This window comes from Colossoma macropomum, unplaced genomic scaffold, assembly GCF_904425465.1.
Source record: "Colossoma macropomum unplaced genomic scaffold, Colossoma_macropomum, whole genome shotgun sequence".
In the NCBI taxonomy this organism is placed as follows: domain Eukaryota; kingdom Metazoa; phylum Chordata; class Actinopteri; order Characiformes; family Serrasalmidae; genus Colossoma; species Colossoma macropomum.
Window position 1 is genome coordinate 33,109,127 of NW_023494793.1, and position 240,344 is coordinate 33,349,470.

At 38.3% G+C, this 240,344-nt stretch overlaps 13 protein-coding genes and 1 long non-coding RNA gene across 24 annotated transcripts; 7 read left to right on the forward strand and 7 right to left on the reverse strand.

Annotated features, from left to right (window-relative positions):
- Positions 1-5,244: 5,244 nt before the first annotated feature.
- On the forward strand, positions 5,245-31,207 carry efhd2 (EF-hand domain family, member D2). The gene is made up of 4 exons (XM_036579261.1): positions 5,245-5,797; positions 25,551-25,698; positions 25,953-26,087; positions 26,909-31,207. The coding sequence occupies exons 1-4, from the start codon at positions 5,514-5,516 to the stop codon at positions 27,038-27,040; spliced, it is 699 nt and encodes a 232-aa protein (XP_036435154.1). The 5' UTR covers positions 5,245-5,513; the 3' UTR covers positions 27,041-31,207.
- Positions 31,208-32,114: 907 nt separating this feature from the next.
- Positions 32,115-35,502, forward strand: taf10 (TAF10 RNA polymerase II, TATA box binding protein (TBP)-associated factor). Its single transcript, XM_036579264.1, has 5 exons — positions 32,115-32,520; positions 34,025-34,182; positions 34,282-34,346; positions 35,072-35,186; positions 35,319-35,502. The coding sequence occupies exons 1-5, from the start codon at positions 32,382-32,384 to the stop codon at positions 35,406-35,408; spliced, it is 567 nt and encodes a 188-aa protein (XP_036435157.1). The 5' UTR covers positions 32,115-32,381; the 3' UTR covers positions 35,409-35,502.
- A 2,159-nt stretch (positions 35,503-37,661) lies between these two features.
- On the reverse strand, positions 37,662-66,427 carry cacna1sb (calcium channel, voltage-dependent, L type, alpha 1S subunit, b). The gene is made up of 45 exons (XM_036579263.1): positions 66,240-66,427; positions 64,194-64,299; positions 60,344-60,483; positions 59,060-59,193; positions 58,822-58,974; positions 57,400-57,605; positions 57,142-57,245; positions 56,773-56,918; positions 55,723-55,804; positions 55,471-55,631; positions 54,863-55,088; positions 54,206-54,413; positions 54,002-54,122; positions 53,666-53,780; positions 52,690-52,789; positions 52,370-52,439; positions 51,570-51,702; positions 51,178-51,307; positions 49,850-49,909; positions 49,624-49,730; positions 49,446-49,533; positions 49,239-49,346; positions 49,101-49,153; positions 48,802-48,948; positions 48,460-48,661; positions 47,315-47,473; positions 47,011-47,121; positions 46,835-46,918; positions 46,127-46,174; positions 44,486-44,512; positions 44,243-44,368; positions 43,969-44,034; positions 43,221-43,312; positions 42,972-43,131; positions 42,689-42,816; positions 42,482-42,578; positions 41,732-41,834; positions 41,528-41,629; positions 41,253-41,380; positions 40,904-41,026; positions 39,248-39,468; positions 38,810-38,868; positions 38,624-38,718; positions 38,182-38,268; positions 37,662-38,091 (listed from the first exon to the last, which is right to left on the reverse strand). Exons 1-45 carry the CDS (start codon positions 66,425-66,427, stop codon positions 37,861-37,863), a joined length of 5,535 nt encoding a protein of 1,844 aa, XP_036435156.1. The 3' UTR covers positions 37,662-37,860.
- Positions 66,428-68,707: 2,280 nt separating this feature from the next.
- tmem9 (transmembrane protein 9) lies at positions 68,708-81,608 on the reverse strand. 4 transcript variants are annotated; one of them, XM_036579265.1, is made up of 6 exons: positions 81,500-81,608; positions 80,911-81,014; positions 79,311-79,402; positions 76,989-77,097; positions 76,422-76,553; positions 68,708-70,121 (listed from the first exon to the last, which is right to left on the reverse strand). In XM_036579265.1, exons 2-6 carry the CDS (start codon positions 81,001-81,003, stop codon positions 69,981-69,983), a joined length of 567 nt encoding a protein of 188 aa, XP_036435158.1. In that variant the 5' UTR covers positions 81,004-81,014; positions 81,500-81,608; the 3' UTR covers positions 68,708-69,980. The 4 variants fall into 4 exon arrangements, with proteins under 4 accessions (XP_036435158.1, XP_036435160.1, XP_036435161.1 ...); XM_036579267.1 differs by having other exon boundaries at positions 80,911-81,011; positions 81,500-81,600; XM_036579268.1 differs by lacking the exon at positions 81,500-81,608 and adding an exon at positions 81,379-81,485.
- A 924-nt stretch (positions 81,609-82,532) lies between these two features.
- On the forward strand, positions 82,533-92,248 carry suv39h1b (suppressor of variegation 3-9 homolog 1b). Its single transcript, XM_036579271.1, has 6 exons — positions 82,533-82,563; positions 84,825-85,000; positions 85,705-86,358; positions 86,484-86,630; positions 88,702-88,831; positions 89,728-92,248. The coding sequence occupies exons 1-6, from the start codon at positions 82,545-82,547 to the stop codon at positions 89,859-89,861; spliced, it is 1,260 nt and encodes a 419-aa protein (XP_036435164.1). The 5' UTR covers positions 82,533-82,544; the 3' UTR covers positions 89,862-92,248.
- si:ch211-167b20.8 (protein phosphatase 1 regulatory subunit 3A) lies at positions 91,949-103,643 on the reverse strand. Of its 2 annotated transcripts, XM_036579270.1 has the most exons (5): positions 102,511-103,643; positions 99,699-99,739; positions 98,968-99,056; positions 96,850-96,876; positions 94,225-94,655 (listed from the first exon to the last, which is right to left on the reverse strand). In XM_036579270.1, exons 1-4 carry the CDS (start codon positions 103,365-103,367, stop codon positions 96,850-96,852), a joined length of 1,014 nt encoding a protein of 337 aa, XP_036435163.1. In that variant the 5' UTR covers positions 103,368-103,643; the 3' UTR covers positions 94,225-94,655. The 2 variants fall into 2 exon arrangements, with proteins under 2 accessions (XP_036435162.1, XP_036435163.1); XM_036579269.1 differs by lacking the exon at positions 96,850-96,876 and having other exon boundaries at positions 91,949-94,655.
- An 85-nt stretch (positions 103,644-103,728) lies between these two features.
- On the forward strand, positions 103,729-124,201 carry foxp3a (forkhead box P3a). 5 transcript variants are annotated; one of them, XM_036579274.1, is made up of 14 exons: positions 103,729-103,779; positions 104,130-104,264; positions 110,619-110,737; positions 119,442-119,605; positions 119,711-119,801; positions 119,949-120,117; positions 121,332-121,430; positions 121,707-121,794; positions 121,882-121,950; positions 122,060-122,207; positions 122,625-122,701; positions 122,808-122,909; positions 123,236-123,357; positions 123,936-124,201. In XM_036579274.1, the coding sequence occupies exons 4-14, from the start codon at positions 119,444-119,446 to the stop codon at positions 123,982-123,984; spliced, it is 1,176 nt and encodes a 391-aa protein (XP_036435167.1). In that variant the 5' UTR covers positions 103,729-103,779; positions 104,130-104,264; positions 110,619-110,737; positions 119,442-119,443; the 3' UTR covers positions 123,985-124,201. The 5 variants fall into 5 exon arrangements, with proteins under 5 accessions (XP_036435167.1, XP_036435171.1, XP_036435170.1 ...); XM_036579278.1 differs by having other exon boundaries at positions 103,746-103,779; positions 104,127-104,264; XM_036579277.1 differs by lacking the exons at positions 103,729-103,779; positions 104,130-104,264 and adding an exon at positions 109,633-109,683.
- On the reverse strand, positions 122,994-125,385 carry LOC118813761. The gene is made up of 2 exons (XR_005007677.1): positions 125,277-125,385; positions 122,994-123,328 (listed from the first exon to the last, which is right to left on the reverse strand). It is a non-coding gene; the product is annotated as an uncharacterized LOC118813761 (long non-coding RNA).
- tspy (testis specific protein Y-linked) lies at positions 124,464-131,045 on the forward strand. The gene is made up of 7 exons (XM_036579272.1): positions 124,464-125,799; positions 126,611-126,688; positions 126,819-126,930; positions 127,114-127,268; positions 127,550-127,626; positions 127,828-127,976; positions 128,971-131,045. Exons 1-7 carry the CDS (start codon positions 124,861-124,863, stop codon positions 129,153-129,155), a joined length of 1,695 nt encoding a protein of 564 aa, XP_036435165.1. The 5' UTR covers positions 124,464-124,860; the 3' UTR covers positions 129,156-131,045.
- A 14,723-nt stretch (positions 131,046-145,768) lies between these two features.
- sema3ga (sema domain, immunoglobulin domain (Ig), short basic domain, secreted, (semaphorin) 3Ga) lies at positions 145,769-177,484 on the forward strand. The gene is made up of 18 exons (XM_036579280.1): positions 145,769-146,237; positions 152,906-153,031; positions 165,675-165,835; positions 166,440-166,502; positions 166,613-166,732; positions 168,384-168,477; positions 168,594-168,713; positions 168,862-169,007; positions 169,279-169,393; positions 169,565-169,634; positions 169,729-169,873; positions 170,981-171,203; positions 171,963-172,051; positions 172,147-172,188; positions 172,292-172,449; positions 172,623-172,690; positions 173,834-173,961; positions 174,390-177,484. The coding sequence occupies exons 2-18, from the start codon at positions 152,932-152,934 to the stop codon at positions 174,798-174,800; spliced, it is 2,253 nt and encodes a 750-aa protein (XP_036435173.1). The 5' UTR covers positions 145,769-146,237; positions 152,906-152,931; the 3' UTR covers positions 174,801-177,484.
- On the reverse strand, positions 177,354-192,032 carry wasa (WASP actin nucleation promoting factor a). The gene is made up of 11 exons (XM_036579281.1): positions 191,725-192,032; positions 185,356-185,496; positions 183,365-183,451; positions 183,023-183,119; positions 182,825-182,854; positions 182,687-182,716; positions 182,330-182,489; positions 181,953-182,131; positions 179,144-180,057; positions 178,787-178,898; positions 177,354-178,625 (listed from the first exon to the last, which is right to left on the reverse strand). Exons 1-11 carry the CDS (start codon positions 191,827-191,829, stop codon positions 178,573-178,575), a joined length of 1,908 nt encoding a protein of 635 aa, XP_036435174.1. The 5' UTR covers positions 191,830-192,032; the 3' UTR covers positions 177,354-178,572.
- Positions 192,033-195,615: 3,583 nt separating this feature from the next.
- Positions 195,616-221,386, reverse strand: slc38a5a (solute carrier family 38 member 5a). Of its 2 annotated transcripts, none has more exons than XM_036579283.1 (16): positions 221,133-221,386; positions 210,825-210,990; positions 206,853-206,937; positions 206,468-206,583; positions 204,591-204,664; positions 204,075-204,167; positions 203,859-203,943; positions 203,018-203,100; positions 202,724-202,782; positions 202,105-202,233; positions 201,129-201,208; positions 200,903-201,003; positions 200,667-200,782; positions 199,303-199,447; positions 198,597-198,700; positions 195,616-197,917 (listed from the first exon to the last, which is right to left on the reverse strand). In XM_036579283.1, the coding sequence occupies exons 2-16, from the start codon at positions 210,890-210,892 to the stop codon at positions 197,813-197,815; spliced, it is 1,443 nt and encodes a 480-aa protein (XP_036435176.1). In that variant the 5' UTR covers positions 210,893-210,990; positions 221,133-221,386; the 3' UTR covers positions 195,616-197,812. The 2 variants fall into 2 exon arrangements, with proteins under 2 accessions (XP_036435176.1, XP_036435175.1); XM_036579282.1 differs by lacking the exon at positions 221,133-221,386 and adding an exon at positions 215,536-215,743.
- Positions 221,387-223,996: 2,610 nt separating this feature from the next.
- Positions 223,997-236,985, forward strand: stk38a (serine/threonine kinase 38a). Of its 2 annotated transcripts, XM_036579284.1 has the most exons (14): positions 223,997-224,095; positions 225,984-226,120; positions 226,592-226,643; positions 226,946-227,068; positions 227,248-227,331; positions 227,624-227,747; positions 229,572-229,726; positions 229,974-230,076; positions 232,158-232,219; positions 232,546-232,663; positions 232,794-232,917; positions 233,152-233,247; positions 233,401-233,495; positions 233,599-233,735. In XM_036579284.1, exons 2-14 carry the CDS (start codon positions 225,990-225,992, stop codon positions 233,733-233,735), a joined length of 1,404 nt encoding a protein of 467 aa, XP_036435177.1. In that variant the 5' UTR covers positions 223,997-224,095; positions 225,984-225,989. The 2 variants fall into 2 exon arrangements, with proteins under 2 accessions (XP_036435177.1, XP_036435178.1); XM_036579285.1 differs by lacking the exon at positions 223,997-224,095 and having other exon boundaries at positions 233,599-236,985.
- Positions 236,986-237,315: 330 nt separating this feature from the next.
- On the reverse strand, positions 237,316-238,071 carry tmem81 (transmembrane protein 81). Its single transcript, XM_036579755.1, has one exon. The coding sequence runs from the start codon at positions 238,069-238,071 to the stop codon at positions 237,316-237,318; it is 756 nt and encodes a 251-aa protein (XP_036435648.1).
- Positions 238,072-240,344: the final 2,273 nt, after the last annotated feature.

Here is a 240,344-nt window from a genome sequence, read left to right on the forward strand (position 1 = left end):
CCTCCGTATAATGTAGGCAACACTTGGCAGAGTGTATATCCACAAAAAAGTGTACTCTGACTGTTTATTATCAAATTTTACCCTATTACAGAAAAAAATATTTTTCTGTCATCTACATTTGATCTTGTCTGTTGTTTGCCACTCTTAAACTATGCATCCGAGTGACTCACTCAGATCTCAGAGTTAAATGAGAGGTTGTACACATAACACTTTTAGCTTCTAAGATGATCTTATTATCTCCAGGCCAAAAACAGAGAAGAAGCTGTGTTTCTGTCGTCAATCAAAGCAGTTTAAAAATAGAATCAGTGCTCGACTCCCTCTCCCCCCTCTCTTCCTCTCACTGCCCTCTTCCTCTCATCCCCCCGTCTCTATGGTGTGACCTGACCAGCATATTTACTTTGCGCTCTCTCTCTCTCTCTCTCCTCTCGCTCACTTACTCACTCACTTTCTTTTCTCCTTTCTATTTATCCCTCCCACAGTCTTTTTTCTTCTTTCTTCCTCCCTCACTCACTCTTTCTGTTTCTCTGTCTTTCTCTCTTCCTGTCTTCCCCACTCTCTCTTTCTGTACACATTTTTTTCTCTTTCTCTCATTTTTTGTTTCTCTCTCTTCCTCCTTCCCTCTGTTTCTTTCTTCCCATGTCTCTCTCGTCATATCTTTCTTTCTCTTCCAATCTTTTTCCTGTCTCTCTCTCTCAAACTATTTCTCTCTGCGTTTCTCTCTCCCTCTCTTCTCTCGCTCTGTCTTTCTCTCTCTCTCTCCTTCACTTCCCATCTGTTCTACTTTTTGATTTCTCCCTTTCTCCCTTCCTATCTCTTTCCCCTCTCTCTTTACACTTTTTCCTCTTTCTTTCTCACTTACTCTACTCCCTCTCCCTCTCTCTCTCTCTCTCTCTGTTGGGGGAGGTGTTGGTGGTTGTGAGTAAATCAGTGGTTCTGTTTGATAACGTGTACGAAGGCCTGCGTGCAGCCCTGTCAGTGAACAGTGTGAATCTTAGATAAATGTGCTCCATTACGTGTTGTGCGCTGTGCTGGTGAGCAGGAATAGAATTATATTAATTTTTCCCATCATTATTTCAATTACCAAATTTATTAACCAATTAAATGATTATTTTTTTAGTATTGCAGTGTGTGCAAATGTGTAAAACATCAGAATAGTTTCACCACATGTATTATGTTCACATGCTTTTATATTGGATTTTTAATAGCACTAGAAGTTGTAAAACAATTTTAGTACATATGAAGTTATCCCCAGGATTACTTTTGTAACCATGTAAACACTCGCTGTCCTGGCGCATGCTTTGCAGGTAGACTGCAGCAGTAAACTGTTTACCATGACTTTTTTAAAAAACAAGATCTGCATGTAATTACCACAATTATTCAATTCTGAAGCAACGTGATTGTCACTGGATTTCATTCTGTGATAGACGCTGTCATTAAAGCATTAGTGAACATGCTGGATGGCATGACATTCTTGGGGCATATATCCTTGCCTTGTTTACACAGAGTAAATGTGCATGGTTTTTTGGACTTTTCCGCTGTTATCTTTCCCATGACATAATGTGGGTGTTTGTTACTGTCAGCAACGTTTTTTCTCCCTTGCTGACCCAGATTCGTCCTGTAGTAGAAGAGAAGCAGATGGAGACTTCATGTCTTAGATTTGCTCCGAGTCTGTGACCGGGTCAGTGTGTTTTAGTAGCATGGAGCAGATTGTTTTTCTTTTAGTACATCTTCCAACAAATAAAGCAAATATATGGCAGACTGAACATGAAATACAAGTAGCATTGTTAAGTGGAGCTTAACAGTTACACAAAGTAATTAAAAAAAAAAGTTGCACACAACACATTCATTTATTCCACGAGATTATTAGCACCTCATAGTATTGTATACACCATATTGTTCTTGCTATAGTGTCATCCGTTGAGTGCAGCATTTTTATCATCTTGGCTTTTCTTTCCAGCTGTCATTGCAATTTTTTTCCTACATCTTTGTATCTTCCTATATCTTTGTATTTGCTAGGATTCTTTACTATACATTTACATATACATACACACACACACACACATATATACATATATATATATATATACATACATATACATATATATACTGATCAGCTACAACACTCATTGTCCATTTTATCAGCTCCACTTACTATGTAGGTGCTCTTTGTAGTTCTACAACTACAGACTTTAGTCCGTCTGTTTCTCTGCATACTTTGTTAGCCCCCTTTCACCCTATTCTTCAGGTGGTGGAGGTCAGGACCCCCACAGGACCACCACAGAGGAGGTACTATTTGCATTCTCAGCACTGCAGTGATGCTGATGTGGTGGTGGCTTTAGTGTTAATGTGTTGGGCTAGTATGAGTAGGTCAGAAACAGCAGTGCTGCTGGAGTTTTTAAACATTGTCCACTAACTGACCACTATATTAGACACACCTACATTGTTGGTCCACCTTGTAAAGTCAGAGATAGTAGCTTATCTGCTGCCGCACAGTTTGTGTTTGTCATCTTCTAGTCCTTCATCAGTGGTCGCAGGATGCTGCCCTCAGGATTCTGTTGGTCAGATATTTTTGGTTGGTGGACCATTCTCAGTCCGGTAGCAGTGACACTGAAGTGTTTAAGAACTCGTACCAGCGCAACACTCACTAACATGCCACCACCACATAAGTGTTACTGCAGTGCTGAGAATGATCCACCAGCCTAATAATACCTGCTCTGTGGTGGTCCTGACCACTGAAGTACAGGGTGAAAGGGAGCTAACAAAGTGTACAGAGAAACAGATGCACTGCAGTCTGTAATTGTAGAACTACAAAGTGCACCTATATTTTTATCTTATTACTATATTTTAACCCCTTTCTGCAGGTGGAACGGAAATGACTCAACTGATATATGTATTAATGTAATGAAGCATAATTGTTTACTTCAAAATGTAATTCAAATGTAATTTTTTAAAACATTCAATTTAATTAAAAATATCAAAATTCAAGACTGAACTGAGGGACCTCCAAAACAGGCAGAAATTGCATTCTATGGCTACACACCTTTTTTTAAGTGAAACAGTTTGGAGTCTTTCAAAGCCTATGTATGTTTATTTCTTCAGTTAAATCTATTTTATTGTTTGGCTCTAATTAAAGCTCTATTTCAAGCCTATGTACACAACCACTGTATGGAGAGAGGTTTAGAATTCATCTGAGTAAAGATGAACATGAATGTCATTCAGTGAGAATCATTATTGCTGGTCATGCGATGCTCCTGATTGGAGGGAGAGGTGTGATGATGTGGTGGGTGTGAACGCCCCCTCCTCAGTGCGGAGGAATCCTACGCTTCATTCTGTCTTTCTCCTTATATGGAGAGAATGCAGGTAGTCACGGCTTTCAGCGTGTGTGCAGCCCCTCCTCTCTCATAGAGGGCTGTGTGTATGTGAGAGACGTGGAGAGAGTCCTACTCAGCTTCCTATGAGTCACGAATCAGACTCTGCTGCTCAGCTGACTCATTCAGTCTTTTAATCCTTCAAGTGTGTGAGTGCATGTACACACAAACACTACAAGTACAGGAACAAAATCATACCATACACCTGCTTGAATAACACTCCACATTTAAAGTCCTGAACATCAAATGATCCAAAATATGATTTTAATATTTCATCAAGTGATTTCTGTAGCATTCATTCAATATGAAACAATATGCATGCTAGCATGTAATGTATGTATAAGCATGTACTTGTCTTTCTATACTGGTTAAAACAGATATCTTCACAATGACAGCACAGGATGCTCATTAGTGAGAACATTTTACTGATTTGGTTTGTTCATGATTGGTTAAGGATAGTTATACTGATACTTAGACATCTGCAACCGCTTGCATAAAACATAAAACTTAATATTTACAGTACTTTGCAAAAGTCAGCAACTACCATTTCAATTACTTAGTGTACAGTCAAGTGATCATTAAGCACAAGTTATTCATTTTTCAGCCTTATTAAAAACACAGAACTCATATTTACCAGATCAATTTTGTTCAGTATTTAGTGTGTCCACTCTTTGCCTTTATTACAACTTCCATTATTTTGGAAGACTTGCTTTCTGTTCTTCAAAGAAATCTGCAAGGATATTTTTCCACACCACACAAGTTCAGTTTTAAAAGTTGGTTGCATTTTCTGCTTCTGATGATCCACGCAATCCCAAACACATTCAATAATGTTGAGCTTGGTTGATGTGGTCAGTCCATTGTTCTATGAACAACAGCAGCTTCTTTATTTGATTTGCAAATGTTCTTCTTTTTTGTCTATTTCTTTTTCTCAATAACAGCTTCTTGACAGCTTCACATCCTTTTAGACCCATAGTGTTTAGTTTTCTGCTCACATTGGAAGGATGGACAGAAACACTTGTGGGTTTTTCAGATTTCAAGCAAGAGTGAAGCTTGATTGAACCTTCTAAGTTGCATCAGGTGTGTTGGGAGTTGGGGAAAGACTAACATGTGCATTTAAAATGTGATTAATGCTTCTGCATCTGCAAAGAGGCATATAAATTAACCTTTAAGGTCATGCTTTGGGTCAAGGTCAGCTTAGCATTAGGTTTATTTTTAAAATTACTAGTAAGGGGACATAAAGATTTAGGCCTTCACGTGCACAGTGATACAGTTATGGTTTGTGGGGTGTGACTGTGTGTGTGATTTGCACTTAGTAGTATTTTAATCTGCATGTGCAAATCGCAGAGCACTTAGAACTTTGAATAACTTTTGCATACCTACAGTACACCTAGCTAGCACACCTGATGTGGGTAACGTAGGCCCTCAGCACCATCTGAACATCAGTGGCAGGGGTGTTGGATCTGAGCTCTGCAGGACCATGATTGGGTTCCACTGATGTAGAGCAAGATAATACTAGAGTGATATACTGTAGCAGTAAGAGTACCTTTACTGATTTACCATGGCAAATATTCCCCAAAGTCATGACAATGACCACCCTTTAGTTGGAATAATACAATGCACAACATAGTAAGCACATCATTTAGCTTTAGTGTAAATCTAACTATGTGCATCGCTTTAGTCTTTTGATTAATACCTACATGCGCATCTCTTTACTAAGTGAATATTTATGTGTCCCTTTAGTCTTGTGATGAATCTACATGTGCATCTCTGTATTCTCATCATGACTAGAACTGCAGTTTTGTGGTGAATCAAATCTTTCAGGTTTTCGTGTGCCTGTCCCTTTAAGAGGCGTGGCCTAGCATCAGAGAGCTCTGCGTAGTTATTTCATCGCTGTTCTTCGCGCGAGCTCCCCGCAGACCCGCGCGCTGACTATTTGGACCGTTCAGGGACTCAAACACGAACCGTGTTACTAAACTGAGGATTTCCCCATTTTAACCTAAAATATCTGCTTATATGAGCCTGGATTTTACTTACTAACGAATTAACTGCACACGGGCTGCGGGTATTGCAGGTTTCTGCGTTTTTAACTCGTGCTCTTTGCCTAGAAGTGGACGGCGTGGTTTTTGAGATAAACAGACCCACAAAATGGCAACAGACGAGCTGTCAATGAAGCTGAACCGCCGGCTGCAGATCGAAGACGGTGCTCAGGATCCTGTAGCCGTGGACGAAACTCACGAAAACGGGGCTCATGACAAGCCGTCCACAGCGAGCGCCGACTCGGAACTGGAGGCGAAGCTGATGCGTCGCGGCGAGCTGAACGAAGGGGTGGGAGAGCACCAGCAGCCCAGCATGAAGGTGTTCAACCCCTACACCGAGTTCAAGGAGTTCTCCAGAAAACAGATCAAAGACATGGAGAAAATGTTCAAACAGTAAGTACTCTTGTGAGCGAGGCGAGAGTCAGAGGTCATCTCTGACCTGACCTGTCCTCGATACACCTGGCACGCCTTCAAATCTCACCATTAACGTGTAATGTGACGAAGTGCAGATTAGGCTGCTGAAGTGCCAGTAGAAAGCAGGCTACAGCTGTAGATGCTGCGAGATCCTGACCATGTGAGCCATGTGAGCGTCTTTACTGCGGCGTAACGGTGCAGGCTGTATGAATATATCGCTGTATGAATATATCGTTAATCGAAATCGTGATGTTTTCTTTCACGATACTGTTATTTTAGTGCTTCAGGGTATAAAATGAACCCACTGAGAAGTTAGCTATTGTTAATAGCCATTGATGTGAAGATCCTGACCAGAGTTCAGACTTTACACATTATTAAGGCTAATGCATTCATGTGATCCAGAACATATGAATAAGTTTTATCAAAATAATGCAGGCCAGGCTTTATCCCTGTCACAGTAAGGGTTCATCTCTGTGGTTTTGATATAGGCCAATACAAGACCTATTAAAAGTCCAATGTAAATACAGAAGGCTTGGAAAAGGAAAGATGTGACATTATGGAGAAAAAAGTTCTACGTATCAAATTAAAGATATGTATAAGTATGCTACCTCTCAAGGGTGAATGTTAATAAACACAGATAGGCCAAAGTATGGTTGAAATTAGGGCTGGGCAATATGGCAGAATGCAGCATCCCAACGCTTTTCACAGTACATATGTCACAGTATTTGCTTTTTTCTGACACCTGATAAGTTGGAAGAGACAAAAAAAAGAATCAATGGTGCCACATTAAAAAATCAAAGTCAGTCAAATTAAGAATTATGAGAACACATACTTAACTGCACTCAGTCCAGTTAAACATGCTGTCTTTGTGAAAAACATGCAGTTGGTCAGTGTGCTACAAGTACTGGTTTCCTCAGAAAAGTACATTGTAACATAATTTGTCACTGTAACGATAAATATTGTTACATTGCCCTGCCTAGCTGAAATTTGTTTTAGCCATCCTGTAAAATTTGTCAGATGTCAGTTATTTCCCTCTGGTTCCAACCCCTCCCAAAGATATTTTGTCCATATTATAAGTTTATTTTTCTAGTTTTTGACAGTTAAAGCCTGTACAATTGCATACATCTAGTCAGTCATCTGTGTGGTGATAATACACAGAGCAGCAGCCCTATTGTTTGTCCTATTGTGTTACTCTGCACATGGTGTACTTCAGGCAAGCAGCCGCAAATGTCCCATAAGACCAAGATATGGACATAAAACAGCCCCACCCAAACTGCCTTCTGCACACACGCAGTCGAATCAAATAGTTAACACCAATAGTGAGAAGGTGAGAATGGTTCTTCTCATACTTTTGTGAAGTATTTTGGGTAGTGTAGTGTGGTGCGTAGAAACTGCACAATCCTTTAAGCCATCTTTAACAACTGGTTCACTGAGCAGGTGCAGCCAAAAACTGTTGAAATTCTAGTCACACCTTCTTGTACACATACTCATTAAACACTGTTGAATGTGGAGCAGCTGAAGTGTTCCCCTCTATGTGTAAACGCCCCCCTTCCTTGCATTCTCAGGGTCTGTTTCATTGGGCAGGGCTCAGCTATGTCTAATTCCAATATCTTCTTTGAATTGTAGAGCTCCAACTAAGCTCTGAGAGCAAAAGGCAGAGATGTTTCAGAGAGGTGGTGGTCTTTCAGAGCTGTCCTGGGATTGACCCCTCATTCTCATGGAGACTGGTGAACATGTTGGAGCAGCCCGTAACAGAATAGACAGGCTTTCTTTTATATAAAGAGCTGAGCACTGAGGGAAGTGTTACACAGAGAATGAGAAGGCTTCCTCTCCACACTTCTGCTTCTTAATACTTATCAAATTGTCTCTCACACACAAAGTTGTAGTTCCAGACAGAGCCATCTTTGTACTGCCACAAACAATCGGCCACTAGAATTCACCCAGACTGTGAAAATAGCTGTTTTCTGTGGAGGATGTGCTTGTGAGGACTTTTTGTTTGGGGAGGGGAGGGTATTAGGATTTTAGGAACAGGAAGTTGTAACTTGGAGCATTCTCAATTAACACGCACTTCTATTTGAGATCACATGTAGGACTTCTTTCATGAGAGTCAAAGTTAATCTCCACTGTCCCAGTTTCCACCTATGTTATAACAGGAAACTGATTCTGAAATCATTAACAGCTGCAAGTTAGGCTGCTAGCTTGTTAGGAAAAGCCCACTCTCTGCCAGTTTTCATGGCAAACAACAGATGCTTGAGAAGAGCAAGAGAGTTTTTGCATTTCTTCGTGAAGTCCTGTGATAAAGCTACCTTCATTGCTGCCTCAGCTGTAGAAATGACAGCCTCTCTAATAATGGCTCCCTAGGGGGAATGCCTATGTTGTGGTAATGTGCAGGATGAAAATGAGCTCTCATGACTCAACATGCCTTACTGCTGCTGAATTTCACAATCAGCCTTATCTGTACCAAGCTGGGATATTATGCAAGACTCATATGCAGTACAATTCATAAAAGAGAGAGGTATGTAAAATCAGGTGGAGACCTCAGAGGTAAGATGGGGTTTTGTCCTGGACATGTTCTGTCATGGCGGTTCCTTTTCTTACAGAAAACATGCCAGGCCTGCATGATCTCAGATTGTTTTGCTTACATTTCTTGTCAGACACAAGGCTGGACAATACCGAGACTTGCTAGCAATTGACTAATCTGGCAGCTGCATTGGTGTGGCTATAAACTGGCTGGCCAGAGGGCTGTGGCCGATTGCTGTCAAGTTAAACATTAACCAAAAAGGGTTTTTTTCCCAACCGAACCTTTTACATGGGTTGTTTTTTCTGATAAGCTTGTGCTTGTGTAGGTGCAAGGCACTGAAAGTCCATCTTTTTTTGTACTCATTGTAGTGTAGCTTACCCCTTACAGGTTTATGGTAATGATACCATGCTTAGATTGATTTATTGCAATTGTGCATGCAATAAAGATACTGTGTGTGCTTTGTGAAGGCTGTTTTGTTCAAATGCCTGAGGTTATGAATAAAGAAACCAAGGTAGTGGTGGGGAGGGGGCACTGTATAAGGCAGCGTGAAGCCATACAAATACAAGAGCCCTGCCTAGGGAAAAAAGATCTTGAAGTACCTTTTGGTAGTTGAACTCCCCAAACTAACAGTAATGGCCAGAAATTATGTTAGACATGATTCAGACCTTTGTTTAAACTAAAAGAAGACAATGAGGGAGAACCGTAAGAGACAACAGCTAGTATTAAAATGAGATCAAATAAGGTGCTTAAAAACAAGGTAATAATAATGTTAATTATTATTATTTAATAATTAATTCACTGAAATAATTAATGCTGGAAACAGTAGTATGTACAGTCCAACACGTTAAAAAAATTATAGGGGAAACATGGCATATTGCATAGTAAATGACGTTGCTTGAAATTTAAACAAAGATGTCAATCTAAAGTGTTTAAAGTAAAAAGACAAATTCTGTTTTTATTTCGGCTAGCCTAGTCACACTGTATTTTATCTTGTACCTTTTTAGCTGGAAAAATACAAGTTTTGAAGAGTTAAGGACAGTGCACACCGGATGTGAAGTGATTTGTTTGGAATGTTATTTGTGCTGGGTAGAATGTCTTCAGATGACAGAGATATTGTTTACTTATCACAAAGAGGGCAAATTTTGTCATTGGGATACTTTCCAATTTTGAAAAAAACAAATTGTTGGTCAAAAGTTTGCAAAAATTAAAGAGGATGAATGGACTGTTAAAAAAACTGTTTGATGCGCAAGATATAATCATTTATTCATGTGCTTTAATTACTTGTTGTTTAAATAAATCATGCAAATCACGTTTGGTGGGTAGAGGCCTTTAGCTGATACCAAACATGACATTTCCATTAAAGATATACCAATAGAGGGTGAAATGAACTTGAGCTTGTTGTTTATTGACGCTTTTTATGCCATTATGCCTTTAACTGGATGCAGTAGTCTTTTTATGTTTCCTTCTTTTGATTAAGCAGACAAGAAACTGATCAAAACTTAAGGCACAGGCTCTTCACTGCGATCAGATAGAGTTCAGACATGTCATGGTTTCTAAATATAAGAATGTATAGCTTTTGAGAAGCAAATTTGCATATCAGGAACCCCAATTCATTCTAGAGTTTTTAAAGCTTTCATCATTTGTCTAAATATTTAAGAATTTGGATTCATCCCTAATAAATGTCAATCTCGATAGGTCAGCCTGCTTAGCTACGCAAAACAATCGCATGCACACTGCTACAGGAAAGTCAATTTGACCTCAGTTTCTGCACTTTGAGTAGCTGGTGAGCAAAAGCAGGCAGTAAGTGTAGGCTGGCCTCAGTCCAGGGCGGAGGAAGAATGCAGGTTCTGCTTGGCCTCGAGCCATTCAGGACAGGTTCACCTCAACTAACTCCCATTTCAGGATCCGCTGATGCAAATACAGGCGTAACACGCAAAGCTGTAATAGATAGGGTGTCTAAGCAGGGTTGCTTTGTTTGGGCTCAGATACCACAACTTACTGCAGAACTGGTTGTGGGACCATATGTTGATATGGTGGTGTCATGGTCGTCTCTTTGTGTCCATTTTTTGTTTGCTGAGTGAATAGAAAGTGGACCTAGATGCTTTACATATCTGTATTAAATGTGCACATGCATGCGTGATGAGCCGTTGAGTTCTCACGAAATTGGTCTGCAGGAACCTGTTGCATAGACAGATTGATGGTAAGAGCATGTCTTTGCTCATTTGAGGCACACCTTCCTTCTGTGTAATTCTCATAGATCTGTGTAAGCTGTTTACTTCTAGACATATTTATTTAGTCTGTGTTTGTTGTAAGAATTGTGGAAAAAAACAAGTATCTGACGACTATTGCATACTGGTGTAGCATAGGATACTCTATAAGGATCTTGTCTGATGACTCATGATGTGTTATTGCCCCACAGTATTGATGTCCCATTTTTGTTGAACTGGTTTAGCCAGGTAATTTAAGGCACCTTCAGGAGGCATTGGGCCAAACTTACAACAGCACTGCTGGTCCCTTTTCTTTTGTAAACCTCAGGAACACTACTGGGTTAATGGGGAAGGCAATCTGCTTAATTGACTCTGTGCTTATACTTGTAGCCCCCATGCTGTGTGCACATATGAGAGAAGGGGGCTTTAGGCCTTCTAAGTAGCGTTCCTGCTGAATTGCCGCTGGTAATGAGGGAAGCGAGAGATAAGCTTCATGCTCTTCCTTTAGCTGCCCATCTTGAGGTTTCTCCCATGCTATATTTCCTCTTTAAGAGGAAAGAGCTAGGAATGCTGTGGCTTAGAAGGAGCTTGTCAGTGATACAGTGACCATGCTGACTTTGGTTCTACAAAGTTGCTCTTGTAAATAATTGGTTTGACAGTGAAAATTATAGTATTTCTTTAACATCCAACAGGTAAGGGTGTGTTCTCAAAATGATGTAAAGCAGAGAGAAAATCATGTTGTGATTAGTGTATCCATGTCCTCCAGGTTGTTTTTAATTCATTCTTAAACGGATGATTCCTAATCGTCCATTTCCTTGTCCCTCCATACCCCCCATGGTAAAGAAGCCTCTATGAATAGTAACATCCTGTCCTGTATCCTAAAATTTCTAGGAATGTAATGGTACCCTTTCCTTTTAAGGAGAGTCTGAGCCATCATAGCTAGTGACGGCTGGTTATGATATTGGATGGAAAAAACTAACAAGACCCTTCCCATCTACAACATGAAATCAATAAAATAAGCTGTCAAGCTTCAATGTTTAAATGTTGAACTTCACCATTACATTTTCAATGAACTACAACATAAGCAGAACATAATTAGATTCAAGTTAAAATTCATTACTGAATTACTCTGTAAAACAACAATATACAAATTATTGATACCGATACTGGTATTGTGTATTGGGCCAATATCATGCTCATTTACTTATACTCGTACTCATAAAAATTCATACCAATGTCAGACACCTGCTGAGACTGTGTGACGTAAGCCTGTATACACTGCTGTAGTAATAAAAACGACTCAAGCTGGCAGTGAACAAGGGTCTGCTCACACAAAGAAGCGTTACTGACATCGTGGCAGGCGGACACAAAGCCGACAGTCACTTTAAATATTCTGTCCTGCCAGGGATGCACTGCGATTTTAGCCCATGTTAAACACATTCACAACTACTTCGCTAGTACTGGTGGAGAAACATAGGCTAGCAAAACAGATGACACCGTATACATCTACTTTACTCTGTTTGACTGAGTAGAATATATATATATATATATATAATATTTTATTTTATTTTATTTTTTTTTTGGTAAAACTGTCTTTGTAAAGTGGGCTGTAGAGAGATTGTAGTGTCCTTTCATGTACGTTTAGTGCACAATGTGGATAGCTAAGCTGTTGTAGCTCAGTTTCCCAGTGTGTTTGCTCAATATTGTGTGATGGACTATTAATACTTAGTTAGACTCAGCAAAGAACAAGATAAAATAAAATAAAAAAAAAAAAATTCTAAAATCGCACAGTGTATGCCTGGCTTTAGAGAACGTTCAACCACAGCTCAATCAGCCAAACAAAAAACTTCAACACAGTTGTAAAACTTCACAATTGAACTCTTCGGATTAACCTCTGTTGCATCAGCCTAGATGTGATTCCTGCTGTCACTGTGCTGCAGAAAATGTTGAAAGTGACAGATGAGGAGGATCGAAACTATGAAACATACTTTATTTATAGCTGTACAGAAGTGCTTTTCTGTCACTCTTCTCCACTGCAATGCTGCTTTATCCAAGGCAACTAATGTATAGTACATAGCTAGCTAATGCACTTCTTTTAAAAGAGCTTTTAATCAGTATTTAGTGTTTTTTTTTACTGTTGGTAAGTAAGTACATTGCACTCATTTACACTAACAACTACTTAATTCTAAGTAACTAATTTGTTATGGTATCAGACTTGGTATTAGAGAGTTCTAAAAAATATGTGCTCGCACTTGTACTCGGTCAGGAAAAAATGGTATGGATGCATCCCTACAAATTATTTGATATTATTTAACTATTTCACTGTATCCAACTCTTAGTGTAAGCAAAATAATTTTACCTCGAGTGTTTCAGCGCATTTTAGAAGTGACTTTCCCACCCCACAGAAAATAATGGTGGAAAAGGTGAAACTAGGCATTGCAGGCTTAGAAAATTAGCCCAATATAACGGCTCTATGGGGCGTTTCACTCTGTGTAAAACATCACAGTGCAAATGACACAATCACAGATTGGCTGTGTGAATCTACAGCTTGGGTCAGATGTAAATCAGCCATGTCTTTAGCCTGTTCATATTTTTGGTTGTGCTGTTGTTCTTGGGTCCACAGATGTCAATTATTAACAGCAAGAAAAACAAGGCGGATGCCAAAAATGAAACCTTACTTTGATGCCTTTTTTCTTTGAAAGACAGGGTGGGCCTAGGCCCATTAGCCCATTTATACCAGCCATCCCTGGCCCACACCCTTTCACACTCACCTGGCATAGTCAAAAAAAGAAGGACCCTAGTCTCTGAGGGCCAGTGGGAACAGCCTATTTGCTTTGGCTGCTTTGATAGGCTCTGCCCACTAATTGTGTTTAGCAGTAGTTCCTTGTTTGTTCTCTGCTTCAGACACACAGAGCTTACACCTACTCACACCTACACATGACTCACAATCTACCCATCACAGACGCTGACGATGACTCATGAAAGCAGTAGGAAGCATAAAAACTTGGCCACTTACTTTAGAGTGGCCATATGCACTCTCTTAATACACAGTGCAGTCAGTGTAGTGCTTGTGACAACCTCCCCAGTCTGTCCAGGATGTGTTTCTGGCTTTAGTTTTTCTTGCTGCCCTACTGTCCAACCCTTGGGATTCTAGCTATCAGTAGCAATTGGCCATTCCAGGTGGGATTCTGCTTAAGCACCAGTGATTAGTCACCTGGTCTATAATCTCAGCTGCACAGTTGCAGTTCCTTCTCCACTGCTGTGCGCTGTGGGACTGCTTCGAGTCCATTTGCTCTACTAAACACTTACTGCACAGGCCTGACCTTCTGGTGTCTCAGTTTACTCTGTAGAAGTGTGATTTTTATGAGCATTAATAAGCAATATGATGTTGATTCTTACCAACCATCACCAGGAGTTGGCAGCACCTGCTAATATTTACTTAGTAATAGTAAAACTTCTGTTGTATTTTTAGATGTTATTTTTACTCAGTTATTTATGAGGAAAGGAAGGGTGGTTTCCATTTTACTTTATCTATATCTGAGGAACCATGTGGAAGAGCACGAGAGAGTGTAGGAAAGCATCTGTGTCTGAGTAATCTATGACTAGTTTAGACAAGAACTGGAATGTATTCTTCTCGAAATTTGATACTGGTTCATAGCACAACATTGTCAAGCTACAGTGGTTCCTCATTCACTAGGTTTGGTTTCTTTTGGCTTTGGTTATCTGTTTTTGCTTGACAGTTCTGTGTGAAACCATCTCATTCCAAAATTTGGAATCGTCTCAGCAGTAACTGTGCCATAGGTTAATGTAATTAATAGGCTCTTGGCTCTGTCAGTGGCTTTAAATAAGATGAAATTACTCTGCCTTCTTCCAGCATGAGAAATTCCGAGAGCTGAATCGAGCTATTAGTGTTAATGTATCACTGTTACTGTTGAGTCTTGCACATTTTATATTGATTATGGTCAGGTTGCAAAAGAGATGGTAAGTGAAGCATTGAGTGGTGGGAATATCATTTTCAGAGGCTTCTAAGAAGAAACTCATTTAAAGTCTTAGAAGTGTGTAATGTTATTTTTACCAAGTTGCCGGTTTAATATATATATAAGCCAGCGTTGTACCTGCATTCATTCTACATTCGCTTGGCCTTGTTATCAGTTATGCCTACCATATAGATGTAGATCAGTGGATTCCCAGCTCTGGTCCTGAAGCCTTGCCCTGTACATTTTAGTGTTTACCCTTCTCGTTACAAGCACTTTATGACTTGAAGTGGGTGTTTTGGTAGCAGGGCAGGGCAAGGGTCGGGAACCTGTGGTGTAGATATGCAATTACTGACTGTAGACCATCTGTTGCTGTGCACTATTTACAAACTCCGGCAACACTAATATGGCACTACCATTAGTGCCACTATTGAGAATGACCCATCCCCCAGATAATATCTGGTCAACGGGGGTCTATGGTGGTCCCTTTCCACCGATGGACAGAATAGAGGGGACTTATGAGTTGTACAGCAGCAGATGGGTTTACACCTAAATGTGTAATGAGGGGAGGTAGAAAACTAATAAACTGCCAACTTGATGTGTAAGCCGGACAGTCCCATGTGCTTTGGTTTAGCTCCAGGGCAAGTAGGCCTGCTGTAATTATTATTTAATCGCCTGTTGGCGATTATTTAAGCTGACCACAATTATTTTCTACAGTTGTTGGGTTTCACAATCGTATGCTAATGTTTCAAGAAACAGAATATGATGTGTATGGGTTGAAGTAAATCACATAAATAAAAAAGCATGTGATGGGTATTTCAAAAACAGCAAAAGTAATGTCTGACTTGGTGCTGTAGAGGACCGAGGTGAGTAATGTATGTTTTTTGAGCTCCAGCTGTTTGTCGTCATTTGGGAGCTAATGTGGCGTTCGTTTGAAGCATGTAATTTTGGAATTTTCCACTTCTGACTCAGAAAAATGAAAAAATCAAAAGAGCCACTCAACTGTCTGGATGGTGTTCTCAACACTGAACTCTGTGTATGATGTCAGGTCAACATGGCTGCTCACACAGTCGGTAGTAATAAAGACCCATTTCTCTACTTTTAAATTAGAATACAATAGTATTTGCTTTAGATCAGTCAACATACCGACACAGTAGTTGGTTGAACTATAACGTTGACCATAAAGTTCACTGTTTTGAGAAGGTAAATACATCATGAATGATAAAGTTATCACTCGTGTCACTAATGTTAGCAGGCTAGGTCATTGCTAACAATAGTCGCTTTCATAGAGGCATTCACATTTTTCCCACTTTGTAGCTTCAACCAACATGCAGAGCCTGAAAATGATATAATTCCAAGCTCCAACTTCCCCACTTTGCAGCCAAATCGAACACAGCATAAGAATCGACAACTGTGAAACAAGATGGCTAATCAGTTAATTTGGCTGCTTAGAGCCAAGCCATAGTTGCTTGTTTATTACCATTATTTCTGTGGCAGTTAGTAGTAAATTTCTGATGGGCCCAGAGGCAAGTTCTCTTTTTGTAACTCCGAAAACAGTGGAGGAGCAAGTGATCTCCCAAGATTCCCATGACCCTTTGCGGAACGGGCCAGAGCTTTGGGACCTCACAGCTGGCCAGAAGCCGGGATATCACATAGCGCCGTCTCAAAAGCAACTTTTAAGTGGCTGTGTGAGTTTATGAATTGAGTGTAGGTCTGGCATGTCTCTCATGATCCTGTTTGACATAAGCCAGGTGGTCTTAGTGAATTTTTTCCTCAGATACAGTTAGGGGATACCGAGTCTCCTTCTCCTGAATTTAATTTAATATTCTCCCTCAACAGCATTCTGCTGAGCCCAAAGAATGGTGCTATAGCTTTTCATAGGAACGTGCATGGCTATACACAAGTGATATAATAAGAATGTGTATGAAGGTTTGCCCTTTTATAAAACAACAGCCAGTGGATCAGAGTAATGTTTGACATTAAGAAAGAAAAATGCCATAGAGCAAAAGCTCTAGTCTGTCCTTCATGGGCATTGCAGGCACACAGTGTCATACATTGCTGAAGGCATAATGGCTCTCAGTTCCAAGGAACTGCAACCATAAGAAGAAGATCGTGTAACGCTATTTACATACTGTTAGTACAAGCTTTCTGTTGAATTATTCAAGTCTGCTTCCCAAGTGGCTTATGTAGCAAAAACATTGTGTATGTGGAACAAGTTTACCCTTTTCCAGAGGATTTTTTATTGGAGTTAGTGTCATCGAGAAACTGTTAGTGATAAAAAATTGTGTTTTTTGTGACACTGTTTTTATGTTTTTATATTATACTAAAGGGTCCATATCCTATATTTATTCCCCTGAGGTCTTCTTATGATATTTGTGCAGGTGTATGTAAAACAAACTGTCATGTTCATGACATTCATGACATTTACACTACTTAGAATTTGAGTGTAAACAGGCAGCGCTTGACAGCTTTAGGTTGAATAGGTGGAAGTTAAATGTGTTAGTTTTTAGAGCTTAGTTTCCTTTGACAGTTTGGCCTGAGAGTGAACTGTATGTTTAGACTGTATGTTTACTGATGTTTACATACCACATCAAGTGGTTTTACTTCAAAAAAAGTGAGGATTGCCTATGATGTGGGCCCTTTAAGTTTTCCTAGTTTATTCTTTCTCCTTTAAAGTATTTTGAAATAGTTGAAGGCTTGGTTTGTTAATGTTCAGTGAACTTCATTTTATACCTTTGTAAATGCTTGGATGCTTGATTAATTGACAGTTGTTTTTTTTATTAATGTAAGCAATAACTACTCATCTAGTTACAGTGAAGTAATGTACAGCGTAATTCACCACAGTGTTTGTAGACTAAATGAATCCAGAATTCAGCCAGGTTCTGTGCTTATATTCAACCATAATGGAGCTCATGGTGGCCAGAGGCCTGTGTGCTGCAGTTGTGCTGCCATATATTTCTCAGTGTGGCATTCTCTGAGACAGAGGCCAGAGAGAGCAAATGCACACAGCCTGCAGCGCACAGAGATCCGTTACTATGCGCAAGCTCACTTCCCCCCCATTTTACACACGTGTGCTTCTGATTGAACGCATCTGTTACGTACATGCGCTGTCATAAGAACTGGTCCTCGAGCTTTCTGTGTGTGTGCACGTCAGAGAGAGAGGGCTTTCCCATGCCTGCTCTGGTTAGCTGTTGCTCGGCAACCAAGGATTAAATCTGAAGGAGATTGGCAGAGAGAAAAAGCGAGAGAGACAGAAAGAGAGGGAGTGAGCAGAGGAGCAAAGGCTGGAGCGATGCCTGGTTGTCTGCTTGGCTGCTTTCCTCTACGAGTAAACCATACAGTCCATTACGCTGCCGTATTATTGTTTATAATGGTGCAAAAGACAGATCAGTAGCAGCAAAGAGGAATCTGCATGACAGCTTAAACATAAAACATTATTGTTGGAAATGTATAAAAAATGCTTAAAAATTACCTACGCTTCTTTACATCACATGAAATGACCAGATCTTCTATGCAGGTAATTTAATGCATCTTCCACACAGTCTTCATATTTTTCATAATTCTTGTATGGCAAAGTACGACAGAGAGTGCAAAACCAGACGTGCTCTAATGGTATACTTTCCAAATTTTTTTTCAATGTCTGTATATAAGGGCGCAATGATAAACAGTGGAAATTGTTTTGTCCGAGTTCATGACCCTAAATAAACAGCTGGTTCAGGCTGATTTAACTTGAACTCTTGTGGCTTGTTCCTGCTCATTCAACCCTGGCGTCTGCTTTCAATGTCTTTTTCCAGAGTCATGAACGGACCTGATTGTAGTCAGTTCAACTTGAGCTTAAGATGCAAAAATACTTTTCAGCCTTATCTGTTCAGTCTTAGTCATTCAGTATATCAACATTTGTGAAATAAAAAATGCACTGATGGCTTACTAGAGTCTGCTTTCACACTCGCTTTAAGCTCCATTTTTGAATGTAATATTGACAAATTCACATTGTCATTAAACCATATCTCGGGTTATGTGCTACTAAAATATGTATCTAAACCTCAGAACCTGTATTTCAAGTGCTCCATGCGCCAGTGATACCCCCAAAAAGCCAAATACCAGTGAAACTAAAAAGGGTGTTATTTTAGGTTAAATGTGTCTGAACAAGTAACTACTTACATCCAGACTATATGTGGCTCAGACATTGATGTTGACATTCTCCAGGCACAAGGAGGCCACAGGAATGTGTGTTGGTGTCAGTCAGTTGACGTATACACAGTGCCTATTTTCACACTGACTATGCGCAACGTTCGTCTCTCACTGTAAGACACTGCGCTCTTTTATTAATTATTCACATTGCAAACTTCATGTATTCCTTAGCTGCACAGCATAAACTCAGAGTCCCTACACAGATGACAAAGTATGAACACAGCATTGCTGCCTTCACGTTTTGAGGTCAGTTTACACAACAGAACTTGCAAAGTTTTTTGTGGTCCATTAGAATAGGGCAACTGTAAGTCTGTGACAGTAACGTGTGGGGAAAATAAAACCGTTTGAATGCTTAGGTGAATTTATTTTGTAGATCCTGGAATGTCCCTTCACTTTCAATAAGAACCATATCTAACATCTAAAGTAATGCTAAAATATTCCTAGTGTGCGAAATAGTATAAACAGAAATGAACAATGTATAGATAGATGTCAATATTGCTTTCTAACCTGACAAGATAAAGGAGAATGCATGTAAAGTAAGCAGTGGCATCCCTGAGCTGAGCCAAAAAAAAATGATGCTGAATGTTGTGTTATGTCTGAAGGTTATTTGTCTTATATGTGCATCTCTTACACTCAAGCTTTCATCTACGTCCATCAGATGCTGCTGGAGGTAAATAGTACATTCGTTAATTCTATTAGCCATGAAGCTGAGGAGGCCATTTGTTTGACGCCCAAAACCAAGACATCCAGTACTATCCATCTGCAGAGCCACAGTACAGCAACTTTAGCCTCTACACTTTCAGACCCGCACTTTCAGCTCTCTGCACCTCTGTTTAGGATCTGCAGCCCCACTTTTGCTCTCGTGAGTATAGGAGTAAACGGTAGATTGAATCTACTACATTACTCTTATTAGGTGAGAGAAACCATTTTTAACAGAGAAACTGTTTGTATTTATTGTAACATTTCTTTTAGTACTTGAGTATATTTCGGTGCTGTGTAAATCATGACTCATCAGTACCTCATACTGCAAGTCACTACATGAGAGGTAGCGTGATTTGCACTTAATGTAAAATGCGTTATCTGTGTTTATTTGTGCCATAGCAGTATAATGGTGAACAATACTAATATCTTAAGAAGAATTTCGACTGGTATACCGTATGAACCGGTATATCTGCCGCTACTAGTTAAACTGTGTTGGGGGTGGGAGTTTGATGTCTATTTAAAAAAATAAATAAATAAATAACAATAGCAGCACCACTTTTTCTTCCAATGATTCCTTCTTCTCTGAAGCCATTTCACTTGAGTCAATTTTGAACAGCCTATTTTACCTGATGTGTGAGAGCTGAGACCTGATTTAACTTCGTTTTTCCCAAGATCTGATGCTGTTTTGTCCGAGGATGTCCCAGAACTACCCACCATACCACTGGTTTGATGGTTATTTAAACCAGCGGTAAATTAGTTTTTAGCATCATGGGGGGCTGTTACTGCAGTAATTTTCTCATTTTCTCTTTTTCCCTGAGTGTCCCATTTCTTTGTTTGTCCTCCGATTCCCCTACTTAAAGAAAGTTTTTCTCATTTCTTTCTTGCCCTGTCCTTTCCTCTCAGCAATCTGCCCCATCTCCCTGGCAGGAAGCATTCCGCACATTCTGTTACTCCCCTCAGGAGTGGTGAGGGACACTCATTTGTAATGTTCTTCATAGACTCTGCTGCTTGTTTCTCGCACTATGGTATGGAGAAAGACGGAGTACATGCTCAGACTTTTTCCTGAAGGGGGAAAAAAATGAAATGTTTCTTCAGCTTTCGTTCAAGTTCTGTCCTATGTAATACAGTGTGGCTCAGGTTTTTGCAAGCTCCGAGTTGTCTTGCATAAGTTTTTGGTTGGTTTCTTGCACATCCTCTTATAAAGCCCATAACCAAAAAAAAAAAATTGCGAAGGAAACGTACTGTACATAACTCACCATATGCAAAACTACTAACTGTCATTTCATTACTTATTGTTTGTCACCTCTTGACTTTACCACATTAAAGACATTTCTCTTTCAATCTAAGTTTCGAGTTAAGTGTCGGATATTTTTAGGTCCTCAGCCTCCTCCTGGGGTGACATCACTCATTTAAATACTGTGTCTGAAAATAAACATTTCTAATTGTGTAGATGGGCGAATGGATGGAATAATGGACTACCTCAGTCCTCAATAGCCTTGGTATTTTCATAGGGAAATATTGGGAAGTATACAAAAGCTTTATTTTTGGCTCTGAGGCGGTTCAGCACAAAGTCATTTTTGCATCAATGTGTTTAAAAAAACAAAAGGTCAACGAACTATTGTGTAGGACCTTGAACAATTGCGGGCAAGAACTGCTTTACATTTTCAGAGCTTGCTGCAGATTTATTATTCAAATACCAATTATTTTCCACTACAGCAAAAGAATGTATTCTGTGCTAAGGGCTAACATGAACCTTAAATCAGCAGCTTGGTCAGATGACTCAAGTCTATAACAGGAAGTCCTCTCTGAATCAACTCTGTGTTTTAATCGACTGGAAAGTTTGTGGCTCTCTGTTGCCTTTACTTCAGCACTCTGCATGAGGAAGTGCTGATTGCCCCAGCTTCCTCAATCATGATTCTGTTTTGGCTTCTGGCTTGAAGTTAGACTTATTTGGTCAAAATGGAGCTCTACAGTCATGTTTCTTAAAACTGTACCAAGTGATTTTTTTTTTTCCTGGGAGTTTGATTCATGGGCAGTGCCCAGGTTGTCGAAACAGCACTGTTCATCTTCTGAAGTTCCTATTATCTATCCTTTCACACGCTTGTGCACTAGCACAGAAACATTTCAAGTAGCCAAGAACCTTAGAGAACTTAGAAACAGATGTGAGGCCTTTGAAATGCCTGTTTGCGCCCACATATGCAGGGGAGAAGGTCTGAAAACTGTTTTGTGGACAGAAACAGCAGTATGAAGACTATAGGTACTTTATGAATACAGGTCCAACTCTGTAGTATTATCTTTTGCAGTCTTGTATAAAGCTAGTCTTGTTGGGTGTTAACACTGTATTTAACGCTTTTAATTCAGCTGTTGAGTGAGTCATGGTAGCGTTAACACTAAACCGTGCAGGTTTGTGTAGCTCTTCAGGTCTGGCATTGAAGAACATTTTTGCACCCTTAGTAGGCTTGCCTTGCAGTGAGAGTGGGTCAGCAACCAGCCTTCACTGACACCTTTCATTAAACCTCAGTGAAAAACAAGGCTGGGCATTAATCTCCTTCAAAGCCAATAAAGTCTGTGGAGCAAGGTTAGAGAGGGAGAGTGAGAGAGATTCTCACCTTGAGAGGATTATCAGGAGTCTTTGGGGTCTTCTGTATGTGAAAAGTGCAATGCGTTCGTTGCCAGAGGCATAAGACTAAGGAAGTTGAGCATAAAAGAACTAACCTAACACATAGGAAGTGTTTGTTCTGTTTGTTATTCTCTCCTAAGTGTGGGCAATGGTTGGTTGGCTGGTTGCTTAGTGATGACTTTCTTTACTCTGCAGCTAACCTTTAACTATAATTTTACTTTAGCACATTTCAGAAAATGGATATTTAAGATAACTTCTACAAAATAATATTTTACCTGCAACCCATTTGGTCAGGTTTTCAAGACGCACTTGATAGCAGGCCTGCATACATTTCTGAACCTGCCTTTGTCCCTAGGCTAGCTTTTCAGCTGGCAGCTGTGAAGGCAGAACAACTAAACAAACTGAAATTAGCCAGAAATGAACAGAATACAATTCAATCAAGATGTGAAGTGCTTTACAGACTGGCTGGAACAAAATAATAATCTGAGAAGTACTGAAAGAGATGAGCTGAACCTGATATTGCAAGGTTTAAAACTCTATCTGTAATGCAAAAGGGTTCGTTTGGTGGAAGCAATTGTCAATATGAAAGTACCTTTGAGATGTCGTTGAGATGATGTGACTGGCCAGATCCTGTGGATTTGATAGTTAATTGGAAGCAGAACTCGTGCACACGTTTGTGTGCTTCTGAATAATTAATAGTGGTTGTCAGATGCACAGTACATGGTTAATAAGGAGAGATAAAGGTGTGTGTGTGAGACAACAGCAGGGGCCCTGTGTCTGTAGACAGTAATATCGCTGCCAGCTGTTGGGGCATATGGACACAGCCTCCATATTCATGAACAGAGTGCACTGGGACAGGGTGTGCAGAGCTATCAGGAGGGAAATCCCCATTACTGAGAGCTGGTGTACCACACACTGAACAGTCCTCTGAGAATACATATGCTGGAGGTGTTTTATTTTTTATTTTTTAAAATCTAAAGAATCTAAAGTTCTTTGTTAACAGCTGTGGTAGCTCTAAGAAGTGATGTGAGGGTATAAAGAGTTGTTCCTCCACCTTTTGTGCTCTTTTTGTCACAGATACATTTTTTTTGTTTTATTACTCTTTAGGCCAGTCACTATTAATAGGATAAAACTGATTAAAAATTAACTGATTCAAGATTACCTTCTCTGTGAATAGACAGTGGTCAGTTGGTGATTTGAATAATGATAATGCATGCTATTTTTCTACTGCTCTCTTATGCATTTTATGCCTCGTTTTTTATATTTGTTTATTAGTGAATTATTTTCCTACTTCACCTTGAACTCTCTGTTAATAGATAAACCTGGACATATTCAACCTTTGCATTTTGGAATGACTTTTATGAAAAATTCACAAGCTAGAAATGGTAGCTGGCTATAGTGCGTGTGCACGTGTGTGTCTGTACTGTTAGTTTTCTACAAAGCTTCAGAAAAGCCTTTTATTCACAGTGTGGTGGACAGTAGGATGGTAGATTTCTTTTTTTAAGTCATTATATGACTGTTTTTACTTATCTAATTCATATTCATGTATATCTATCTGCCAGAATCTAAATAAAAGATTGCTTATTTAGAGCAAGACTCTGCTGATTATAAACTCATTTGTATTGGGGTGGGACTGTTTATGGATTGTTACTTTTGGTCACCATTTTCAGGGTATGATAGAATTTAACTCATGAAACATCATACTCGTATTAGCTTTTATACCTCCCACTCCCAATGTAGTCATGTTCTTCCTCGTTGGTAAATCAGAAACAGCTCAGTATTCCAGATCTAGATCTACACTCACACAGTCCTGGAAATGAAAGTTCACGAGGCCAGAAGACATTTAAGCTTGCTTAAATATAGTGCTTTTTGTGGCTAGGAGAGAGTGGTGGAAAAGGGGAGGGGACAAAAGGGTTTTGTGGGAGTTTTACTCCAGCCTCTGTAGCTTTAGTAATAGGACTCACTGCCTTGACAACGCAATTTATTTGCACAGGTTTATGTGTGTTGATGTAGAGTGGTTAAGAGCTGAGAGGAAGAGACTTGCTTAACTTGCTTCCTGATTTCATTGCTGCTCAGTGGCACACACATGGCCTAACTACTGTGCTTCTTGACCAAGTCTATAGGCCTGTGGCTTCCGACACCTCTGGTCTCTCAGTCTGCAGAGAGCACTTGCAGCGCTTCTTAACACCCTCTTTGTCCCTGTGTCCTCTCTGCCCTCTCTGTGCTGCTCTGTGTTTGGCTTAGAGTGTAATCATGACTCCGCTCTGTTTTTTCACTCTATCATTTCCTCCTCTACTCTGTTTTGCTCCCTTTCTCATTCGATTTCTACCTTTCTGTATTCTAACTGTATTCGTAACTGGCTGGAGCAAATCAAAGCTTTTGAAATGATCTTACTTTGTTTGGTATTCCACCACTACCCCATAATTTAGTCTAGAGTTTGATTGTTTGAATTTCACCAGTGGTTGTAACCCATAAAAATAAAAAGAATTAGAGGCAAATGTGGTATGGACAGCGAGTGAAATTAAGTGTGTTTAGAGCATGAAGATTTAGTGTGTGGAGTAATCTAGTGTGTGCACTCTGTGGCTTTTCCAGTTCATACAGACTGAATGGAGCAGGTATTGCATGCTGCGTTTGCACAAACTGTAACACTTAATGTCTTGCTTATGGTGCCACTGTTACTCTTGTCACCTCAGCACATCCTGATGCACGCTCTAAACGCACAGTGACTAAATGCATGAGGTGAAGTTTTAAAAATAGCCTGTTGTTGCTTCATACACTTTCACAAACACATGTACTCACACACGTTCTTTCAGTTAGTTTCTGCAGCTTAGTTTTAATAGCACAGTGATGGATATCAGGTGCCAGTATACATTCCATTATACTGACATCCCTGTTCTTTATTGGTTTCGGACAGTTTGAAGAGGTATTGATTAGTGTGGATTCGTCTCTCTCATTGTATGATTCCAGTCACCATGAAGTTCTGAAAGCAAAATAATCTGGATAATAAAGTGGATCTGACTGGAGAAGAACATGTTCTTTTCTGGACTGCAGATGCCAGCTATGCATTTTCTAGTGTAGCTGCACCTTTGCAGCTGTGAAAAAGCTTGCTTGTTTGTTTCCTTTCTCCTGCCAAAATGCTCTTGGCAGAGTGGCAGTGCTGTGAGTTTATAAAAATATCCCCTTCAAAAGTAATTGCCATGAAGATCCATTTTAATTCAATTACTAGATGGAGTGTGTGATTAGTCAGGCCTTTCAGACAATGTCACTTAAAGATGAGAGGATGTCTGAAGGACTACATCTGTGTCTTCACTGTCTTTTCAGCATGTTTCTTTATTGGATTATTAGGTTTCTACTGCCCCCTGTAGGCCACAACTGATATTTAAGTACCATCATCTACGTTAGAATTTCTCCACTCCTGCCTTTCTCAGTTTAAGCTGATGCTCTAGCAAGACCTAAATGTGTTTCTGCAGACCTGAATTCATTCAGAACACTAAAGTTGCTCTCTATCTCTGTGCAGGTATGACTCAGAGAAGGACAACTTTATCGACCTGATGGAGCTGAAGCTGATGATGGAGAAACTGGGGGCTCCACAGACTCACCTGGGCCTGAAGAACATGATCAAAGAGGTGGATGAGGACTTGGACGGCAAACTCAGCTTCAGGGAGGTAAGACAGGCATAAAACCAAAGGCTTGGTAGCCCACATTGTACTAGAGTAAAACTGCGACTGCTGTTTTGGTCAGTCATATCATTGAAAGTTAGTAGTTAACATCTACAATAGTTATAAATAATGTGGATTAATTTATTATTATATACCTAACTACAGTTATGACTATTTCACAGCAGTTAATTCTGCTGTGCAGAATTACATATTAAATATATAATCATTAAAGAGAATATCCTCTTCCTCCCTTTCTGCAGTTCCTCTTGATCTTCAGGAAGGCGGCAGCAGGGGAGCTGGCCGAGGACAGTGGGCTGCATGTCTTGGCACGTCTCTCTGAAATCGACGTGTCCACTGAGGGAGTGAAAGGAGCAAAGACCTTTTTTGAAGCCAAAGTAAGGCACTGTTTCACATTCTTTTATTTAGATATTTTTGTTCTTGAAACAAGTCACTTGTTTCTTTCTGTTTTCGTTTAAACAGTGTACTTGTATTATTAGCAGTAGGTTGCGTCATTCAGAGTGGTTTGATATGGTATGTTTTAGAGGAACTTACTGAGGGTCACGATGTAGCCAATTTATTTACTATCCAAACGAGTTGTGAACTTACATGTGTCTTCTGAGATTTTATATGTAATATAGATAATGGTAATAAATAATGGTGTTAGATAATGATGAATTTACTTTACAGCATGCCTTACAACACTGCATGTACCTCAATTACCATCAAATGTTTGTCAAAACTGTCATAAAACAAAGTTTCAGGCATCAGGCAGTATATACACGGATACTGAAACAAAAAGAAGTATGTGGCCTGTTTCAAGACCAACACCTTACTCTCTGTTCTCCTTTACTTTTTAAATGACTTTGTATTTTATAGTTTGTAAAGCACTTTGAATGATGGCAGTGTATGAAAGGTGCTATATACATAAAATTATCATGCCTATACACAACCATCTCATGCAATAACGTCCGGTGAGGGAGCTTTTAGAGGTATTTAATGTATTTAATGTCTGGTTCCTATCACTGCTGTGAACAATTCTGATTTGGTAAGTTTCTCTAGAACAGAGTATTTCACATCAAACTAATCTGACTGACTTGCTTTAAATCTTATGCAGATATTTTAAAAAAAAACTTCCCTTTAAGTAGCATCACATCAATATATCCATGCAAATTTAGTATGATATGAGCTTATTTCTGATATCATTTCCTCCTGCCAGGTCCACGCCATTAATGAATCGAACCGTTTTGAAGCGGAGATCCGTAACGAGCAGGAGGAGAAGAAACGGCAAGCAGAGCAGAAGAAACAGAGACAAGCGGCATTCAAAGAGCTGCAGTCAGCCTTCAAATGACCGCCTTCGCTAGAAGAGCCCAGCCTAAACCATCCCCCTCCTCACCCTTACTGTCTGTCTGCCTGACTGTGTTTCGTTTATCAGAGCGCCCTTAGCAGAGATACTATGCAAGGCTTTTAGAGGTGTCTGTTCACTTCCTGAGAGAGGGGTCAGAGCATAGTTAATGACTGTAAGTAGCGTATAGTAACTTGAGTCCTTACAGATGCTCTTCTCTTATGGATGTTGAACTTGCAGCCCTCTGAAGCACTTATCTGCCTACATTGGACTGGATGTGTCACTCGGCTCATTTGTACTCTTTTCTTATATTTTAGCACACGCATCTGCATGTGTGAGAAAGCTTTTTCACCTCACTTGGGTCCTGTTCTTAATGTTGTTAAAGTGCACCAGGGTATATACATTTTAAAGGAAGTTTGAACTTGTTTTAAATTTTTAACAGTTTTTGAAATGCAAATTGTTGAATGATATCGCTGCATCCAGTCCATTGTATTCCTATTGTGTGCTGCATCCAATGGTATACCTTGTTTGCATCAAAGTTCCATGGTATCCTTGCTACCTACCTTAGCACAGCAAAGCCTTTGAGACAGCAAACATTAGTACATGCTCAAACCTTGTATGAGAGGGTGTTACTTTTACACTGTGGTTTGGAGGAGCTATGAGTGAGTGCATGTGTGACGGTGCTGGTTGTGGTGGGTGTTTTTGTTTTTGCATGGTCACTGTGATGTCTTGACAATCTTCCCCTTTTGAATGGATCTCTAATGTCAGGTAGTGTTGCTCCCTGCCCCTGTCTGTCTTTTGCTTGCACACATGCAGAAAGAAAACAATCATAGTATTGTCAGTTATTGATACGGCCTGTCACAATCATGAAATTTTAGCTGATGAGTAATTGCCATAGAAATAATTACAATGAACAGTTTATTCGTCTTTTATTCGTCTTTTGTCTTCAACTACTAGTACAAGCCTAAAGCAGCCAGTAGGCTGGTTAGTAGGGGTGCAAAATGATGTCGAAATCGTGTCTGTATCAGCAGATATTTGCTTTGAAAGGAAATATCGGCATCGGACAAATGTTTAGGTTTGACCAATATTTTAATTTCACTTGTGTCTTATACTCTGGAAGAACAGAATGTTTAGCCAACACTGGGTCACAGCACTAAAAGATCTGCATTTTATTAATTTTACTGCATTTATAGCCCATTAAAAATAAATGTTATATTTCTCTGAAGTGCTATTTCAGATAGAAGTAGCCCCAGGTTCTACATTTTATAAATATTTATGTATCTGCATTAACAAGTATGTACATGGAAGATATTGGGTATTGGTATCAGCCTAAAATTCCTATATTGGTGCATCCCTGCTGATTTGCCATCTTGCTTCTTAGCTGTTACTTAGTAGCTACCAGCTGATGACAGAGACGAATAAACTAACATTACTTAGCTCTGCCTTCACACGGTATTGAAGCACCAGTCGGAAGATTGTTGTTGTTTAAGACATGCCATGTCTTGATAAATGTGTTTTCTGCTTTCTGTAGTGTACATGCATTTGCCTCAACCCAACTGATGAAAGCGCACCCAATTCATATTCTGTTTTTGTCGTAAACATAGAATTTTGAAAGCTAAGAACTGTGGGAAATAGGCTCAGACTTACAGCTTTAAACTTAAGTAATTGCAATCAGCTCAAATTATGTAATAATTGTGACAGACCTAATTGCGTTCATTTTTTATCGCTGTGCAATTGTTTCAGCACCCAGTCCTTTTGTGATTTGCAGAGACCAAAATGTTTTCCTACATATTTTCCATGTTGGCAAATAAACCAATGCACTTTTCTTTGCTAATAACATCAGGCACTTGATTTTCATCCATGTTCCAATCTAGCTGTTCTACTGGGAAAGCGTACTCAGGCCATACGTCTGGAAGACTATGCTACTATGCTGCTGGCCATCTATGCTAAGTGCTTCCCCATTTGTATGTTTGTGTGTGTGTGTTTGTGTCTCTAACCAATAACTGTGAGATGCTGATTTGGAGGGAGGGATTTAAGAGAGATGGGCATGATTTTGGGCTCTAAAATCCATCTCCTCAGTTCAACTGCATGAGCTCTTTAGTGTCAGCTGCCAGTGGAAATGTTCTTGGTGCTTCTTGTAATGTGTTGTGGCTAAATTAAATCAGGTGCTGGCATGAAAATATCAGTCTGCTCACCTCTCAGCAAAGCCCTTTAGACTATTATTCGCACACGGTAATACTGTGGCAAGGTGAAGATAAATGTTTTATTTTTAGTTGCCTTACACAGAACAGCAGAAAGAAATGTCTTGCTTTTTTAACGAGCAGAGACAGAATATGCATGCAGTGCAACTTCAAACTTGAGTTAGTTTGTATGAAATTGTAATCCAAATAATAAAGTTTAGTTTAATATGGTAAAACAGGGAACTGCTCACAAATTAATTTGAGCTTTCGAATTAGTGTTTTTAATATTCGAATTGAATTTCAGTAGTTAGTCAAAAAGAAAGAAACTGGCAGCACACAACAGCACAGGTAACTACGAAATGTATAAAGAATAGAATATTTTTTCATGAAATAAACCTAAGATGCTTTTAGTTTTGTATAGTGAGGAGTCTTGTGAAAACAAGCTTATTTTCTTGAAACGGGCGTCGTCCACAAATTTGTTTCCCTGTAGGACAATGGCTGTGGATGTCAACTGTTCCTCACATTCAGAGTTGTATTCTGTGATAAATATTAGTGTTTTCTTTGTTTGTTTTTTTTAATGTTGGAAACAATGTTGTGGACTGTTGCTATGCATCGTGTTGTATTCATAAAATGTCTAGTACAATATATTCACTGGCAACTTGTCTTATTGTCTTGTGAAAATGCAAACAATATGCATGAATCTGTTTCACAGTCCTGATATTTCACTTTGTCCATTTCCTTATGTTTTTCCTTTCACTGTAACCAGATTAAATGTGCAGTGGATATTGAGAGATGAATGTTGGAGTGCATACAGTGGCAGTTGCCAAAATAATGGAAACACTTGAGTAAATGAGGGATACAAATGACATTGAGGCCGGTGAAAAATAATGTGAGCCACACATAATACAATTCAATCCAACTGGAGAATCTAGAGCAGATTTCACGAGATGTTCCGTGATATGGTGTTTCTAGGATAATAGAAAACCCTGTTTCAGTGGTTATGCTGGATTCCACCATGATTGTCCCAAGTTGTGTTCATCTGCAAAAGGTCCCATCGAAATACAACTGCTTTAGGTTTCTACATTAGAATCCCTCATTTATTTATGTGTTATCATTTCAAAGGCACTTACCAGAAAATCAGTGATTGGTGGATAGAGGACCAATGCTTTCTAATTACACCAGTTTTCCAACTCCATCTTCTGTGCAGGGAGCCTAAATTCTGTATTATTGCTAGATGTGGTTCTGATTTTGTTGTCTTTTCATGGTTGTTTTACAACACTGTGCCAAATGCTTTAGCAAAGTTCAGTTCCTTTTCCATAAAACCTCATTTAGTCATTTATGATCTTAAGTCATGTATTTAAGAGCAGGAAGAACACAAAAAAGTGCATTGCATGTGGCTCCCAGCACTGGGATTGTGAACCACGGTTACACTTCATATCAGTTCATTTTAGTTCTGTCCTTTGGAACCACCAGTCAGTTCATATTATTGTTCTGCATGTGGCTCTTGAAGCAGGTTAACATGGACTGACTGTGGTCACAGTGCACTGTTTAGGGAACCTGTGGACTCTGTTAGTGCTACAAAGCTTATATGGATGCCCTCAAATGATAATGATCTTGAGCTCTTAGTAAATTCTAAAAATGCAAAAACTTAAAATTGATGCTTTGTGCAATGTAATGGTGCAACATTATGCAATTGACAGAGATGGATGAGTCCAGAACTGTAAGGTAACAGAGAACCTGGCAAACAAAATGAAAAATCACAGTGATTAAATGTTTTATATTTCATGTTTCCCACGCATGCAATCCTCACATTTTTCAAATCCTTCGAATAAAAGGGTTTCAGTGGCCTTGTGCCATCTTTAGCCGTATCTTCTCGTCATTGTCTGTCGGTGGTGTTGGTTTTATCCTTGTGTAGGCTTATGATTATTAAGTGGCTAAATATGTAGTTATTTTTTGTATAATTCTTATGGCAATAAAAACATTTAACATTAAACTTCTCAGGTGTGTGTTTCACAGTCATTTGAGAAGAGTAGCAGAAATTACATTTGGGGTTTTGAATGCCCTATAAGAATACGCTTACAACACAATCTGGTGTTGAGGAAAATAGCCTTCCTACAGAGAAAGTTTGGATTTTGGCAGGTGGACCTGACAGACGTGCTAAAAACAAATATAGTCAGCACAATCTGAGACAACTAGTGTCAGAAGCCATAAATCAAAATAAACTTTTTTTTTCTTTCATATTGTTTAAAGGGGAAAGCAATGGTTTGTTATTATTGTGTACATTTCCCATCCAGAGATTAGTTGGGAATCACACCAACCATTAAACACAACTTACGACTGATGTGAGAGAGACGTTCAGGGTAAAAGAACTAGTTTAAATAATGACCCCACTTTATATCGGCCAAACCCTTTAAATAATTTCCAAAAGTAAAGGACAGAAAATGATTAGTGTCTTACTTAACGATGTGTTGCGCTTTATGTTATTGACTGGATCTGCGTCGTCAGAAGCGGACCGGGGTAATGCTTTTATTTTGTCTTCGTGTTTAAATTGTAGCTCTACTCACCAATTGTCGTATTTTTTTTTTTTTAAGCGATAAAGGTCGCTTAGTTAGATGGGATCCAACCGTTGAACTGTCATGAAAATGTAATAATCTTCAAACATTAAATACAATATATAACTGATATGCAAGAAAGCTCCAGGGTAGAGTAATTAGTTTAAATATTGGCATTACCGTATATTCGTCGAGCTCCTTAAAAGTATGGTAAATCCTCACAATATCTAAAAGACGAAAGTCTGATTTTATTTTTGAATGGGTCGCGGTTGGCTTTTATTTTTGACGCACACAAAGCAGACTTGTTGTGCACTTTTATTTTGAAAATTAATGTGAGCTAAAGGTCGCGCAGCCGCTGTCTTCACAAGATCGCGCAAAGACGCAAACAAGACTCATCTGCGTTTCAGGAGGAAATAAACTGAGTAGAAATCCTGTTCTGGGCAGGAATTTGGGATTTCACAGTTTACATTGTATAAATAATTGCACGTCTACCGAACTATATGATCTTTATGCTTAAATCGTGAATATATTTAGCTACTAAGTTCACTGTAAATAGCGCCGTAGCTTAGAGGCTAGCGGTGAGCTAGCGTTAGTTAGCTAGTGTATCTGTCCACCATGAATGTCGACGTTCCACAGACGGTCACCAGCGGAGCAGTGACCAACTCCTCAACATCGAGCAACAGCAGTAACTGCGTCCCAAACAGCAACTCTGCTGCGAATGTCAGCAGTATCCCCTCAGCAGCGAGTAGTAATGGTGAGTAGACCGGCTGGGTGTAAACAGCTAGCTGAGTTAATATGGCTGGCGCTGCTATCTAGCTGGAGTTAGCAACCACCTTACTAGCTAGCAGGTTTTTAAAATACATAAACTTGGATTGTTTTGTAGTTGTTTGTGTTTAAAGATGTCTACTGTATATGATATATCTTTCATACATGTTTATTTTTCGGTGCTGATACATTTAGCTAGCTAGGTTTGCGTTACGCCCCTAATTTTACAAGTAGCTAGGTTAACTTAGCCATGCTAGCTAGCTAACGTCTCTAACTTCGCTTTGTGACAGGTCAGTTACTCCCGGTGAATTAGAACCATTTAAGACATTTCTAATGCACTTCACTGTTCAAGAATGAAATGATCGCTACCAGCTAACCTAGAGAACCATTCTTTCTCTGTGGATGGAAATATGAACAAAATTGATGTTCTCCAGTGAAAGTAGTTCAGGTAATATAAGATAGTACTCTGATGGGACAGTGGGTCAGGAAATAAGTTACAAGTTACATTATAAGCAGTGAACTATTTTTTTTTTTAAATAAAATTGTTAAATTAAAACAGAATGCACTTGTAACTTAATGCTTTAAATCTGTAAGACAGAAGTATTAAAATCAATACATGCATAAATGTTCCTGTGTTAACCGTCTGAACCAGTTATTTTAGTGGTGGAAATTATGGAATTAATTTTAGCTTGTAATCCATAATTGTTGCAGTTAGAAATTGATAGAATTACAGGCTCAAACTAATTTCTTACTAAAGTTAGTAGAAATTGAATTGTAAATGTACAAATGTAGTTGTTGCTTATAAGATTTTGTATTTTTATATGTACGAACTGAATTAAGAATTAAGAAGTATTTTGATGTAGCAACTTTTCACTAGTAAGAAATCAATTCAGACATCAAAGCTGAATCTTTATTTGTGGAAATTAAATTGCAAGTGTTAAATTTTAATTATGAGAATGGAAACCTTGCATGCTAAAATGTTTTCTACCAGTAAAAGGTGATGTTAGAATTAGAATTTTTTAAGGTCAGAATTATTTATTTATGCATAGTATTAAAGCGCTTGTTCAAATATAATTAATATGAAAATGACTAGGCTTGCCATAAAAGTGTTGGTGCTTTACCCATTACCCAAGTATCGATGGTAAAAATGGTCTCTCTTGCTGTTGAACACCTAATTGTTTCCTTCACGTTTTACCCTGTTTTTTGTACTATAATACTTTATACTAACAATGTTTACTATCCGGTGTCGACCAGAGGAGGATGGGTTCCCCTTCTGAGTCCTGGTTCCTCTCAAGGTTTCTTCCTGTTTCTCTTAGGGAGTTTTTCCTTGCCACTGTCGCCACTGGCTTGCTCATGGGGGCTCGGACCCGGACTTCTTTTTGTAATGCTCATTTCCTTGTAAAGCTGCTTTGTGACAACACCTGTTGTAAAAAGCGCTATATAAATAAACTTTACTTACTTACTTACTTACTTGCTATTATTTCTTCAAACAGTCCCAACCTCAGCTGCCATGGCAACACCATCTTCGGACTCTTCGGTCTCCAATGGACTTTATGTGCCCACAGGAATAGCCAATGGGGATGTGAAGCCAGTCGTATCAACCACACCGTTGGCTGATTTCCTGATGCAGCTGGAAGATTACACTCCTACAGTGAGTCCCCTGGACTTAACAATAATGATGTCTTAATGTATTTTTTTCCTTTCTTTTCTTTTATTGGGCTTGTTCACCAACTTTTTTCCCCTCCATTAGATCCCAGATGCTGTTACGGGCTATTACCTTAATCGTGCAGGCTTTGAAGCATCAGATCCAAGGATGTAAGTTTACCTTTGCAAACTCCAAACATGTTTCTAGTCCATTCTAATCACTGTGTTTTCAAGTACAGCACATACTTATGCCTGGAGTAATGCAGATTTAACATACATCTGAACACCGCCTTAAAATATTCAGCTGCAAATCCTTGACCTTTGTGTCTGTCACAAAGACGTGGCCAGAGACAGACGGACTCAGATATGTCTACATCTAAATATGTGAAGAGTAGATGTAGTACCTTGTTTAAAACTTGGCATTTCTCCAATTACAAGCTTGTTCCAGCAGTTGATTTCCATTGCCAGGGCTGATCCATATTGTCTCGAGCAGAGAGCAAATTCAGTTTAACCATTTGACCAAATGGCCAATTATAAACCATACATGTGTATAGCCCAAAAATACTGAAAAAATCCTGTACTACGAGCCTGTAAAAACAGTGTGGTGATTGTGTGCAAAATGTTTGAAGCAGTAATGTCTACTTTCACAAAAAAACCTGTATCACCATCGGCAGCTATTTAAAGAAAAATGTTTACTATATTTTAGTCATTTAGTGAAATATAGTGAATGGTGCTTTTGCAATCACATATCATTGTGATATCTTACAATTATCAAGTTCATATCATTTATTAACTTCCGTTACTGTTTGACGAAAAACTTTTATTTTTAATCGTAGTTCATCACTTACGATTTGTCAACTTTTAAAGAACCCATGTTTTTCCTTCCATGCATACAGAATCCGTCTGATCTCTTTAGCGGCTCAGAAGTTCATCTCAGACATTGCTAATGATGCACTGCAGCACTGTAAAATGAAGGGCACTGCTTCTGGGAGCTCCAGGAACAAAACAAAGGTTTGTAGAGTCTGTTTATATAAACACAGTCACACTTTACCACCCACATCTCAGGAAGTGGTGCCTTTGAGATAATGTTTTATAAAACTTGGCCAGAAATCTGATTTTGTTGTTTTTAACCCTGAAAATCAGGACAAGAAGTACACACTGACGATGGAGGACCTGACCCCAGCTTTATCAGAGTATGGCATCAACGTTAAGAAACCCTATTACTTCACATAAACAGCTCACGCTTGTTGAATTGAACTGCTGAAAATAACGTGGGATATAAGCGCCTGTGAGTGATGTTCATTCCTTGGAGACATGATTGACCACGATGGACTGAAATCCCAGTTTAGTATGACCTTTCTGTGTATTTACCAACATTTTTATTTTGTTCAGACCACATCTGGCTTGTTATCTGATGTTGGTAATACTGTATTGACAAAAATAAACAGGATTTGTCTCTGCTTTCCTTAATTTCATGTTGGCCAATGTTTAATTCAGAAAATATTACATTATCCTGATGTACTCAGTTTTACAGAAAAAATTACAGGTTTACTGGAAAAAGTGATTTCCAGTTGTATTTAATGGTAACTATAGCAGTTTTACGATCTTTACTTAAGTATGTTTTCTCTTCTCTTCTGCTTTGTGACTTAAGTTTCCATGCCATAAGAGGACACTGACCTGCTTATGTATTAATAGAATTGGAAGCTGCTCTCGTGTTTCACTTCACTTGCGGTTCCAGGCCTCCAATCCTGGACCTCACAGGACTCGAGCCTTTGTACTCCTTAGGAACGGAGATAAGATTCCCAGTTAATTGTGTATTAGAATATTAGTTCTGTGCGTACCATTTAAACTGTCGCTGTGTTAATAAACATTCAGTTTTTGCATTTACAGTTATTGCACTGTAGTTTAGTGCTTTTCCTTCTGTAACTCTCATGACTCAACCGTGAAGTCAGTGGCATCCACAGAAAATTCCACAAAGCAGTATTTATTGAATAGCTGGAAGAATTTGTCCAGCCCTGCTGTATGTACCTAAATACCTGCTGAGTACTGTGTTCTGTGTCTCCATCATACTGTTAGTAAAAGATTAAAAAAAAAAGACAGTCCAGAACATTTCAGGAGTCGAGGTCTCTGCTTTACTTCACATTCATATCATAGTTACAGAGGGGTGCAAACAATAAATGCCACAGGTCTTCTCAACAATAGAAAGGAAATCCCGGCAGTTCCAGAATCTGAGATTGGCTTGGAAATACTTCTTTCTTCTCTGTTTTACTCTGTAGTGTAATTGTCATCTATTCAAGATACTTTGGAAGATTGCTGAGAACAGGTTTGGTAGAAGTCATGAAATACAAAAGTGTTTCATAAAACAAATGGAAAAAGTTCCACTTTTCATGGCTGATTCCATGCTGAAGGCACTGTATGTTCAGAGAAATCAGTCTCATTGGAATCCAGCCTGTCCAGAACACAAGCATCAGCAGAGAAAATAGTATAGAGCAGCTAATCTAGCATATCAGATCAGTTAATAAAGCTTTTTAAAGCTCTATTGCAATATGAATGTGCTAAAATAGAGCAGATTGCAACCAGAGTTTCAGTATTCAGTGTATTCACTGTGTTGTGTGTTTCTCTGATTGCAGTATTTGTGCAGAAGTACTTAAATGTCTGTAAAAATATACAGACAACTTCATATGTATCCAGGCCTCAACCTGTTTGGAACAGTATGAATTTCTTTACAGATGAGACAAACTGTCCACTGTCCGCACTCTAAAATGTGCAGAACATTACTGCAGTAATGCAGGTGTATCTCCAGTCTGAAGACATCCACTACACCGGCTATCATGCTTGGGTGTTTTTTTTAAACATTTATCAGAAGAACATTTATCACAATGATTCTTTGTAACCCATCCTTATACACTTACACATGTTAAAATTAACACTTCATTATATCCTTGCAGTTATGGATGGACCAGTGACCAGTTTAACCATCTTAATAAAAATAATAACCTATCAAATTTTACGTTCTTTATACACCTCAATCCCATTAACTTCTCACCGCTGTGTGCCACTGGCATCGTCCAAAGTGAATCAAATACAAGAATATATTTATAAAGGTACCCTTGTCACAATATATTGTCTCTCAATTAAATATGTTCTGTACATTAACGGTTCAAAGATGTACCGGAAGATCAATTAAGACATATTCCATGTCCTCCCAAAAGGAGTAATTTCCTGCCCATAATGTATGAAATATGTAAGAATTAGCTTCAATAGGCAAGAAGTTATCCAGTCCCACCTTGTAAAAAATCCAGACTCAGTGAGGAAACAAGTTCTGCTCCTTGGTTCTTTTGGGCACCAAAGGCAACGCTCATTAACTCAAATGACCCATACTAAAGTAAACACAGTGCCACACCTCACCTGGGCTAATCTGCAGTCACACAGTTGCTCCTTCTGCCACTCAGTGGCATGGATGGCAAAAATAACTCATCAAAGATCTATGTTGGCCAAGTGTTCTCTTACATTTTTTATTTCTACAAAACAAACTACATTTTTTGAAAGAGGCGCCTGTAAAAGATCTTTGTTTTTGTTTAGAAAACAACCAGTCAACAACGTGATACAGCATTTAGTGAGGTTGGTGGACTTTGTGTTTCCAGAACAGGCTTTGGACTCAATGTATCTTACACTGGGTAAAGGTCTACACTGCAGTGGTGGGGTCCTTCGGCTCGGCAGGCTTGGCACTGGGTGGAACTGGGATGGGACGTCTCTTACGTTTTACTGGTTTCCCACTCCGCCCGTTCAGCATTCCCTTGGCGACTCCCTCCATATCCTCTACGCTGATATTCAGGGCTTCTGCCATCTCCTTCTTAGTCACGGACACAAACTTAGGGTCTTCAGCCAGCGTGTCAAGGCCACCGTCTCTCAATGTCTAAAAAGTAAAGAAAAATGCAATATAGTAACATTTTGAGGTTCCTAACTTGCTAACACAGACAAGTTAAACTGTCTTAATGCGGTTTACCTGTTGGATGAGTTGGTCAGTGGCCGATGACTCTGTCTCTGTTGCTTTTTGAGTGTTTGGCTGACCATATGAAGGATCATAAGGGAACTGAGATAGTACATAAAATACAGAAATGAAGAGTGAATAAAGGCAGTAGCCATTTTGCTGTACCTTATATAGGGCTGGTTTACCAGACCCAGATTAAGGCTAATCCTACACTAAAACAATTTCCAATGGGGATTCACCAATGGCACTTAAATTTAGGCAAGACTAGACTTAATCCATGTCCAAGACATTGTCCCATCATGCCCAGCTAATTGCAATGGCAATGACTCTCTACTGTAAATTCTTTTTAGTATAGGATTAACCTTAATCTGGGTATGGGAAACTGGCCCATAATGTATTATCTCATAAAAATGTCTTTCAATTCATTAGACTGAAATTGTTTTTTAATTTATATTACCTGTGTAATGTCGGTTCTGACAGTGAAATTTGATTGGCTTCTATCATCAGCATCTCTGATGGATGAGGCTCCGCTGAGGAACATGCTGGAGTCTCCTGTTTAGTTTAGAGTTCTCTTTACTTAGGAGTCTTAAACATTTAGTGAGTTTTGTGCCACACAGTATGTTTAAGATCTTATTTTACTTACTTAAGTCTTCAAAGGATTGGTCTCTAGTTCCAACAGCTGATTCTCGCTCTATCATGAATCTGCATGTTTGAAATGATGAAATAAAGAGTTTTCATTCATGAATTAATGGTGTTCATACAGTACAGACTTTCTTTGATGGTTGTGGTGTATATACCAGATACTGATACACAAGAACTATTCCCCTCATCAGATCTACAATAGTCAGGGCTGAAATCTAGTTTTATAGGAACAAACCTCTTGGGGGTTCTTTTACTCTAACTTGTATTCCAAAATTCCATTACAGGGAATGATTACGTAGACCTTTAGACCTTTGGGAGATTGTTGACTGTTTTTGCCTTTATAAAAAAAATGCTGTGTAACTCTGTGATCACCTTTCCTAGCCGTATAAACAGGTAGGTGGAACAGGCTTCATCTTTTTAAAGAGAGTAAAGCACCCACCCCTCAATGAAGTTGGCGTTGTTGTTGGTGTTAGTTCTGGTTGGTGTTGTAGGGAAGAACTCAGCGTTGGGGAGAAAGACCGAGTCAGGAGGAGACTCCACATCCTCTGGGCGAGTCTCAGACAACTGCAAGGGCCGCTGGCTGGTCTGAGCTGAAGTGGGACTGCTGGGCTCAGACGCAAAGGGGTCTGTGTTGGTCAAACCAAACAGACCACCAGTTCGCTGTATGTTCACAGACAAAGAAGATGTGATCATTAAAGGAAGTTTAAAGACAATATTATCATCACTAAACATTTTGGAGAAAAATTCAATGTACAATTGAATTCAATGTTCAATTTTTCCCATATAACCTAAATGTAGTCGATGAGGCAAGACCTGTTAGTTGTCTAAAGTTATTAGTTTTGTACCAGAGCTACGAGGCTCATGTGGCTAACAAATAATGGAACTTGTGCTTAAAAACTTTCAATGTAGCACAGTATTTGATTCATGTTATTTAAATAGGGACCTGATTTAAAACTGAAACATTTTTAAATGGCAATTTGCCCCATCAAAGAGAAAATAATGTCTTTATGCTGCAAGTTTTGCTAATAAAAATTACTAGAAATGTGCTAGAAAATTTCACATGTTCGTTTACCCCACACAGTGTGATCTTCGGATTATAAAAAGGCTAATATATGAATCAGCCCAAAAAATTAACCAGTGTGCGCGTTTTGTTCAGTACTCTCAGACGGACTCGTTTATGTGGTTTCCGATACTATATGTCATACTGATATCTATAAAAATGAACAAAAGTACGGAAATGAGACGGCTGTCACTGACTGTTGTTCTTAGCTATGCAATATGCTTTTATCCAACTTAACAGATAACAAAAGACAATATAAAACAAGTATATAACCAAGTCTATCTAAAATTTTATATTTAAATAATGTAAGCTTATAACCTACCAGTTAGCACTGCTGAAAAGCTTGCGTAAAACATCACACATTTGCCTCAAATCATATCAGCTTTTATTAAGACGAAAACAATCAGTAATCTGGTCTTAAGGTCTAAAGGCCTAAATAAACATTCCCTGTAATGGAATTTTGGAATACTAAATGGTGGGTTATAAGCTTACATTACTTTTTAGCTTACATTAGCCTCATAACTAGCCGCAAAGCTAAAGAAACAAAACTGCCCTGGCCAACCAACTACATCTGAGGTAAGTGGAAAATCATGTAAACTAGATTTTTCGCTGAAATATTACTTTAATATAGCTTAATATATATTTTTTTTAATTTCTTCAATTCTTTTTTCACCATTAACCAACTGACCATACCAGACAAAGTTCTAAGTAATTATCTTTCATTTTATATATTTCTAATTATATGTGTGTAATTATAGCTTATGGCTCATGTAAAGAAGTCTTTGCTATACTAACAACCATAAACTGTGCATAAAAAGTAGCATGGGATTCCCAGTCGTAACACACTAATGAATGTTTGTGTGTATTTTGGCTAGACACTTGGCAAAAAGAAGTTCTCAGAGGTTTATTCTGAGTGCCACTCTAACTGTACTAAATAAAAAAGGATGTCTTATTTATAACCAGGGAGTCCGGTTCCTTCGAGTGGATTCCCTAGTTATAAACCAGTTTTCCATTAGAGATGATTGTGAATATTACCCTGTAGATGCCCTCCTCTCCTCCCTCCGTGGCTCTCTCCATCTCATCCTCAGCGATGAGGTCTCCTGAGATGGCCCGGTGGAGCTCAGGGGCAGCTTCTTCTTCAATGGTGCGCAGACCAGCCTGGAGAATAGAGGAGCCAAAGACAGAGAAAAGAAAATAAAGCAAGCATCTTAGAATGGAATGTTAGAAAGAAATAAAGTTTAATAATTGCATAGATTACACTGAGATCACGCCATTGATTCAGGTTTAGGTGAAAGGAGGAGGGGTGGAAGTATACATAGGGGTTATCTTACTAATGCCAGTTGAATCTGCACTGAAATCTGTTAAAATGACAATATCAAAGTACCTGAATCTCTGCTGCGCTTTTCTTTGTAGGCCGGTAGCCATAGTACTCCTCTTGGCGCTTCATAAACTTACGGAAATGCTCCTGAAGCAGGAAGGTGGCATAGAACTTCCCAACAGTGACTTCATCCTCTACAGCCAAGCACATCACATCTTAATCAGAACCAAGGAACTGTCTATGCTTTTAAAATAGTAAAGGCTTAATCCTGCAGATTAAGGGAAGGGAAATTAAAGAACACTGGATCACATCATTTTTACGCTGTACTGGGGGTAGCTTACCTCCAATAGGTGGAATGACCTGGTCCAAAAGTTTCATACTGGTCCGTTTCCAGATACTCTTAATAATAAGTCTTAACTCCTCATTAGCCTGTTCAAAGTTTCCTGACAGACACAACACACAGAATATTTTGTGAAAAAAAAAAATTCAGATCAAAACGTAAGGCTTATATTACAGCGTTAAAGGTTCTGTCCAGCATTTCATACCTTCAGTTTTAATCTTAAGATCTGTTCTGACTAAAGCAAACAGCGTGGCATTGAAGGTGACCGTTCCATCGCTGTTCAGGGGCATGTTCATGGAAATCAATCGCTGTTGTCAAAAAGAACGAAGGACAAATTAAGGTTTTAGTTTTCTGTAAACCAATGCTGTAAAGTCTTAACCCATATGGTCTTATATGGGTACAGACTCTATACAGCATTATAGCATTATGTTATAGTTATGATACAGCTAAAGCCTTAAAATTTCCCTCTATTCTATAAAATAAAAGATTTTGACGTAGCATGTAAACACTGTTAAAGTATCAGAATGTGCCATTCATCGAAACTAAGTCGCAAAAACAACCCATTGTGATGTTAATGTTTTTGTGATGTCATGAAAACCAACACATTTGCATGTATCTGCCTTTTTAACCTGCAGAACTTTAGCCCCACTCATTAACACTGAAGCTTAAAGGAGTGTTTCAGCCTGGACTGCTTTTTCAATAAGACATGACACCAGGCAGCCAATCAAAACAGAGGTCATTTGCATACATCAGTCTTAAAGACACAGTAACAAAAACAGCCTGTTTAGATCTAAGGGATAAAGAGGGTTTGCAAAATAGTCAGATTTAGTAAAAATGAATTAGTACTGTTTTTGATACACAGAACTAGACAAACGTCATAAGACAACTTTTGGGAAAATTACATGAAAAAATGTAGAACATGAGCCCTATAAAACTGTGATTCCATTTGGCTTACCTTGCATGCGGAGCGGTGAGGACAGAATTTACCAAATCCCAGTGGTGGCTGAATCCTTCGGAGAAGAGTCACCACATCAAGATGTTTAATCCGGCCCCTTCAGATTGAAAGCAATGATTGTTTTCAGTCACACCAAAGACATTAAGAAGGCAGGATGTATGTGAGAAATAAAGACCACGAGGCTCCTTTTTTGGGTGTTTGACTCACGTCGCCTCAGGATCATACTCCGCCCAGATCTTCTTGAACTCATCCAGATGGTGTGGACCAAGGATCGACCAATCACGGGTGAGGTAGTCAAAGTTGTCCATAATCACAGCCACAAACAAATTGATAATCTACAGAATGGGTGATAAGTTTATCATTGGGCAATTAGTTCACAAGCACAATGAAAAACAATGTCTGCTGTAAAATCTGCTCATCAGTGCTGACTGAGCCGTACTGAAAAACAATCATGCCTTTTTAATTATCTTACATTTTTATACTTGCTTACCAAAAAGGCGCACAGCATGTTGAAACTCAAGAAGTAGAAAACAGCAAAGTTGGTTCCACAGCTGTATTCCTCTCCAGGAGCGAATTCTGATTTTGGATCACAACGCTTCCCAGACATGCAGGCTAGCATGATCTTCTGCCACCCCTCACCTGTGACAGTTCTGCAGAGCCAAGCAGAGTTCAGTTTCTGCCATTTGTATCATGTTCTGATATCTGGATCATAGAATTGTCTAGGAAACATTAGACACACCGAAACAATAGCAGAATGGCTTGTGGGAATGTCTGGAAGTTGTTGTTGCGATTGATCTCCGTGCCATCCACCAAGGCTATCTTACCAAACACCTACAGAGGGAGAGAGAACAGGCAGAGAGAGTTAATTAGGGACACTTACCTAGACATTCATTTGAATTTTTGGAATTATCATACTTTCACCTACATGTGGAAAAGTTGAAGATAAATAAGGAAGAGCGTAGCCAGCAACAAGATAAATTATACAATCAGATGAATCATGAACAAACAGAACAAAGGATATTCTGGAAAAACTATCTATATGGTTGCCAGGGGACAGAATCGACCTGATATCACTTAATAATAATGCTAGTGTGTGTGGAATTGGTGCAAATAAGAAGTTGGAAAAGCAGCATTGTTGGGGTTTTTAAACATCTCAGTATCACTGCATGGTCGAGAAAAGTCCACCAACCAAAAATGTCCAGTCATCAGTGGTCCTGTTGTCAGAAACTGACCACTAATAAAGGTCTAGAGCAGGGGTATATATGTTCCTGGGAGGCAACACCTTAGTCAGCTCAACTGTTAATTGCCAGGTTTAAGGAATGTGTTTGAGTAGGAAAATGACAGGAATACCCCTCGTTTAGAGATTAACACAAACTGGGCATGGAAAAAGATGAGCTAACTGCATGCCTACAATGTGTATCAAAAAAAAATAAGAGTATGAGGAACTACAGTCTTGAAGACAATACAATAAGGTCAGAGAAGCTCACCTGCATCCCTATGACGGCATAGATAAAGAAGAGCATTAGTATGAGGAGGGCCACATGAGGAAAAGCCTGGAAGAATGAGAGAGTGAGAGAGAAAGAAAGAGAGAGAGAATGTTACTGGATTATACTGATAAAAACCGGTCAAATAATTTAATTACTTGCAATGATTCACATTACTTATCGCAACATCACTACCAAAATCTATACAACACTGTCACTTTCGGCATCCATCTGAAAAGGTTTTATAGTAACACTCTATGGGCAAAACCAGTCTGACCTGGAACGACTTAATGAACGTCCACAGCAGGTTGCGAATGCCCTCGGAGCGGTTCAGCAGCTTTATCAGACGCAGCACACGGAAGAGTCGGAAGAAGGTGATCGATACTCGAGCATTTTCTTCATACTATGATTAAGAGAAAATGCAGAATTTAGAAAGTGGAGAGAAGAAAATAAAAGATTTAACATTAATAGGTAAGTATGATAACACCAAACATGCATACTAATGTCTACAGACACTTACAGCAATGGCCTGCATTGGGTTTGTTTCCTGAGAAGAAACAGTAAAAAAAATTAAAGTAGACATTACCCATCCTTGCATTTTCATAATGGTTAAATAATGTAATGTAATGCCTCACTACATATTCAATGGGGTAGAGCAGGCAACTTAAACAGACTAAACAAGCACATTTGCTTCAGTATAAACTTCTTTGTCTTATTCTGTTATTTAGTGCTATTATCACTGGTGTTACTAGAGAAAATACATGCAATATGACAGCTGGGCAAAAATGACATTCCATATTTTGCATGGTTTAAATTGGATTTACCAACCAGCTGGAAGGTCAGTAAATTTAGCCCACAATCATCATTTTGGAGTTGGTTAGATTACTATATTGATTTTCAGAAAAGTAAGAATATTTAAAGACCCAGCACAGCATTTTCCTTTTTGTTTTTCCCAGTAGCAAGCCTGCCTGCATACCTCTGTTTTATTGCAACATATGCACTGAGAAGTTTAAAACTTTTGTTAAACTGCATCCCGAGCCACCTTTTTGGAATTATACTTCATTTGGTGTTAATAATCCTCTTAGTGCTAAAATGCTTTTGGGAAATCCTCTGGACTGGTGCTGGGATACAGTTTGTCTGTCGTTATCTACATCCACAGCCTGAAGCAACAAAAATAATCAAATCAAATAATCAATATTAAAAATCAGTGAGATCTTAAACATTTTTATTGTTGTCATATAATCATTAAGAAATGTCAGCTGTATCTGCTCTGCCATTGTATGTTAGCATCAAGCTAACAGTGCTGTTTGTTCACTGTCCACACAGGTGGTTTAATACTTCTTATGGTAGCAGTAGGCTGCCGTATATCTGTTACCATGTTAGCTCTCTGATGAGCAGATTGTTTCAAAAACTGCATTCTTATGTAGGGTTTGTTTAGTACATTTTCAAACCTTTTACTCCTAAAATGAGTGCAGATTTTTGAATATACATATCGCTGTTTTTCAGTTTTTGACATAATTTTAAAAATCCTGTTGTCCTTTACATTGTACATTGGAAACAGTACAAAATGACTTGAAAAAAAGTCTGGTTCCATTGACTTACATTAAAAGTAAAGCATGTTTTTTCCTTCTCCTGTAAAGTTTGAATAACCAAGCTCATCCTTAGTTTGTGTTCTGTACTAGCATTCTCTTCAGACTTGTTTGTGTAAAGTCAGGTTAATATGACGTTCCTGAAAATAAACTGCACTGAAATGCTGTCAATCAAGAAGTGGTCATGAATACACAATATGTAGAGGGCTGAGCCTACACAGTGAAACGGAAAAAGCCAATAAAGAAAGTGGACAGCATGAAACACCCATTTTAATGTCCTTTTGGAAAAATTTTGGACGGTGACTGAAATGTATGAAATAGCCACTGTGCTGGGTCTTTAATTCCTAAACTCATCTAAATGTTTTTAAAAAAAGAAAGCCTTTCAAACTAATAAGCCATAATTAGGGCAAGTCAGTTTGAGCCTTGTAAGCTTATCTACTAACAGCGTGTAAGCGTGTATAATTCCTTTTCTGTTTCTCTGTTCTGCTTTCAGTGTTAGAGCGGTCAGAGTGTACCATTGTCAGTAAACCTGTTCACACGGCAAGGCCCATGCAGCATAAACTGATATTTACAGCACAGCCGTGGAGGCAGTACAGTCCACCACTGGACTCCAGAGCGGCCTGGAGGAGACACGGCGCAGTCAGATGGTGATGTGAGAGAGACATGAAAGTTGGAGGGTGGAAGATGGAAGAAAGGAGGAGGCAAGGTTTAAATGTGGAGGATGCAAAAAAACAACAGATTTGAGCTACATGACATAATAACATAACCATAATAACACCATACCAAACAGTGATGGGTATATGAAGGCAAAATATTAAAAACAAAAGCACAGAGCATAGTAAAAAGTGTCTTGGGGGGACCTCAGTGACATGCGGTGATGCTGAATAACAACAGTGAGAGATTAAAATAGCTGCGAGAAGTGAACAAAGCTGAGTAAAAGTGGACACTGGTGGTTTGAGGCATTTCATAACCAATGGAAGCAAGATGATGTGACTATCACTCATATTTACAAACAGACTGAATGATCAAAATCTAAGCAGCCATAGATGAGTCTAGCCTTGATGGAGCTGGTTATCAAGTGTGAGAAGTTCTAACTCTGTCCTGAAAACTAGTGCTGGTACTGACCACTTCTGCTTGTCTCTGGATAACGTGTATCTGGATGTAGGTTTAAAATACAAACAATTGGTTTTGGAAGGATTCTGCCATTTTGCCATTGTGTTCAACCTGTTTATGTGTCAAAGTATCATTCTGCATATGTTTTAGCTCTTCTTTGTACTCACATCAACCTGACTGAGGACGACGTCCACGATGCTCCCAACCACAATGAGGAAATCAAACACGTTCCAAGGGTCTCCAAAGTAACCCTGCACAAGGTGAATATGAAGAATATGAAGTCTTTTAGGCAACAACTTTCTAGTTTTTGCATATGGTAAAATTATTAATGGTTGAAAATTACCCTTGCTTTGAAGGCAATAAGCTTGACAATCATCTCAATTGTAAAAAGGACTGTAAAGATGACATTCAAAGTATCTGACAGCTTGGTTATGTGGTCTGATTGGTTACAGTGCTGCAATTAAAAAACAAAACAAAAAAACACAGAACTGAACACATTATTTTGTGAAAAGAAGCATTACAATGTAATATTTCCAATATAATATAATCCAACTATTAAATAGGAATGGCACACGTTCAAAATTTCTACATAATACTGTCATTAAATGTATTACATTAAATATATATATAGTAGCAAAAGTACATACCTGCATTCCTAGACATAGAGTGTTGAGGATGATAAGAAAGAACATGAGGTACTCAAAGTAGCACGAGGTCACCAGGTACCAGATCTGGTACTGGTAAGGGTTCTTAGGGATGTAGCATCGGAGGGGACGAGCCTTCAGAGCATACTGTACGCACTGACGCTGGAGTGGGAAGAAAAGAAATATTACATATTACATCACATATTACAAAAAAGATTATTTAAGATTATTTAACTTTTAACTGTAGACATTTTTTGGTTTCGTTTAATAATATTGAGACTGTCTTATTCTATTGGCTGACAGTTGTGCATGTAGACAAAGACTAGACACAATTCTCTAGATAAAATGTTATACTGTAAAAGTGCAAGACATCTAAAAATAATCTTATAAAATTCTTACAATTATCTCATAATAAGAAATCTTACACACATTGACTAGATTTAAGATGATTCACTTGTAAAGATACAGTTCTGCAGTGCAAAAGACAAGGCTAAAATGGCTACCATGTTACCAACCCAAAAGGCAATAAGGTCAAAGATGATCGAAATGGCCCTATCATCAGCAGATTGCGAGTTCAATCCCTGGTGATGCTACAGCCATCCATGGCTGCACTTTTTGAGGAAACTCTACAGAATGCTGTCAAAAAATCCCATTTAACCTCTAAATGTAGTTCAATTTGTTCAACATTCTGTTTGTGAGTTCAGACCATGCCTTCAACATGGTGGTAGTATGAGGGAAGACTGATTGACAGAGGGTGGAGAGTTCTTGGGCTGAAGTTCTGGGCAGCTTCTGCCTGTTGCTAGAAGGCCAGATCCCCTTATAGCTGTAGTAGGACTGATGTAAGACTTAGGAACTAGGAGGAGATGGGGTGGTGGTGGTGGTGGGGACTGTGAACCCTTCGTCACAGGAATGGAAGGTGAGGATATGAATTTATAGGGCGTTAGATTGGAAGAAGGAGGGGTTTCAGGCGTGTTGCTCCCCTCAAAGTTCAGTCATAATGTAACTACATTGAAGTTTGTCCAACCTGACAGCAGTTACTACTAAAGACGCATTTGTGGGTGGAGCATGGATAGGTCAGTTGAAGTCACTGAATCATTTCCCAGTAAAGGTAACCACAGAAGTCATAGAAGGCACCATGAGTATGTTACCTGGTTCTTGTCCAGCTCACAGTTCTTGTACTCTTGCTCTCCCTGCTCGCGGAAGGTGACAATGACAAAGCCCACGAAGATGTTCATCATAAAAAAAGCAATGATGATGATGTAAATGACGAAGAATAAGGCGGTGTCCACACGGTTGTTATAAACTGGGCCCCTGTCTTCTGCATCTGAGTCTATAGCCTTATAGAGCAATCTGTGGACAAGCAGCAAATGGGGAAAAAAAAACAAGTGGGTCACATCAAACAGGCCTAAACAAGCACTTCTGAAGAATTTTATCATATGATGTGTCCACACAAAAGCAGTGCTGTCCAGTTAAGGGAAAAGTAAACTCACTCTGGCCATCCCTCAAATGTTGAGACGGTGAAGAGCGCTAGCATGCCATTCAGCACATTATCAAAGTTGAAGTCGTTGTTGACCCACTGCCGCTGGTGGACCTCCGTTTCATGGAGTGTGTTCCGCACATGCTTCACAAATGTTCCCCTGAGAACCAAAATGAAAGGGAATCATTAGAAAATACAACAGATTTACCTTCAATATTAGACAAGAAGACAAAATGAATGGCTCAGGCACCATTTGCTAGAAATGAAATGTCTACAAATAAGAAACAAATAAGTCACAAGTAATGTACTCACTGACATTCTACTTCAGTCAGTTTCAGTGGATCTGTACAAGAGTAGAACTTGCCCTATAAAAAAAAAAAACATTACTAACAACTTCCAATCATAAATACAAAGAAAGAGCTACCAAAGCTGGTTGAATTTACATCTCACCTTGAAGAGCTGGACTCCGATGCAAGCAAACATAAAGTTCAAGAGCAGAGTGACCACAATGATATTGCCAATAGTTTGAATGGCCACAAAGACACACTGGACCACATGCTACAAAACAGACAAGTAACATCCAATAAATAAAAGACTGTCAGGTCAGAGACAATAAATCCATAAACTTACTACTTACATGCCATAATAGCTACATACCTTCACCCGTTTGGCTCTATTGATGGCCCTCAGTGGCCTCAGAACCCTCAACACCCTGAGAATCTTAACCACAGAGATGGCACTGGACCTACAAAGAGGACATAGACCACCATGTTTTCAGCAGCACACCTCAGCAAATAATGTTAAATCGATGATCACTCAACATAATTGCACTCACTCTAGTCCCATAGACAGGAGTGAAACGGCAACAACAATCAGATCCAGGATGTTGAAGGAGTTCCGGCAGAAGGAGCCCTTGTGCAGGATGGCTCCATACACCATCATCTGAATCATGCCATTCAAGAGATACAAATTTAGTACAATAGTCATTATTGCTTTGCTGCGAGGCCACCCGTTGATATTTCAGTCATAAAATAAGTTCTCAAATTGATGATGAACCTTACCTTCAACAAAATCTCAATGGTGAAAACTGTTGTGAAGACAATATCAGCGTAAGCCAGGATCTGTAAAAAGTTCAGATATATTCAGTATTAATTAATTTGATATATTGTTCAGGTTATATAAACACCTCATAACTCGTAAAGGTTTTTTTAAACGTTACTTGAAAATAGCAGGGCAAATTCTAAATATTTTTCAAAATTTCTGCATAATTAAATAGTTAAAACGTAAACAGTATCATTCAAATTGGTTTGATGTGAAATTCTAGAAAATTTGTTGAGTCAGAATTGTTCACAACAGTAGTGATAAAAAAGACATCATAAGTGTTTGATTCCTCTCAAAGCTACTTCACAGAAAGCAATCACATAAAACGGTTACAAGTTCACTGCCTAATGCCTGAGACATCGTTTACGATAGTTTTGAGATAAAAATTTTGGCCTTAAAGGTAACTTTTAAATCCATTCATGAAGGAGAGGCACATGCAGGCCATTCTAAGGCAAAATAGTCCCCAAGAAAACATAATTTTTTAGATTTACAATTTTAACGTGATCAACATTACATACAAAAACTCAGAAGAAGTGTTTGTTTACTGGTCATTTTGGATAGTAAATAAATCTCCACCATTATAAGGAAATCCAAACCAGTATGTTTCTCTATAATTAACCATTACACATCAAACCACTCTAAAAGATTTTGTTTACATCACAAACCATAATGTAGAAAGAAGGTAAGTAGAATTCTAATGAAATTAAGAATTTTTTCTTCTTTTGTAAACTTTGGAGATAAAAAATGTGTTGTTACAATCAGAGGGGGGTACTAACTAGTTACACTTACTCAGTAACCTGCACTCAAGTAAAATTTTGGTGGATTTATTTTTTTTACGATTTGTATTTTCAAATGGTAATACTTTTACTTCTACTGAAGTATATTTGTGAGGAAAAAAGAGGACGGGTTTTACTTTGCATTTTAGTCATTAACTTTTAGCTACAAATTCTTTTTCTGTGTAATTGTATTGTTTTATTGGAGACAGCATCTGTACTTCTTTGCAATTGGTCGTTTCAGATTTTATTTTAGACTAAGAGTGCATCAAAAAGAGACTAGAGCCTAAAACACTATGCTGATAGATGCAGAATGTTCGACCTTATACTTTTGTAATTCTACTCAAGTTGTTTGTGTCTCCATTTCACTAAAGTAAAAATACTTTTACTTGAGAATGTGTTACTTTACCCATCTCTGATTGTGATGTGAAAGACAGATGTTTCAATCAAACATAAAATATAATACACTAGAAGTAAACTAAGCATTGTAGTTCTGTAAATACAGATTTTGGCACCTTGTTTCTGAATGATTTGGGGTCAATGGGGTCCTCAGCAGCCAGAGAGATACTGCTGAGGAGGATGAGGAGGAGGATGAAGTTGGTGAAGGGGGTTGCATTGATAAATCTGTGGCACAGCTTACGGAACCTGTCGGTGAGAAACACAACAGACTTACTGGCAATGCACAGACCACCGGCTAAGTTTACTCATATACATATTCAAATACAGAACAGAATTAATATGTAGTTGGCAGAGATGCATTATATCCTTTCACCAACTGTCTGCATGGCCAACACAAGATACCCCTTTAAAAGTGTGAGGGTTGTTCTGAGAAGAAAGAAACATGGCATAATGCTCAATCTCAGTCAACTGTTGTTTGATGTCAACAAAATTGATGCGAGTAACTCACTTGTTCTGTGGGCCAAAGATGAAAAAGGCACTGGCTTCGGGCATGGGCACCACAGTCTCTTTGAGCTGCAAGTCAGCCATGGGCCTTGGTCTTGGACTGATAGGAATCTCAGGCTCTTCCTCTTCATCATCACCTGAGAAAAACAGAGGGTTCATAACAGATCAGGAAGACTGAACTCTTTAGAGTGACGTCTATAATTAAGCACAATTACTTTGCTGACGCCTTCCGCCCAATGACCGCTGGGATAGGCTCCAGCTCCCCCCGCGACCCAGAAGGATAAGCAGCTTAGAAAATGTGTGTGTGTGTGTGTGTACTTTATTGAATACAATGTTTTTTTTCCTTTCTGCTTCCAACAAGAATGTCATTTGACCAAAATGATCAAGTATATGAATGCTACAAGCTTTGATCTAATCATCACATCAAAACCACTCATGAATACTATTTCCAGTATTATTTTTTTCCAACTTTTGAAAAAACACTAGCTGTGGTTTATATTTAATTACATTAACATACAATAAAGTTTAATACATTTTTCCTTCTCTTATAAAATTAGTAAACTTTGCTTATTGTATTATTCATTATCTTCTCATGGCTAAAATAGCCAGCATGGGGATTTTCATGTCCCATAAATGACCATAGAAGCCTGAAGGTAAAATTTAGCTTCTCTTATTATAGTGCTGCTAATCTTGCACATCACCATTGCCAAATCTGAAGTCATACTGTATCACATCATGAGACACTACTGCCTAAACTGCTGCAGCTTGAGCTGATGAAGCATTTTACTGTTTGTCTGGGTTTACCTGGGAAGTCAGCAGGAGGAAATGGATCCTTCACTTCTTTCACGTTCGATTCAAACTCATCCACCTTAAGCTGCAGAAAACATATAAGCCAGATGGCAGGATGTTTACACAGTGATACAGACCAAATTTGGTTACATGGTGGGAAAAGCCATTTTAATGGTATGAGAAAGCATTCAACGTCTACAACAGTCACAGGATTTCTTGGCCCACTGGTAAAATAGTAAAACAGTATAATATTTAGGTGACATAAAAATTCATTCCCAAAAATGAATTAGTAATATTAAGCTCTTACAATAAACCCATGTTTGTTGAGTTAGTACCTTTGCAGTCGTGGGCATGCCTTCAGTTTTATGTTTGGCCTCCATCAGCCTCTTGACCATCAGAGCTTTTTCTTCCTCACTTTTTTGTGGCGGGGCTGTTCTGATGTAAGAAATTAGAAGATTTTAAAGATGCTGTGCGGAAATGTCAGTCTTTTAAGATGCGGAAGTGGAAGCATTATAATTGATTTAAACAATACAGAACTGATGAATCTCCACACTGTAAAAAGTAGTTGGGTCAACTTTTTTTTTTTTTTCTCAGTTTGTTATTTATTTATTAATCTATTTATTTTTAAAATGTTTACATTTGTAAATGTTCTTTCTTTAGGCTAAGCTATCCTAACTCACATTCTCAGGTCAACAATACAGTTTAAGTTGAACTTTTTTGAATAAGTGCTGATTCTTTATGAGCTGAAATTCTTTTTTTTCCTTTCTCTCCCTCAATTTGGTCACTGCTAATGTCCACTTGGAGGCTATGACTCTCCATATTACACAATGCTTTTTAACACTTTGCTCTCCAAGTACATTTATTTCAGCACAGGTAAACGTTCTTTATCTAAGAAAAGACAATGCTCTCTGTCTGAGCATGTGGAACATTTTCAATTGTCTAAATGAATTTGAATACCAGTGATGCTACAGCCCTCCACTATCAGGAGTCTGAGAGAAGGAAGCACTTAACCCCTGCCCCTCAGCTCAGAGCATCAAGCATCTAAGAATTAGCAATGACTGAATTTGGGGTGAGGAGGAAACTCCAACAAAAATTGTAAGCCATTTCTGCATATAATGAGGCAGCACATTCCCTTTTTGAGTAAGCTCAACTTAAACTATATTAGTACAGAGTTAGTACAGAAATACAGCACTAAGAATGTGAGTTAGGAAACTAAAATAAGTTGAGATAACTAAAAAAAAAAAACTATACCGTGAGTTGCCTTGTTATTTTAAGTTGACCTAACTTAGATCACAAATAAAAAATGTTTACCTCATGAGCTTCTTCCTAGCTTTCTCCTCCTCTTTCTCCTTTTGTGCTGTGGAAAGGCTTTCAGCTTCAGTTAGGTTATCCACAGCAATGGCCAGGAACACATTCAAGAGGATGACTGACCGCCACCAGCTCAGGAAGATGGACCTTGCTGCATGTTTTTCTGGGCTAAACTAAACCATACTTAACCATACTACATTAGTTTTTTGGCTGCTGCATGTCATCTTAAATAGGTTATTTTACAATCCCCACATAGCGATTCATTACACAGCAAACATTAACCTAAACTACTATATACGTCAGAAATTGATTTCAGACTTTGAATATTACAAAGGATACAGTTTCCACAGACATACAGGATGATAAAGTAGATGGAGACGAGAATTCCAGGGAAACTTGGTCCACCATGAGCCATGATTCCATTGTACATGATGGTATCCCACTCTTCTCCAGTCAGGACCTGGAAATGAAAACTAAATAATGACCGCTGAAATCCTTGGCTTTAAGTGAAGCTTTCCTAAAGATCAGTAAAAGTGTGATCACCTGGAACACACTGATGAGAGCCTGAGGGAAGTTGTCAAAGTTGCTGCGCTGAATGTCCCTGTCAGGGAAGTTGAATTTGCCACCAAAGACTTGCATGCCCAGAAGAGAGAAGATGACGATGAAGAGAAAGAGCAGGAGGAGAAGGGAGGCAATAGAACGCACTGAGTTTACCAGAGAGGCCACAAGGTTGCTGAGAGATTTCCAGTACCTAAGAGCCAAAAAATGCAGGAAACATTATAATGAGGCAAGAATGAGCCTAGAAAGTGCTGCACACTTGAATAACTGTGATCATATTTGTGTTTGCTCACATTTCAGTTCCTCAGGCTGATAACCACATGACCAAAAAGTAGTTACGAAACAATTTATTGTTACTGAAGTTTTAAGATTACTAATTGAATAGTAAGCCTACAGTTTAACCACTTTTTGCAGGCCCCCTAGCAGCTATTCTCGTGGTGGAACAAAAATCAACATTTTTAAATTATATAAGTAATATGAACATTTTTCCTGTAATTCTGTTAGCAGATTATCTAGGACAATGTTGGCTCTCTGTGTGTGAAATGTTGTAACTTTGTGTAAAGCTGCTTGTGAGCAATGAAGGGTGAAAGGGGAGGGGTGAGAACCCCCTGCTTTGAAAACAATTCCTCACTCTCCACTTACTTTGTGACCTTCACCACACGTAAGAGTCGAATACACCGCATTACAGAGATGCCCAGTGATGTCATGACATTTGCTGAAACCAAGATGATCTCCAGTATGCCCACAGTCACAACGAAGAAGTCAAATCGGTTGAAGATAGACATAAAGTAGGCTCGGAAGCCAAAGGCGTACATCTTCGCAAACATCTCGATCGCAAAACAGGTCAGCAGGATCTTATTCACAATATCTGCAATCATAAGAGACATAGTTACAGGGTTTGGAAACCTGCATTTCCTCAGTTATTAGAGCTTCCAACAACATAATTTAAATAAGGTTCACAACTGCACTCACGGCACAGTGCAAAAGCACTCTGAGTTCCCTTTATTTTAATAAATATGTTGATGTTCATTCATTTAAATTTCAGTTTGTTTTAAAAAGAAAGTTGAAAGAATTTACAAACATAAATTTACCAAAAACAATGTCATTAGAAGCCACACAGCCAATGCAATGGTTTTATTTGTAAAAACTGTCCAGTAAAATGATGATATGTAGAAAATATCTTATAATATTCCTACTAGAAACAGATTATAGGTATGAACAAATATCTGAATCTGGTTAATAGGACAGACCTTGAAACTGAGTCATCCCTTCAGACTGGGGGTGATGCTCAGAGGCAATGGCCAGAGTGTTGAGAAACACCACCAGGATGACCAGCCAGTAGAACACTTTTGACTTCACCCAAACAGTACACTTCAGCCGAAGGACTCGATTCCAGCGACGTGCCAGGCGACTAGGAGTCAGAGAGCAACACTGAGTCTACTGAGACAGAGGCATTGATATAAGAGAGTTTGTTATAACAAAAGGCTTTTTTGCATACTCACTAGTAATATACTATACGGTTTAAACCCTCCATTTCATAAAGGCTGTCTGTCTCCGAACCACTGTCCTTCAGAGGGAGAAGACCTGATGACAGAGAAGAGATCCATCAAAACAATAATAATCTGGTTTAATGTTCCTTTTTGGTGATTATTTACCAAGAGGCTGTACAATACAGTGATTTTACTACATTGTTAGGCATTTTTAATAAAATGTATTAATTGTTAATAATTTTTATAGGCATTATAAACAGCCATTAATTTTTCTTTACATTAGTAAAGCCTTGGATGGCTTACTGCATTTGTAAAATGATTAATAACTGGAGACATTAATAAAAATTGCATCAAGCAATTTTCCTAACAGTAACCTGTGGTTGCCAAACAATGTAACAGTCAAAGTTACATTAAAAGTTACATACAGAACTGCTTTTAATAAAAACTGAAAAATTAGACTAATAGTGTTAATTATAACATACACTAACAGTGAAAACCAAATGTGGAGAAAGCTGAAGTCCCAGGGAGCACAGTGTAAAACGTAAAAAGGCCTGTGTGACATGAAAATTAAGCAGATAGAAATGGTGCTTAAAAAGTGCTGATCAGACCTATGTGAGAACTGTCGGTAGAATGGATGCTAGGCTTGCTTTCACATGGTTCTTAGCTCTCTCGTAAGTTTCTACTGACTCGAACGAAGAGATCAAGCCTGTAAGGGAACACAGTTTTATTAAAGCTATGTGGGCAGGACAAGTCACATCAGCCTTGTGATTGCTGAGAATTGGACTGAATTGGAATGGAGACTGGTTATACAAACTTTACCCAAGATTAGGACTGGTCGGCTGAAACCAGAGGTGGAGAAATATGTAAGGTATCGGCCAGCGGAATGTTATTCATACGTCATACTTTGTACATGTACATTGTTTGCCTACAAGAGCAGGATTAACCTAATTAGAAAACACTGATTCACATGCCCTGGAGCTTTAACTATTACCTTTGGCAGTAAAAGACATATACCATTTCCACATATCATGGCACATGTACCTAAAAATGTATTAACGTTACCTCGCCCTTCCTGATCAGCATCCAGGACTTCGGCGTGTGTGATCCATTCCATGTAACCTTTTAAATCTTCATCCATCTGCTGTCTCTCTCGCAACTTCTGGTACTCTCCTCTGGATCTACATTTCTCTCTCTCTTTAGTGAACTCACTACAGGGAGATTGAAAGTATGTGAATGAACTACACTACAAATGGTGATAGTAGAGTTTGTATAGTGAAAAAAGAGAATCTCTGAAAAAACTGTCTCTGGCTATGTGTGCTTTTTGGTATGGCCTAATATGGTGTGGACTGCACACACTGTCAGCTTGCAGGTACAGAGGTTAATGTTTTTCTATGTGAGCATTTTTAGAAAACACAGTGGATTATCAATTACCCGCTAAGTACTCCAAGTACCAGATTGAGGACGAAGAAAGATCCCAACAGAATCAGTGTCACAAAGTAGACCCATGGCCAGTCATTACCAATAGCATCATTCACCTGAAATACAACATAAGCTGTGCTTGTGACCATATTGTACATGGATAACATCACCGCTAACTGTAAAACTGGGAAGACTTTTTTGTTTTACATCAATTTACGTTAAACTGGATTTCCTACAAACACTTCAAAGAGCCGCAATGTCTGTATTTACCCAGTATAGCACATTAGTCCAGCTCTCCATTGTGATGCACTGGAAGACTGTCAGCATAGCAAAGCCAAAGTTATCAAAATGGGTGATGCCAAAGTTGGGACCTGGCCAGCCTCCCCTGCACTCTGTCCCATTGATGGTGCAACGGCGGCCATTTCCAGCCTGGGCACAGGGGGATGCCACCTCGTTCCCCTGTAAGGCAATCATGTCTATGACAGAGAAAATAGATAGCATGAACCTTCTTGAAAAGTGCTACTATTAATACTTTTTCATTATGCAGTTATAAAAGTGAGGAACTGAAGAATCGGCCCACATATGGACCCTTGCAGTTTAAGGGTTTAATTACAGAATGTGAAATACCACAAGCATACATGTCGTCATTGTCATAACAAAACCTTGTATCTCCACAGTGGTAACCTTACATAAGATACCAGAGGCTGTACTACAGAAACGTCTTAACTCTGAAATCACATCTGTTTAGTCACCATCACCACTTGAGTTAGGACTGAATTTAGGACAGAAGCTATTACAGAACAACAGTTCTTAAGTTCATAATCTTATCCTAACTCTAGATAAGAAAACAGTATTACAGAGACATCTTAACTAGACAAAATTTCCTAAATTCTGTCCTAACTTTAAGACAACCCGAGAGCTTTCTTAACTTCTGTTTTAACCGTCCATTTTTATTGTTTTATGCAGTGACAGCCAGCATAGTTCAATACTAGCATAATGATGTTACATTTATCTACACTGAAAACGGTGCTTTGACTTGAGTTCTTTTTCTAACAATGGTTTAAAAATCCCAGACACTGCAGACATGATCTCCACCGTCCCCTCTTATTACCTTCATGCGTTAATGTTGATGAATAAATGAAGGTGAATAATATGGAGATAGAGCTGAACATGTGTCTGTTTATTAGGAAGAATAACGTTAGCGCGCTTGGCTAAAGCATTTGGGAAACTGAAACTGAAAATGTGGGGCACCAACACTCTGACAAACATGACATGACAGTTAATTGTCGACTTTGACCAAGTAAGTTAAGATTTCCTAACTTGAGATGAGATGCTGTAAGAAAAGATTCCTAAATTAAAATAAGATTTGCTTCTGTAATACAAATTTGTGAAAAATCTTATCTTGGCCTGTCGGATCTTTACTTAATACAAAAATATTCTTAACTTAAACCCAAAATACTTAACTTCAATGTATGTTCATGTATCTATGATTTTTATAATATTTTATAAATGTATAATATTTTACCATATTTTCAGAGCCTAACCTTAAACTAAAGAGTACTCTAACAGTAAACTGTCCATAGATTATTATCATTATTAGGCCACTCTGAGAAACAGAGGTATTCTGAATTATTAATTTGGATAAGTTAAACAACGACAGGGTGACAGCAGGACATATATAAAAGAACTAACCAGTGCCTTGGTAATAGCATGTCTTGTGCATCTTGCATTTGAACAACTCCAAACCCATGATGGCATACAAGGTAACCAAGAAGAAGACTAGCAGAACGACTTGAAACAATGGCAGCATAGCCTTCAGAATGGAGTTCATCACTACCTGCAGGCCTGAGGAGCAAAAACAGGGGGGGGAGGTAAGTGACTCATGGTGGGGTTTAAATTACAGCCGCACGTTAAAATAAAAGATTCTTACTAGGAACTCCAGAGACGAGCCGAAGAGGCCGAAGCACTCGAAAGGCTCGGAGAGCTTTCATGTCAAACCCTCCTCCTTTCTCTGTGGGGACCCCAGCTATTTTGTTGATTGTGTCCACTGCCAAAGTAAAGAGCCTGTGGACAGCATTTAAGATTAACTTAACAGTTGGGAAAGCTACATTTAATCTGTATTCCATTAGAGATTAATGATCAACTGATGCATAATATAATCAGGATTACAATGTGAAGTAATCACTCTGTATACCATCTGCACATGTATGTATATTTTGAGTGTATATATATATATTTGTCTGTATTTCCAGTATACAAAATACTACTATATGTATTCTTTCACTCCCTGCTCCATTTGTACAATGTAATCCTATACTTACATCTCCTAAAATCAAAGTGCAATGACTGCCTATTTATGGTTCCTAGTTTTTACAATACAAAACACAAATGATAATAACTTTAATATACTCTTATATAAATAAATTCTTTAAGAATCAGCTTAGTGACACTGATTTGAAATATGAGTTTCATTATATACTCATAAATTGTGTATTCCAGATTAGAAAATAAGCATAGCTTTTATTTCTGGGAACTGTTTTCCATACAAAATGAATCATACTGCTTTTTGAACACCAATTTCAGCTGAGCAAAAGTAATGGGGCAAATGAATGACAGATGATTCTAATTGCTCAGACGATCCTTGTGCCCTGAACTGTAAACACATGAAAGAGCTGTGAATGTATAGTGCTGGTTGTAGTCACCGGAGTTTGCATTAGGGGTCTTGTTTTGATGTAAAAGATACAAAACATGATGAAAACTAGAGAATTGACTATGATGGAAAAGCAAGCAGTTTTGGTGATGTCAATGTCAAGGGCACTTATTGCATGTAACAAGTCTGGGACCAAATATTAAGTTTAAACAACTTAATTGTCCTTTAAATGTAATTTTCCAAACACTTATGCTCAGCTGACACTGTTGGAGTAAACATAACAAATGGCATTTTTTTCTGCATGGCTAATGTAAAACCCTGCCCATAAATAAAAGCTGACACATTGTGGTTCAGTTTTATACTCAACTTTCGATTTGGAAAACACATATTATAGAAGTATAAGAAAAATAACCCTCATTTTGACCCTCAATTTGATCTCATTGTTTCTGTATTTGGATGAGGGTGAGGTGAGATCAGCTGTTTTTGTGGTTTTGAAGGGGGTCTTTTGGTCCATTCTGATGAAGAGAGCTAAAAGGTCAAGTGATGCTTGCAGATTCATCTCACCCCATAAAAACGATGACAAAGTCCAATATGTTCCAGCAGTTCCGTAAATAAGCACCTTCATGGAACAAAAACCCATACGCTACTATCTTTAGGAAGCACTCCAGAGTAAAAATGACCAGAAAGATGTACTCCAAGCTTTCCTGCAAAAAAAGAACATCCTTATCAGATATCTGTTGTGACTAATTTCATTGAGTAAAACATGTAACACTGAAAGACTTTAATTAAAGAATTTAACAATTAAAACACACCTACACTGAAATAAGAAAGAGGTAGTTTCAGTGTCACTTCGACCTAAATAACACTGAAGGTATACAGTGCACATTCTGCCAAGTGCATAGTCACATATTTTTAAGCATTTTATTCAGCTGCATCACTAACAACCTTTGGCTTCAGCAAAATATGGAGCTCTACAGAGTTGTTCTTCTCTGCCTTTATCAATGGTTTTGTGATACTATGGCAAAGATGAGGAAAACAATCAGAGAACAGGGCCATGTATGGTGGCCATGTGTGGTCTGGTTATACTCTAACATGGTCACGCTGACTGTCCCTTAAACACTCCTGCTTTAAAGACTTCAGAAATCTTCCACTCTGTTTGCTCTGATCTGCAAACAGCAGCACAGACATTCGTTTTGCCATCAGTTTCTTTTACATTTATTTTCATAGAAATAACACAGAACACATCGGAGCCCTACTCATATCACAAAGGGAAAACAGAAAGTAACTTCAATTATGAAGAAACCTTTAAACTACACACAGTCCTTCTTAATCCAGATTGACCTTAAAACACCATATGTAATTCATCACTTTTCATCAATTTATGAATCCAGCAGTTGCCTGCATTTGATATTTTCTGATAATCTGGTTCCACTAGCTCTTAAAAATAAAGGTCTCAAAAACACCCCTAAGATGTTACTTTGGTCATTATTGATCCAAAGCACTGCTCTTATGAAGCATTAAATTCATAACTTCACTGCTTTTTTGAAAGTACAAAAGCTGTTTAAGTGCAAAGAGCACCACCTTGTGGAGAATTTTCAGCCTGCTAAATGTGAGCGAGTGAGTGAGTTACAAGCCAGGTCCATGAGGTTCCTCTGAACCTTTACACATAATGCAAAGATTCTATACTAACTGAACTTTTTCTATGACTGTATGCTAAGGACCATTTCAGAACATTTATTTTTGAGAGTGTAGCCATATGCATTTTCTGTGAAACTGAAAAATGTAATATAAAGTCAGGGGCAAAAAAAAGGAATGAAAAGTCAGAAACAAAAAAACCTTGCCCACCCCACCACCATCACTTACCAACAGACACTATGTTTGTGTCAATTAATTAAAGCTATTTATGCTCTCAGCTAAAGTGAGCATCGCTGTGCCAAAACTCTACTGAGCTACTTCTGACTGTTTTGGGTGGGGGCTCTTTAGCCCTGCTCTCAGCTTAGGTTTCATGACTTATAACTGAGGAATGGCAAGCTACCAGCCTGGCTAGGCTCTGGCCACAGCTGAAGGGGACTGGGCAGTAATTGTAGAAATCATAACACGCATTACAGCCATTTGAAATCCAATGACATGCTGAATAACCTACTACTAGAAGTCTGAATGTGACTGAGTGTGTTGTTGGGCAGCAGATCTGACCCAGATAGTTCAGATGCTGTTTAGGCTGAGTGCTGGATTGAATTTTGTTGATTGTAAGTGCTGTGTTGCGAATGCACTGTATAAAGAAGCTTTCCTCAACTTTATTTTTCACATGTGCCCAAATTTTTAACTGATTTTATGCACAGTACCGTGCAAAAGTCAGAGACCCCACTTTATTTACTGAATTTCCAGTCAAAAAGGCCATTTAGTCCTACATTTTTATTTTTTCACCTTCAGGAAAAAGCAGAAAATATATGTTCAACATAAAATCACACAGAAGCCTCAACAACTAAATATAATTTATCATCTAACAATCTACCACGGTTGTTAGGAGGCCCATTTTCTCTATATCTTTTAATCACTTTTGTAACTGCAAACTCCTGTTGTATCATGACTTTCTTACCTTACTTCAGAAATATCTTGTGAGTGATCTTGTACAGTACTGTACTGCCATGTATACACTTAAAATGATGGTTCTTCAAGGGTTGTTTAGTAAAGAACATGTTTCTATATAGAACCATGAACACTTAAAGAACCCTTTGCATGATTAAAGGGTTCTTTGCATTGTGGAAGAGCTCTTCAGATTGATGGAGAATGTGCTGTATAAAGTATAGAACATTTTTAAAAATGGTTCTATATAGTACCAAAAAGGGTTCTTCTATTGTTACAAGCTTGACAAGAACCATTTTCTTTACTAAAGAACCCATGAAAAAACATCATTTGTAAGTGTGTTTGTACCATTTTCTTTTCCGAAATCTACACAATTTCATGCAATTGTATTCTTTCTAGAGATTGGCACGATGACATGTTTTTCTTTTATTATTATTTATTAATTATTTAGTTGCCAGTAAAAGTAAATGGGCAGAGACGCTTATAAGAAAAGCATGTTATTTTGATTCCAATGATCATACTATTGGCTAAACATATTCTGATGTAGGCGAAAGATGTAAATGCTCTGCATCAAATAGAAGGAAATATGACAAAGTTTTACTAAGAAGAATACATTTTATTAATATATAAACCTCTGTGTTTAAATATTTGCAGACTGTTCTAAATGGCAGCTATAAGGCTAATGATTCAGTTGGAGTCCGTAGTGCCCAGGCCTACAATGGATGTGAAATTGTTTTTGCACAGGGTAAGAATTCTGTCACTAAAATGGCAATATGAGCAATAAACTCCCCCTAGAGGTTTGCGTGTATCTTTGTGCCTCTCACTCATTCCTGTGGACTGCAACCCTGCAGCTTCATCATTGCTGCACCTCCTTACCCAGAGTCTAAATATAAAGCCCAGTACCTTCCTGACCAACACCAGCTGCTGAGCTTTAGTTTCAGAGTCAAAACATCTTACAGTCTATCAGTCACTGGTCAGGTGTAAGAGGATTTTCAAAAACAATCCCATCAAAATAAGCATAGATAAATGCAATCAGTGTGAATTACTGTACATGATTAACTGCTGACAGATAAACAATATAACAGATGTAATGAAATCGTTCAGTGTCACCACTTTGCTCTATCATAATTGGCCTAAATAAACAAAATCACACAAACACTTTATTCTGCCTGTCTTGGATAAAATCAACGAAAGGTATAACTGTGAATAACAAAAGTTTGAGTGTAGTTCCTGTTAGTAAAATGATATGTGACTAAACTGAACTAGTCATATAAATTTAGTGTAAACTATGGCAGCCAACTACATTCTAAGGATGTACAACTCGAACTGGCCATGACTTGAATTGGCTTTTTGGCACAATCTGACAGTTTATTATATTTTATTTTGGCCAATCAGTGTTGCAGCTTTATGAAATAAATAGTAAGTCAGGTAAGTGCACTTACAGTGTATTTAAATGCCGCATCTTAACCTACACCAAAATGCTGTAGCAAAATTATGCAAAACGCATAAATATCCAGTCATTTCTTACTTTCAAATGTATTTATAGTGCACATCTGGCTAATACAAAGCACTGAAAATGTTTTTTGTGTTTGATGTGTTTATTTAACTCACACAGAGTGAGCTTCAGGTTCAAAAAAATTGAAAAAAACAAAAAAACAGCCATCTGCAATTTTTTTCTAAAGAAATTGTTATCGGCCATAGACGTTATCAGTTCGTGCACCCCTACTACATTCTGCGTGAAACATGGCCTAGGGAACACACTGTAAGGAGAGAACCAAAGAAAAAAGATAGAGGCTTCTTTGTTCGCCCAACACCTGAAGCTGGAACTCACCAAGGTGGAGTTGGTAGAATTGGTATCGTCCTCTGGCATGGGCAGAAACACAGCAAGAGCCACACAGTTAGCAAAGATAGTCAGCAGGATGATGATCTCAAAGGGCCTGTTGGGGTCTAGTCAGGAAAATAGCAAACTAGCCAAGCATAACAAAGCAACAATCACAACTTTAAGTAAGCAGAAAACAATGAGCACATGAAAATAAACCAGATACCAAATTCACTGCAAATTTTCCAGTAAATCGCATTCCAATAAATCTAACCATGCTAGTTCTTGCATAAGCAAATATGATAAAGATTCCAATCCCCATTGTTGTTTTTGTATATGTTATGTTGGCATTTAGGTAAAAGTTAACATTGTTCTATAAGATTATGGTGTGTTGGTTACTGACCTCTTGAACTTGAACTACACTTGAACTTGATCTGCACTAAGCTCAAGTTCAACCTTTCTCAAACAAAGTGTCAGGGCCTGTGTTTCCATGTTAATATTAACAATATCTCACATTTCGGTAAACAACATTGAACCACTAGATGATCTCTATAAAGTTCTAACATGCGTTTGCAATTGCAGTTCTGGTCATTTCTAGCTCACGGTGATTTATTTAATCGACCAAACATTGCCATGAACTGTTTCACACAAGGAACTATGTTATGATCATCCCTACAGTGTTCAAGCCTGAGCAACATATATTGTTCACTTGAAACTCTATGCGTGAAAGCGTTCATCAATCTGCCCTACAGTGCTGTACAGGACAGTATGGGACAGTCTGAGTGTGGTCTTAAATGAGAGGGTACATTTCTGCCAGCAGGAGGCAGGATATCAGAATTTCCCTGCCAGCTCAGCACCATGTCCAGCACAAGTGATCTCACACAACAGCTGCACGCACCCAGAATATTATCAAACCATTTAAACACAGTTATTAAAATGGCTCCAAGATTACATCGACTGCTTGCATTAAAGCAAAAAGAAAGCTGGCCACTTACATTGGACTGTGTTCATTTTTGCTGAGATTTTTGCAAAAACCTACTGATATTAATCTTGACAGTATTTCCAGTTTTTTTCTAGATAGGGCCTACATTTTTTTGATAACACTCAGTCTGAATGAACATGAATACTTCAACATTAATTATATTTGACAAGTCACAAATAATTTACTAGGGGCAAAAAATGACAATAGAGGAAGCAATAGATCTGATTAGCAGACAAGCTTATATTATAATCAAGCTAGTTTTTCACTTCATTGCCTAAAACTGCACGCTAGACTGCTGGTCACTTAGCACACAATTAAGGAGCCGTCTCTATACTGTTTAACCCATAGTCTCTAAATAATGTGAGGTCAGTCTTCACATCAACACCCTTGACGGTGAAAAGACTTGAGCTAATGTTTCCATTCAATCACTGGGGGGTCTGACGGATAACAAAAGCTTAACACCTCTCGCTCTGGCTTCTGACAGACATTTCTGCGCCTAGATTAAATAGAACAACAGAGCCCTTTTACTTCTCTTTCTTGAATGCAAATAGAGGCTACCGAGTCTGTGGAACATCTTCTCTAGACTAGAATAAGACTAAAAGGACCAGGCCTAAGAAGGTCTGATTTCTCTGATGGTTTTCTCTGGTGGTTTCTCTGGCTGCTTTCTGCCTGGTATGAATGCTAAGCCTGAAATTCGAATACTATAGAAGTCTTCCTAGAAACAACAGATTAAACCTTAAATGTGACTACCAGTGACTAACTACCATTGGTAGGAGAAGCCAGATAAACGAAGATGGAGAAGCCAGATGAATAATACAGCCATCTAGTTGTATACTTCTTCATCAAAACTGATGATTTCACATGCTAGTCACAATCAAATAACAGCTGAACCCATTGCTTTTGAAGGAGAATAATACAGCCATATACAGTCATTTCACCATCATAATTCCTCATCTCACAGTTTAAACTGCCATTTATAATCATGGTATAATCTACTATTTCAAGGAGTGAAACATGACAAAGAAGTTTAAGTGGGTCTACAGTTAAACTATGTTTGGTCTGTGTTTGAAGGATACTTCCATTCCACAATGTTTATGCAGGACTTTCGGAAGGGGTTCTTGAGAGTGAAGAAGAAGAGGGAGCGGGCGGGCCTGGGGTTCCCACCGGTGGCCTGTAGCTTCTTAAGCTTCTCCCGCTGCTTCCTCTTCAGCTCCTCTTCGTTCATGATGAACGAGGCCAGGGCTGGCCCTCCACTGGAATCCATTTTTCTTCTGCTTCCTTTCACCTACACGGTCTGAATCCCAGGGAAAAAAGACTAAAAGAAACCAAGCCCAAATCTTCTGCACCAGTGTTCCACAGCCTTTAGCAAGAATCCCAATTTTACAATCCTTTGGGTCTCCCAGATGACTGGGTTAGACCTTGCGTGCTCTCCTACACCTCCTCCACCCTCCGTTCCCCTGCAGCTCTCTCTGACAGAAAGACGCTGCTTAACTCCTTGGCCCTGGCCCCCTTGCTCGGAAAACTTACACCAAGCAAGGAGAAATTAGAGGAGCGGAGAGCGTTTGGGATGCAGTTGGCCCGTGTCAGGTTTATATATAGACAACCAGAGAGTGTCCATGCTTGGGGCTGGGGGAAAAGGGCTCTTTGGCGTTCGGGTGGGGCCACAAGCACAGAAGGAAGCAGGGCATTTGGGAGAAGCAGCAGCCACAGAGCTACAGCTGCTACATGAAGCAGTACAGATGAAAGAAAAGATACTGAGGGGAAGAGAACAGGACAGAAACCCAAACATAGAGAAGAGAGGGGTTGTTCCAAGTGTGACACTGAGCAGACACTGGCTGGAAATGTTCATAGAGCCAGAAACACAGATTAAATTTCATGAAGTGGCTGAAATTCTTCTAGCATCACAAATTTCAGTTAGGCTCTTTACTACTGAGTTGCTGGGGTTATCTGGTTTAATCTTGAGTCAATATGCATGTTGGTGCTGCACGCAAACCCTGCAGATACTCGGGCCCTAGAAATTCAGCGGCCGCTGCGGCCCAGAAACAGTCTGAATAAACGCTAGCTAGCTGCTTGCTAGCTAATTAGCTAGCTAACACTTGATTGTATTGACATTAAATGACATACTGTACACAAATATGAGCCAAAAACACTTTTTGTGTTGTCGTTTCTAGCATGTTAGATATGTTAGCTCCTAGCTAACTAACGTTACTTTAGCAAAGTCTTTACAGAGTAATTCTATTCACTGTTATCAAGTAGCTACATTTCTAACTGAACTAGGTTAGCTACCTAAAGACAGACAGCTCACTCCCCAGTAGGGGTGGGAGAAAAACAATCGATACAATTTCATTATATAATATTAATATTAATATTAATATTTTGGGTTTAAAAGCCCAAGTATCTGTAATCGTGGTGGCTGCAGCTGTTGTATGCGTTGGTTCATTTGCATTCTCATTAGCCCTAGTCACTGTGGTGGTCTGAATTCAGCTGTAATTAACCTGTTATAGCACCTTCTTTATGCACTGCAGATTAACCTCTATGTGTGATGGGTGAACTAGCCGATGAGTTTGCTTCGTCAACGATTAACTTTCCCGTAATCTTTCTGCACTTCGCCAGGTGGATTGGTTCTCTGGCTAGCCACTAAGCACTTACTATAGTCCTGTAAAAGTAGCAAATAACAGTAACTTAGCTTACGTTGTTTTTCAAATTGCTTCCTGGACATGCCTCTTCACAGTGCAGAAGCTACATTATTAGTTAATTATTTATATTTTATTGTGTATTTTGCCCACACAATAACAGAATATAAATGACCAACATTGCTTCCTTAATCCACAAGACGGCGCCGTTTCTTTCTGGTGGGATGAAGGTTTCTGTCCGTGGAGTCACTGTTAGGAATGAGCGGTGAATTCCAAATGAATTTACTTCAGGTAAGTTGTTTTCATTAGACCTGCGACTTATCTAGATTAACCGTTCTGCTCTTACATTATTTATATTTTATCCTTACATTAAAAGGATGAAATTGCTTCCTTCCAGTGTGAGTAAGAGGGGCGGAGAAAGGAAAAAATCTGATTTCTGTCTGACGTTAAAGCTGCTGTCTAGAGGCCCTGTGAAGTGACAAAGCTGCCCCTTATCATGGTGTCAGTCCAGTGCTTGAGCTGTAATTTGTATTACCGAATCTGTGAGAAGTTAGTCACTACATTTATAATTTTCAAGGCCGGACTGTAAACAATCTAAGTGTACAGTTGGCCAAAGTTTATATTTTTGGGCACTGTTGATTCCTAATTACTTTTGCAACTTGAATAATAATAATAATTATTTTTAGCAGTAATACCTTTATAGGTGGTACTATATGATACTATATACTATACTATACTACACCATATATAATATAAAATAATGTGTAACATATAATAATAATACTATACTACATACATTTCTACCCCAGTCAAATTTTGGAAACTATTACTACAGTTAGACATTGTCAAAGCCGTCCTCTACAGCAAATATAATGTGAAAAGCCAGTCATGAAAGCAATATAAGAAACAGGCAACTTTCATCAATAATTTAATATCGATCTGACACACTGTTGATGTTGAAATTTCAGTCTCAATCATTTTTGATAAATAAATAAAAACATGCTAGGTAAAGGACATTACTGCTGGACACCATCACTTTTGGCCCAAGTTATCCAGCTTACTGAGAAAAACTTTATGAAATACTTCCCCAAATCCAACTCTGACTTATCGTAATATCTTACTGTGTCTTAGATTAACAAAACTATCCAACAGTAAATGTCCAAAAAAAGTAAAGAAAAATCTACACATAGATGCTGCTATAAACCTCTACCACCATTGCACTTTATTTCATTTCCCAGTTTAAGTACAATACTACATGAGCAAGGAAGTTTCTTGCAACCAAATAAGTGACATTGTACATAAAACTTAAACACTAAAAGAACAAAAATATACACAGGCAGCAAGATGTCATCGCTTAAATATGATAAACACCCAAGTACCATGTCTTGGCAGAAAAGCAGAACAACTGTAAAAACAAGCCAAAGAAAAATGATTAAATTAAATAAATAATACATAGTTTATTATTTGAGGTACAAAGCCAGCATTGTATCTCCACTGCACAGCACAACATCATACGTGCAGAAAAAGTGCAAACAGTCTCAAGAAGTTAGTGTGGTGATTACAGATCAGCCAGAATGTGCCTGCTTATTACCCAGCTATAAGCTTATTCAAGTCACAAACTCTCTCTTTTTTCCCCCCTCATGGAAAGTACAACATTCAAGTGCAGTCATCATTTTGGTATGAAAACAGTGGACACTGCAGTCAGTAAGATTGAAAAATGATTAAACAGTCTGAACCCATAAACCAGCTACTTATGTTCTACTTAAGAAGGTCAGCAGTAAAGAAGACCTGGAGGGTTTCGACTGAAATCTACATTTGACAAATCCTTCATTCTGTTTTTAACTAATCTACTACATTAGCTTGCCAAATCTAAACGATGTTTACCTTATTAAGAGCAAAAGCTGAGAATGTGAAAGTTGTGTTTCCCAAAATTGCAGTATTTTGCTAAACAGTCATCTTCTTGGGTTATAAATCAAAACATCCAACCATGACAAGCAGATTCTTTAGGTAATACATATTACATATGGTGATGCAATCATTGTATTCATTTTAACACCTCTCTTTAATTGGATACTATGAAAACAGCCTCAGAAAGCTCACAATAACAAGACACAGCCTCATCTATTAAAACAAGTAAATTAAATAATAAAACTCAGCAGTGATCTTCGCTCTGCCCCTAAGAGTTTAGCTCAGCAGCTTGTGGCGGTCAAACACAGTCTTGCGCTGCTCCTGAACCTGTTTCTTCCAGCGCTGTTGAGCCCCCTCGACCCGCTCCAGCACGGTGTTCCCTCGGCCTGGAGGGCCACTTGGATGAGGTCTCACGTCCTGTAGAGGGCGACAAAGCAAATACAACACCTCAGCATTCTTTTTTTTTTTTTAACATTATTTTTCATTTGTGGATCTATGCAGATACAGGATTACAGACATTTGTGCTCCACATTTTACATCATAACCAAAAACTAAAACAATACTGGAGGAAAGGAGAATTATATATATATATATATTCTCATAGTGATGAGTAGGTCAGGAATTACTTGTACCTTGTACATAATTTGTGTTAATTAGGAACAAAACAGATATATACAAAATACATACAGGGTCATATCACTGTACATACAGATATTGGGAAAGTAATTATTTAAGCTAAAGAGTAACCTCTACCTAGAAGAAGAGGGGGAAGGATGCTAATTACTTGGGAGACTTTTCAGCTTCTCAAAATATGCAATCATGGGATCCCAAGTTCTATGGAATTTTACAGAGGCCTTTCTAGATGAAAACTTAATCTTTTCTAATTTAAGGAAAAGCCTAAGATCGCAGAGCCACTGTGAGGACTTCGGTGGATGTGGAGATTTCCAATTAATCAATATCCTCCTTCTTGCCAGAAGGGATGCAAAGGCCAAGGCCTCCTTAATCCTATTTGGAATTTTTGAGTCTGTGTTAATCAACCCAAATAGACATAATTCAAAACTTGGCATAATCTCTAAATTAAATACTTCTGATAAACAGTTAGTAATTGCCAACCAAAAACTTGATAAAACAGGACAAGTCCAAAACATATGCGTTAGGTCAGCTTTATCTAAACGACAACGATCACATAGCTCATCTACCCCATGTTGAATTTTTGCCATCTTCACTTTGCAGTAATGAACCCTGTGAAGGACCTTGAACTGAATAAGGTTAATCCGTACACATGACGAAGATCTGTTAATTATATTCATAGCTGATTTCCAAGTTTCTTCAGGTATAGTCAGACCCAACTCTTTGTTCCAAGCTGTATGGATTTTCTCTAAATGAGTATTATGTGGTGGAGCAATTTTATTATAAATTCTTGAAATTAAACCTTTATTTATCATGGGTAATACAAGAATATCTTCTAGGAGAGTTTTTGGTGGCAGGGAAGGAAAATAAGAGCACTGATTACGCATAAAATTCCGAATTTGAAGGTATCTGTAAAAGGTGATAATTGAAACTTGACTGAAAGATCAGAAAAGGAAGCAAAGACTCCATCAGTGTACAGATCTGCAAATCTACTAACGCCCCTTTTATGCCAATCATTAAAAACCCGATCTATGGTAGCAGGAATAAACAAATGATTTTTACAAATAGGACCAAGATTAGAAAATTCAGTAAGGCCAAAATGCCGCCGAAATTGGGACCATATCCTCAAAGTGGATCTAACCACAGGGCAAGTTGCACAGGTCGAAATGGGTAGAGGTAAATTAGCTGTTATTAGGGCTGAAAGCGAGGATGAAGTACAACCATCAGCTTCCCAACCACACCAATTTAACTGTGGGTATTGATACCAAAGTGCTACCTTCTGCACATTAGCTGCCCAATAGTACTGCATAAAGTTAGGAAGGGCCAAACCACCTTCTTTCTTTCTGTTGTTGTAATAAGCTCTTATGTATCCTAGAGATTTTTCCTCCCCACACAAATGACAGTATAATACTGTCCACCATGCGGAAAAAGGCCTTATTCAGGAATACTGGAAGACACTGAAATAAAAACATAAATCTGGGTAGGACTGACATTTTAATGCAATTTATTCTACCTGCCAATGATAGATGTAAGGTTTCCCCACTTTTGAAGATCTTGTTTCAGGCTATCTAACAACGGTAGAAAGTTCTTCGAATAAAGTTCTTTAAATGATCGGGTAATATTCACACCTAGATATTTAAACCCTGTTACTGATATTGAAAAAGGCAATACAGTGCTGGGATGAAGGATATCTTTGTTACTTATGGGGAAGCACACACTCTTTGAAAAATGTATTTTATAGCCTGAGAAACTACCAAACTGTTTCAACATTTGAATAATTTGTTGTGCAGAAGATGCTGGATCAGATATAAATAAAAGCAGATCGTCTGCATACAAAGCTACTCGATGTTCTGTTCCTCTTCTCCAAATACCCTGAAGGTTAGTAGTTGTTTTAAGCCAGATCGATAAGGGCTCAATTGCTAATGAAAATAAACTTGGACTGAGTGGGCACCCTTGCCTTGTTGCTCTAAAAAGGGGAAAATAATCTGAATTTATCCCATTAGTAACTACAGAGACTTTAGGAGATGTGTATAACAAACGAATCCAAGATATAAAATTAGGGCCCAAACCAAATCTTTTCAGTACCGCAAACATATATTCCCATTCCACTCTATCGAACGCTTTTTCTGCGTCAAGCGATATAACAACCTCTGACGACTCTGACGGAGAAGGTGAATGTGGTGATGCTAAGGAGCCTACGGATATTCGAAAACAAATAACGACCGTGCATAAATCCTGTCTGATCTGCTGAGATTAATTTGAGAATTACCTTTTGTAACCTAGTTGCAAGTAACTTTGCAAGAATCTTCAAATCTACATTCAATAAAGAAATGGGTCTGTAAGAACTACACTCATTTGGATCCTTTCCAGGCATTTGTAAGGTTACCATTTGTAGTGCGAATCTGTGGTATAAGCTGAGCAGCTGCTCTAGTTTTGAGTTGTCGCGCTAAAAGTCGACTTGCTTTCTCTCCATTTTCATATATATATCCACGCAATTTAAGAAGGGCCTGTTCTGCTTCATCAGTAGACAGCAGATTATACTGTGATTGAAGTTTTATCTTTTCTTTGTACAGATGTGGGGAAGGACATGTTGAATATTGCTGATCCACTTTTGATAAATCATTAATTAACTGTTGTTGTTGTAATGTTCTGTTTTTTTTACGCAATGCAGAATAGGCAATAATTTCTCCTCTAATCACTACTTTCAAAGTCTCCCATAAAACTGAAGGAGAGATTGATTCAGTTTTATTTTCCAGGATAAAATTACTTATAGCAGTTGACACTGATGAGCAGAAGTTTTGGTCTGATAGTAACATGGTATTCAATCTCCATGGAGGTTGTGTCTTATAATGTGAGGGGAACATTAAATCTAAGGAAACAGGAGCGTGATCAGATTCTACTATGGCTTGATATTCTATGCTTTTAATAAAGGAAATAAGAGTTTTGTCAACAAAAAAGTAATCTATTCTGGAGTAAGAATGGTGGACATGTGAAAAAAAAGAAAAAGCCCTTTTATCTGGATAAAAGAAACGCCAAGGGTCAATGCAGCCAATCTGAGACAAAAACGATGAGAAAGTGTGTGCAAATTTTGAGATGTTAAATGTTTTAGAATTAGAACGGTCCAACACAGGGTCCATCACGCAATTTAGGTCTCCTCCAAAAATTAATCTGTGGGTATTTATTTCAGGTATTGAAGAAATTATTTTATGTGCAAAGTTAACATCGTCCCAGTTAGGAGCGTAAATGTTTATAAGAAGTACTGGAGTATGGAAAAGCAAACCAGCCACTATAATAAATCTCCCCTGAGGATCAGAGACAGTGTTCTGGGCAGAAAAAAGTACCTTTTTGTGAAACAGAATAGCAGTACCCCGGTTTCTTGCGTTGAAATTGGAATGAAAAATTTGGCCAATCCATGGTTTTTTAAGTCTAATATGGTCGATATTGCGTAAATGCGTTTCTTGCAAAAAAAATAACTTCTGCCCTCAATGCTTTAAGGTGGGAAAATATCCTGGCTCTTTTAACAGGTCCATTTAAGCCCTTTACATTCCAGCTAACAAAGCGAATAGCACCCCCTTCTGGCTTTGTCTTAATATTTACTCTATTAGCCATATGTACTTAGTAAAATATAAACTAAAATTATTCATCGACCCTAAGAAGATATAAGACTGCAAAGAAGAGTTCACATAATTAACATTGTCCTGACCATGAAATAACATATGAAACTTAACTCCAAACCGAACGAAAAAATAATTAGAAGGGAACAATTTAACAAAATCAACCATTGCCTATGCTAACCTCCTACTGTTTGGTCAACTGCAGGCTATATATCACCTAACTATATTTCAAGACTTCCAATATTTTTATACACCAACAATTCACAGCGGAGGAGGCCAATGAAAGGATAACAGATCTTGACGTCTATAACACCCAACTTATTTACAAACTTTGCAAAATTTGCAGCAACAAGAAAGCTGTCCAACTCAAATTGCACGGCTACAAGGCAAACTAGGTGTCTTCCGTGTCACTCTAAACAAATCCAAACATGTACTAATATTACACATTGCACAGTTAAGTCAATGTTCCAGCGGACTCAAATTGTACCTGTGTGAATCAGCCATCTCTCTGATTAAACACTGAAATGTTCTTACTGTCCTGGAGAGATCCGCTCTCGATAGAATTTCAAAGCTTCCTCTGGGCTGTCAAAGGTGGGAGTCTCATTGTTGTAGTTTATTCGCAGTCGAGCTGGGTACAAAAGCTGGAAACGAACGCCTTTCTCGAAAAGCGTAGGCTGCTCGTTTTCTCGACAAAACCGCACTCAGATCAGGGTAGACTCTCAGCTTGCTTCCTTTATAGGTTAGACCGTGTTCTCTTGCCCATCTGAGCACCTTCTCTTTCTCCCTGTATCTGTGAAAGCATACCACAAAAGGTCTAGGCGGTTGATCTGTTTTCGGTTTCAACCCAAGCGAACGATGAGCTCTCTCCAGCTTTGGGGGCTTAACGAAGGCATTCTGTCCCATCACCTCCACCAGCATATTCGAGATAAACTGAGTAGAGTCTTGCCCTTTTTCACTACCCTCTGGTATATTGAGAATTCGAAGATTGGATCTGCGCGACCTATTTTCTAGGTCGTCCAGGCGATCCAGGAGCGTAGCGTTTTCTTTGCTCAAACGCTCAATGATAGCCTCGGCCTGGGAGAGTCTCTCAAAGTTCGCACCAGCGAGAGCTTCGGCTGAACTAAGGCGCTCTTGGAAGGAATTCATTGTATCTCGCAAAGCGTCAACTGCAGCTTGTATTGGTCTGACAGAGTCTTGTATTAGGGTTGAGATGTCTTCCAAGAGGATCACTCGATTTTTTGCAAGTTCGGTGACTAACTGGTTCATTGAAAGGGAATCAGATGAATCGCTCTCGCTGTGGTCTGTTCTTTCCTTTTCTCTAGCCAGGGCCGACGTCGCCATTGTCGCTAGCTTTCCAGCTAACGTGGTGGAGGCTCTGGTTGCAGGAGGTTGAACGTTTGACTGCTTCTGTTTTGCGCTGCTCATGTTAGACAGTAACTTATGATCATCAAAGTTTGCTAACTGATTATCTATACCTCCTAGGCGTCGAATTTGTACTGAAATATAATGAAAAAAACAAGAATTGGCCCGGAGCTCCTCACTCGCACGTCTTTGCTCTAGTGCGCCATACCGGAAGTCCACCTCAGCATTCTTAAACCGTCTCTCTGCTTGTTTCTTTAAAAAAAGGCCCATATCCTACATTTATTATGTACTTTATTGTTTTTCTTTGAGGTCCACGTATGACACTAGTGTGGTTTTACATTCTTAAAACAGTCAGTAATTCAATTTTGCATGATAATTTCCCATCTCTTAAGCACACCGCCACTGGACTCTAGAGCAGTGGAAATGTATTCTGTGGAGTGACAAATCACGCTTCTCTATCTTGCAGTCTGATGGATAAGTCTGGGTTTGGCGAATGCCAGGACAACGTTACCTGCCTGACTGCATTGGGCCAACTGTAAAGTTTAGGAGGGATAATGCTATGGGGTTGTTTTTCAGGGGTGGGCCTAGGCCCCTTAGTTCCGGTGAAGGGAAATCTTAATGCTTCAGCATACCAAGACATTTTAGATAACTGTATGCTTCCACCTGTGTGGGAACAGTTTGGGGAAGGCTTTTTTCTGTTCCAGCATGATTGTGCCCCAGAGCACAAAGCAAGGTCCATAAAGACATGGCTGGGTGAATTTGGTGTGGAAGAACTTGACTGGCTTGCACAGACTCCTGATGTCAACCCCACCGAACACCTTTGGAATAAACTAGAATGGAGATCGCAAGCCAGGCCATCTGTCCAACATCAGTGTCTGACCTCACAAATGCTCTTCTGGATGAATGCACAAAAAAATCCCACAGACACACTCCAAAATGATGTAGAAAGCTTCCCAGAAGAGTGGAAGCTCAAATGTAGCTGCAAAGGGGTGGGGGGACTTCATATTAATGCTTATGGATAGATGCGGTAACCAATTATAGAAATAATTGTTAGTTGCAGCCCTGGCCTGTGGTGAGAAGAAGGCAAGCAGGGTGAGCTACATGCACATACCTCAGAGTCCTCTTCATTCTGCAGTGGCTGTGTGTAAGGATCATGTCTGCGGATCAGCGGATCCACCAAAAGCAAAAACAGCATATACAGTAGAAGAGAGCCAACCACAGACAGATAGATGATTATGGTCACCTGGAAAAGACCATAAAGAATACTGAAAATTTACAAATTAAACAAATAAGTAAACAGCACAGAAGAACAAGCATAGGATTAAAAGACCAGAAAGAATTTTTCAAACAATTGCACAACCCCAGGGTCAGAACTTTTTAAGTTTTAACTTTAAGTTTACTAAAGACTGAATTATACTTCTGCATCTGTGTGTTGGCAAACATGTGCCGGCATTTTGTGCAGACGTTCACATAGGTGTTTGCCAACATTTAAAGAGGAGATTATGTACTTAATATGTTTTTGCCAACATAGCATTTTTGCTTGAATGCATGCAAATTGTTTTAATTCCTGTTTTAAATGTATACTTGCCAGGGATATGACAGGAAAAGACACTAGTCTTCAAATTTTTTGTTGAGCTGACAAAGCCTTTTGCGATGAATGTACAGTGGAATAATATACCTTAATGGTGTTGCTGCTACGTTCCTCATACTTGCACTCACAAAGTAGACAGTAAGCCTCCACGTCGTGACCAGGGACTGGCATGGGCTCCACGACATGTAGACAGTTACTGTAACACACAATAACAAAACTCTGTCAACAGAATGATTTACACACCTGAATATCTAAACTTGTGATGACAAGTCTCTCCCACAATGAGCTAGTGCGGGTGCATTTTGAGGTTTGTACCAAAAAGTAACTTCAGTCTCATAAAAACTCATAAATCCCTACCACATAAACCAGCTAGCTAAGTGTGTTTCTAATAGTTGGGGCTAACATCGGACCAGCATCCCTTTATGGATAAGAGTGGGGATCATAAATATACATACATACATACATACATACATACATACATACAATAATACATACATGTGTGTGTATTTTATAAACATGCACATACATACACACAGTGTATGTGAAATGCACATAAAAACAAAAAGCAGTAAACTGTAAATCCACTTTGACCTATATTTAAACAAAGCAGTACAAAGAGAAAAAGTTAATTCATGTTTTATATTAAAAACGCCAAAAATTTGCAAAAATACACTCATTATCTGACTAACGCCTGCTGCAACATATTAAAAAAAACAATTGGGCCAGGAGTAATTCAAGACAAGGAACGTTATTTTAAATTCGTAAAACACTTTAAAAGAGGTGATGTAATTGTGCTTGATTATAGAAGGAGTATCCAGGAAAGGCCTTGTCCTTTATGGATAGGGATGGGTCAAGGCTCACCACTTTGTGAAAAAATGCATCAGCAAAATAGTCCAACTGTTTAAGAACAGTATTCCTCAATGAGGAATAGGATTTTAGGTATTTCCCCCTTCACTGTGCATAATATCATCAAAGAGGAAATCTGGAACAATTTATGTGCATGAAGGCCAAAAACAAAAACCACAAATAAATGCCCATGACCTTCGATCCTTTAGATAGCACAATATTTAAAAAATCACCACGTGGGCTCTTGAATACTTTAATAACCTGTTGTCAATCATTTCAGTTTGTTGCTGCATCCACACATGCAACCAAGACTGTATTATGCACAGGAAGCCACATATCAACAACATCCAGAAACACTACCAACGTCTCTTGTTTGAAATAAAAAAAATAAAAAAATAAATAAAAAATAAAAAAAACCTTGAAAAAAATCTGACTGATGAAAGTCAAACATGACAGTGAAAACAGTGTATTGTGGTCTGAAAAATCAACCTTTTAGATTGTTTATGGAAATAATTAACATTTTGTTATCTGGGCCAAAAATGTAAAGGACCACCCAGATTGTTACCATTGATCAAAAGCCAGGGTACGTCGTGGTATAGGGGTGTTTATTAATGGGTACCTTGCACTTCTATGAAAGCACCATTAACACTGAAAGATATATGCACATTTTGTAGCAATGCATGCTGCTTTTTAGATGCTGTCTTTTTCAGGGCTGTCCACACTTATTTCAACATAATGCCAAGACAGATGCGCATTATGAAGTGCAAAATATGACAGTGAATGCTCTGGACAATTTCGCAGCTTAAGGCTTATGTAACTGAAGAATGGCAAAAAATTTTACTTCTAAAATTGGATAAGATGATGACAGTTACCCATAAAGTGCTGTTAAAAGTAAAGGTGATGTAACACAGTGGTAAACATGCTCCTGTCCCAACCTTTTTGGAATATCACATGCTGTGTTTTTGTACTGTTTTCAATTTAATACAGATCAAACAGAATGTACTAATTACCAGTTTCTGTTTTTGTTGGCATTTCACATACTGTCCTAACTTTTTTGGAATTAGATTTGCACATTAAAATAATATCCAAAAGTTTGTAGACACTTGCTCATTCAATCTTTCCTCCAAAATCAAGGGTATCATAGGGAGTTTGTCACTGTCTTTGCTGTAGTAACAGCCTATGCTGTTCTGGAAGGCTTTATACTCGATGTTGGAACATATCTGTGAGAATTTGTTTCCATTTTGACATGAGATCATTTGTGAGGTCAGGTACTGATGTTGACAGATCAGTTCTTTGTCACAGCAACTTTACAACTTAATGCTAGGGAGCTTTGTACCCCTCTAGCTGATGCTTGGGACTTTTGGCTCATGTGCAGCTGCTAGAGTGTTCTTTCTATTGGCAATGCTTTTCAAGCTGTGTGTGTGCAAATAATTGCCTTTGTGAGCAATGAGTGGACCTCAAACTGCCTGAATTCACCAATTAGAAGGGGTGTCTGGATACTTTTGGACAAATAGTGATCAATATTTCTAGTCCACCATAGATGCTGAATAGAATAAAACTCACCAGTCTTTTTGGGACGCATTCCTGTTGTAGATATGGCCGCTGATATTACGGTACGGAGGGCAGATACACTTGCAACGCACATCTTCAGAGCTCTGTAACATTTTCATGAACAGTGGTAAATAACTGTTGTATATGTTTAGATTATACAATCAGGTCAATAAATATTTGGCCAGTGACACAATTTTTGATTTTCAGCTTTAATTCAAGGGGTTTAACAAAAATATTGCATTAACTGTTTAGGAATTACATTCATTTTTTTTTTTACATAGGCCCTCCATTTTCACAGGCTCAAAAGTAATTGGACAGTTCATTGATAAGCAGTTTCATGGTCAGGTGTGGCCTGTTCCCTTGTTATTTCATGATAAAGGGATAAAAAGTCTGGAGTTGATTTCAGGTGTTGAATGTGCATTTGGTAGATGTTCATGGGAACTCTCAATATGCAGTCCAAACAGGTGTCAATGCAAGTAAAGGGGGCCATCATTAGGCTAAAAAAACCAAATCAAAAGGAATAGGAGAACTTTAGGAGTCACCAAGTCAACAATTTGCTACATTATTACAAAGAAGGAACGCACTGGTGACCTCAGCAACCCCAAAAGGCCTGGAAGACCACAGAAGACAACAACTGGTGAAGCCCCTTCACAACATCAAGTTAAGGAAATTCTAGAGGAGGTTGGTGTATCATTTCTAAAGTCTACAATCAAGAGACGCCATCATGAATGCAAATACAGAAGGTTTAACTCAAGATGCAAGCCACTTGTAACACTCAACAATAGAAAGGCCAGATTAGACTTTTTTAGAAAGCATCTAAGAAGCCTGTCCAGTTCTGGAACAAGATTCTTTGGACAGATAAAACCAAAATTAACTTGCACCAGAATGCTGGGAACTGGATCACTGGCATTTACTGATAATGTGACTGTTGACAGAAGTAGCAGGATGATTTCTGAAGTATATAGAGCTATACTTTATGCTTGGATTTAGTCTAATGCTGCAAAACTGATAGGACAGCGTTTCACAGTACAAACAGATAATGTCCTAAAACATACCGCAAAAGCAACCCAAAGGCTTCTTAAGGCAGAGAAACGGAATGTTCTTCAATGCCCAAGTCAATCATCTAACCTTAACCCAGCTGAACATGCTTTTCACTTACTGAAGACAAAACTGAAGGCAGAAAGACCCACAAACAAGCAGCAACTGAAGGCAGCTGCAGTAAAGGCCTGGCAAAACATCTCAAGGGAGGAAACTCAGCATCTGGTGATGTACATGGGTTCCAGACTTTAGGCAGTCATTGGCTGCAAAGGATTTGCATCCAAGTATTAAAAATAGTCCTTGTATTTATAATGTCAGTTAGTGCAATATTTTTGTTAACCCCCTTGAATTAAAGCTAAAAGTCTACGCTTCAATCTCACCTTGACTGCTTAATTTCAGATTCACTGTGTGGTATACAGAGACAAAATTACAAAAATGTGTCACTGGCCAAATACTTATGGTCTGACTGTAGGCACTGTAGGTTTAAAATAATACTAAGAACATGTGTTCAGTAACCGCTGAAGAGCAATGTGAGATAAACTGAGGTGATGCAGTTAGTTAACCGTTAACTTACTTTAATAGCATGTGCATAAGACACCGCCTCACAGAAAACCAAAGCCAGCAAAACCAGCACTGCGGCCTGGAGCCCTCGAGTACCGGCCAACATTGTGCTCACTTCTGCGACGAAAACATTCAATCATTAAAGATGTCCATTCATTCCGAGATTTAACGTTACGTTAGCTAGCTACGATGAGAAAGAAGGTGTTTAAGGGGTGGTTTAATTACAAATCAGCTAACTAGAAGCTGTAAGATTGCCGAATGTAAACACAGAGAAAACACAAATAGGTCAAAACGTTTTGAGATTTTTTCACCATAAATTTAAGAACCCATCAGTTTATTATTAACTCAGAAAGTGGACCAAAACAGCTTACATAAATAAACCCAGCCAACAAGATCAGTGACAAAAATCTCCACTAATCTAACTTAATCCAATAGTTCTCTCTGTTGTTGACAGCTAGCACAGCAAGGGTAGCTAGCTAACCTAGCTAGGTTAACTCCGTACGCAGTCGAAATACAGTCGAGTCCCACCGACCACCCCTCCAGCCCACTGCAGGAATGTGTTTAATGTAAAACATCTCAGGAGTTTCACAAGATTCACTAACCTTTTGACTTTGCCTGCCAGTGAAGCTAAATAATGCCTTGGAGTGGCACAGTGAAGCAAAACACTAAATCCGCAACCAAAATCTCCTTCAAGTTTCTAAATTTCAAAATAAAAGCCTCCTGGGGATGGGGTGTGTGGATTCCTGTGCTAACGTGCACTTCGGGAAGCAAAAGTATAGTAGAAAACGGTTTCGCTCAAGAATAAAATGGACACTGTTTCTCTTATTTCCTCACTGCAGTATCTTTACTGTTAGCGGTACTGTTACTCAACTATAGCTTCCACTATTTTCCCACTATAGTAAATAGGACTAATGAGTGAAAACTTAGTTACTAGTCTTGCCTTCAACAGCTGAGTTTAAACTATATAATTAAGGGTACACTGTGATTTGGTAGTTCTGCAACTTTTCTCTCTTTGTAGATGAGGGATGGGTTTAACTTTATAGAAGTTGACAAAATTCAAGATGCAGTAACCTGGTGAAGATTTAAAGCCTCAATTCTTTTGTTTACACTGTTGTTGTAACAGATAAATAAATAAATAAACAAATAAATAAATAAATGAGGTTTATGTATTTATTCATGAATGGCTCAAGAAGTCTGTCTGAGCTTTCACTGCATCTATATTTTTGATATGTCTTCATACCAAGAATGTAGATGTCAGTGTTTAATAAAGCTTTATCAGTGGATATCAAAAATGTTAAAATCACTACGATAAATAATATATAGAGACTTAGCACTGAAGATGCCTCATTTACAACACAGTCTTCTGCACAGATTTGGGTCCTAAATTGACTGTGTGTGAAAAGTCATGTTAAAGTAGTGATTTATAAAATGCCGAAAACGTATATTAAGAACAAGTTTAGAACCCGGAATGACATTAAAGTACGTTTTTACAGAATAGGCCGCAGGACTTTTAAATACACATCTTACGTCACACGTGTGAGTTGTCAATACACCGTTTCTATTGGCTCCTTTGACTGTCAATCTCACGCCGCTGGATCCAATCGCCGAGCGACTTTTCAATATTACATTTTTGGCGGTAGTAAGAAGATGGCGGAAAATTTGAAAGGTAAGAGATTCGTTGCCTAAAACAACTTAAACTTATGATATACACGCAGTACTTTTACTGGGCAAAAGTACTGACGACCAGACGCTCGCTGTTTCAGTCGATAGCGTAATATAAGGGCCGTCCTCGGCAGGATGTTATTAAAGTGTAATAATAACTGCTCACTTTCTTGTGGTATGTTGTTTTTGGGGGAAGCAGCATTAGCGCCAAACGAACTACAGCACCGGGCCTTGGCTTGGACTCCCCCGGTCATAAAGTAATGTTCGCGTTGGAAACAGTAGCTAGTGTAGCTAAAGCCGTGAACTGTGTGTGCTTTTGAACGAGAAATTAACCCATTAAACTAACTTGGGTAAGATTTCATTGTCCTCGCTGTTCCTTATCTCGCTGGCTCGTGTTCTGGTTTGGTGTCCGAACAGCAGCTCGCTGTTTTAAGTTAGTTATCCGAGTAAAGTCAGACAACACACGATACCGAGTGTCTTTGCAGTGAAGTGTGCAAACTCAGCCTTTTACACGCTGTAATGTACTGAGCTGTGCGTTGCGTCGAGGACGAGACAATGTGCAGCAGTAAGCTGTTAATCCTCCGTCCCGCCACACAGCGAGCAGACTAACTGGGTCTATCTGTGTCTGTTTGGCTAGCCGAGTAGTTGGTAATTGGCTGCTGTTGTAGAGAGCCGAGTTACAACTTTAGTTCTCTGCTTTACAGGCCTCACTGTCAGGGTTTTTTTCTTGCTTTTTCTGGTAGGAAGCGACAATCGTTTAGCTCAGTGGTGCAGCTTATCCTAAGACTTAAAGACTAGAGGAAATACGGCTTTTGCCGCAAAAAGAGTTTTATATGGTACTAAAATACTCCCTGACAACAGCGGAAGATTTTTACTGTTATACACGTGTGTATATTTAAAGGTTCTTTAAAGAACCATGTACAGCAGGTCCATCATGGAGAAAAGCCATTTAAACGGGATCCATTTAAGTATTCAGATTGTTTCCACAGTAGAACAGCTTTATTTAAGGGTTTGTGTATATGTATGTATGTATGTATGTATGTGTGTATATATATGTATGTATATGTATGTATATATGTATATATATATGTGTGTGTATATGTGTGTATATATATATATATATATATATATATATATATATATATATATATATATATATATATATATGATTATATGATGAAGGACTAAGTGTGTGTATGTCTATACAGGACTGTGCAAAAGTCAGAGACCACACTTTCATTTATTGCAGTCCAGAGCAAAATTGGCCATTAAGTACAAGATATTTATTTTTCAGCATCAGAAAAAAGCTAGAAACATGATTTAACAGAAAATGACACAGAAACCTCAGCAACTAAGTATAATAGCACATAAGTATTTCAGTCTTGGAAGTTGGTTTCATTTTCTGTTTTTCTACATCCAAGTAATCCCAGACACATTTAAGGATGTTGAGGTCTGGGCTCTGGTGTTTCTTTTTTGTGTCCGTTTCCTTTTCCCAGTAACAGATTCTTGAAAGTTCCACTAAGTTGAGTTGTCTTGTCACAATGGAAAGATTTACAGAAACACGTGTGGATTTTAGATCTGAAGCAAGAGTGGAGCTTGAGTTTCTCCTCTCTCTTAAAGATAAAAGCTTTAAGTGCTGTTTATCTCATGGTGACCGTTTTGGTGGTCTTCCAGGTCTTGCACAGTTGTTAGGAGTCCTGTTTTCTCTGTATCTAAGTTTTAGAAACGTATCGTTTGACTTTTGCTAAGTCATCTAAAAAAATCTAATTGGAAAAATTGATTAATGACCTATTGGTCATTTTTGCTGGAAATAAAGTAAATGAAGGGAGGTGCACAGTTCTGTGTATATATGTATAGCACTCCTGGTCAAATTACATGTTTTATTGAAAATAAGTACACATCCTTCCTCACATCCTCCTGTTGTGAATGGTATTTCATTTGAGGCCTGTTCCATGCCCCAGCAAAATCATCATGGTAAGCTGTAGGCCAGCGGTGTTCAACTTAAGGTGTCCAGCACAGTTTGGTTATTCCTCTACTCAAACACAACCAAACCTGGCAGTGAACAGATGAGTTGAATCAGGCATTTTTGCAGAGGTATTTCACCCAATTGTGCTCAACACTGGCCTTCAAGGACAGGAATGGAATACCCCTACTATACACTCTTTATCATATGTTGTTCAGCCTAAGAGGATTGCCTAATACACAGCTTTGTAGAACTTATGTACTTTAATGATACACATTAATATAAATCTGTTGTCTGTTAAGATTGCAAAGTAGCATGTCTTGCTACTTTCAACCAGCTGGAGTCCATTTGCAGAGAGGAGGGAGTCGTCTGCAGAGACCTGGGGATCACCAAGAACAACTTGTGTCATTATGAAGTGGAATACCTTTGTAGCTACAAGCGTAATGTTATCAAAGTTGGGAAGACACAAGAAGTGCAGGTAAGACTAACAGTTTGCATGCTTATTTCCTTTTTATGTATTCTAATTCATTTGATGTGATTGAATGATTCTGTAGCAAAATCTTGTTATGGTCATTGACTGAAACAATATCCTTGTTTTGTGAAGCGCTAAATATTTTGCTTAATAAGCTGCTACCCTGAGTGGCCATAACAATGTAATAACAAGGGATTCACCAATATGGAGATTGTAGGCGGATGCAGATATCCAGTATTTTTCATGTACATATCTGCCAAAGCAGATACATAAACATTTATAAAATCTACCTGGATTAGCATGACAGAGAAATGACATTAATTACATTCATTTCTGGAGATGCAATAAATGGAATACAATGACATTGACATTTTCACATTTTTGCACAGTAGCCCAGCATCACTTAAACACTGTGCTCACAGAGTGCAATAAATATTTCATTAAATATCAGAAATATCAAAACTAAATATATAACTTACGTTCATCATCATGCATACATTGCAGTAACAAACATCATAATAAACATAAGACTATCTTGAAATTTGGGTTTAGACTATATGTTAGACTTACACTTTCTCATACAATTTGACTGTCAAATCCCTTACAAACTACATTATAGAAACTTCTGTGGTACAGCTAATCCATCTCATATAGTTTTGTAGTTTCCTATGTTCACAATCTCTCCACTTGTCTCTTTGTCTCACACACAGGAGTTTTACTTGGTGAAATGGAAAGGCTACCCGGAGTCAATGAACACATGGGAGCCACGAAAGAACCTCAAGTGTACAGATCTGCTCGGCTATTTCTGGGAGGATATGATGCAAGAGCTCTTGAGACGAAAGAAACGCAGCGTCCCCAAGAAAGTGGATGCTTCCATTGTCTCCCATGTCGTCCAGCGGGCAAAGCTCAGGCAGACCCTTAAACTGTGGGAGACTCACCTGAACAGTCTGGGTACCCACAAGGGCTGTATTTATGTTGAAAACCTGGTAGATATGGAGGGCCCACCAAAGAACTTCACATACATTAATGACTATAAGGTGGGTGACGGGATCTCTCTGAACGAAGTGGCTGTTGGTTGTGAATGTACAGACTGTCTGAACAATCCCGTGGAGGGTTGCTGTGCTGGAGCCTCACAGCACAAGTTTGCGTACAATGATTCTGGACAAGTGCGCATTCGGCCGGGGCTGCCCATATACGAGTGCAACAAGCGGTGCCGCTGCGGGCCGGAGTGCCCCAACAGAGTGGTGCAGAGGGGTATTCAGTATTCACTATGCATCTTTAGGACAGACAATGGCAGAGGCTGGGGGGTACGGACCATGGAACGCATCCGCAAGAACACCTTCGTTATGGAGTATGTAGGAGAGGTATGTATACGGCATGTATGGTGTTTCTCTTTTCTCAAATACAAATATTGTTGGTAATGTTGTTGCATATAATGTGCAGTAAGTGAGTCTTTTGCGTAGTGCCTAACTCTGATTTTGTGATTCAGATCATCACGACAGAGGAAGCAGAGAGGAGAGGTCACGTCTATGATAGAGAGGGAGCCACCTACCTGTTTGACCTGGATTATGTTGATGATGAGTACACGGTGGATGCTGCTCACTATGGCAACATTTCCCACTTTGTCAATCACAGTGTAAGTGAATGTGATGTGTTTTTATTATTTGATGAAGAGGTAAAAGCATTTGGGTTTCTTATTCACAGTTTCTTATTCACAGGATTTTTTTAGCATTTGTAATTAAGTGTAATTAATGACCACTGGTGAAGGGCTAGAGGATGAGTAACACATTGTCTATGGAAAATGGTCGGTGTTATAATAAAATAAAATGGTCAGAAAGTGTACACAAACACTGCTACGCCTGATATGCTCATACCTGCACAACTCACTCTAACATGTCACTTCAGTGTTGGCGTCACTGCTGTGCTGAGGTCCACCCAAATGATATCTGGTCAGTGGTGGTCCTACAAAGTACACCTGTACTATATGTGTATCTGATAAAATGGCAGTGTACGTGACAAAACACCCACAACTTACTGGCATTCTGGCATGCTACACTCGGCATTCAAGCCAATGGCAGGCCCAAAGTTTTATTACACACTTCTGTAACCTAGAAATAGTCCCTGTAGTTACTGAATAATAAGCCTTAGTATGTAATAAGCCTGAGATTTTAAGGGGAATTGTTACAACTGCCTGATAGGGTTTTTAAAGAGGGTTTCAAACAACAACAGATCGTAAGTTCTGTGTGTTGTGATTGCAGCTTATTTTATTGTGTAGCAGGTATTTCACTTTTAACTTTTTATCTGATTGTGATCTTTCACTATGTAGCATGATAGATGATAGCAGTTACAGTGATAAATGCATAAGTATGTTATTGTAGTAAGCGACATGTGCTGCTATGTTATGTACTGTGCTTGAGATGGTAATCCTAAATTCCATTGTTTTAACTACAGACATGATGTCATTATATCTTATGTTATAGTTCCATAGTTGTGTTGTTACTCCACCAGCCAACAACACCTGACCCTTTTTAAAGTATTTCTCATTAATTTTAGGAGTTTGGTTATTTGGTTTTGGAGATTGGTATCTTTCCTAAGCATGACATTAATAATGTATGGTTTTGGTTACATTCAATGCTAAGTTTCACCATATCTTCAGGAATAACTTGGCATCTTCAAGAAGGAATTTGACCAGGATAAATAAGTCTAAATGGCTGACACACTTTTCCAAAGAATATTTACCTCACTCTTTTATTCTGCAAGTAGCTGAGTGACTTATTTTGTCCAGCCCTTTTTTGATCTTTTTCCAAACAACTTTAATCTGCTGATGGAAGTTTGAAACTTGACTCAGCAAAATGTGGAAGCTAAACCATTTTCTGTTTTTAGTAATTTTAGCAAGTGAAAACTGCTAGGATTGCAACTCATTTTACTATGGTTGCAGTGTCATCAAAAAAGCCTGTGTATGTTCCTGTTTATGCCTAAAGTCATGTGTCAACTAAAAACAGAGATGTAATGGTGCTCCAGGAAACGCATATTTAGATAAGACTAGCTCAGATTATATAGTTCATTTATTTTTTTAAACTAGGTTTATATCCCTCTTTTAAACAAGGCAGGGTTATTCTTCACTATTAATATTTCAGCCAAGAACAGTGTTATTGGTGCTTGGTGTGCTACTAAATATGTACACAGTTGGCAGCGGGAGCCCTCCTGGTCCTTCAGTTTGGTGTATGTCAGCATTTGACATGCTTTGTGGTGTCTGAATACATTATTGCTTGCAATCTTTCTGCAAGACTAAGATGTAATGCTCCATTATATGCAAATATTCCCTTTTAATGGATAGTTTTAATTAGTCTTATTCTCCTTTAATTCACATTTAAAGAAAGATTCTCTCGGTGTATGTGTCCTTATGATTATTATAAAGAATCATATCTGATAGCAAGGGCTCCATTTCTGGTATCTTATTATAATGATTTTTTTTTTATCATTGTCCTTATTTTCATGAGTTATAGTTGAAATGGATATGCATAAAAGCCAGTTTGTGGCCATAAAACCATTCAACTAGTTAAATGTGATTTGTGACTATGCAAACGTCTGAATCTTTATTGGTGTTCAAAATAATGTCATTCTGTTTTTGTAACAGCAGAAGCTTCACCAGACAAGTGAAATTTCGCTTGATAATTTAAGTATCTCTTTCCTGTCTTCTTCTACAGTGTGATCCAAACCTCCAGGTGTATAACGTGTTCATTGATAACCTGGATGAGAGGCTACCTCGGATAGCTTTCTTTGCCACTCGCTCCATCAAGTCAGGGGAGGAGCTTACTTTTGACTACAAAATGCAGAGTAAGTGTTAGCCCCATTCCTTTTGTTTAATAGAGTTTGCATTGAAGAGTCATTTACCCTAAATGGACCCCACTTTCTAAATGGTTTTACCTAAATGAGCCCTGTTTTTCGTCAAAAGCTGATAAACGAAACAAAGGAGGTTGCCCAACTCACTGGCAAGAGCTCCATGTTACAGTAAATTGCTGCTTCTTGTCTTGAGTGCTTTAGTTCACTAGCTGTTCATTAATATTGGGAAGTCTACATCTTTGATAATCACACTTGAGTTCTGCAGTATTTGTAGTTCTGAGAGCTAATTTATCACTCCATGGCTAGAATATACCTCTTTTAGAAGAGTTTGATGTGGAGACAATGTCATATACTAGCATCAGCACAGCAAGATTTATGGGTTGAATAATTAGTTGCGATCTAAAAGCAGTAGGACAATTTTTTTTTCCTAAGAAACAGCCAAACACACACATTGGTCTGATTTAAGCACTGTGCATGAAAGAGAAAATGTACACTAGAGCTTGCCTATTAAAGCAATTAATCATTATGTACTACGATCGCAAGGGAATAAATCTGTGTTTCAACTTCATGAGGAGCCAAGATAAAGCAACTATGGGCAAAGTGAACTGCCCTCAGTTAAAAATATTGATGGGACCGTTGGAAAGCTAAAACTGCGCTGATGCAGGGAGTGACAACTTGATCACCACTGAACAGGAGACAGTCTAACATTTTTTTTTTTGCCCTCCTTTAATTATTTTGATTATCATTATTATTATTATTTTGACTGTCATGAAATGTTTTAGCCAAAGGCCATCAGTTTGTATAGTATATAGTTTTAATGTGCACGTGAATGTTGTGTTGTTTGTGACAATGTACTGAAGTTAATCTTTACTTTCTCCCTTTCTCTCCAGTTGATCCTGTAGACGCAGAGAGCACAAAGATGGACTCTAATTTCAGTTTGACAGGACTCCCGGGTTCGCCTAAGAAGCGCACGCGCATAGAGTGCAAATGTGGAGTGGCAACATGTCGGAAGTATCTCTTTTAGAAAACATTGGGGCTGTGAATTTGTACCATGCCAAATAGTCACTGAAAACAGTGATCTGTCAGAAGAGCGAATGTTATGAATTTATTAATTGTGTAGGAACAAAAATCCTGTTACAGTTAAAGAAATATTCAAAATGAATTTCTATTGTTGATAATTTGTTTAATTGTGTTATCTTAGTATATCTTGATGAGTTTGATGCATGAAAGTTCAGACTCGGCGGTCTTAGATGATATTTTTCCATTCACTCTTACGAATTTTTGACATTTCAACGGTTTCCTGTCATTTGGCATGGTACTCTTAAGACCACATTTCCCCACGTTGGAATTGAGAAAGTGTACAGTTCTTTGTAAATGATTTTCTTTTCTTCACCAAAAAAGTCAGATATGTATCAGTGTCAGTTTGGAAAGGGATTGTGCCTATTCTTTTTTATTACAAATTTTTTATAGTTGGGGTATTTTTTATAAGAAGCCTTTTTCTTTTTTTTAGTCAAACAGTAATTATAATAATTAGTACAATGTCCTTGAAATACAAAGGATATTTTTATCTTGATGCTGATTAAACCTAGTCTTCAACTAAACTACACTGCCAATGAGGATTCTCTGTTGAAAATCCTTTTTTTGCCTAAGTGTAATCTGTCTGGAAAACTTACCTGAAGACACGTGCAGCTTTGATTTCATTAAGCCTCCATTAGGGGGCAAAACTGTACCATAAAACTGTACTGATCGGACCATTTGTGTAAATTACATAGGAAAGAAAAACATTACACATTTGAGTTTCTTGTTCAGTTATTGGCTTGAATACTTGATTTTTACAGCTTTTTAGTTTTTATGTACACACTAGTGTGGATCCTGATGATTTGTGTCATATGGTGGTGCTCCATGGTGTTTTGTTTGAATAATAAGTGAACCATTTAAAGCATGCATGTCAAACTAGGACCTTTCAGGCCAAAGTGCTGCAGAGATTAGCATTTACCCTCATCTGACGCTCTTAATTCAGTTCATGAAGGCCTTGCTAATTAACTGATGGGCTGAAACAGGTGTTTAATGAGGCAGTGTGTTGAAGTCTGCAGTGTTTTGGCCTGCGAGGACTGGAGCTTGACACATGCGATTTAAAGGAAAAGTTGGTATTCTCTACTATAACACCTAAATGAAAAGAAATTCTTCTAAAGTGTAGCAGCAAGCAAAAAAAAAAAACCACAAAACAACCAAACAAAAGCTGGTGCACGTCTTTGTTCATTTGTTAAATTTACCTCTCCCCTTTTCCCTCACAGATTGTTTCCACGCTACCACACTTATTCTTCTGTCTAACCAAAAGAAACACAGTATTTGTAAAAATTGAGAACAGTGCTTCTGATATCAAATCCAGTCTTCTGTCCGGCTCTGTTGCTTTATGTGTACATATTGTCTGAATGTAACATTTAAGGCCTAAATCAGGTATTGCTGAAAGAGTTAACTAACAGGGCACCATAAACATACATGTTGCTACATTTTAGTACATGTAGTCCTGTAGTAAAACCTGCAAAGTACATGCAGGAATTCCTGTTTAGGCCTTTAACTCAATTTAGTAGATTTGTTTTCATTGTTTATATGTATTAGCAAATTAATCATGTCTGTTATTTGAAAGTTTATATAATAGAAAAATACTGTGAAATAAAAAAGCTTAAAAAGTAATATTACTTTTATATTACTTTTGTTTAATATTACTTTACTGAAAAGTAAATTACTTTTTCAAATGTTTAGGACAGTATTGCTTCACACATTGGAACCGATTCACGTAGTGAAACATAAGAATAATTTTCTCTTGATATACTATGCAGGTATCATTTGAGGTCAAGTATTAAGAGGGAAGTCAAAGGTCGACATGGCCTTGAGAAATTGCAGTCAAACTCAGATCTGAGTTTATAGTGGTGGCTAGCTAATTGCTCTGTAAGCTGAGACTGTGACTTCAGAGCAATGCGTGACCTTTTGCGCTGATATCAGAGGCTCGGGTCACGCCTGACAGACACCCTATAAGAAGTTGTTTCGTTGTCTTACTTGCTGGAAACTGTATTTTAGCCTCTGCATTGTGAGAAAGTATATATGGTGAAATTCAGTTATTTTTGACATTTACTATTATGTGCCATGACAGTGTGGAAACTGATATGATGCATAAACACATTAGATTTATCTACTTCATACCCAGACACACTGCAAAAGGACAACTGTATGAATCACCTATTGCACAGACAGCACTATAAAGTGAGGTTTACCCAACATGATTCAAACTTGAAGGCTTCATTCCAAAAATAGTAGTCAAACGTCTATACTGTCTAAAAGAAAAACCCATGAAATGTAAAAAGTAATGCTACATATTGAATGGTCATTTGAAGCCCAAATCAGGAATTGTTACACCCTAATCCTAACCAGGCTATTAGCACTGAGCAATAAATTGCTGACATATGCATTGTTAATAAATGCAATTTGCCAACAAGGTGGCAGGATCAGTTTATCCAGATCACCAAGAAACAAAATAAAGATGCTTGTGTATTAATGAATGTAAACTCAGGGGTTCAGACATGAGGAAGCACCAAGTTACTTAAGACATACTGACAGCAAAATTCCCGTTGATATGAAAGTATTCCTTGTGACAAGAGAGTAAACAGTGATACTTAATTTTGCATTAGCCAAGAAAAAGACCAAACAGATTCCCTTAAGGAAAAAGGCTGATCACTGCTTGAACTAGTACAAGCCAAGCCAAACAGCAGAGAGGTCACTTAATGGCTACTTATCAACTAGTATCCGAGCATATTTCCAGAAGATTAAGCTACTGCCCATCACTGCCGTTTGGAGACCCCTTTCATAGTAATGCAAATAACCAGCCGGTAAAGAGCAGTTCCTGACTAGGGCTTTAAAATTGTAGAACATACCTCGTCCTCCCTTTTATGGCTGTTGCTTCTCAACTGTTAGTATCCACTCAGGATGTTCACTGAACATCTATGTCAAAGTGCATGTAAAACCACTTACTCTAACCATCGGTTGAAGTTACCCATTAAATATTAGCCTATATTTACACGTTTTTGCTAATAGCTGTTCATGCTGGATGGTGCAAATATTTTTGATTTGAAGATATACATGACAGAAGGACTGATGTGTGCTGCACAGCAGAGGTGTCAATGTGTGACATTTAGGATTACTCAGTAATAGGTGATACCATACTGTAAATCATAAGCACAGCATACATAACAATTTCTACTTAAATAATTATATCCTATTATGTGTCCTATGTAAACACCACACACTCTAATATGAAACCAGATCTGCTTGCAGAAAAACTTTTGGAATTCAGAAAAAAGGCACTGGGGAGATGGAGAAGGATATGACTAAATAAAAACACAGGCAATCAGAAACAGAGGGAGACTAGGAACAGTCCCAAGACAAGGAACACGCTGGGTTCCTGGAACCCAACAACCAGGCAGACAGCAGTACAGAGGACGACAATGGCTGGGATCAGAGTCTGGCCTAGCACCACCTCAGGCTGGGCAGATGTGACTGCTAAGGTCTTACTAGACAAAAGCTGGCTTTCAAGGCTCTCTTGGGTCTGAAGGGGAGTAGGGTCATCATGGAACAGTTCAAACTCTTCTTCAAACTCTTTATGAGTTATCACTTCATCCTCTGTTGAGCAAAAGTCTCTGTCCTTGTCTTCAGGTGACACTGCTTCCACACTGGTAGATTCTGGGGATGTGTCAGTTTTGGAAATAGATGTCAGGACTGGGCCACCCTCTTTGAGAAGTGTTCTCGCAGAGGCAGATGGAGTGTCTACATCCACACAAAGAACAGCAGGCAACTCCTTCAGCACAGACCCTTGTCTTTGTTGATGTACGGATACCTCAGGGTCAGATGTAAGCGAAAGACTAAGGGTCACTATGTCCTCTCCTATTGGCCCTTGGTGGGTGACTCCATATGGATGCTGTGTACATGTAGGTCTGATGCCTGATACTTCCTCTCCACCTGCCTGGGTACTCTCCACCATCAATCCTGCTTCGTTCTCCCTGCTAGTTTCACTTCTGACTGTTGCATCATATATTGCTGGGTACATTTCAGGTTCCTTCACTGATGGACTCTCTGAGCCTGGCTTCTTTGCATCTGGACTTACGCAATGGTTGAGATCTCCCCCCTCTTGACTTTCACTGCCAACATTCATCTCCTTGAGGGAACTTTGCCATCCTGTCTCTTGCAGTACTTGCAAAGGTCTTTCAGTCGCATTAACCTCCATTTGATCAACTGCTTGATCTTGCATTGGAGTCTCAATCTCAACTATGTCTGGCTTGATTTCTTCTTCAGGTTTTCCCTCCACTTTCAAATCCTCTGATTCCTCTTCTCTCACATATTGGAGGCTTGGATATATAGCTGATGAGGTCATGTCTGAGTCAAAAGGCACTTGGACTGAACTCTCTGACTGGGGATCATCTTGATTTGGGGAAAAGAATTTGTCAGATTTGGTAGAAACCTCAATATCACCTTCATCTACCACTGTGTCAATAATGTGGGGTGTGTCAGAGTGAGATGATAGGTATTTTTCTGGGACTTCAAGCTGCATCTCCTTAGGTTGCTGAATGGACACAGTCAGGTGCTCAGTGGGTAATAGTGACTCAGTTGCTTGGACAACAGTTTCTGGATGATCTGTTTCTGATGGAACCGCAACTGAGTCCTGTAGAGGATGCTCACCAGAGGAATCTTTAACACTTGGCAGAGCACATTCTGCTGAAGTGGGGTCTTGTCTGGTATTAGAGGGGGAAACGGGCAATGCCTCAACAACCTGCAACCAAAAGGAAAGGTGTTAAAAGGTATACAATTACTGACTGTAGCCCATCAGTTGCTGCACAATTTGTCAGCTGCCATCTACTTCATCCATCAATGAAAAGAGAAAACCATGGCACTACCGCCTACCAGATATTGCTTGCTTATTAAGTAAGGTTTGACTAATGTCAGTGCCAACAAAAGTGGCAAGTTAGTGAGTGTTACGCTGAAATGTGCATCAGTCTCAAGAACTTCCATTTGAACATCTGTCTGATCCTATTTCGATTTCAGTTTCTGACTTTATTCCTCTTTTAAACAATTCACTGTCACTGCTGGGTTGAAAATAGTCCACCAACCAAAAATATCTAGCCAGAAGTTCTGTGATCAGAAACTGACTGAAGGGCCAAAAATTGGCCCATATGGTAATACTGTACCATATTTTGTTGCAGGTATATTTTTTAAGTTGCATTGACTCCATACACCATTGACTTCAGGCTTATTATTTTTCTATTTAAAAATATTATGTTATGAGAAAGATTGTAGCCCTTTCCTCTGGGGAAGGTGAATGTAGTGTACTTTAAAACTAATTTAAAGTATACAACTTTGGAACTTAAGAATCATGTTGTATCTTTTGTGACTATGTTTATATTGTTTGTACCTTGGGGCAATAATATTTACAGTGCCTTTTTTCTGACAGTGTAGGGGGTGACTAACACTGTGCATACCTTGGCTACAGTCAGTAGTTATATGGTAGGAGAAACTGATCAAACAGCCAATATCTGAGTGGTAGGTTTACTGATATCTATATACATATAGACAGAATGTTTACATAAAATGTATTATGCATTGATCAAGACATGATGTAACACAGTACCAGTAATATTTAGCCTTGTTTTATTCACACGCACCAATGAACCAAGTATCATTATTCCATATCGCGCATGCTGGTGTTTTACCAGTGTGTTTGGACAAAACACCACCTGCTGTGTGTACATCAATAATAATACTTGTAATGGTATTGACTTTACTTGAACTTCAAGTATAAGTACACATTAGCAAAATTAACATATGAGCGAGATGAAACTTTAGTTAGAAGTATTAGTGACAAGTGCAGAACTAATACACTAGTACTAAGTCTGTCATTACAATTTTGTTTGTGTTCTAGAATAGAGACTAGAGACTAGACTAGAGAGAGCATTATAGTGATCTTTGTGAAGTTAACCCGTTACTAGGGTACAACAATTTGTGCAGTACTGTAATTTAGTGTATTCAATGTGGAATAATAGTAAAACTAAATTACACACTTCAAACTGTTCTTATAGACTTACCAGTTCCACTTTTATCATCCTGCTGGTTCATTCCCTTTAGTTGTATTTTTTTTTTTTTTGAAAAATTATATCTGGTAAAGCCAGGCAGCTGTTTTTCAAAGAGAGAGAGCTCTACTTCATCTGAATTGCATTCAGCAAGCAACAGCTTTTATTACTCTGATGTTGTTCCAGTCCCCATGGCACTGAGAGAGAAAGGTCCTACAATTCATGGGTATCAGTGAATGCAGTAGGGAAAGAGGGAAAGTCTTAAAAGTAGCTTTGGGTGACATTTACATTCACGGATTACTTACACAATTTATTAAACAACAACAAGTATTAAAGAGTGTTCAATTTGCACATTTAGTGAACGTTGGACAAAGCATGCAATGTGGTTGAGATTGATGAAAATGTAAAAGTAAAAAAAAACAAGGAAGAAAATAAACAAGGACATATAAAATAACTGAAGCAAAGTTTTTTCCCCCCCATTGACACGTTTGTACCAAGTTCCAGAGAACTGCCAGTACTCTGTTCCCTCATGTTCAGTACAAAATGTTCTCGCTTTTCAAGAGTAATATGTTCCTTATGTAGGATGTAAAAAAAGTCAAAGGAAACATCTAATAAACCTCTTAGCTCACTTACTGAATGCAAACCTATTTATGCTATTGTTTTAGGTTTAACTTTTGTTTAATTTTGAACAATATTAATTACACAATACAACTGCGTTGCAAAAATCTGAAAAATTCTATTCATATTTAAAAACATGTAAAGGGTTTGCTCCTGTAAATCATCTAACTACAATGCATGGAAAGATATTACACAAGATGCACAAGATGTTATACAAAATATGATTTAAAAAAATGGATGCCAATAGCAGGGTGAAGGGTTAGCGTGCAGCGTGCACATTACCTAAGATCTTGCTGAAGCTTCAATGAGCTGTCCAGGTGGAAAAGCAAAACAAAATTACTATTAATTACATTACTGAATGAATACAACACAACGTAAAGCTGGGTGTGGTAAGCCAAAAGAGCCACAGCAGTGAAGACACTTGAACAAGTCGGTGACAAAATGGAGTATATGTTGTCCTAGTTATGTCACTTCCACTCACAATAACAACAATTACCATAAAAATAATCACTGAACCCTGTCAGATTTTCTAGATTTACTAAACGCAGGAAGTAAGTCAACTGTTCATAGCCCCAACAAAATGTGAGCTGTCATTTTCATAAATAAATTGATTTTGTAAAAATGTTGAGAGGTCAAATAAGTAGATGTTGTGATTGTGTTAGTATAAAATGCACAAACAGTGGGTTAAAGGTCAATTTGAATGCTTGATGTTTCCACAGCTAGGGTAGTATTAAAGGCTCCAATTTGCAAGTGTTGTTATACTGACAGACATGAACACTTTATATAACATGAGGACTGAATTAAACCTGACTGCATGCAACAATGCTAAATACAAAAGGTCACTATAAAGAGCAAACAATACAGCTTCAAAGAATAAACTAATATAAATTAATCTCTAAAATATGAGAATTATTATAAAAAAATAAAAATATATAAAACAATATATTAATCAGTTGTACTTGAAGCAAAAGTGAAAAAAAAATTATGTTAAAGCAAAGCATTATGTTTTCACATAGGTCTTATGGTCACAATGTATCACCTACAGTACTGTGCAAACATCAGAACGGCGAAACGGAATGGCTAAAACAGTCAAAATGGCCATTATTTTTCAGTAGGTATTTCTGAGGAGATTGGATACAGAACAATCTACATGGATAAAAAAAGTGAAAAATAGGATGACTGGTGTTCAAAACAATGATTTAAAGCTACAGAGAACGTAGGACTCCTAACATCTGCTCAAGACCTGTTAGACCACCAAAACTGTCACCATCCAATAAACAGTGCTTACAGCTTTCATCTGAGATAAAGTCCACTCTTGCTTCAGATCTGAAAAAATCCACAAGTGTAATCTTTCAATATTCTAACGCTATACGTCTGAAAAGATGTGTAGCTGTCAAGAAGCCGTTACTGAGAAAAGGAAACAGAAGAAAATTTGCAAATCAAACAAAGAAGCTGCTGGTGTTCTCAGATCAACTGACTGACCATGCCAGAGTCCAGACCTCAACATAAGAAGCAGAAAATGAAAACTTCTAAGACAAAACTATCTCTGTAGATTTTTAAAGACAACTTAAAGTAAGTCTAAGTCTCCTGAAACTAATCGAAGCTGTAATAAAGGCAAAGGTTGGACACACTAAATAATAAAAATAATGATATTATATTTAGTCGTGAAATTTTCTGTTAAATATGTTGTGTATTTTTTTTCCCAGAGTTTTACTGAAAAATGAATAACTTGTACTTAATGGCTGTTTTGACTGGAAATGAAATAAACAAAGGGTGGGCTAAAGACTTTTGCACAGTACTGTAGATCTACTGTTCCAAGCTACTATTCCATATATTTGTTAAACTAATGTTGGACACATAACCATCTAAATGTCTTATTGCAGCCCACCACGATGAACGAGAGAAATTTCCAAGGAAACTGAAGGTCTATGGTAATAATGCTGTTTACAATTTCAAATACAACAAACTAAAATGGAACAAATTCCACATGCAAAATCATATCAGCAATGGCTGGACTTGCCCAGACTGCGCTCACATTGATGCAATTTTTAGGAGTTTTTAAAATACATTTTATGTTTTTAAAGACTCCTTTTGCCTGTTTTTAATACTTTGAATAGTTATTATTTTTAAACTATGCTGCTGAAAGGTTTAGATTACTCACTACTGAAGTGAGCAAAGACTAATAGAGTAATAAACTCATTTTCTTTGTCTCATTCTTTTTTATTTGTATTTATTAGTTGATTTTAATTAATTTAACATTAGCATGCTTCAGACTACCAGATTCAGATTCATGCAGTTTACACACTTTGGGAATATATTAACTTTAATGATCTTCCCTGTGTGCTGCAAATCTCTGACTTAAACCCTACGCAGTCTGGTGTTAATGCAGAAAGCACAAACCTCGATGTCGATCTCAGGTTCAATGACGAGCGGACACACAGCGGCAGGAGCCACCACAGCTGCCTCTTCTTCTGTACCAGCCACGTCTCCTAAAATTAAATCATGTGTGATATATTGCTGAATCATACAATTAAATCAGGACTGATCTAAAGCTGACCAGAGACTGTTCTCACTTCAAAGTGAGCTGTAAATAAACAACACAACATGATGTAAAACAGCCTGATTAAATTGTTGCTTGTCACTTTGTGTAACCCTGTAGCACTCTGGAAGAAAATCAAGAACATGCTGATGAGTAGAGCTCAGCAATAAAATTAAATATAATTATATTTTCCTAATATATCAGAATTTCAGGTAATATTTAAGTTTGTATTAACAGAATGAATGAATTCATGCTTTATGAGTGCTGTGAACTTCATACAACATTATGATGTTATTCAGACAGAAACCTGAATTTCCACAATGTAATGCTACTATTTATTTACTTTTTTTCACGTTTGTTTAACAGTTTGTACAAAATAACCTGAAGCAACCCACTAATGACACACATGACAGTTAACTATGTTTTTGTTACCTAACAATATTGTTACAACTAAAAATCAATGCAGTTATGCAATACCAATACCAGAATACTGACGTATATAGATGCTGTACAGACAATATTATCACTCAGCACTATTGTAGAGAAATCAGTGCTGTTCTCTATGTGGCTAAAAGTTTTGCTATTTTCATACCTTCGTCCTTGTCCTGAAAGTCATAGTTGTAGTCCTCCATTCTAGAAGATAAACAACAGAGTTTAAGTATAAATAGCTAATACGTTGATGAGACGAGTGACCTACTTCAGGATGGTGTGGCTGTACAAGTTTAGAGGACAAAGAATTTAAGTGCAGTCTGGAAATTCAAGGTACTTGAATTCTGTTAGTTGAGCACTCAATTAAATTTAAAAAGTTAAATAAAAATGGCATCCTGAAAATGTGCTAAGGCAGAACAGCAGTAAAACATGCAGCAATGAACTGGAGAATTATTAAAGACGGTGAAAAGACATGCTGGAGCTTAACAAAAGGAGCGGAAAGAACCTATGACCCCCGTGACATTTGCCTGCATAGAACCGTCTTCGTGTGGCTCCAAGACGCATCATCTTCCAGGCCTGTTTTTTCGGACAGGGGCACGTACGCTCCACCTCTCAGACCTGTCACGAGATGTGCTGAAGGGGTATGAAAAACCACTTGATGGCATGTGCCTCTATTTCATCTACTCCATTTACTGCCACAGATCAAAAAACATTATTGGAACATCTTATGGAAAATGCTGGCTGGACCTCAGTGATCTGACACTAACATCTGTCAAAAGCAGCTTATGAAGGGCAGTCTTGAAGCAATGTTTATGCCCAGATGGTCGCTACCTGTCTGCATATAGGGACCAATGTGTGTTTTTTCCTTTTTAAGAAATCTGAAAAATGAGGACTTGCAGTCATAGTTGTCAGTTGATATCGTGTTTAACTGAAATGACTGCAGTATGTTTAATTTCTGGCCTTAAATAATTATATCAGCCAATTTTATTGGTTATCAGTAATTTTTGCTCCTTACAATTAATATCAGTGACAAAATTGTTAAATCGGTCAAGATCTACTGCATATCGAAAAAACAACATGACGCTCTGGACAGATCTCTTCAGCAATTATCTTTAAATAATGGTCGCTCTACAAACTTTTGACACTAAAACGTTGTGTTTATACAGCTGTCTTTAGGGAGCACTGGAGCAATGTCATTTGACATTTGGGAAAAGGTCGAAAGATCATAAGTGAGCTTGCTGGATAACGGAGCGCACTTCATGCTTATATTTTGATCTCAGATCTACATACCACTGCACAGTGCAGATTACTCTTTGTAATCTATCAAAAGCGCAAGAAACAAAGAAAATCACTAGGAGAGGCAGTGTTCGCAGATGTGAAGCAGTTAGCATGTACATATACTGCTGTTCGCCCGTGGTAATTTCCACATCTCTACCCAGCAACCCCTACAAAAAGGTCAAGTGTAGGGGCTGCGAACGCCAGGACTGAAAGCGACACCTCCCTTGTCCTATTTTCAAACCCCTCGTCCTCTCTAGGATAGCTGCCATTCTCAGGGGTGTGTGTTGTGTGCTGGTGTAAACGTGCATGCATGCGTACACACTGCTGTCAGAAGAGCTCCCCAATCCTCACACAATGTGATGGCAAGCTCATTATGCACAGAAATAGCTTGAGGGCATCACACATTGCTCGGTGAGAGCCCACAACAGAAATCCTGAAGTGTAGGCCAATCTCACAGTGACCCGATTACATGCAATGCTGCAGTTTGCATAACAAACACTGTGTGCAAGATGCTCTGCGGTGTTATGAGTGCTTGATCAACCTTCACTTTTCCTAAAAAAAAAAAGCAACAAACTGAATTTACTTGATTCAGTGTACCCCTGTCCTGTACATTACAACCCCTTCCTTAGTTGAAGTGGATGTGTTAGAGCAAGAACCAAAATAAAAATAAAAAAATAAACCTTCCTGGGGGTGGGTAATAAGTATTTTGCATCATTTTTAGATGGGACTGTATGTTGGAAGTGTTCACATTGTTCTGACTAATTGTGCATTTGTTGAAATGTTCTACTGTTTCACATATTTATATGTAGCTCCCTACATAAAACTATAGCTAGGATATTTTGATAGCCTAAACATCCTTGTTGGAAAAAGGTATCAGCGTTAAAAGAGTAATTATGACATTCTGAAAACCTAAATCAGCTTTTCAGGGGGTAAGTTGTAATGTTAAGCTGAGTCTGCACTAAATTAACATTAAAAACATAAGAAATTGTTTGAAACACAAAGGTACTATGCTGTAATAATGATGTGCGCATGCTCAGGAGGACCACTCGAGGGTTGAATTGTTAGAACGCTGTCTCTGGCTTCTAATGTTTTCAGACTGCAGGCTAGTATATCCACATCAAACGTGAATGGGAGAAATATGTTTATTTGGCAGTTTACTTGACAGATGTGGAACAGAAATTTGACACTGTCATAAATTTTAAACACCGTCACAGGTTTTTATACACCTTCATCATTTTTAATGTAGTAAAGGCTCTTCTTGGTTTCATGCTTAAATGGTTCTCTGCATAGTAAAATGGTTCCTCAAACTGATAGACAATATGATGTATATGGTTCTACATAGAACCTTTTTGACAATAGTTCTATATAGCATCAAAAAGGGTTCTTCTGTTGTTATGATGTCCAGCTTGTAACAACAAAAGAACCCTTTTTGGTGCTATGTGGAACCATTTTTAAAAAGGTTCTACATAGAACCATATACAAAACACTCTCCATCAATCCGAAGAACGATTTCACCATGCAAAGAACCTCTTAGGCATGGAATTGTTCGTGTATAGAACTCATGTTTCTAAATAGAACCATTGCCTTTACTAAAGAACCATCTTTTTTAAGAGTGTAGCAAGGTCACTCAGGACCTGGACTGTGGACCACTGTGATAGGTGTCTACGTGCCACCCTGCACTGATCTGCTTTACCCACCTGTACCTAGAAGGCTTCAGGATGCCTCTAAGCTCCACATCTTCCACCTTGCTGGCTTGCCCTGCATCCTCCTCATAAGAGACTTGCAGAGTAACCGAGTAATTCCTTCCCAAGTTATTCGCCCAGAACTCCCCGTGGGCCGTCCCGTAGCGCACGACGAAGTCGATCCGTGCTCCGTCGAACAGGTAAGGCTCGGCGAACGACAGCCTGACGCAGAAGACGTCCGTCTCGTCGTCGTTAGAGCCGTGCACATACTCGGCCGGGTTATCGAAGTAGGTGATCCACCCATCCATCGTGGAGCGCACGTACACGGACTTCTGGAAGGAGACGTTGAGCACGCGGATGAGGCTGTCGAAGGAGAGCGACTCACCTGGCACGGGCCTCACGCCCTCCACCTCCACCTTGCTGGCGCGCACGGCTTGCACCAGGTCGCCCCCGGAGAGCGGCTCGAAGTCCGGGCGCACACGGTACGTAGGCTGGCGGTACGCTTTCTGGTACTTGGCCTCCTCCTCCTCCCAGCGCGCGTTGTTGCCCCCTTCCTCCTCATCGTCCGAGTCGAAGGGGACGAACTGTCGCACGTCCACCAGATCGCCTCCGCACGCATCCGCGAAGGAAACGCTGCGCCTGGGCAGCGCGAGGCGAATGCGCATATATTCAGCCGTCTCGTCGGCCAGCGAGTGGCCGCGCTTCCTGGGCACGGGAGAGCAGCGCGGGATGAGGCGCACGTCCTCCTCCTCTTCATCGTCGCTGTTGTCGTCCTCGTCGTCTACGCCCATCTCCGCGCTTCGCTCCCTCCTCACCGCCGCGAAAAGGCCCTCCTGCATGGGGATGGTTAGGAACTTGTTCTCCTGCGCCATCGTGCCGCTGCTCTCCCACCCCCACCAACCCGCGTTCGTGTGAGCCGCACGAGCCGTCAGAACGAGCCGTCCGGCATAGCAGCGACAGAGAGAGCCGCTAACGTTTCAGCCAAGCGCCCGCTGCTGAAGGAACTGAGGGAGAAGTCTAAGCACACGAGCCTTACATGAGAACAGGGGTCAGGGTGAACCCACAAGAATGTGGTTAAATTTAGCAGGACGCTGCGTGTCCATCGTTGTCCAGGGGTCAAAACACAGCTGAAGTATTTGATGACATAGTCCCCCCCCTTCCTCAATATCAGAGTTGGTCTGATCCACACTGACCACGCCCCCCTGATCCACTTAAAATACCACGAGCGTCTGTTCCAGTCAGGAGCAGAAATCCTGATAGTGCAGCAGGAAACGGGTTTGAAAAGTACTGCTATTATTATTAATATTATTAATATTACTATTATTATTACTAGTTGTAGGAGTAATAATAATAGTGGTAGTAGAAGTAGTAGTAATAGTACTAATAGAAGTAGTTGTTGTTGAAGCTAGTAACAGTAGGTAGTGGCAGTAATAGCTAGCAGTTTTAGGCTAGTAACATACCTAGTTAACTAGCTAGCTAATTATTGCTGTTGTCGTAGGCTACCTGGTCCTTGATGTGCACTTGCACAGGCAGGTTAACAACATTTCCAGTCTCCTCTGGTCGTTTGGTCAGAACTCCCACGTGATTAACTTCTTATTTAGACTCTTTTTCACTCTTTTCTAACTGTTCAGCAGGTTTCTGTGGACAGAACCGTGCTATTCCCTCAGACTAAACATGGAGGATCCTCCCCTGTCAGGTTTCCATAGAGCTCTGCGCCGCCGTCACTGTGCTGCTTGCAGGAGCAGCAGGTCTACTGTTGAAAAAACAAGGTGAAATTGCAAATGAAATGTGAAGTTATTGGGTTTTATCATTACAATGTAATAAGTTAACAGTGGGCCGTGTCATATCGTATTATACGTAGTATAATAACACCTGTACGCTTAAATATGCCCAGGGGCTAACAGTTCTGCTCCTAAAGTAATATAGAGGCTTATTGTTCTATCTCAGGGACGATTAGCTGTCAACAGATATTTGTTATCATTAAATATATCTTAGTGACAGGGGCTGAATGAGATTAAAAATGGCCTCTAAATCCAAGATAGCTTAATAAATTCAGCCACCTCCCTGCTAGTCTATAGCCTATACGAACTGATAAAGTAATGAGAACTGATAAACAAATGAGTTTATTAACCCCTTAAACTTGCCTATCTAGACGTCCAATTCTTACTGTCATAGCTGCATAACTTATGTATTAGTTTAATAGTAGTTACTCAATAATTTATTGTAGTCACTGCATAATTAGCCTTAAGATTAATAATGGAATGACAATCTTGAAGCACTGTGCAAACTTTGGGGAAGACACTTTTTAAAGTTACGCAAGATTTATTTAATATTGTGAGGCAGCAGGGTGGTTGTAAAAAAAGTATATAGCTCATATTATTGCTAATATTTCCCAACAATATGACACCAATCATACTGCGTTATCATTACAAACACACCACATGCACACTGAGCTGTGCCAAAAAGAGTCTCCATCAATGCTCAACCAGAGTTTAGTGAAGTTTTATTTGTATCAGCATAATGTGACTATTATCTATCTACATTGCAAAGCATCCACATATGTATTTCCTGTTAACATTATTGTTTGGGTTTGTGTTTTAATGTTGACATATAATAATTCCTAGTTTTTTGTACAACATCTGCAACTTTCATTGGTGTTAACATTGTATATGGGCATTAGCCTCTCAATGTTGCCACCTCTCCACTTGTCAGATTAAGTTTGCACACTGTCTTGAAGATAATAACTGCATGATAAGCCTTAAAATTAATAACTGACTTATAAACTTAAAGGGTTATGCTCATAAACTACACTCAGTTCATTCATGTTAGGGATAAGCTGTAAAGTACATTAGCAAACATTTTGCAGGCAGGACAAAAATGAACTTCAGTAATGGCTGTCTACTGCAAAACTCAGGAATGGTGTTAATTGTGTGTTGACCAGTGTTAAACTTACTGATAATTCTGCATGTCTAACACTCAACTGCTTACACAGCACGCAGTGGAAAACTGATTCTTGGAATGGAAATTGTTCAGCATGGTGACACATTATATGAAATGAATATGAAGAATTATAAGATATGATAGGCAGGTTTTTAAAATGCAGCTATATTTGGACAGACAGTTAAAACAAGAGTAATGGAAGAGAAACTGAAATATTTCCTGAATTTATCTGCATAAGCATAGTACTGTTTAAAAATACAACAGAACTACCAATTCTGGGGAAAACAGAACCATGACTAAAATACATGGACTCATGGAGGATTCAGGTGAGTAACAGAGATGCCTCTGGTTCAGCAAGCATTTTTAATCTGACCTTATTGCCCTATTAAAACAGTGATGCAGTACATTAAACACATGCTGATGTGTGGTCAAGTGCATGAAAAAAAGCAAAAAATATCATATTTTCATGTAGACAGTAATATTAAAAATATCTTTGCGGTTGTATAAAAAGTGACAGGAAAGGTGTTAATTGTGTGTAACTTACACTGAAATTTACTGGAAATATGCAATATTTTATACAACCCGAAAGAGACCAGGATTTACATATTTTCTTTATTTGACTATAAATGACTATATTTTCTGATATGTGCTACAGTTACCACTAGACAAATATAGTTTTGGTGGGCAGTTTACCTTGAATGTACTTAATAAGTAAACAAAATCAGTAAAGCGTGAGCACCTCCAGTCAAATTACACATTTTGTTGAAAATAAGTTATCATTCTCTAGAGGGAACAAACTTAAAAATGGCTTTTTCTGCTAATTTTAATGCTCTATTTCTATTAATTTGTTGAATTTAACATATTGAAAAAAAAAATAAATGTACAGTCGTGCGGTTGTATACAAAAGTATGGGTGCTCCTGGTCAAATTTGTAGTTTGCAATAACTTAGATATTGAATAGAACGCTGATTAGAGCTTGCAATTTTTCTTTGCAAAAACTGTAAAACTTACCAACACTCAAAGCTTTCAGCTGTTTATTTATTTATTTATTAATTATTTTCAATATATGCTTTTGACAGTAGTTTGGAAAAGAAAGCCAAATCTTAATCAGGGCAAAAGCTGCTCTTGTTTTTGCTAAATATAACCAAACTGGATAGTTGTTGTATGTTAACAAACCCTACAGCTTTTTTCATTGAAAACTATGCAGTACTTGGGTGAAGGTGGGGTATATCATTTCAAAAACCTTAGGTTTGAGTTTACTTTCACTTTTTTGTATTTTAGAATAATACCAAAGGATCTTACTAAATATTATGTTTGTCTTTTAAAGGCTTATTCTGTCTGCCACCCAAAAATGTGACATGAAATGTAAGCTAAAGAGAAAGCCCCCTACTATAGATCTGTTTGTAGATAAGGTTAACTATTTGCTCTAAATGGAGATGATGATGCTTTTACAGAAAGAAAAAAGCAGAAAGTACCAGAGGGAGAGGACTTTTTATATAGCCCATACCTCAAAAACAGTACAATATTAATGTATAATGCATTCTTATAAAGATACTAAAGCACTGTATATCTACATATGCACACTTGTATACTGTGTAGATGTCTGTGCCTGATCTGAAACCTACCTTCAACCTCATGTTTGTTCCTGTTCCAAAAAATGACAAAAAATAAAGTTATAAAAAGGTAATTTATGCAGTATCAGTGGAAGTAAAAAAGAAAAAATGTCCTAAAATTTTTGGTGAACAGTGCAAGCAAAACTTCGGATCAGAAGAATGATAGACTGTAACTAAATGAGACATAAATATGTATATAAGACATAAATATACATGATGGGAAATATAGTCTGGAAAAACATTAATGTTGCATTTCTGCTGACCAGTGTTGAACTTACTGATAATTCTGCATGTCTAACACTCAACTGCTTACACAGCACGCAGTGGAAAACTGATTCTTGGAATGGAAATTGTTCAGCATGGTGACACATTATATGAAATGAATATGAAGAATTATAAGATATGATAGGCAGGTTTTAAAATGCAGCTATATTTGGACAGACAGTTAAAACAAGAGTAATGGAAGAGAAACTGAAATATTTCCTGAATTTATCTGCATAAGCATAGTACTGTTTAAAAATACAACAGAACTACCAATTCTGGGGAAAACAGAACCATGACTAAAATACATGGACTCATGGAGGATTCAGGTGAGTAACAGAGATGCCTCTGGTTCAGCAAGCATTTTTAATCTGACCTTATTGCCCTATTAAAACAGTGGTGCGGTACATTAAACACATGCTGATGTGTGGTCAAGTGCATGAAAAAAAGCAAAAAATATCATATTTTCATGTAGACAGTAATATTAAAAATATCTTTGCGGTTCTATAAAAAGTCACTATCATATACAGGTATCCTGTGTAAGAATAGTAAACCACTTAGTTTTAAGATTTACTGAAAAATTTAAGATAAGGAGGAAAGAATAATTAAAAAAAAACAAATAAGAACAAATGACACTAATATACATATCTAATACTAATACTACTAATCTGATCATTGCTAATATCTAGTGTCCGTCTAATAACTAATACTAATCTGACCATTTTTTGACATCATTTGAACACTGCAGCCACCCTTACATTGTGTGAATAAATGGTTAAAACATTTCATGATGGGGGACCAGTAAAAATGCTTCATAATTACTTAGAATAAAATCACTTTACGTTAATTTACATTATAAGTGAAGAACATTTTTGCCTTCTGTAAATTCATCATTTTGAAGATGTTTTAAATCTCTGTGTTGCACTTATCCACCTAAAGAGGAATAGCTCTTCCATAGAATGTTACTGAAGCTCTTCTGTCAGATGTTACTGAAGCTCCTTTATTGAACACGATTGAAGCTCTTTTGTCAAATGTTAGTGAAGCTCTCCACACCGTTAGTTCACTTATTCTCCTGAAATGATTAAAAGTAGGGCTGTGTAAGAAATACAATATATGCATTTTCTCAAAAGAGATATAAAGCAAACATTTAATGCTACATTGTTTATTCTGTTTGCATTCACACACTAGTAGAATAAACAGTAATGTCTTTAAAGCAGCTTCAGATCTTGTGTCACATTAGAAGCTACTTTTTTCTCTCTGTTTAAAGAGGTGCTAAATTGTTTAGTCTTAAGTCTTACATGCTACAACTTGTGTATTTGTGATGTACAGTCGTTGAAAGTGACATATTTAATATTAGTGATAATAACTCCATGCAACTTATTGCAGAAAACAAATTTTTCTTCAAGATCATTATCAGAGAAAACTAAAGCATGTCCAGATGCGTTAGTTTGAGAATGCTATTAGCGAGAAAGAACCCTTAAGAACAGTCTGTTCATCAGAACATACAGACCAACAACAGGATGAACCTGTTTTTTCCTGCATTCTGAATCAATCTGACATGGTATGTTCAGATGAACATGGGCTTATTCTCCCCCCATTATTGTACCGCCCATAGAATCACGTCACATACCCCGTAAATGGACTTTCCAAACACGTAACAGGTTATTTTCTGTGTGTTCTTGTTTTCCGAAATGTTCCGGAATGGCCTTCCCCATTTTTTTGACATGAAGGGGACTTGCAGAATTGTGTCCATTGTGTCAATTATATAAACTGTACTAAACAGAATAAACAAGGGATTATTGATGTGTGCTCGGCAAAGTCTCAAGCTTTATAACAGTTTTCGTAGTTTAAGAAGATACAGAATGTTCTTTTAGTGAAACTATGATGGAATGATTTTAGCAGCAGCCCCTTAATCTTCCACATCAGTGAAAATCCACTGGAGACAGTGTATACAGTGTATGTGGCTTCACTCGTAAGTGGCAAATTGCGTAATATTGCTACTAATTTCAAATCTATGACAGAAAATTTCGTTCCATTTAAAAGAATTTAAAAGAAAATTTTCATTCAGAGGATGTGGGATGTTTTAAAGCTCTCACAAAAAATGTACAGGATGCACTTTCTGCGAAATTCAGTGAAGTTCTGTGAAATACGCTTACATTTGGTACGTGCCTACACAAAATATTAAAGCAGCACATACACGCACACACACACACACACACACACACACACACACACACACATATTGATGTTCCAATTTCCTCTTAAAATGTCACCGTGAAACTTATAAAAGGTTGACCTAACCTAACCTAACCAGTACGTATTCATCAAACCATTCGACCAGTACTTACTCAACCACATGTTTATTTGCAGGCAAGGTAAGTCTCCCATTAGCACTATATTTGTATTTGTAGCATTTGGACCACACACTTTTGTTGAATTCTTTAAGTCTATTCTTTGTTTATATTTTAAAATGTGTTGGTTTGAAAAGATTATTTGAACCATGTTTGCTGTTGCTTCTCTTTAGGTAAAAAGACTGTTTGTCTGTTGGCAAACAGGTTGTATTTCTATAAAGAGACATTTTTAATATCTGGAACTTTATGAATTTATACTTTTACTCATGCTCTGGAAGAACGTAAATAGATAGAATGCACGACGTAGGCAAAATGCATTGGGCACAAAACAGAAAGGAAAAAGTGGGACAACTGTGCTTGGTTTACCTCAGCAATAGAAGATGAAAAGATTAAAATAACCCGGATATATGAATTAACCCCTTAAACCCCTTAAAACGGCCTGTATGTGGGCCCACACTGCAGTTAATTAAATGAATAGGCCACATCTTACTCTTAGAATTACATAACTTGTATATTATTTTTCTAGTAGTCTAGCAAATAATGTATAGTAGTTACTGAATAATAAATGTTAAGATTAATAAATGAATAATAAGCCAAGAGTTCAGGGGGTTAAAACTCAGATTGACAACGTTTAATTAGGATTTTGATTTCAACATTGCTGATTCAAAGATGTAAAAATGAAAATAAACTTGCTATGGGAACTATGGGATGTAGCTGTCATAACATTCATAACATTAAAATAATGTTTAAAAAATGATCTGACAGACAATTTTCAGTATATGTAACCATGCTATAGAGTCATGCAGTCATGGATATCTCCTCAGTCCATCTTAGATTAAAAAGTCACACAATGTTGCAATTTACACACACAAATGAGGTCATGGTGGAGCATCTTGCATCTTTTCTCCAAACTCATTTACTGGAGAACTCAACCTATGTTTTTTTCTTCCTGTTGAAAGGACCCATGGTGTGTTTTCCTTCACTGCGGAAAGACTGAAACCACATTGAGACTGAGAAACTGAGTGGGAAAGAGAGAGAGAGAGAGAGAGGAAAAGAGAAAGACAAAGAGGAGTGGGAGGTAACATTGACATACTTCTATTTTGACAAATGCTTACAGTTATAATAGTATTTCCATCATCATGCTTGGTAGACCCGAACTGCGGGTTATGAAATTAGTTTTCCTTAGCAGTGGAAGATCACTTATGTGACAAGGCAAAAGGTAAGTTACGAATTCTGAAAATGTGTGTGATGTGACTTGAAACCGTGTAACACGAAGAGCAGTCTCTCGGTCTGGATGAAATAGTCGCAGCAAAAAAGGTATTTTTAAATAAACTAGCAAAAAAGTAGATTATGTACGCTAATGTTATTGCTGTAGCCTGGATTGTTGTTAGGTTAAGATGGGTAGCATCCTTTCCAAGCCTAGTAGAGCTACATATAAATGTTGTATTCTATTCTGTTCTAGCGAATAGATTTTGAAAGGACTCCATGGAACAGCATGTACAGCACAGAGGATCCCGTTAAATATTGGTCTTAGTTTTTCGATTAAATGTTCAAAATCTTAAAATCCTATGCAGTATACTTAGGAATTGCAGACTTGAAAGGGAGAAAAACTGCAGGTACATTAGTGTCTAATGTGACAGAAGAAGTGTAGTGACAGACGAGCCCAGTCCTGGATTCTGCAGACATACTGCATATTAAGAGTTCACTTATACAGTCATACGCTAGATAACCATCTCAAATAGTCAGCTCAGTTAGATGTATACATTTACACAGAATAGCTGCTTGTGCAACGGGAAACCTAGAAAAAAATATGTACAGTTAAGCTAGAACAAAAACAAAAGATGCTAATCTACAAGCTTACTTTAGCAGATGCACAGTAAATCCAGCCTGGGTCTTCTTGCTCTGTTCGGATGATTGAAAACATAAGACTGCAAAGGTATATTCCAGATGACGGACAGAAGTCTAAATCGCTTGCTATATCCGCTCTAGTTTGTAGGTGAGAGGAAATAATCAGGCGTCTGGAAAAATAAATGCTCTAAGACTCTCGAGTGGGAGCACTCTTCAGATGACTCTTCAGCATGATATAAAAAGCTACATACAGCTGTTAAATGTGGGCAATGAGGTCATCAATTGACACTTTCTGTACCGTATCTGAAATATTACAACATTAATTTACAGATCTGAGAAGCGTACGAGAGAAATGACATGGTTAATGAGACTTTTTTTATCTTTTTTGTCTGATTTATAGTTAGAGATGTAATTCGGCTTTTGGACAGAAGTTTATTCATGAGGAACAATTAGAATGCTGTATCACTGACAAAAGTACCGGGTTTTTGTAGGAAGTACTGATATAATGCTTTTATAAAAGCAAACAGTCATGCTTGACAATCTGTAATTTTACATTAGAAGTACAGTTGTGACTGGGCATTTACACCACAAGCTCAGTGCCTTTGTATGTGTCATGTGGATGAATATCTTGATCAAAAGCAAACTAGTCAAAAAAAGATAAACATCTTCTACATTTGCTGTTACGGACCAGCCGAAGGGTCCAGGCTTCCATTCCTCCGTCCTGTCATTTAATAATCACCCAGACATTTTGCATTGTTTTGCATGTATTTACTGACTATCTAGTTAACTTATATATAAAAGATAAATAATAATGCAGTTAAACTTGTTTTAAGGGCTGACGTTTGTTTGAGGCCTGCAGAATATTTGATGCGTAGATATTTTGTATTAATTTATCCGTCAATTATTTCGTTACTTGCCTGCCACACAATCAGCTGAGAAATGCATATTACACGAAATTGCATTGTTTTCCATGTATTTATTGACTAATTAATTCATGTCTAATTAATTTATATATAGTAAATATATAATATTAGAACCCAGTTCAGCATGTTTTAAGGGCTAATGTTTGCTTGAGGCCTGCAAAATATTTCATGCATAACTTCGATATTTTTCTGATGATTTAGCCATTGATTTATTTAATTTCTGATTTGGTTGCCACACATCTTTGTTTTTTGGATATAGTTTAAAGCTGTTTCTGGCATCATGTCTATTTAGGTTAATACAGGGCTCATATTTTAAAGAAGATTTCATACCTTTTCAACAGAGGTAACATAATGAATAGACTGCGAGAGCTGTATTCAGACTGAGAAATGCATATTACATTTCACTTAGGTGAATGACTCGTATGCTCAAAATGCAAACTCTCATATTGGAAGAGTAGTAAATTAACCCCACTTTTATGTGTTTAAATTGTAGTGCAAAGCTAAAATATGCATAATAGTACTTATTCCATAAATATGCAATCACAAACACTGAGCCCAAATTAAGTATTAAATGTTGAATAATGAATTTGGTTATATTAAAACTAGTTATTTGATCAAAAAATATTGGAAATGCACAAATAATTATTTAAAGAAAGATTGTTAATGCTGTGTTTAAAAGGTGTACTTGAGCTTTGTTTTTTGGTTTTTTTTTTGCATTATTTTGACAGTGAATTCTGTGAGATTGATCTGTGTAGAATGTGCATAGGAACCTGAATGAGTATGGAACAGAATGTTATTTAATAATGCCTTGTTTTTGTTAACGTTGCGCAGCAGATTATGGCGCTACATGAAAAACTGCAGTCTTTGCACTGTAACTGGAAATAGTACTTTTAGTAAAGACCGCAACCAAAAGTTTCTTCTGCCGCAGTCTCATACCTCAGCTGAGAACATTTGGCCATCTGCGGATTCTCGAACATGAGCCGCTTGTTTCTGCTGCTTTGCTATCTCAGTGGCATTTAAGCCTTCAGCTTATCGTTCTGAAACTCTTCTCTTCTGGATGTGGTGTTTGTGCTTTGGATCATTATCTTGCTGAATGTGTAACCATGCTTTAGCTGTGATCACCACTGCTACCCATTGCACTGTTCATTTATAATTGAAATAACAGTGTCCATGTTAAATATAAGGTTCTGTGTTTGATGTCTGTAAAAAATGTCAGAAGTCTGGACAATCATACAGGTGCTTTACAGCAAAAATCAGATGAACGTTTATGCTATTAGCAAGCAGCAGTTTCTTTGCTGCTTAGCTATGAATTAAAATTTCTTTCAGTGGCTTTCTAGTTGTAGAGTCATAAAAACTGACTGGTGAAGGTGAAGGAGGCCCACAGATCGTTTCTGTCTGCCTTACTTTTGGAAGGTTTTGGCAGGATGGCATTCAGAGCCATAATTTCATTTGGAAAACATTTGAGACAAGGGCAAATCTTCCCAATCATTGAGAGGCTTGGAAATTACTTTGTATGGCTTTCCATAACAGTAAGATATAAACAACGTTTTTGTGGTGGAAATGTGTTTAGATCTTGCCTATGTATGTATCTGACATGGATGCCAACTTTTATGGTAAGATACAGAATGATCAGAATTTACATTGCCTGTGAGGAGAATCAAGCACTGACCTGAATTATTACTGTAATTGGATTATATAGGGTTTTTGCTAGATAGGACAGAAATATTTTCACACATGATTTTATTGCCTGAGTGCAACCCCCAAAGAGCTGAGCACTATTCAGAAAATCACACAGAGGGTAAAGTTTTTTTTGTTGTTTTTTTTTTGTTTCAGAAATGGTCTTGTGTAGGCCATTTCCACTCATCTAGATTGTTATCAGTGATCTCATATAAAAATAATAATGTGCAGTTGTTATTCTCATGCCATTTTGTAACACATGCGTCACAATATTAGCTATTTACTAAATGATGATGCTATGGATGTACATTTCTAGTAATAGAAACATTGCATTATTTTTACTTTCTAATGTAGTTTTTTTCTGGAATTCTACATAGTATCCTCATTTTTGACGCTAAACTTCTGTATGTAAGGATGAATAATGCGACAACATAAATTAATTATGACCAAACTTGATATGTTTAATAATTTCCTCTTACAACAGTGTTTATAGCATGCATACATTTTCTTTATGTTCTTTTTTCAATGCACTCCTTCACCCCTTAGACACCCACAAAACAAAAACCTTCTCCTCTGATTCTTCTCTGATTCTGGCAAACTTGAAAAACCCCCAAGGTAAAAAAAAATACTGACATTTATCGCTGTTGATGTGGTTAAATGTCTCTAAATGTCACCTGTTACCTGTTAGACAAGGAAGACACAAACTTGTGCATGATTACATGCTTAAACGTGTACAGTAAACCACAGCAGCAACACTGCTCTACAATCCAAAGGTGAAAGCATTTTTTTTCTTTTTCTTTCTTCTTTCTTTTTTTCATTTATGGTTTGGAGATGTGGATATTTGAGAGTTAAGTTTAGGGATGTTAGATGTTTTTGGATAGTGCGATGAAGTGTGATTAACCATTTCCAAACCTTTTCTCAAGGCAGCCCTGTATTTGCAGTTAGTATTCAGTTCATGCTTCAGTAATAGTATATTAAGTTAAAACAGATGTGCTTGTGTTGGAATTGAACAGATCCGTGCAATGGCCGAAGTACACCGAAAAGGAAGAGGAACTAAGTCTGTATTCTTCTAACTATTATTATCAATAACTAAATGCTTATTTGAATTTATTGTAATATTTAGTAGTGTCAAAGTTAACACATTATTAACATGCTGACTTGGTAAATTATCAACATGACATTTTTTTTAACACCATTAACACATTTTCCAATTTGATAATCCATCTGCAGTTTCATCCTGAAGCTTGCATGCTGTATATTGCGGTGACTAACTCCATGACTTTAGCCCTGTTTTTCAAACATGGTTCCAGTTATTTACAGCTACTGTCATATTGTGAATTTGTTTGTCACCTAAGTACATCACGTTTGAGACGTCATTTACAAGCAAAACACAGTCAAAAAGCACCAAGCTAACAAAGACAATAGCAAGTCAATGAACACCAGACTAGCAAAAGCAATAGTAAAGTGGAAAGCTACAGTTGAATGCAAAACAAAACGTAGTGTAGCAGTATGAGAGCAAGAGGCTACAATTGTGGACATGCAGCCACTGCTGCTCTCCCTGGACATTGCTGAGGAAAAATGGAAACTGCGTTCAGTCTGTTTTTTATGTTCACCATGTGTTCACGTGATTTTTATGTTCAGTTCACGGGAAGCCTCCGTTCACATGATGAACAAAAAATTTATTAAATGATTGAGAGTAATGAAAACGTTCTGATAAAACTTACTTTGTCCACTGATATGGAGCCCTATGCAAGAGTCTGAACACCCTGTTCAAAAGTTTTGTTGTTATTGCTGTTCCTCTACAGGGAACAAACATAAATATGCATTTTTCAGGAAATTTTAGTGCCCAATTTGTAGGGGGAAAAAATGAAACATAAAATATACAATTTTTGCACAGACCACATTTTTTTCCAATATGTAAAATTCAGCAAATTGTTCTCCGTACTGCGATGGACTTGCGACCTGTCTGAGGTGTATCCTGCCTTCTGCCCAATGACCGCTGGGATAGGCTCCATCACCCCCTGTGATCCTGAAGGATAAGCGCTCTAGAAAGCAGTGTGTGTGTGTGTGTTCTCCGTAGAGGATGTGTTAACTTATTTTCATTTTGAAAATCAACAAAATGTGCCGTAAACTTTGGAGTTAATTGAACTTCTAGTAGTAAATTAAAAGAACAAGAATCTGTGTTTTAGCCTTGTCAACTTATTATTTGAAGTTCAAATAACTGAAAATTTGAAGGCAGCTTGAACTCTAACTTTTTAAGTTTAAACTCAGTTTTTTGTATATCAAAAAGCACTGCTGTTTAAATGGAAAAACTCTCTCTTTGCAATTCAATCTAAACCTCACGTGTTATTAATCAAATATCAAAATATTTAACACTGGAAATCAACCAGTAGAGTTACTGCCCTGGATATTGATATTTTCATACTATAACATTCCTGGATTCTACAGGTATGTTTTGGCTGGCAGTATACCAAAATCAGATAACAAAGGTTGTATAATGAGAGTGGCTGTTGTTGTAAGCAAACAGAGTCTCTGCTCTTTTCCTCGACCGCGGGGGCCCCACGCAGGCGGATGCGTGTGTCTTGCTTCCATCTGCAAGGTTTCCTGTGGTCCACAGGTTGCTTCCCTCGTCATCGGTTTAGAGCACACCTGTGCAATACCACAAGAGCAGAGAAGCCACGGATATGTGCATGATTTCTCCACTGTGTCTGGAGAAAGTTCAGCATGAGCAGTTGACGTAACACAAGTAGGACCCCTGGAAGCAGCTTATGTGGTTTTGGTTGATGTTTAGGCTGTGTTGAAGTAGAGCATCCATCGAGAGGTTTCACGGGCTCTGCTTCCTATTTCATCCAGGAATGGTAAAGATATGAAAAACATCAATATTGGAGGTCAGTGACTCTGTTGTTATAAACATGAGTGTGCTTGTGAATTTATTTGCACTGTGTGTTTTGCTAGTAAAAACACATTATAATTGTTTGCAGAACCTTCTGAAAAAGTGTGATGCTTCCATATACATACATATGAGCTTATGCAGTACATATGATATACATATGAGCTTATGAGGAACATATTGGAGTGGATATACAGCATTTTGGAATGAAATATACACAACGTGCTTGTACAGTTGAGTGATTATTCAGAAAATAATATTTGTCCTTTTCATTTTTTTTACTTTTATGTTATATTATTTTTGCACTTGTTTTCAATAATATAAGTACAGTGTTTCAAATTAGTGTGTGTGGCTTTAAGTACAAATCGTCTTTTGAGTTTTACTACTCAAAAACAAACTTCTTCTTAATACACTTTCTAATTGTGTACTTTTTTATTTCCACATTAATTACAGAATGCCTGCTGAACTTTTAGATAGATGTACATTAACCCTAAACCATCAACAATTTAAATAATTGTAATCATTAGGTATTTTAATTATAAATTATAGGTTTATATAAATTATAAGTATAAATTTATTATTGCATTGACACCTGGATGCCTGCAATCCCAGGTTCCCCAGAGTAGAACAGAATAGTTTGGCAAAACTCTTATTCCCCCCTTGCTGTAATTAATGTGATGACAAGTTTGGGTACTGACATTGGCTTCTTTAGATAGCTTTGGAGCTACAAGGCTAATAAGTAGTGGAAACTTATAGCCATCTGTCAGCATTGGGCAGATTGCATGCCCAAATCATTTGCCTCACACTAGAACTTTATCAGTTTACAGTTTTATGGCAATATTTATTGTTATCGTGATAAATTACATCACAATATGTCACAATATACTTTGCTGAGAATATTGAGGATATTGTCAGTATTGAAAAATCACTTACCAACTGCATGTTTGATTACAAAGAGAGAATAATTAGTCCTGTTTAATTAGATCTAGTGTAGCACAGTGTGTAAAATGTTAAATTCATAGTTTTTGAAAGATAGAAAATATTTAAATTCATAGTTTTTGATACTATTTTTAAAATGTGGCTCTCTTTGTCTGTTCTGATTTAACAGACTTGAGAAAAAATAAAAATCGTTACACGTCTTGTATGGTAAAAAACTTTTTGCCATGTCGCCCACCACTACCTCAAACTATGAGTTGTTAAGTCAGTCTGAAATGGATTTGCGTATCGTCACTGTCCAAAGAAACCAAGTATCTCCATTTTTTAAGATTTTTATTTTTCTGCATCGTTTGAGCACAACAGCTGCACTTTACATTGCGTGAAAATTTCTCAACATTTGCTTGGAATAAAATCTCTTCATATAAACTTACAATAAAAGTAAAGTATGTTTTTGCCTTCTCTTTTAAAGTTGCCATTTTGGAGATACAGGTCTTCTTTGGTCAGTAATATTATGTGCTTTCTAACACTGAATGTTATCTTTTAAGATGGACAAACCTATGGACAAAATTCAAGATTCAAGTTTCAAATTCAAGATTCAAGATGTGATGATTTTTATAGATAACAGTATGTCATAGAGTGTCAGAAAGCAAATACGCAAGACTTTTTGAGACTTAAGATTGTAATCAAGACCAACTTGTTCGAGCTCAAGACAAGTCCAAAACTATGAGCGGTCAAGAATGAGAGTCTAAAGGGGGCCAGGACCCAATAAAGACCCCCCAAAACATTGAGTCCCCTTTTGAGGACCAAGCCATAACTAGTCTTTGCTGTCAGTACAAGAAAATGAAACACAAACAGTAAAAATAATTTGATAGGTTGAGTATGAGTCAGTGTGCATTGGTGACAGCAAAAAGACAGAAATATATATGATTTTATTTATAATAATTATAATTATATATATAATTTTGGTGGTAGTAGACCTTGGTCAAGACCAGAAGCTAAATTTGGTGAAGCCAATGGCTGAGACCAAAACAAATCAGAGTACAATGACTGTTGAGTCCAGGACAAGTCCCACAGACAATAAAAAAACATCCTGAGTCTTGGCTCAAGTCTGAAACTGAATTACTAAAACACTTGATGGTCTTAACAAGCTGTTTTGATGAACTAGCATGCACTTCGCACTGTGCTAATTGGTGTGCTATAAGCTTCCGTTACTTATAGCTACACAAGCCTTGTAGTGCCTGTGCAGAGGCAAAATAGCATTTGAGGGAAATTTGGGGGAAACTGTGCATTAGATTTTTCTTCAAATTTAGGGTTACCAAATTTTTTTCAAAAAGGAGGACACGGAGGGCAGGTAAGCCACAGCAATGCCAAATCCTGGACATTTGAGGCACCTTAGAAGTCCTGGCCAAATACAGTCACCCTACCAAAACAACAGTTTTAAAACCACTGCTCATTCACTATCAGAATGGCTTGAAATTACAGCTGGTATATGTGATGTGTGTGGACAGTTATGCTTCGTAATGGTGCTGGAACGAGCAGAGGACGGGATGACAGCAGTGCCCAGCAACAGCTTCAGCATGCGGAGGAAGAGTCCTCTGAGCTTTCCAGATCACACCTAACGTCATCAGTCAACAGTTCACCTTTGACCTCACCCCAGTGCCTCATCACTAAGGTAATCAGATTCATTTGGAGTTATTTATAGTGGTTATACATTTTGAACATAATGCAGAAAAAAGCATATCCCAGTAACCTCAAGCCACTTGTTCTCTGTGTCCAGAATACCAGTGATAAAACCAACAAGCAGCATTTGCAGTTCAGTGTGTCGAGGCCTTCAGTTTTACGCAAGGGCAACCAGGTTCTACCACAGGGTACTACCTACATTAACCAGTCTTCTACACTTCAGTAAAATGAACCACTTACCACTTTAAGCTAATTCTGCTGCTACAGTATTGTTGTAATTAAACAAAAATATCTAATAGAAACTTCTTACCATTCCTTCTGAACATATTCCACAGCTTTGTCCAACCAGTCTGGTCTGGGAAACTGGCCTACCGAGATCGTGTGTAAGGCTGAATTTGAAAATAACCTCTCAGTGAACTCATCGTCTTACAACACAAACACTGCCTGCAGAGACAGTGCATCTGGACCAAGTCCCAGACAGAGCACACCAGAGTGCCATACAGAGTGAGTCAAAAAGGAAATCTATCTTATAATCCTGCAAGACATACATGTGCTTAAATTCACTCAAGTTGTGGAATACTAGCTTATAATAGCTTTTTCTTGGTTTAGCTCTTGTCAAAGATTCTGTTCTCCAGTCAGCTTTCCTTCTAATGCATTGCCATCAACACTTTCACACAGTTTACCCCCATTCCAAACTGATATTTCTGCTCTCTCGTTAGAAAAAATCTTGTTTAACTTTCGGTCCAAATGTTCCATTTGATCACAACAAAAACGTCATATGATCATTTTTAATCATTCTAGTGAGAAAAATCCGCAGTATCTGGTAAGTTCAGGATATATCTGTTGTTCCAGACTGTAAAGGCAGATTCAGATTACATTTCCAAAAGCCGAGTATCCAAGTATAATATTCAGCGACCAGCACCATCAGAAATTCACTGATCAACATAAACATGATATTTGGCTCCCTAGCACAATTTTTAGCTGTCTGGCCTCCATCTGCATTAGCCAGCTTGTGGGGGAGTAAAAAAAAAAACATTTTCAAACAGCCTGCCCTCATATATCCGTCACAAAGCAATTGTAGTTTTTCAAAAGTTCCTCCCACCTTAAAGATACATTGTCTGAAGGGGTTTGAAGTTTATAATCCAAATCTGACTCTCAGGACTATTGTGGCTGTAGGGTTTGAGTAGACATGTTTACAACAGATGTAGCAGTGGTTATATTTTTCATTGTGGCTTGAGTGTCCCTTCAAATTTAAGGTTGTTGGTTGGATTATGTGAGATTTGTCCCCTACATTTTAAGGGGAATAAATGGTTAATTGTGCTAACACAGTGACTCTCAAAACAAGTCTCAAATGTCCCAGCACACCTGAAGCCATCTGCTGAATACCTGGTTCAGTTGTCTGGGGGAACTGGGTAAGGGATAAACATGGACTCACTGGAGGGCCCTGAGGACTAAGTTGAGAGCCACTGCATGAAAATGCTGTCTACATTGAGACAACCTAGAAAATTGCTCCGTTCCCACTTAGTTTTCTACATACAGAACAAGCATTTGATTTTAGACACAGTCCTTTATATAAGATTTCCTACAGTGCCTTTTTCTGTGTCTCTCTTGGGTAACTCATTGTATGATATTCCTTTTTTTGCACTCTGACCTTTTCTCCCCTATTCCTTCTCTTTCTGTTCCTATGTTGTCTTGTCTTCATCTTTTACTACTGAAAGACTGCCACAGGTAGTCTTAGAGAGCTTGCTGTCTGCCAAAGGGATATGTCGCTGGCCAGACTGTGAAGAAGTATTCAAAGAATACACACACTTCTTGAAGTGAGTCCATTACGTGACATTAAACAACTAATTTAATCTGTGCTAGGTACAGTCAGTTTTTAAATCCTTATTTCAGGTAACATCATGGGCTTGCTGTTGTAGTTTCGTAGTTTATCTAACATATTTTGCCAGCTGTAAGTAGGCTGTAAAAAGATTATGGCTTCCTTTTCAGAGCCCATAATATTATAACAGTTACCTAGGCAGCTAGCTTTTTGAATTCACATATGCATGTTAATACATTAATAATCTTTATTGTTTTGATTGTATGGTCAATAGACATCTAAATTCTGAACACCGCCCTGGGGACAAAACTTTTGAACAATGGAGACGGCAGAGAGATATTGTAAAACAAATTGAGAATCAGGTAGGCACACACAGTTTGAGGAAATATGTTAAATTTCAAGTGTTATCAGCAAAACTGATACTATTTGGTCGGTGTCACTTATTGCAGTTGATTGTGGAGAGACAAAGACTACAGGCCATGTACATGCATCTGTTTGACATAAAATCTTGCACTGAGGTAAGTGCGACATAATTAATGTTGCTGTAAGCCTCCTAAAATGGATGTCTACACACAATATAGACAGTGCTTATGCATAAAACCCATGTTCAATACTCTCTGGCTGCAGAACAACCCCAGTTTGAAGCAGTCCAGCAGTCCTTCAGGAAGCCTACAGGCCTGTGAGAGTGTGACCGGTCTTCAGGGTGGTAACAGAGTCCCTGCTGAAATGTTACCTCCAGGATACTGGCAGATCCCTACCTCACAGTTCATACCAGGTTAGATAAACTCAAATAACTTAAGAGGCTAAGCTACAGCCTATAGCCAGTTAAAACTTTACCTTGTAAATACACAAAATTTGCACTGGCATGTTTTTATTGACAGACCAGATGCCAGAACTAAATCAAGAGTGGGACTTCCGAAAAACTAGAGGGGGGGACGGGCAGTGCATCCATGTGGCAGAAGAAAATATACATATTTAGGGCAGAAATCTATGTTAGACCTACACCAGTGGTCCTTGTAGCATTTAGGAATCCCTAAAATGCAGCCAAGCATGCATGGCTGCTCACCATTATAGAAGTTTGTACAAAATAGTGGGTTTAGTGAGGCACAATGATTTATTGGTGGGGCATTACCCCACAAAATGACTCCCTGACACCAGCCCTGTAATTAAGTAACGTGCTGTTATTCTATAGGAATTATCCCCAGCATTGAGTGCTACAAATACACGAACATAAGACCACCATTCACCTATGCCTCCATGATAAGATGGGTGGGTGAGCGCTGCCTTTTCCTTTCCCATATTATGCATTTTCTTACTGACAGACAAACATTGATTCTTTTAACTTTAAATTAACTGAGTGTCTGGTGTGATTTAGGCCATTCTGGAGTCTCCAGAGAAACAACTAACTCTGAATGAAATCTATCACTGGTTCACACGCATGTTCTGCTACTTCCGTCACAACACGGCCACGTGGAAGGTGAGCCTCACCACACGAGTGCACTTGTATTTGTCCCTCCGTGACTCTGTACCCACAAGCAGATGAATTCTAAAACCACAGCCATCAGTTCACACTAATCAACATCTTTAATTCACATGAGAATTGCTGACAGTTACAATCATGTGACAGTTTAATAAATGATACTAGGTAGAGTGTTTGGCTATAACTGTACTGCAGAACAAGTATATAGAGATATCTATATAATCTAGCCCATAACAATAATTAGATTAAAAAAGATTTCTCTATTTTGTGGTGATTTTGTTTTTTTTTGTTTTGTGGTAATTTTGTTCTGCTCCCAACAATAGAATGCTGTTCGACACAACCTCAGTCTTCATAAGTGCTTTGTCCGTGTCGATGGAAGAAAGGGCTCTGTTTGGACAGTGGATGAGGCAGAATTTCTAAGGAGAAAAGGGCAGAAGTTACACAGGTACCACTCTAGTAATGGTTCAATATCATAAAACTCAAATGTGATACATTTTGTTCTGCCTTTTACAGCATGAGTAAGAATATGTGTTTGGCACAAGTGAGGTGTTAGTAATGGACGTAGTATCAATTATAATGACTTCCAGTCATTGATAGCCATGTGCCAAAATTCAGTAATAATCTCCCCATTTTAGGCTAACAAGTTGCAGTTACACTAATGATATGAGGTCAATTAAGACCACTGAAAAGCAAAAAAAAAAAAATACTATGTTATTATACAAAGTTCCATAATAGAAGTATTATTTAAATACAGAAATACCAAAACTATATTTTTTATAAGTACGTTTTTGTTTTTTTAAATATTGTGATAATATTATAAACCTTGCTAAAAGTTTAGGTAGTCATCATATTCAGTAGGTTGTATAACTTTTACATCAGCACATGCCTGTGTCATTCATGTATATATGTAAGACTGAAGTGGACTATGGGCTAATGTAAATAATGATAGTAGTAATAATAATAATAATAATAATAATAATAAAGCACCGTATGATTAACTACTCTTCATCTTATTTTCTCTAGGGACCAAGATATGAGTTGGGTGGCACACTATTCCATGTTTTATTCTTGAAATTGTATTCTTCAGTGCTTAGTCACCTTCTGAGTAACCACCACCAAAACCTCAACATGTCTCTTTCATTAAATATATTAGAGCTTTCTGATTTTTAATCAGCTTCCCTTCCCTTTGACCTGCTAGGCCACTGAAGTGTAAGCTAAGCTAAGAGCTTTTAGCTACACAAGCATGTTCTACATGCATAAAATACTAAGGTTGAAAATGTTTCTGTTAATGTTTCATTTAACTAAAAATGAAACTGTTGATTTTGTTTTGCAAAATAAAAATATATGCAATTTACACGATCACGGTGCACGTTGTTTTTTTTTTTTCTTTAAAACAAAACAATTCATTTGAAATTTAATTGATTTCCGAAATCGGCTACAAAAGCGCAAAGGTTACGCATTACTGATGCACTAAATGTGCGTAATTTATTCGTTCTGCTTTACGATTGGTTGGATAACGTTTGCGCGGCTCGGTTCAGCCAATCAGAGTTTTGTTTTCCTGCTTCGTATGAAAAACAACGTAGCTTCAGACAAATGGCGAACGGAAGGACGAATTATAAACAAATGGGGGGAATTGGAAATGACTCTGGAAATTGGAAATGCTCTGCGCTTTAAGTAAAAGAGTTTTTACTTTTGTATCTGATATAAACTGCAATACTACGACGGCGTGGACGCCAGCGCTGGACATTTGGAGGGTTAGCAGAGAGCTGGGCTGAGCTAGGCCTCTGAAATTTACGCAGACTGTGGGGTAAACTGCTATGCAAACGGGTTTAGCTGGTTCGCTAATAAACAGTAACGTTCAGATAATCAGGGCGAAATCCTGTATAGTTACAGCGCAATTAAATCAGACGTTTTAACACCGTTCGAAGTGGCTTTTGTGCATACTAAAATGAGTACAGCGTCGGACAGCAGTAAGCCGTTCGAGTGTAAAAAGCGAAGCGCCAGCCCGAGGCGGGAATCTGAGCTGGGCTGCCCGCTGTCAAAGCACTCGAAAGTGGGCGAAGAGGAGGAGGAAGGTCCAGTTAGAGTGACCGCTTCATCTGAACGCGCTGACGGAGACGCTGCTCCAGAAGAGAAAAGTGAAGCCGGTATTTCTGGACAGAAATATAGAGATGACAGCGCGAAAGTAGCAGAAAACCGGAGTGAGGCTGACGGTTCATCTGGTTCAACGGAAAAACCTGAAGCGCAGGAATGCGGCGCTGAAGCTGGACGAGCGGAAAGGGGCTGCGAGCCCTCAGCTTCGCCCGAGAAGGAGCGATCAGATTCAGCGGCTTTCGCCGCAGCCGAGGCTCTTGCGAGTCTCACCGGCGGCGGGGAGGGTCGCAGTCACGACCACTCTAAAGAAATGCCCTGTTCGTCTCGGCAAGCGCTGAAGGATAAGGATGGATCCAGTCGGCCCGGCTGCTCCGCTAAGGAGAGGGAGAGGGAGAGGGAGAGTGGGCGGCACGCCGAGGCAGCGGTAGCGGACAGCTCTTCATCAGTGCTGGGCGGCGCTGAACGAGACGACGGAGGAGAACAGGATGAGGAGGAGGAAGAAGAGGAGGATGACTCGCTCGCCGGCTCTTCATCTACGGCCAGCTCCTCGGTTGCGTCTGACAACGAGGAGAACGAGGACGGTGAGTGTGCCATCGTGGCGGTGAGGATGGCCCCCGAGGTGCGCCAGTCAGTGGCGCTGCTTGCGCAGGTGCAGATGCGGCTGGACGCGCTGGAGAAAAAAGGAGCCCGGCTCCACCAGCGCCTGGAGCTGAAACTGAGCCGCCAGCGGCGCCCTCACCTGGACCAGCGCAGCGCCATCACTCAGACCATCCCGGGCTTCTGGGTTACAGCCGTATCCTTTACAACCACTTAGGCTACAGCTTTATTACACAGTCATTCCCGTGAAGGCTTCTTATTCAGTAACTGCTGTGAAAGTCTTAGGAAAGTTGTGTTGTTGTTAGGGGTGTAAAGCGTTTCTCAGCTCTGGTCCTGGTGTACTACAACTCTCCATGACTTATTGTTTTCTTTGCTCTAACGTACATAATCCAGCTAATCAGCTAATTTAGAGGGATGTACGGTTGGAAGGAATCGTGGATTTCCATTTCTCACTTATAAAACTACTAGCAAGATCATTTGGGCCGTGCCATGGTCAGAACATCAGTGTGGTACAAAGTGATGCAGTTCCTCTCAGTGATGTACAATAAATATGGTTGATACAGTCAGTAATCATATTTTATGCTCCACAAAAAGCATTTTTACGTTGAGCATTTAAGCTCTGTTTAATTAAAAAAAGACTTCAGACAATAAATATTATCTTTCAACTTTTCAGCTACTGTCTTTTAGCTTGTGGTATGGTGTATGTACATGGGATTGCTAGAATTGCAAGATAATTTTTAGAATCAAAACTGCTGCATCCAAAATAGTCTAGAACCAAGAACTTAGAAATTGTAATAAAGCTGAGACAAAGCCTAACACTTTTTCATCACATGCTTTGTTCCATATTACCTGTGCTCAATTGCTAGAAAGTTTTGGGGTTAGTTGAGAGGCAGCACCAAAAGTTTAATCGCAGCATTTATTTTCTGGGGCATAATTTTTATTAATTAAGGTATGATTTTGTATTATTTAGCAAGCATATCTTGTTTACTTAACTGAGAACCTTATAGCTTCTCAACCACCCACACCTATCAGCACACATCGATGAGAATGATGAAGATGCTCTCAGCTACATGACCAACTTAGAGGTGAAGTACCCAGTGCTGTTTGTTTGACTGTGTAGTTCCTCCGAAAATTGTTTTGCCGCATAGCTAAAAGCTTGATATATTTTACTGAGCACTTACATTTACTGTGTTGTTGCTTCAATGTCTTGTGCAGATTGAGACTTTCAAGAATAACAAACTTGGCTACCGAATTTGCTTCCATTTCCGGCGGAATCCATTCTTTCAGAATAAAGTAATAGTGAAAGAGCTTCACCTTGGAATGGGAGGTGAGATCGCCAGCAATGCAACAATGTACACAATCACTCAAGTTCTGTTTTTGTCTGTAGCATAACATCTGTATGAGGATCATTTTAAAGAGAAGGTTCTTGTAGTGTGTAATATGTTCAATAGGTTCATAGAGCATTGTCATTTAATTACTTTGTTCATTGTACCATTGTCTTTCTCCCCAGGGTCACCAGTGTCCTTCTCAAACCCAATTCTTTGGCACCGTGGGCAGAATTTGACAGGAAATGGAGAACCAAGGCGAACTTCACGAGGAGTTTATCAGAGCTTTTTCCACTGGTTTAGTGACCACAGCAGTCCTGGGAGAGATGACATAGCACAGGTACAGTGTAGCTGGTGTGCTGGAAAAGTGTAGTGTCCTGTTCTAGAATACATCCTCAAGATTTTTATATAGTACAACAACTCAGACACTAAAAAGACTAGGCATGATAATGTTCATGAATGTGAGGTACATTAGTAGGATATTCCTCCAGCATAGGCCTACATTTGTAAGTAGAGAAAAAAGAAAAGATAATACAAGGCCATGCTGTGTAGGAGCTGGTCCTGTAGGTTAAGATTCAAAAATACAGATTTATGACATACTGTGTCTCTTATCTGCTGTAGATCCTGAAGGATGATCTGTACAGAAACCCTCTCAGGTACTATCTGACCCCACTATGGGAGCCCCGACAAAATGGCAGGTAATAAAACACTCACTTGGTATGGCTCTTCAGACTTAGACAAAAATCTTGTCTTGCTTTATGCATTTTTTGTGTGACCTACTCAAATTTCAGTATAATATAGGACCTTTATTTTGTTTATGATGGTATTGTGGAGGTAATCATTTAGTCATTCACTCAGTCATTTCACGTTTTAACTTGCTGCATAAATATTTTTGACAGCACACCCAAACCACCAGACAACAGTAATGGAGACGAGTGTGTGATAATCTCAGACTCAGATGATGACCAGGAAGTGGTCAACCAAGACAAACGGCAGGAACGGGAAGAAGAGGATGACGATGGTGATGACGACGAAGCTCGAGTTGCAGGTGAGGAAGTGAACTTGGAGTTATCTGTAAGTAGCAATTATTGAATTAATTTCAATAATGTTCAATAAACTATATGCTCGGTTTTGGTTCCCAGATTTCAATTATGTTAAGTATTTGTGGAGATTTGACTAGGTCAAATCCCATGGCTGGGAGTCCAGGAGAACATAACTGGCTCTGCTCTCTTGGTGGGAAGAATGGTCATGTTTCCTCATCCTTCTATTGTTACATGCAGTGCTGCTGCGTGAGTGGCAAACTGAAAAGACATAATGCCTGGCTTTATGGGTCTCAGTGGAAGCATGTTTTAAAAGAGCTTATTGTATTGTTTTACATGATGTAAGATTATTGTCTAAATTACATAAATAGTTCCTCTGTTACATTTCGTGGAGCATTGAATAATTTCCTGAAGTATTGTAATCTAATTTAATTACTGTGAGGTCAGCGATTTACACCCCCGCTTACCAAATACTGGAGAAATTTTTCTTCAGTACTGTATTAATTTAAAAGATTTACCAGAGCATTAGTAACATTGAATGCTTGTGTTTTCGCAATTACACTCATTTTTCTTAGGCTTTTAAGCCCAAAAAAAGAATATTTTCGAGAGAGAAATCATAATTTTTTACTTCTAAAGGCCTCGTTATCCTTCACGCAGAAACGATGTTTGCCCGTCCTCAGTGGTCAATATGATGAAATTGTGGAGAAAATTCACAACTGCAGCCGTCATGTGGAGGCTTCACTCCCTGTGACACACACATGGCAGAGCTGAATGAAGTACACCACAATGCATGTAATTGGTTGATGTAAATGAAGTGCGCCATCATTTAAAGATGGATCAGCCAAAACAAAACCACAGAAAGTATGCAATCTTGTAATTTCACAAAAATACTACAGTACTAAAGTGTGTATGAATGTTTGTCCACCCCTGTCTACTACTAAACTACTAGAGAATTAGCAGTAAATAATCCTCAGAATTCTGTTCACCACTCTTTTTTTTCAGGGCCTGATGACAGTGATCAAGAGGCAGGAGAGTCCTCCTTTGAGGAGAGGGAGGAAGAGGAACTGGACGTAGAGGAGGTGGATGACTCGCGTGACTCAGCTGGCTGTGAGGTCAGACGACAGGACCAGGAAGAGGAAGATATTGACGTCAATGAGGTTGAAGAAGAGGCGGAAGACGAAAGCTAATAACTACATAGAACATGTTTGGTTTTAAGCAGATAAAGCTCATTTAGATGTTTTCTTCATGTGTATGAAGAAGTCATTAGGGCATTGTTATGGCAGGTTACATGAGGTAGCTATATCGTGTCTGATATTTCAGGGTGTGCTGTTTGTACATCCCGATACTTCAGGATAAAGTACATCTTTAGAGCGAGGTTGGATCTTGCAGTCATTGTAGATGTTACTGAAATTTCCTTGCAATATTCAGCTTTTTTGTATTTTTTCAGCTGTTTTAAGCACAGAAAAGACCGCTGGTTGCACAGATAACACAAGATGACGTCACATCATTAACATTGTCTTACGTGATAATGGATAGTAAAAGATCTCATTTAAATTAGATTTTTCAGGACTGTTTCATATGTATTATGTACAGAAGTAATTCCTACATACGTCTTGAGGCACAGCCTCTACATTCTTCCCTTATATTGAAGGTCTTATTGTCATGCCAAGTGACAAAATATAGGATTCAACAGTCATTAGTGTCCAAACTTGTGTCAAGGCTCAAATTCCAGATACATTGTTTCTCTTAATTAATCATTTATTTTCAGCTAGACTGAGAACTACTGTAACTGAGTGATTGTGCCCTGTAGAATATTCCTGCGTTCCCATGGCATTGTTGTTTTTTTGTTGGCATTTTACAAACTGTTTACTGCATAAAAAATTAGACCCACCAGCCTGGTTCGGGGTTTTTGTACACAGAATTAGATTACCTCTATGCATAACAGTTTATACGGATAATACAGCAAAATAACTTTTAACCAGATTTGTTATTTGCAAAATAGTTCACCACAGTTTTTAAGGAACTTGTGGTAATTATGCTTGAGGGGTGCGTTCTAAACAAATGTAAACATTTCAGATGCACTTAGTTCTGAACCAAAACTGGACCGCTCAGGGATGTTTATTACAGTGGCTTTGTTCCATAGATGTTTTTTTTTTTTTTGGTGTAATAACCAGATGTGTTTCTTTTTTCATCTTGATCTCACTTGTTAAACTTTATGTAGTATGTAGGTATTTTCAGAAACCTAACTGCAGATTTACGTTTTTTTTATTTTGTCAGCATAAGCAGCTAATAACCTGACACTTCTCCTGCCATGCTGCAAATAATAATCCTGTCCGTGGCGCGGCTCTCAACATCTACTAGTGTCGGTTTCAAATGTTTTCTAATAGATGTCAGCACACTGTCATTACACATGCATGAACATGCTATGAGCAGTCACAAGCTACAATGAATAGTCATGTCTATCATTTTACCATGTAAATATATATATATATATATATATACACAACAAAACTCATTAGTGCAGATTTATTCATAGACTGTCCTACTTATGTGTTACTGGATGTACATCCATAAAATACGTTTGTATGTCTGAATTAGTGCGGAGGTAAATTCTGTAGTGACATTGTAAGCTTCTTTTCCCCCCATTAACGTTTTTATTAATAAGCTGTGTTTTCTTTTTTTCTGTTGTAGTCATCATGTTTCATGTTTTTTTATTTATTGTTTTCTGTAATTAATCAACTTTTAACCCAGTATATCATCATGTCATCATCTTTGTGGTTTGGAAAGAACTGATATTTAACTTTTGTTTGGTGAAACCTTGAAATAATGGACGTAACTATAGCATTTTGTTCAGTTTTCCTCTAAAGCCAATGGGATTTACCCTAAGTATGATCCCCAGCCCTAAAGAAAGGGTTTATAATTTGCTAATTTTTCAGTTTTTGAAATGGATTTGACCTAAAGTTCCAGAAATGAAAGCTATTTTTGTGTGGTAAATTTTATAGCATAAAAATAATTTTGAAATATATGGTATGGTTTGTCTTTTGTTTTAAAATAAAGTCGTCATGCTTTTAAATGAGGATGTTGTACAGTGCAGTCTTTTCCCTCTATACTTACTGAAAAAGACTCTAAAAACCTTAAGAAAAACCATGAGTAATAGGACTTCATTTCCTGTTATGTAGTTTATTTTTTTGACACATTAAAAAATGTCACCAGGTTCTCTATCACTCTTTTCTCTTCCTCAGCGAAACTTCATATCTGATTTTGCTGAATGACATGTATGGGTTTTTATCTTTAGTCACATTTTCATACTACTTATTAAAAAACTTGGCAACTCACTTCTAAAACCAGTCTGCACTGAAACACTAATCGCTAATAAGTGTGAAAGGGTGGGGCTAATTCTGGAGGCTAAATGGTTGAATAATAATAAGTGAAAATAAGCTAGCACGTCCTCTACAGAGAAAACACTTCTGCACACTTTAATATACAATCACTGTTAATTTGCTGAATTTAACATATTAGAAAAAAAATAGAAATTCTGGCCTTTGCAAAAATTATGCTACCTTTTATATATTATGTTCGTTCTTCCTATATGTTTAACTCTATAGCTAAGTATAAATTGTGGTCTAACATTTGTAGATGAACACCATATTTACATAAATGTGATCTCTGTGTTGACTCACATTGACATAGAAAATCAACAAAACATGGGGGTTTAAACTTTTGTAAACTTGTGTATCTTATATACCTGAGGACAAAAACAGTCTTAGGGCCCAGATGCCCTGTTTTGCTAGTCTCCAGAAGGGGGCAGTACAGTCAAAATGATAGGAGCAGTTCTTCTGGCTGTGAAGAACAGGTCTTCTGAGTGGGTTATACACACATTAAGCATAAACTGATGTATGGTATCAGGACTGTTTCTATTCTAAAGTTTTAAAAATATCTCCTCTTTTTGTGAGATATAGTTTGACTTGTGAAATTCACTGGGAGGCAGCTTCACAAGTAGCAGCTTCCCTTAAACTCTCCATATATGGGCCCACTTTTGTATCTCACTCTCATAGTTTACATATCTTAGCAGTTAATAAGTCTTAATATTAATAACTGAATAATAAGCCTAGGTTTTAATGGGTTAATATGAATATACCATTTCATAAGCAGTAGACCATTCCTTTGTCTTGGTGTGTGAGTTTGAAGCGCCCCTATTCCACAGCAGCCCCTGGTCTCATACACTGGTAGATGTGGGTAAATGAGATAGTCCATGAAAGCTTGTATACAGAATGAAGTCTCATGGTACTATCTTCATTCAGGCACGTATGCATGATTCAGCCAGTTATAGCAAGTACTGTATGATCTGTAGTTTGACCTTGGAGATTTAGTGCTTTAACCCCCCAGCTGCTTTGTGAGGAACATGTAAGACCAGCTTTGCTCTCAGAACAGCCTCAATTCTTTGTGACATGGATTCAACAAGGTGTTGGAAACATTCCTTAGAGATTCTGGTCCATGTTGACATGATTGCATCATGTAATTGAACTGTACTTTCATGTTGTTTTTCCTGTTGTGCCACGTCACAAAGGTGCTCTATTGGATTCAGATCTGGTAACTGGAGAGATCATTGGAGTACACTGAACTCATCGTCACGTTCATAGAAGCAGTTTGTGATGACTTGTACTTTGTGACAGGGTGCATTATGCTAGAAGTAGCCACTTGGTAAATTGTGGCCGTACAGGGACAAATGGCACGTCAGCAACGGTACTCAGATAGTCTATGGCATTCAAATTAAGCTTGTTTGGTATTAGGGGACCCAATGTGTGGTAAAATTACACCAGCACTACCAGCTTGAACTGCTGAAACAAGGCAGGTTGGATTCGTGCTGTTTTACACCAAAGTCCCTTCTATCTGCACGTTGCAGCAGAGATTGAGATTCACCAGACCAGGAGCCGTTTTTCCTATCGTCAACTTTTCTAATCCCACGGTGGCCTCAGTTTCCTGTTCTTGGCTGACAAGAGTGGATCCTGATGCGGTTTTCTTCTGTTGTAGCCCATCTGCCTCAAAGGGTTTCAACATGTGTTTAGAGATGCTTTTATGCTTTTAGCCTTCCTGTCAGCTTGAACAAGTGTGAAAGCTACATCCATTATGATTCTTAATTCTATTTTAGTCTGTTATGTGTTGTTTGTTATGTTATGCCTTACTGTTATTAACCAGGGTGTGAGGTTATATGTCTGGTGGTTCTTTTATTACATGCAGTCATAAAAGTTTGAAAAAAAGTGTGGCCATTCTGCTCTGACATCTTTCATCAACAAGGTGTTTCCCCTCACTGAACCGTTGCTTACTACATGTTTTTTGTTTTTCACACCATTCTTTGTAAACTGTAGAGACTATTTATTGTGTAAAATCCCAGGAGATCAGCAGCCAAAATCCCAGGAGGTCTGCAACAACGGTCAAAAGAGAACATTAACGGAGGCTCTTGATCCGTAACTGTATGATTTTATGCATTGAGCTGCTGCTACATGATTGGCTGATTGAATAATTGCATGACTGAGCAAGTGTTCCTAATAAACTGAGCAAGTGTTCCTAATAAAGTGGAAGGTGAGTGTATTTCAGTTTATGCGAATATGCTATTTTACAATAATGCTGGTACCTCAGCCCAGTACAGTACAGTACTTAAGGGTCAGATGTCTGTAAACTGGCAAACTGATATTCTTTTAGTCCAGCAGTTCCATGACCTCCTGGAGGACTGCTAAAGGGGGCACAGAAAAATTTTAGAAGTCAGATCTTTCTTAGTTTTGATTTTGTGCGTTATTATCTGGAAACATGGTACTTGTTTAAAAAGGTAGATGTTATAAAACAATATTAAAATGAAATTAGTGCAATCAAGCACCATTCACGACTTAATGAGTCATCTGTAAAGTTATGGAACAGGGCTTGTCTCTATGTGCAGGTTAGCAACAGCTGTGGAGACAGTTGGGGGGTTGAGGGGTGAGGGAGGCCATAGTGGCACTCACTAACCACAAAAGAGGCATTAGACTAAAAAAATTTGAGAACTACTATGTCAGACCAACGTGACTTTTTAAGACCAGCGAATCAGTATTTTACTGTAGTTTCCTCAGTTATGTCCCTCTTTTTCCTTCTAATCAGTGTAGATAATTACTGTTTTTTTCTCCATTGACATTTTATTGACAAGCTGTGCATTTTTCATGTTGTAGCTTCTTCCACATGATTTTTACAGTACTTCACTTTAGATTGGCAATAATAATTTCTCTAAATTGAGCAACAGCAATACCTCTTTGCATTACCATTTTTAACAAATTCCTTGCAATTTGCTATGTCCAAATATAAAACTTTTCATTTTCTGTCTTGTTTACTTTTTCCCTCAGTATGCAGCCCTACAGACCTGTCATATCAATATTTACATCAACCGGTAGCTCAGATCTTGACATAAGTGAGGTCAGTATGTAATGAATGTAGTGTAATAGATATGCACTCGCAACACTACAGCTTATGCAAACAGCCTTGAGCCAGGCATTTTTGGGCAGGTCTCGACAGAGGGAAGAGGATGTTGCAATGGCACACTGCAACAAGCTTGATTCCTAGATTAATGCGACGCTATAAATATTCCACCAGCAAAGACCTGCCCAGGTTTCAAATGTGGCACAGTCAGGCATGCAGTTAAGACTGGGGCCTTTCTGTTATTATGGGATGTGGATGTTAAGCACTCTCAACATTATGTAGCATGCATGTGTCCTGCTGTGGGCACTAGCAAATGTTTGATCCTTTCAGAGTAGTTGGGTTGTGGTGTCACTGGACAACATGAGTACTGGTCTAAACTGGTCTGTGTTTGTTCATTTCCTACATTGTATGTTCATTTTTGTTATATGAGTACAAAGACAATTAAGATAGATTGATAGGCACTACTTAAATAAATCAGGCTTTCAGTTAATCCTCTTAAATGTTTGGGCCTTGCCTTAATAAGCCCTAGTTTATATTCCCTCTGCCTCTACACTCTATAGGTTATAATTCTCAGATGTTTGCCGGTAGATTTGACACATTCATCAATCATTAATCATACTTTCCATGCTATTAATCACAATAAACAACTCATGAGGCTGTAGCCCATAAAACATTGTAGCCGCTATTTTGCATCTAAGACAAAATAAAATCAATAGAAACAAATTTCAGATACTGTAGTCTTGCTTTTACACACGCTTGATATGTACACAAAGTGGTTCTTTGGAGAGATGCCATAGAAGAACCACATTTGGTTCCCTAAATAACCTTTTAGTGGATGGTTCTCTAAAGGAATACTCCAGCATCTCTATCTACTGAGTCTGTAGCATACAGTCACTTACCTTGGACAATAATTTCAACACTTTCCCCTGTACTTAGTAACAAAACAGAAAAATCAAAACATGCCTCTAACAGAAGTCAACTGCAGATTCTATTAGTAGTTTCTACTTGTTGTTTGTACTCTGAACAAATTTCGACTGTATAAAGTACTGTGTAAACATCAGAGACCACCCATTCATTTATTCAACTTAGTCAACTCAGCCAAGCTAAATGTCATTCATTTTTCAGTGTCAGAAAAAAGTAGGATACATATATTCATCAGACAATGAAACAAAAACCTCCAACTCTGACTGAATATAATATCAAGTCTGTCAGTATTTAATTTGTCCACTCTTTAGTTGTGTACATGCTGCCACTTTTACTCTTCACTTCTTACAGTTTTAAAAATAACCAGTTATAGCTGTGTCCTCTCCAGGGTTGGGATGTAACAAAATACAAGTATTGGAATATGTATTCAATATACAAAAAATAAGTATCTGTATTCAGTCCAAATTACATTTTTATAAAGGCAGTAATTAGAATACAGTTACTTTTTTACATTTTTAGGAGAATACTTTTAGAACGCTTATCAACAAAAGAAAAAAACTCAGAGAAACACCACCAATGCTTGTTTATTAACTATTTTAGAATCAGTGCACGGCGTGCTGCTAACATGCTTGTTATTCTGAAGAGGACCTCAATTAACGGCTTCTTTACAAACACTGAAGTTCAACTAAAGCCTGAGTAGACTGATAAATCACTGTGATAGTCAGTTATTAATTTTAGTGTTACTGAGCTCTGCTAAAGCCTGAGTAGATTGATAAATCATTGTGATGATCTGTTATTAGTCCCATAACAAATCGGCAGGCCCAAAGTTTTATCACACACTTTTATAACCTAAGAATAGCTCAACCAGTTTGCATTGAAGTCCCTATAGTTACTGAATAATAAGCCTTAGTATGTAATAAGCCTGGGATTCTAAGGGGTTAATGTCAGTGTTATTGAGCTCTGCTAAAGCCTGAGTAGACTGATGAATCAACATGATGATCAGTTATTAATCTCAGTGTTACTGGGCTCTGCTAAAGCCTGAGTAGACTGATAAATGAATGTGATGATATAAATCTCAGAGTTACTGAGCTCTTTTAAAGGAATGATCAAAGTAACAATCTTCTCAGTGGACATGTTGGCAAGTGATGTTTAGTATCTGTGTTGTACTGAACTTCTGCTCAGGGAATTGTGGGAGCAGCAGTGGACTGAAGCAGGTGGTAAGAGAGGAGAACATTTCTTAATGATACGAATTTTTATGAAATGTATTATAAATGTATTGTGACACAGAATAATTACATGAACAAAACTGCCAATCAGTAAGAGCGAAGGAACAGAGTGAATTAAGTAAAAAAAATAAATAAATAAAACAAAAAAGATTTTCCCATCTGCCTTAAAGAGATGTGTTCTAAATATATTATAGATGGATTCTGAATAGGGGTGCGGGAAAAACTCGATTCTTAGATGCATCGCGATGCGGACGTGAACGATTCTGAATCGATTCATTCAACGTCAAAAATCGATTTTCTAAATATTTAATTTATAACGTAATGTTGACGGAACGCAAAAGGCTGAAGTGGAAGTGGGAAAGTGCAGCGCCCGGACAGTCTGTGGCGGCACATAACAAAAACACCACTGGATGAGTGAGAAATCCGACCAGCTCAGGTCAGGAGTCACAACACAAATGATAAGAAGAGCCATTTTGCCTTTCAACGAAGTCAAACCACCTTGGGAACCACAACATTTAATGTCCAGCATGTCTCAGTGTGTGCTAATGTCCTAGTATGGGCTAAAAATATAAACGAGAGCGCAGATTTGCTTCGCTCTGCTTTAAGCTTTAGCTTTAGCCGGTTTCCTCCCATCTCCGCCAGAAAACGTTTCTTCAAAACTAGAAGAGTTTCTTGTAAAATGTCTCAGCATGCGGCTGTTTTACGAGGCTGAAGTCGCTTCTCATTCGCCAGCTTCTCGTTCTAATTTTCCTTTTCCACCTTAAATTCTGCCTTAGGCGCCGAATGTAAGTGCTGCACCATTTAAGGTGGAACGGGAAAATACGAGAGAAGCGAGTTCATTTTCGCAACTTTTTAGAGAAAGACAGTCTCTCAGCAGATTTAACCAACCGCGCTACTTATAAATGCGAATAAGTCCTCCAAATGTTCGTCTTAATCTGTTTTTTCGTTCGCTACTGGCGAGGTCAGACCTCGGGGCTATGTGACCTGCTGTCTGTTCTCAGTCGTTGAGAATCAGGGCTTTCGCGTTATGCTGCACACTATGGAGCCGAGATTCAGCGTCCAGTCTCGAAAATACCCCCCCCTCTCTACAACGAGACCAAAAGGGTGGCTGTATCGTGCTGCGTGGACACCCATTGCCACTGGATCTTATTTCAGGGCAACAGCGCATTTTATCGCAGATGAGTGGCAGCAGCGTCTCTGAATGAGAGCCTTCTAGTTCACTTGCCACATCACTTCCATTTGATTTATTAATAAAAGATATTTTAGATAATTAAAGCAAAGTATTTGTAATGGTCCGTAATGCATTTACATTATGGATCATTACAAATACTTTGCTTTAAAACTACCAAGTCCTCAGACAGTAGGAAGATAGAAATCATGTATAGAGAAAAAGATGCATCGAGATGCATCGCTAATCGTTTTATAATCGCATCGCAGCCCTCTGAATCGTAATCGAATCGAATCGAATCGTGAGGTGCCTAAAGATTCTTACCCCTAATTCTGAATGTGTTTTTATACTTTGTAAGAGAACACATTACTGAATGTATTTAGGACAGTGTATTAAGTATTTAGCCATCACTACTTTTTAAAAGTATTTTGCCCAACTGTGGTCCTCCCAACAAAAGCTGTTCCCAAACAGGGCTGGACTGGGGAGTAAATTCAGCTCTGGACTTCTGTCTAGACCAATGCATTACAAGCACAGTGAACCCCTAACAGCCCTCTCCCCCCAAGAAAACTCCCACTTTTCAAAAGTCAGTTTCAAAAGTTTTAATGATAAATTCATCAATAAATGGGAAATGAGGTACATCCTTACAAATGAGAAATGGTTTCTCTGATTGGCTAGCTGAATCCTGCTCTCTGATTAGATACCAGTATACTGCACACTGATTGGCGACCAGTATCATGTGTTCTGATTGGCTAGCTGAGCCCTGCTCTCTGATTAGTGTATCTTGCATTCCAATTGGCTAGCTGTATCAAGCATTCTGATTGGCTGTCACTATATGGCATCCTGATTGGCTGCCTGAATCCCGTTCTCTTCTTTGTTGCCAGTATCCTGTATTCTGATTGGCTAGCTGAATGTTGCTCTCTGATTGACAGCCAGTATTTGTCTTCAATTTCTTCAACTTCCCTAATCGGGTCAGTGAATCCTGCAATGTGATTGGCTGTTTAGATGCACTGTCTGATTGGATAGGTGAATGGCAGGATAATGACCATGCATTTCTGTTATTTCTCACTCTCTCAGCGGCCCAACACATAGCGGCCCACTAAGAATTGTCCCGGTCCTCCTTATGGATGGTCCATCCCATTTACAAAGGAGTCTGATTTTATGTTCCCCTTGAAAAAGACACTAGTATTCACTCAAGTAACTACCCAAACACACCTTAGCTGCCTTACAAATTTCTTTCTCTTGCACATCTAAACTGACCAAAAGAGACATTTCTGAGGACATTAGACCTTAGTACTTAAAGCTTTCATCTTTGAGAGAGAGGAGACAATCAAGCTCCACTCTTGCTTCAGATCTGAAAAAATCCACATGTATGTCTGTCCATCCTTCCACTGCAAGAAGTCAACTCAACACTGAGTTGTCAGAATAAAGTTTTATGATTTTTTATTGATTGGAAGCATCATGAATACTGATGAGTACAAACAAATTGTAATACATCATGCAATACTTTCTGGAAAATGTTTTTGTATTAAGAAATTAATTCTACAGCAAGATAACGACCCCAAGCATACTGCTGAAAAGATCAGACTGCAGCTGACTTCTAAGACTGAACTTTGGAAGTGTGGAAAAACATCCCTGCAGAATTCTTTGGAAAACTGAAAGCTTTTGGGAGAAACAGTTCTCCCAAAAAGAATGGAAGCTTAAACAAAGGCAAATGTTGAAAATATATATTATACTTAGTTGTTGAGGCTTCTATGTAATTTTCTGTTAAATATGTTTTCCGTTTTTTGTCACGCTTAAAAATGAATAACTTGTACTTAATGGCTGTTTTAACTGGTGATTAAATAAATGAAAGTGTGGTCACCATACTGTAAAGGAACATAAGTAAGAAAAAAGCAGTTTTCCTTCTTAAAATGGGATAAAGGAGAAACAGGAGTAGTTTGAAGGGGAAACAAAGAATGAAACATGATGGAAAGAGTGAGAGTAAGAGACAGATGGGGTATAAGCAAGATTAATGGTGAAGTTTATTAGCTGGGCCTCCCTGCATCTTACTGGTGAATAGATAAATGATTCTGAGGACAATAATCACCAACAGCTACTAAAAGCAGCAGCTTTTTGACCTCCTCTCCATCCTCTGCAGTCAGGAGGGCTTTGTTCCCCATTGACTGTACATGAATAAACTTCAAAGAGTGGAGAACACACACAAGATCAATGGCTAGATGTTAACACACACTTACCCAAGCATGCCATTGTGTGATGCCATTCAAAAGCAACAAACTGTCTGTAAGGGTAAACAAACTGTGTGTGCCAGTGCATACACCATACACTTTCCTCCTACAATGGGCCTTCTAAAGACAGAGTCCACCGCATAGCTAAAGCAGAAATAGACTGTTTAATGCATGCTAAACAGAGCGAAGCACACACACACTCACACACATACCTACACACATCTCAGTGGGACTTTTATCAGCCCAAAATCACTCGAAGGAGCATCCATCTTTTATGAGGCGGGGCATTACCAGCCCGCTCCGTTCTGGCCCCCCGCAGGCTAACGCTTAAGTGCTGACAGATTTATCCCCAAAGACAGATGTGCAGGACTCTCCCACACTCCTAGCATTTTCACATTCCCCTGCTCCCTCGCTTTTCCCTACGCTCACATGAGTTTTCTAGGTTAGCGCACTGTTAGTGCTGCAGTCTGTATATCAGTTATCTGTAGTACTGCCACTTGAAAAGAAAGTAAGCCATTTAATAAATCACAACGACAATGAGAAACTGTCTCATAATTATGACTAAATACCTCATAATAATGAGAAGGAATCTTATAATTATGAGGTACCCTCATAATTTCAGTACTAGAATCTCACTGTCATAACCTACTATCTCACAATTTTTACTTGGTACTTCACTAGTATGACTTACTATCTCACACTTATGACTATGAATTTCACTATTACAACTTGCTATCTAATAATTATTACTTATTACTTCAGTATTATGACTTAGTATCTCACCACTTTGAGATAGTAAATTATAATAGCGAGGTACTGAGTCATAATTATGAGACGGTAAGCACAGTTGTGAGAAACTAAGTCAGAATTCTGAGATAGTAAGTTATAATAGTGAAATACTCATAATTATGAGATAGCCATAATAGTGAAGTACTAAATTAATAACTGTGAGATTGTAAGTTGTAATAGTGAAATATTAAGTCATAATAGCAAGATACAAAGTTCATAATTATGAGATAATAAGTCATAACAGTTAAGTAACAACTATGAGATAGTGAATCATAATAGTGAGGTGCTAAGTCAGAATCATAAGCACGTAAATCATAGTGGCAGTATATGGCAGTGTATTATGGCAGTATATTATGGCAGTACATAAAACTTCCAAGACATTATTTTATTATTGTGCCTTACTATCTCATAACATTTTAATATTTCATTATTACTAGATACCATCTCACAATTATGACAGTATATAAAAATCATCATTAAATTGTATACTTATGTGATAGTATTTCATTATTATGAGATAATTAAGATAGCACCTCATTATTTATGAAATCTCATTATTTATGATTATGTGGAGATTAGTATCTCATAAGTATGCTTTAAGTATGAGGTATCTCATTATTATGAGATATCTTAAGCTGAAATGGATTAGTCCTTTTTTTTACAAGTGGCAGAAATAGGACATAACATTGGAGAGTTTTGGTTTTAGTGCTATAGACAGATAACAACTGGGTGCTTCAGACTGCTTTATGTAAAATCAGGTTTCTGTCTAGACAATGTTTACAGTTCCCTTTTTAAGAGAAGAAAACAGAACAAAACAGTCTAATCAAAACAAGCTGTGCGAGATTTGTAAGACACTTTTTAACACAGAGTACCAGAACTCAGGAAGCATTGTTTTCTTCACTTTATTAATGGAAGCTTAATATTATCAAATATCATGATACTTTAATATATTTTGAAAGTATTGTGATATCGAATTTTATCAATACTGTCCAGAATTAGCACATAGGTTGTAAAGCTGTTGCCTAGTGTCAGAATGCATTGACTCCTCTCTGGCAGAAGATGGAAGGACAGTTCACAGGTTTTTGTTGGTTGTAGCTGATGAACACTGAAGAACTGGGCTGGATTTTGGTTGGTGAAACTTGGAGATTGTGAGTGTTTGATGTTGCTGTTTTAAGGTGACCCAATGCACACAGCACATGCTCCTACATGCAGGTATGAACACACACACACACACAAACACACACACACACAAACATTCTTGTGAACATGCACAATGGCTTCAATATGCACTTAAGAGGTCACATGACACAAGTGTTTTCATAACTCTCGTTCCTCTGATCCTTTTTCAAGCTCCATGTGTAGTGTTTACTCCAGCACCTTTGGAACTGTGCTGTAATTGCCTCAAATGTGTGAAAAGTCTATATTTAAAACACATTTCAAAAAGCTGTTGATTGAAAGCATAGCTATTTCCCATTGGCCTAATCCTTTTTGGAAAGCAGGACTTAACAAAACAAGCACTTGAACAAATAAATTAAGGGCTCAAACTTTTTTTAGTGTGATGCTCTTTTTGTCGATAGTAAGTGCCTCTGTGGATATGGTTTGGGTGACTATTGACTTCCAGTGCTTGTGAACAGTGTTAGCCTAGCCGTTCCAGTTCTAAACTAAAAAAAGCAAAATTTGGAGACCAAGTATGTCTTGGCTGATTGACTGCATTTGGGGTATGTGGAAAATCAAGTAAATTTGCCAAACTATTTCTTTAATCAAGTGCCCAAGCTTTTGATATTACAATAAACACTCACTGACTGAGTTTTATGTACACTTCCATACAAGGTAAGGTGTATAAATGCACAAATTCACAAATAAATTCATATAACACAACCTACACTGCTGTTCAAAAGATTGGAATCACTTGTTATATTAAATATTTGTGTTATTTTATATACAATAATAACTTATATGTACACCGATCAACCATGACATAAACCACCTTTTTCTACGCTCATCGTCCATTTTATCAGCTCCACTTACCACATAGGAGCACTTTGTAGTTCTACAATTACAGACTGTAGTCCATCTGTTTCTCTGCATACTTTGTTAGCCCCCTTTCACCCTGTTCTTCAATGGTCAGGACCCCCACAGGATCACCACAGAGCAGGTATTATTTGGGTGGTGAATAATTCACAGCACTGCAGTGACACTGATGTAGTGCTGTGTAAGTGTGTTGTGCTGGTACGAGTAGATCAGACACAGCAGTGCTGCTGGAGTTTCTAAACACTGTGTTCACTTCCTGTCCACTCTATTAGACACTCCTACCTTGTTGGTCCACCTTGTAGATGTGAAATCAGAGACAACAGCTCATCTGTTGCTGCACAGTTTGTGTTACTCACCCTCTAGTCCTTCATCAGTGGTCACAGGACGCTGCCCAGACGATGCTATCGGCTGTTTCTGATCCACTCATGCCAGCCCAACACATACTAACACACCACCACCATGTCAGTGTTACTGCAGTGCTGAGAATGATTTACCACCCAAATAATACCTGCTCTGTGGGGGTCTTGTAGGGGTCCTGATCATTGAAGAACAGCGTGAAAGGGGGCTAACAAAGTATGCAGTGAAACAGATACAGTCTGTAATTGTAGAACTACAAAGTGGACCTAATAGCAAATGGAGCTGATAAAATGGACAATGAGTGTATAAACAAGGAGGTGGTTTATATATATGTATAGTTATACCTACCATTCAATGGTTACAGTCAGACCAGGTCACATGACCTGTGTCAAAGAGAGCACGCTTGTTGACTCTGACTGATGGGCTCTGTGAATGGAGCTCAGTGCCATTGTGGGTGAACATCACACGGAAACCTGAACTTAAAGCTCACATTAGTCACTTCCTCCCGGAGGAAAATAAAGGATGCCTCCCACAAGGAGAAAGAAAGACAAGAAACCACCTCCACATCCGCACGGCAAAAAGAAAGAAAGCAGACAGTTAACAGGCACACTGCAAAGCCAGCAGCACAAAGACTGAGTTTACTCAGATATGACCAAAAGAGACATTCAAACATGATGGTCAGCGGCGTGGACTCAAACATTGACAGGGGCGCGAAAACTGATAGCCGACATAATTCACAAGTTGTTGTTTCTTTAATTAAATAAAAAAGTCATTCAGAAGTAAATGCAGACATTAAACTACAGGCCAAAAACCTTCAACTACATCAAGCTTCCACCAGAACAGGAAGTTTGTTAGGTGCTGATCATTTCTTGGTCTAAAATAAAACTTTAAAGCTTGAAACTCACAGAGGAGCAGGGTAAGCAGTCCAGGTGCTCAACCAACACAACCGAATAAAATTTAAACACTATTTAAAAAGATGGTTCTTCGAGGGATCTTTAGTAAAGGGAATGGTCCTATTTAGAACCATGAGTTCTATATAGAACCATTTTATGCTTTAATGGTTCTTTGCATGGTGAAATGGTTCTTCAGATTGATAGAGAATGTACTGTACATAGTTCTATATAGCACCAAAAAGGGTTCTTCTGTTGTTACAAGCTTGACATCATGACAACAGAAGAACACTTTTTGGTGTTGCATACAACCATTTTGAAAAAGGCTCCATGTAGAACCATATAGGCCACAACACATTCTCCATCAATCTAAAGAACCATTTCACCATGCAAAGAACCATTTAAGCAGGCAAATTGTTCTTTGACTATTCATGGTTCTACATTAAGCCATTGTCATTACTAAAGAACCTTGAACAACCATGTTTTTTAAGAGTGTAAGCTACAAAATTGAATTAGGAAGTCAATGTTAGCTTACATAGCTAAGATTACTTTTTGATTTACTTTTTTATTTTTAGATTAAGCACCTTCCTCACAGATATACTTAAGCAAAAGTCTAATTTGGAAATACTCAGCAAAGTGCGTGTAACCTAATAAAAGTACTACCCACCCCTGCAAAGTAAAAGGAAAACGCACTGTTCGAAGGAACACATGGAAGTGGAGCTGGCCTGTAGTCTCTCCTTTGGTGGCCGTTTGTTTTGAAGACACGCAGACACAGTATTACACAGCAGGGAGCTTCATACATTGGCAAATGCGCAGTGACATTTCAATAGGCCACGCAGTTCACAAAGTGAACAGACACCAAAGGCTCTTTGAGACTACATTACTGACTCTCCGTGCAGGAGAAATTCTTTTCACCAGACCCTTCCCCCCTTCGGTGGCTTTTTGTCTCCGTTGTCGTTGGTCCCCCAAATGCTAAGTGAAGAATCTGGGGAATTTTCAGACACTCTCTTGTGCCTTGTTTTAACAGTTTCATCCGGGCATTTGCTCTCTCATTCAAAATATTTGATAGCTGTCATTCAAAACAGAGCTTTGGGGTAAAAGCTAATATAGTACAACTGTAAATTACTACAACAGAACATTGTTAGTAACGCTTACTGTTACAATATGATTAGCTATATGTCCTGTAAAAGCCACACTTATTGCGCAGAACAAAGTGCAGAAAAGTTCCCCTTACAAAAAGGTCATGAAATGCTTTACAGAAAACCTCTGAATTTAGAAACTGCCCAAAATACAGGATTTTTGAAGCAGAGAAGAGCTAAACAATTAAGCAGCTCTGTGGTCGTTAATTGTATAGGCTAATATGTCAGTAGACTATCTGGTGACTTTGAATGTGAAATTAGTCTGTTTTAAGCTTCTCTGACGCTTTTTGTCATTGTGTGGTTTTACAGACTAACGTTGGTATTGTTTATTAATTTATCTGCAAACTCATGGCATGTTTTTGTCGTTTTTTGCCCGTTAACGGTCGATCGGGAGCTGTTGAGGCGTTGTTTTGTTCCACACCCGTTTTTCGACAAAGCCCGCCCCCTCTGCGCTGTGATTGGCTAGCAGCGTCTCGTGCCCTGTCCTGGGATTCGGTACTTTACTTCAGAGCGTGAACTAGTAACCAATGGCAACGCAAGAGGGGTCCTGTCGGAATACGGGTGTCAAAAATAACGCCTGAAGGTGGCTGTATGGTTAGACAGGGAGACTTTTACTGGGACACAACGGTGAACACCTGCCACGGCTTAAAGCCTGGAGTCTGCGGCACACAGAGTGAAGGCTGGCGTGACAAGAGGACTTTCTCCCCCTCCCTTTTGAGCAGTGCGCTTTTGTGAGCGTTCTCACGAGAGCAGCCAAACACCTTTTGACATTTGTTGCCTTTATCTCCACAACTTCCCAGATAAGGGCAGACAATCAGACAACTGCCAAGGGAGTGCATAAACTGCATGTTTTTTGCCTTTATCGCAAAAAGCGAGACTTCTTGGTCGCGCCAAGAGGATTCCACTGAAAAACACCACCCAACATTTCAGCGATTTGAGAGTTTGTTCCACAGAGCATTAGCTGAAACGCCGAGAGAGTTTAGAGGAATGCAGCGATAACATCTTACCTGCGCCTCAAAGTCACTGTGGACTCTGGTTTTGTCCCCGGCTCTCAGAGAGGATAGAAAGAAACAAAAAAGGTAACTAAACTACATATTTTCTTTATGTTTACTCCACTTTGGCTGTTTTTACTTATTTACTCATTGTTAGCTGCTTTGTTTCCCTAAAGTTTGTTGAGGTAGCTTGTGTGAGGTAAAGCTGTAAATATAACTGTAGCATTGATGTGGAAGGATTTAGCAGTTCAGCAGGCCTGTACAGAGTGTGAACTGAATCATACAGTTCAGATAGTGAATATAAGTTACAGTGTCAATGTGTCTCTCTGTGAAATCAGTGACAGTGTTTCAGTTTTGCTCAAAAATGAAGTTCAAGAGTGTGATTTCTTCATTTAATACAGTGATACAATCTCAGGTTTGAGAGAGAAAAGGAAGGACCCATTTGTGATAAATGCCCCATGTGGGGAGAGAGGTAATGGACGTCATAGATTCAGCTTTTAGTATTCATAATTCATATTCCGTCCATTCCAGCAGAGTGCTGTTCATCCATAATGCATGCATACATGAAAATATAACAGTTTATACCTGCCAATTCCCACTTAAGTGTTAAAGCAGCAAACAGGCCACTTAACAATTTCATCACTTCAGAGATACCTGGAACATATTAGTATAAAACCAGAGCACACAAAGACGTCCATAAGTATCGGAATCAATAGAAAGTATATGTGTGTGTGTGTGAGAGAGAGATTTCACATACACAAGTTAATCTTGGTTGCGATAACTGTGTTTTACTACTTATGAGACAAATCTCTGATTATTCCAAATTCCCCTTATCTGTGCCTGTATAATGTGTGTATTTCTGAGTCTGTAGTCTCTGATCTGATGTTTATCTCCCTTTGACTGATTTCACCAAGTTGTTTGGTGTTGAGTTCAATAGAAAATTCATTATATTGAACCTTGCAACAGAAAGCAGTAACACTGGTGTAAACTACTAATGCTAATCTATGCAAACATAGTTGTATGGTCGATTTCCCGGGCAAAGCTTAAGCCTAGTCCTGGACTACACTGCATTCTGAATGGAGATTCTCCACTGAAAGGGAAAGATACAGTCCTATGCTGAAGTCAGAGAGCACCCTTTCATTTATTTAACGTCTAGTCAACATGGCCTTTAAGTACAAGTTATGAATTTTCAACGTAAAGAAAATAGAAAAGATATATTCAACAGAAAATTACACAGAAGCCTCAACAACTAAATATGTTATCAAATATTTTAGTATATGTTGTGTCCACCCTTTACCTTTATTAAAGCTTCCATTCTTTTCAGGAGACTTTCTCTCCAAAGAAATTTGCAAGGGTATTTTTCTACACCTCTAAAGTTCAGTCTTAGAGGTTGGTTGCATTTTCTGCTTCTCACAGTCCAAGTAATCCCAAACACGTTCAGTGATGTTGGATTCTGAGGTGGTCAGTTCATTGTTCGGAGAATACCAGCAGCTTCTTTAAGTGATTTCCTTTTTTCAGTAAGGGCCTCTTGGCAGCTACACATCCTTTCAGACTCATAACATTAAATTGTCTTCTGGATGGACAGAAACACCTGTGGAAGCTTTAAGTACTTTTTATCTGATGGTGACAGTGTATGGTCTACCAGGACTTGCACACTTTATGGCAAACTGACCCATACAGTTTCTAGTGAGCACAAATCAAGCAATTCAGTCTTACTACCTGTAATGTCTGGCACTCACTACTTGTTGTAGGCACCTTCAGACAACTTCACCTCTCCCTGTGTGTCCTGAAAAACTCTCTTTGAATTCCCTCTGGGTATGAAGCTTTTTTGAAGAAAAGTAGGACACGCTTTCTTATCTTCATTTTCATTCACATCAAAAGGAAATTGGCTCCAAACCTTTTGATTCATCTGCTTGTGTGTAAAGCGGGGTGGGGGGGTGGAGAGAGAAATCTTGGCTAATTAGGTGGGGATTGGGACTTTCACCTCAGCACCTCAGCAGGTGGAAACATGACCCTCATTGACCTCCTTTTCTTAGCCTGAGGCTTGTGTTTCCACAGGGATATGCCAGTGAGCGTGTACCCTGTGTGTGTGAATGTGTTTATGTGACTGAACGGCTGAACTTCAGACTGTCAGAGTTAGGATCTGATCAATATACAAATTTTCACTAATTATAATGAACTAGAAATAGTATCAGCCAATATAATATCCAAAACTGGCAAAAATGAGACTGAAATAGTTCTAGTTCTATCTGCATAAGGCTGTAGAGAAGTCAGATCACACACTTAATTTAATTCGTTTCCAGTTATAATGGCCATTAAATACAAATAATTCATTCTTTCGGAGATATGTCTGAGGAGATTAGATATATAAGGTAGGGGAAAATTATTAAAAGATGAGAAAACTGTCACCATCAGATAAACAGCTTAAAGCGTTCATCTTCGAGGCAGAGGAGAAAATGAAGCCCCTCTTCAGATCTGAAAAAAAATCCAATGTTTTATGTCCATCCTTCCACTGTGAGAAGACAGCTCAACACTATGAGTCTGAAAGGATGTGTAGCTGTCAAGTTGTCACTGAAAAAAGGAAACAGACAAAAAACTAAACAAAGAAGTAGCTGGTGTTCTCAGAACAATGGACTGACCACCCCGGAGACATCAATGAACCCTGGACATTAATGAAAGTATTTGGGTTTACTTGGATTGTGGGAAGCAGGAAATGCAACCAATGTCTAAGACTGAACTTTGGAAGTGTGGAAAAATATTCCTGCAGATTTCTTTGAAAAACTGAAAGCAAGTCTCCTGAAAAGAATGGACACCATAATAAAGGTGAATTTGGCTGAAAATTAAATAAATGAAAGGTGTTTTCTGACTTTTGCACAGTACCATATATACAGTATAATATAATATAGTACACTCTCAGAAATAAAGGTATGAAACTGTCACTGCGGTACCCCTCTGTCACTGGGGTGGTACCTCAAGGGTACATCTTAGTACCTTTAGTCAGGGAACATACTTGTACTATAATCCACTGAAATTATGATTGTAATGTTGTGTGTTGAAATTATCTTGTACTTTTTACCTGGGAAGAAAGGTACACAATTGGACCTTAAAACCACTGTTGTACCTTTAAGGGTACATTTACATCGTTTGTATCTTGATGAATAAAAAATCTACCTGCACAGAACCTTTATTTCTAACAGTGTGTTGAACTCAAGGTATCTATATCAAAAACTTTTCAATGTAATCCAGTCCTAAATGACTGTATGATTTATCAGCCAAACAATATCAGTCTGGCCCTAGTGTGAGCATGTGTGTTTAGAAGTTTTGCATGTGTGTCTGCCCCACCCTCCTATAGATCAGTGCCAGAGAAAACATGTAAAAACACCTGAGCGTGCGACCTGTTCTTCTGAACATCCGAGTGAGAAGCAGCCAAGGACAAATCCGATCATGCAGAAGGAGTCTGATCTGCAGCCAGTGCAGCGCTCAGGAAGCAGAGCAGTTTACATAGACAGAAAGAGGAAAGGAGGGCTGAGGAGATGAAACAAAAAATAAAGAGAGGAAAGATAGAAATAGGCAGTGAGAAAGGTCTGTTGCGTTTTCAAGCCCTTGGGGAGTGAATCATTTACCCTAAACGCTTTCAGTCTTTCTTAACATGGAATTTCCCTCTAGAGGTCCATCCTGGTGCACTCGCACAACATCTTTGCTGTTTTTACTAGTCGTCCATGGCAACTACTGATCAAGTGCGATTTAAATCTTTCTCAGGACAGTGATAGCCATCTCTGAGTGAGTGTACCTCACAACTTCACTCCTCTCCACTATCTTAACTCCTCTTCTCTTTCATCACACCATCGCACGCACGCTTACTTGCACACTCTTACTTCATCCATCTCTCCTTCATCGTCCCACAGTTTGGACACGTAGTGCATTCCGGGACAAGCCTCTAGATGCGCAGAGAGTGTGAACTGAAGGCAGCTGCCAGGGCTCGTGGTGGACCTGTGCAGCTGGAAGAGGATTAAAGGAATCAAACCCCTTCTTTAGTGGCCCACTGTTTGGCCATACATGGAGAGATTTATATACAGGAGACAGAGTTTCCATTGTCGACTCCAAACTTTGTTTATTAGCTGAGCTGTCATGTTGGTAATACATCGTGATATGTTTATATGTGTGTATACAGTACTGTGCAGAAGTCGTGGGCCATCTGAGAAAATGATATTTAAAGCTGTTTTCCTGGGCAGTAAACATTTATTTGTTTAGAAAAACATTATTATTAAAACAAAAACAAATAAACAATCGGTTGTGATTCGTGTCTGCCTGTAAGCTTAAGCATTTCCAAACTTCTCCTCAAGAAAGCCCAGTATTTACAGTTACTATCCAATATGTAGTCCAGTTAATCAGTCCTTCATTAAATTAAATCAGGTGTGCAGATGATCCATACAATGGCTGGAGTGCAGCAAGAAGTCAGGAAATACACACATAACTCTTTCAGTATTATTCAGTAACTACTGTGAAAGTATGTAAGTTAGGTACTTCAGAGAGAGAGAGGAATTGAACTATGGACTCACATATGACCGTTAAGAGTTTATGGGATTAAAAATGTACTCCACTTGGTAACAGCACTTTAAAGGGAAATTCCACTGATTTCAAAACTTCTGCATAAGTCAATGGTTAATATGTAAACAAAGTCATTCAGGCTAGATGTAAAATGCTCTATGCTTCTAGAGAAACGTACATAATCAGAAATGTTCACAGTAGTGGTGATAGAAACCAGACGTCTGAAGAGTTCAATGCCTCTAAACACTTACTCACACAACGTTATTACATGAAATGGTCATGAATACACTGAATGTGGCATTGTTTACAATAGTTTTGAGATGTAATTTTAGCGTAAAAAGTATTTGTGAAAGCCATTTGCTTATCAACATAACATATATAAACTCAGAAGACACGTCTAGGTTCACTGGTGGATAGTATATAAAATGGCTATATTTGCGTAGACATTGTAACCCCTGGTTCCTATCTCCACTACTGTAAAGTCAGTAAGTTTCTCAACAAGCACCATTTCAAATCAAACCACTCTGAATGACTTTGTTTACACCTCAATGACTGAATTCAGCAGAAATTTAAAACAAAAAGGTGGAGTTCTCCTTTAAGTCGTTTTATTCTTGGACTAAACAACATAACAGTTAAACCTCACAAACGCTCAGCCTTCTATCCTTTTCCCTTTTTTTTCAGTCTTGTTAGCTACGGAAGCAAAGCATGAAACAAAGGCCAAACTCTAGTGTTTGTTATGACAGTGAAGCATTGTTTAAATTATGTTCCCGACATCTGCTACTGCTCACTGCTGCCAGTTAGAATAATCTGTCACTTATTTTATAAGGTGAAAAGAAGGGTAAAAATCTGCATCCTGCTGTGGCTGCTGTGCTGACATCATGCCTGTGCCTCACTGACGATCCAGTGATGTCATCAGCCGGTGGCCTGGATCAGTAACTAATGGAAACAGATCTAAAATGGGCTGCAGGCGCGCCAGCTTTGCAGGCCTGGGGGAGATCCTCTGCTAAAAGTTATAAAGTGCCACAATGTGACAGGGCTTTGCAGCAGCTTAGCGCGCTTTGGCAGTGTTGGTTTTTCCGAGTTGCACGCCATTTTAAGCCATTTTTCACCGGGGTGCGGCTTTTGACATGCCACTGTTACACGCTGACCCCTTTTAGACTGATGCACACAGTGTTCGTGTACAGTGTAGCACAGCAATTCCAAACGTGAGGGTCCTCATACTTCAGGGAGTCACATGTACAGGGGTTTTTGCATGTGCATTAAAAAAGTACTACCTGATAGTTAACAAATCTAAAGCTCAATCCTTATTAGACTTAAATTAACAAAGAAAATACATAATGGAATTTTGGAGATTTCTCTTATATCACAACAACTATACATCATTGCGTAGCAGGCACCTCAGCTAGTTTCCCATCTGCCTGCGTCAATATGCTTGTGATCAAAAGAGATGAGAAAGTTAGCTAGCAAGAAAAGGTATATCAAATTTTAGGGTAAAATAGTGAAAAATATGGGTGAATTCTCTGACAAAAAAAAAAGGGTAAAAGCCCAAATTTGCCCCAGTTTCAGGCTCAGGTTACTGAAAAATTAACCTATTTGCTGAGTCTGACTGGTTTATTTACTCACAGTATCACTAATTGTCTTTTGTTTGGAAGAAAATCATTGTAATAAGGACAGTAAGATCAATATCCAGCTTATTATTATGTTATTAAATGTTTAATAGAATCCAGTTTAATATTAATTGAATAAACAAATTGAGGATCTATGCTAGTTTGATGAGGGGTACTTGAGCCATGTTAAAAGGCCTGTGAGGGTACATAAGAGAATGTTGTACAAAAAAGGTGGGGAACAACTGTATTAGAGTATCATCATGCTAATGTGACCTCAGGAAATCAGGTGATGGTGCAAGAGGCAACATGACTGCTCATAACTGCTCTCTCTACAAATGATTGCTACACCTATTGTGTGGACAAAACATGGCTCTGGGGAGAAACATACAGTACAGCAGTGTGAAGTTGCACTGACTCATCATGTCCAGCCTTTTCCTTAGTCCTTTTTTCAGGCTGCCCTTCTGAATCTTCTTCCTTTTATTTTTCAGCAGTTATTTTTGACTCCTCATGTCCTTTGTCGGTCCACGGTACGTTGTCCAGCATGTTCCGGTCTGTGGCCGAGTGATATATTTACCCTGGCTGTCTCTTTCTTTCGTTTAGGTGTCTATAGGCAGTCTGTGGGCACTATGGGAACTAAACTCCTCCTGTTACTGCTGCTGGCACAGTGTGTGTGTGGAGTAAACTGCATCCTGCGCTCAGCCCCCAGAGTGACTCTAGCGTTTAAAGGTGGGCACACACATACATGAACCATTAGCCCTTAAATGCATAGGCACGTACAGTGTGTCTTGCACAGATTTATTGACAAACTGCAATGATAGTGTGACAAAACTGGTAAAAAAATTAGAACAATAATATTTTGGGTATTTTAGTTGTCACATAGGGAAAAGTAAATGGACGAGGTGGGGGCTGGGGGGTGAGGTCATGGGTCGCTAACAAGCCAAGGTACTTAAGGGGTTGATTTTACTGGGTGGTCAAAAATAATCAGTGCAGTTTAATATCACAATATTTTAGGTTAGAAAATAGTATCGAGACATATAGGCCCAATGTGTATTAATGTGTATTAGACTAATGGATTTTCAAAATGCATTTCTGTCTTAATTCTGTCTAAAACATGGTACTCTTTATTTCTGGTAAGGCTTTTAGCAGTGAGGTTACTGCAAGCCGTTAGATAACGTAGTGGAGTACATGCTTTTCCTGCTTGCTGGAGAATGGGATTCAATCTAATTGTTCAGCCAAAGATTAAAAACACTGCCATGATATAACAGTTAGATTCCAGTTAGAGTCTCCTACTTTTATATTCAACTGCAATTGTAAGTTGCTCTGGATAAAGTAATTTGTTAAATATATAAGCATAAATACAAATAAAAGTATCTGCTAAATATGTAAATGTAAGGATGAGAGTCTTTGAGCGTTGATTCGTTGACTGTGGTCAGGCAGTCGGTAGCCTAGTGGTAGGAGTGGTGAACTGGCAACCTTCTGGTGCGGGTTTGCATCCCAGGATGGACTGGGTGAACCTGGTTCTCAGTATTTCTGTTTCTCTGTCTTTAATTGCTCATTCATTCATGTGACTGCATGCACGCACACAAACACATAAACACACACACACATACTGTACTATAGTTTAGTTCCTGTAAATTGCAAAACAGTTTTTACAGACAACAAAAGGTGGATGTTGCCTCCAAGGCTGGGGGGACGGATACCCACTGCGTAACACACTCCAGCAACTCCATACTACACACATTCTTCATTGTTCAAGCATTCGAGAGCTTGTAATAATATCAGCAGCTTCCTTGATTTCTGTTCTGAGATGTGATGTGAAGCATGGAAACAGTAACTTTATTGTGGTCATTTGCGTTTCCTTAACTCCACAAATACTCATTATTCTGCCATGCATAATACAGTATTAAGCACATTATGTGTGGCAGAATGAGGAGTTTTCTTAATCACTGCACCACCAGTATTGGGAGTAATGCAGCACAAAGTAGTGTGTTACAGTGCTGTGATTACTTTGTCCTGTAACAAAGTAGTGTAACAGTTTCAATCCTTGTTCACTGTTACTGGCTTAATTAAACTTGCGTTACTCATCTGTCTTTAAAAGAACATTATTAATGCATTTAAAAATACATTTTGTATATGTTATTAGCATCTGTCGTTGTATATGATTTGTGTACACATGTGCTGCCTGTGACAGCAGATGTATGATATGGATTGTGAATATGAGCAGTGCAACATCAGGAAAAAACTTTCCACTGCTGTAAACTCCATGAGTCATCTAGTCATGCTAGTATGAAACTGATGGATGATTATGGACATAGGATATAGCTGAAGAAAAGAGAGACCCATCCTCACCTAAATAGGTCAGATTTATGTTCAGAAACTCTGCAGACTTTGCATTTTATTATAATGAAGCTTTTAATGAAGCTGTTTTACCTGGCTAGTTTCTGGGTCTTGTAGCATCAGCTGTTCATTTTAATCAAGCAAAACTGTCTCGTCCTGAGCAAAGACACGGATATCAACATGCCTTTTAAAAGAAGTTTACTGTGATTGGCTATTTCTTTCTATATAAAGTACCTTCTGCTACAGATTTGTATGGGTTTTAAAGAGTAACATAGAGGTAAAATAATGAGTAATGATTCAACTTTTTCTGGGAAATAATGAGTAAAGTAATCCCATAAAAGTCACTATTTTCAGCAACTACCCCACTGTGCCATACAGAAGGCATTGTGTCCTGCACCCTAAACGTTCCCCTAGTTCTCTTAATGTGGGCTAGCTATAGTTGTATAAGGAGTAACTGAAATGGCTCTGTTCTGTTTTGTGAAAAAGAGTTTTAGGGATTCTCCCAGAAAACTCTTTTCTAATTCTCATGTGTGAACGAAGCTTTGATCAAAGTAATTCCAAACAATTACAGTTATTATACTAACTGTCAGCCTCCGTCATGCATGCACACACATGCACACACTATGCAAGGGCTTATGATTACAATACAAAATAGACTAAAAGATGAGTCCTTTAAACTCATGCTTGTGTGTAGATAGGAATTAAGTGAATGAGTCATAGAAGTAAAATCTTACTCTTTTTGGTTTTGACACCTCAAACTGTGCTTCACATAACTGTGGCAAGAGAAATGAATGCTTTCCTACTGCGTCAGAGCTTCAGAATTATACCACAGATGCTAAAACAGTTGCACCTATTTGGTGTGATTACAGCTCTGAGTCATGTGTTGCTGTAAATGAGAAAGTAGACTTACCCCAAACAAACCAATGTATTTCACAAAGCAATATCTGCTGCAGTTTTGGTCAACAAATAAAAATGTGTTTCGTTCTGTTATCAATCACTTTAAACTTAATTTTACTTGAAAATCATTTGCATTAAGGACTGTGATTTCAGCTCCAATTTCTCACTGAGATTTGTTGACAACTGATTAAAAACCTCTAATATTGTGCCACATGCTGGTGAAAACCAGGGTAATATCTTGAGTCATCTTCTTTTTTGATATATACAGTCCTGTGCAAAAGTCAGAGACCACCTTTCCTTCACTTAATTTCCAGGTAAAGCAGTACAAGTAATTCATTTTTCAGCCTAAGTAAAAAAAGCAGAAAGCATGCATTACACTGGTTCTTCAGATTTATGGTGAATGTGTGGTATATGGTTCTACATAGAACCTTATTGAAAATGGTTGTATATAGCACCAGAAAGGGTTCTGCTGTTGTTATGACATCAAGCTTGTAACAATAGCAGAACCCCTCAGCCTGATGGCGAATGTGTTGTATATTGTTCTATATAGAACCTTTTTAAAAAATGGTTGTACATAGCACCAGAAAGGGTTCTGCTATTTTTATGATGTCTAGCTTCTAACAATAGAAGAACCCTTTTTGGTGCTATATACAACCATTTTCAAAAAGGTTCTATATAGAACCAAATATAACACATTCGCCATCAATCTGAAGAACCGTTTCACCATGCAAAGAACAATTTAAGCACAAAATGATTCTGTATAACCTATATTTTACTAAAGAAACCTTGAAGAACCATTTTTGGTGTGTAGCTTCCATTGTTTTCAAGAGAAATCAGCAGGGGTATTTTTCACACCTCCAAAGTTCAGTTTTAGATGTTGGTTACATTTTTTGCTGTTCACAATCCAAGTAGTCCTAAACACATATGTTGAGGTCTGCACTCTGGGGTGGTCAGTCCATTGTTCCAGCTTCTTTGATTTGCAAATTTTATTCTTTTTTATATATTTCCTTTTCTCAGTAGTGGCTTCTTGACAGCGAAAAAAGTGAAAAGCGAAAAGTGTTTCCAAGTGAAAAAAGAATAGAAACAAATCTGAAGCAAGAGTGGGGCTTGATTTTCTCCTATCACTTACAGTAAAATCTCTAAAAGGACTGTTTATCAGATGGTGATAGATTCAGTGGTTTACCAGGTTGTTGTAAAAAAACTCCTGTTTTTTCACTTATTTTTCTTGACCTTCTTCCACATTAGATTGAGCTGTCTTATATCTTGTATATTCCTTAGAAATATATTCTGAAAAAGGAATAACATGTCCTTAATAGCCATTGTGACTGGAAATTAAATATAAATGAAGGGTGACTTTTGCACAGTATGATGTGATATGTGACTAATATATTTGACATATGGTTACTGGCCAAGTTTTGAACATTTTTGTTTCTCTTTCCCTGTTTTTCTTTGTGCCTGAACCTTTAAAATGCTCCCATTGTTTGTGCTTCATAGTTGTTTATGCTGTTGTTGGTGATTTTTGTCCTTATTTTAGAATGTATTTACATGTTCTCTCATTTCCCTGATCTCTAACACATGTAACACTTTGCTTTTTAATATAATGATTAATGGATTTCACTATGCTAGAGGAAGAGTATACAGTTTAAGTGTGTTGTTATTGCTGGATGAGATTAGTGTTGGGGTCTACTAAACTGCACTAAGCCTCCGGATTGTGAAATTAGCGGCTGCATTTCCAGCTCATACTTGTCTCGTGCAGTCGTGCTGTGTTTTCCAGTTCAAACAATGCACCACTACTGTGTGGCTTGCCTGAGTAAGCCAAGTTGTTTCACCACTGTCTAGCGGTCTGCTACCTCACCTGAGCCTGACAGGGCCCAACAAAATATTAATTTTTTTTTACAAACAACATTGGGCTCAGTTTTGTTATGTAATGAATGATTTTTGTTGTAGTAGATTTGGTTTAATTTGAAGGAATATGCCTGTGTAGCTTCCACTTACTCTCTTTTTGAATTTTCTCTCATATGGTCTCCCTCTCTCTTTGTCTAGTACAGGCTATATTATGTGTACAACAAAGCCGGTCTTACTAACTGTTCTCCATGGAAGAAATAAAAAAGAAATCTTGCTAAAGAGGAACTATTTAAATTGTCAAAAGAATCAGGGTCATTTTCATTGTGGTAAAATTATGACCTGGTCATTACATTACATAAAAATCACTCTGGTTATATACAGTTCAGAGCTTGAGAATGTATGTCTTTAGTGACACATTTGCTGTGAACGCAGCCACTCTGCTGCAGCTACTAGCCAGAAACTAATGTCAGTGTCAGAGTACTTACTCAGTTACTCAGTACTTACCAGTTAAGTCAGTGTCAGCTACAGCAAAAAAAAACTGACTTTAGTGTAGTGTCTGTAAGTGAATTCAACTCAAACGCTCACTAACAAAGCCATAACCTTTTCTGATAGCTTGTGTGAGCAAATTTGGGTTGGGTCTTTAAGTTGCAGGTACAGGTCAGGTTTGGGCTTCTATTTAATGCCTGTACAGACCTCTTCTACTGTCTAGTGAGCTCATTTTCAGTCTATGTGTGAAACATACTCTTGGTAGTAGGAAAGTGTTGAAACAGGATACTTTACAATTGGAGAAAAGTTTTGTAGGGGCCTAATGTGTGTCAATATGATATTGAGGTCTGGGATAAGCTAAGCTTATTTATCTTGAGTTCACTTACTAATCTTCCACTATACTAGATAATGGGCCTCATTCATGAACCATCCTTAAGAAGAAATTTCTTTGTAAAACCAACTTACATGGATATCATGAAGATTCTGACATTCATTAATGTTTTCTTATTTGGGATTTGTTCTTAGAAAAGAACAGAATCTACCCACACTCAAGAGCACAAAGGTGTGAACAGTTGTGTGGTTTAAGAACACGTCAAGAATCTTCCGTCGATTTTTGTTTTGGTGAATGAGGACCTTCGTTCTTCAATCCGATTTACATGAGGAAGCTTTTACACAAGTAATTGCAAGTTGTACGTTACTGTGCAACATGAGACTTAAACAAAGCAACTTAAAAACAATCAAAGTTTGATTATTCCCCTAGCACGATTGAGCCTAATTTGAGCTGGATGAGTTGTATCAGAGGTTGTCCAGTAATGTAATTTGTGTGTGATTTGGCTGACCGAGTCATACAGGATAAAGGATCTGTGTAAGTTCCATAAATAACCTCACATAGCCTGGATCGAAGCATCATCGTGCATGAAGAGTGATCTGTGATTCAGTGCAGCAAAAATGAGGACTGCTGCTAATGATCGTAATATGTTGGTGCTGATTGATAAGAAATCCTTGTCTGCGCTACTTACTGGAACCACCACACCACACAGTCACACTGTGCTCAGAGCAGCTACTCCATGGCTTTGGGGAGAGCGGGGCGGGGGAAGAGTAGAAGAGAGGAAGTGGATCATGACATTTGCTTATCAGAGACAAACTTCCGTTTTTTTAAAAAAAAAAAAACAAACCAAAAAAAAAGAATTTTAACTGTTATTTTTATGGGTGCTGTTGTTTAGGGATGGTATTGTTGTGGATTTCAATAGTCTAGTCATGAACTTGCGGATAAAGGAATTGGGTCAAATGAAGCTCCATTTTAGCTGTTAGCCTTGTCGTTGGGTCGCAAAAAAAAGGATGCAAAATTTTCTGTTTTGCTGCTGTGATTACAGTGATGTTGATTTGAACAGGACTACTATTACGGAGGAGCTCCAAATTGGCCAATTATAGAATGTAATTCACACCAGAATAATTATTTACAGATCCAGGGAATCTAAATCTGTGTTTTCTTTCTAATTAGCTTAATCTTGTTCTTGCAGGCAAACAGTAAACATGCACTAAGTATAGCCTGTGAATAATGTTCCAGTGACAAGTAAATGACTAATATATATTTCACCATATTTCTCTTATCTCGATGTGAAGTGAGTGGTCCTAATCTTGGGTAACGCTTCCATTAGCATTCATCTGACCAATCACAAGGCTGACGCCTCTTGCACCACCCACACAAAACAGTTTCAGAGTCAGAAAACTTAGTAAGGAAAAGCTAACCCAGCATAATCAATCAGCATAGTGTCGCCTGTTTATTAGTTTATCCATATACCAACATTGTTTTTCCTTCATTCCTTCACGCAGGATTAAAATCACTGATCTTGTTGGTAATTACTCAAATTACAGCACCTCCCCAGATAAAACTAATCTAGCTCAAATAGGGCTTTAATGATGTTTTGATTGTAATAACAGCACACTATAAAAGCAGAACAAGCAATGGCACAAGCATTTTTTGAACACATCTTATGTTAATGGCTAGCTAGGTGGCTAGTTAAGCTAACTGGCTACTTAATAAGCCTTGCAAAGCTCACATTATTTGCCATGGTTCAAGAGATTGTCAAAAAAAGCTTTTACCAACCTTGTATAAAATCTTTCTCAATCGGCCAGTAGACTGGCTGTGTTTTATGTTTTTGCCCATGATGTGTTGATCCAAATCAGTTGTTCAAGTGTTTTCAGTTTTGATTCGCTTGTTTCACAAAATTGAGATTGTTGCAGCTGTTGCAGGTGTCAGACAAGTTTCAAGTGAATTGCATTAGGCTTCACCTTATGTGGTGCAAGTGAAATTTAGTTTCATGCAAGTTTCAACTGAAACATGAAAGTTTCACCCAGTAAACCAGCCAAAACTGGAGAGCTTGGTGAAAAAAAAAATTGTTTCTTTTGGATTCAGTGCCTAGTTTAACACAAAACAGGTTGTCTGACAAAAACACAACGGCTCTTTGTAATTTTTATTTAGTTGTGGTCTGGACCAAGTGAGATTAGTTACAATGCAGCATGGAAGCTTTAGTGCCTTTGACCCAGTTCTGAATGACCCATGTAGGCTACTTCACAATGAACCCTCAATGCATGCTGTGGGATTTGGAAGGAAACTGGTGTGAAAGTTTGCACTGTTGCATAGAAAGAAATGCTGTAACCAGTCCAACTTATCACATTTCACATATCATGTATAGTATACTTCATAAAAATGTGGCTGAAAAAATTGACCAAGCTGAATTTCTTGCCTTCAGTCAATTGGAACTGACTCAGTATTGACTTTGTTCCGTTTCACTATCATGTCATCACCAGCCTGTGTAATTCAGCTGAAATTCATCTGCGGCCTTTGGCCTCTTCCTCATTTCATCCCCTCGCTCTTCTTTCCCTGGCTGCTGTATTCTTCCCCCCTGGGAACATTCTCTGCAGTATCGATGGCCTCCTCCCTCTGTCCTCACTCCAAGAATAGAGGGGCGGAAAAGACCAATTCTCGACTCGGCTCCTCTGTGTTCTGCTGTTCTCAGAGATGGATTGTTCATTGTTTCTAACAGGGATGTCCTTTGTCTCAGAGGCGCCTGAAGAGGAGGAAAGGTCTTTCTGGAGCTCTAGAGAATGTGATCGTTGAAGGTCTTTGGCTATAATGCTCAAAGAGAGAGTATATCAGCAGTATTCAATCACCAAGCACAGTAAGCTTGACACGCATGTGAATACCCAAGATTTTGGAATAGGTTGATAAGAGCCAATGTGACAACACTAGGGATGCACACACATATTGAAATTATATCAGTATCGGTGTGCATTTGCTTGTACAGATGCTTAGATTTGTTGCTGAAATATCTGCAATTTATAAATTTTACTGCATTTGTAGCCCTCTACAAGTAAATATTACATTGCTCTGTAATGCCAAACCAGTTGGATCTAGTCCCATTTTTTGCCAAACCAGTTGGATCTAGTCCCATTGGATATTGGCATCAGCTCATAAATTCCCATATTGGTGCATCCCTCGCGCTTCATACAGTCATACAACCTTCTTACAACATGGAACATTTGGTGCTACATTTGTGCTTCGTAGTCACTAGTAGTGGGCATTTTCTTTTTCAAACAGCATTGGATGGTGTAGTGGATAACACTACAGCCCTGCGCAAGGAAGGTTGTTTGTTTGTCTTCCTGTCCTGCCACTGCACAAGTCTTTAGTCAAGACTCTTGCTCTTGCATGCAAATTCCATTCTAAGTCACTCTGGTTAATGCTTTGTTAAATAACTGGTTACCAACCCTCCTCCTGGAGATCTACTATCCTGCAGAGTTTAGTTCCAATCTAAAATGCTACCTCTGCCTTACCAACACTAATGATTCAGCAATTCAAGAACTTCTGAAGAATTAAATTTCCTGGAGCAGGTGTGGCAGATTGTGGTTGGAACTAGGAAGGTGGATCTCCAGGACCAGGGTTGGTGACCACTGCTGTGAATGTCTATAGAATGATGCCTGCTTTAGCTATGGTATGGCTATGTAAAAATAATAATTGATCTTAAGAGTTTTAACCTGTCTTACTGTCACTGCACAACAGGTATTATAGTGTGAACTTGATTTAATTATCATTTTTTATTGGTATTGGTATTGGACACAACACATTATAATTATTGGCTGTTGTTATTGGTCCAGCCCTACTTTGGCCAACTAACAGTTGTTAAAAATCTCTTTCAAGTTTAAATTTAATGTTGCAGTTGTTGGATGCTTTAGTAGTGGACTTGAATTCTGCAGGCCTGAGCAGCTGTTCTCTTAATTTGCTGTCTCTGAAGAGTTTCTAGGAACAGGTTCCGAAGGATGTTACATCACCCGGATTAGCTCCGCTCACCTTTGCACCTATTTGTTTAGCGTATCCATATCTTGTTTCAATCTTGTAGTGAACTCTGAGCAGCGTCCACCTTCGACTACTACACATTTGGCAGTGTTGTTGTGTCCTGTGTTTACAATAGAGGAAGGAGAAGAGAAGCAGATTGTTCAGGAGCCTTCTCCATCTCACCCGCCCTGTCCTGTCTGCACCCAGATCTCATCTTGGATTTTATTTTAGTGGCATGTCCATGGCAACCTGCAAGCACGCTTGACTTCTTTTTAGGGCATCATGCCATGGACGCATTTCCTGAGCTTAAACGCATACTTGCTGTAAAGTAAACATCCTTATTGATGATTGCCTGGTGGTGACCTGCAAAGGAAGGGGAAGCTATCAAAGGACAGCAACTCAGGAGGGAAGTCAATCTTTGTCTATTTTTGGGAATGTACGTGTATTTGTGTAGCTGATAAAAGATCTGGATGACGTGAATAAATGAGCTATTTAGACTAATATACAGGTTATGAGTTCATGGCCACAAACATTTACTCTGTCTTGGCACTGATTCCGTTCCAAATATTGACTCGTTCAGGTGAGTTTGACGTACAGTTTACTGTTTATTTGAATCATTCATTTACCTTTGATTCCTTTTATACCACACAGGTCTTAGATTCGCATATGTTCCAGTGCTCATCCACAGCTAAGCATGACTGATGAAGGGTTTTAAAATATGGGCAGCAGTGGGATCACCCAGAATGCACCTCTTCAGAGCTGGCAATGCAGCTCTTACATTTACAGCAACACTCCCCGCAGTGGGTCAGCGCTTAAAATATTCAACTCTTAAAAGCTCATCAGCTCCAGAGAAATGGCTAAAGATCAACTTTCACCCACTTTTATAGTCATTTTGGTTCAACAATGAGGGCCGTGTGTTCGTGCCATAGGAGGGTAAAGGAGCGACGCTGTGAGTTAAGTGCAGTGTTCCTGAGTCGTGTCTATGGGTTGGGACCAAAGCCTTTAAGCATATAAACACATGTAAGATGAGAACAGCAATCTTCTCAAACCTAGCAAAGCTGCACTTAGCCAGACATCTGTTTCTGTTGATGTTTTAATTCAGCATGTTACAACGTCATCCTTGTCAGAGTACATCGGTCAATAGCATACCTCACTGTGAGCTGTTCTTCAGTGCTATTGTGATTTTATTATGATGGATCAGTAACTACAGTAACTAATGGAGGAGATTCAGGCAGTTCTCATAATAAATGTGTTTCATCAGTACCATCTTTTGTTTTGGGTCTACATGACATGCAGTTAAAAAGATGCATGATCCTGTTAAACACAGAAACATTTTAAACTGCATTGTTGGGGTGAATGCAAGTTGTTGTCAGACATCCTTTGATAACTTACTGTCCTGAGCATAGTGTGCATCTGAGTGTCAGACCTACTGAAAACGTCTGAATGAGGATCATTTACCACTAAATTAACCTATCCAGGTCCTATGTAAAGATATGATGAGGAAAAATGCCATAGAACTTGTGATTGGTTTAAAGCAATGGCCTTCAAACAGCAGAGCCCCAGGTCCATGTTTTTCGTCCAACCTAACTCTCAGTGCATAAGGATGGGACAAAAATGTGGACTCTCTGGGGGCCCTGAGGGCTGTTTTTGAAGAAGACTTGTTGAAAGCAATGAAATTTTGCATAGCTTTTCATACCTTGAATGAAGCCACACGGATTGATAAATTTGAGATATTTCTTCAGATTGGTCTTCATGCAAGCTCAGAGAACATAGACCAAAGCTATTGTAGCAATTCATATATGAGCGTTAATGGGTTAACATGTTTTTTCATGAGACAGTACTTGAGAAAGCCGCTGGAGCTGTGTTAAGTGCACTCCACTCCCCAGAGTTTCTGCTTCACACTCTCAAAGAACTGTTCTGCCTCACTTGGAAGAGAGTTCGCAGAGGTAGCAGCTTAGAGCACCAGAAAAAACAAGCTTCTTGTTTTAGCTTTTCTCAAGAACAGCTTGTCCACAGAGCATTATTTACCCCACAGCTCTCTAATGTGCAGTGAATGTATGGATGTAGAAGGGAACTCATGATGAGATATGAGCTCCCTCTGTTGGTCCAAATCTGAAACAAATTCATGAACACATTTTAATAGTAGCCTTTTTCTAAAACAGAATTAGGAACAAGTTGCGAAACACAGGGCATCCTCAGGGGTCCCTGAATGTCTCAAAATCAAAATTCTGTGTGGTCTGTGAAAATAAACTTATTATGAAGTTACACTAGGCGCTCAAATACAGATTCAGGGAAAGATCACTGTTTAGCTAATCCACCCTCAATCTATGAGCTTCTGTCTTTGGTATTCTTAACTAACTAGAGATGCAGCACTAGTCTACCTCAGAGTGACTCTGTAGCAGATTAGTTCACCCAGTTGGTCCTCAATAGCCTATGCCTGGTATACCTCTTAAAAACTTTACAATATGCTGTAACTTATTTGAAAACTATCCCAATTTCACAAGAGTTTGATGGAAAGAGTGAATTGTTATGCATGTCTCAAACCGAAGACAAAAGAGGAGATGTGTAAGATCTCAGTGAATGTGTGGAAGACTGCGTTACCAAACGAGAAAAGAGCATTTCCAGAAGAAGAATTGTTAAACCAAACTTTTTGTTGCCATCGAAGTTAGCATCAGCGCCACTATGCGAGTGAGCTAACAGCCAGCCGACTCTGGAGTAGCCAGCCAACACAGATGGGGAAACCAGGGAGTATTTCACGCACTGATTAGGAATGTTAATATGACAGGATATTTATTGTTATGAATCACGTGATGCTTCTAATCAGATTAAGTCCACCTAATTCTAGATATCACTGCGGTATTCCTGATACACATACAGCATAATTTACAGCTTATCCTGAAGCATTTGATATTTAGTGCTGTCTGTAAGTAATGGGACAGGGACACTATTTTGTTAAACCCTGTACAATATTAAGTGAAACAATAACTATGAAACTGAAGTGCAGCCAAATTTGCTCAAAATCCTCACGCCTTTAGGATCTCCCCTCGCTCAAAAAGTAATTTGTCAACCTGCTGCTCAGTACTAAATTCATTTGTCCAGTTGAAATGAAATAGTGTGCTCTATGGACTAAACAGCTATGAGTCCTTTATGTTGCCCTAAAATAAATACTCGTAAATTAAAAGTGACTCTTTACACTGTAACCTTATGGTCAGTTTTACTACAAATATGATGTCTACGAGCATAAACAACACCGTACTTACAAAGTGCCCTGTATGTAAGATACATAGCCTTAAAACTTCAGACAAATAAATGTTTTCACTTAATGTTCACTGTAACTGCATGTTTCACCTGTTGATTGCTTGCAGATTTGTACATAAGACTTCTTAAGAGAGAAGGGATACTGTCTATGAACACTTCAGCTCATAAACAGTTAGTTTTAATGACAACATGTTGTTCTCTATGCCTCGTCAGAGCTAATGGACACTCGGGCAGCAAGGCCATTCAGCTTCTCCTTCAACACCAGCGACTACCGAATCCTCCACATGGACCAGGACCAGGGCCGGCTTTACCTGGGCACCCGCGAGTATCTGGTCTCTCTGGACATGCAGAATGTCAACAAGGAACCTCTTATTGTAAGGAGATCTTACTTAACTTCCCATTAGCAATACAGTCAGTGACTTTGGTACCCACAGAGTAGTTGAGATGTGTGCTAGTTAAGATTGGAGCTTTCTGTGTTCCACTGTATTTTCTCTCTCTGTGTAAAAAAAAAAGCCCAATGACTGCCTTTATTGTTGGATGTATAGTCTCTGAGTGAATATCAACAAAAAGTCTAGTATGTTCCTATGAATTAGTTTTCAAATTAGTAGTTCATCACAGAAAATCTACACATTTTTGGCTTTGCAAGGGCAGTTGTGTTTATGTCTTGACATTAAAGGGTTAAACATGCTTATCCACATTATTAAAGGCTGTGATAACATTAGTGACATGCTTTACTCAATGTATTAGTCTCAGCTGTTTTATTCATATTTACCCACTCTTGAGGATTCCTAACTCACAGTTAGTGTGCTGGTGGGATGATCTAGAATCAGTTTTAGCCTTCATACTGTAAATAATATGCTATTTAGAATGGAGAGGAGAAGATCCTAGATCAGCTCCTCCTGTGCACCCTTGATGCAGGCAGTGCCTGCAGGTCCATACAAGTATTCAGGTTAAGAGTTTTTTTTTCTGCCTTCTTAGATCCACTGGCCTGCTCCAGCACAGAGAAAGGGGGAGTGTCAAATGACTGGGAAAGGAAAACATGTGAGCCTGCCTCTGCTTCACAACTGAATTTAATTCAGATTTGATTATAGATTAAACAATAGTAAGTCAGTAAAATAAATTCACTGTGTGTGAATGTGTATGTTTCCCAGGGGGAGTGTGCTAACTTTGTGCGCCTAATTGAACCCTGGAACAGAACTCATCTGTTCACATGTGGCACTGGAGCTTACAAACCCATCTGTACCTTCGTCAACAGAGGCTGGAGAGCTGAGGTACACCACCTGCACCCAGAACCAATATGTTTTATGTACAGTAGTGGTGGGCAACACAGTGATGTTTATCGATATCATGAAAAATTACATCACGCTGTGTGACAATACACTCTTCTGAGCATATCAAGGATATCGTCAGTACTTCAAGAACGCTGATCAATGTTTAGTGAGGAGTAAACAATTGATTAAAATAATTGTATTCATAGTTTTAATAGTATTTTTAAATGTTGCAATACTGGTACCAACGTTTTAAACATCTAAATATCATGATTCATATTGAGTATCATAAAAAAGGTCTTATGTTTATATCAAATTTTGGACACATCTGATTGTATATTTTTGATTTTCCTAAAGACATCTAAAGGCTTATGCTTAAAACTTTCAAAGTTGCTTGTAAGACAAATATAATATGCTTCCTATGTATGAATTTCCAAAGTCAAAACACAAAACTTAAAAACATTTTTTGAAACAAGTACTTTTCTTGTAGGACATCAATGAAATTTAGAGTTGGAAAATGTAGAGTTGGAACCCCAGTCATTTTTTCATACTAATTATTATATGTTTCTTGTTAAAAGTTAATTAGTGGAATGTCTGTCCTTGTTCACACATTTCAGCCAATCAGTTGTGTTGTGAAAAGAGAGGGCGGGGTCTGAATAGCCTTGTTTGGTAGAAAGCCAATACTACTGACTGGAGTCATTCCATATGAACTGTTATAGTTTTGATGTCTTCATTATTCTTATGAAAATGTGGAAAATAGTAAAAAAAAAGATGTATCCAAATGTTTTTATTGGTATTTTAAATGTAAATGTCTGTATGTGATGGGAAATTTTGAAGACTAATCCTTAACCTAACCCTAACTACAATCTCAGTAACAAAAATGATTTTAAGTATTTAATCATTTCTTTGGTCCTGACATTGTGGGTCACCCCCAGAGGTGGGTAGTAACTGTGTTACATTAACTCAAGTATGTGTACTTAAGTAAAATATTGATGGATTTGTTCCCTGCTGAGTATTTTCAAACCATAATACTTTTACTTCTATTAAAGTATATTAGTGAGTTTTTTACTCAGTTACATTTTTTGCTGTTCATAATTAGTTACTAATTCCTTTTTTGTGTTTATTTTCATTGTTTTTTGTTGACAACATCCGTACTGCTTTGCGATTGATGGCAGCTTTGGCATTTTAGCATTTTAGTTCAGACCAAAATAATCCAAAAAATAGAAAAATAGAGGCATAAAATAGAATCAGTTCCTGTGCCAAAAGGTGCTGGATTCACTAAGAAGATTCACTGCAGTTCTATAAGTTACTCAGTACTTTAGTAGTTTTTTGACCTAATACTTTTGTTCTTTTACTAAGGTGTTTTATTTGAATATACTTTTACTTGTGTTATTATTTTACTCATGTATCAATACTTTTACTTGAGTATTGATTTAGGCTACTCTACCTACCTCTGGTCACCCCTGTTTTTTTTTGATTGACCTACAAAGTCAACAAACAGACACAGACACAAATACCTCCTCCTTACCTCCTACCTCCTACACACATATACACAGCCTTAACTAAACCAAACAACAAAATACCATGTAAGAGGAGATCAAAAACATTAAAACAAAAGCTCTTCTAAATACCTCTGTCTCCCTTGTCTGTGCAGGACTATCTCTTCAGGCTGGTCCCTGGACATCTGGAATCAGGAAAGGGCAAATGCTCCTACGACCCAAACCATGAAGATGTGGCGGCTCTCATCAGTGAGTCTCTTCCAGCAGAAGATATGGAGATTCACCTTTGATCTCTAGTACTTTACATAAAGCCCATGCTAATTTCCCCTTTTCATTCCACCCTTTTTCTGTCCTCCTGTTCTCAGATGGTAATCTGTACGCTGGAGTGCATGTGGACTTCATGGGCACAGACCCTGCCATCTTTAGGACCATGGGGAGCAGACCGGCTGTGAGGACAGAGCAGTATGACTCCCGGTGGCTTAATGGTAAATATCTAGAAATGTAAAAACATTAGTAAAGTATAATTTGACAGCCAAGTACCCAAAGGTGCTTATCTACTGTCCTCTCTCTCTCTTTCTCTCTCCCTCTCCCTCTGTCCTTCTTTTTCCGACTGTCCCACTGTCTCATTTTCAGAACCTGTGTTCATTCAGATAAAGCAGATTCCAGACAGCTCAGAGAAAAATGATGATAAGCTCTACTTCTTCTTCCGGGAGAAGAGTCTGGACTCTGGAGGCACTGCAAGCCCCAGCGTGTTGGCCAGAGTGGGACGAGTGTGTCTGGTGAGAGAACTCAGAGGTCCTTCAAACTAAGTCTAAAACTAAGCACTTACCATTAACCATCACATTGTATAGGTTTAAGCTTTTTGATTTTAAAACAATAAACCTGGTTTGTTATTGCTGTAACATTGAAAAACATGGTATAGTGCACTTGCTCTAGAAGTAAGCCTGCTGTTACTGAGACATCAGTGTAAAGCTGATTCTTCGCAAATATCACCACTATTAAAGCAGAATAAAGAGAGTGTGAATGACTGTGCTGTATGTGTGTTAACAGAATGATGAAGGAGGCCAGAAGTCTCTGGTGAACAAGTGGACGACCTTTCTGAAAGCCAGGCTGGTTTGCTCCGTGATGGGTGATGATGGTGTGGAGACTTTCTTTGATGAGCTGAGTGAGTCATTTTTAAAGTGAACATGCTTCAGCAACTTCATATCACTTTCACATAATCATATCAATTACATACATCATGTTATTACCGCATTTCTAACTTAACTGTAGCTAGAGAATATCATATGAGTATTTCAAACAGGATTTGTAACACTGCTTTGCTCCACCATTTCAGGAGATGTCTTTATTCAGCCCACCCAGGATGAGCGTAACCCCATGGTTTATGCAGTTTTCTCCACTGCTGGGTAAAGATAGCTCTTCTGTCTTTTGCTGTTAGAGTTTATGTCACAGATATACTCCTTTAGTAATACAAAGTGTTTTGTGTGTGTTTCTTATCAGGTCAGTGTTTAAGGGATCAGCTGTGTGCGTGTACTCTATGGCTGATATCCGTAATGTTTTTAATGGGCCTTTTGCCCACAAACATGGACACAACTACCAGTGGACAGCGTACACAGGAAAGATTCCCTACCCTCGACCTGGAACTGTGAGTTGCAAGCGCACATTCTTTAAAAGGTCCAACTCCTACATTTTTATCTACTTTTTTTTTTTTTCCTTGAGGCCCATTTATAATGGTTGTGTGTTTTTATTTAGTAAGAACGGTTGGAATTCTTGTTACATGACCATTTTTCATCCTCTCTTTATCCCTAAATGCAAATGAGCTCTGAGCTGAAACACTCCTTATAACTTCAGCGTGAAAGGCCGGGGCTAAACTGCTGTAGGCTGAATAAGCAGATATATGTAAATGTGTTGTTCTATGTGACATTACAGAAACAGTGAATTCAGAACAGGCTGTTTTTACAGGCTAGTTTGTTGACTGATGTTTGATCGGTACACTATTGAACAATGTGAGGATCAAAAGTGAGGAAAAGCTAGAAAGTATTATGTCCCAGAGACATCGCTATGGTGAGATGAAAAACCACCCATTAGCTAACTAACCTGCTTCATTGTAGCTTCCATAACCAGAGAGGAATAAAATTAGTCACTAAAACTAGTTACTGTAATATATGACGATATACCATAGCATGTAAAGGCAAATTACCAGAAGCCTACTACAGCACTACAGCGAATGCTGAATACTGCGGTTTTCTCATTTTTTCCGCAGTATTGAACTTTGCTATGGTCAGCTTTACTGCTACCGAGCATGCTAAAGCTACAGTTTAGATTATACGAGGAGCTTAGCACAGCTTTCCCCAACCTACAGAAACAGTGGAGCAGGGTAAGGTAATGCTGTGTTTACATGTTGACATTGGTCCATGCCTTATTGCAGAGTAGGTTTAACCTGCAACATTACACCACCAATGGCCCTGCATAGCTATCCCTGCACATGCTAGAGGACAGCTTGTTGTGAAAATCAGTGATAATCATAGGAGAGCTTTGGCAGTTACTTTTATTTGATTAAAGTGCAAGAAGAGTAACATTTTCTAATTTTTTATTCATCCTCTCAGGCCCTTAGAATCAGTCAATCAATTCTGTTGTTGAAAATTACAGCATAACCAATTTTTATGATCTCTATTATGTCTGTTGATCTGTTCTTTATAAGGAAGATTAGTTGGATTCACATACTTTTATCTGATTCTTTGTCACCCTCTAGTGTCCCGGAGGCACATTTACACCAGGCTTACGCTCTACTAAGGATTTCTCTGATGAGGCTGTAAACTTCATCCGTAACCATCCCCTCATGCACCACCCTGTGTATCCTATACACAAGCGCCCCCTGGTGGTGCGCTCAGGGGTGGACTACCGCTTCACCACCATTGCTGTGGACCAGGTGGATGCTGTGGATGGGAGATATGAGGTGTTTTTTCTGGGCACAGGTGAGCCAGGCTGCCGAAGATGGGTAATGCATACAAAATGCTTGAGTTTCATGTACTGCCAATAAGTGAAAGTGCATAAATGTGTAAATAGAGAAGAGCGGGGCACACCCTAACACATTTTGTGACTTATTATGTAAACGTATTTGAGCAAGATTAATATTTCAAAATTTCTGCTACAAGTGAAAATATAAACTTAATGATGTCCGAATGTTACAATTGAACCGTTAGGTGGGGTTATTTGTAACAGATGGAGGGGCTATTTGTAACATTCACTAAAACTCTGGTAAAATGATGCCAACAGGAAAAGAAGCTGTGTCATTTTTTACTGCAAGTTAGAAAATCTGTGCATTAAAAAGGTTATATACCTGTTTGAAATTTATCTGGGAAGATACGTATTTCTCTCGCTGTTTATTTAGAGAGGTTCAGTTGTACACTGTGCTACAGCTACCATGTCAAGGCTTTATTTGAGCTTAACTTTCTCTCACTGTGAGTTATTTACAAGTATAGAAAGGTGCTATGTTCCACACACCAAAAGGGTGCTTAAAATAATATATTCTTCCGGATGAATATTGAGAAAGTTCTGTCTGACTGCTGTCACAATTCACAGTTGTGGTTGCTATGGGACTGTTGTTGTATGTTGTTCTGTTGTTGCATGTTTTTCTGGAACCTGTTCCACTACATAAAACATTCTACTCATCTTGTGTTAGGTTGTGCATTCTCCCCTATTACGTTAAAATGCTTATTTTACCGGTTTCACAGATCGTGGTACAGTCCAGAAGGTAATAGTCCTGCCCAAAGATCCCACCACCATGGAAGAGCTGACATTAGAAGAAGTGGAAGTTTTCAGGGTAATGAAGTCAGAGCCTAACGACTTTTATCCAGTCTTGATGCTGAGAAATGAAAAAGGAATGGCGATTAATGTGTTCTCTGCTTTTTTCTACAGACTCCTGCCCCAGTTAAAACAATGAGGATATCTGCTAAAAGGGTAAAACATGTAGCCAATGGACGAAAATATCTACACAGATTTTTGATGTTACATTAGCGGTTCAGGACTCAATATGTCTCTCTTTGCTGTCTCTCCTCTACAGCAACAGCTGTATGTATCATCAGATGCAGGTCTTACTCAAGTGTCTTTGCATCGTTGCGGTGTGTATGGAAAGGCCTGCTCAGACTGCTGCCTGGCCCGAGACCCCTACTGCGCCTGGGATGGAGAGAGCTGTGCCCCTTTCACACAGGCCACTAAAAGGTCAGAAATGGTTAATGACTACTACCATGGCTCCACCTATGTAAAGGTTATCACACAGTGTTTCAAAGCACTGCATAATGTTAAGCACTGCACTGTGTTATATTAAAGCTATTTAAGGAAGTTAAATCTCATGTGTGTCGTATATGTAACACAAGTAACTTGTTTCCATCTAGGAGGAGCAGGAGGCAGGACGTTAAGCACGGTGACCCTCTACGCCAGTGTAGAGGCTTTAATGCTAAAGGTACCGCAGTGCTAAATAAAAGGCTCTCTTTCATCAGCCTCCTTAAGCATATACGAATTCATTGAATGTACTTGAGTCAAATGTGTGAAATCTTTCCACATGAACAAACTTATTACTTCAACAGAACTATTGTCAAAAGTAAGTAAAGTAAAAGACAAAAAAACTGTTAATATATTTTATTTATGTGAAATGATGTACACATTTGAATCAAGTAAATTGAATGCATGAATGTATTAGTGTTTTAAACTTAAAATGAATTCTTATCTCTTCTTGTTACTGCAAATCTTCTGTAGTGCAGGACAGGGATTACCCTGTGCCTAGTGGCCTTTGATGATAATCCTCATGTTATACCTATTATATAGCTCTGTATTACCATTAGAGCCCATATTTAGCAAAGGATGTGAGTCTTAGGATCAGTCTTTGCCTTTTACATCCAAATGAATATGATTATTTAGAAAGGTGGACCTGTTCCTACACCAGAACTTCTTCAGTTCAGAAATATGGATAATAGTGTTTATAAATAATAAAAACAAATGATTTAAATGACAGTGCTATACATAAGTCAGAGACCACCTATCATTTATTTAATTCCCAGTCAAAATGGCCATTAAGTACAAGGTTGCCTACTATGCATAGGATTGGCTAAATTCGTCAGGGTGCTTATTTTATCTGCTGTAGCCTGCGCATTCTCATCGCTCCTCTGTGGGCCACTTTGCAACCTGCCTCCACCTCGACTCCTCCTTCACGTTGGGTCTGGCGTATTCAGCACCATTTTTGTTGTCAGTGATGGCTACTCTGTTCTGTATCCTGGGGGTGGGGGTGAGGCTGGGGGGTCTTTCTGCAGGGAGGTCCCAGAACAGAGCCATATATGCCAAATATAACTGCAAATGAAAACTAAATATTTTCTTTGACGAAGTGATTCTGACTGAACATTTTTATTTTCCTTTGACTTTTTTCCACTCCTTATGCAAGCGAGGCAAATGCATAACTTTTACTTAATGGCCATTTTGATTAGAAATTAAATAAATTGTGTTGTTTTCTGATTTTTCCAAAGTTCTGTATTTGACAATGGTATTAAAATTCAGCATGCATGCCATTCTTAATGGATCATGCACACAATTAATCTAATGTCTGACTCTTCAGTGGAGAAGAGACTGAAGGAGACAGTGCAGTTTGGCGTGGAAGGAAGCAGTACGTTTTTAGAGTGTGTACCACGGTCACCTCAAGCTACTGTCAAGTGGCTCTTTCAGAAAGAAGGAAGAAGGAAACTGGTAAGATCTCACACAGTTTCTGTGTCTCTTAAAAGAGGAACTGCAAACTTACTTACAAGCATTAGCAAATCATGTGACTATATGATATTTATAACTGTCTTTTGCTAAGTTGTTTCTGCTTTATAAGTTTCTTTATCCCTTTAATGCTGAAGCTATTTCTACATTTTAATTGACTCTTGTCCCTTAATAACTTGGTTCTCTGTGCTGTTGTCGCAGTATTTTTTTGATGTAAAGAACATGATCTAACAAAGCCAAAATCTGTTCAGCTGAACATTTTTCTATGCTGAACACTGACAGGCAAATGTTCCAACTACTTTGCCAGCAGATTTTATAGTAAAAGGCCACACTATCAAAGTCTGAACGCCGATAAGGCTATTGCGCTAAAGTAGCAGCAAGTGCCATTTACATACTCTCTCCTCTGCATGCAGCTGAATCGAGACAGGGAGGTGTTGAAGACCCCTCAGGGCATACTGCTCAAATCTCTCACCCACTCGGATGCTGGCCTCTACCACTGCCTGGCCACCGAGAACAACTTTAAGCACACCCTGGCACGCGTCTCCCTGCGCATCCTGGACCGGGACATTGCCGTGGCCCTCACAGTGCCGGACGAGGAGGAGGAGGAAGAGATGATGAAGAGACATCAGAAGCCTCATCAGCAGGAGCCTCCAACTGCTCCTCCAGCCAACACAGCACTACCGCTGGAGGCAGAGATGCGCATGATCCACCAGTACTGCCAGTCCTACTGGGCAGAGCTCTCCACTGCAGGGAAGGCTGAGGAACAGCAGACCAAACGCACCAGCCGCAGACACACAGAGGGCCTGGAGCCCAGCGGAGGCTGAGGAGCTCAGGAACTGCCCAGTCCTTTATTCCTCCATTTATTCAGTACAGGGATGTCTGGTTCCAGTCCTGGATGGTCAGAGTCCAGCACAGTTTAGTAATTTCTTTGCTCAAACACCTGGTTGAAACACTTGCATCACTAGAAGACATATTGTCTGTACCAATATACAGAGACTGGTGTCTCATACAGTGCTCTCCACAAATATTGGCACCCCTGGTGAACGTAGTAGCTGTAAAAAACATTCTTTCTTGCTTATCCTTTTGATCCTTCATGTAAAATATAAACAAAAATCCCACCTTATTTGAAGTACAATTGAAGGGAAGAAAACAAATTTTATCATGAAATAAATATTTTTTCTCAAATTTATTTTGTGTGCCACAAGTGAAGGTACCTCTACAAATTCTAAAGACTGAAATCTAACTGAAGTGAATTTTTATTCAGATTTTAGGTTTTAAAGGTCCCCATGAGTGATAAATCGTTACCTATGACTTCCTGTTTCAGGAAGTAACTGGAGGTGTTAAGAATCTGCCAGGAAGAGGATGTATGTCTATATTGACCTCATGCATGGTGGGAAGGATGGTTTGAGTAGCTAAAGGATCGCAGATGGAGACTTGCAGACATTAGTTAAGTCTTGAGGTCAGAATTTTTCCCAAAATACAATCAAACGCCACCTCCATAACCAAGAGTTATTCGGGAGTGTTTTCAGAAGAAAGCCTCTGCAGGACCAACAAACTCAAGCACCTACAATTTGCTAGACTTAAATATCACCTGATATATTTGGAAGTGACTGTGGTATTAGATGTGAGCACTAAACAGGTATATTTTAAGCAGGGAAATCACCCAACTATGCTAGACTAAGGCCCTCCAGGACCAGATCTGGACACCCCTGGTTTAGTCCCTCAATCTGTCCTTGTCTTGTTTATTCACCTGGCTGAGGTCGAAAAGTTGGAGTTAACGCACTACTGCTCGTAGAGATCATTCCATGTGTTTACTCGACTCTTTTTCTGTAGTTTGTTCATTCATTAACCCTTTAAAACCTAAAACCTTAACATGTCACTGCCAGACTAATAGCTTTACAACATGACATATCAGCATGCTTCAAATTCCATGTTAAACTAGAGAAACTAGACAGATTAATCTTTTATAGGTTGCATATTTGTATTCAGTAACTGGCATAAATGAAAAATATTTTTAAAAACATAGTGATAGTGTAATATATCATCACTTTTCAGTCAAAAACTGAATAAAGATATTCCCAGGTGGCCACTTTTAGGTTTAGGTTGTAAAGGGTTAATGCCGACATTTGTTTTGTCCTTTACTTGATCATTCATGTTTTTGTTGTTTGTTATTATGTTTTTTCCCCCCTTATGTTCTTCCTTCCTAATATTATTAATAGTCATATGCAGAAGTTTGGACACCCATGATCAAATTACATTTAGCTGTTTTCTAGTGAAAAGAGGTTGACACATCCTCTACAGAGAACACACTTCTGCATGTTTTAATGCACAATAACTGTTTATTTGCTGAATTTAATATACTAGAGAAAAATCTTTACATTTTGGTGTGTGCAAAAGTTACAGCACATTTTATATTGTGTTTATTGTTTCCAATATGTTAAACTCAGTAAATAAACAAAAAAAGTGCACTAAAATTTGAAATAAAATGCCGTATTTAAGCTTGTTCTCTGTAGAGGATGTGCTCACTTATTTTCACTTAGAACATCAACATAATTTGGCCCGGGGTGTTCAGACTTTTGCATATGACTGTATCTCCTCAGCCTAATATTGAACCTTTTATATGTTACATTAATTTTGGACCATATTTAAATGTGCTTATGCTATGACCATCATCATGATGTAACGTTGTGTATGTGGGCAGAGTTGGTGTAAACTGTTACTGATCTCCAGTTTAGTGGCTTTAAAATACCTTCATTTTGCCGTTCCAAATTCTGGTTTATGTTACCAGTGGAACTCAAGTTTAAGCACCTTACAGTATGATTTAATTCGAGCACAGTACTGGAGAACATGACTTTACTGTGTGTGTGTGTGTGTGTGTGTGTGTGTGTGTTGTGTGACCATTCAGTCTATGGGCCAGTGCAATTCCCCGTTTGCTGACTGGATGCTGAGAGCACATGGTCAAGTGCAGATTCTAGTAAACCAGTGGTTAAAGTTGTACCTGTATCCTAGTTACTTCTTCTTGGTTAGAAAATGGCACCAAATCTTTTGCAAAGAACACTACAATGCCTTCATGTGTGTGTCACTGTAGCTATCTGACACTTTGTAATGTATATTTATTTTAAGGTTGTATATTTTTTTTCTCTGACAAAGCTTATTGGTAGAGGATATATAAAGTAATGGTGGAGGGCATTTCTGCATGAGTGACAGAGGAGATATACAGTACAGTATTTATTTAAATGTAATTATAATGACTGACACTGTTTTAGGAATTAAGTAGAGACAGTGATTGACCTTTCTTTGGATAAATGTTAATCACCATAGGAAATGTGTAGCTACTAATGATTCACCCTCAAAATGATAACACTGGATTTCGGAGGTGACTAAAACCGCACAAATGACTTTATTGTTTTTGTCTGTTTTTACATAGATTGGCAACCCATTGTGTTGTTTAAATGTTGTCTTGTTCTTAAATATAATGTTATAAAGAAAATAAAAGAATTGCTGTGTATAGTGAGCTCACTGGTGTAATTAGAGTATTTGCGCCAGTGTTCTGTTCTGCCTCCCAGCCCCCTGCCCACCCCTCAATATCATACAGTATCACATAAAAACAAACAAGTCTCTTCTTTGTACATTATTGTAAATTGCCCATATCACGTCACAGCTTGATCACCAGTTAGACTGATTCCGTTTCAGAGTTAGCACCTAACACACAGTACTGTGCAAGTGTAGGCGACCACTCTTCATTTATTTCATTTCCCATCAAAGGGGCCATTAAGACACTCATTTTACAGAGTGAAGAAAATAGCAGAAAACATATTTAACAGAAAATTATACAGAAACTTCAGCAACTAAAGTGTGTGTCCACTCTTTGACTTCATTACAGCGTTCTTTTAGTTTTTCCACATTTTGAAGTTCAGTCTTAGAAGTTGGTTGCATTTTCTGCTTCTCACAATCCAAGTTAATCCCAAACACATTCAGTGATGTTGAGGTCTAGACTCTGGGGTGGTCCGTCCATTGTTCTGAGAACACCAGCAACTTCTTTGTTTGATTTTTAGATCTGGATCAAGAGTCCTCTCTCTAAAAGACGAAAGCATTAAGTACTGTTTTTCTGATGGTGACAGTTTTGGTGGTCTACCAGGTCTTGCATGGTTGTTAGGGGTCCCATTGTCTGTATATTCTTTAATCGTTTTTTTGAATTGCAGCTTTAGAAACTCTGACTTATTTCATTTAATTTCACTTGATTTTTCTCCTTTCTTATGCAAGTAGACTATCTTATATCTTATCTCCTCAGAAATATCTTGTACAAATGACTTGTACTTAATGGCTGTTTTGACTGTAAATGAAATAAATGAGGGGTGGTCTCTGACTTCTGCACAGTAATGTAGGCTATGTAACAAATCTGGATGAATCGTTTGTACTGCAGTTAGACTGTTTGCCCTGTGAGTTGTTTGTTTCTATTTACAAAGGCAATAGATGTTATCACATTATTGTGCTGCATAGCAACTGAAAATGAATCATTGTGTCTCAAGTTCCTCAACATGCTCAAGTCACTGTGTAGATGATCTAATGCCACAAAGTCCTTCACTTGACCTAAAACTAATCCCACTCATCATCATCATCCTCGTCATCGTCAAACTCATCTCCTTCATCTGTAAAACATAATCAGTTTCATTTTACACAAATGGCATCAGTAGGTGAGACAGAAGCATGCTTTGAAAAATTCTTTCAATATGAACTGATTGCAACAGCTTAACATTTCAGCCACTTAGTACTGACCAATGAAGAAAGAAAGAACTGACTACTCATTTACCGGAAGAGTGGATGACTTTGCTTCTCTTCTGCATGACCATCATGAGAGCACCCACAATTCCCTCCCCTGAATCTGCTGCTGCAGATGGTGGAGGATCAGGACTTGCAGTTACCTATTTACAAAAAAGTTGGACATTCATTATTGATGCTCAAATCATGTACATTACAATCTCAGTTGAATTCTTGGTGCAAAATAATCCAGGTGTATATTCAGGACCTGTCTGCAGGCTTTTCCTGCTCATCATTTTCTAATGAATATGTAATTTACAAACTTTAAAGTAGTTACTGAATATTCCATAGTAGTTTCTGGGTAATGATAATCTATGTAATACACTTTGAGTTTAAGGAGTCAACAAACCGTTTTGAGCTTCATTCCTACACGTATCTGGTCCAGTAACGCTCCTCTACCTCCTCCCCCACTGCTGGCTACGGGAGGAGGTGGACCGCCAGGGGCTGGGGGTTTAGCACTGGGCAGTGGGGCAGCAGGAGGAGGAGGTGGTGGAGGAGGAGGAGGAGGTGGACCGCCTTGTCTAGAAATAGCTGGAGGAGGTGGGGCCACGTTTGTGGCTGGAGGAGGAAAGCAGGAATCAGACTCCGGAGGTGGAGGTAAGGCATCAAAGTCTGGTGGTGGGAGAAAATCAGAGGGGGGAGGAGGAAGAAAAGATTCAGAAGATGGTGGAGGAGGCGGTAGAAAATCACTGTGATCACGGGGAGGTGGGGGTAAGGATCCAGTTCTCCTGCTCGGTGGAGGTGGAAGAGGTTCAGCAGACGGTGGAGGTGGCATGGGTCCACCTCGAGGTCCAGGTGGTAAAGCCTCTCTTCGTCCTCCTGGGGGCAGGGGCTGGGTCCCACTACCCCTTCCTGGGGGAGGTGGTAGGGGTCCGCTTCGCGGAGGAGGTGCTGATGATGGAGGCCCGTCCCGCCCTCCTGGTGGTGGGGGAAGTGGTCCACTACGACCCCCTGGAACTGGAGGTAAAGGTCCACTCCGGGCTGACGAGGGTGAAGGTGCAGATGATGAAGATGGAATTTGAGGTAAAGTTGCTCTACGTCCCCCTTGTGGTGCTCCTGGTGTTGGTGGTAGAGGCCCTGAACGCCCTCCAGAAGGTGGAGGTGGGAGGGCTGATGAGGCCCGTCGGCCCTCAACGGGTGGACCACCTCCAGGGGGAGGCGGTAAGGGTCCCAGGCGAGCCTGAGAGGAAAGAGAGGCAGATCCAGAGGTAGGTGGAGGAAGAGAACCCTGACGGGCCCCAGGAATTGGAGGAAGAGCACGATCTGTGGGACAAACATGTTCAGTTACATTCAAGAGAAACGCAAATGAGACATTTTTAGATGCAAAGCAAGAACCTGGATTGTAACTCTTTGTAACTCGCTCATTCACTCATTCATTCACATTCAGCATTCAGAACAAAATCATTCAGAAAGGTTAAGTGTGAAATTTACAGAGTCAGAATTGTTCACCATTATAGTACTAGGAACCAGACGTCTGAAGCATTTAATGGCTCTAAAAGCTACATCCAGTTAAATTATTACACAAAATGGTTATAAATACATTGCTTGATACCTGAGACATTGTTTTGTGATAGTTTTGTCAGTTTTGTTTTGGCTTAAAACATATTTTTAATATAAATTATTACTCCAGGATCACTTTCGTGTGTCCTCTCAAAACCGCATTCTCAACTGAGATCAATGCGCGCAAGCTAACGTGCTTTTGTAGTAACTAACCTGTAGCTACAGCCGTTCAACACGGCTAACGCCAGTGGCAGCTTTTGTTTACAGTTTCTTTTTTATAGTTTGCTTAGCTTTTTTAGAAGATGGCAAAGTAAGCAGAGCATATAATTTAAACCAGAATACACAAATGAGTTGCGATGGCTTGAAGGAGAGAGAGCCAAAAAGGAAGAGAGAGAGTAGAGCAACCAAGGGTGAATGGAAATTGGTGGTGTCAACAACAAACTACTTGCTACTCTGCTTACCAGTGCATAGGGTAGGACAGCGATGCAGACAGACAGTCTGTTGTAAGCTAACAACAGCTAACAATGACTAATTTATTTCACTCACAAATGTGTCCTATTTTGATTCCAGTTTCTGTGGGGGTAAATACAACAAAAGGAACCGCAGTTTTCTTTAGCAGCCGGCATTTGAAGAAATCCGCTTTGCTTTGCCTTTTTTCACTGGTCTTGAGTAAGTCGGTGAAGTTGTCGCAACAAACCCTAAGACTGTGGAGTTGTTCGACTTGGGTATTTGTGTGCAGCTTCAAAACGATCAGCCACAACTTCAGGATTTCTGGTACTTGAAACAGGAGCTGAAAAAAACTGTACTATTTTTTTCCATTTATTTTCTCATCCTGGTACAGCGGAGTTTACCACCATTTTGAACAATTACCTGTTAACAATAACCAGCATGGTGTAACTGTGATTTATCACAGCTAATGTGTGAATACTCACTAAGCTGAGTTTTGCTGACACTGTGCGATGCAACAGCGCCTACCCAAACAACACAAAACGTGTGCAGGGTGGAGAGATACATGCAGAGCATTGTAGGAAAAAATAGTACCCAAAGAAAATGTGTTTTTTTCAAATTTAGCACTATTTTACCATCATCAGCGTGACATATAAAAACTTAAAAGACACATGTTAAGTTCACTGGTCATTTTGGATAGCAGATGAAATTGTGATATTTGTAGTGCAGACACAATGACGTCTGGTTCCTAGTACTACAACGGTGAACAATTCTGACTAAATTTCTCTGGAAAGACGCATTTCACACCAAACCACTCACAGTGATTCTGTTTACATCTATACCACTGAATGATTAACTCATTTTGCAAAATTGGTGGAGTTCCCCTTTATGTGCATTCAGTGGTGTTACTGCTGTATTGCAACAGTTCTTCAGTACTTCAGCGAGGTTATAGAGATGACTACAGGTCAAAACAGGCACCAGAGTAAGAATTTGCATTAATCACACTATGTGTTCTTGTTCAGTTATGTATTAACCCCTTAAATGGCCAGGGCCCAAAGTTTTATTATACACTTATATAACCTAAGAATAACTCAGCTAGTTTGCACTGAAGTCCCTGTAGTTACTAAATCTAGAGCCTTAGCATGTAATAAGCCTGGGATTTTAAGGGGTCAATAGCTCTTAAAACCAACTTTCTCAGAAACATTCCTCACCCTGTTGGTTCATTTCCTTTTTCACTGCCTCCATTCCACCAGAGCGTTCAATGACATCGTAGATGAGCTTCGAGGTCTCTGAATCTCTGAGATCAGCCTCACTGATCCCTGCACGGGACAGCAGCTTCATCAGGTCTGGATCCATGCTGTTGGCATCCATGCCAAGATGGGTAACATGACTGAAATCACAATATAACAGATAGTAAGGGAAGAAAAAATGTCTCTGGAGCTGAATTTATCATCTGACACTGACACCATTTGAAGTTATTAAGTCTTCACTCATCGACACTGGCTGTCTGTTGTCTACAGTCCAAGAAGTCATCTGTTGTAAGTCCTTAGCAGTATAATGTCTGAAGTGCCAAATATCTGTCACTCACGTGAATCCACTAGGTGCGCCAATTAACGCCTTGGACAGTTTGGACCCCTTCTTTTTGCTTTTTTTCTCTTTCTCCTTTTTCTCTTTTTTTGATTTGGTGGGAGGGGCTTGATTCTGGATGTTAAGGTTTGCCAGTGGTAGTGGAGAGCAAGTCCCAGAGCCTGAGGTTTAGAGGTGAGGTGGTTGTTGGATTGCCATTATCATGCAAACACCATTATTACATTTAGAAAATCATTGTTTCAATGTGCATGAAATAGAGAAAAACAGTCATATGAGCTTTGTGCCACTGTCATGCACTAAACTAAAAGGAAACAGTAATCATGAGTGGAAGGCCTGTAGAAATAAAGTGTTCAGTTACCATTTGGAGGTAGTGGGGGCAATGCGTCGCCTGGAGACAAAACAGCAGGAAATTATGGTTACAAGTTTAAAAACAATCACCAGTACAAATGACCACACATATGCTTGCACACTGCACTCTCACTATCAAGAACCTTACCTCTGTTGCGGCTTTTCCCCTGGCGATTTTCTAAAAAGTACGAGAAACAATAGGAAACTATTAGCACTTACTAAATGTGAACAGACTTATTATGCTTCTTATGGCAGTTATCTTTCATAGTTTTCATCATATTTAGTGTCAACACTGCTGTATGTGGCTTGAACCAAGTTCTGATCTGTGCCTGTTTGTGTAACTAACCCGAGCGATTGATTCTCTGGCTGATCTTCTCATCCACTGTAACAAAGAAGCTCTCGGCTTCTTGCTCGTCTGCAAAGTTCAGGCCCACTTGGCAGTCCTGAGAGGGGACATGTTGGAGTTATGGATGATAATTGCTCAGAAAAGAATAGAGGACCACCAACATGCTTAGCCTATAACAACACATACTAATTCTGAGGACCGTGAACATCAACGGACTTTCATAAATGATACTGATTTTGAGCACTTCACATCTGCAAGATGCAAAATGTCAATGTAGATTTATTACTGTAAAAACAGCACACAGTGTACATGCAACAAATGCTTTTCCTAATGAATACTCACATCTGCAGGGAAGGTGTGGAAGAAGGTATCAGCTCTGTGGTAGGTCAGCTGATTATAGAGCTCCTGTTCCCACACCAGCTTGTTTGCCTGAGGCAGAGACACAGATCTCAGAGTCAGCACAGACTCAGCTAAACTCACTGAACACAGGTTTACAGCTGATAGAAGCCTGTGAGAAGTGTCAAGTGTGACATTGCTTTACTGAGTGAACACAATCTTATGAAATAACTGACACACGGAGAAAGACTGAAACTCCTCCTTTCTTCTATCTAACGTCCTGTTTGTTTCCTCTTCTCCCTTGTGTTTCCAGTGATAACGTTTCTGCGTCCTCTTATATCTCTCCTGAGCAGCAGTCATCCAGGACAGTGCCATTACTGCTTATACTACAACTGTATATTGACTGTGTATTACGTTTTGTTGGTTTTCTAAGTAAAACTAAGTTAACACATCCTCTACAGATAACACACCTCTGCACATTTTAATGCACAATTACTGTTTATTTGCAAAACATGTAATTTTACTGGGGGTGTTCAAACTTTTGCATATATATTATGTACCCTAAATTTCCTTTTATGAAGTGCTTTGTATGTTTTATTCAGTATTTCAAGCAGCTGTCTACTATCTACTACTGCCAACGTGACTCATCAAAAAAAAATGTTTACATACTTTTAATATTCTTTTATATAATTGAAAATACTGATTCCAAACCATTCTAAACTATTGATTCGTGGGTGTATATTCACTATATGCATAAAAGTTTAGTGCTTCTTCTGCAATCAAGGGTATTAATAGGGAGTTTGTTCCCTGTTTGCTGCAGTAACAGCCTCTACTCTTCTGAGAAGGCCACAAGAGCATTCGTGAGGGCAGGCACTGGTGTAGGATGATGAGTTCTAGATCACAAGCTTAAATCCAAGCCATGCCAAAGCTATTAAATGGAACTCCATCACTCCACTTTCACTACTTCACAGTCCAATGATGGGGGGCTTTATACACCTCTTGCCAACACTGTGTCAGTGCTGGGTCCCCTGAGTTCACTAATTTAGAAGGGAAGTCTGAGTCTAGTTATTGGATACATAGTGTATACGTCTTGAGTGTCTGATTAAACAGCAGTTATGAATCATGACCAAATCTGAAGGCTTTGCAACTGTATGGTGACTTTTAACATGTTTGAATGTTTAAACTGAAGTCAGTTGCTAGTCTTGTTTTAAAGACTAATTCCATTGAGTTTTTAAACAAATCTGCATGATTCAATTGTTGAGATGACAACAAAGTCATTCTGAGTGGTTTGATGTGAAATGGTTAATTGGTGGTCGCAGGAACCAGAATACACAATGTCTAAAACGCAAATATATTTACTATTCAAAGCCACCAGTGAACCTACATGTGTTTTCTGAGTTTTTAATATGTAATACTGATCATGGCAAAACAATAGTGAATCTGAAAAAAGTTTTCTTTGGTGACTATTTTGCCTCACAGCTCCCTGTACCTCTCTGCCATGCATGTATTTTAAAAATACTGTGTTCACCACTATTAAAAGAGACACATCTTTCACACAAGTCATGATGCTTTGTTTTCCAGCTGTTGTTGGCCACAGCCACGCTGTACATAAGCAGAGATGCACACTCTGGGGTGGCTCTGGGGCAGCTTCTATAAGTGTCCTTAGCAAAATAAACCCAGTAAACAAATGCTGAAGAACACCAACCTAAAACATGTCAACTTTTCTTGAACATATGTACGTTCATACGTACAGAGCCTCTCAAAACCATTACAAAGAAAGGTCTTAGGCATCAGGCTGCATTTTCATAAGCATTTCTTCCTGTGAGGGAGCTTTTACAGGCTTTGGACATCTAGTTCCCATCACCACCCCTGTGCACAATTCTCACGTTTCTCTAGAATGGAGCATTACACATAAAAATAAATAACCTACCAACCTAAAAACCTAAATCCTTTTAAATGCAGCAAAGTGAAGCAGCAGGAAGCTCAGTCTGCAGTACCTTGATGTCGTAGAGGCGGATGAAATACGAGCGCTGTGGATTATCCTTGACGAAGCAGATCACTCCTGTGTGCTGCAGACTCCAGTTGGAGGGGCTGTGTGGCAGAGCCATGAACATCTGCACCACCGTCGTGCACAGAGACTAAACACAATGACACACACATATTACATAATGAAAATATTCAAATAATATGAATTTATTATGCAGTAATATTAAGTATCAAAGTGTGCTTTCACTTTTTGGTTAACATATCATTTACAGTCTATTTCCAAACACTATGAAGTTAAGCCTGAGCCTTAGAAATAATTGTGAATAACTACTGAATTGTCTTTTTTGTGCATTGTATATGCAACTATTTAAATACAAGCCTAAAGTGGCAGAATTAGCTGATTCGCTATCTTGCTAGCTGTCGATGCTTAGTGGATCATTCTACCATATTGGTTGAATCAGTCAGAGTTGAAAACACATTTTGGACTTTTAACTGGCTCGTTCTTTTGCTGAATGGCCCTATACCTTAATTATGTTAAAAAATCATTATTCCTTAATAAATTATTGAACACTCTATTTTGTCACTACAAATTTAACACTAACACCTCCAATACTCTACCAAATGTTTCAGTAGTGACTATTTTGGTAGGGACAATTTTTGCTTAAAAACACTAGCATAGTCCAGCAAACACAACGTTAAACAGTTGTACACTCATAAAATTATAATATTTTTATTAACACACAATACTTACAGAAAATATGTGTTTCTGTAGAGACAATTCTTAATGTTACACACTGATTCTCAGACTTTGGGACACATTTACTTCGAAACAATGAGCTCTAACTGCTTTCCATGTGGCCATGAAGGACAGGGATGCAGTCTCACTTCCTGCTCTAAAATGCAGGGGTGTGGCTACAATAAGGCTCCGTCAATGGACTAAAACTCTATATGTTTTGGTAGTGACATAAAACATGGAACAGCATCTTTCGAACAAAGTTTTTTATTTAAAAATTAAACTCATTATAAATCATCTTTTAACTTCACTTTAAAATAAATCTAAAGATCTTTTAAAAAAGCTAAGTGTTGATTTAGTTGAAATTCAGGGGTTAGGGTTTGGGACAGTGGCATCCCTATAAATGATGACTTTGTATGTATTTAGCTCATTGCTATCTCAATCAATGTCTTGGGTTTAAATAGATTGTGACATATTCCTTGTAAATATCTAAGATGTGAACACGTTATTGTTTTTTTAATAGTTTTTTTCTGTGTAGGCCCTGATCGCAGCTGACGACAGAAACAGCTCCAGCTCGGCACCAATCAGAAGGTGGAGCTTTTGTTAGTTATGTTAGACCCATGACGCATCTCATTAAATGTGTTTGCTGCTTTCGTCTCAACCCAACTGATGGAAACGCACAAGTATAATAAATAAAACACTTGATTATGAAAGCTAACAGCTGTGGAAAACTACTGTGAAAACATTTTTCAAACTGTACCAAACTAATCAGATCAAATGGACTTCGAGATGAGATTTCTTGCTGCACTGAACAGGTTCCTACAGAACTGTGACCTAAAGGAAGTATCAAGTGTTAAAGAGCCTTCTCTTTAAGAGGAACACACTAATTGACTGAGCTTCAGTGTGCACTATAGACAAGGCAAGCATGACAGGAAATGTCTAGAGTTCACTTCCCCCTCACCTCTGCCCACTGTTCACAAGTATAGAGACGAGGAACAAGGCCGTCACACCTCATCTCACACATCAAGCCATGCAGCCAGCTCAAAATAACACACGCTCACACATTCACACATCACGCCATCTTCACAAAATGGCAGATTTGTTCACTTCAAACTGACAGCCTAAAATGGCCAAGGCATACAGTTATACTTCTATGCTTAGCATAAGCGTTTACAGTATTGTCAAAGCAAGTTTGTGATATAATATAATACAATACAAAATAATATAATATATAAATGGTTAATAATATAGTAAATGATTTAGTTAACTGTACATCTTCCTTAAACCTTAAATTCATTTTTCAACCACACTGTTTATTGTTTTACATATAATCAGACTGTTTTTTAGTTTTTGACAATTTTCTTTTGCATATTTCAACATGAAATCTAGATTGACTTTTTTTTAAACCTTTTTAGTTCATGAGACGATGTATCATATCATAGCATGCGTCAAAAACAAAATTTCCATTTTCCTTTAATCTTTGATCAAACGTAGTACATTTTGCCCAACAGGAAAACACTCTGTTTACCTCACCAGTCTCCTCCCCTTCCACCACCCCCACCTATTGGCTAGCTCAGACAGAGACCACAGAAAAGAGACTCCCCTAGTACCATGTCTCACTCAGAAATATGTCACGAAGGAAAATGTATCATCATTTCTGATTCATGTTGCCTTTCAGTCTTTACTAATCTATAGCAGATTTAGAATCTCATCAATGGATTCCCCTTACAATATACATATGCATACTTATAAGCTATATGATTTCTCTACATCTATAATAATCAATATGTATTAATTATCTATCATTATATCATCATATCTATCTATTAAATAATTAATACATCTATAATCTTCAAAATTTCCACCTACTGTAATATTTCTATAGTACTGTCTCATAGTAACTATAACACTCGTGTAATATCTTTGATGCTTGCCTAGTATCTAAAGAACTTGTGTAGTGTTCTGGTAGAAATGACTGTAATTATCTAAATTTACTATAAGATTCTTAGAGAAGTTCTGTAGAGAGTCCTGCAGCATTACTACAGTTCCTTGTCATAATGGTGAACTGCTGAAGGAGATGGCTAATAATGGCTGCTGGCTACAAGCCAGACTTGACCTTCACCAGAGAGCTACTTTACACTGTTACTTTCTCCACATCGCCGATTTCAGGATGTTACATTATGCAAAGCACCTGCACTGCTTCCTCATCAAACATCATGCTGCTCAATCACACCTGGTGCTCTCGAATTCGGTGCCCATTACGTCTTGTGACTTAACCTTGTGACTCTTTTTTTCCCTTTTCTTACACTAATAAACACACTTGATGAGATCAGCCTTTAATATTGATGAGGCTTTTTGTTTTAATGAGTTCAAAATGATCACATTTAAATGCTCTTAAAATGACTTGCGGAGTTGCTTTAAACAGGCAGCAGATAGACATTTATAATTAAATTAAATAATATAATTAATTATAATTACAAAATGTGCCTTCTGGTTTGGGCAACTTTGACTAAATCAAAAACAGCATATTTCAGATCGAGTGTGCCAAATCAGCAATACGCCTTACTGTCAATATTCACTGACATCCCAGGACGGATCGACTAGATCAAAAACATCCACAAACAACTGATGCTTCTTTAATGTTTGATAGAATCATGTTGGACTTTTCATTTCAGTACTATCCACCTGCTGATAGAGGTTTTTCTCAGAAATTACCAGATGCTTCAGTGTTTCCCCCACACGTGACCTAGCGTGAAGAGAAGGGCTCAGCACAGTAATTTTCATTTTCGGCGAATACATTTTTTGAATAATGGGGAATTCCTTATACTTCTAGAGGTCATTTTCAAAAACATGAAGTGAACATGAAGTGAAGTGAATTACTTGATGAGAAAGTGTGACAAAGCTGCATAGATTGAGCCCTTATAATCCCAGGTTTACTACATACAAAGGATTATAATTGTGTAACTACATGGACTACAATGCAAACTGGCTGAGTTAGTCTAAAACTTTGGCCCCCTTGTTGAGGGGGGGTTAAGTTCGTCTTCTATAGTAAATAAAAAACCCACTAACTAATTGTACTTTCAAGTAAAGAAATGATTGTGAACAGCATGTGGGTTAGAAGTGCTTTTCTCTCTGAGTGTATATTTACAATACATCCGGGCAATATGACAATATTTATAATTATCATGATCAATTATACCACAGTATGTCACATTAAGCTTTTCTAAGTATATCATGGATGTCATAAGTACTCCAAAAACTGCAGGTATGATTTAAAGGGTGCATTTTTAGTCCTATTTAATTGGATATAGTGCAGCACAGTGCATAATTGGATCCATATTATTTTTAAAATGTGGCTCTACTTTGTTCTAATTTATCATATGACAGGAAACATAAATATTGTGACACACTGTGTATTGTAAAAACACCCTGAACTACCATGATGCGACAATTTACAAGCACTATGAAAAAAAACTATGAAAGCACATTGTCCGTAGTTCATTTACCAACTTTTTGGTTGTCAGCAGTATTTTGATGTCATGATTACATCAGAGTCTGATTAAGCACATTCATCATGATGGCTGTGTGATTTTCTTCTCTTTTCTAGGATTCTGTTGCTTTTATCAGCAGTGGTGCAGTCAGAAAAACCTAAAAGATGCAACATGTAATTCAGAAGCCTTGAGCTGAACTGTTGACCCTATTCAACAGAACATCACTCCAATTCAAATAAATCTCTTCTAAAGAACGTTCGATGCACAGTTGCATGCAAAAGTTTGAACACACATGGTCAAATCACGTTTTGTTGGTTTTCTAAGTGAAAATAAGTTAACACATCCTCTGCAGAAAACATACTTAATTACAGCATTAACCTGCAAATGTTAGTGAACAATCTGTATCTATTTGCTGAGTTTAACATTTTGAAAAAAAAAAAAACATAAAATACAAAATGTGCATTAACTTTTGCACAGGCCGCAGTTTATGTTGAACTGTTTTCCCAGTATGTTAAACACAGCAGATAAACAGTAATTGTGCAATAAAACGTGCAAAGGTGCACACACCGTAGAGGATGTGCTCTCATTTTCATTTTAACAAAACATATCATTTGCCCAAACTTTTGCATATGACTGTATACAGTATACAGTATATATTACACATGAAGAGCCGCATGTGCTTATAGGTGCACATAAAATGACCCAAGACAGCTGAAATATGCAAATGTGTTAACATGTTGAGATGACATACACTCTTAAAAATAAAGGTTCCTAGACGCTTCTTGGCTTGGACGTATGGTTCTAGGAGAGGGTTTAATTGATGTGGAACTAAGGCTCTTTACATTTTAGAAAGGTTCTTCATACTTGCACTTTACATTTACATATGGCTCTTTGAAGAACCATCCACTGAAAGGTCCTTTAGTGAGCGGTGGTTCTCCAAGAGTATATCCAGTATATGCTGACTCTATTTGATTGAAAGGAACATCTGGCATAATTAAGTCAGATTCACATAACAGTGTTCACCTACAACTTTGACAATAAAGGCGCCAAAAGGGTCCTCTGGAGTGATACCAACAAAGAACAGCTTTTGGTTCCCTACAGAACCTTTCTTTGGACGGTTCTTCAAAGATCCAGTTTTGTAAATGAGATGTGTTAGTGTGAAGAACCTGGGTACAGTTTCAAGCACCTCCACATAATGTAAATGTTCTAGTGTAGGTAAGAACCCGTCAACTGATATGTGCACGTGCCAAAAATGGTTCTTGGAGCGAAGAGGTTCACTAAAGAATCCTTCAATGGATCTGTAAATGAGTGTGAAGAAGCTTTAAAAGTTTCAAAGAACCCCTGCAGTGTAAAGGGGCTAGGAAGAACCCATAAAATGGTAAATAATCTTAACATTATGTGGTTCTTTAAATATTCTAAAGGCTTCTCACGTTCACAAATCTCTTTTTAAAATTATGGTTCTTTAGGGAACCAAAAGTGGTTCTTCTATGGCATTGTGCAAAGGATCTTTTTTTGGCTCTTGTATATGTCAATTTAAAGGTTCTTCCTGGAACATGTACACTATGTAGAGGTCCTGCAAACCAGTAACGACTCAGTGAACCAATAATGGCTCTTCAATGGCATCACTCAAAGAACTTTTTTGGCACATGTGTATATTCATTTAAGGGTTCTTCATGGAATGTTTACATTATGTGAAGGTTCTTCAAACTTTTTTTTATGTAGAGGTTCTTTAACCTTTGCAAAGGAACCCTTTGAGGCAAGCAACACACACTGAATTCAGCAGTGGAAACCTGCTGTGCACCCTTAAAAACATGATCCTTCAAGGGTTGGACAACAGCTATGTACAAAATCTTAAAAAACTTTAACAGTCTGAATGCATAAATGGTTCTTTGCATGGCTAAATATCTCAAAAACTACATGGTTCTTTAAAGAACCTTTCAAAAAGTGACTCCATATGGCACTAAATGGGTTCCACTACCAGTCATAAACCCTTTCTTTGGTACTATATAGAGCCCTTTTTGCTAAGAGTGTGGCTCTCCGTTGTTGAGTTCCAGAAGCTGAGATCTAGAAGCTGACTGAGAGATCAACATTTGACTCTTGATTTCCTGCCCCGAAACGGAAAAAACTCTTCACCGTGTGAGAACCCCTTTACTTACCACACACCTCCTGCCCAGGAGCTCCTCCACTTTTTCATTCTCCTGCTGACTGAGCAGAGAACTGCCAACGTTCTCCTGATTCTTATTCTTTGACCCTCGCTTCATGACCTCCTGCGTGATCACTGCTGACCCTCAGAGACTGACTGGAACACAGAGAGCGAGAGAAAGGCAGAAAGACAGAAAGAGAGAGAGAGAGAGACAGAGAAAGAGAGAGAGGGGTATAAACTCTCTCTCTTGCTGTAGAGGCCAGTGCTCAGCAGACCCCACACAGCACAAACAGTTTCTCTTCCTACTTCTCTCATATAACATCAGTGCACAATGGCTTTTCACAGGAAGTGGACGACCACACTCTTTTTCTTCTCTTCTATTTTCATACTCTCACTCAAGCACGAGCCGCGCGCTGCTGTGGTGGCACTAGATACTTCAGAACAAACAGTTCTCTGATACGTGAAGCTAATAAAATGTCAACTAAACAATCTTCTGCCCATTAAAACAACTACTGCATCTCAATCACTGCTTTGTTGACCACTGTGGGGACAGTAGTTTACCTTTAAAATGTTATTTAGGGCGTTTCTCGAATACATGAGCTAAATAAAACTATAAAAAGAAGGTTCTTTAAGGGTTCTTTAGCAAAGGCAATGGTTTAGAACCATGAGTTCTATATAGAACCATTTGCAAGCTGAAATTATTCTTTGCATAGTGAAACGGCTCTTCAGATTGATAGACAATATGTTGTGTATGGTTCTATATAGAAACTTTTTGAAAAGGGTTTGTTTTGGTGCTATATAGAACCTTGCCACAAAGGTTCTATGTAGAACCATATACAACAACACATTCTATATCAATCTGAAGAACCATTTCACCATGCAAAGAACCATTTAAGCTTCCAAATGGCGGCTCTTTGGTTGTTCATGGCTCTGTATAGAACCACTGTCTTTAAAGAACCCTTGAAGAATCATAGATTTTAAGAATGATATTAGTTTGCTTGAAATTCCATCCAATTTGAATGTCTAAACAGTTGTAGCTACTATCGGCCTGGTTGTTGTTGTTCTCACAGGTCGCAGGACATCATGAAGCAAATGATACTACTAGTTCTTTTAAGTTGGTACTTGTACTGAGCTTATCTCTGCTACACAAGCTGAGTGAAACTAATAAAATGTCATATAGTGTTTCTTTTTGAGGCCCACTTGCCCTACTTAGCCCTTAGCCCTCTGTTTTGCACATTCACGCCTAGTAGTAGGTGTCCCGATTCTTGTTGAGATAGAGGAGTAGAGCGAAGTGTTAGGGCTACATGGAACTCTAAAATGCAGGTTTTTCAGAGGCACACTCCAAACTGAGTGTTCATGAGAAAAAAAAGAAAAACCGGCAAGATGGCTGCGCGAGCGACCAAAGAAACCCACAAATGTAAGTATTTCGTCAAGATAAAAATGTACGATAACCACTGTATTATCTTAGTTTAATGTCGGTTTAATGTATTATAGTCCTGTTCTTTATAACGAGCATAAAAACCGCTAATAGTATGCTAATGTCTTGGTAGCTAGCTAGCTAATTACCCGTTCCACCTTAAATAGTCCAGCAGTACTGACGCCTGAAGCGCCAGTATGTAACTTTGCTCCATTCGAGAAGCTGGCGAATAGCTGACTTCAGCTTCATATCATCAATGAATTAAGGGGAGTCGATAATAAATAATTGTCTTATACCCCCTCTTTGAAAGTATATGATACTCTAAATGTAGCTAAAGCCCGGCAGCGAGGTTGCTGAACTTTACCAGCCCCTTCTCTCACTGCAGACTGGCCGGGTTGCGTACAGAGCACCGCTAGTAGCTGTTAATGAAGTAATGCTCTTTTTATTTGAGGGTCCCATTTCGTAGGGGAAGATTTTAACCACTACCCCTTGTAACTCAGTTTCAAAGGGCAAGGTGACACTGGAAAACAAGGGGTAGGGGTAAAAACAAGAAATGGGATTGGTGAGTCTCAACATTCATAACAATGTTTGGTCTACTGTATCTTAAGCACGCAAGGCTGCTGAGGCACTGCAGGTCACTTTAGAATTAGGGCTGGGTGATATTGATAACATTCATTATAACAACACAAAAGTTTCCAAATATATCACCCTATCATGGTGTCTGATAATATTTCACATTGTTTAATAAAGTCAGTGAACTCCTGTTTCCTGAGTTCTGCTATGCTGAAATAATGCCTTTTAAACCTGACATGGCTTGTTTCGTTTGGTCTGTTTTCTTCTGTTTTCTTCTCTTAAAATTACACTTAAGGGAACCTTGCATGGAACACAAACCACATTACCAGAAAGGAAAGTTACTACTTATTTCAGTTTCACAATTTTAAACTTTATACAAAACATTCTCTCAAGCAGCCAGCAAATCATCTGCACTGCGACTAGCTGTGAAGTCTTTCATCAGTAAAGTGCACAAAAGAGTTAACAAATGAAAACAAACCATCTCCTTGCTGGAGAAAATCACAGGCCAGCATGCATCCCATTCTCATCTAAACTGGTTTTTGCCGGTCTGGTGCTGGTTTATGTTGGTCTGGTGCTAGTTTAGCTGGTCACCCAGCAGGATCATCCAAAAAACAAAATATATGCTGGTTTTGCTGGTGGCCAGGCATGCTGGTCTTTGCTGGTTTTTCTAGCGGGGTTGGGAACAAGGACGTTGCTGTTTCACAGGCAGTGCTTCAAGTATGTAACAACCGTTAGATAAATTGTCACTGTCAGAACAAAACCTCATATCTCCAAAAAAATATGTTTACAGGGGATGAAAAAACCTAATAACTTTTAATTGAAGTTAATAGAGAAACTAGTTATTCCAAGTAACTTGGGACCATTTCTACTGGTCCATTCATTATGAAATTTTTACTCAGTATAAAGTGAAGCTGGTGATTTTAAATTTTGTCAAAAATAGAAAACGACATGAATGGAGAAATGAGGTTGATATAATAAAACATTTTTATTAATGGATATAAATATCTAAAACTGAACAGCAATATCCTGGTGTGTCAATATCATGTTATGCTTGTACAGACGATATATTGTTCAGCACTACTGAGAAAGTTTCTCTAATGTTCCTATTTTGAGGTCCAACAATACTACTAATGACTACTGGCCTACTGTCCAATCTCCAGCACTTTTACAGACTCCTGTGGTACTTTATAATACTGTTTAGAATAAACATTTCTCTCATGTGAACTAATAAAAAGTTAATAAAACACTATCTAGACTCCAACATTCATAACAACTCTATAGGCCTTCAGGATTTGAAGCACTGAAAAAGGCTCTAGATCAACAGACAAGAGCACCACATTATGAAAGCTCAAAATGCTGACTGGAGTGCCTGAGACGTTGACCTCTTTCTCTGAATGTTTCTGTAGTTACTGTAAAGGAGCAGTCAAAGTTTTATCCATGTGTGTGAAATATTTATTTCTACTACAGCCAAAAACATCCGCCATACATTTCCACAAAGCAGAGAAACCTTGAAATGCTACTAACACAGTTGTGTTATTATAATGTTATTATCATAATGTTATTTATAGTAAGAGCTGATAAAGAAGAGAACAGAGAGAATTTTCTAACTCACGTAGGACTATTTTATTGCTCCATTCCTAAATGTTTTGAGTAGTGATCTGTTGTTTTGAATCATTGAAAGTGTATGCTGGAAAAATATTGACTTCTTTCTGCGAGACCCACAGAGGGCACTGCAACATAAAGCCTCGAAAAACCAAGATTCTTTGCTTAGTGTATGTCGTTTCATTTCTTTCAGTTTCAGGAACTGAGCAGACAATTACAACTGAGCAGATAATCAAAAAGAAATGATCCAGTCAGTAAACCTTCTCCATAAATATACACGCTCGCTTTTATTGAACAAAAATGCAAATTAGCTAATTGCATGTGATTTTTTTTTATTACCAAATGAATGTGAATATATACATAGAATAGCCAAAATATGGCTACATTTTAGGCACTTTTAACAATCAAGTGGGCTTTCTTAAATCATTTGTTAATAAAAGCTTCAATCAAGCAGCTTGATCACGCTCCAGTAAGCATTACAACAATTTTAGATGTGACAGAAATGTACAATATAAAATAAGGGTCCAACATGGGTAAAAAACAGGACTGAAAAGTATTTACAAATAATGGCCCAAATCTATTGCTTTGGATTATTTGTACATCATAAATTAAGATTTATATAGCAAAAGTTTGTTCTATGATGTTAAACAGTGAGACAAAATTGATAGAAAGTAATCTTTTGAGGACACAATCATAATATTCGGCAACACTTTGGTCAAAGGGTACAATACTGTCCATAAGACCTCAGCAACACCAAGAATTCAATAAATCTTCAGCATTTTACCAGCTGACAAAACATCTTAAACAAACTGTGGCTGAACACAAGTATTAACCTCTTTAATGTCCAGGACCATCCAGTAGGTCCAGACTTTCGTTCCTCACTCCTATACCATAAGAATAACTCACTTCGCATGAACAGTAAGTCTTAGAAGGTAACAAGTCTGGAAATGTTTTACCTCGGAATATGTTGTAAGTGACAGGCTCTCTGAACATGCACAGCTCATTACTGTGGAAAGGCCTTCAAATTGTTACCCAATATTCCCTGTATAGAAAAAGGTATATTTGTCACCAGTATTTTACACGGAAAATTCAACATGAATAACGGAGCCAGAAAAAGTATATGACGTAGGCTGGGGCGAACCTTGAAAACAAAAATAATCTGGATCTCACACCAAAAATAGTGGTTTCCAGGGTGCTGAGTAAAGAAGAACAAGTATTCACAGAACTTGGCGTAACTTCTGTTTCCTCTGCTAATGTTGTGTAAAAACAAATGTCTGTATCCTTCAGGCCGCACTGTAGTAACTCAAACTAGATGTTCTGTAGTTTTGCAGCCTTTCTGCTAGATGCATTCTTCAGATTTGGCTTGTACTATACCGAGATGTTCTGAAAATCATATAAATAGGTATCAAATAAATACTGCTGCATATCTCGCTGTAAACGATCATGCTGTAATGTAAAGCAAACCTGCACAATACATCTATCCAGAATGTTCTGTAATACAAATTTACAACATATAAATACAGTGACCAGATTTGACAGTTACAATCCATGTATCAACACACTGGGAAATATTATCACTGCCGTATCAACACCTCATAAATGCTTTTCCAGACAGTTTTAACAACTGTTCAAAAATGCCAGCTGCCCTTTACATTGTGTAAACAGTCCACGATGGACTGGCCAACAGACATAATACAGGCCTGGAATAAAATCATGTTAAAAGAACTTTTTCTTTCCTTATCCTGTAAAGTGACCATTTCGGAGGTGCAAGGTTTTGTCATGACAGTGACAATATTCTGAGCTCGTAAAGTAACAAAAAGATGACTTTTTTCCTCATGTAACTAATGTAACTCATGTAATGGCAAATATTAACATTCCACGGGGAGGTAGAGCACAAAGGATAGTAACTGATACACAACTTTGGCAATGCAGATGAGGGATATCTATAAATATGAACTGCATTTGTACCACATACTGCTCTACACTGTAGCTTTTGTACACTGCATGTAAAGTTTTGTAAAGGTCTGAAAACATGTAATGCTGTTTGTTGTTACAGTTCTCTAAAACCAATAAAGAAACTCATGTCAGCAGCGTGTATACTGTAGCTATGATCAGTTCTTTTCTAAAGCTCTAAAGGTTCTAAAGGTTCATATAAATCATCCTATGTTGCTTCACTGAAATTAAATAGCAGTGAAATAGATCTGCCTTGAAAAACTGGAGATTGAAATGATTTTTTGCATGAAGGATATGATGACCATTCTGAAATGTGTTTCAGGCCAAATAGATAAAAGATGGCTGCCAGCTGTGAGCCACCATCAAGTCCACTGTAGATGGTGTAGGTACACTGTTGGGTTTCTTAACTAAGATGACATGATCCTTGAATAGTCTTTAAACGTTCACGTTCAGTATGTTCAGTATTGCCTAAAATCAAAAATATGCAAAGCTCATTTGAATCAAGCTTCACATTACTGGGAACGTGCATTTCTGTTGCTCTGATGTCTTTAGTTTGTTAGTGTCCTCCGATTCCTCTAGACTCTCCAGTCACCCATTCCACAATGATGAAGCTAATGCTCATGACCATGAAGATGAAGCCCAGAGCTGCAAACATGATCGCCTGGAAAAAACCAGAGGAAGACAAGGACTGCATGAGCTACTGTGTCTTTTGTTTACTTGACTGCTGACCAAATTAAATTTGGAAGCTTAATCAGTTGTAAGTACACTGCAGTTAGGAATCATTTTTAAAGGTTTGGAATCATCTGCCACTGTTATATATGTTATTATATGCAGTCTATTCATGCATGTAAATTAATTGTGAATGCACTCCATTTTCATAATCTGCCCCAGATTACACATGAAGCACACGTTTACCATAGAAGATGAGGTAGATAATGATTTTTATATACCAGCCAAAAAAAAATTATATTAGAAACTATCATATAAAAATTGCAATAAAACACAATAAATGTTATACAATGTGCGTTGAAATATTACAAACTATTTGCCAAAAAGTTTTTTCTGTAAAAAAGTGAATAAAATAACAAATAATATGAGGTAAGTTATCCGACTGAGATTTGATCTCCACCTTTGACACATGATGAATTCAGCTTTGTATAACTTTCAGTACTACACAGCTTTCTCTGTCATTTTATAATCATAGTTCATCATTCTGGGATTATATATCTGCAACCAAATTGGTTTCATATAGTTGAAAACAGTGATTCCAACCTTTTGAATGCTAGTGTAACATTTTATAGATAATTTAGACATTTATAGACATCGACAAGTATACCTACCATAATTTTTGGGCGAGATTTCATTGGCTCCTGTTCTTCAGGAACAATGCGGACGTAGAATATTCCCGGAAGTATGAAGATAAGACTGGGAGCAGATGTGGCCCCTGGAAGTAAAACAATAGAGATGTTTAGATGACACCCATCTCTGTGCTTTACTTCATCTCCCTAGAACTGCTCATCATTTTTTTAAGCCATTTGCACCCAACATCATTTTAACCCAATGGGCTTCAGGGGTTGCAGCCACTAGAGGGCCCTGCAAGCATGACTGAGAATGAAATAAGAGTACAAGCAACTGTAAAACAATCCTCCATTTATGGAGATTTGTCTGTTTAGATTATTTGTAGTTTTGCGAGGGGTTTCTGCATCATATGCTACCTTTATGACTTGCAAATAGTCACTACCTAAATTCTATGTTAATCTCAGCATAACCTAACCTACACCAGTAAACAATACTAGCAGAGAGGACAAGTGTTCATATGGCTATTAACTTAAGCTGTTTTATTCTCATGTACAGTGTTAAATAGTCTTATGTATTTCCCCCGGAAATCAGCTTCATGATTAATGTGCTGTTGTGTTGATAGTGGTGTAGCAGTGGACCTAAAAGTTAGCCCAGAGCACCAGAATGTCCCAACAGGGCAATGAGTACTACAGTAAAATGACAATGAGAATGAAAAATTCACAATTTTAAATGCAAGGAGAAACTCACCAATGACACCAAAGATGTCCCGGATGTTGGGCACGAAGATGACAAGCAGATTGACTAAGAAAAGCAGGCAAAAAGCAATGAGAATGTGGCGTGCCCAGTGGAAGGGTTTCTCAGGGAACAGCAGCTGCAAGACTGCACGGCGGATCTGAACATGGAGAGAGAAAATCCTGCTGTCAACATTCAATGCTCTTAAAGTATCTAATGTACACAATTTCCACTTTACTCCAAATGTAGTCGACCAGCCAAGATATATTTGGTATTTGGAGGTTTGCTTCTGTAGTTTTGCACTGTAGCTTTTGAAGCTAACAAGCAACGGAAACTTTTAGCCATCAGTGTAGCTTTGTGCAAACTGAATCATATGCTTAAGTAAAATCATGCTGATTTCTTAAAAGACTTGCTTTTGTCGTTTCTGACACTGTGAAAAATACTGTTGTCTTTTAAAATGGACACAGCATAGCTACAACAGCAGCCACTTTGATACCTGCATTTTGTCTTTAATTTTGCCTACTTTTATATACAGTTCTCTTACATACAGCATCAGAAACTACATAAGCAAAGCTGATTGAGAATTACTTAACAACTTCACACGTTTTGAAGCAATCGCGTGTTGAAGGTATGCAATTTACACCATGCTAATCGATTGCTACAAGCTTTCAGAACTTGTTAGCTACTTTAGCCGTGTAGCTTCAGAGCAAAACTAAAGAACCAAACTTTGGACAACAAACATGTCTTGGGTGATGGACTACATTTAGGGTAATGGAAAAAAATTAAAGCTCATTTGCAAAAGTTTGGACACCCCTGATTAAGTGAAATTCTAAGTGAAAATAAGTAAACACATACTCTAAAGGGAACAAATTTAATATGGCATGTTTCAGCTACTTTTAGGGCACAATTTCTATTGATTTGCTGAGTTTAACATATTGGAAAACATATTGAACAGAAAATATAATATGTTCAGTTACTTTTTGCACAACGCTTTGTTTTTTTTTCCAATAAAACTCAGCAAACAAACAGCAATTTTGCATTAAAATGTGCACAAGCGTGTCCTTTGTAGAGGATTTTTAAAGGTTTTTAACTTGCTTTTACTTAAAAATTCAACAAAACATGTAATTTCACCAGTGTCCCCAATCTTTTGCACATGACTGTACCTGACCGGCCAAACTCTCACTTTAACAATCTCATAGCAGTCTTATGACAATAAACTGACTCTACAGAAACAAAGAAAGCAATCTCAAAGTCCAAACACTGAGACTTAATAGATATACTACATATACTTTTCTCACACTGAAAGACATTTTTGTCACGTGAAATGATGAACAGTTTCAATGAACGAGAAAATGTTCTGTATCATGAGAGAACCGTACAGGAAAGAGAACGACAGGAACAGTCAGGGTGACGGCGACCAGCACTGCAAAACGCACGCACAGCATCAGTGTGTCAGTAGTACTGTAACTCTTCAGCAGCTCTTCTCCCACCTTACCTGCAACACACAAACATGCATGATGAGCCTTCTATGATTCTTCTCACAGTCTGTTTATGCACGTAATTTAATCATGAATGCACTCCATTCATGTATTCTTTCCATTATGCACATGCTTACCGTAGAAGGTGAGGTAGCCAAAGATTGCAGTCAACAGGTACATGACGAACATAGCCATTATGGAGATGTTAGCAACGTTCTGCATGCGTTTCTTTGTTGGCCTGGAACGACAAGTCACACAAACAAAATGACATTAACCAATATTAAACATTATCATTGTGTGCTGTGAACATACTGAAATAAGTATGTACATGTGTGTACATGTGACCAAAAAATAGAGACCTACTTCTTAAGCTCAGTGTAGATGGGCAGCACCTCAGGGTGACACACAAACGCAAAGGCCAGAATAGGAATGGTATACGCAGCCTGTAACACAACAAGGCATTATTGCACCTTGTGTTTATATTCATCACAAGATAACACTGCCATTTGGTAAGAAATCTATTGTTTCTTATGTTTGTTTAGAACACAGTACTCAGAATAAAGACTAAACTCAGAGTAAAGTTGTTATTCTAATAATAAATATGAAACATACTTCCCTTGTTTTATAATATCAGCCAAAAGAAATAATGCACCAACACAAGGACTTGGTGTATCACTGCAATAACTAGTGTCTTTCTTTTGCTAAAAAATCAGTTACTGTATAGTACAGTCGTATACATACTCTGTCAAATTACGCTTTGTTGATTTTTCAAGTGACCAGGAGCCACCAAACTTTTACACACAACTCTAACTGTATAGTTAAACAGCTCTACCATGACATTATTTGTAATATATTCCTTACTGATTAAAAATTTGCAGAACTGTCATTATTGCCAAGACTACTTATTACATTAGCACTCAAATAATCTACCAGTTACTTTTAAGATTACTCAAAGACAAATCAGTCAAAATCAGATTCAGTGCTTTTATGAAGGACCAAACAATAAAAATTGGCTTAGATGAACAATAGCAAATCATGCATTGCCTTTAAAAAAATCAAATATTGGAAAAAGATACTTTTAATAGGATACCTTTAAAAAACACTAAATGGTTGTATTTCTTAGTATAAAGAGAATTTACAACATTCCTCATCATCTTGCAAGCTGCCAAATAATCATTGATTCAAGATGGTAAATTTTAATGGATGATTGAGATGAATTGAGCAAACAAGCTTAATAAAGTCAAACAAATTTGCAAATATTGTGAAAGGCCCCATAATGAATTCCCACGCACTGCTGCACATTATTGCTGAGAGGAGCAAAGGAAGCACCGTGTCTTACCTGCGGCGTGAGGGTAGCAAGTTTAGCTGTACAGGTGTCATTGCCTGAGCTGTAAACCGGAGACATGGGCAGGTGGGTAGAGTTGCCGCTAAACACTGGACACTCCATGACAAACTTCTTATAGATGACCTGTTGATCCAAGAAAAAATTGATTTAAAAGGTTTACAAATGGCAGTCTAAACAAACGTCATTTGACTAGTTATAGAACACAGACGGTTGACATTCTTGTTTGCTAGACTGTTGAATTGGAACCTTGTATCTCTTACAGGGTAAATTTATAGGAAATGGAAAAAATGTTCTTAATTAAATGTAAAAAATTTACAGAAATTTTAAACCTTTTATTTTGGTTAAACAGTCATGAAATGTTCACACAATGTAAAGGGTAGCTGACGTTTTCAAATGAAGGAACACAAAGTTTTTGATATGATATGTATGATGATACACATATGGGGAAACGTTAATTTAATTTTCCTTTGATTAGTCAAACAAATAAAAATAACATACTGGAAGTACAACACATTCTGTGCACATGATGTAACATATATTGTACATAACAGCTAAATATGGCAGTTTTCACAGTGCACAAGTCAGTGAGTGACAAACGAATAAAAAGACTCACAGAAATGAGGAAGAAAACCATGCAGGAGAGAGAGAAACCGCTGGTGTAGCCGAGATACCCTGTGGTACAATATTACAGCACTTAGATCAAATTTTCATAAAAAACATCTTTATTGTGCAGATGAGGAACAGTTCATTACAGTATCAGTAGTTTTGTATTACAAATCTGCTCCTTCCATAAGGAAAGCCGATTCTAAGCTTCAGAAAGTCTCTACGTGTGAATGGCTTGTCATGAAATGTGATGATGAGACAATGGAAAAAATGAAAAGGAAGGATGAAAGAAGGATGGACATACCAAGCTGACGCATGAGAGCAAGGGGTAGGATTACACCAAGACTGACGATAATGATGAGGTAGTTTCCATTTAGATACCATTCTCTAACAGGACACAACAGGGTGGTGGATGAGCAAAACAAAGGGAGAACACACAAGCATTAACGGCACAGTTCATGACAACTAGTTTTCCTAAATGGCACAGAGAAATACAGAAAGATGTGGGGTCTAATACACAGTGTACAGCACTTTTTTATGACTGAGAGTTTAATTAAATTATTTTTTATGTTGGAACTAAAAATTATTTTTTTATCTATAATACTATACTTTTTTCTTTTCTCTCTTTGTGTTTTACTAACTTTTAGTGTCTTTTTCCCTCTGTATTTTGTATTTTATTCATTTTTTAATTTCTTTTATTTTAGCTTTTTTTGTCATTTCTTCATAGTTTGTAAAGCTCTTTAGTGATTTTTTAAAGGTTTACCAGCAACTCTACCAGCAAAGCTGCAGCTGCTCTCTCAATAAAAGTAAAACTTGAAAAATCGTGTCATGCTTAGATTAATTTTAATTAATTAATCTAATTTGCGACTTACATTTCATATAGTATTACACATTTCATTGTTGCACTTTTTTGCAACAATTTTGTAAAAGTAGAACTTTAAAAGTAGGTTACTTCATTGTCTTTTTGAAAAGACTTTTTGCTTCTTGCATTAAACATATGTGTAATAAAAAAGTGAGGTTCAAAACTGAACTCTCCAGGGTGGTAGATATCTATGACCAGGAATGGGCATCCCTGATATAGGTGAAATTAACCACACAGGTCATGATAAGTGTCAAACTAATGAGAGAAATCGTCTGGTTCCTACCCTGAGCTTTTCTCTGTTTGACCCAGAAGACCTTCTATAACAAAGGGCAGCTCAATCTTCACAATAAAGAGGTAGCTCGACATTGCTATAGGAAAAAGAAAAAACGAATTAGTACAAGGTTAAATAAGCAAAAGAATACATCACACAGGAAGGCTGCTCAAAATGTTTTGCTACTGACAGTGTCTGACAACAGCAGTAACATTAAGTCAGTCTCACCTCCAATGTTATGGATGGTTATAATGCAGGCTGCTACGACCTTCCCTGCCTGCCCGAATGCTCGGAGACCCAACTGTTCATATGCACGAATTCCTGAACAAACAAACAAACAAACAAAAATATAAACCAAACTTTAAAGGTTAAAGGAAGATAAGGTTGTATTTGTCTTCAGAGTCCATTTCTGCAGTGTTAGAGAAGACTGAGTCACTACATAACTCACTAATATTACTTAACCCACAGACAAGGTAAACAATAGCAGACTTTTATGGCAGAAATATAATATTGCGATACTTCAAGAAAATGATAGGAAACACAATATGTCACTATATGTATTTTTTCAGACATCTGGTCAGTGCTGATCAGTGTTCTACAAGTACAGACGATCTAATGGCAATGCTATGGCAAAATGATGTAATAACCTGTTTAACTACAAAAAAACATTATATTTTTCCTCTATTGTATGTACAACTGAAAGAAAGCAAATTCAGGAATGGATACTAAAAGTGTGACTCTTACCAACCACTCCTGCACTCTTCAGCAGCAGGTGAATGGAGTATGCAGTCAGAATTGCAATGAAGGTCAATAGCATTCTACAACAGAAACAAACAACAGTTTTTAAGCTGAAAATCTGTTTTAAAGACTCCATTTCCCAGAGTGCACCAGCCATAAGACCTGTTCATGAAGTCAGTCTGTATTCAAAGTTTGATTAAAAACAGGGTTGTGTGATTTGTTTTGAGAGTTAAAGTAATTATCTTCTCTCCTCATTTAGGGATAGTTTACCTGTAGTGATACATTTTCCTATACCTTGACCTATAAAAACAAGACTAAAATGAACCCGTGCAATTTTAACTTAAACTGCTTGTCAGTAAACTGACTTTTGTAAATGGACTTTAATGTGTAAAACCTCTAATCCACAGTAGTTTGGAATGACCTGAGATGGAATCTGTATTTGCCCTACATGCATTACTGCAGTTTCTCTGTAATAAAATCTTTTCAGGAACTAAGAGTAAAACTAAGAGTAACTACAGTGCGAAGCGTAAGCCTAGCCAGTAATCTCATTAGCTAACATTAGCCATGAACTAATCCTTTCCCAGTCTTTGCTCGGGCTTAACGTCAACCTTTATATATGCCATAACACTGCCCCCCGCTGGCAAATAGCAGCATCTACAACACATCATTTCACTAATAAATGAACCTTTTCTTCTTTATTTATTCCCACAATATGAATGCAATAAGGCTTGGCATACTGTGTGCTGTGTAAAACCCTTACAGTTGTAGGCAAAAGTTTGGGCACCCGTGGTTTTTGATGTTTTTGTTGATTTTCTATATTAACACATAGTCTACAGAGAACACACTTCTGCAGATTTTATTTTATATCTTTTTGCACAATTGCTGATTATTAGCCACTAAAAAGCAGAAGAATGCCACCTGAACTAAAAGCAGAAGAATGTCACCTGTAGAGGATGTGTTATTTTATTTTTACCTGGAAAACCAACAAAACACTTACTGTAACGAAACCAGGGGCGTTCAAACGTTTGCATATGATTGTTTTTTTGCAAGCCAAGATATGCATCAAGAGGGTTACTCCTGTGCACACAGCAATGCAAACACAGCACCATCTTCGACTACAAATAAAAGCTGTATTTCCGGGTGATGAATCATATGTACATTGAAAAGTACATTTTGGATCTACCTGTGGTCCCTAATCTATTCATGTGTGACCCCCACAGTACTAATTAAGGAAAATATAGGGCTCAACACTCGCAAACGCTGAGGAGTTGACACTACAGAAAGAAACAGTCTTGTGTTTGTTTCCTTCTGAGTAAAATTCCTCTCCAAAATATATGCTGTAAATATTTGACTTTACGTAATAGGAGTTTCTGGAAACACACGTCACACACACAGAGCCCTGCCTACTTAACTTTAAGGTGGCATATAAATAGAGAATCAAGCCTGGGTGCTTTCATGCCAAGAACACACAAACACACGCAAACTCTCTCTCCCACTCAAACATACAAGCACACAAACACACATATACACAGCTGTGTCCAGCCTTTAATTAAACGAGACTGAAATCTGGCGGCTTCTGCAAGTACACCCTTCACAATGAGCTAAAAATAAAAGCAGCTCAGTTCCAAACATTGCCATTCTTTTACCCTACTGGGAATAGAAGCGCCCTTCTGACGTTGGCTTTGGGTGAAGCTTACAACAGAAAAGCCGCTGCCACAGACAGCACAGTCAGATAGATTTGCATAGACCATACATTTGTGTTTATGACATGCTGTAATGATGGCGATAACAATTTAGTAAAATTTAAAAGCTGAGGCCAGCACACACACACAGACACACACACACACAAACACATTATAAGGATCCATGATAGTGTGACTTACAGAAAGAGGACGATGCCAGTGTTGGACATGGCATAGGCCAGTCCCAGAATGCCACTGCCCATGATGGCGTTACTGAGATTGAAGACGGACATTCCGAATGAGGTCTTTCCCTCAAACTGTGAAAAAGATTTACAACATTATAGTTAGTGTTCATAACAACACGATAGTATAGCATATCAAAGTATTTACACCACAACAGTTTCTTTTGGTTACAAATGGAATATTGTAACTATGTATGGATAAACACACACACACACACACACACACACACACACACACACACACACACACACATATATATACATATATAAATATTATACTGTGCATGTATTTATGCTGAATTCAAGGTGTATGACTCTGTGTAATCTGCTGATGCCTTACATACATCTGTAAAACTGGTTTCTCTGGTTCCATCAGTCTTCTGGGGGAGGAACTGGTCTCTCTCAGCCATGTTCTCCAGAGCATCAAATCTATGTAGCATAAATAGAAATATTAAAAATGAAATAAAATATTTAATATAATATATGCCAGTTTGACGCATCACATTCAGGGTGAGGTGAGATCTACTGAAGAATTACTAATTACCTAATTACTTAATTACTAAATAAACTAATTACCGACACTTTGTGACAGCTTCATATTTAACAAAGGAGCAGCGTAATATAACCATGTCTGACTCATGTGCTTCTTGTATGGAAGCCTGTTTCTGACTTTTAGGAGAATTTTTTGTTTCTTCTCTGATTCTGGTTCAAATTGTAACTCATTAGGTTGAAATAATGGCTAACAACTGAGGAACAAGTTGTTACTCTTTGAGAAAGTGTTTAAAATAAATAAACATTGAGACAATAAGTAATTATTTTGACTTCCTGTTAGAAAACTTCAGTTCTGTGCTGAGTGCATTTGGAATTTGTGTGATATTGAAAAAAAATTCTGTTCAATCCTGCTTGATTGGGAACTGTACGATTTGAACTTGTAGTGAGTGTCCTTTCAGGTTTGTGCAGTGCATCAAACAATGTCTGTGATATTTCTGAAACACAAGCCATGATGCAAACAAGTAATGAGTAACTTTAGTAAAGGAGGCATTGCAGAGTGCAGAGAGTTTCATAATCATCGAAAAAAGCTGTCAAGTTATTATTTAAACTAAATCCTGCTCTAAAGCCACTTCGATGAGTGTAAAATATACCTAGAGAATTAGCAAATAAGAGATAAAAATAACAGAATTTACTATCAGCCTTTATTATAAAACTCTCCTGCCATTATTTCACACTTGGAGAGGGAAACTCCTATAAATGCTTATGCAATGAGGCAAAAGCGCAAAAGAGATACACCTATCCCCCTCAACTTATTACAGGCACTAAAGAGCCACTGACCATTTGTAGTACCTCAAGACAGCCACTTTTAATGCCAAAACAAGGTTTACAACACGTTACTAACTTAAGTAAATCCGCCCCTCACTTTTCAAGCCTGGAGCTTAATACACAGAAAAAAACTGCATTTCAATTGCAATTGTACTGATCAGAAAAATCACAATTAGATATTCTCCCCCAGATCGTTCAGCCTTAGTGTCCAGTGCCAGAAAAGAGAAGCACAGTGACAGTCAGTGTTTCCTAGCAGCATTACATGGTATACGTACACCTGATATAGAGCTGGAGCTAAATTCCAAAGCCTCTTCATATGAGACTGAAATGTCTGTTAATGACTATTAAATTACTAACTATTAAATTGATAACTGCTACCAGCATTACGTCATTCTTTCAGTTGGGTGGGAAATTCTACTATTTAATCTTAATGTTACGCTCAAAAAGCACAGTAACAACATAATAAAGATTTAGTAGAGATTTTTACTGACATATAGTCTGGACAAATGCTTACAAAATTTGGGCATTGAATAATCTTTTACACCCAGTAAACTCTACTGATATGAAACTATTAATACTATTATTATATATTATCTAAATATTATCTCATATCATCACTGTGTAACAAAACCTTGTATTTATAAAATGGAAGTTTTACATCATGCATGACATTCTTAATTTTAATTATCTGATGTCAAATTTTAATTATCTAAAGATAAGATTCTATTCCAAGCATTTCTTGAGCATTTCTGTTTTTCAGTATGAAATGATTACACAATGTAAAGGGCAGCTATCATTGTCTAATTGTGTAAAAGTGGAGTAACAATGTTTTGCAGCAACAATGTGTTTCACAATATCGGCAACCGCATTTGCTTGTAGGCTCTCATGAGAACTGTAGTGCTGAATCAGCTGTTCGGTAGACGTCCATATTCATAATAAGTTTTGTCTTTCTCAGTTTTCAGCTCCTGTGATGTTCTTCTTTAGTGAGGTGGTACAATATGATTCTTGATGGGGTTTCATAAAATTATTGATTGTTTTATTGTTTTGGATTATTACAATTATCAAATTTATTCAATATTACTGAATGTTTACTGTGGCCCTAACATGAACTTTTTCTTTCTGACGCAATATGATGTAATTATCGATTTAAGCGGCTTTACTAAGAGCAGCAATGAAAAACTTTGCTGAAAATGAATTTGAAATTCAGGACACACTTGGCTGAAAACTGAATTAATTTTAAACAGCTTGCTAAATAACACTAAATATCAAAAGCTGTAATATTATGTAAATGTAATACTGCATGGTTTGGGCATCTAAAGCCAAACTTCAGAGCAACTTCTTCTATAACAACAAAAAACACCTAGTTTTTAATATGTAAAGTGTGTGGACGTGGATTTGAAACTCCCGATTAACAGTCTGAAGTTTGTCCAGTAGGGGGTGCTAGCATGGAAGCCGCTGTAGTGTTTGTTACTTAGAGAAGAAACAGCTATGAACCTCAGCAGGATCTAATGAACACAAGTGTTTGCAGTAAAAACTTTCAAAACCAGAAGTAAAAAGTTACTGAGTTACTAAGTGTTATTGATGTGATCTCTACTAAAGAATTTGGACTGTCACAATTATCAAATAATCACTGAATCACAACTATTTAAGATGACAATAATTTTTGGGATGATCGCAATTATTTAAGTTGACTAATCTTTTACACACTCCTGATTTCACAGTTGTATCATTCTGCAACCAGCAAAATAAGTTGGTGTTCTGGAGTTGAGGCAATAAATGTAAATAAAAGAAAGCAGTGAAAGCATTTATTAGAATGCGTCACATCACTTAAGCCAACAAAAAAGCTCTAACTGCTAACTTGGCTAACTAATGTTTTTAGAGGGCATTATGAGTAATGCTTATTTGTTAGCTAAGTTCTAATTCTAATGTTTTTTGGCTTCTATTTTCACTCTCTGAGTGTTTTTGCCTGTATTTTTACTCTCAAGAAACACATAACAAGGACGCAAGAAAGCTAATCAGGCAATTTGGCCACTCAAGGCTTGTGCTTGAATAGCTGCATTTGATGAATGAGAAAAGACAATTAAATAGGTAATCGCAATTATTTACATTACAATTTATCGATTGCAGCTGCAGTGGACCATGTTTATGATTCATTTTTTATCTGCTGTTTCTCAAATTGTTTGAATGCATCTGTGCTGACCAGTGAAGGCGAGTGAAGAAAACAAACAGCACTGGTAATCACTATTTTTCATTGTCTTTACCTTTTAAATTAAGCATTAGAATTTGACATTTCAGTGTAGACCTATTTAATCTTTTTGGAGCTTTTCCTCTTTGTCTTTTCAGCAGCCGTAATGTAGGTGTATCCCTAACTAAGAGTGCGGTTTCCTGATATGTATATTCACCAGCATGGAGTTAAAATGAAAAATTGAGGTTAAACTGGGTTGTTGCTATTCAACAGCTCTAAATTTACTTTTTCCCACTCTGTAGTAGCACTTTTGTTGAATAATTTAAGTTATGGAACCTGCATAATGAGTGAAGCATATAATTTTACTGGGCCTTACAGAAGAAACTAATGCAGAGATATTCAGTAGCCTAATCACCTTCTACATTTTCCACTGTTCAATGTTAAATATTTGTTGTTAATATTTATCTAAAGCACACAGTGCATTAAATTATGCTGTAAATCGTATCTTATGATATAAGTATGCATCTTAACTGCACAAATGACTTGTCTTACAGTGCAACATACTCAGTCTCTCAGGTAAGACTGTCTTATCAGCAACAAAGGAAATGCCAAACAGTGGAAACACTTGACCTTTTAGTGGAAAGAGCTTGAAAAATACTCAGTGTTACTGTAGACTCATGCAGTGTTCAAGCACATCAACCAGTAAACTACTAAAGTTGTATCTGTGACACTATTTGGAGATCAAAAAATAACACAAACGAGGTTTTCATATTTATTCTTGTCTTTTGAACAAAACTTGAGAGATAAAACATACCCATCCTCCCGGGTACTTTTCCCAGGGCTGAGTTCATGGTGACCATTAGCCATTTTCTGAAGTTCCATATTGCCCTCAGGTGTGATCAGCGATGATTAGGAAGTGTTGATTGTAAACAAGTTTTCTGTAAATATGCTCCTCTATGGACTGACTTTCAGAAGTGAACCTGCAACACAAAATAGGATTTGAGTTTAACAGTGTGCTTTACGCATTTTGCAGAGATTTAAATGTTGACTAGACAAACGTACAGCACTGTGCAAAAGTCAGAGACCACCATTCATTTATGTAATTTCCAGTCAAAATAGCCATTAAGTACAAGTTATTCATTTTCACGTGTCAGAAAAAAAGCAGAAACATATATTTAACAGACAACTACATAGAACCCTCAACAACTAAATATATCAAGACATTATTCAACATTTAGTGTGTCTACTCTTTGCCTTTATTACGTTACTTTTTCCACTCTTTTTGGAAGACTTGCTTTCAGTTTTCCAAAGTAATCTGTAGGGATACTTTTCCACACCATCAAAGTTCAGTCTCAGAAGTTGGTGGCGTTTTCTGTATTCCCCGATCCAATTAATCCCAATTATATATTTAGACTCGTCAGTGGAAGGATGGACAGAAACTTTATCCACAAGAACTACTTTCTCCTCTCTCTCAAAGATGAAAGCTTTATGTAGTGTTTAGCTGATGGTGACAGTTTTGGTGGTCTACCAGGTCTTGCATGGATGTTAGGCGTCTCATTTTCTCTGTAGCTTTTAATTATTTTTGGACCTCCAATTTTGGAAACTCCAGTCTTTTCTGTTTGTCTCTTTTGACCTTCCTCCTCCTTATGCAAGTGGATTATCTTTTATCTAATCTCTTCAGATTTTCCTGGAAAATGAATAACTCAATGGGAGTTTTGAAAATTAAAAAGAGTAGTATTGTAGATCATAAACGACAAACAAGTCGTTGGAAGATGAAGCAACAATGGCTAAAGTAAACAATGGCCAGATGTAATGAAAGAAAAAAATTGGTGCTGACATGTATGAATGTAAACTAAAGGCAGAACAGTTCTCCCACACACATACGCATGTATACACACCAGCCACACAGATTAGAGCACACGCTCAGAGCTCATTCACAAAAACATTTAATAACCTCACTCAGTTGAGAGAGAGAGGGAGAGAGAGAGAGAGAGAGAGAGAGAGAGAGAGAGAGAGAAAGAAAGAAACAGAGGGAGACACTGAATCAGTGGTAAAACAGAATAAGTAGAGACTTAACAAGCAATTAAACATGCAAAATACACAATTATGTACACACTTTAATAGGTTTTATGAACATCATTTACAGGACTCACTGACATGCAGGATGTACGGTGTTAGGAGTGTACGTCATATCCTATTCCATTGATAAAGCAGTAAAACATTCAGTGCTATGCAGTCAGTGGAAATTTTTGCCTTGATAAAGAACAGATGTGGGTTTGTGTACGGTAGGTACGCATGAGTGGCTAAAGGTGGATAAGTCTTCTTTGTTTCTGTGCATGAACTTAACTGTAAGTTAGCCAGGCATATGGCCAGTAAACATTTTCATTGCAGTATAAGGTCCATTTACAGAAGGAAGATACTTAAGTCTAATTTCTACTTCTAATCAAGAAAAATCTGTAAGCTGCCTAAACAAAAAATGACACAATCTGAGTAAACAAAAAACTAAACCTAATTAACTGCAGGTCAGATGTCGCAAAAACGAACTACTGGTCAACTTTAGGCACATGCTGGTGCCCATATGCTCCACCTCCATAATATGAAAGCATGTGGCAGAAAAAACTATGGAAGACCTGAAGCTTATTCACATTGGCCAGTACACATAATCCATCAGCAGACCACACACTGAGGTGAAATGAATAAAGGAATCGGAGACAGTTTCCTTTTTTGGCATTATCATAGGGGTGAGTGATACAAACTCAAATTCATATCACAATTTTCAAGCAATAATTAGGGATTAACCGATATAGGAACTGTGGCCAGTGCAGATATCCCACATTTTTCATCTACAAATGTGCCATTGCCAACACCGATGCCAATCCATAAGCATTTATAAAATGTAGAAACTGGAACTATTTCTACCTGGATTAGCAATACAGATAAATATAACATGCATTTACATAGTATTTATGTATGTATCAAATGCAGTAAAATGAATAAAATGCAGACTTTGCAGTCCAGCATTGTGTAAACTTCCTGCTCTCATGGAGTACTAATACTTCATCAAATATCAGTTTGATATTCTGGTGTTTCTACCTACATGATATGACATAACTCACACAGTATTCTTTGCTGTTTAACCCTTTAAATGGCTGGGGCCCACGAGCGGGCCCAAAGTTTTATTACACTTCTATAACCTAGGAATAGCTCAGCCAGTTAACAATGAAGCACTGTAGTTACTTAATAATAAGCCTTAGTACGTAATAAGCCAGGGACTCCAGTGTTTTCCACACATAGGCAACACCTCAGAGACCCCCCCTTCCCAAAGTATAGCAACAGCCACTAAAGTACAGTCATGTGAAAAAATTAGGACACCCCATTAAATATTTAGTTCTTTATTAAGAAATATGGACATATCAATATTTGATCTTCTTTCAACAATATCTATAGCAAAACAATATCTATTGCAAAAACAATTTAAATTTGACTTTGTTATCATTTATTAAACAAACCAATGAAAAAACATGCCAGTTCATATAGTATACTAATGAAAAAGTTAGGACACCCAATGCCCTAATAGCTGGTATTTTACCCTTTGGCTGAAATAACCTCAATTAGACGTTTCCTGTAACCACCCACCAGTCTCTGACATCGACTGGGACAAAGTTTTTCCCACTCCTCCATGCAGAATTCTTTCAGCTATGTGATGTTGACTTGGCCATTCCATTGATACTTTTCCTGCTCCATCTGGATATCTACTTCTAGCACTACAGCCATCCTCTTTTGAGTCAAATCAAGCTCATGTCTTTATTCCATATCAAGCTAAAGATGCTTGACAGTCATTGAGGCTGATTCATTAGGATATCCACAATACAGTAGCATCTATTTCACTGGACAACAACATGGACTTTTATACCAATCTACCTCCCACGTTACGAAGGGGAAGTGGGATCTGGTCCTTGTCTAACTAGTTTTTGGCCTGTAATGACTCTTTTCACTGCATGAGCACTAATGATGAATGTACAGACACCAGAGTAAGCTTGTAGGTCAGGAAACGCTTATAGAAGCACAGAAAGGGCTAATCTGCTTTTGGCACAACTGAGGTAGAGAAGCAAGGCAGCTTTCTTTCTTCTTCTGGGTCCTAGTTTCTGACCTTTCAGCAGACAAAAACGGTCTAGTTCAAAGCTTTGTTCAGAGTCAAATTTCACTCCATATATAGTTTCATGTCAGAGAAGGAGACTTTATTACTGTGAGAACTAGCCAGAGTTATGAGACTAAAAAACAGGAACAGAAAAACCAATGACGTCCCTGGAAACTGCAACTAGTTAAGGCACATTTGTTTCTCATATGCAAAAATAATGACTATGAATGTAAACAAAGAGATGAAACACTGCTTCCAAGCCTTAGTCATCTTTCCCTGTGATCACATACAATGAAATCCAGGTCAAAAGCTTCAACCAATGAAGTCAAAACAGTCTGCAAAGTATCTACAAAAAACATTAAACAAATATTTTTACATGTCACAGCATTGTTGCAGAGGACACAAGAAACATGCTTTTTGTTAAGCTGTTAAAGTCCATATCTGACCATTTTAATTTATTTCCTGAGCTTGTTTGAGCACAAATCTGAGGAAATGTTTGAAATCAATCAAACCATTTGGCTGATTTCAAACATTTCCTCAGATTTGCGCTCAAACACACAGCAAAACAGCCAGCTAAAGTTGCCCAGACATTTCATTTGGCCCACCAAAACGCTACCTAGACCCCAACTCCTCACCAATCTGAGAGAAAAAACATTTTCATACTATATATGACTTATCAAATTCTTTCATTTCTTTTTAACATAGATTTTGTGCACTATTTTAGAAACATAATATAGCATAATATTCTAAAATATATTTTAACTTGATTAACTCATTTGAAATAGAGATGCACGATGATATCAGACTCATATGAATATCGGCATATCTTTTATTTTTTTAAAAATCCTGCCGTTAGACTAGGTCTGACTGATATTTTAAAATAATATAACATATTACTCTGAAAGAGCAGGGCCATGCTAGGCTACTGCGCTAAAAAGTATAAGTAGCTGCTAATTTCCAGGCTACTTTTGACAAACCTTTGTGTTAGTATTGCGATGTCAAACGGCCAGCCTTATCTTTCATGTCTATCATTTTTAAAAAAAGTTCTTTTCCTTTCTTCACATTGAGGATGTAAGTTAACCGAGCAGTTTCTAACTAGAAAATATCAATTTCAGCCAAGTAGCCTAAGTGAAGCTAAAACCCAGAAAAAACCGGCTCCGAAGTTTCGGTACCGACTTAAATGGTACACATTACATGGAACTGCTGCCCCATTTAAGGTGGAGCGGAAAATTCGAATGAGAAGCTGACTTCAACTTCGCCGCGGCTCCTGGATGATGCAAGATTTCCTCACGACTGCACTTTCTCTCTCTCTCCCTCACATACACACACACACACACACACACACCAGGAATAAATGATTCACTGAAGGGAAGAGAGAATTACTCACCACTGAAAGGCAGGAAGAGAAGCGTTTTAGTCTGAGAGTTAGTTAGTGTTCTTTTGCTGTGTTTATGGGCTTCAGGTTAAGAACTGCTCCGTACTCAGCGTGTGTTTCTGTGTTGTCACACTGGTCGCGCGGGGAGGGAGACAGTCATTACTCTTACCTGTCCTTACACAGCCCGATTGGAGGAATAAAGATTAGCTCCAGTGAGAAGGCACACACACACTGGGCGGGTGGAAGGTGGGTGTGTGTGCCTCTACGCACTTGGGTGTGTGTGTGTGTCCATATGGAAGAAAAAACATAACTCAGAACTTTATTGTGTTGGTATAGAGTCGTAAATGAGAACATGTGTGCGCGCATAATAAAGTGATACTACTGAAAGCTGCGATCACGCATGCGCGTGCATGTGTGCGTGCGTTTGTCTGTCCGTATCTGCCTTGTAATGAGATTAAGAGATCAGGCTTTTTTAAGGTTGCAGTGTGCAGCTGGTGTGGAAAGTCCATAAACCCACACCACACTGTGGAGTCAGTGTCTTTACCCTCTGCAGTTTTATTGTCACTTTTAGTGCTTAGTGAACCTTTCTTTTCTGTCCAGTTAATACATATTTTATTCTTTCTTTGGAAATAAATGTCAACTCTTTGAACTAGTACAGAATATAGCCAGAATGTAGACATATCGCTAATGTATAATGTGCTAACAAGAGCCTTTGTGTATAAGCCGCCCCTTACATAAACTGCTCTTCAACTAGACACAAAAATGGATATAAAATAAGACAGAGAGAGCATATGTTTACACAAGAGTGAAAATATGCTCGAACCAAAGTATAAACATGTAGTATTAGGTAGTACAAATGAACGTATTGCTAATCTAATGTGCTGACAAGCTAGCCCCTGCGGAAAAGCTGCCCCATGTTTACATTACATAGACTGTTCTTCAGGGTACCTAGACACAAAAATGGATATAAAAAGAGATAGAGAGGGCATATATGTATGCAAGAGTGAATATATGCTCAAAGCAAAGTATAAACATGTGGTATAAAGTAGTACAAATGAACGTATTGCTAATCTAATGTGCTGACAAGCTAGCCCCTGCGTAGAAGCTGCCCCATGTTTACATTACATAGACTGTTCTTCAAGTTTACTTTGACATTATAATGGATATAAAAGAAGAGAGAGTGCATATTTTTATATGAATAGTGCTAAACTAATGTGCTGGGAAGCTAGCCCCAGTATACCCTCCTGAATAAAACAGCATAGACCAGCATAAGTTCCATGCAATGCTTTTTGTCAATTTACTTTCCTCAAAAGGAAAGACAGCATCTACACATGCATACAAGTGTGTTTATACATAAATAGTAATCCTTACTAATATTTTTTATATTGTGCTACAGGGAATTATTGACATGTAGGATGTGTTATGCACCATCAGAAAGGCCATCTGCCTTTTTCTTTAGTGTGCTTTTTTTGGAGTATGCATTTGGGCCTAACTGATGTCCTCAGCTAGATTTAAAGGGCTCATGTCATGGAAAACTGAATTTTCCTCACATTTCTGAATAAGAGAGTTTGATGTAGCACATAAACATTGTTGAAATTTCAAAACACATTGTTCACTCCCCAGCCCACATGATCTGTACGTGAAAAATAAACTGCAAAAACAGCCAATTTTGCAGTCATTGTTATTGTGATGTAATAAAAACCAGTGCATTTACACATATCCTTCTTTTTAGCCTACAGCAATTTAGATCCACATATGAACGCTGAAGAAAAGTGTTTCACCTGATACTGCTTTTTGAATGACATCCATAACACCAATGGGACAAAGTCTAAATTCACTATAGCAGGCATTAAATTCTAGCTGGAATTTGCTCTTTGCACAGAAAGGATTTATTAAAGTGGAATTCCATTTTTTTTTTCAAAATTAGGTAATGATAAAGATGAAATAGGTCTTACAAAATAAGCTTTATTTTGGGGACTGCCTCACTGCCAGGAAAAAAATACATTTTAGGCTAAAACCTTTTCTCACAACTATTGTAAAACAATTTCACAGGCATCAGGCAGTGAATTATTTCATAACTAGTGCAACTATTTCATGTAATAACTTTTTGCTATGCAGCTTTTGGAGCCATTAAACACTTTGGACGTCTGGTTACTATCATCACCACTGTGAGCATACTTCTGAGAAGTTTCTCTGGAATTGAGCATTTCACATAACACCACTCTGAATGACTTTGTTTACATCTTAACCATCTACTTATGCAGAAATTTTGGAAAATGTTGGAAAATTAGAAAATTGGAATTCCTCTTTAAGGTCAGGGACTTCATTAGTGATCACATTATGTGAGGTTTAGTCAGGGCTTAACAAGGGTCCCATGAAAATTTATTGAATTGAAATAGAGTCATCATTACCACCAGAGGCAAGGACAACAATGAAGACAAATATAAAAAAGGAACAACTACTTTGGGGTCAACAATTTTTACTTTCATCTTATGTCCACGGCATTTAAACAGCATGTATATTTTATACATGTTTTGCAAGAAGAACAAACATCCTCTACATTTTTGTATGTTTTTGTCATTTCATGACATCAAAACAATCAATCAAAAAACAGACAGAAGTACAGACTCAAATCTGTCCATTCATAATGTAAACTGGTACATATTAAGTTACATATTAATACTTTAGTATATTTTAATAAGGCCTACCCTACACGTATAGCAAAACAACAATAAAATGTGTGGACTTTTAAGGATTAAAATGAGGCCAGTTCCACAGAAGCAATATTTAAGCAACTTGTTTAAAAAGGATTACTCCTACAATAAAAAGCAGTGGATTAGGTGGGGTGACAGTAAAACACTTCACTATAAAGCTTATCAACCAAGTCAGATCCAATGACATCTAACCATCATTGTGGACCTTGTTGTAGAACTTTCCAGCAGATGTGAAGCTTCCATAGATGTTTTTTCTACCCCTCCACACACTTTATACTATAGTTAGAAACCGAGGAGGCCTACAATCCACTGAGCATGCTAGTTTATCCACAACAAAGTGATTAAAATGAAAAATAGTGCTTCTAAATTGTCACAGAGCAGGATATCAGTGCTGTGCTCATGAGTCAGACAGGAACTGGCGCATGACTCAGCAGGCACATGTGGCTCTGCTGTGGAAACACATTACAAGGGTGCTGGTAAATCCTTACCGCAGCATGTGTGCTTTCAGTGGTAAACTGGCCAAATGTGTAGTTGCAGTTCAATCGGTATTTTACATTGTCAATTTAATCACTGCATATGCAAGTTTGGTATGCTATGCAGTGACCTGTGTGACAAATTGTTTGGCCATCGGTTTTTAACCACTTAGAATTCCAGATTTATTACATACTACGGCTTATTATTATATATCTATATTATGTTTTATATTATATATATTAATATACATGTACATTATACATATATTATTATTCTATATTATATTTTGACCCACTGCTGCCAGAAACAAAGACTCTGCCTGATGGGAACAGGCTTCCATACATGGAAGCTGAGTTTAAAAATAAATCATTTGTGCATGGTATGATTAAGTTGTGTGTAGGTTGCCCACAGCATGTTTATGTATTTTGTATAACATACTAGATTGACTGACAGTGATAGGAGAGCACATGTAGTTAGTTCACTTGCAGCTGGCATGTTCCTGAAATTCATCTGAAATTCACAGAAAGTCGTAACACAAGCCCCTAGCCAGGAATTCTGGTTAAATTTACTGAAAGAGAAACTTCTTCATGCATTCAGATGATAAAGGGATCATGCTGACCTGACACAGCAGTGTGTGTCTGTGTGTGTGTGAGAACAGAACTATATTTGGGGGCCCTAAGTTACTCTCTGAATGGGGGGCAACACAAATGATATTACTTTAAATGCAAACTTGAAAGAAAATACTTTTGATACAAACAAACAGAAAACCTACACACTCCTTGGCTGAGGGGCCCCAAGCAACTGCTTATACCACTTATATTAAAGGGCCCATATCCTACAAATGTCTTTTATTCTATTTTTGTCCCATGAGGTCCACTTATGACCTTGGTGTGGTTTTATGTACCGAATACATTCATAATCCACCTTTTCTCAACCTGTTTTTATCCCTTATAATTAAATGGGCTGTTTTTGTTACTGTGCATTTAAGACTAATGTATGTAAATGACCTCTGTTCTGATAGGCTGCCCTGTATTGTGCCTCATTCAAAAAGTGAAACATTCCTTATAACTTCAGTGTGAATGGGCGAGTTTAAACTAGTGTGGGCTGAATAGGCAGATATAAGTAAATCCATTAACTTTTTGTGATATCACAAAAACAATGAATTTAAAAAGGGCTATTTTTGCAGCTTCAGTTCTATATATGGACTGTGTGAACTGAGGAGTGAACGATATGTTTTGAAACTTATGTTCACATACCAAACTGAAAAAAAGGTGCTTAAAATTGCTTTAGATTTACTTGTTTTCATTGGCCCAACATAAAAGAAATAGGCTTAACACAGGTATTATGTATACATACTTCATTACGTGTGTGGAACCGATGTACACATTTGAATCGTGTAAACCAATTTTTTTTTGGTGTACATCAAACTCTTTAAAAAAAGCCAGGACAAGTCAGTTTTCCATGATATGAGCTCTTTAAAACTTTAACAGTGTTTTCATTTGTTTACATTCTACACTAAACTCTTTCATTTCAAAAAAGCAAGCAGATACAGTTTTCCATGACACGAGCCCTTTAAAAAACGGCCCTCTGACCCACACGGCTGGGTCAGGTCAACATGACGATGGATCCCTTTATCATCTAACTGCATGAAAGTATATAGTAGAGGTTTGCTTATTATCAGTAAAGAGCAGAGGCTGCGCTCCAGGAAACACTTCAATGTTTCTACAATGAAGTCAGAGTTTTGGAGATAAGGCAATCATAAAAGGAGACCCTCTCATTCACAGAAATGTGCTGCTTTCACAGGACAGTACTCTCAAAAAATGTCACTTTTCTTTCACTGATGTTTCAATATGGCCGCCCTCTGTGTTAGAAGTAAAATAAAAAGAAACTCTGGTGACAAAGGAATGATGGACAGACTGATTTGTAAGAGAAATCAGCTGTGTATATTTAAACAGATACAGTACTAGTTATTATTCCACTTTGCTTTAGGCCTTTTTATGCCACATGGGTCCAACAGGATTTACTAAGTACACTGCATGCCCAGAGCAGAGTGTCTAGACTGAAGATATCCATCAGAAATGTATATATTGTCCTGTCATTTTCACCATTCAAACACTATACATTATACAGCTGTATGTGAAGCTGAAGCACATAATTAAGTGATATGTCTCTATAGAATGTCCTATAATTCAGTTCATTGGTGTCAGTTACATGTGCCATGTGGCTCATGGTGGAATTTTCAACACTTCCGATGTGTGAGTCAAATAGCACACGTATGAAACACATGGCAAGCAGCGTGAAAGAAGAAGCACATCAATATTTAACCAATGAATCTACCACAATAATAGGAGCTCTATCCATCAGTGTCTTCTTTAACTTAACCGTTTTTACTGGCTTAGGGAGCTAACAGATTCATCTTACCTTTCTTCTTCAAGAGTTCTCTGAACTAGAGCCAAATTTCTTGTAGCTTCCCAAACGGTTTCTTCTGGAAGCGGAATAATGTTCTCTTAAACAAGGAAAAAGGGGGATTCTGCTGGAAATCCTACTCTAAAGAGGAGGTAAAGCAGCTAAACAGAGGAAGAAGGAGAAAAAAAGACATGGAGGCAAGGAGATATGGGAAAAAAGAGACAGAATGAACTTGAACACGACACATTCTTTGAGAAGCCACTCCTTCTAAAAGAGCGGGCAGAGTTTTGTCCCGCCCTCGGAAGTTTTTAAAATTCTTCTTTGTCCTTGTTTGTACTTCACCAAAGCTTCAGCTAGAGGTGCTGTTTTTTTGTAGGGGTTGGATGAATTGATACTGAGGTCGGATTCACACAACACTTTTAGAAAAGATGGTTCTTCAAGGGTTCTTTAGGAAAGGGAATGGTTCTATTTAGAACCATGAGTTCTACACAGAATAATTTCATGCTAAAGAGGTCCTTTGCATGGTATAATGGCTCTTCAGGTTGATGTAGAATGTGTTGTATATGCTTCTATATAGACCCTTTTTGAAAATAGTTCTGTGTGGAATCAAAAGGAGTTCTGCACAACTGTTTAAACAGAACCATTCCCTTTTCTTAACAATCCTTGAAGAGCCATCTTTTTTAAGAGTGAGGCTTTCCTAAGGAAAAACTAATGTTTTCTTATTTGGGATTTTTTTCTTCAGTAAGAACAGAATGTACACACACTCAAGAGCACAAAAGTGTGAAAAATTATGCAGTTTAAGAGCACGTCATGAATCTGATGTTGACTTTTTAATAGGACCTTTTTAAGAACAAATTTAAGAGAAAACGTATTAACAAGATATTGGCGAATGAGGCCCAATGTTCTTAAATAAAATTCTTTTGAGGAAAACTTAAAACGTTCTCAGATATTCTCTTAAGAAAGACTTCTTGATTTTCATCAATATCATGTTATCTTTTACAGTTCACTAGAAATGATACCATAGTTCTGTTAATCATTTATTTAGTTTGGTCACATCAGCACCTGATGACAGCAAAATGAAGATGAAACAAAATCTAATGAAACTTTAAAACAAATAAAAATGAGAAAAAAAGAACAAACAAGCTAGACGTAATGGTGAAGGAAACATCTTCCTTGATTTATTCTAACAATTGTATTTTATGTAACTTATTAGAAGTTTAAGAGCTTCACTCTGTCAGTTCTTACAGTCTGAGACAAGTGTGAGGCTGTTGTAAGGGTAAGAAAATATTCAAAACATGAATACACTTTTTCTTACAATCATTCTTAATTAATTTTAAAAACTCTTAAGGATTTTTGATGAATAAGAAGTTAACTTTTTTTTTTAAGTTTGTAAGTGTGTAAGGCTGAATGAAGATGTTCATTCTTAAGACATTTTTTGACTTTGGTCCAAGAAAATCAATCCTCACATATTTGATCAAAAATACCAACACTGTTTTCTTTAAGCAGGAAACTGAATATTTATACTTTTATGGAACTGGATGTGTCTTTGCTGCTGAAAACATGAAAAATATTGGCACAATATGCGTCTGTTAGGGTCCTTCCAAACTCTCCCTCCATTCACCACATGTAATTTTGAGGTACATATTTACTGATTTTGACTGTAATCACAAAGAATTCCCCTTTTAATAGTATTGTTATTGGGATATTAGCCTTGCTTTTATTGGTAACACTTTACTAAGGGGGCAGCATTCATATTGTTATATGACACCTGCACAAGCCTGTCATGACAACTGCCTTAAACATAAACCTTTATAAAAGCTTATTCCAACAAGAGTCAGTTGTCATAGCACTTTCCAGGGTAAAATCACGTCCAAAAAAGCAGCCTGATGCTTGTTGGAAAAAAGAAGACTTTATAAATGTTATGCGGGTTTATGTCAGTTGAACGTTTTATAGGTTTCTCTTACCTTTACAATGCCACCCTTCAGTAAAGAGTTACTGTGGTATTTAGTATTGGATCAAAGAGAAAAGAGTGCTATCATTCATCCCTCCTGTTATGTCCAATGAATGCCCCTAAAAACAGAATTCAGGCCTACATGACAACCATTTTAGTCCTGTAAGAGCAGCAGAAGCTTTTATATACTTTTATGTATGTGAATTAAGTGAAGCGATGTACTATTTTAACACATCGCCAGAGTAAAGTTCCACCAGCAATCAGTGGGTGAAAAGATCACTATGCTAACACACGAGTTCAACACAGAAGACATAAACTCACACCTTTTTTGAAGGAATGATGTATCAGTACACAATATTTATCTTGACCAGACCTCAGTTAAAGAAAGAAATAACAAGTAAAACCAAGTCATTCGTGGCACAAGCAATGTCGTGCTTCAGTATTGTTACTGGAGTCTAAAGCAAAACGTGCTCATGAGTGAAAGTGGAACTGACATTAGACCTGACAGCTGTGCTCTGCTGCCATCTGGTGAAGATTAGATGAAACAAACTGTTTACCCACATACTGTAGACTGTATATAAATGTGCAGCAAAATGATGCATTTTGCAGTCACAATCTAGATTAAGATTTTTAGCATTGTAAAGTCATTCATTGTTGAACGTCACTTTAGAAGACGAGGGCCTATTAGAACCGTTAGCAACCTGTGATAACAAACATTTAACAAACATCTCTCGACGATTAATGGATTACTTATGATTTCTTCTTGTTGTTTTCGAAAGTAGTAATGTCTATTCTTAAGTTATTTTATCATTCTTAATTCATTTAGCAATTAATATTTTTTCTATTTCTCTATTCTTTTGTGAAATACGGATGAGTTTTCCTCCATGAAACACCACGAGTTCCGTCTTTCAAAATATCGAGTAGGACTTTTATTTTGGTGGACTGCCACTGAAATAGCAACCTGGAAGAAGGAAATAATGACCGCTGTTCACAAGTAGGTTGCCGTCACTTTTAGGTCGAGAAGAAGGTGAGTAATTAAAAGTAACTTCAAATAACTTCATAAGTTGTGGGTAAAAAAAGACCTTTGAGCGAGTTCGCTTTTGTTTAGTTGTAATTACATGTTATGTCAAGTACTCACAGCTTGTCTAATGAGCTCTGAGTTGTAGTGTACAAACGGCAGCGTCAGTCAACCGCTTAAGTGAGCGTTAGTTTAGCTAACGTTAACCTCAGCCTTAGCTCGCCCCGTGTTTATTCCGTCTTCATAACTAGTCCCTCTATGTGGTGTCTTTTGTTTCAAATTTGCCCTGGGACGTCGGATGACTACAAGATAGCAGAAAACACTTGGGTAATTAACTTAACTATGGGGTTAGAGTTTAGTTTCACTTGTGCTGTTGGAGTGCCGCTAGCTAGCTAATTTGATGTTAGCCAGGTTGTCCGCTAGTGTTAGCTGTTTGTAGCCTTCTTAAGTACTCGGAGTCTTGATCATGTTGGTGAGTAACTACATTTCTATGGACTTTCAGCTCATCAGTGTCGAGAAATTAGTACTGACTTCTCGCTTTCCTGACTAACGAGTATGTTAACTCACATTATTTAAAGTGTCAGTAACGTTAGATGGTAGATATCGGTATGAAAAGCATCTAGCAAATGTCAGTTAGCTAACTAGGTTAGGTTACCATTTTTGAATTCGTGCTGCTCGTGGCACTTTGGCAATGTAACGCTAGCATTTTAGGTTTGAGCAGGGAAAACCTAAAATATGTAGTTACAGTTTTTGCTAATTTGTTGTTTAATTTTGCGTGTCCGACTGAAAGGGTGGTTTGCCGAACTAAGTTAGTTTGCTTAACCTAGCTGAGTATCCTACATGTAGATCATCAGTCAAAACATGCTTGGTATCTAAGGTTTGCATGTTTTGCACTGGAGCTACAAGAGTAGTAATGGAAGTCCGTGCCACCCAAATTATATTTATTGTTATATTAGCCTTGTGGTTCCAGTGGAAAAATGGTTTGGGGTAGGTGGATAATTGTGTGAATGTAATTTTTACTGAACCATCGCTTAAAGTGGTATGCTGGCCAAACTGGAAAAAATATGACCATGTGTACATCTGTTGTAAACATGTCTATTGGCCTCTTACATGGAGCTGCAGTAGTGTCTAGAGCAGGGGTGGTGAACTGTAGTCCTGGAGGTATGGAGTCCAGCACAGTTTGGTGGTTTTCATACTCGAACACACCTGATTAAAGTCAGCAGCTGATTGCTTGGTTAAATTGGTGTGCTATAAGCAGGAAATTCCCCAAACTGTGCTGGCCACTGGTTCTTCAGTACACCACCCCAGCTCTAGAGTACGATTACCTAGTTTAAAGCCTAGAAACACTTTATGTATCTTGAAGGTGAATGTAAATTTCAAAAGACTGCAAGTGCTTTGGGATTGATATTTCTGCGCAGGCTGTTTGATTTGATCATTAGTGGGCCACAGATGTATTTATTAAGGTCTATATGAGTGGCTAGCAGTCAGGATTTGTTGAGTGCTGTAGGGATTTCCAGTTGTTGTGTGATGTATTTTGTACTGCATGCTGGGTATTGTAGTCAGAGAACACCGATGGGCAAAAAACATGAAAAATGATATGAAGATCCTGCTATACAGCAAGTTGCATGACTAGGCTTGGCTGCCGTAGAATGAATATGGAGAAGTACTGTAACTACAGTGTTCATGTGGATTTGTAAAAGACCTGTAATTGTTAGTCTTTAAATTACAGGCTACTTGCTTTTGACATAACCCAAGTATACTGTGTTCTGTGGCTGAACACCAACTGGCATGGTGCAGATATATGTTTAAGAAGATATGGTTCGTTATTTGTCATAACTAAATGTTTATGCTGTTTAATTAATGTTATTGTGATGTTCTGTCTGGGCTAACTTTCCAGGTAACCATGGCAATGACAGGTCAGACATCCTGCTCCTCGATGAGCAACCATACAAAGGAACGGGTCACAATGGCCAAAGTGACCCTGGAGAACTTCTACAGCAATCTGATCTCCCAGCACGAGGAGAGGGAGATGAGGTTAGCGAGTCCTGTCAAAACACTCCCATTCTTAGCTGTACCCTCAGAAACTGATTGAAAATTGATTGAAAACAGCTTAATGTCAAGTAATGAGTAATCTGGCTCTGGAAACCTAGTTCTCTGTGGTATTCAGTACCATTAAACTAGTTTGACGGGTCTGAGCGATGCATTGAGCATCTTGAGCATCTTAGCAATGCGATGGAACTGCTTTGGAGTCTTTCCCTCCCTGCGCTAGTCTGACGCATATGAGGGTGGGAAGAGATGACTGATTGCAGTTTATTTACTTTTTACTTTACAAACCCGTTATGTATGCTGGCTGAAGCTGTGCCGATTTCTATTTCATGATTCATGCTTAAAACTGGGACACATTACGTTTTCTCATTCATCTTTGCTTAAACGTTTTGCCAAAAAGGAAATGTGAAAAACACATTCCTTTCATAGATGTACTAAAACACTGTGTATGTATCATAGGCAGCAGAAGTTGGAGAAGGTGATGGATCAAGAGGGACTAGCTGATGAAGAGGTAGAGGAGCAGTTTTGCTTTGTTTTTTTTGTTTTTTTTTGACAAACAAAATTGCTATTATTTTGCTATTATTGTGTTATTTTAGCTAAATTGCTATTATTGCTATTGTTATTGTTGATAATACTATGTAAAATGACTGTGTTGGTAACTTTGATTTAAATTTTAACTTCACATCTTCCTTGTTTAAATAACATGAAAGCTGGCATTTTGGCAGTATTGTGAGTTGAAAACTGTTTTGCTACTAATATCTAAATATCTAATATCTAAAATTCCCATGTTTTTTTTTTACTTCTAATTTGTAGAAGCGTATACGGCGATCTCAGCATGCAAGGAAAGAGACAGAATTTCTCCGGCTGAAACGAACACGCCTCGGACTAGATGATTTTGAGTCACTCAAAGTGATTGGTCGTGGTGCTTTCGGAGAGGTATGGCCATTGAAATCTGACATATATCCATGCTTGATCTTCTGAACACTGCACTGCATGTTGAGCGTCTTGTTGTTCATTTATTGTTAATTGTACTGAACCTCACTTAGATTTGAAAGTTCTGTTTAGTAAATTAAATTAGCGTTATTAGATTTGGCTTACACATGTTGTTGATATAGGTGCGCTTGGTTCAGAAGAAAGACACGGGTCATGTGTATGCCATGAAGATTTTGCGCAAGGCTGATATGCTTGAGAAAGAACAGGTGAGTCTTCTTTGATTAAGTAACTGATCATTCTGGGTTGTTCTTGCATCTGTCAACGTTGAATATTTCATCTTTAGGTTTGGCAGCATATTGACTATTTTTTTGGGTGAATATTATGATGGGAAATCTTTACACTTTGCAGATTTAGGCGTGTTGAATAAACAGGTCTTGAACAGACCGTGCCGAGTGAGTTTGGAAAACTTAGTTCAGTATCAGACTGTAGAAAGAATGTTCACTGATTTACTGGTGACCAGTCATACAACAGTTTCTTTGTTTTGCCTACACCTGCTAGATTGGCCATATTCGGGCAGAAAGGGACATTCTGGTGGAGGCAGACAGCCTGTGGGTTGTGAAGATGTTCTACAGCTTTCAGGACAAGATGAACCTCTACCTCATAATGGAGTTCTTACCTGGAGGTGGGTGCTGACTAACTACAGACTAATTCAAAAATAGTTTGTGTTTGCATTTTAGCATTTAGGAACAAGTTGGTCTTTCAGAGTTTGAGATTAAAACTGGATTAAAACTAGCGTTAAATATGTTATGTTGTATTCTGTAGTGCAGCATTGTACAGTCATATGCAACCCCCAGTGAAATTACGTTATCTTGATTTTGTAAATGAGAATACGTTCACACATCCTGTTCAGGAAACGACAGGAAACAGATATTTTTCTGCACATTTTAATGCACTTCTAGTTATTTTAACAAGTTTATTGGGGGGATATAAAATATACCAAAACCTTTTCTCTAATATTGAGCAAATAAAGAGTAATTGTGCGTAAAAATGCACAGCAAAGAATAACATAGTTAATGTAGTGAATAGATTAACATAGTTTCACAGAAAATGAGCATAACATGTAATTTGACCAAGAGGGCCCAAACTTTCACATACATCTTCTATATCATGGGTAGTGCAAGGGAGCTTCACTGATGTTTCACAGACCTGTGCTGTATCTCTAGTCATTTAAGTATATTAAAGACAGAAGCTCGCTGATTGTGGGTGAAACTGCTAAAGAATGAACTTTCCCTGAATTTGTATTTGAGCATCTATTTTACCCTAATGGACAGCATAATATAATATGTTTATTTACAGGGAACCCCACAATTTAGATTTTGAGACATTCGGTAGTTCCAGAAGGTTAATTAGGAGGTCCCAGGACCCCCTGTATTTTGCACCTTGGTCTCACTCTCCCTAGGTGGGTTGGATGCCTCTGCATTTATGAACTGAACCGATAAAGCAATCAACATTCTCCTCCAAGCATGTTGATTTGTCCTGTGATGATGTTGGCAGCAGTTTGAAAATATGCGGTGGCTGGCTTTTTGAAGGAAGCAATATATTTACATTTACGTTTACAGCATTTAGCAGATGCTCTTATCCAGACTTAGAAAAAGTGCTTTGTCTATCTAGACAAAGTATCTTGGCTAGTTACAGATAGGTTAGAGAGAAAGCTCGTCCTGAGTTATTGATATTGCTAGAAACAAAAGCCCATGTTGATATTTGGAAAAAATGGAACAGATTTAAACACAGCGCAGTGCAATACATTTCAATAAATGCGGTACAATACATTACAATAAATACTTAACTCAGTGCTCACTTAAGTGCTGTAAAAAGAAGTGTGTCTTCAGTCTGTGTTTGAAAACCGCGAGAGACTGCTGTTCGGACAGCCAGTGGGAGTTCCACCACCTGGGTGCCAGGACAGAGAAAAGTCTTGATGCTTATCTTCCACGCATCTTGAAGAATGGCGGGTTAAGATGAGCTGTACTTGAAGCTCGAAGGGCACATACTAGCCTTCACCCTCCAAGTGTAGCATCGTGTGATTGAAGCTAGCAGATGGAACTGGATGTGACTAAATTGTGGAGTCCTCCCCAAAGTTCTTGTAGTCTTTGAAAATGCCCTCCCACCTTGAAGATAAGTCATCAGAAAGGGTTTTCCTATAATTCACACTGGAAAATCTCACTGTAAAGATTGTAGGAGGCCAATAGGCATGTTTACAACAAATGCTGCATGCTTAAATTTTCATTTTGGCTAGACTAGAGCTTTAAAATTGAAATCAAGAGTGACTGAAGTCACGTTTACTTGGAGTGCTAATAATGAATGTGTTGTTTTATAGCCTTTGGCTTCTGTAGTCAGTTGGAGGCATATCTGAGTGAAAAAAGGGACTGTTTTTTTGGCACAGTCTAATCAAAACATGAGTTGTTATCTGCATACCAAATGTCTCTAAAGCAGCTCTTTGTCTCTGCAGGAGATATGATGACTCTGTTGATGAAGAAAGACACTCTGACTGAGGAGGCTACTCAGTTTTACATTGCTGAGACCGTGTTAGCCATTGACTCCATTCACCAGCTGGGTTTTATCCACAGAGACATCAAACCTGACAACCTGCTGCTGGACTCAAAAGTGAGATGCATGCACACAAATGCTTTTGCATGATCAAATTCACAAATGCTTTCACTACTTTCTTGGCTAGTTTTGTGTACTTACTAATGCTGTCAATTAGTGGGAACATTGGTGGGCTGTGACAGTTCATGTTAATTTGTGTTTAACTTGTTGAAGCCAATCTATTCATGAATTCCCAGTGTAGGCTTAGTCATGCTGTCTTATTACTTGGATGTCCATTATATAGCGCATTCTTTTGTTTGTGCAGGGCCATGTGAAGCTGTCTGATTTTGGCTTATGTACAGGACTTAAGAAGGCTCACAGGACAGAATTCTACAGAAACCTCAACCACAGCCTGCCCAGTGACTTCAGTGAGTGGTCAAGTGTCTTTTCCTTTTGTCAGTTGTGGTGCAGTTACAGTAATACCTGGCCTTTTGAGTCATTTCTCATATTCCCCATAATCCAGCTAAGTTTTCCGTTAATGTGGCTCTGCTTTTAACATGCATGCTCTCAGCACTCCTACTCTTAGGTCATTTTTATACTGTTCAGCTGCTATAAAAGAGCTCCCTTGCTGGAACGTGTTGATTGACACAGCCGTTTTATGTCAGTGCAGTAATGCAGTGCTTCCTGTTTACACAAAGAGCCATGAACAGGGCATCACCCACATGAGCTTTCACTTGTACAAAGCCAGTTAGGATCCAGGTATATAACTTTGACTGACATCATAGGTTACTGTGCTTGATGACAAATTTTGTGAGTCTATTTATTCATTTAAACCAGATTGTTGTAGTTATTACGTCCAGCTAAACATTTTCCTTTAAGGGAAATTCCACTGATCTTTCAAAATTTCTGCACAATTAACCATGAAAATGTGAACAGTGAAGTCAGTGGTTTGTTGTGAAATGTGCAAGTCTAAAGAAACTGTTCACAGCGGTGGTAATGGGAACCAAACATTCGATGCATTTAATTCCTCTAAAAGCTACCTCACAGGAAGTTATTACATAAAATGGTTAGAGATGCGTTGCAATTTGCGAAAGGGCTTTGGCCTAAACTTTTTTTGTTTTTTTAAAACAGTCACAGGCAGGGTGTTATAGTGAAGTGAAACATTTTTTCATTTTGGCACTCACATTAATATGTCAGCTCTTTCACACAGGCTGCACAAGCAGAGTCACAAAGCACCTCAGACGTGTCACTGAAACACCATAGTATGTGGAGAATAGGCGACATGCTGCAAAATACACTGAAATAAGCCGTGAAAATGATAACCGAATGAAAACTTTAAAAATGTTTATACAATTTAACTTATGAATGTTATCAATCAAAATACTAGATAAACATTCCATGCTGCTACACATTTCCTGGTATGTGTGCTGTTGCCAAGTCAGAATACTGTTGAAAGCGAAGGAAAAAAAAATTACTGTTCTCTAATATGAATTATGTTTTTATTGAGCAGCATGACAAATTTGACTAGTTATCCATTTGTAAAAAAGATGTCGGCATAACTTTTTCACTGCACTGCTCCACAGCACTACCACTGTATGTATGAGTGGCCAGCATGTTCAAGCTGTTGCAGTTACATATAAATTACACATAAAACTCAAAAGACGCATGGGTTCACTGGTTGTTTTCAGTAGTACATGAAATGGCTCTATTTGCTTTATAAATGTCACAATTCCTGGTTCTTGTCACCACTATTATGAATAAATCTAAGTTGACAGAAAGGCATTTCTCTATAATTTTACATCAACAAGAACTAAATGAATTACATATCAAGAATTATATTCTGGAGACATGTTAAAAAGTCTGTAGAAAACCCTTTTAATAAATCTAACTAAAGTTTAATTAAATACGAGAAGGTAGCAAAAGTTGTCATGCTGTAGTTAACCATAGCAGCAGTTGCTCGGATATACCTGTTGACACAATGGTAGTTCCTAATTGTTTGCTGAATCTGATATGGTATTTAGTCTGGCCTGCGGTTGCTATTTCAGAGAACAGTTGATGTGGTTTGGAGCCAACACAAAAATTGCTGGATGTAATGCCTTATTGCTCCTTCAACCAGAGATGTGAAAGTTGTGAAATAAAATGCCATCTTAAGCCAACATATTACGGTAGAACGTACCTGGAGATCTGCTGAAAGGTTTAACTGTAACATTCAGTTAATTAGGTTAACCTGGTTCTTTTTAGATTAGAGATTGAGATTAATAACTGAATAATAATCCTGCAGTAGAAGGTGTCTTGAAACATTTATGGCAAACTAAGTAATGTATCTTATTACAATACTTCTCATAGTAAGTTCATATTGATATGTTGTGATGTAAAATATTTGTTTGCATACAAAGAGCCATTTCTCAACATGTATGCATTGGTTGAAGCAATGTAATCTGACCTGTCTCAAGAGGTCAGGGTCAGACTCTTACCTTGGAATAATCCTGGAGTTTGTTTTCCTCTGCAGCGTTCCAAAACATGAACTCGAAGAGAAAAGCGGAAACATGGAAGAGAAACAGAAGACAGCTGGTAAGTCACCAGCATGTCATAGCAAACCAGTGGGATATTAATCTTGTTCTAGTCATGTCCTCTGTCGCATGGTTACACATCGCAAGGACAACAGTGTGTTTGTGGATAGGACTGGTTTAGATAGATGGGCTTGACCTCTTTTGAGTCAGACTTAAATTGGAAGTTGACTGCTTGATGGTTCACATTTTGAAACACTTAGATGTAAAAAAAAATAGGAAATTGAGTCTAGACGTCATTTTTGTTGGGTAGTTATCATGACTTAGAATGGGTAGAAAAATAAGGGGGCTTGGTGGTGGAGATAAATGGCCCGGATGTCTGTCTTTCAGGCCTTCTCGACTGTTGGAACCCCTGACTACATTGCTCCAGAAGTATTTATGCAAAATGGATACAACAAACTGTGTGACTGGTGGAGCCTTGGGGTCATCATGTATGAGATGCTCATAGGTGAGATTGTTACAAGCCGAGTTAATAGCAGTTATCTAATTTTAATGTTACTGTCTAATGTTAATTGTAGGCAGCACAATTGTATGAGCTCTCCCAACCAGTTAGTGTGTGTTTGTGTGTGTAATTGCAGGTTACCCTCCTTTCTGTTCTGAGACGCCTCAGGAGACATATAGGAAGGTGATGAATTGGCGGGAAACCCTGACATTCCCCCCAGAAGTTCCAATCTCTGAGAAGGCTAAGGACCTTATTCTCAGGTTTCAGTTTTCTCCTTCGTTTATTAAGCATTCACACTTTAGTTTCCAAAAAAGCATCAAGCCGTTTTGGGAAACACATTGTCCACTTTATAAACACTACTATATAAAGCATGTTAGGTAACATTTTTGCTGATTGTGGATGATGGGGGATTTTGTCTCTTCAGCAGTGTGTGACATCCAGTAGACAAGGTTTAAAAGTGTATTTAACACTGTTTGTGTCATGTCGTGTAATAGGTTCTGCTGTGAGAGTGAAAACAGGATTGGTGCTACTGGAGTTGAAGAGATCAAATCCAATCCTTTCTTTGAGGGAGTTGACTATGACCACATCAGGTAGAAATTTTGATTAAACATTGCTTTGCAGATATTGAGCATTGTGTGGAGGGACATGTTAGCAGATCATTGAGTATTATTTTCTTATATACAGTCATGGCAAGTAATTAGCATGAAGGTTTTGTATGAATACAAATGTGATTATTCTGACAGGGAGAGACCTGCTGCCATTCCAATTGAGATTAAAAGTATAGACGACACCTCTAACTTCGATGAGTTCCCTGATTCAGACATCCTCCAACCAACATGTAATTTTTTTTTCTGTGCACTGACATAAGCAGAATTATTGAGCTTTCACTCCTAATCTTATCTGATCTATTTACGCTGACTTAATTCTATCTTTTCCTCTAGCTACTGTTGTGTCCAACCACAGTGAGGTTGATTTAAAGAACAAGGACTGGGTCTTCATTAACTACACATACAAACGCTTTGAGGGTCTGACTGCCCGGGGGGCCATTCCTTCCTGTATGAAATCAGGGAAGAGATAAACACATTACCTGCTGGATTCTCGTGGAGCTAGTGGTTTTCTTCAAGGAGTCTTATCTCCCCATTGCTTCTTATTGCTGTGGATTGGTCCATCTACAGAGTCATCCATTTCCAGCGTTGACCCACACTGTGAAGAGTCATTTGTGATGGTTGACCCCTTTTGTTCCAGCACTTTGGCTTTCTTTTTTTTTTTTTTGCTTCTTCAGTAGAAGCTGCTAAAACTCCTTTCTAGTCCTTTTTGGCAAAGATTGTAAAATTTGGAAAAGCATTTGAATCTTGCTTTTTTTATTTTATTTTATTTTTTTAACCCCATGATGGAGGTACATTTTCTTTTGACTGGATCTGCATCTAGAGGGTGATGAGGGCACTCTCAACCTTTGATTGTTTTTAGTAATTCACTGTTTTTAAACAGACTGGTTTGAGATTGAATCCTGCTTGGCTTCAGCCTTGATCATGTCCTCATCTGCTGTATAAATCTTGCACCTTTGTTTCGAGTAAACAAAAAAGAGAAGAGGAATCTCTTTTGGTGAGCTGTTTGAAGTCTGTGCAGTTGGATATGTTTGGGTTTTTATCTTCTCTTTTTGATAGAACCTGCCTAGACACTTGCCACTGTAGACACCAAACTGGCAAAGGCAAAAATCGAGGGGCTCGTCTTTGCGTTTATCCAAATAATTGTCACTGTTTGCAAGCCTGGAATAAAGTGTGGAGCAGACATTGCCTTATACTTGGAAACTACATGAATGTTCCAGTAATCACCTTTTACACCAGCAAAATGTCAGAGTAATCTTTCTCCTAGACCTGCAGACTGACTCAAAACCTTTGTACATTTCCACAGTACACCAGCCAGTGATAGCGACCAAGTGAAACTAGTAACCAGCTTATTTATCACAGTATCTAAATTGTTAATGTAGCTTTACCCAGTAATTTCCCCTGATATACAGACTCAATCAATACTTAATAATCCCTGTTCCTTAAAAGGGCTTGCTATTCATGTTTACCCTGTTCAACTGGGAACAAACCAATGTAGCTCTAGTATTAAAGGAATGAACATCATAATTCAGAGGGTGCTGAACTGGCTTAATTGATGGTTATATACCAAACAGTCTTCCATGTTGATACTGGGCTTAAAAGCATGTCTTAGTAGCAAAGCAATATTTTACCAAAGATTTGTGACTTATAGCAACTTAAGAATCTTGGTTATGCAGCTCAATTTGTGCTGGGGATTTTAGAATGTCTTCTTCTTTCTAGGTTTAAACATACTTTGCCTATAATATAGCATTAAATCAGTATGTCTAGATGTTATGTTTTTTCCTAATATTGGAGAAATTGATTAGTAGCATTTAGTTATCATTGAACAGTAATTATCAATATTGTCATCAGTGTCATTCCAGTATGGCTGTGAGTAGATACATGCATTATTGTATACTTGTTGATGGTCACTTGATGCATACAGTTGGCAAAGGCATGTGTACTTGAGCTCATGTGATACTATTTAATGTAGAAAATGAATTCAGACGGCTTTGTGAGGTTTGAGGGATTCCCATGTAAGCTGACATTGTAGGACTCATGTAAGCCTTTTGCACTTTTGGCTTCATGGTGTCTTGCTCTGTCAGCTTTCAGTAGCTTCCTTCATCAGCATAAAGCTGAAACGTAATCCTTTGTGTAAACACCAGAGCTGCAATTTGAGCATGTTTGTGTCAAACTGTTCTTGAGCTGTAGATGTGTGCGCCATGAAGACTTAACAAATCCAGATTCAACTTTATTTCATGATTCTGGATTCTGAAAGAAATAGCCTCTGCTTATCTAGGATTTTAGAACTAATATTTTAGAGGCTTTAGAGCAAATTGTACGATTAGTCATGTTCTACAACTTTTTGTGAATTAACTATTGATTTGTTTTGTCTGTGGAGCAAAATGCTTAGGAATGGGTGCGCTTTTGAATGCAGGGCTGTTTGGATCTCTTATTTTGCAATACAGAACGTTGTCAGTTAAATCAATAGCTGTGCGCATGGCCTCACAAATCCAAAAATGCTGTCATTATTATGAAAACAGCATGATTGTATGACTGTCAAAATGCTGTAGTTTTTGTATTACAAGAGCAATACAGGGCGGGGCATCATGTTTTGTAAATACATGTTGGTCCTGCGAGACCATCATCGCATTGATACTGAAGTTTGACTGTTCTGCCACATGCTTTTGCATGAGTGCTGCTGGACTGATGGCTGATCTCTGAATGGCATAGAGAGTAATTGTTTTATTTTTAATTTATATTCCTGTTTGTGTCTGGTTCTCTGTTCCAGCTTTATTGTGGAGTGAGAATGATGGGGAGAACCAGTTTGTTATGGCTTTTTAATAATGATGAACTGTTAATGAGAAGGTGCTTGATCAGATTATACACTGTTCTGCAAATGCTCACCTCACCACCTTTTGAACTACTCTGAGTACCATGTGGAGTTATACAAATGTGCTGAAAATAATCAGAAGTTTATCTGCTATTTGATCACACCAGTTTACTTTTTCTATGTCTTTTGGGCTCAAGGAGTTGGTTGGTGCTCTGTGTAGGTCAGCTGAATTGCTGTCTGGGTGCAGAATGCTTCGTTATGGAGGTGTTGAACTTGTTTAGAATTTTGGGAACATTCTGTTGGGTACAATTACATATTTAGTCATGAGTGAACAGAGCAGTTTTGATTTATTTCCACTGTATGTATAATACACCCAAGTTTGGTTGTATGTTCAAAAAAACACACTGGTTGACTATTTGCCTATTTACACAGCATCAGCAAAGCAGGCTAGAGCTTCTGAATATTTCAGAATATTTATATACTTTATAGGAATGTCTGCAATAAAAACCCATGTATATTTATGTTTTAAGGGTTTGTGTTGTGAAGGATGTAGGGCTTATTTATTCAAACCAGGGCCTACATTCACAAAGTAACTCTGGAATAGAGGGTGTATTGATCATGGATGAACAACTTGTTTGCAGCTTTGAGTTACTGTTCATTAAAAATGCAAAATCAATATAAAACCCATAGTCCTACTTCCATCGTTTGTAAATATGGCTTCTAGGTTCATTAATGTTGCATTCTACTGTGAGATGAGGAAATGGGCCTCTCTCTGCCTTAAGATTACGTTTGATATGTTTGAAGATTTTAACTACACTTTGTAGAGCACCTTTCACTGGTTATTTGGAGAATTTGTGGTGAGCACACACATTAACCTGTAAAGCACATTCAATAAAACACAAATCAGTTTACAGTGTGTTTGCCTTTTTCTTCTCATCCTCCGTGAAACAATGTGCAAGTGTGGAACCTTGTGAAAGAAACAGTATGAAGATCCGGTTTAACATTATTTATTGATTTGTGAGACAGTGTTTCAGATTCCTGGTTCCTCTTTAAAGGACTTAGTAGAACTTAGGGGGACATAGAAACGTAACACCATGTTAAGCTATGTAATCCAATCCAATTCCTCACTTCCAATTTCATGCTGCTGTGAAATGCAAGTACAAAAACATCTAAAGGGAATATTACACTACACAAACAGGATTCAACAGATGTTTTGAAGAAGAGCGAAAATGGGTAGCGAGTTAAAGATTTCCTAAACAGTCATGAGAAGACAGGTTCCTCTTCCTTGACTTCTTCCAGTAAGAAAAAATCAAAAGGCCAAGAAAGATGATGACAGTTATGGAGGTGGATGTGGCTAAGCTGACCAGTACCATTTTTCGGACCGTGTTGCTTGGATACAGTTTCCCAGTGACCAGAGTTATATTTGGCCACAGGCCACCAGGTTTCTCCCACTGAATCAAACCCTTAGTAAAGTTCAAGCTCAACACGTTTGGAGACAAAACTTTCACTCCTTTATACGTTCTCTTCACTCTGTGGTAGGATGTGTCCTGTACGTCACAGCGGTATGTCCCAGCGTCTTCCTCTCTCACTGGGTCCAGTACCACCCTGTCGAGTCCTGGAACGTTGTATCGCTCAAACAAGCTGTTATCGGTGGTAACAATGCCTCTTGCGAAACGCCAAGACACCACAAAGGCAAAACGACCCATGACCTCCATGACTTCCTCTAGACAGTCCAGCTCCAGGTGCTGTCCAACTGCAACTGTTTGAGTCTGCAGGCCACACTGCCAGCTGTCCAGGCACTGGACTTGGCGAACCCAGCAGGCACTACCATTGGCCTTGGCCGCACCCAAAGGGCAGAGTTCCTGGGTACGGAGGCCCAGTCCGCAGGTGGTACTGCAGGGAGAGCTGTGTGTGATGGCCCAAGTGTCGACGAAGGCCGGTACATCCGGGTCAACGCTGTTTAAAGTGTTACAGTGGCTGCATGTATGAAGTAACATCCAGCATAGCACAATCAACGGAAGCGTAGAGCTGTACATGAATGGCATGTCTGGTAGAGCACAGGAGACTTCTCAAATGTTCAAAAGGCAACTGTTGGATGCTACCTGCCAGATAAAATGGATTAGAAAAATATGTAGGTCTGCAAATAATTCATTATTCCCATCAAAGTACCACCACCATTCAAACTTCCCTTTGCAAGACAAGCGGTTTCACCTGTTATGATACCACAAAACACTAGAATGTCACTTCTAGCACTTCCTGTGGTGTACAGTCTGTCTGAATGACTGTTTAACTTACAAATATCACAAAGCGTTACAGAGCAAACATTGTTTTATGTAAATTTTTTTCCCATAACTGGCATCATCAACAACTAATGGACTTTGTTGACAAATCACTGCCCTTAAGCTATCATTTGAGATTTTCTGCCAATAGATGAACGAATGAATGTATAGTATAGAGGTCACATGGCAACACAGTTCTGTGAAAAAGTATTTGTCCTGTCTCTACTGTTAGTGTATGTTTCTGCTATTATGCTGAATTTATTCTGTTTATTCTGTGGCTCGCTTTAGAAAGTGAAGGGAGTCTATGAAACACCAATATTTGCGCCCTTGTCAGTTGTGGAGTGTGCGAGGTAATTAAGCAGTCCTGAGGTGTCAAAAAGTAATTGCCCTCTAGTGAACTGAATCCAATTACAGGGGGATAGAGTGAGCTGTTAAAATAGTTTGGTAAACAAACAAGCATGTTTATGCTTATTAGTCTGGAAGGTTCCCAGATTTCAATGTTGCCAGAGCTCTACCTAACTACATTCACAGCCAAATGGGGAAAATTCAAGTTGGTAGTATGTTATGATTTGCCTGACTGCCAAAAAACTCTCCATCATTAAGGCGAACTTTTAAAGGAAAAAAAAACTTCAAAGGATTTGCAAGCCTCGCTCACCTCAGCTAATGTCGGTGTTCATGATTCTTCCCTTAGGCCTTTAGAATCAAAGTTAGAGGGAGTGCAAATGGGTCATGAGGAAAGGCAATGATCCAAAGCACACAGGCAAGTCCTCATTAGAATGCCTCAACAAGAAGTCATTTAAATTTTTAAAATGTCAAGTCTAAACTGCACTGAGCTGCTGGGGCAGGACCTGAAATGAGAAGATTATACTCAAAATGTCATAGTATTAAAACAGGTCTGCGTGGAGGTGCAGGTCAAAGTATTCACCATCACAGTGTGAGTCATAGGCTTTGGTAGCTGTTAAAAAGTGACATGACCAGTTACTATGACTAATTAAGGGCCATGACATGTCAGAAAACTGCTAAGTACATGAAAAGATAATAAATCTTAACATTCAGTATAAACATTCAGAAAAAAAGGTAGACAGAAAAATGTATATCTCTACTATGTTGGGCAATAGGCCTTTGGTGTTATCGTGCTTTGAAAATGTACATTGTCTACAGGATATTTCAACAAATGGGCAAATTTGTTTCAACTAATGAACAGATTTGCAAATCCACACATTAGAATATAATTTTGGATTAAAATGCATTGCACTGGTCTATATAATATGTATTAAGATGCAATTTCATTTTCAATAATCTGGTCATTTTAATAGTATATAATCTGTCATTTAAAAAAAAACAGCCCTCTTACCTTGATGATTGCTCAAATCAGGATTAGATTTTTTTCAGAATTCTGGTGTGGAATCAAATCTCCACCTGAGGTTCTTAATTCTTCAGTCATAAAGAGTGACATCATAAACAGCAACAGCAGGCTGAGAGCTTTATGCCAGTGCGTGCTGCTTCACTTTTGTCACTAGATGGAGTCTGTATACAGATGTTTGATGTTGTGTACTCCTGAAAGAAACCTCTACTGTCACCCACGCACTCTGTTATTACTTAATTACTTAATTAAACGTCATATTAATTAACCACAACTGCTCTAATCAACCAGTCTGTGGTCATGATTCATAGTCAGACAGCTATGAAATGGCTGGGAATGGAATACTTTCAAACAGTGTTAATTCGTTTACAGTCTAAGCAGTCTTGCGCGCCCTGATTCGATGGATTCTCTTGGTTAATGTGGTAACACTGTGCGAGTTTGTGTTAACTGATTTCTTGGTTTTACTCTCTATAGCCTTTGTAAACAGGATGTGGATGGGTTCTGACACCAGTTTCTCATGAGGCGTTGCTAGCGCCCAGGATGTTCCTATATCACCACCAGTTCAGTTCAGAAAAGCGTTGCTGCAGCAGTGATTCCACAGATTATACTGCATCTGTAATCACCCACT

Excerpts from the sequence above, each read along its gene's own strand:
- tmem9 (XM_036579265.1), bottom strand. The coding sequence starts at position 81,003 with ATGTTGGCCGGTACTCGAGGGCTCCAGGCCGCAGTGCTGGTTTTGCTG. Across the intron at positions 77,098-79,310 it reads AATGCGTCCCAAAAAGACTG|TAACTGTCTACATGTCGTGG; the intron begins GTGAGTTTTATT and ends TGTGTGTTACAG. Across the intron at positions 70,122-76,421 it reads AGAATGAAGAGGACTCTGAG|GACGTGAGACCTCATCCAAG; the intron begins GTATGTGCATGT and ends CGCCCTCTACAG.
- wasa (XM_036579281.1), bottom strand. The coding sequence starts at position 191,829 with ATGAAGCGAGGGTCAAAGAATAAGAATCAGGAGAACGTTGGCAGTTCT. Across the intron at positions 183,452-185,355 it reads TCCGCCTCTACGACATCAAG|GCAAACAAGCTGGTGTGGGA; the intron begins GTACTGCAGACT and ends TCTCTGCCTCAG. Across the intron at positions 180,058-181,952 it reads AAAGGAAATGAACCAACAGG|ATCGTGCTCTTCCTCCAATT; the intron begins GTGAGGAATGTT and ends TTTGTCCCACAG.
- cacna1sb (XM_036579263.1), bottom strand. The coding sequence starts at position 66,427 with ATGGATTCCAGTGGAGGGCCAGCCCTGGCCTCGTTCATCATGAACGAA. Across the intron at positions 48,949-49,100 it reads CTGACTGAAGTAGAATGTCA|GGGAACATTTGTGAAGCATG; the intron begins GTGAGTACATTA and ends TTTGGTTCTCAG. Across the intron at positions 41,381-41,527 it reads GGTCATTCCACCTATTGGAG|AGGATGAAGTCACTGTTGGG; the intron begins GTAAGCTACCCC and ends GCTTGGCTGTAG.
- tmem81 (XM_036579755.1), bottom strand. The coding sequence starts at position 238,071 with ATGTTACTTCATACATGCAGCCACTGTAACACTTTAAACAGCGTTGAC.
- tspy (XM_036579272.1), top strand. The coding sequence starts at position 124,861 with ATGAGTACAGCGTCGGACAGCAGTAAGCCGTTCGAGTGTAAAAAGCGA. Across the intron at positions 126,689-126,818 it reads GCTACATGACCAACTTAGAG|ATTGAGACTTTCAAGAATAA; the intron begins GTGAAGTACCCA and ends TGTCTTGTGCAG. Across the intron at positions 126,931-127,113 it reads GCTTCACCTTGGAATGGGAG|GGTCACCAGTGTCCTTCTCA; the intron begins GTGAGATCGCCA and ends CTTTCTCCCCAG.
- foxp3a (XM_036579273.1), top strand. The coding sequence starts at position 116,974 with ATGAAAAACATCAATATTGGAG. Across the intron at positions 116,996-119,441 it reads GAAAAACATCAATATTGGAG|TTATGCTTCGTAATGGTGCT; the intron begins GTCAGTGACTCT and ends GTGTGTGGACAG. Across the intron at positions 119,802-119,948 it reads CAACCAGGTTCTACCACAGG|CTTTGTCCAACCAGTCTGGT; the intron begins GTACTACCTACA and ends CATATTCCACAG.
- efhd2 (XM_036579261.1), top strand. The coding sequence starts at position 5,514 with ATGGCAACAGACGAGCTGTCAATGAAGCTGAACCGCCGGCTGCAGATC. Across the intron at positions 5,798-25,550 it reads ATGGAGAAAATGTTCAAACA|GTATGACTCAGAGAAGGACA; the intron begins GTAAGTACTCTT and ends ATCTCTGTGCAG. Across the intron at positions 25,699-25,952 it reads GCAAACTCAGCTTCAGGGAG|TTCCTCTTGATCTTCAGGAA; the intron begins GTAAGACAGGCA and ends CCCTTTCTGCAG.
- taf10 (XM_036579264.1), top strand. The coding sequence starts at position 32,382 with ATGAATGTCGACGTTCCACAGACGGTCACCAGCGGAGCAGTGACCAAC. Across the intron at positions 32,521-34,024 it reads CTCAGCAGCGAGTAGTAATG|TCCCAACCTCAGCTGCCATG; the intron begins GTGAGTAGACCG and ends TTCTTCAAACAG. Across the intron at positions 34,183-34,281 it reads TGGAAGATTACACTCCTACA|ATCCCAGATGCTGTTACGGG; the intron begins GTGAGTCCCCTG and ends CCCCTCCATTAG.
- si:ch211-167b20.8 (XM_036579269.1), bottom strand. The coding sequence starts at position 103,367 with ATGGCGCAGGAGAACAAGTTCCTAACCATCCCCATGCAGGAGGGCCTT. Across the intron at positions 99,057-99,698 it reads CTTTCAGGACAAGGACGAAG|GAGACGTGGCTGGTACAGAA; the intron begins GTATGAAAATAG and ends ATTTAATTTTAG. Across the intron at positions 94,656-98,967 it reads AACCTGAGATCGACATCGAG|GTTGTTGAGGCATTGCCCGT; the intron begins GTTTGTGCTTTC and ends TTTTGGTTGCAG.
- slc38a5a (XM_036579283.1), bottom strand. The coding sequence starts at position 210,892 with ATGGAACTTCAGAAAATGGCTAATGGTCACCATGAACTCAGCCCTGGG. Across the intron at positions 206,938-210,824 it reads AAAAGTACCCGGGAGGATGG|ATTTGATGCTCTGGAGAACA; the intron begins GTATGTTTTATC and ends TATGCTACATAG. Across the intron at positions 204,665-206,467 it reads ACTGGCATCGTCCTCTTTCT|AATGCTATTGACCTTCATTG; the intron begins GTAAGTCACACT and ends TTTCTGTTGTAG.
- stk38a (XM_036579284.1), top strand. The coding sequence starts at position 225,990 with ATGGCAATGACAGGTCAGACATCCTGCTCCTCGATGAGCAACCATACA. Across the intron at positions 226,644-226,945 it reads AGGGACTAGCTGATGAAGAG|AAGCGTATACGGCGATCTCA; the intron begins GTAGAGGAGCAG and ends TCTAATTTGTAG. Across the intron at positions 232,664-232,793 it reads CATGTATGAGATGCTCATAG|GTTACCCTCCTTTCTGTTCT; the intron begins GTGAGATTGTTA and ends GTGTAATTGCAG.
- sema3ga (XM_036579280.1), top strand. The coding sequence starts at position 152,932 with ATGGGAACTAAACTCCTCCTGTTACTGCTGCTGGCACAGTGTGTGTGT. Across the intron at positions 169,008-169,278 it reads GAGTGGGACGAGTGTGTCTG|AATGATGAAGGAGGCCAGAA; the intron begins GTGAGAGAACTC and ends GTGTGTTAACAG. Across the intron at positions 169,394-169,564 it reads GACTTTCTTTGATGAGCTGA|GAGATGTCTTTATTCAGCCC; the intron begins GTGAGTCATTTT and ends CCACCATTTCAG.
- suv39h1b (XM_036579271.1), top strand. Across the intron at positions 86,359-86,483 it reads TTATGGAGTATGTAGGAGAG|ATCATCACGACAGAGGAAGC; the intron begins GTATGTATACGG and ends TTTGTGATTCAG. Across the intron at positions 86,631-88,701 it reads CCCACTTTGTCAATCACAGT|TGTGATCCAAACCTCCAGGT; the intron begins GTAAGTGAATGT and ends CTTCTTCTACAG.